Raw genomic sequence first — 228,949 nt, forward strand, 5'->3', positions numbered from 1 at the left:
GGGGGGGGGGGGGGGGGGGGCGGGGCTGGACCCAGCGGCCTGCTAGGTTCCTTCCCACTGTATGATTCTATGACTCTGTGAGCATTGCTTATGTAGATGGCCCCAAGCATTCACAAAAGAGAGGCTTGGGAGAAACACATGCTTTGCAGGAATACGCATAAGCTTTAGGTGGGGAAGGGAGAGAGCTAGGAGAACTGAGTATTTTATTGCAGTTTGTAAAAATTTCAGAAAGCCAATGAGCCACATGTGTGGAAGCCTGAACATGGGAGCACATATCTTCCAAGAATTCTTTCACACTCCTGAACTTGCTTTTGCAAAATGTTTGTGGGGGGGGGGGGGGTTGAAAATGTACATCTTTCTGAAAATGCACCCCTGAAAAAAACTCTACTTTCCATTCTCAAACAAATTTGTGTGTTATTATGATGCATTTATTAGGTGCTTTATATTGTAAGCCATCCAGAGATGAACCGTAATTGACAGGGTAGAAATACCCTAATAAATAAATAAATAAATAAATAAATAAATAAACAAACAAACAAACAAACAAACAGAAAGAAAGAAAGAAAGAAAGAAAGAAAGAAAGAAAGAAAGAAAGACAGGTTTCACAAGAAAACTGGAGGGAGCTGAACTGAACTTTGGCTTAAAGTCGCAGGACAACCAATCAGATCCAACAGCCCTGGTTCTCCACTCCCCAGTCATGTTGGGAGGGCACATAATTAGGGGTGGGTGAAGAATCTGATTTGGGGCTGGAAATCCATCAGATTCCCTCAACTCAGCTACAAAACTCTGGCCCAATGGCTCGTCCTCCTAAGACTGCCTCCTGCCAAGGATTTGTTCGGGCATCCAGCAGGAAGCAAGTTCAAGTGAAGTTCTACTTCCACACATGTGACTCATTGGCTTTGTGTACTTTGCACAAAGAATTATGCAATTTCATATCTTGTGCAAAGAATTACATACTTTGCACAAAGAATCCACTAGCATTCCTGAGCTTTTGTGGACTTTATTGCAGCTCGATTCACTTCCTGGACAAAACCAAGCATGAGGAGGAAGTCCAGTGAGCACAAGAGAACAGGATTCTGACCTGATCTTTGCATCTCCACGCAGAACAAGGACTGATAGTAGGGTGGGAGCTATGGAAATGGAGGAATGGCTGAAATCCCAAAGAGCACCCTTCACACTGCAACATTTTGTTGCAGTTTCTCCTTGTCCTTACATAATGCTAACATTGTTCTGGGAGCATCCATGCTTCTTGCCAAGATATACTCTTTCAGCAGCCTCAACTGCCCCTGAGAGACCCTTGTCTCCTGAGATTTCCCTTGGCCTAATTGGCCTGAAGAATGCAGTTCAGCGTGACTTATGAAAATGGCACCTAATCTGTCCAGATTAGTTCTGCTTACTGGAGCAACTGACACATCAAACTCCATCGCTAGCTAAAAAGTGTAACATTTTTACAGGGCTGTTAAGGGAGAAAAAGAAAAACTGAGTGATCGGCATTTCCCTGGAAAGGTAAAGGAAGCCGATCCATGTTGCCAAGCATCTCTGGGTTCTGCTGGATTGAACCCAAGCTAAACATCCAAGCTGGTGGTCCTGTCACATCTTTGCTTACAGATGAGAAGGGCAGTTCTGAAGAAGAGAAGGTTGGTTAGGGAGGAGAGTGTGGGGGTTTGCAATTGGTTCGACCAGGGCCGGGAGGCATGCCACTTCTGGGGCCTCTGTGTTCCGTCCAAGAACACCCCTTGGCCTTAGGTGTATCCACTACCAGACTTTCTGCGGTGGCACCAGAAAAAGCTCCCTCATTTGTGGTGCTGATGGAGTGCCAGCGGGACTGAAATTAGTCCCCACTGCCAGCAAGAATATTTATTTCAGTACGAAGTGGGTGGGTGCCCTGTAGGGGCGTGTGAGGAATCAGTCTGGGGGTGGGAATCCATTGGGTTTCCCATGCTTGGCTCCCTGGGCTCCAGTCCATTTGCAGTGGCCCGGAGTCCAAGTTCCTGGTGAGCATGGCCAGCATTCATGGGGTGCTCACCAACAGCTGAGCTCCATGCATTGCATAGGCAATGCCTCTCTTGCACATGAGGAATAGCTGCTGTTATGTGACTGCAGCTGACATTAAAGAAGGCTGGAAGAGAGGAGCTTGCTGGAAAAGCACCATCCCTCAGCCTCTGTGCATAAAGCATCCCTCCTCCGCACTGTCTGCTGCAGCCGAGGAAGGAGAAGGTTGCTGGTTGCGCAACTAGGGGACCTGTGAGCGTTCAGGCTTCCTTTTGGCTTGGCTTGCTTGGAGGGCCTGATCCTGATAGGGTTCATCCCAAGTGCCAGCAAATGCGTTGGGAGGCGCCCCATTGTCTAGCTCCCCCTTTAGGACAAGGAGTTTCTTTGAGCATCCAGTGTATCTGGTTGTGGGAGCAACTTCACTGGTGGACTGTAAGCGGGGGAGCTTTGTAATCAAAAGCCCTATCAAATTAAGCAAAATTCCCTTAGCACAGAAAACTGGATTCTCCCTGAAAGTCCAAATTCAATATGTGAATTGCCAGTAGTAGAAAGATCATCCAAGTCTGAAGTTATCAAAGGGAAAAGGAGAAAAAGTCTATAGAATTATGAGCTTTCCTACTAGAGGTTGCTAATCCTTTGTATCTGCTTTCAATTGAATTGCAGAATTGAGATCCAAGCACTACTGGAAGTGTTTTCTCTGCCTGCTTTTCCACAATATAACCTCTAGGTGGCACTGTGGTATAGTGGAACAGCACAGTTCACATAAGCAGAAAATGGCCTATGGTTCACTTTCAGAAATAATGCAGCATGTTTCCTGGTCTAAAAACAAAAATAACCTCTTGCTAAAAGTGCTGTTTAGAAACAGAAACAAAACTGGAGGGACATTTTGTTGTCTAAAGAGCCCCCAAATAACTGTGAGTAGGCAACGAGGAGCGCACGGTAATTGCCTCATGTGGAAAGTACTAGTAACCAGGTACTCTTTCTACAAAATCTAGCATTTCACTTCTAGTTCAATTATTGGCGTGTCACTCATTCTGTAGCCAAAACAGGGTGACCCTGAGGTTTGCAGAAGTTCAAAAAATACCTGTGTGGAGAGGGAGACAGAAAGGAGGAAACCCCCCAAAACAGCCTAATCAAGCAAGCTTGATGTTTGCTGAATCTTGATAGGTTGTTGGAATGGGGAAGAACAGGAAGACCAGGTGGGAAAGGAATGGAAATGCCATGGCTGCCAAAAGTGCATTGTGAAAGAGCACACAGAAATGAAAAAGACAGACAGAACTCTCTTCTTGCCTGATTAGGTTACTTCCTGGTCCACACCGAGAAGCTGCTTCTTTAAATGTCCCAAGGAAGTGAGAACTGCCCATAGGAATCGGCGGAAAAATCCAAACTTGTGACTAGGACTGTACACAGTGTGTCCATGCTACTCTTCCCAAGCAGCTCAGTGAAGACAGTTGGAGGAGGAGCTGAAAGGACTTGCTGGACCAGAGCAGAGGAAGAAGGTCAGTCTAAACTCCTGCTTGCATTAAAGGGAGGTGTTTTCAACTCAGGATCAGGAGAGCAAATGCTAATAATTATTTGTTTGGTTATTGGTGAGTATTTATGAATTACTTCCATCTACAGATTTCCAAGTGGTGCCTAGCATAAAAAGAGATAGCATAAAAATCTCAGTAGAAACCAGCAAATATATTATCTCTACCTGTGCATAAGAAGGTAGGAGAAGGGCACAATCCTAGGTATGCTCAGACAGAAAAACATCCTATGGCCCCCGGCATTTGCTGGCCAGAAGTTGTAGGGCTTTTTTTATTGTCTATACATGCACAGGACTGCTCCCTGGCTTGTACAGTGGAGTCAGACTCATCTGCCATTCACATGTGCCTAACCAGGAATGTGTCAGCACAGGTCTAATCTCAGTGGGAGGTTTGTCCCACATAGTGCGTGCCAGTGTATGAAATGCCCATTTTGAGAAGCTGGGGAGGGCATGGCAGCAGGAGGGGTCCTTGCCAGACGACCTCAGGGTCTCAGGGGTTTCAAAGAGAGAAGTTCTCTCGGGCCACCAGGTTCCAAGTTGTTCCTGGCTTTCCATGCTAGCAACCTAATCTTCAAAAATAAGGAGGGGTTTTCAACCTGGGGTAGGTAAGGAGAAGGTTAAGGGAACACCTAGCTACTTGATATGAGTTCATATCTCCAGAGTCTCATTAATTATATGCTGGCTGCTGATGCAGTTTGCAGATGTTGTTTCATTAATATGCAAAAAGGCTCTAATTGATCCCAAGCTGAGCCTGAGCCAGTAGTGAAACCATCTTAGACTGCTGTAACATGTCCAGCTCACAAAGCAAGAAGGAAGGTCTGCCATCCATGAAAGCAAGGACTTCATTAGTAGAAGGTCCCACCTTCCTCTCATTCCAGAGCCCCACCCATTCAACATGGCCTGGTGACTCTCCAGGCAGCCTTCGCAGAGGGCTGTTGTGGGAAGGAAGGAAGGAAGGAAGGAAGGAAGGAAGGAAGGAAGGAAGGAGGGAGGGCAGGAGTCTGCTTTGGTCAGTGCAAACCTGTGTCCAAGGCCCTGAATTCTGGAGTGAGCAGCAGGGCTGTTTCTACCTGTGGGCCGCTGCAGAACCACAGGGTGCTGATGGAGCGATCCGTGGTTTGCCCGCAAAAGTTGAGGGACAAACCGTGACAGGGAATTAAGAGGGTCACGTTTAGCTCTCGGTCAAACATAGAAAGAGAAACAGAGCGAGTCAGAAGGGGCCTCCCGGGACATCTAGTCGGGCCTCCGGCACCAGCCGGCTCCACTCACGACATGCCCACCATGTGGACATCCAGCCTATCCTTGAACACCCACACTGATGGGGCCTCAACGACCCCCCATGGAAGCCCATTCCACACCCTCGGGGTCCTGACTGTCAGGAAGTGCTTTCTGGCACCCAAACGGAATCTTGGCTCCCTAAGCTTTGCTCCGTTGGATCGCCTCCTGCCTTCCTCTGCAGGGGAGAACAGGTCTCTACCCATCTCCATGTGACATCCCCTCACATCCCTGTATGTTGCCAACATATCCCCTCTCTGTAGGAGTCCTGTCAGTCCCTGCAGTGTCTCTAAAACCCTGCTCCCAGAGCCCTGATCCTCCCCCCACACTTGTCCAGTGCAGATACGTTACTGGGGGGCCTGAACCCCCCCCCCCCCCCCGGCTCAGTTTAAAGTCTTCCGGACAAAGCTCGCTAGAGCATCTCCAAAGGACCTTTTCCCCATCCTTGTGAGGTGTAACCCGTCCCTTGCCAGAAGTCCATTGGCAAGAAAACGAGTGCCGTGGTCGAGGAACCCAAAACGTTCCTTCTGGCACCACACCCTAAGCCAGTCGTTCACCTCGGAGGCCCTCCTGTCCCTTCCTGACCCAAATCCTCGGACAGGTAAGATTGACGAGGAGGCCACTTGGGCCTTCAGCTCCCTGAGTTTCTTCCCCAAGGCCTCAAAGTCCCTGATGGTCCCAACCACACCCTGCCTGGCCACATCATTTATGCCCACATGGATCACCAGGAGCAGCTGGTGACCCCGGAGCGAACAAGATGCTCCACTCTGTCCTTCACATGCCGGATGCATGCACCCGGCAGGCAGCAAACTTCCCTTGTCTCCAGGCTGGGGCGGCACACTGCCGGCTCAGTGCCCCTCAGCAGGGAATCCCCAACAACAATCACCCGCTGCCTTGTCTTCCTGGTGGTGGTGGGTGGCCATGCCCTGGCCCTGGCCTCTCCCACAGCGGCCCCCTTGCCGCCTGACATCCCAGGCTGGGGGTCCTTCTGGTCCCCCAAGGCCTCATCAGCCCCAGCATCCCCAAGTGGAGAGAACCTGTTTCCCAGCTGCAGATTGGTGCCAGGAGAAGGAGGAGGCCGTGCTGGCCTCCTCCTCCTGTGGGTGACATGCTTCCATGTCTCTGCAGCTGCTCCTCCCGTGGCCTCTCCCTCAACCCTCTGTCCAGAGGGGGGCTGCTCCGGGGGGGGGGGCTGGAGAGCAATCTCGGCCCTCAGGTACCTCACCTCCTCTTCTAGCAGGGTCACCATCTTGCACCAAGGGCAAGTGCAGCCCTGCCTCTCCTGGGGGAGAAGGGCGAACATGTCGCAGCTCTCGCAGCGGACAGCAACACCCGTGGCTCCCGCCAAGGCCATCTCCTGGTCTGCCATCGGTATCCCTTCCGAGACCTTACCTTGGTCCCCTGCCTTGTTTGTCCTGCAGTTCCTCTCACTCGCCCAGTTCTCCCAGACAAAAACCCACTCGCACACACACACAAGGATAAAATAAACTTAAATTGGAAGAAAAACAAAGCAAAGCACAGCACAGCACAGCACAGCACAAACAAAAACAAACAAACAATCAAACCTCTGTGTCTCAGGGAAGGGAGTCTCCGGACAGCCCGGGCTGCAGCTCGGACAGCCCAGGTCGCAGCAAGTGACATTTGAACTCTGAACTTTTTAGCAGTCCACAGTGCTAAACCCTATTCCTCATCCCAACGTTGAATTAATGTATGTGCCAGAAGCAGTAGGGGACAGTCCCATGTGGCCTGCAGACCCCGCGTTGCCTCCTGCCCCTCCACATTTGCTATAAGGAACCCACCACCTGACAGAATGCCTCTCCAGGCTTCAAGCTACCCAGACCCCCTTGATCTGCATCTGAGGGCTTCCTCCAACTGTTACCTGGAAGGGAGTCTCAAGAGGAGGCAATAAGGAGCAGGGCCTTCTCTGTGGTAGCCCCTGATTTCTGGAATGATCTTTCCATAGAGGCCCAGGTGGTGCCAACACTGTCATCCTTTTGGTGCCTGGTTAAGCCTGCCCTCTACTCCCATGCACTTGATGGTCAGTTTTTTCAACAGACAGTTGTTATTGAAATGCTTTGGTTTAAACTATTTAAATTTTGTATATTGGAGCTTATTTTATTATGTTTGTAGTTCTATAGTCATTCATTTTAACTATTGTACCTCTTGTAATGAATCACTGAGAACTGCCTAGACAGCTTCAGCTCCTGAGTGATACAGAAATGATGATGATGATATAAAATTATTCGGTATGGCCTTAAAATGAAGGAGAGAAAGACAGCCAGAGATGGAAAGTGGCTGATCTTAAGCAGGAATGCTTGAGATCTTTGTGAATTCTGATAGAAACTGACATAGCTGGAACAAATGAGCAGAGCAAAATGTCGATTATCCAGTGGTTTTCCCACTTCCCAAATGTTCTGAGACCATTCACGGTTCAAAAACCCTATCAAAGCACTTTTTAAAATGATCTTTTAGGGGAAAATATATTTTAAATTACATACTGATTTTTTAATATTCAAATGTTCAGCGAGAGAGAGGGAGAGATTGATTGAGGCTACGATGGGCAAAAGATGAAAGATCTGGGTGAATGCAAACACGTTTTTCATTTGAGGCCCCAGATCTCTGGGCTACTGCCTGTCTGTCAGCCTGCTATCCATAGGCTAGAGGCAGTGTTAGCGGATGGCCCACTAGAGCTGAAGTCCCGACTCTTCCATTTGAAACCTTGGGTGCCTGGGAAACCCTCTGTCTGCCCCTCAGCCTGCTGTCTTGGGCACTTTCTGAATAAGGGGACTTGGGCCCTGTTGCAGCTCATCCCCCTCAATTGGCTTGCTTTTGGCCCTCGTGCACTTCCCCTCTAGAATCTTTCTGCCTGCATTTCCCCTGGAGAAAATGAATGCCCCTTTCTCCCCATTGTACGTCCCTGCCAGAGAACCCGGGGCCCAGCCCTGCCAGGCCGTACCATGGCACACCCCCTGGAACTGGCTATCAGGACATGCTCTCTCTACCACCATAAGAATGTGAGAAAAGTCCTGTTGGGTCAGACCCAAGGTCCGTCCAGTCAGTACACACAGTGGCAAGCCAGCTGCCCACAGGATCCCCCAAGCAGGGTGGGGGCCAGACCTCCCCCTGCCCAGCTCCTCAGCAACTGGTGTGCGCAGGCTTGCCGCCTCTGGGAAAGCCGGTAGCCCATGGCCAGCAAGGCTAGCAGCCACCTATAGCCTCCTCCCTCTGGAATCGTCCCACCCCTTTCTCAAGCCATGCAGATTGGTGGCCATCCCCACTTCCCGTGGCAGCAAATGCCATAGCTTGACTTCTCCGGGAGTGAGGATGTGCTTCCGTTGAGCTGCCTTAAACCTCCCACCAGTCAGCTTGGGTGGGAATGCTATGGGAGGGGGAGAAAAAGTCTCCCTCTCCACTTTCTCCACACTGCACATTATTTTAAACGCCTCTCTCACGTCTTCCTGCGCTTCCCCTTTTCCTAAGCTGAACGGTCCCGGTTTTTGTAGTTGCTCCGCATAGAGGAGTTGCTTCAGCCCCACAATCATTGTTGCTGCTCTTCTCTGTTCTTTCTCCAGAGGAATAATGGCCCCATTAGCTGCCAGTGGGGAACATTGCCAAGAAAGAGTGAGGGCAGGTCTTCTGGGGGTGCACAATCAAAAGCACATTTACAGTTTATTCCAACATACAGAAAATTCACCAAGCAGGTAGCCAGCCCCCAGAGGGACTGCCAAGGTGGAGTCTGTACAGAATGCTTTTATAACCTATTAGTTTTAGGTTTGGACGAGGGTGCAGGATCATGTAGGCAGTTTGCTAGAGGCACACGAGAGTAGAATAAAGGGCTTGAATGGATCAGGACAAACAATGTGAAAGGAAGAACTTTCAGGACAACATATCTAAGGTGTACCCAGGCAGCAAAATTTGCAGCATGGTTTCCTGATCAGATCAGCATCCAGCTTGAAGTCCAAAGCCGTTCCTAGAGTGTCAGGCTTGCAGCAGTCATGGTACGGCAGAGCTTTTGCTCCTTTTGTCCTTACAGGATCAGCCAACCTGCATCCCGACTAGCAAAGCAATAGCTGGGAAGTAGCCACAATCCCATGCATAAGCAAAGGCACCTTTGGGGCCTCAAAGTGACAACCAACCCTGCTTTCCCATTGGTTTTATATGCCATGTGATCAACACTAAAGAGATGGTCATGCATGGTAAGTAAAAATGCAGATATGTTTAAAGGAGGGAAGGACAATGGGACCCTTCTGGTTCCTCTTTGCAGTGCGCTCTCCCAATTTTTGTTCAGTTTGTCCCAAAGTTTGAGTTTCTCTTTTTTGCATAAATATTCAGAATCATTTTTCAACACATTTCTCCAAATGCATGCACTTTTGCTAATCTACATCATTTTGACAAATAATTTTCCTAATCGAATGCAATTTTACATATTATTTCCTTAATATATGCAGTTTTAGCCCCAACTTTTGATTGGAGAACTCCTCAACAGCATTCCAAACTATAAACTTTGAAAGTGTGCATTTTGGTTCACTTAGTGTTTCTAAAGTACAAAATTAGGTCAGTTGGCATTCAAAAGTGGACTGAACAAATGCCTCCTTTGTTCCTAGTCTAAAATGGGCTTTAGTTTATCAGTTCTCACTCACTTTGACATCTGTTGTAATTCCAGAACCTTCCCCTATAATGTCTGAATCAGCCTCTTGTCCACTTTTGCATATTCATTGTGATTCTTAATATACTCATAACGAGATTTATTAATAACCAGGAACAGCCTGCCTATAATTCTCTTCCTGAGAATTTACTGGGCAAATCTTCAGTGTATTAAAACACAACTCTTCAATGCCTCCGAGCATGGTCTATTGAGTGAGGAGAACAAGATAATTACCTTTGGAGGCTAAGAAATGGAAAAAAACACCCACCCACACTCTAACCCACATAACATTGATTTCCTCTGCTGCTTAGAGACCATACAGTAACCTCCTTATTATATAGAAAGCCCCCAGGCAGAAAGCAAGCATTAATATTTTTCTGTTTTGCTTTCTAATCTCCCACGCTGCTTGGATGCCAAGCCAGGGTCAGCGTCGAAAGGAGGTGGAATATACTGCGATCCCACTCATGCCTCGCCCTGCAGAAATAAGCGGCAACCCACGTTCGTATATTGGAGAAGTGGAGCTTGTGCAGTGCATCTTCCCTTTGTCACCAGCTGCTCTTTGACGTCATAGCGTGCCAATGTGGTGTAGTGGTTAGCATGCCCAGCGGGAGCCTGGGAGACTGGCCTTGCCCCCCGCCCCGCACTTAGCAGTGAAGCCCACTGGGAGACTTTGGACCAGTCCCTGACTCTCAGCCTGTCCTCCCTCTCAGGGTTGTTGTGAGGACAAAATGGAGAGGAAGACCTCCTTCAGTTCCCTGTAAGAGGTAAAAGGGGAAGATAGAAATGCAATGATAAATATATAAAACAAAACAACTCCCCTTTCTCATCTGTTGCTTCTTTGACAGAGGCCCAGTGGGAAAGTGGGATGCGGCATCTACTGATCTACCAGCTGGGACCCTCCAGCGGCTTCCTCGTGGGCTGCTGCTCACCTGCTCCCTGCTTTGGAGCCGATCATGCAGAAGCATCCTGCTAGGGAACTTGTGCCACACGTGCACACGCACACAGCCAGAACTCCCCCTGTCAGGGGTAGCATCATATTTTGCAAAGCTGCCGGTGCTCTTGGCAGCTCGGGAGGTGGGCTCCTTTTAGGACAAGAAGAACATTCCCCTTTTCAGTTGGCCTGCTGCATTTGACAAAAAAGCTGATGCTGAAGTGGATAGACAACACCACGAGTGAGGGCTGCAATCCCCTTGCTTTCGCAGCACTCTTGCAGGCTGCAAAAAATATCTGTGTGTCGAGGGTCTCTTGCCTATGAGCCCTGCAAAAGCGGAAGGCAACAGATCTGCATCTCTGCCAGAAGCAGCAGCAGTTTCTGCCGCAGCCTCCCTGCAACCAAAGTAGCTCATGCAGCCATTTCTGCAGTGTAACCACTAATTGTAATCACCAGGGTGGGGCATCTGCCAAGGGTTTACACCCCACAAGAGCCCCTTGACCTGCTCTTTCTCTCCCCATTGCTAACTGCTCCTTCCCTTGCCTTGTGCTCTGGCCAAAGTAACAATGGGGGTGCTGAGAAGAAAGGGAAGTCCTTTGGGAAATGTCTAAATTTCCAGCAGACGGACGGTCCACTTCTTGGCAGGGGACCATTGACCAGAGGCACAGGGGCGGTCCTATGCAGAGTGCCTTGCGGAAGTCAAGCCTATACATTTGCACTGCTGACTTCAGGTCACTTCCCTCCAGGAAGCGACACAGCTGGCAAAGCAGCCAAAGCTGATAGCAGATGCTCTTGGCCACATTCTTTTTCTGTGCTGACACCCAAAGAGCCCCCACCCCCACCCCCATGGCCTTTCAGGGGGAGCCTGACCCCACCTGGAACGGGTTGGCACTGCTTGCATCCTGGCTCCCTTGTTTAAGCTTCTTACTGCCCAAAGTTTCTCCTAATGTTTCATGGACATCTCCTCCACTGTACGTTTAGATGTAGGTCTTTTCTCTGGGGATGATAGAAGTCTGATCGAAGTCAGCAAAGCACTGACCTCCCAGTCAGTCTGAGCCAAACGGGGCTGCTTTGTGAACAGCCGGACTGGGATGTGGAGCGAACCCTCCAGCGGACGCCACTGCCCATGTACCAGGCGTTTCATTTGCATGCCTGTCAAGCCATCTCGCATGTCGAAAATGCAAATCTAACCGGATTTCCTCTTGAGGCCCCACGAGCCGGTCCCAGGAGCGATGCTTTTCTGCCAACAGCCTCCCCTCTTCCTGGCAAAGGGAGTGCTCCCTTCTGAAGAGGGCTGGTTTTAATTGCTAATCAGATGCAGCAATCAGTGTGCATCTCCCCTCGTGGGTGAGTTGGCTTTGGAGGCTCAAGGTGACTCCTCTGGGAATGCACAGACTTTGAGACAGACACAATCATCAGACCAAATTCATTAGGCAAGCAGGAACACTGATTTGCAAACCGGCAGTGGGAGGGTGTCTTTGCTCACAGGGTGCAATTTTTATAAGCACTCCCTTTAGCTGCCATCCTATTTTTGCCTCAGGCAATGTTTCGAGGTCCAACTTACCTCCAGATGACCGGGAAAGCAGTGAGGTTCCACAGGAGTGAACGGCACAGAAAACACCAACAGCAACAATACGATTTTTTGTGGTGCTTTAAACATCAGGACGTGTCCTGTTGGAGAATGCGTTCTTTCGGGCAAAGTGGCATATTCCCGAGCTTGCAATCTTGTTTGCAAATTGCCTTTGTTTGCAAGATGCACGTTTTGAAAAAGCTCATTTGGGGGAAAATGTTTTTGCACTTCCGTCACTGTGAAGGAAGTACACCTTTGGGTGCACAGTTTGCAAACGTGTGTCTGTGAAGGTGCTTTTTTTCTCATTTGAACAGCAAGTGCTCACTTCAGGAACAAGAGCAAGGCAGACGGAGGTGACTGGGAGAATGTCAGCAAATTCCAGTCTCCCCAGTTCTCCCTTCCCTATTTAGGCCACAGTCCGGTATACTCAGATCTCAATGCACATACGCATCTGAATTCAGAGGCTTACTTGTATCCTGTGCTTGGTATTTTCTCAAGATTGACATTTTTGAGTATCTAGATTGTGTGCTAGGGAGGTGGAAGGGTAGAAGCTGGTTAGAACTGGGAGAGGTCTGCAGCCCCAGACTCTTTCCCTCCATGTCCCCCAGCTTGCTCCTCCTCACCCTCCCAAGGCCCAGTTGCTACCCTGAGAAGGGAGCAGCTGATGTGGTTCTTCCCACACCCCCAGTGCAGGGTATAGTCTTTGGAGTCCCAGTTCTGAGGATGCAGGGTCCTCAGAAATGGAACCCCGAGTAATCCTGCAGCCTCCCAGATGGTGTCAAGAGGCCATAGGAAGGTGCCCTTCGGGAAGCTGTCTCTTGTGAAAGACGTCACCTGCTTGTGCGGTGTGTTCAGGCTGAGAGCTTGGGCAAGGATGGCACCAAGATCTGCAGCATCGGGCAGTTGACAAGGTCCGTACTGTAGTGGGGGGCCAAGGTGGCCCTCCCAGTGCTCCTGGCTCTGCTGCTTTGCCTCCTTCTATCACTGCCTCTTCACCTGCCTTCTCCAGGTGAGCAAGCGAGGAAAAGGAGCAGCTGCTTCTCTTCCCCAGCAGAAGGAGGCCTTTTGTGGTGCATTTATGTGCTTGCGGGAATGCAGCGGCTGAAGACATGATGCTATCATCCAGTGCAGAGCAGGACAAGTGGCACTGGTGGCCTTCACCTCCCAGTCCTCTCTCTCTGCAGAGTATGTCAGGTGGAGCTTTTGAGAGGGGGAGAGAAAGAGGTGAGGAAATGCTGAGGATAACACAGACCTTTCCCTCTCGATCTCGTCCCCTCTGCACAGAATGGAACTTCCCCCTTTCCCCCTTCAAGGTTGCTTTTCGGACCACACAGGGCAGACCAATGGTGATTGCAGCGCAGGTTAGGAGAGGATGGGGGGGGGCGGGTCTCCATCTCCCCCTTCTTAGGCCAGGGCACTCACCCAGGGACCCCGGGGTTGCTCTCAAAGTCTCTCAGCATGAATTATTTATGCTGCCCGTTTTCAAGTGGAGAGTCGATCATAACAATTGTTAGACTTAAGGAAAACTTGGAGGAGTTAATTGGATGTTTCGTTTTTGTAAATTGCAGTTTGCAGATGGATGTTTTTGCAAAGGAAAGAAAAACAAATGCCATGAGTATAAGAATGAAGGACTGGGAAATCTGGCTGAGTGGTTCTCCCCGCCTCCCCTCAACAAGGATCCATCTCTAAAATAGTCTATGTTTTGCACAAAACACCCCTCTAAGAAAGATTGTGCAAAATGTGCAATTTGTACAAATTTTCACAATTTGCATGAACTTACACAATTTGCACTGCTTCCACAAATTGCAAGTGTAGGGACTGAACCCACTCCCGCCAAAATACAGCATTCCCAGGTACTTACTTTGGAACTGGGAAGGACTGGCAGCGTTGGAATTCTTAGGTGAGATGCCAGGGCCAGCAAGTCCAGGTGAGAACCAGACCACCTCTGGTTCTTGGGTGGTGGGACGGGGGACACTGCTGAGCAGTCCTGGCCAGAAAGGGGAGGATCTGATCAGCCCCATAGTCCGATGTCAGCTCAAAAGAGTAGACCAATTGGGAATAGCAGACTTACTCACTCTCTAGTCTCCCCATACCTGAGAATGCCTAGGATTCCTGGGCCGTTACAATTGTTTTACGCCGTGGTTTAATTCTGCCTCTGGTGTTTTATGGCTGAAATTAATCTCTGCTGCCAGAGCGAGTGAATACGCAGGGACTCCGGGAAGGGAGCTCTATGTGTGGGTCTCCATGAGACTCACTTGCCCAGGCTGCTGTGCCCATAGAAAGCCTCTTGGCTCTGGGACTGGCCCATGCCCACCTCATCAGTTGAGCTTTTCATTGCATTGATCTGGCTTTGTTCCTCTTGCAAAGAGCCCAAGGTGGCTCCTCTTCCTCCTCCCTGTGCGGGAGGCTGGGCTGAGAGTCCATGACTGGCCCCAAGTCACCCAGTTGGCTCCATGGCTCAGCGGGGACTAGAACCCAGACCGCCTGAGTCCCGGTTCAGCATTCGAACCCAGATTCTGCTCTGGACCTCATGAGATTCACACCTGAGCAGGGATTTGAAAGTGTGTCTCCCAAGTCCAAACTTCTATCCATTACACTCAGTCCTGGGTGCAAAGAGCATTGGAGAGGTGGAATGAAAAAGGACCCATTTCACCACAGGTTCATGGTGCTTTCAGCATCAAAAACAAGGCAAAAAAAAAAAAAGTCCACAAAATTGAACTACTTTAGCAAAGAGCAATGTTGCTTGAAAGGTACCTCTGATCTTTGAACTCCAAAGATGTTATTCTCCCTTGCTGGACTAACAGACAGATAAAGTTAGAAGATAGCCTCAGGCTATCCAGAGATCTGTCTCTGGATTTAGGTGCATGTGAAGAACAGAAGACCAGTGTGATATTTCTCTGGGCCTACTTCAGTTGATTTCTTTTTAAAATTGAGGTGATAAAGGAGAGATCCAAAATGCTGCTTGATTTGCTTCATAAAAGGAATTGTCAGCAGCACTATGAAAAACCCCACAGAAAATGAGAAATGTGTGTTGTGGAAAGGGCAAATGAGAAGTGTGTTGAGAAAAGGGAGATGATTAATTGATATATTTTATGGCTGACTGGCTGGCTTGATTAATTGATTGATTATATTTATACCCTGCCTTTTTCTTGCAAGAAACCCAAGTTGGCTCACATAATCCTCTGCCTCTCCACAGTATCCTCACAACAACCCTGTGAAGTAGGCTAGGCTGAGAGTCTGTGACCAGCCCAAAGAGGCATACTAAAGCTTCATTGCTGACTGGAGATTAGAACTCAAGTCTCTAGCACTCTAATCAAGACCCAGAGAGCTTTGGCTACTGGGCAATATTTTTTTGCTATGTGCCACCAAGTCATCTCCAACTTCTGGTGACCCTGTGAATGAAAACCCCCCAAAATGCCCCCTCCATGACAGCTCTTGCAAACCCCGGGCTGTGGCTTCCGAGATGGGCCAGTCCATCTCACGCTTGGTCTTTGTCTTCTTCTCTGACTTTGTCTTCCCCAGCATGGTGCTCTTCTCCAGGCTGTTTTACCTTCTCATGATGTGCCCAGAGTCAGACGGCCTCAACTTTGTCATTTTTGCTTCTAAGGGGAGCTCTGATTTGATTGTTCCCGGACCCACCTGCTGCTCATTCTGTCAGTCCAAGGACTTCACAAAATTCTCTTCCAACACCATGTTTTGGACTCTGGAAGACATTTCAACATCCTTCAGTGTACCATATATGTGCCCTTCATGATGTATGGCTTCCAAGTCTACAGAAAACTTGCATGCAAATCTATGGGAAGTTTTCAAGTGGAGTCCAGATTTAAGCAGCGTCCCTTGTGCTGATGAAAATGGAGTACACAGAGGTTAGGCAGGGACTGGCCCAGGGTCTCCCAGTGAGTTTCGTGGCCAAGTGGGGACTAGGACCCAGGCCACCCGAGTCCCAGTCCTTCTAACCAGATACTGCTCTGGCCCTCATGAGGTTCAAGGCTGAGCAGGGATTTGAAAGTGCAGCTGCTAAGTCCAAACTCCTGTCCATTACACTCAGTCCCAGCTGCAAAGAACACTGGAGAAAAGGAGACAGAATAGCCACATTCTACTGCAACTTTGTGATGCTTTCAGATTTGAAAGCAGGGCCACAAAAGAAGCAAAAGCACATCACCCACCGGGTGTCGTTATCTGTGGTGTGTGAATGGTGAGCCCACAAACTGGACATCAGGATCTTCCCCCTTCTCGCAGAAGACCCCTTCCTGTCACGAACTGGTTTCCCCCTTAATTCCTTTCAACCATCAGACCATCTTTTTGCTTAAGAGCTCTTTATTTCCAATATACAAATAGACAACTGCTGCCACCAGAAGACAAGTCTCTGTGCATGCACAGAGTGATTCATTGAACCCACCTATTTCTGAAAGCCCTTCTTTTCAGTAACCCTGGGCTCCTCCTGTCTGGAGAAAGGCTTGCCTCCTAGATTTATGCAGGGCCTCTAGTTGGCCAGCCCTTCTCTCTCAATGCTGCATCATGAGGTCAGGGGGCAGACCAGGCTCCTCCCACTCCTCTCCCCTGCCTCTTCCTGGCACTTCCAAACCCTTTCAGTCCTTAGGGAGCCAGCAGCCTTGCGAGAAGCTCTCCCTCCTCCACCATCTCTGTGCCCACAGACCTCCTCCTTCCCACCCTCACCCAAAGACTTGATGCCATCCTGGCTCTGGGAAGCACACCAAGAATCAGTGCCTCTTTCATCCCCAGCATTCCGGTAGATCCTGGATGTATCGCTTTTGGTGCATGCCCTGTTGTAATGGAAGGGCTCTCCACGAAGCACGGTGGCCTCAAAGAACTCTCAGCTGGAAGAGGCTTCCTGGAGAATTGGTGCCTCACGAGCTGCTCTCGCATGCTTACGTCGCCCGGTTGCAAGCCCTTCCTTGCAAGCAGAAGCGGTGTGTTCAGAGTCAGCTGTGGTGCAGTGGGCCACCACTGCACAGGTGACAAAAGAGTGCTTGCCATCCCAAAACAATGGGAGAGGGCCTAAGCAATATTTTAATAGACTCATCACTTTATGTTATGGCAGCCACCATCTGTGTCTCCCCTTTAATTACAAAATGCAAAATGGAACACGGTTCCCAGCAGCCTCATAACGAGGTGAGACAGTGATTTAAATGCTTACATCTTTTCTTATTCACGGCCTCACAGCCCTGCTTGTGGTTCTCTGCAGCTGGAGTGGGGGAGAAGGCATAAATTTAGGGGAAATGGGTCTCGGGAGCAACGTCCTGAGTGTAGCAATTGGTGCTTTTTTCTTTTTGCAAATGATGCTAAGAATACCATTTCTGGGATTCTAGAATTCATCACCTGTGAATGTTGTCAACATGGTATGAAAAGCGTCTTGACAACTGGAATGAAAATCAATGTAGCTTAGTCAGACATGGGAAATGCAAAGCGAAGGAAGGAGAGAGAAGGAGAGCACTGCCACAAATATTCCCCCTGTGTACATTTTAGTCCCAAAATGTTGCATTGAAGAACAGGGTGGAAATCCTTTCTGAAAAGCCACTGATGTGGATAACATTCTGCTTTCCCCCAGAAAATTTAGTGACATGGTGTCCAGCCCGCCAATTTTCTTATTGGTTACTGTTTCTTTTTTAGGCTAATCCATAACCAGTCAGGGAAGGAGCAGTAAAAATGGTGTTAATGAAACCACTGCTAAAGAAACCAAGTTTAGACCCACCTGTTCTGAGGAATGGTTTCCCTGTCTCATATTTTGGCCAGCATTGGCGACTCTCCATCCTGGAACTCAAACCTGGCCCATTGGGGCTACCAGTTCAGCCCTTTGGGATTCCCCAGGAATCCTCACCTTCCCTTCCTTTTCCTCCACTCATGAAGAAAGTCATGATTTCCCAGCTTTTTCCCCTCCTAAAGTTAAGGAAGGCCTCCACTACAGAAAGATACAGACCAGAGGAGATTTCAGCTAAAACAGGCTGGTGTTTGCTTGCATATTTGGCCCCATCTGTTTTGCATATCTCCACCTCTGGAGTGCATCCCCCCCCCCCCCCCCCAATACTTCGGCACAGCAAGCCAATTTGCCATGTTAAGGGATTGCAAGTGTCTGAATACACCCAGCTCCTGTAGCAAGCTGCAACCTGTAGTCCAACACGCCACATGGCGCAGGCGTGTGCTGATCTGGACATCCCAATTCTAGCTATGGACTCAAAGTGACTTTTCAGAAGATACATTCCTATTCTTCCCGCCACCCTGAAGCATTTTCTTTACTAAGTGTGCACAGTCTTCCATAAAGAACAGAGGGAAATTCGGAGAACTTTCCAGATCCATGTGTGACTTCAAGAAAGGCTTGGTGAAAAAGACGCTTCTGTGGATCTTCACTACAATTTTTTCAAAGTAATTATTTTCATTGTGTCAAAAAATAAAAGAAAAACCAGACAATACATAAATAATGCAAAAAACGCATGCAAGCATGGCTACCTTGAAATTCATGGAACAGTCACTCCTTTGCTCCGGAGATGCTTGGAAAAGGTAGTTCTGTGACAGGAAGGCATTCAGGATCTCTACAAGAAAGCCATCAGTATCCTCGTTGTCATCCCTGGGATTCTTTGGGGACCGTGGGAAGGGTAGGTATGGTCGGGTCCCTGCCAAGGGTGCACAGCCATGGACACCCCCCAGGAATTGCTGCTTCTCTTTCAGCACTGCAACCTGCTTGTTCATCTGCAAGATCCTGAAAGCCGCCGTTGCCACCCCACCCACTGAGGAGAGTCCAAAACGTTCAGCCATTGTGCTGATTTCTATCACCAAACCAGCTTGAGTAGTCCTCATTTGTGAGCAAAAGGTCTTTTGTACAGCTAATTGGATGTAATTGCTCACTAAACACCAAGTCGCTCTTCCCAAATACTTTTCATTACCACTGGGGAAAACATTGTTTCTCGGAATATTCTGTTCTTCCTTCCCAGGTACTATAAGGATGCAGCTTTGCTGAGAGAGTAATGGGGCAGTCTGGGTGGGGGTTGTGGGCAGGCACCAATAATACATTTTCCCGCTCATAAAAAGAACCCAGTGCTGCAGCGCTGTGAGCCTGGGTTTCTCTACCCCCTTGTGGAGGCATTTGGTGAGTTCTGACAGACCACAGGCCATGAAGGGATGGATTCTTCCCTGCTGACCTCCCTTGAGATTTCTATGGGCATGAAACAAACTTGTTCAAACAGATCTTCACAATCATAAGGATAGAAATCTATATGAGTATTTGTGTCTTTTATCTTGCTGTTTTTAAATGAAGACCAGATTCTTAGGAAGCTGACTTCTGTGACCAAATAAGCAGACACTCTCGATTTTCTCGACAGCTGCAGGATTGTACCATACCCACACAGCTCTGCTGTGTCTCTTGGAACAGAGCAGTTATGAGGCTCAGCGGATTCTGCAAAGGCCACCAGGGGGCTGTGATAAATAGCATATCCTTCAGGAGCCAGCGGTGTTCCTCAAATGTCCAGATATTAGATTTTTGCCAAATGATCTGTGGAGTCCAGCAGAGCAGAGGCAATAATGCAAAACAAGCCCCGCTACAGTGTCCAATGAAACTGCAGAAACTTGTAACCAGCCTCAGCAGGAAAGGTGCCCATATTTCAACCCAATGGAGCGTGCATAACAGAACAGTTAAATAAATGCAGCGTGTCCCTGATTGTTAAATATTGGCAAAAATGGGGGCGGGGGAGCAACGTACAATGGTGTGTTGAATCAATGCCTCCTTTCTAAGGACTTGTTTACATTGTCAAGATTCTAGGATGTTTCACCCATTTGGAAATTCCAATACAAAAGATGACAAAGGTCAGAACACAGGGATGCATTATAATCACCAAAGAATTAATGTGATGTTGAGATTTTTTGTAGTGGGCAGAGATTATTTGATGAGGATTGGAGAGATTCAGGATTAAATCCAAATGTGTTGAGTGGGATGGTGTAACTTGGTGTCCTGCAACAGCAAGGGGTTGGACTTGATGACCTTCATGGCCCCTTCCGACTCTTTTATTCTATGATTCTATGAACTATGAATAAAAAGACATCAAATTCACCTTCATCCTGCAACAAGAGCATGCTACCCAAGGATTCCTTAGTCCTTTCCCAGTTCTGGAACTGGGGAACTATGGTGTAGAGAGAAAGGAGATGTGAGGAAAGTTTTTTTTACTTTTTTTCCAGCAATCCTGTCACCAGGTAGAGCACCAAGGTAACTGAGGAACCTTTCTCATTGCAGCAAGCAAATGAGGTGGTCACTAGACTTAAGGTTTTTCAATTGTTTATGAGATAACCTAGAGGAAATCGGAAAATGAGGAAGGCATCTTTTGGATGGAAGGCTCCAAACACGGTCCATCAGAATGCATTGTGCTAGGGACATGAAAGAAATCTGCGAAGGATTCAGATGAATTCTGAATGTTCTGAACCCAGTGTGGATTTTGCAGCAGAACAGTCTTTTCTGAGTGGCATGGACTCCATGGACTTGCAGACCATTTTTAAACTTTTGCGGGGGATTTATCCAAATCCTTTCTAGCATGGAACAAAATTCTCACACATTCCTCAAAACAATCTGATTCCATCAATGAGCGGATGACAGAAGGAAAGATGCCTGACAATCTGCAGAACACAGATGGAACGGATTTAACAAAATCTGTACAGCGCCTTATTTTGCAGCAATTCTGTCCTGTTTTCTTAATGGGAAAGAGAAGCAAAGGCAGAAGTGGAGATATTCTCATCCATTTCAGCTTTTATTTTCAGCTCTATAAGACCCCTCCAGGGTGCACCAAGGCAGTGAACCTATTCTGAGAATCGAGTTCACCTAGAAGCATCCAGAGGCAACCAAGGTTAGATCTCCTCCAGCTCGCCACCCTTTCTTTGATTGAGTTTCTACTTCACTCTGACAGTTTGAATGGTGGTATTGCTTTGTACGATTGCTTGCATTTCTAACAAAATGGTAGAAGTCGCACTTAGGTGGCCAGAAATAAAGAAGTGTTTTGGTAAAGGCTCAATGCAGTTCTCCATCGAACTAAGGAGCTATCCGCAGTACTGAACGTACCGAAGGCCAATTTTTCATCCCCCATATAACTCTGAGCTTTCAATTGCTATTCAAAGGCTGAACCATATCCCCCAAAATAGATTCTGCACAGTGGATACTCCCTTTAAAGTTTAGAGCAAATGCCACAGTGGATAAGTAACCCTGCTGTCAATTGAGTCACCCCTCTTTTAAAATTGGAGGGGCTGACAAAAGCCAGGAAGCACCAAAGGATGGATGGGAAGGGGAGTGAAGCCAGATAAAAAGATTGGCTGGCCTTCTGGGTAAGTTGAGGCCAGGCAGGTGCAACAGGGTTCAGCACAGAGAAGGCAGAAGCAGTCAGGACCTTGGACAGGTCACTGGGAGAAGATTGGCAGGACTTCTCCTCCAAGCAGAAATGTTGCTTCAGCCTAGCACATAGCCATGATCCCTCAGTGGCTGCCCTGGGACAGCAATGCCCCAAAGACTGAATACATGGGGGGGGGGGGCGTGGGGGTGTCTGAGCCCAGAACAACTGCTTGGAAGCCACCATTTTCAGTACTGACTGAACCCACATCACATCAATCAATGCTAGAACATGAATTAAATTTTCTGGTTTGCTTTGTTTTGTTTGACATGGGAACATGTAGGGTACTTTGGCAGATGCTGAGAAGGTTTCTCAGGCACAATAGCATCTGTGCCTATCCCAGTGACAAGCCATGTTTCCTACCCTAGTGACAAAGCAACAATGGAAACACTGCCCTATGAGGAGAGACTGAGAGAACTGGGCGTGTTCAGCCTTGAGAGGAGAAGATGGAGGTGGGGGGAGATGATAGCACTTTATAAGTGCCTGAAAGGCTGTCATGAAGAGGAAGGACAAGATCTCTTCTTGCTCATACCAGAGTGCAGGACATGGAATAATCAATTCAAGCTGTGACCGCTCAGATTCAGGCTACATATCAGAAAAAGTTTCCTCACTGTCAGAGCAATACGGCAGTGGAACCAGCTGGTTATAGAGGTTGTGGACTCTCCCACCCTAGAGACATTCGTAAAGAAATTGGACAGCCATCTGAGGGGGATGGTATAAACTGGAGTCCTGCACTGAGCAGTAGATTGGTCCCAATGGCCTTCTTGGCCCCTTCTAATTCTCCTATTCTATGAGTCTATGAAGTACTAGCCTGAACAGCATCAAAGAGGAGCTGCTGCTTCTGCTAGGGGTGCCCCCCCCCATGTCCTCTCCATGGTTCTGTATATGTTGAGGTTGGGGAACAAGGCACATGGTAATTGCAATAGTGTTACCCTGAATCATTAAACTAGCAGGCAACTTGCCAGTCCATTGACCAGAGCTCACCCCCTGATTCCCATGTCCCTGTTCCCTGAGGAGGACTCTGGCTCCCATGGGCCACAGGTAACCTCCCTTCAAGAGAGTCCTCAGCACCCCTTTCTGTACCTAGCCAAGCAGGTGATATAGCTCTCCATCATGTGACTGAAGATGACTCTCCCACTGCTTCCTCAATTCCTTTGCTGCTGCAGACCACAACTGACACTGTCCCTTTAAGAAAAGCAGCCTGGGGTGGAGCCACTAAAAGACCAACCAGCCTTCTTGAGCCTCAGTTGGCAGCAGTGCTGCACTGCAACAACATCTCTAACGTCTCCTTCAATGTCCAGGCAGCATTTCATGCAAGGGGTTCTCTGGGGAGCCTGCCTTGCGTGGCCCAGAAGAATAGAGACCACTTCCTCTGGCCCTCCTGCCTAGCCAGGACACTCTCAGGATGCCTGGGCCCTGGCATCTGTTTGAGGATGTTGAGCAGGTCCTGATGCTGGGCTTGGTGGCTGGAGAGCTGCATGTAAAAGGCAGAGCAAGCGGGAAAGAGGAGTGGGGAAAAAGAAAAAAGCTGCCATCATGCTGCATGGTCAGAGGAAAGGTCTCCTATCTCAGAAGAGAGGGAAATGGAAGTCGAGAGCTTCATCTCCTACAGTTGAGATCAAGGAGGGTTGAAGTTTGACTCTTCACCTTCTTTAAAACACTTTTCTTCTTAGCTTGTAACCTACCAAAACTGGCTAGGCCAACCTTCTCTGTATACATAACCCATCAACTGCCCATAATTTCTTTTCCTTTTGTACCAAAGGGTTTATGCACCAGATTGTTAAATCTGTCTACCTGTGTTTTATGGTTGGTCAGCCATCTCTTGTCCCATCATCTGATCACTCATGGAATAAGCAATGTATGAGAATTGCTTTGCAGTTGCAAAAGTGCCCATGTATGCGAATGTATTTCAGCTCATGCATGCGTTAGAACAAACACACATTAGCACTAATGTGCACCCACATCACTAGGTGTTAGTGTCAGGTAAATTTTTGCCAGCCTGTCCACGTGACTCAAAAAGCCAGTCATCTAAAGGTCTGTGAGTGCAATTTGTGGAAATCCAGACTAATGTGAATCTGTTGCAGATTTCACCAACGTTCTGTCAAGGAATACAGGGCTTGATGCATAGCAAGCAGTGTGTAAATTTGCATTTTTAAAGCGGGGCGTGGGAGGAACCAACCCATTCGACTCACAAGCATCTGGATCTCTGAACGTCACTCTGGGTGGAGATGAAAGGTGGAGTGCCGAACCCTTCATCAGCTTGGCTAGGGAAGGAGAACTCAAGTTGAAAGTACAGAGGATAATGTCAAGATAGAGAAAAAATTTGCGCACAGGGTCGCCCTCTTGGGTGATTTATTTCTTGCTGTAAAAAAGTGAAAAGGGCTCCTTGCTTTAATCCAAGATACAATTACTTGTGGGGCCTTTTCAATGCTTCTGACTTTCACCGTCAAAGAGCAGAAGGAGCAATGATTTCTGCATTAAAACTTTATGACCAACACCACATGTTATGGCATTTATATTGGTCACCAAGGGGGAAGGAGGACATAGGCTTTTGGGTGGGGTGGGGTTAATATTTCTTCTAGCAAAATGCTACAGAGGGAGGAAAACCTTCTGGTGGCATAATAATAGCACCACTGCAGATACATTGGGCAGATTCTGCACTCACTAAATCCTTTCTCTGAAACCTTCACTTATTTGAGAACATTTTGATACCATTCCTCACTCAGAAAAGGATTTTGGAGAAGATTACAGCCAGTCAACAGTTGCCACAGTCCCCCATGCCTACTCTGAAAAGCCATGACACACGTGAATCAGGGTCATTCTGTAGTTTTGACAAATTTATGCAAACTGTAAAGCAGGGGACCAAATTTTGCCTAAAACTGAAATTAACTGTATGAAAATTGAGGGTGCTCAAGGTGGAATGTGTGCATCTACGCTTTGAAGAGGATGCTTCCATTCACCTCATGTTAAATGCTACAACAACAAGTCATATGAGTTGCCCCCAATTTATGCATTTCCCCCAATTTGTGCAGATGCATGCCATTGGTGCAAAGTGTGCAAGAAATCCAAATTAATGCAAATTTTTCAAGCAGAGGCTTCAGGGCTCCATCTACTGGAGGAGCACTAGAATAACAGCTCTTGTAGGTGCAGGACCATAATCTGCAGCAGCTGCCGAGGCGCTTGTGGGCACCACCTGGGGGCCCTGGGGGAAAGCTGTATCAGAACTGGCTCTTCCTCGCAGAAACTGCCCTGGTAATGGAGATTTTCTGCAGTGCTTTTTGCTTCCTGGTTGTTGCCCTAATGCTAATAATAGTGCTTTTTTACTGGTTCTGAAGGGCTGAAAATTCCATGAGGTGAAGATGTCAGGTGTCCATCTCACCCTCCTGAAGTGGCTTCCAGGAAGGAAGATAGCACTTTGGAAACCATGGGATTGATTCAAGACCCAAGATGCAAATCTGCATGTACTAATTTATACACTAATTTCTAACTAGTTATGCAAATTTAGAAATAAATGCTATGGCTAATTTTAATTTCACTGGAGGCAAAGCTAAACAATTCATTTCCCACCAGAATAATTTCAAATGCAATAAATCTAAGATGTATCCTAACCCAAACCAATCAAATTGGGTTGTTTCTCCATAAATTCCATGCAGAGAGGGTGGTTTTTTTGGGGGGGGGGGTTCCAATATGAACTACAAGGAGAGTTAGCCCTTTCTCCCTCAGCTGTCCTTGAAAATTGCCTGCTGTGTGGTGATTAAGTTGGGGCGGGGAGAGACCGCCCACTGATACCAGTAGACACTCTGCAGAATAGATTGCGTACCCTGGGAGGCAGATTTGGGGCGGGACCAGCCTGAAGCATTTGCTGCCTGAGGCGAAGCATATGCATTTCATGTATAAAAGTGGACTAGGTTGTTTCTTCAAGATGCAATATCATCTTCCCTGGAACCTGAAGGCGGCAGGTTGCTGAGGGAGCACAGAGAAGGCCAACACATTGCTGCCGCCTCCCAGCATCAGCTGCCTGAAGCAGCTGCCCCACTCTGCCTAATGGCATAATTTTATAATGTTAATGTGTTTTATATTTTTAGTGTTTTATATTTTAGCTGTTGTTTTTTAGCTCTGAGGCTTCGGCGAATGGGGCGGCATAGAAATTTTTAAATAAATAAATAAATAAAGGTAGGACCAGCCAGTGCCTCTGCCTGAATCATGAGGGCTGGAAGCACTTTGAGCAGCGAACTCTTTTGTCACATGAGTCAGCAAGATCTGTTTCTCTGCCAGAGCAGCATTTCCTGCCATGTATTTACAAAGGACCAGAACTTTAATCATCAACACAGAAATAAGGAATTGGCAAAATACAGTGTCTTGAAAGAGCCAGACTTTGTACATTCTTTTATCTCAAGCTCACAGTCCCTTTTCCCCCCTGTAAGTCCTCCCTTCCTGTACTGACTTCACAACAAGCCTAGTGAGGATGATCAATAGGCCAGAGAATTGTGCTTGTCTGGGTAATCTCCAGTTCCAAGACAGTGACCGCTAGAATTCAGCTATCTAGTTCCCACCACCAATGTTTGCTTAATTATTTTGGCAATAGATTTCATACCCTGTCCTGGGCTCCAGGTTCTCATGATTGGAAGGTCCTTCAGCATTAAACTCTCCCAGATCAAACTAAAGACAGAGATGTGCAAAAGGCCTTCATAGTCTGTCTCTTACAGCAATGTCTTCTTGTGCTCTCTACCGCTGGTGTTCTTTTTAATCTTCTACTAATTTGTTGTTGTTGTGTGCCATCAAGTCATCACTGACCTGTGGGAACCCTATGAACGGAAGCCCTCCAAAATGCCCTGTCCATGACAGCTCCCTTCGGCTTTCCCAAGCTCAAGGCTGTGGCTTCCTTTACATAATTCATCCATCTCACACTTGGCCTTTTCTTCTTCTGCCTTCTCCTTTCCCTAGCCTGATGGTCTTCTTCATCACTCTCACTTCTTCACTCTTGTCTTGCCTTCTCATGATGTATACAAACTATGGCAGCCTTAGTTTGGTCATTTTTGCTTCCAGAAAAGGGTTTGGCTTGATTTGATCTAGGACTTCCTTGTTTGTCCTTCTGTCCATTTAGGGTACTGTATTTTTCTGTGTATAAGACCATACTTTTTCTTTAAAATATTTACCTAAAAATGGAGGGCTTCTTATACATGGGGGGCTGAGAGAGGAACTGTGGGTGCACTCGCAGGGGAGACTGGCGCGATCCTGGGCACACTGAGGGAGAGACTGGCGCGATCCTGGGCATGCGTGCGGGGAGGCGGGGAGGCGGCGGGTGCACACACAGCAGCAGCTTGCTCGCTCAGAGATCGGTAAGAAAAGTGGGGGGTGTCTTATACATGGGGACATCTCATAGATGGGAAAATACGGTATTTGCAAGCTGTCCTCCAGCACCTTGCTTTGAAAGCATCAATTTCCATCCTGTCAGTTTTCTTCCCTGTCCAGCCTTCACATCCATAGATTGTGATTGGGAATGCAATAATTTGGATGATCTTGGCCTTGTTCCCCAGGAAAACATCCTTACACTGGATGAGCTTTTCAAACTCCTTCATTGGTGCCCAAGTCTCTTTGAATTTCTTGGCTGCAGTCCACCAAAGAGTTACAGAACGCTACTGTCAATAATGAAGACAATGGAACTGTGAAGGATTTCACATACCTTGGCTCAGTCATCAATTCAAAGGGAAACTGCTACTGACACAAGCCTCGGAAATCAACTCCCTCCCTATTTCGAGAGACCAGTGCAAAGAACTGTTGCACAAATTAACAGCAACAAAAACAACTGCAGGTCTCAAGCTCCCCTATAATCTAAGATCTTCTATAAAATGTTCCCAGCCATGGTCATCTCTCTTGCCATCTCCGAGAGTACTGGGCACTGTGTAATCTTGGTGTCTATGGCTCCGATCTGGCTCAGTGGTATGTTATCAGCAGCTGCATCCCATATTAAGCATTTGGGAGGTTACGCTGCAATCTAGCAGATGGCCAAGTGCTTCACGATAGCCCACAACAGCTTTCTCCGTTGTCGCTGCCCTTCAGTGCCATTGGGGGGGCACCGTTCCAGTTGCTGAGAGAAAACATATTGTTTCAAATACTATCAAGCCACTTAGGTAGTCTTGCCATGAACACAGCAGTCCATGCAGCTTCAATTCCACTAGCACAGAAACATGGAAATTAGGTGTGGGTGGTCTGTAATGACAAAATAAACAGCAGTGCTGGAACGTTACAATTTTAGGGTTGGCGCACAATTTGGCGCTGGGGAACAGAGACTTTTCCTTTATTGAAAGTCCTTCTCAAAATATCGCTGGAGCACCAAAATGGCTGCACTGCAAGTTTCTTTTGCACGCTTGTGAAGTCAGGGAAGGAATCTCTCCCTTTTCACTATACCAACCCTTATACATTGAGCAATCTGCTATGTTATTCTGAGCCTTATTAAATTTATGATGAGAGTATTCGAGATTCTATCTAGCCATATCTATTTTCTTTTCTATCCCTGAGGCTCAGGATGGCTTACACCCTGAGCACAAAAACTCCAAAAGGGAAAAAGAAAAAAAGGGAGGGAATACTGCTCTGCCATTGGTTGACCTTGACTTATTAAGTAAATTGGTTCACTGACGGGAGTTAGCAAGAGGAAATTGGCAATCTTTCTGGGCCAGATTGGACAGTACTTCTCTTGAAATCCAGCCGGATGCATGAAGGGGAGTGAGCAGACAAGGCAACACCCTGCCTGACAGTCTATAATGACTCAGACTTGGGAGAAAGGGTTGTGTGTCCATGTAGCACTGGGAGACAATAGTTGGGCTGGGGTGCAAAAGAGCTTTGCTTGAGTAGGAAAATCCAACTACTTTCTTCTCAGCTTCCTCCTCCTTGGTCCTCAGAGCTTAGCAGTCAGCAAGATCACCCAGGCCTTTCCTCAGCATTTCCAGGGGGACTGTGGTGGGGCAGGAATCCATGTCCTGGAGCGCAGCTGCTCCAGGGCAAATCTGGATCCCTCCTCATGTGGTTACGAGTCCTTGAAGGTCAGGGCTGAATCTGTGCAGGGAGTCACCATAGGAAGAGAAAACTCCCCACAGCAGATGTGATAGCTTGACAGGTGCAGGGATGCGATGACTCACCCGGCCACACGTAAATTCACTGTCCTGTTGCCCCTTTGCATTTTGCTGCCACTTGGTATAGTTAGCATGTAAAGAGGGCCAGTTTCCTCCAAATTTTGTGGGAGGGGGAGGCAGTGTTCAGATGGCAGGTGAGGTCCCACAAGTCTGCAATTCTGTATCTTTCTTTCCTAGGTGCACCAGCAGCCCTGCTCAAGAAGCTCTTGCCTGCACTGATTTAATCTACAGCTAATTAACCTTCTGATTCCAAACAAGGCAGTCAAGTGGAGAGATACCCAGCTGGGGCCAGAGGGGAACAGAGGCATTGAAAAGACGCAATCTGGCTAAGAAACACACAATCAATAGACACATCCCAGAGACAATGGTGAATTTATGCTCTGCCAAAGGTAGGATCATCTGAATTTTACAGAGGTCACAGAGGCAAAGATTGATCCTAAAATGAGTCACAGAAATTGCCTGGGAGCCTACAAGGTCTCTTGCCTCAAGCTGGGTCAATCAGAAATGCAGTGTCATATTTGGGGCCAGGTAAGTCCTGGCTCCAGGTCTTTGAGGCCCTTCTGGGGATGGCAACTCCAGCGAGCCACTCTGCATGAGTCTCCCTTCCGACTACCATCGTCCACAGCCACCTCTTCCTCACTGCCACTGTTCTGTTTGCTGGCTCACTGGCTTGGAAGGCAAAGAGCCAGAGAGCAAGTTGTTCAGCTCCTCCTCCTCGCCAATATTGTCTGGCCCAGAATAAGAGGCAGGCAGACGAGCTGGATGCGATGGGGAAGAGGATAACCACGTCCAGTGGGCTTTGCTCAGTGCAGCCCTCGGCAGGCGCCTGGCTATGTTTATCATAGAAACCACCCTTCCTCTTGCTGCTGATGGTTATCAGCTTTCTTCCCGGATCAATAATGAGTTAGATGCTGTCCACATGCCAAGGTTTAGTAGCTGGCTTATGAAGATTATCACAATAGAGATGGATAATCTGTCCAAGGGGAAACAAATGGTCCTGCCCGGCCTATAAATCTCAGCTTTACTATTTTGTGCTTGCTGGTTTGAAACAATTTTATTAATCTTGCTGTAATTGTTACAGTGTGTTTTATTTAAAAGCGTTGCAGGCTGCTTTGGAAGTCTAGAAAGTGGAAGACAGAAAGTGATTATTTTAGGTGGCTAAATATTGGCTAATGTGCAAACCACATGGATCGTTACAAGAGATGGGCGGGCGAATGCACAGTGTTCGAGATCACTAGGATCCTTGGAATTTTCTACTGCTGCTTTTCTTGGCCTGATTCCAGCGATTGCTGATTACTCTGCATGAAAGGGGAAACTCTGCAAGTCGAGAAGGGATCTAACATGAAATGTGCAGAGATTTATCCGACTGTTCCCAAACTTTGTAATTTATGCAACTTTCTTCCATCATCAACAGTGGGCTGATTGAATCTGAAATTTGTACAAAGGCCAAGGGGGAAAGTTACACAAGTGGAACACTAGCATGTTCCTGGTAACCTGTGGCAGAGGCTCATTATTATGTGCTGCTGCTGCTGCTGCTGCTGCTGCTGCTGCTGCTATTATTATTATTATTATTATTATTATTATTATTATTATTATTAACATTTTTATACCACCTGTAGTGGAGGTTCTCTTCACACCATTCAAGCCCCTCATCCAGATTTCAACCAGGCTTGACCCTGCTTAGCTTCCAAGATTAGGCAGGATCAGGCACTTCAGGCCAAATGGAAGCTTATTGCATTTGGAGATCCAAACAGGGTATGCTCATCCCCTCCTAATGCCCAGACACACAATGTCACATTAAGAAACAACTTCTGTGCAGCCAGCTCTCATGAGATGGCATGCACCCTCATGCTGAAAGCTTTTTTCAAAAACAGAAAGAAGATAAATGGATCAGAATCTCAGAAAATTTTTGCAATCTCTGTCCCAAGAGCTGCTTGCTCGAAAATTGAGGTTGAGAGGGCAAGGTAAGAAAAGGCAAGATGAAGAAAGAGGTATTATTAATTCACCTCCCCCCCCCATTCCCCGTCTGTCCCTTCCAAATCCCTGGGCATGAAAATATTCCTGGATTCTGGAGTGACTTCTCCCACCCAGGCCATACATTGGTTGGTACAGTCCAGGAAGGACTAGGGAGGCCTCTGGTCCAAGCTAGGCCTTTTTCTGTGCACCAGTCTTGTCTACCATGTCTGACAAGTTTTCTCTCTGTTGGAACTGGTTCTTCAAAAATTGGCAGGAGCTACAAGATATATGTGGTGAGCCAGTAAACTGCAGCTGACAGCAGTCTTACTGAGGAACCTTCAGGCTCCAAATTGATCTCACCCACCCGGGTTGTCCATTGATTCCTTCTGGACAGGAAAAAGAATACGAGTTTTCTGTGCCAAATGAGCGATCTGTGGTGCTCCTGAGCTCTCTTGCGGTTCTGCCCTGCTCTTTTCATCTTTATTCCTCACATATTCAAGTTCGCTCTTGATTACTTGTCCCACATCTTTGGGACAAAGCCTGGTTTACCTCTGCCTCTTGGCCATGATCTAACCCTAAGGGGTTTTAAAAATATCTTTAACTGTGCACTTCAACCTATGAAAAGCAAAGTTTATTTATTGATTACACTTATATCTTTAACTGTGCACTTCAACCTACGAAAAGCAAAGTTTATTTATTGATTACACTTATATCTTTAACTGTGCACTTCAACCTATGAAAAGCAAAGTTTATTTATTGATTACACTTGTATACTGCCCCGTAGCCCATTGGGATCTCTGGGTGGGTTACAAAATTGTAAAGACATATAAAAACAATAAATAGTCATAAATAAATAGACAAGAGATAATAAAACCAATACAACAAAAAATCGACAGCCCCACAGCAACTGTGATAAAATTAATACATGGCATAGCAGCAATAAAAAACAGTCTTTAAAATCTATCTGTTAAAATGTCTGGAAAATAAAAAGGTTTCACCTGGTGCCGAAAAGAGAACAAAGATGGGGAGCATGTTCCAAAGATGGGGTGCTACTCCTGAAAAGGCCCTTCTAGTCACCATCCCCCTAGCTTCCCTTTTGGTGGGGTTCTCTGAGAAGGACCTCAGCAGATGATCTTAGGGGCATCTAAGCATGGTGATGAGGAAGAGGAGCAAGCCTACGGTAGAGGAGAAAGCTGAGCAAAGGCAGCTGGTGCCACTGAGGATGACCTCTGAGGGCATCTTGCCCACGGGCACCAAGAAACGTGGAGCCAGCACTGATCTGTGTGGCAGCACTGACCTGAAGCGACCCTCGTCAATTGTGGGAGATGACGGAAGTGGCCATCCAGCAATTTCTGGCTACTACGAGGAAAGTGTTTTGATGTGGTGGAACACCAGAGAGCTGGTGTGGAGGTAAAAGTGCTGGGCCAGGGAATGGGGGGATCCGGGTTCTAGTCCCCACTCAGCCACGCAGCTCACTGGGTGACTCAGGCCAGTTAAAGTCTCTCAGCCTAAGCTCAGCCCAACCCGCCTCGCAAGCTCGCTGTGATGCCTGCAATGGAGTGGAAGGGAGCTATGTGAGCTGCCTTGTGTTTCTCACAAGAGGAAAAAAGTGGGATAGAAAAGCAGCGTAATATTATTAGCACAATATCTGAGCGAGGTTGGTGAGCATGCAGGCAGCGTCATTAGGCATGTGTGAGGACTCTGTTTTGGAGGGAGGAAACCCCTGGCTGCCCTGGGCGTCACTCCCTGGACTCTGGCCCACTTTGTCAGGCCCATGAGCCCAAGTTCCTGGCACGTGGTGCCCAGGAGGCACACAGCACCTGCCAGAACTGAGCCCCACATGAGTGCTGCACAAGCAGCTTGTGTCTCATGCCCCGTGATGCCAAAGAAGTCGTGCTGGTGGCACCTCCTTCATTCACTGAGTGTGTGTGGACTTCCTCGTGGCTTGGCTCATCTTCTAAGACAGGTTCAAGCATGAGAGGTGGTGCAGGGATGTGAGAGAAATGGCTTCCATGGCAGGTCACCAAAGCAACATCTCCGGCTCCACCTTCTCTCCACCACCGCTGTCTGGGCCAGAGGGAATGACTGGGGAATCGGCAGGGCAAGAGGAGAAACCCCAGGGGCCCTTCTAGGTCCTTGCTGGGGTGTGGCAACTCGGAGATGCTCAGCCATGCCAGCCTGTGAGGCTAGTCTTGGAACCCGCCCTCTGTGCCAGCCCCCTTAGCAAGGTGCACCCAAGGGATTTTGCTCCAAGGCCTGGCCTACACACCCTTCATCCCTGCGCCCCACCCCTCGTCTCCCCCATGCCGGCCAGAGGGAGGGAAATTGAAGAGAAACCTCCTGCCCTTGGGATGATTGAATCACAGAGACAAGATTGCACAAAAGCCTATTGTATTCGAAGGCCTGGAAATGGTCTGTGAATGTGCCAGGGCAGTAGAAGGGAGGGGGGAATCTAATAATAGGAGAATCTATATGAGGGGCTGACAAAACAGAGGAAAGTAAATAAGTTGGGACAAAAGGAGGATGAATAGCTCAGCTGCCTGTCACTGCTTTCTTTCTGTACTCTTTTGGGCTGTCTGTCAGTGCAGGGAAGTAACCAGGCAACTGGGAGAGGTGAGAAGAGCTGAGATGAAGGTGCATGCCGAAAACAGCTTCAGCTTTACCAGCCACTTGAAAGCCTTTGAAGGACCATCCATGCCGACAGAGGAAGCCGGTGGTCTCTGTTTCCCGCTGCAAGAAAATGACTGCAAGAAGCCCTCCCCTCCTCCATCGCTAATTGTACTGCAGGGCAGGTGATGGGTCGGCACATGGCACGCTTCAGAGGGCCAGGGCCATCTAACCCTCCCTGGGCCCCCTTCCTCAGAAATTCTGCCTTCTCGCCATCAGGGGCATCAGCTGCTCTTGCTCCTTCTTCTCTTCGTTGCTCCTGCTTGCTGGCTTGACAAGGAAAGACGTAGTGGACTTTCCGATTCTTCCTTTTCATCACTTCCTGGAGACATCTGTATTTTGTCAAGTCCCTTCCCTCTGTGTTTTGCAGGCTGGCAGGTGTCTTTTGTTCTGTTATCTGCTCCTGGATGGAATTGTTTGAGCAAAATGTCATTCTGCTTGGGCCAATTCACATGTTCGTGCAAATGACTGCAAATTGCTCCACCCCACAGAAAAATGATAAATCTGCCAGCCCATAGAATCCCCGTGACTCCAAAAAAGCTGATCTGCAGCAGAATGGGTAGGTCAAATTCTTAGAAATCTGAACTCAGTGTGACTCTTGGCGGAGTCCCCAAATTTCAACTTCTTACCATTTATGAGGTTTTTTTTTTTTTTAAGAGAAATACCTGAGGAGTCACCCCATAAGCTCCATAGGAGTAGCTGAGCAGGATGTTATTATGACCCCAAAGAAACACCCCTCCCCCCACAAAAATGCAGAAAGAAAGATTCAATTCAGTAGGTCTTGGTATCATTTTAAAGCTAAGATTCCAAGATAAAACCCTCAACAGGTGGAATGAAAATCCTTTGAGGGGAAAGCTTTGCTATGATTTTTCAAAGCTGTTAGCCCAAGCAATTGTTATGCAGAGAAAAGTCAATGGGCAGCTATTGTTATGCAGATTTGCTCAGTGTGCTTAGTCTCAAGAAGAATTAAAATATCAATTCCATGTGCTTGCTTAGAGCTGAAAGCCATTCTGATTGCAAACCCTTGAAAGAAAACTCCAGCCACAACAAGGATGTTTAGCATGTTGAATTTTTATAACTCCAGACACTTTTTTCTGGGGTTATAAAATCACCCCAGAAGCAACACCTGTTGGGATTTTTTTGTTCTTTTTGGAGAGGGTATAAAGGTTGAGTTAATGCTAAAGACTAGCTTAAAGGGACAAATAAAGTTCTTAGCCAAAGTCAGTAAGAAAATAAGCAAGTGTAGATAGAATGCCAGCTATTAAGGAAGTGTGACCAGACTGAATTCCCTTCCACCCTTCAAACTCAAATTACCTACACATGTTTCTAAGGCAGATTCAAAGGCTGATCACTTGGAGTGATCACCCAGTGAAGCACATTACAAACATCCACCGCAGCCCAATGAAACACAGCCCAACTCAAGCCTGCCGAAGTTGATTGGTCTAAGTGGATCCAGCAGTGCTTGATGATGGTCATGAAATTTTCCAGACAGTATATTTGAACAAACAGACTGGCCTTAGTGCTTCAGTGCATTCATGGGTGCCCTCTTTGTGCTTTTATCAGGAGCAGGACTTGAGAGAAACAGCGAACAATGACCCATCCAATAAGTTAGCCTTCTGTTTCCTCCTTGCTCTCCCATTTAGAGAAAACATGAGCCAGGAGGAAATCACCTGTTCCTCAGGTTGGAAATATGGAACTTCAAATGTCCAAATGGCATTCTTACGGCCGGTCTAAGACCCTTTTCCTATATAGTTATGCCTCACTCCCTGAGTTTGGCTGTCTGCCCACTTCTTTCTCCACTCTGTGCTGTTTACTAGGGCAGGAAGGAGGGGTACCAAAAGGGACATGAAAAGGAAGGCTGATAGGCCATGCAAACCCTCCTCCATCAGATCGGCCAAAACTGGTGCAGCAGAAGTTGAAGTGGGTGGATGAGGGTGCGAAGGAATGGCATGCCACGACGGGCTCCTCAGAGTGACTGGCATGTGAGGATAATCAGTAGAAAATATGAAAGTGTGCCCTCCTTAGACCCAAGCATCACCCTGCATCTGGTGAAAGCGTTTGTCCCGTTCCCAAATCGAAGTTCAAGGGGTTGTTTTTTATTTTCCTCCACGGGCTGAGTCAGCCTCCCTTCATGGAAGAAATGTGCAGAAATCTGAGGAATCCTGTGCAAAGTTCCCATTCAGTTGCCGCTCATCTGGCACAATTGGGCACCACACGACAAGCAAGACAAAGTGCGCAAATTCCTGGGAATTGCTAACATTGCTCATGTGCCTCACCCCGGTTGAGAATGCCAGAAGATGGTGGGAAAAAAGTGGAGGGAGAAGCGTTCCAGAGAGGGAGAGAGAAGAAAGATGGATGCATTCACCCCATGAACCCTGATGGAGCAGGATTACCGATGGGGCTAAGCCATTCTCCTCCACCCTTGATTGGCTCTCACCGGCTCTCAGATCATGCGGCCACAACCGCTTGGCCATGTAGCCTCACAGCATCATCCCACTGGTTGTAATCGGTGCAATCAAGAAGAATAGGATGGCAACCAAGGGGTGAACCGTGGGGCCACGTTGGCAACAAAGATGAACAGTGTCACTTAGCAGGATCAGAAGGGTGGGAACTGGGGACTTGTCTGGAAAACTTCCCAGCCTCCAAAAATTGCCATTTTGGACCTCAAAATCAAAATTGGGGAATATTCAATGCCTCTGTAGTTTGCAGAAGAGTAAGCCAGAGACGCTTTGTTCTGGCCTCCAGGTCTGCGTTTCCTCATTGACTGAGGACATGAGCTCTGCTAATAGAAGAACAAGGAGAACATTGGCTAAGCACGGCAGATAACAAGCACTAATCATAATGCAAGCAAACACTTGAGCCCCTCGGCTGGTTTCCAGCAAAGGTCCCAATTAACAGGGAGGCTTCCCACCTACCCCCTCCCCTTGCTTTTGCAGGGAGCTCCAGGCAAGTTTATCTTTTGGATTCAGTGCGTCAGAGGCAGTTGACAGAGAACGTACATTCAAATTGAGAAGGCAAGGTGCCTTTGGATGGCGTATGGAATCCACGTCAAAGGGATGCATTTCCTCCCTCCAACTCAAGGACCTGTGTGTTTAGCGGCAAGATTAGCATGGGTGTTCAAGGGCCATGTCTTTTGGGGGCATGGGGGAACTGGCAGAGGTGCATAGTTGCACATGCCATAGACGGGTGAGGCTGGTGAATCAAAAAAGGTGCCAAATAGCAAACCGGTTTTCCTGGGCCAGGGGGAATGATGTGGGTATGTGTGCAGCACATCAGGGAAAGTGGCTCTGGGAATTTTTTCAGAGCATGAGCGGCAACGTCACCCACCATAAAGATAGGAGCACCCTGGAGCCCCGGGAGGCCTTCTTGCTAGAATTGTGGTAGGAACAGGATGTCTTCCTAAACTCTTTCCTGTCCAGGAGGATCCTTTGGTCAATCCTGGGTGGGCAGAGTCAGTGCAAGGCCTGGAGGTACCATGCTGAGATGCTGCAACCTGCAGACAAGTACAGCTGCTCCTGGTGGCTATCTGCCAAGGTCCACATGCCATCAAGAGGGCCTACTTCCAGCTCCCAGAGCCCTCTGCTCCTATTCTTCCTTAACTCCTCTTCTTGTCCCCTTGCCCCCTCCGAGCAGAAGATCGACCATGGAGAAGGAGCCACAACATCTACTTGGCTTGCTCTTGCCTTCTGGGTTGTTGTGTGGTTGGGGCTCTAGTGAGGAGACAGGGTGGTCAAGTGTCCTGCTTTGCAGAGGATAGTTCTCTGTTTCGGAAAGCTGGGAAAGGACAATCCTTTCTTTGAAGTCCAGTTCCTGTCTGGTTTAAAGACAAGGAATCATAGGGCATGGAGGTGACCTGGTACTGTCTTATCCACTGTGGTGAGATGTGTTGCATTTTTATGTCAATGATCATCATTATTTCTGGATTTGCACATATACAGATAAATGCAGATGTTATATGAATTGGTGCCCCTTTTGCCATTGATTCTGGTGGTGCATTTCCTCTTGCTGGGCGAAGGGGGTGGTGGTAAGTGGTCACACTTGAAGGAAACATGTGGCACAGAGAGTGACGAGCTGATGAACCTGCTTAGGGATGCCCCCCACTGAAGGTATTGTTGCCCCCAAACATTCATCATCATCATCATCATCAAATTTCTATTCTGCCCAACAGCTGGAACTCTCCTGGCAATTTGCAACACATTAAAATACAAACATCATTAAAAACATCATAAAAAGATGATCATCCAAACAAATATAACTCATTACAGTAGCCTATGTGAATTGAACAAATGACTTATTTAAGCAGCTAAGAAACCCCCAAGCAACACATGCGAAGTCCTGCAATAGAGGACAGTCTTAAACCGGCACTGAAAAGATACTAAGGTTGGTGCCCAGTAGGGTAGGCCATTCCACAACTGGTCCTTCCCCTTGTGGCCACCACCTTGGAGGTGACCCTTGGCAGCAGACCCCAGAACTTGGTTGTCGTGTCCAGGGAGATTGTGGTTGGGAGAGACATTCCATCAGATATTGTGGTCCCAAGCCGTGAAGATTAACAGAGGCCCTGTCACTTGCGAACTGCCAGGTTTGGCTGGTGGGCATGTGGGATCTGGACTGCCCCTGCACCATCGGCTTTCCATGCTCCCTTTTTGCAAACCTTCATGCCCCACCTCTTCTTTCGGCATGTTCATAACAATTGAGCTTCATTGCTGTTCTCTGCTCTTGTAATATTACACTGAATATTTGTTTATTGCCTTTTTTTAAAATCTTGGTATGCCACCTTGACAGGGCTCTGCCCTTAAAGTCAGGCTAAAAATCCTTTTAAATCCATCTTGAACTTCTCTGTTGGGAAACAATCTTTTGTTGAGAGCTCTGAAACGAAGCCAGACTAAGAGCAGAGCAGGCATTTTTTGCTTGCACACTGGCCCTTTTGAAAGAGGCCCCCCAGCTCAAGCCAACAAAGGGCTGCGGCCCCCCACTGCCAGATGCCGTAAACAGCACACACAGCTTGCCAATTCTCGCCGTCCTGCTTCTACCTCCCTGTCACAGCAGTTCTGAGTCCAAATTAGCTTTGCAAGCCTCTGACAGAGTCAACTTGTTCTGCTGCAAATGTCAGCGAGATGTTATGTCTCTGTTTTAACAGCTGACGAGTGGTAGAAGGGAAAGAACAAGCAGCCTGGCTCCCTGCCAACAGCTCCTCTGCGCTCATTCCAAGGTCTGAGGAATGTGCATGGAGCGAATTTCATGCATTTGCTGCCCTCTTCTCTCCTCCAAGGAACTCCAGGACTCCAGTTCAAAACCTCCTCTGCTTTGCAGGGCATCGTGGCAGACGTTCTCCCCGAGCCAAGTCCTCTTCATAAGATGCATGAAGGCTTGCTCTTACCTGGGGGACAGTAGTGCTTTTGTGGGAGGGAAGAACAAGCAAAAAGATTTGCAGTTGTCAGGTTAAGAGGCCATGAGATGGAAAAGGGAAGAGAAAGTCACACTGCCACTGCCTGTGTGTGGTTGGCAAGGCAGTGAAATGATGGGTCGGATTCAGATTCTTCATTTTGGTGTACAAGGTCTGAAGAGCTTAGGACCCAGATCCTAGAAGGGCCACCGTCCCCAGTACTGACCTTCCCAGGACTTAAGATCAGCCAAGGAGGTTTAATATGAGGCGTCCTTAAGAAAATGTGAGATTGCCACACATGGCAACTTTTTGGTGGTGGCATTCTCTTCTGATAGAGGTTTGGTTGTCTCCCCCCTCTCTGTTGCCATTTAGAAGCTAGTTGAAGGCCCATTTGTCTGGGCGGACTTTGGGGATATTGACGGGGTGATATTTGGTTTTTGATTAATTGATTGTATCGCTGTTTTTATTCTGCAGTCGCTAGAAGCTCTAATTTCACTGAGACCCGTCTAAGCTCTGGGCTGAATGTTAAAGGAACTATTCACAGTGCTGAACCTGGCATGAGTCTGGATTTCAGGACCTTGGATAGCTCCTTAAAAGCTCGGACTAGAATGCAGAATGGGTATTTATTCATTTAAAACAATTGTATGACCTCTTACATCCGAGATGGATCTCTAGATGGCTGACAAAAGACAGAAACCATAACAGGACTTAAATAAAACATAATCTTCAATATATAGAAATATACATTAAAATTCAACCATTAAAAGACTGGGTGGATAAAAAGGTACACCCCCTCACTGGGTTTGTAGTTGCCATCCTTTTCACTGCACTTTATACTATATTTGAGACTTGGAAGTCATCGTTGATTAGCTGGTATATTGTGCTTTCTAAAGGTTGTTAGCAGCCTTGGGCTCTTTGCGAGGAAGGGCAGAATATAAATTGAATGCATAAATAAATACAAAGTACCCAATAGGATCAGACCAAAAGGTTCAAAAGGTGGGCAGCAGGAGGTGAAGCACATGTGGATATAATTCCAAGGGGATCCAGTGTAGCGTAAATCATCACTGCCCCATCCCTTTATTTGAGCTAGTGCCCTTGGATGGCAGAGAAGTGGGCCAGGCGGCCTCCCAGAGATTCAGGGCTCCACATGCAAGTTTTGGGGCTGCAGCCCTCATGAGCCTCCCCTTGCTCCAGCCTCAGCATCCGTGCCTTCACAGCTGCCCTGCGCTACCGTTTGGAGCAAGCTCCAAGCAGAGAGCAGACGGACCTCAGTGTCCCGTGTGGCCTGTCCTGCCCAGCGCCCCGTCCAAGCCGGCCTGCTGCTCTCACAAGTGGCGGTGGCCATCCTATGGTCACAAGGAGGAGCTGTGGCTCGGTGGCTTCAGCCTCCTGGACGCAGTGGGTCCTTTCTCTGCCCAGCTTTCAGAGGACTGTGCCCCAAGTGACTGGATTCCAGTTCCAGCATTAGACTGGAAGGAGCAGATCGGAGCCCTGAACAATGTGGACTGAAGGAGGTCCTCCGTCAACCCCATCTCAGAAACCTGGAAGCCCTAACAGGCTTCCCGCAGCACATCTGCAGTGCGGCTCTTGGAGGCAGCAATCCAATCCAATGGACTCCCTGGGCCCAGTTCCGTGCACCCCAAGCGCCCCGTGTGCATGGCGTGCCGGCAGGGAATTGAGCCCCACGTGTGGTGCCTGCAGTGCCCCCTCTTGCGTGCCACATGCAGCACCAGGTTGCGCCCTTCATCCTGCAGGTGCGTGTGGCCTTCCTCCCAGCTCGGCTTGCCCTCCCTGACCCGGCCATGAATGCTAGAGGGAATGCTGCTCTGCAGCAGGGCGGTCCCGTGTCGTTTACGCAAGGGAGAAGAACGCCTGCCTCAGTCTGACTGGTGCCAGGAAGGGCAACCCAGCAAGGTGTGGGCTCTTCCATCTCCCCTTCCACAGACGTGGGCCTCTCTTCCCTTGGCCGGAGGGTCACCCAGCCCCCAGTCCAAAGGCATGAGCTGCCTGCCTCCGCTTTACCAGCAACGGCATTGCTAACTGGGCCAACCTAGCAGGGAAGCTGTTGTAGGGGCTGGGCATTCCTTCGGAGTACCTAGCACGGGCTTCTGGGGTGGCGATCAGTTCAGACATGAAGGGAGGAACTGGGCAGGTGCACAGGGAAAGGGATCTCCAAACCAGAAGAGATGGGGAAACCCAGGAAAGAACAGATTGGGCAGACTTCATGGGGAGGTTTGGACCTCGCCATCCTATAAGAAAAGGAATGAACATGGACAATAGAATGGAATGGGAAGGGGGATTCTTGGCCTTGCAGAAAAGTGCTTGCTTTGAGCAATGAGCATCTCTCAGCCCAGGAAAAGAGAAGCTTTGCAAAAGAAGAAGAGCCAGCTCATGCTGCAGTCACTGCATGGAAGGACAAAAAGCCACCCTGCCCACCGGCTTGGACAAAATGGGTGGAACACAATAAAGTTGTTCTTGTTCATTCTCCCTCTTCTTTCAACCACTGCTGCATACTGAACATGGATCTTATTGAGCCAGACAATAGTGAGACGTGCCAGGAAGCTGGCTGGAATGGATGCTGGCCAAAGATTTTGTCTTCTTTGGCACGGGCAAGCCTTGTTGAGCGCACCATGGGTTCCACTCCCCTGAGCAGCAGGAACATCTGGAGCAACTGCATTGATGGGGGCCACTTATGTGAAGAGGGAGTACTGGATACTTGTGGTTGTGCCTTTGTAATATCTGCTCACTGAGACACAAAAAGAACAAAGTACTGACAAAACCAGAATGGAGCAAAACAACCAGACAGCCCGAGAAGCAGTGTTGTTCTGCAAAGTAGCAATACTTTCTCACAAGGAAATGGCATGCCCTCAGCAGCTTTCCTGGGGTTCTTCTGGGCAGCCAGTTGCAAGGATGACCCATGGAGAGGCAGGGCGGCGTGGTGGTCACCAGGCGACTTTGGGCCAGTCACTTACTCTCCACCCAACCAACCTCAAAGGGTCCTTGTTGTGAGGAGAAGAATGGAACGGACTGTGTAAACTTCCTTTGGTTCCAGGCTAGAGGAAAAAGAGGCAACACGTAAATGCAATGGGAAAATGAGAAACAGATGACGATGACTGCATGAAGCTGACTTATGAGACAGACTGTTGGTTCCTCAAGCCCCAGATGATGGTGGCTGTTTTCCATAAGCAATGCACACTGTTATCACAGTTCTCCAGGAATGCTTCTTTGATGGTCAGTGGTAAAGCTAAACAGTCATGCTCCTCAAGATAGGTTAGGCTAAGAGGCAGAGACTGGCATGAAGTCAGCCCCTGGGCTTCATGACCAAGTGGGCACTTGAACCCCGATCTTCTGAGTCCTAGTGCAAGACTGCACTATGTTGGATGGGACCCCTCATGGAGGAAACATATTCAGGGAGGAAACATACTCACTTGGGCTGGTCCCACCCACTCACTCAGACCTTCCAGAGTCATTCCAGGAACAGAGGCAGTGTTGGGTCCAGTCAGGGGCCAAGCCGAGCACCCAATCTGCCCACATTTTCATTTGCATTTCTCCTCATAGGAAACATTTCCCCAATATTGACATGTTTTGCAAGCAATGTCCTCAATGCATTTTACAATGCCATGTATGAGTTTTCATGTGTGACTTTTGCCTGGAGAACTGTACCACAAAATTCAGGGAGGTTCAGAAGCTGAAGAATAACTCCATGCCAGTTTATATATATTCATTGGAGAGTACCAGTTTAGGTTACTTCATGCAAACTCCTCTTCCCTTCCTAGAACAAACATATTTCTCCAGCAGTGTTGCTAGTAAAAAGCTTCTCAGCTGCGACCTAGCAGTTGTTGACACAATGGCTCATCGCACTGAGCTCTCTGTGACTCTGGAGTGGGACTTCCCCCACGCCATTGGAAAGTTTCTTGGTGAAAAGAGAATCCAAGCCATGTAGCCATTGCAGTGGAAACAGGACTGATTTCCCCAAAGATGCCAATTTCTTTCTTTAAAGAAGTTTCCTGGCTGGCTTTCAGGACAGAGGCAGGAACACCCAAGGCAGCACATAATTACAAACCAGGAATGCTGGAGAAATCTGTCTGGGGGTAGGAAGCCATTGGATCCCCTGGACTCCGCTCCCCTGTCTTCAGTTTGCTTTGTAGCACCTGGGGTCCTAGTTCCTAGTGAATTTGTGGGGTGCTGTTGCCCTGGCTGGGGGGGCAGAAGGTTTTTGGGGATTCCCAGAAAGTGATATGCCAACTACAGATTTGCTAAGGGGGAGATTATTTATTATTGCAATATACCAAACAATCTAGCTACACTGTTTTATTCTACTCATTTTTTGTAAACTGTCCAGAGACACTAGTAGTGGAGGGGTTAGAAAAACTTTTAATAGATAAATAATAAAATAAATAAATACTTCTATAACATTTAGTAACAAGTTACTTACAGCATGTAACGACAACTCCTGCGGGGTAGGACTCCAATCAACTGGGTTCAGAAAAAACAGCAGAATCCCCCTTGAAAAGACTCTGAACCAGAGAATAAACAAAGTGGCTAGCTTTTGTAGATTACAAACTTATGGCATTGTAACGCATGCGTACAACATTCTACATAATTAAAATATGCGGTTACAAGAGTAGTTTTGTTTACACAGGTGCTAAGGCATAATGAAGTATAGTGAGCTAGCAAGGAGGATTCCTGCATGGATGGCTGATGTTTCTTCTCTGCCTGAACATCAAAGTGCAGGCTCATTACTGCCTCTTGCTTGCAGAAGTAATGCCTGATAAAGGACATGCAAGGGCAGTGTGCATGGTCTTGGGCCATCGCAACATCAGGAAAGGAAGACTCCCTGGTTTTGTGGAAGCAGAGGCCCAGAGCTATTGTGCTGGCATCAGCAAATCGGCTTTAATGCCAAGCAAAGCAAAGCAAGCAGCTTAAAGGGCCAGAGACCCAGGCCAGGAAGCAGAGCCCCTTTCCCCTGCATGTTGCCACTGGCAGCAGCAGGCAGCAAAGAAGGTTGGCCACCGTCAAGGACAGCAGGTGTCCCACTCAGAGTTCCCCTTGGCCACATGCTGCAACCACGGCTGACGGGGAAGGTTGCCAGTGGCACAACCCAGGTTCTGTGAGCATTCATGGACTTCCTCTTGGCTTGGCTCACTTTGCAGGACTGGGTCAAGCACAAGGAAAAGCCTGTGGATGCTAGAGGGATGGATTCCAGAAGGGTTCATCCCAATCCAATTTAAAAATCCATAATAAAAGCCATGCAGCCTTAAAAACAGCAACACAACAGCACAAATGCAGCACCTGCCATGAATAAATGAGGGGAATGCCAAAGGAAAATCCTGTGTTCTCAGCATGCTCTTACAAGCCTGCAACAATGGCATGGAACCTGGTTCTAAAGGCGTGGGACCAGTGCAGCAAAGGCCCCCTTTTAAGTGATGGCTCACCTAGCTGCTCACACAGGTAGGTCAATGAGAAAGGCCTCTCTTATAGAACTTAAAACATGGCCAGACTAACAGGGGTGAAGTTGGTCCTTCACGAAGCTTTGCCCTGTAGTTCAAGGATGCATCAGTCCACCTCCCTGAAGGAACCTCATAGAAAACATCCCAAATTAGCAAACAGCTAGGGGCACAGACTCATGGGCTCACATTCCCAAGAGGGGCATGGACTGGCACACTATCAGAGGTACTATTTGTGGAATAATTAATTCTCTTCTGATCATCTTCTTTGCGAAACATTGGCTGGCAGGAGTTAATCATGCATAGGAAATGACTTCTTTCTCTGCCTTAATGAGTATTGAATCATGGCTAACATCTGTTTATTCCCTACACTTTTCATTGCCTTGGCAGTTTGAACAATTAATTGTACCAATAATCTGCATTCTGCTATTTTTAAAAAGAAGGGCCTCAAAGCAGACAACCTTTCTTTTCTATCCTTGTCTGTTTTGATCTGTTTGTTTTATCATCTTAGTGCAGGTCATTTATCATGGGAGGTAAGTATTGTTGTAGGCAGTAAATGAGTCTGGAAAGAAGGATGAGTTAAGGGATGGGAAAGAATTGACAACTCTTTCTAGGACATAGGGATGTGTGTGGAATCTTACAGGGCCTGAAAATACAGGATTTTCATGATTCAGCCCTCTGGATTCCAGTTCATGAGTCCCACACTAGCACCAGCTTGGTGTTGTGCAAGTTGAACCACCTCTCAGGGTTCCACCTGTAAAACAGAGCACAGTTTACATGTTAAAACAAAAACTTAAGACATTTTCCACAAATCATCTCTTTCAAACTGAAACTAAGGCATTCTAGCATGATTTGTGCAAACAGCACCAGAACTATTTTCAGGTATGATTTGCACAAATTTTCTTAGCATTTAAAAATGTGCAACCCATGGCCTATCTTAGAGAGGCAAATCTGTATGAAAAGATGCCAGCTTGCCTGCTTCTGGTATCAGAGCGGAAGTGGGAATGAAGTCCAAGTTAGGAATGTGCCATGTGGGGGCCTTGGAATGTGCCGCTACTCTGGTGAGGGGATCATGCTGGACTATGTAGATGGATGGACTGAGTCAGAAGGAGAAGCTTTCGTCAGTGCTTTTCTGCTTTGGAACCATGATCTGGAGCCCTTCCTTTCATTTCCTAGGCTCCAAAATACCAGAGTCCTTTACAAGGTAGATCTTTACAGAGGACAAGGCAATGCAACTCTAAAAGCTCCCTAGTGAGCGGAACACTAGCCTCTGCTCATGTAGAGTGAATGTGGAACCTGAACTGCAAACTGATCCCCGGTCCCTCCCTTTCATTCATGCTGCAGGTACCTTCCTTTGAGGGGCTCTTGCTGGTTGAGAGCCAGCTGGTGAGATCTAGGCAAGCCCTCACACTGGGGAGCTCCTCGCTCCTGATGCCCATTCCAGAGTTCCTGGAAGTGAATGCTAGGCTGGTTCAACAAACTGCTCTGTGCATGCGCAGGAATTCATTCTGGGTGCTTCATGCTTTGTGGTCAATGAAGAATGCCTCGCAAGGAAAAAGGCCTATGGCCTTTGAATGCACGAAGGAGGAATACTGGCTCATGACAGATCACCCCCTGCTACCCAGACTCTCCTAAGCATCGGAATATCAGGTTACAGTGCTGAATCCCCAACACCTCCTTGTACCCCATCTGAACAAGCGCCACCCTGATCTGTGAAGTACTGCCCATGAATTCACTTATTTCACCCCTTGAAATCCTGGTATGCCTCGTGGGATCTGGAAGCCTCATCAGAATCCGCTTGGTTGGACAGAGGTCTTCTCTAAATCCCTTTTCCTTCACTTCACCCCCATTTCTTCGTCTCCGCTTCCTTCCTTCCAGCTATCTTTCATGTTCTATGCTGCTCCCTCCCTGTCCATTTTATCAGTAGATCCTGGAGACTCTAAAAAAATCTGGAGAGAGCACAGCTCTGCTAGGTTAGCCCCCCCACTCCCGCCTTCTCTCAGCTTATGATGAGACTTTAACCAGGTCCTGGATTTTCCTTGCCACTGATTGTTCAGCACTGTTTTAGGTATACCAGACTCTGTGTGCACTGTCTGCCATGCGTTTGTCCTGTGAATGGTTTCAGTCTTTGCAAACTGTTCAAAGAACTTAGATTGTTGGCAGTCTAGAAATAGAATGAATGTATGTATATATAGAAATATCATGAACATCATATTTCTCAGTCAGGACACGCACGGGTGTGCTCCCTGGTCTGGATTGAGCACAATACTCTTAAGTGTGCCTGAGAAAGCTTCATACCGTTTAGTTGTTCTGCTCCTACACTTAATCTGTTCCAAGTGCATATCCTTGCTTTTTACATATTTAAAACACATCTGGGTGCCACCTTAAATTCAAGTATGAAATGTAGAATGCAAGCCTGAAATGGCTTCTCTCATACATCTTGCAGCAAATGTTTACTGAAAAGGAAGCCCCATTGGGTTCCTTGGGTTTACTTGCATGTAAATAGGCAAAGGATTGCCATTTAGAACCTGTGAGATCATCAGTCTTAGAACCACAGGCCACTGGAAACCAAGAGTGCCACTAAAGAGGAATCCGTCAATTCATCTTAAATTTAAACATCCTGGCATTTTGTTCTGTTTCATTTTGCTTCCGTTAAATTTCCTTCTCCCTTTCTCAGCCAGTGGGGCTCTTGCATTTCTGCCTTCTCTCTTTTCTTACTATCAAATGGTTTCCCTCAATGACATTCTCTCCTTTGCTATGCTGCCCTGCAATACAATATGTATATATATAAAAGGATGCACTTCAAAGATAATTGGGGAACAGCATTTCACGGGGGAGGGAAAGCACATGACAGAGCCTGCAAAGTGTGGAGAAACACATGTTATCTGCCAGTTCCAAGATGTTACGAACTGTGAGATCAGCTCCTCTTTTCTTGCTCTCATAAGATGGGGGAGAAACAGGGAATGGGTTAAGCGTCTTCTGTCCCATCGTTCTACGTAACAGACCAAAGAAACAGAGGCACGGGATGCTTTCCAGCCTGCCACCTCTATTTTTGGCAGTGTGAGGAAAAAGGAATACTTCTTTCCCATTCCTTCCCTGTTCACAACTGCTTGTTAAGAGAGAATTTGGAGAAATGAAATAGGTCTGGTAGGACTAGCAGGGAACCCTTCCCCAACCCAGGCCCTTTCCGATATGTTGGACTAAAGCTTCTATCATCCCCGCACAAGAGGAGGAGACTCAGAGGGGACCTGTAAGCAGCATGCAGGTACATGAGGGGGAGCCAGGCAGAGGCGGGTCATGACCTTTTTTTCCCCTGCAGTGGAGGGCAGGATGCGTTCCAGTGGAGCAAAGCTCAGGGAACCAAGACTTAGGGTGGATCCCAGGAAGTACCTCCTGATGGTTAAGACCCTGAGCGTATGGAATGGGCTTCCATGGGAGGTGGTTGAAGCCCCATTGGTGAGGGTGTTCAAGGATAGGATAGGCTAGGCATGCACATGGTGGGCATGTCCTGAGCAGAGCCAGCTGGACCCGGGGGTCAGGCTAGATGGCCCAGGAGGCCCCTTCTGACTCACCCTGTTTCTATGCATGATGGGAATCATAGCTTAATGCATTTGAAAGGAGCCTGTTTGAGGAAGGCTGAATTAGGGTCAAATGTCTATCAGATGTATATCAAACTATTTTTCTGATTGTTGAGTGTCCTGTTTCTTTCAAAACCCTGGAGACAGTCCTTGATCCACAAGGAATCCCAGGGCAGTGCAGATCACGCAGGCAAGGTTTCCCCATCACAGCAACCCAGCCTAGCAATAAGCTATGGACAGTGCGCTGTTCTGCAAAGGCAGAACCCAAGACAAGCTATAAGTGCAGATGGGGAGGAGGGGGAGGAGGAGGATATCAATGCATTTTCTAATCCAGGTTCCCATGAGACTGAACTAAACTTCCAATCCCTCCAGCCAGTTTGGCCAATGGGAGGAGATGATAGGAGTTGTACTTTGATGTCTAGGAAACCACAAATGGTCACTGTAGACTGAGCAAACTCACACTCGGGATAGTTGAGAAGTGTGGGGAGTTCGCTTTTGTTTGTTTGTTTTAAAGGACTTTCCAAAATATGCGGATGTCTTCCTGCCATGGATGGAAAGAGCTCAAGATTTTCCTAACGGAAATCTGGAAGAAAATGGAATTGCCGGGTTCATTTTGCCAGGCAAAGGGCTGTTGGAGTGTTGAGCTTCTTAAAGCCTGAGCTGGGTCCTGCACTGGCCGGCCTGGAGAGGCTCGGTCCACCTTGCCAGGTCCAAGAGATGAAACCTCCCTGTTGCAAGCTGCTGCCATAAAAGATGACTGAGCTAAGGGCACCTGCAGGCCAAACACTGCCACAAAGCCAGTCCATTCGGTAGAAAACTGTCCCGGTGCCTGGACAAGAGGAATCTGCTAGACGCCATCTCAGAGCTGAGGGTGAGCCATGACTAGGCCATCAGCACCCAAGAGCAAGGGATTACTCTGAAATCCCCGTCCAGCCCGAGGGGACGGATGTGGGGAGAGACAGCCCCCTGGAAGAGGAGGTCGGGGTTCTTATGCTCCGGCACCAGGAGAAATTGCCCCAAGGTTTCTCAGGTACAGGTGCCATGGTGCTTTGCTCTGCTAAGGTTTCCCCCAAACCTGGGGCAGCAGGGAGGGCGGGAGTCCTGGCGGAGGCAGCAGGGGAACCTTAGCAGAGCAGTCTCCAAGGAATCACATGGGGCCGTTTGTGCAGGATTATTTGTGCTTTGCCACTGCTTTGCTACTTTAACTTGATTATTATGTGCTCAGAATCTGACTAACCCTTTCCCCCTTCCATATATATATATTTTAAAAAACTTTATTTAATCAAGTTTACCCTTTTCTCAAAGCAGCCCCAGACCTTGCCCTCTTATGCATGGTCACCTGTGGGCTGCAGATTGCTGGAGGTTGCCCTGTGTTTAAGCCCTTCTGTGGAGTGGAATTGAGTTTGTGCTTGCGCTCGCTCGCTCTCTCTCTCTCTCTCTCTCTCTCTAATGAAGGGAGATGCAAATGCAAATACGCATATGCGCACATGCGTGCATAAAAGAATGCACCAAAATCTACCTATTTCTTCACTGACAGAACAGAAAGAACTTGAGAGTAAACCTTTATCTAGCTATCTATGAATGTGAGGGAAAGTGAAACTGACAGATTCATCCAAACTCACACTAACCGTATGAAAACATCTTCTTCGAGAGGCAAGCAGTAATATCAGAAAGGACAATGATGAACCTTCCGCTCCCTCTGGCCCAGGCCTAGGCAGACTCAGAACTAGGTCTGGAGAGATTACTAATGCCCTAAGGTTTGAAGGATGCTATCTTGAGTGGCTGAAATCAAAATCACTTATTTATTTTTTTTCTGCTCCATCTGTTCAATGCAGGATGATCATTTTCCTGTCTTCTGAAAATGTCTAATCCGTCTCTCCCACTCCAGTTTTGGCAAAGCTCTTTGGCCCTGTGTCCCATCTCTTGGCAATCTCACTAGTAGTCTTGGTTCATCTTCAAGTGGAAACACCTAAGAAACCCCCCCCCCAACATTTTGTCTCCTGAGTACATCAAACGTCCCCGCCAGGGGAGGGTCTCACCCGCTCTGCTCAGCTGTATAGGAGCTATCCGTGGGATCATCCCCAAAATGCGTTCACCACCACGGAGAACTCCTGTAAAGCTCAAAAGCAAAGCTGCCGTGGATGAAACGCTGCACGGACATGGGAATCAGAAATGTCCCCTTGCCTTCCCCATCTCAGAGGACCTTGTCTTTGCTGCTCCTGCAATCTTTTCCTCCCACTTGCTTTCTGCTAAGGACCCTTGGCCAGACTGCACTGTCTCCCTCCCTCCCTCCCTCCCTCCCTCCCTCCACCCACCCTACCCTCCTCCCTTTCCTCTATCTCTCTATTATGCAGAGATAGCCAGAACTGAATCCATTATTCAAGGTGGGCAGACCAACTCCTGGAAGCAAATAGTGCTTGCCTATTTATTTCCCCAAAGACTTTTTTTACTATTGCCTGTTGCCTCAACAGAAGATGTATTCACAAAATACACAAGAGTACCAGCAAATGTTTGCATGAACAATTTAGCTCTCAAATTGTTGCAAGTCCTTCCACACTAGATTAGCAAAGCGCCTGTCGCTGTGATAGACAGCTCTGCGATGTGAAACGAAGGACACTTGGCTCGGAGGGACATTAGCCTCCTCTTAATTGTGGCTTTCCCCAGAGAGATGAGCCACACAGACATTTTGCCGAACCCTTTTCAGCCCCAGGGCAGAATTTCACTTTGCAGAGACTCTCCAGGGCTGCATGAGTCCCAAAGCAAAGGCAATAGGGTCAAAGGCTAACAGGATGGGGTGAAAATACCCCACACATTTTGGCCTAAAGCTTTTAGTGTTAGTGGACAAGCTTTAGAAGGGGCATTTCAGCCTTTCTGGTGGGACTGGAAGAGCAAGAAGTCTGGAAAAACATCACAGATTTGCTAAATTTATATTCTGCCTTTCCTCCAATGGCCTCGGTAGTTGAGGCTATGGGAAGGGGTAGGTTTCATCTTCCCCCGACGCAGCGTACAGCTTATGCTGCTGCGTGCACCCCATTGGGTGTTCTTCCAGGTAAAGGAAAGCACCGTGACATTTTCTTCCCTGCATCGGCCATTCCTCAGAACAGAGATAAAGCCCGTTTTTCCAAGGTGTTTGCTGGCAGACACTCATCTCCTTTACAAAAGATTGCCTGGGGCAGAATGTGAGGGCTGACAAAATGGCCCTATTTATGGCTACGACCATTCTGTGCCTTTGACAGCCTTGCATGGATGGGCTGCCCGGGTGGACGCTTTGCTGTGTGCTTAAGATGGATTGTGTGACTGAGGGTGCCTTTCACCAGGACAAAGGAGAAGACACAAAGGAACCTGCTCCAATATAGAGTACAGGGCCCAGTGCACACAAGAGCAATGCAATTTTATTTCTGCAGAGGTGGAAGACGGAGAGAGATTTCTGCAGACAAAGCTGCATGGGGGGGGGGAGTAGTCTGGTGTGTCCCTAACAGGGATATTTTATTATTTCTATCCCCCAGGACCACTACTAATGCCAGCACAGAATGCCGATGAATGCAAGACGAGTGAAGCGAGGGAGGTGTGGTGGGAGCCTGGACAGTCAAGTCTGCCAACATTTTCCGAACTTCGCTTAGTTGCGTTCTTTGGTCCAGGGTCCCTAGGGTTGCCATCAGGGGAGGAAATACACATTTGCTCAGTGGGTACTTATATTTCTATGAGCAGAGAAGGATAAAATAGAAACGTACAAACATACAAACAGAGTGAGTCCGAAGGGGCTTCCCGGGCCATCTAGTCTGACCCCCAACTCTAGCCAGCTCCATTCGTGGCATGCCTACCATGTGCATATCTAGCCTATCCTTGAACCGCCTCACCGGTGAGGCCCCAACCAGTGGAAGCCCATTCAATACCCGGGGGGTCCTAACCATCAGGAAGTGCTTCCTACCATCCAAATGGAACCTTGGCTCCCTGAGCTTTGGTCTGTTGGAGCGCATCCTGCCCTGCTCTGCAGGAGGAGCACTGGGAGAGACCAGCTAGCCAGCTGGAGGGGCAACCTCTGGAACCTTGTCCACTTCCAAAAGGACCTTCCGAGAGGGTAGGGCAGATGGGTTACTCCAAGAAGTTTCCTTGGAAGCAGTTGCTGGATTGGATTCAACAAATTGCTGTGTAGATACTCAGAGACTCTTTCTTTGCTGCTTGAGCTTACTGGCTGTACACTGGAGAATATGAAGCTTTTGCCAGAGAATGGTCTGTTGTTTTGGAAATGCAAGTGAGGAACCTGGATCCCAACAGCTATTAATGCATCAGAAGTATAGTCAGCCACTAGCTCTTGCAATTTTGCTTGTTGGGAAGGGTAACGAAGCATAGCGCCTGGGGTTCTGATGCTTGCTGAAATGTCAGGATGGGTTGAGGAAGCAACGCGGCAGCTGCTGCAAAGACGAGGGCTTCTTGGAATACTGGCGGGTGCAACTTGGAACAGCATTTCTTGCTAACTGTGGAGATGGGCCCCCTGCTTTCCACCAAGACAGCATTCCTATCTGGTCTGTTTAGATTCAGAATGTGAGATAAATAGGATAGAAGGGGCAGAACAGTTGGCAGTGGATGCTGCAAAGGTTAGCAAGCCAGATCAGTCAGGCAGTGACCGAGCGCCAAATTTCTTAGGCATGTGGGGAGACACAAAAGCACGGCAAGGAGGAATGTGAATTCCTAGACCCTGTGAGGCAGCGCCAGGCCAAATGAGTGGACTAGTTACTTTATTTATTTATTTAAAACTTTTATATGCCATCCCTTATGCAAGGCATCTCGGGACAGCACACGATCAGTAAAATCATATATATTAAAAACAATCTAAACAATAACTAACATATAGCTAATGAAACGTGACTGTTGCATTAAAATGCTAATACTAAAATACTAATTTTTAGAATAATGGTTAAATAGAAAGGTTTATTGCTCAGACATAGCCATCATTTGGCCTCCAGTAAAGTCTCTGGCAGAGGGCAGGGATGAGGGTCCTTCTGGCTTGGAATCATCTCTTCACATGGGCAGAAACAACTTCCACATATCAGAGGGATCATTACTTTTATTTCTGCAACTTCTTAACAGCTTCAGAGAAAATGCCCCATAACACAGCAAAGCCTGTTAAGCTTCAGTAAAACACTATATTTCTTTCAAAAAATTTTTCTGATTGGCTGGAAAAGAAAAAGTGAGGGAGGACTATGCTAATGATTCTTCCCTGGGCAGTATCACTTTCCCCAAATCAGCACCATCCAAGAAAGTTTGGTTCTGGTTCCCAAATCCTGGAAACAGGCCTCATTCACAAACTCAGACTCAAACAACTCAAACTACATAATCCTGAGGAAAGGTTTTCGATTTCCCCAATTTGAATTTGCATTCAGAAGTGCTGATTTGTGCAAGCGCGTGCACCAAAAAAGCACATTTTCATGTCTTAACCTGTGTTGGCAAAGAGTGCATTTGAGATGCATGGTTGGGAAAGTGTGCATTGTTCATGTCAAAATGCTTCTCCTGCTCAAAAAAAAAAGAAGAATATTCAGGAACAAGTGCAAGGTGAATTGATTGTTGAGATAGAAAATGAAGAATACTCTAAAATCCCTTGGTGTCCCACCCACAGCAATGAATGTCTCCTGCCACAACCACTTCCTCTTTCTTGCCCAGCATCTGCAGCATCCTCCACACACAGGCCCAAATGCCTCCTCTCCTTTGCGTCTGTAGTCCAACTCCCAAATTCTTTTTCTCCACCCCTCCTTGAGCAGAAGAGGTTTGCCCTGAGACTACAACCTGCCGAGTGTCTTCTTTCCATCTGGTTAAAGAAGCCAGCTAAGTTTCACAGAGGAATCTTGGTCATTTTCCTAACCATCTCTAGTGGCTCTGCTTTTTCCAGAGCTATTTTGTTGTAATTTAGCTGGGCTTAATGGGCATTTAAATTAGCCACAAATGGAAGTGCATCGCCACTCCAAAAGCACACAAACATATATACAATTATGGCCTAGTAAAACATTTTCACATTTCATTAGTGCCTCTTAATGGGAAGTGCCTACTCACAAAATCCTCTATTTGTTCTGTGGAGCTATAAAAGTTTCACTATTTGTGGTCACACTGATGATTAATAAGGTTGGGCTCATGGCAGCCCGGCTATTACTTTCCTGGGCTGGCAAAACAAGGATAGAGAATGGAAACAGATGCTGTCACTGAAAGCAGCTAATAGATGCAGACAGGGAGAGATGCCCCAGTGCATCTCGTGGAGCCCAGAGAGAGAGAGAGAGAGAGACAGAGAGAATGCCCCACCCCCCCCCACACACACACATACACAAATGCACACTTCTTGCCAAGAAGATGGGTTACTGATATATCAGTGGGGCCTCTCACCCATTGCAGCTTTTCTTTTCAGCTTCATAGAAACTCCCTAGAATAGAACTATGGAGCCCCACGGGTAGCTCTTACAAATCTGAAAAGGAAAATTGCAATGGGCAAAGCTTCGCACTGACAGAGGAATCCCCAGAGCCCTTGCTTATTGTGCCGTGCTGACAAAACAGGAGACTTGCGCTTATATTGTTTCATCCATAATTTCTGACAAAGTTCAGTGCTGGGCTCCAGCCCCTGGAAAAGCTGCTCAGTTGAAACCCAGTGCATCCCACGTTTATCAAGGCAGAGCAGAAACAGCGGTTGCTGGCGTTTAGACAGAGAAGCAGAACCAAGGACAGCTCCAAATGGACCAGAGGGAACTTCAGGCTAGAGGCAGAAACTCAGCATATCGGGAAAATGTCTTTCGGCTTGTTTTTGATCAGGATTTGCCCAAGTCACTCCTGCCAAGTCACTGGACGTAGGCTCGAGTGCGATCTGCAGTTGTGCTCTATACATTTCTGAGCTTGCCGCCTCGTCCCCGCCCCACCGGTGAGAGATACGCACCAATATGTTGCAATCTGTGGGAGATGAATACGTTCATCCCAACGATGCATACATTTCGAATACAAAAATGCACAGGGGTTTTTGTGCAGAGGGTTTAAAAACAAAGCTTGCAGCCTGGTATGGACTCGGACTGGAAGGGACTTGAGTTGGAAGAGGGAGAATGTTGATGAGCTTGGGTGTTGCCCATTAGCAGGGTGGCAGGGTAGGTGCCCACACAGCCAATTGAGGGCATAAAACAGGAGCAGGGGCTGTGATGAACCCTTTCAGAATCTGCCCCTGCAGAATGCATGGACCTCCTCTTATCCTTGGCCTGCTCCTGCAAAGTGAGCCGAGCCAAGAGGAAGTCCGTGAATGCTCAGAGACCTTTTGCTGTGCAACTCGCACCCCCTGCCCAGTTGCCACTTGGAGCAACCGACTTTCTTCCCCATTCTCTGCTTCCAGGGACAGCACGCATGGAAAAGGGGCGTTCCTGGTGAACCTCTTTCCCACTCCTTCCCTGCACACTGACGCTGGTGGTAAACATGGCGGAAGGGCACTTCCTGTGTGGCTCGATTCTGGGCACAGCCACCAGAAACTTGGACTCTGGGCCACTTCAAATACCAAGGAATCTGGGTATTTTCTGTACAAAACAGATTCCTCACATGAGGGTTCTTCAAAAAGTTTCTGCACTTTTTAAAACTCCATTAAGAATGTCAAGAACAAATTACATCACTTTTCTACACAGTCCCCTTCCTTTGCAATGCATTTTTCCCAGCATCATACCAACTTTTTAATACCATCAGCAGAAAATAGAATCATAGAACAGCAGAGTTGGAAGGGGCCATGAAGGCCATCAAGTCCAACCCCCTGCTGTTGCAGGACACCAAGTTACACCACCCCACTCGGATGGCAAATATATTAAATATTTTTATAAAGTATAAAAATGTGGAAACGTTTTGAAAACCCCTTGTACATTCCTAGTCACAAATATGTCCCCTGGAGAGCTTTCTTGGTGCTGGAGACCAGCTGCTGCCAAGCCCATTCCCCACGAGGTCCCTGGGCTACACCATGAGCCTAAGATAACTTTGTAGGAAATAAAAATGAGAGAAAGAGAAAAAAGAAAAAGAAGGGGATGGCATGTTTGTCTGGGGGAACTTGTGTGTGGCAATTCAGAAAAGAGAAAAAGATAAGGAATGCATTGGCTGGTAGACAAGAAGGGGAAAGAAAAAGAGTTGGTCTTTTGATCACTATGAAATAATGATCTCCTGGTGCTGAAAACTCTGGGTTCAAAGGACGCATGCAGTCTGTTGCAGCTCAGCCCCCACCCCATTCTTTTACCCAGTCCTTTAGGCAGTTTATGTGCCCCTTGTGACAAGCTATGCCCTCCTTGGCCCACAAGAGTGAACACGTGTCTTGTTTGAAAGAGCCTGGACTTGGGATATGGAACAATAGCCCAGAGCTGGGGTGTGTGTGTGTTAATTCAACCCTAAGTTCATTTCAGCCTAGAAACGAAATCATCAGTTCAAGGTCCCAGTGGGGGGTGGGGATGGAGTCAAATGAAAAGTGGTGGGACCACCATGTCAGCATTGGGTCACTCAAGACCCCTCCCACCAGTAGCTAAACTGGAGGAGGAGATCTTCTGACTTTTTATAATGGGACATGAACTTTTCTTAGCTCAGAAAGAGCTAAGGACAACTCAAGATAGGTTTTCTTCATTTCAGCAGCCTGCTTTGGGATAAAAAAGCTATGTTGCTATTCTTGAGGCGTTGGACCAAAGCTTGTTGTTCTTGTTGGTCTGCTATAAAAAAAAATACCTCAGAGATCTTCCTATGCACCTGAATTTACATTCTCTCAACATGTGCACAAGGGTACTTTTGTTGTATACTGTGACTCCTACTCTCTGCACACGTTCAGATTATATCAAGTCCTCTGTATGGAACTAAGACCGAAGAAGCAGGGGTTGTGTTTCTGAGCCCCATGGCGCAGGGTACAGAATTCTTTGCATCCCAAAAGCTACATGCCGTTTTGAGACGTTTGCAAGGCCCACTTGCTGGATGGAGTTCTAAGCAAAAGAGGCAAGGCCAAAATGTAAACATGTTTTAATGCTGAGCTCATACTGCAAGTAAGCAAGCCCTGAGAGAGGCATTTCAGCATTTTAAAATGTAGGGAAACTGCAGAAAACCAGGACAACATTTGGAGAAAAGGGGCATGGCTAGGAAAGGGGTGGAGCTCCTTTTCCAGGGCATCAGAGGCCCTGATCCACTCCTACAAGTGAGGTTCTGAGTCCTCGGTAATCACTAGTTACCTTTCAGCCTCCATTCGAGATAGAGCCAGCCATTAAACCCTTCAATCTGCTCCAAATGCCTTAAATCCTCATACCACGAGCTTCTCAGTGCCACATTGCTCTGCAATCAAGACCTATTCGGTCTCAAGAGCAGAGAGAACTCAGCAAGAACTCTGCAAATTTGGCAAACTTGCACACACAGCAAGAAAAATCTGTTAAGTAAAAACATGGTGTGGCCACCCCGTCCATGGCTGCATTATTTTTCAGGGCGGCCAAATCAGTTGGGCCTATTCTCTTATGGAGGCGATTCTCTTCCGCCAAATGTTCCAAACTGGCTGAAGGAGCAGACAGCATTTGTCGGGCTAAACTCTGCTTAGAGAGGGGCATAATTGAAAGAGTCAGTTCACCATTTTTGGTTCATTGCAAGAGAAAATGGAGTCCTGGTTTGCTGTGAGTGGCAGTTTTCTTCTTCATTTTTATTTTCTTCTCCCGTACCCCGGGACAGTGGAGTCGGGCTCACAGGATACACAGTGCTGATGCTTTGTATGAGCAGGAACATGGGTGTTATCCTGCACTCCCTTGGCCTTACTTGTTCCCTCTGAGTGTGGCTGCAGTGCTGAGAGAAGCCGGCAATGTAGGGGATGGGGAGAGAGAGGAACAGTCCCTGCCGCACTGCACTGCTCCCTGTGGTAATGGGAAGCATTTTGGGGATGATTGGTCTTTAACAGGCAAGTCGGACTAGGGGTGTGCGAGGAATCTCTCTGGGGTGGGAATCTGTTGGGCTCCTGGGGTGCAGCTCCCTGGATGTCAGCTCAAAGGGCAGCTGCTCCTGGCACCCAAGAAGGCAGGTTTGACGGGCTCACCAGGAATCAGCCCCAGCACCTCTCTTTTGCACCAGTTGCGGGCACTTTTTGGGCTGCGGCAGCTGGCGTGGAAGGAGGATGCTGCGTGTGCCACTGCAAGTTCACAAACACTGCTGGATTTCCTCTCTGTTCAGCTCTCATGCTTGGAGGGATGGATTCAGACTGGGTTCCTCATGACCCCAGTTAGGACCCCTTAGCCTTTGACAGACCTGCTCCTCCTGCTGGGGTAGATCAACCCAGCTACTTGCCCTGCTTTGTCTTTGAGTATTCAGATGTATAAACTGCTTTCCACGATGGGGTGGAAGCGGTGAGCAAACAACACAATGGCATAAAGACAACCCTACAAAAAGGGGTACAAGCAAGACAAAACAAAGCTGCTAGCAATATAAATGTTACATGTAGCTGTTGAGGAGAGATGAACCTTAAGACGTTGTCCAAATGTCAGCAGTTGGGTGTCTGTCTAATGAGAGGTGGTAAAACTCTCCAGAAGGTGGGTGCTGTGACCCCAGATGCTCTACTGTACAGTGCTTCCTTTTAGTGGGCCTCCACCAGGGCACGAGTCCTCCAGAGTTGGCCAAACATATCTACCCTTGATGTTTCTGAAGGGACTTCCTCGCTGGGTCTTATCCTCAGCTGTGGACATCCATCGCAGCTCCTTTGGCCAGAGGAGAAGTTACACGGGAAATGCAGCGCATCAGCCAGGCCAGAGTTTCATTTTTGTGGCTTCTGCAAAGCATTCTCACACAGTCTTCTTCCCCTTTAGAGAGGGCATCCATCCATTCTGGGCTGTGCAGCCCTGGCTGACCTTCAATATGCACCACTTTTACAAAAGAAATGACTGCGCTTTGTTGCTCAGAGGCCCCTGGGGCAGGCCACCTACCAGGCCTCCTGCTCTCCCGAAGCTTGTAAGAGAAAATTACATTTTGATCTACATCCCCCGCCCTGTTCTCCACTCCTTGCATTGGAGACAAAGGGGAGGAAGAGGCACATTTCTGCCCTTTCCCTTGCTCTTTCAGGCTTGCAAATTGGCTCACCTTAAACCAGCAGCATTTATCAGTTGCCGTGAGCTTTTATCTCCTGCCTTTACAGTCCCTCCTTTTCACCAAGAACACAGGATACAACAAGATGCCCTCAGAGATTCAAGCATTAGTGTATTTTCCAGCGTGAGAATAGTCTGGGGTGGAAAAACTTCCCCTTCCCCTTTCTGGATTACTGCATTACAGCTATAGGATGAATGCAAACCCCTTTTCAGCCCAAGGCCCGATGTCCATTTTGGAGAATGGTTTGAGAGCTGCATCCAGTCCTGGCCAGGACCTAGGCCAAAAGGTGCTGGGGCCAACAGCTTGCAAATCAGCGCAGCCACCTTGCAAAGGGCTTGCCTAGCTCTTTGACTTGGACACCCAGTTGAGAGCCATGGGGGTAGTGGAGCGGAGGGTGGGGTTCAGCAGTCACCCCAGCACTCTGCCATTTGGGGAGGCATGTTCTATTCAGGGAAGGATCCATGTTTCCCTCCCTTCAGTGCATTCCAGCCCACGTCAGCTCCCCTGCCTAGATAGGTTGATTAAATCAGGTCCTGCAATGTTACTTCTGAAGGCTTGATGGATAGGAGTTGCATCTTGCCAGTGATGTATGTGCAGAGACCTACAATCTCCATGGAAGACTGCACTTCCAAACATGACGCCTGTCACTTATTGATCGACAGGCGGACTGAAAAGACTCCGCACCTTCTCCTTCTCCCAGGAGTTTGTCCTTGAGGCCACCCGTTAAAGACACTGAAGAGACTCTTGCAGCGATGAGCTCATCCTTCATCGGCATCCAGGAACATCCACTCGACCTGCGAAAAACATCATTCCTTGTCGTGCTGTTGTCAGCTTACCTTCCCCATTCTCTGGCGCATCACTTTGCCATTCTTTGCTGGTGACAAGAACTGAAGAGAGGGTTTTTTTGTTGGTTGATTGGATGGTTTTGTTTTTTCTTTTCATACTTGGATGGTCGCTGTTCCTTTTCTTCAGAGTATTTGAAAGAGGTGTGAGAGGTGCATTGTTCATTGCTTGGAGTGTCCTACAGTTGTCCTTGGATGTCAGGTTTGGAAGAGTTCTCCAATTCAACAGCCCGCAATGGCTGTTTGATGAAAAATTAGAGTAGGACAAAATACCTGCATGGACATGGTGATGTTTATTTCAGACTTCTTTTTATTTGTCATTGGGCACCTTTTCTGCAGTGAACTCTTGGTTGGAGAGCCCAGAGGTTTGGAGATCGATGCCCAAGGGTATAGATGTTCCACATGAAGGAGCAAAGTCAGAAGTTGGCCCCACTAATCACCAACTAAAGCCCATTTCCCACAGCTGGCTTGTTGCCACTTGGGATGAGGGGGAAATCATGTTCTTTACAGATTTTTTACAGATTTACAGATTCTTTACAGATTCTTTACAGAATGCAGATTTAGCTAGCTGCACTTTTGAACCACTTGCAGAACCTCAAACCTGGAGGCTCAATCTGGCCATACAGAGAGGCCAAGAAGACCTTCAGAGGACCTCCAGTGGCCATGCTTCTATCCTTGGATGGCCCCTTTCCTCCAACCACCATTCATTTGGTGGGTTCTTGGTCCTGGTGCATTTTTTAACCAAAAAGGTTAAAATGCCTCCATTGAGTCAGAGCTTCCTTCTACCAAAGCCTCGATGAGCACCTGTCTGACCAGCCTTGGTCAAGGAACTAGGTGGGTTACTGGTTTCTCCTGACTGGGAACTAAAGCCCTCCTGAGATTTCAGCAGACGGTGAAGATGCTGGGGCCAGAACCAGGAGCCTTCTGCATGCAAAGCAGGTACTCCACCACCACCCTACAGCTCCCTGTTTGACCTTGGACTTTTCCTAGGTCTTCTGGGTCTTCTGTGCTTCTGGGCAGCCCTTGGTTCTGATTGCTCAGCTTGGTTCCTTGGCTCTGGCTTACTTCTGATAGCTGTGTGTGTGTGTGTGTGTGTGTGTGTGTGTGTGTGTGTGCGCGCACGCGCGCGCGCGCATGCCATGGGGGGGGGGACACCTGACACAGCAAGGAGACATATGTCCCCTAGAAGGCTAACAGATTAATTGTGGCATGAGCATGTTTGGTCCAGAGCAGGGTGGAAGCCTCCCTCTTGGGCAGAGGGGCTTCTTTCCAGTCATCTCCTCCCTGCCCTGTTGAATGGGAGACACCAGGGACTGAACCTGGACCACCTGCTTGAAAAGTGGAATCTCCACCCCTGAGCAATGGGCCCTCCAAGGAAGGGAACTGCCTCATACCGGGGCACCCAAGTGCCCATCTCATCCGGTATCACCTACTTAGACTGAAAGCAGCCTCCTTATACACCTGCATGTGTGAACACGGGGTGGGCATAAGGACAATAAACCAAGAACAGATCCTAAATCTTCAGCAGCACTGGTGCAATTCTGTTTCCAATGGACAGAAGACAGATGGCTGTCCTGAGGCAGGGAGTTCCACAGTCTAGGCACGACCACTGAGAAGACACTGTCTACCTGCCATGCTTCCAGGGCCAACGGACCCCCTCTGAAGAATGGCATGGGCCAGATGTCTTCTCCTTCAGTGGGGCTGAGGGACAGCAGCCTTTCAGCAGCCCAGGTGGAAGACTTCTTTCCCCTACCCACTGCCCCACGTTCCCTCCCTGCTCCTTTCTCCTTGCGTGCCACGTCTTTTAGATTGTAAATCCACAGGCAGGGACTGTCTTACATTGTCAATTATTTGCAAGTCACTCCAAGAGACTTTCTGGTTGAGGAGTGGCATAAAAGTACTCTAAATCAATAAATACACAAGAAAGCAATGCTTCACACAACTGCAAAAAATGGGAGAAAAACGGTTGTCTAGCTTCTAGATATCTCTGCAATTTGCTAGTGGAAAGAACGATCACCTTTTGAGATGCTGAACCGCTGAGGATAAGTTCACAGAACGTAGAAGTCTCTCTTCTCCAAGAGCTTCAGGTGTAGCACAGTGTGGTGTAGTGGTTAGAGTGCTGAACTGGGGCTTGGTGGGATGCCCAGTCCAGTGCAGGACGCTCATCTCCACTCTGCCATGAAGCTCACTGGGCGGCTTTTCTCCTGTCACAACCGACCTTCCTCCTAACCCGCCTCACAGGGTTGCTGTGAGGGGGCTCCTTGGGGGAAAAGGTTGGCTATTAACAGAGCTCATCCATGCACAGCCCATCCCCTGGCTTGGATCTGCTCCAGCAGCCCGTGCCGGGCTCTCCACTGGCACTCTGCGAGCACAGGTGTCGTCGCACCCGCTCCCCAGCAGGCGTTCACACAGACGCACACCACTCAAGGTGATGGAGTCATTTCTCTTCTGCTGACGGACTCATAGCCGGGCAGGTTAAATGCCAGGCTTAATTAAATCCTCTGTGTTGTGTACGCAGCTGACAGAAGGCATCACTGCTGGTAAAAGAGCAGGAGTCGGCCCCCTTCCAAGTCCGGTAATGCCAGCGCGAGGGAAAGTCTGATCTTATCAGTGTCGCTCTTTCTTCCAAGTGTGGAGTCAGTCACACAAGCATAGAACTGGAGAGCTGGATGGGGCCAGAGGGCCGTCGGGTCCACCCCCTGCTAGTGCGGGACACCCGGTTAAGCTCAGAAGTCTCTCCCATCCCATTCCTTTCAAAGACCCTTGGATGGGCAAGTCACACTAGCCAGCGGAATTACAAACCTGAGCCTACTAGGGCTGAAGTCTTATATACCAGGGGGTGGGGGGGGGCAGATCCGATTTGCATGTTGGCCCCACCCCTTTGGCCTTTGGCCACACCCACCACTGGCATGTGGCCACTGCAAGTGTCTCCAATGTGGAATTCAGCTGAGAGGTGAATTTTCTGCTATACAAATCTAAATATTGTTGCTACTATTGACAATTATTAATTAGGCTTCCCAATAGCCAGTGTTCTCTAGGCGGCTTACAGCAGCTTTATTCAGGCACTCAGGAGAATATGATAGGATGCCAATCACATGAACATCCTCATTGGCAGTCTTTTCCCTCCTTGCCCCAAAGGCTGCTCAGACACTCCGCACCTCTGCTGACGGGAAGGGCTCTTGAACTGCCAGGCCTTAGTCCCTTTCCAGGAGGCAGAAGGAGAGGCTTACCGTTGGATTATTGCTGAGCGAGTCCCATCGAGTTCAGTGGGGTGCACACACATGATGGCTCTTTCCAGCAGAACTTCTCCTCCTCCTCCCTCTTCTGCATGCTTCTGAATCAGCTTTATCCCAGCCAGCATGTTCCTGGAGTGAAGCAGCAGCTTCTCCCAGATCATGCCTAGCTAAACATGGCACCACCAGATCCCACGAACTAAAAATCCCCACGCAAACCAGGGCAGAAGCAGTTTCACAAAGAGAACTGGGAGTAACATTTTCAGTGAGCAGAGAATCAAGGTTCTGAAAGGGGTCATATCCCCTTGACCAAAAAGCAGTGCGTTCTTCTCTGGGACAGTCCTTCCCATCCCCTGAGCATGCAGCTTTGGGAGAGACACACACATGAGACAAATTGGAGCCCCTTTAAACTCCTGCCTCTTGCCTTATAATCTCCAGATTATGGATATGGAAAAGCAGATTCTAAAACGGAAGAGAGAAAATGCATGTGAATGGCTTGGTGGCGGCATGGGTACATTTGTTTATGTTATCGCCAGCCTGAGACACTGCAAAGGGCAGGACACAAAATAAATAAATATCAATCAGTGCTGCATACAGGTAGCTTTTGCTGCATGTGGCAGAATTGCTTTTGGTTTTTAACTGAGGACATGGCAGGTGGCTCCAGAATGCCCTCATTACTTAGCATTATATCTAACTTTCACCCGATTTCCTTAGCAGGAGCTCTGCCCCCTTGCATACGCTTTGCCCCTGCTGTGCTCTGCAGACATATTTTTACAGAACATTCTTCCTCCCTTGCAGAATTCCGTGTAGCCCCACCTCTGCTGTTCCCAGAACAAGGAAATGCTCCTCTCTTCACTGTGAGTTTAACTGATTTTTCCATCCAGGGACTAGGGATTTTTGAGCTCTCCTAATTTCTCCATAAATCATCGCAAAATTCTTTCTGGTTCACTTTTTCCCTTGCATCCTATTTTCAGTTCATCCAAATGGGAAAAGTGTGCTTTTTTCTGTGCATTTTTCAAAACTGTGCATTCTTCCTCATGGATTAAAGTGTGACAATGCTCATTTGAAAGAGTGCATCTTTTAAAAAACAATACACACCTTGAATGTGATCGGTGATTTAGGAATTCACAAGCATTTTTTGAAAAAAAGGTATTCTGGCCTAGATTCACTTTGGGGTTGTGGATTTGTGAAGACAAGTCCAGTTCTCACACATCCCACGTGTTCTGGGGACACTCAACGAAGATAGCAACTGGACACACACCCTCTGGTTTCTTGATGATTTAGATTCCATAGCCTGAACTTCCTGCAGAAGAAAATCCCCACTCCACCCAATAACAGATACCCAGACAATTACAGTTTTGCAATATGCTGTTTGTCTGTGCATTAATGGAATTCTTGCAAAAGGCATCCGTGGGCAGATTTCGTGCTTGTGAGATCTATTTGATTTTTACGACAACCTTCAAATGCAGCAGCAATAGCCAGATGCAAATTTGTGTCTCCACTGGCTGAACATACCCTACGCATCCAGGAAGAGAGTGCTTCTGAGCTCATGCTCTTCCAAGGGATTAATGAGCAGTACCTGAACCAAGCTCAGAAGCCCTTTCATACAAAAATCTACCCCTCTTTCCCCCTCAAGCCATTCTTTTCCAGCAATCTAATTTAGTAGATGGAAGAAACTTTTTAATCATGCTGCTGCTAGGCCATAGGGACTTAGACATCTGAGCCCAGCTACAAATCACCCAGAATTCTACCAGGAGATCCCAGTCTACCTTCTGCCCACCCATGGCTTTAAACAGCACACATTTCTTAGGAAAGCAGATGAGCAGCGGTGGTGGATGAACTGAAAGCTTTTCATGTTAAAGTTTAAAATATCAGGAATGGCTTCAAGGCAATTATTCTAACTGTGCGCTCTGATGGAGCAAGCTGATTAGGTACCAGACATTCTCAAAGGGAGTAAGAGATTTCTTCTTCCCCATCATTTATATATATATAATTACTCTTTTATTGTAAAATTTAAGCAAAACAAATGCAACGAGGAAAAAATCTCAGAGGTTGCCGGAGCACCTGAGGAGTCTGGCTGTGAAATGAGCACTTCTGCTTCTCTCAGCTCAACATCTGGACTTGGCCCTCATTTGGAGGCCTCTCCGGCCTCTGCCTCCTCTTCTGAGTCCCACTCAGAAGCCCTTGGGAATAGACACCCAGAGGACTGCCTTCTCACTCCCAGCAAAGGTTATGCTTGGGACTTCAGATCCACAGCCAGTGTGGAAGAAACTCTGCTCACACTGAGCATGGGAAGAGATCACTCTGAGACTGGATTCCCAGCTCCAAGGTTGGAGATCGGAGCTGGAATTCTGGCCTATCAGCCCTAGCAGCCATAGGATTATGCTCTAAGCTGGTGATCCCGTTTCTATTTCTGCTCAATAAGCTATGTATTATAATGATTCACCAATAATTTTTAAGCGTGGGACATGGGTTGATATGACTGATTGCCCTCCGTAAGTGCTTCCCACCATAAACACCTTCCACTGCTTATTGAATTTAAATTTGCTAGAGTGGAGTTTGAAGCCCAGCTGCTGCTATTTGCATGGAATTTGCAGAGATGCCTATACACTTTCATATCCAAATGGCTGCTCTCTCTCTCTGTCTCTCATTCTCTAATGAAAAAGGATAGAAAGGAAATACATGTTTGGAAAAACTGCTGAAGCCCAAAAATTCAGAACAGCAAATTCTAGCTTCTAGGGATGGATAGCTCTAACCCATTTTGATTTCTTTCTATTTCTCATTTTTCCAAATTAAATTTGGTTTGCTCCTGAGCATTGGATGTTTTTTTTAAAAAAATACATTAGCATTTGCACATATTTTCCTGCACAAACTTATTGCCTAACAATTTTCATAAAATAATGCCACTTTACCATTCTTTTCAGCAATATACACATTTTTGTATGCATGATGTCCTAATATACAGATTTTGTATGCATTCCTTTATTGCAGAACTCTGTTGCAAAATTAGGAAAAATGTATATTTTGGAAGGATTGCTGAGTTTTGGTTCATATACTGGTTTGCAAGTGAGATGTTGGTAAGTTTGCATTAAAAGGCAACCCAAACAAATTTCTCCCCTGCCCCTAGCTTAGAAAACAACCCTGTGCATGTTCAGACAGAAAAACATTGGCCCCTTTTCTGTTCAAATTTGCATAGCATGGTGGTTTTAAGAACAGCTCTTAAGAAAATAGATAGATTATCACTACACAGAGCATTCCCAAGGCCCCTGGAAGCATCTGAAGAGCTCTGGGAAATCTGGATTCACAGCTCTGAGGCTGGAAAGCAGTTTTAATCACAGAACTATGGATCCACACTTGGAATCCCAGTACCATCTCACAGTCGGTGCAGGAAGAACTGAGATGGCTGTGCAGAAGAATATTAGCTTAAAGGATCGCCACAGCTCTGCAGCCTGCATTTATCGAGAAACGAAGTACAACAAAGACTCTCAATGCACTCTAAAGATTAATTTAATCTTCTGCTGTTATAATTAATATTTTGAAATTCCCAGATATAAGATACGATAAAAGTCGACATGTGATCTGTTTGTGATACCAAGTTCCTTCTTTCCTGTTTCGTTTGTGTTCTGAGAAGAGACAAGGGGAGGCTAATATAAAAAGCCATGCATATGACAGAAGAGCTGAGTTGCTCCTTGATAACTACATTGGTACTTGGGGATGCTGATCAGCTGGCCAAGGACCACTCCCGACAATATTGTAGCAGTAATAAGAGCCTCTCTGGACTGTAACTTTCTCCTAATTGGACTGGAGCTTCTTGAAATTGAAAGGCTGCCTTCCACAGCTGCATCTTTAAGGTCATAAGACCCACTCTGGAGAGGAGGTAAGGGGGGCATTCCAAGGGGCAGAGAGGGGAGGAGGCAGGGCTCAGCTCCAGCTGCCCTTCCTCCATCTCCAATGCATCCCAGCTGGATGGCTACAATCAGCCACATTGCTGCTTTTCAGGACTGGAGGAGCAGGGGGTGAGCACCACTTCTGCCTTCCACCCACCTGCATGGGAGGCCCCGACTCCTCAGGGCAAGGAGGTTTTGGGGCATCCCCACTGGACTGCACCTTAAAATAGGGATTGTGGGATGGCCTGCTTCCATGAAGACTGGCCTGCCATTTCACCTGTCTTTGTGCTTCCCAAAAGGACCTCATGCTTTTGGGAACTGTCACCTCCCATTGCACGATGCATTTTTGGTGCTGAGGTTCCAGGATGCCTTCTGCCAGGGGAAGGGTGCACAGTCCCAGAAACGTAATTCCATATGAGAGTATTTTCTTGTCCTTGCAGTGCCTGCATAGAAGTGAACTTCTACCGGGTCTAATATTATTATTATTATTATTATTATTATTATTATTATTATTATTATTATAGCATTTCTATGCCGCCCCTTGCCGAAACCTCGGGGCGGCTTACAACATGATAAAATACATTGAAATACAATAGTACATAATAAATTACCATTAAATATAAAAATACAAAGAATACATTGATTTACAAAAATAAAATTAAAATTATCAGTATAATATTTTCACCTTGGCACGGCTGATCACAATGAGCACACAGTCGGGACCTCAACAAAATAATATTAATGGTCCCCAAGTCCATTTTGCCAGGGTGCAGTACCTCAGGAGCAGGTGCTAAAGCCAATTGCCAGGGGTTCTCCACGGGGCGATTTGGTGCTTTCTGAGCACTGGCCCTGTTTTTTATGCACTCGAAAAGATCAAAATGCCTCTTCTCAGCTCGAGTTTAGCAGAAAGATCTTTACATTACAATAGACTGGCACTTTGGGCCCTGCCCCTTTTGTGCTAAAACTTCTGTGTTCCCATGAGCACTGCATGGCCTCAAGAACTTCAGAGCTTCAATACCTTTGCTTTACACAATTAGGACACAGTCGCACTGAGCTACTTACTTCAGATTAGGCAGGTCTAGGGTTACACAGGCCATGACAGGGGCGAGGCAAAGACCAGTGCATAAAGCTATAAGTCATAAAGCCGCATTATGTTTCAAATTCACCACCTCTCTCTTTCCCCAAAAATGTAGCCAAAAGGCTATTTAGATAGGGAACACAACACATGCATTAGGTTTCTAACACTCTCTCTTTAATCTTTCCCTTCCTTCCTTCCTTCCTTCCTTCCTTCCTTCCTTCCTTCCTTCCTTCCCTCCCTTCCCTGTGTTGCAAGAGTCATTCCTGTCATCCCCCCCAGGTGCTTTTTGCAGTAAATGAGCATCTCAGTGGGAATCAGCAGCAGTCTTTGCTGAGGAAACAGAGTGGGTGGGCAAGAGTTAAACTCCCTTCCTCCAGGTGTAAATCCAGATCTGTTCAAAAATAGATAAAATTTGCTTAGTGCGGTGTGTTCTTTGATCCTGCCTGGGTGAGCAACTCAGGCTTTGCAGCTGGACTTGGCACTGAAAAGGAGAGAGGGAGAGAGTTGGGGTCTGAAAATAGAATTTAGAGAGAGAAAGAAGGGGGAGGAACACACTTCGACATCCCCTCCATCTTGTTCTCCGGGGGAGGAGGGACTTCTGGCAGCAGAAGAAAATATCCCCAGGCATCCGCATATGTTTCTGTACCATATTTTTCAACAGAGTACACACCCTAAGTCTCCACTGCTCTTTTTATGTAACAGAAATTAAGCCCTCCTCTGCATTTCCTGGGAATTTCCACCACGATCGGGAGTGAGGCGTACATTGCATTTTGTTTGGGAGCAGAAAAAGCTGATCGTGGGCTTCCACCATGTACTGATTTAGTGGGGCTGGGGAACCCCGGGCTTGCGGGCTTAGCAAGGTCCATCAGAGGTCTCCACCCACCCCCCCACCCACCTTTCTTGGCTTATCTTCAACTGGAGCTGGAGTGCAAAGGTTCCTGGGAAAATTGCTTCCCAGGGTGGGGTGAGGAAGCACCCCCACCCAGCCAGCCACAAAGGGACCATTTTCATGTTGCGCTTCTCCAGTCACTTCCTACCCCAAAAGGCAGTTTCCGCTTGGTTCAGATCACCGCTAGACAAAACGTAGCCCTTCAGAAAGGTGGGCGTGAAGGGATTCTTCAGGGGCCCGGGGCCCTGGCAGTGCCACTAGATAAGACAGACTCCCTCTTCGCTGCAGCAAGATTTGTTGAGGGCTTCCTTTGATGGAGTGGACCCCACCTCTGCCTTGTGTTCAGTCTTTGGGGCAACTTACTTATCCATTGTAATGGTCCATGCCTCCCATGGCAGCCATTTTGTGGTGGTGCCCACAAGAGTTTAACAAATGGCCAGATATACCCAGAGGCCTGAGAAGATTGTCTATCCCTGCCCTGGTGGGGGGTCGGGGTTGCTGCTGGCTGCTCTGGCTGGGCCAGGTTCTTCCCCAGCTTTCTTCAAGCTCCCAGTCGAGAGCTAAGCTTCCTCCCTTCCCAGATTCAAAGCCACAGACCTTTTTCACAAAGTATTTTTATTCAGAAGCAGAAATACCCAGAATGATTCTCTGAGCATGCAGAACAGTTGCAGTGTTTGCTTCTAGGAACTCTCCCTCTGAGTATGTTTGGGCCTCATCCTTGCCGGAGGGGTCTTTTGGAAACAAATATGCACCCGATCCTCCAATCGGGCCACCCCCCTCTGCCAATGCCACATCATGAGGTCAAGAGCCATGCCCACCTCACCTGTCTCTGAGAAACTGCCCTCTTCCAAGCCCCCTCCCATCAACTCTACACCTCGGCTACTCCCAAGGGCTGCCTGTCCACCTGGGAAGCCTGGCCTTGAAACAAGTGCCTCCACTTCTCTCATCTCAATGTCTGGAATGGGCCCACTCTGAGGCCTTCCCCTGCTCCTCCTCCTCCTCTGCATCTCAGTCAGGAGGTCTTGGGAATGCGTGCCCAGAACCTCTGCCCTTGTCACTCCCAACCTGCCCATTCCATTGCACTGCCTTACAAGCAACTGCAGTAAAGATGGCAAACATTTGCGAAGATTTCCCTCCTACATGGGATGGCCCCTTTCCAACAGATGTCTGCTTTCGGTGGGATTTGGCAGGAATCCTAATTGTATTAGCCTTGAATGTCACATGCCGATGCATCACCGACAACCCAGGGAAATATTAACCACTCCTTGTCCATATTAGCATGGCGGTTCCATCTCTCGGTGTCAACAGAGGAGCATTGTTCATGTTTGTACACCTTTCCAGATGTCAGCAAGACAGGGCCTTGCACACATTGCTCATTCAATGCGATGTGCCTTTTGCATAAAAGCCTCTGTCTTGGTGATGCCTCAAGCATGGCCGATCTGGGCTCCGATCTGGGCTCGAGTTGCGATTTACAATTGCTTCGTGGAAGAACAGCTGTACCTTTTGTCTGCTGTGTCAAAATGCATTGAAGCTGTTGGTACAGCTCTGTTCCATCGTCAGCTCAATTTTCCCTGGGTCCGGAGCAGTTGAGGGCCTGCAGATTGCTTCCTTTCATGGAGAACTGAGAGGGGCTGTGCCAACAGAAACAGAGGCAGAAAGTGGCTGCTAAGAAAAAGAGGGGAGGAATTTGCATGCACCGGGGAGACCAGCCATTTGCAGAAGTTAAAATATGAGAGGCCTTGCAAACAGAAGCAGAGCTCATTGGGCGAGGGAGAGAATGTGAAAGAACCTCAGCGGAGTGGGAAGGATGGAAGGCCTCTTTGCCAGTGTCTTGGCTCATGGAGGGGCAGGCACTCAACGCATGTTCAGGTGGGGAAAAATCCAGGGGAGGCTGACGTCAGTGGGGTTCCTTGCTCCACCACAGCTGAGCTCTATGGAAGCTCTCCATGGTGCTGAAAGCCATCTCCGAAATCAGTTTGCCAGCTCGGAGCAGCATGGATGACTCCTACAAAGCTATCCATTGCAGAATAAAAGCTGCAATGCATAAAGACCCCCACGGGCTAGGAATTACCCATGTTCCATGCTGGCTGGAGCGTGCTGGGAAGTTGTGGGACATGCTTCTGTTTAAAATTGCATGGGATTGCATCATCAGGCAGAAGTTCTTTATGTACATGGGCTGTGTTGGAAACTGTAGGGAAGGGTTGGTGAAGCTCTTTCAGTCCAACGGCCAATGGTTCAGAGAGTCACTGGAGGAGGAAGACACATTCCAGCAGGAGCTGAAGACCAGGTGGTGAAGGAATATTGCCAAAAAGAGATGAGTGTATTTTTCCTTAAACTTCTTACTGTCCTCAGCTAGGGGAGGCAAGTTTCAACTGCTTGAAATGGGTGGGGAGAATGGCACAGAAACAGAGAAAGTGCAAAATGATTGGTAGTCATGTGGAAGGCTTGGGGCCAGGAGAAGGCGGATTGGCCCAGGGGCTCACTGCAGACTCCAGGAGAGCTGGACTTGGCCCACCAGCCTGAATTTCTACAGTTATCAAATACGGGAGAATGTGCTTGGTCAGTGTTTGAAAGTGAAGTTTTTGCTTCTTCTGCTATTCTGTATTTCTGTTATTGTTATGAAAGCAGAGGCAGGGAGGAGCAAGGGAAAAGAGATGCAAACAGAAGAGCAGGAGCAAAACAAGCATTTAATTTGGGAAGGTTCTTATCATGTTTGTTTTTCCTGTGTTTTTCTCCCGATGGCAAATCATGTTTTTCCCCCTTTGAATGATTGCTTGAAAAATAACACAGCTAGCAAATCTTCCTTGAAGCTTTAATCACCTCCTGAGTTTCCAGATATGTTTTCTACAAATTGGAACAAAAGGACGCAAGGGAGACTGGGACTGAATCGATGCCTTTGATGGAGGCAGCCAGGCAAATGGTGCTAGGAAGCGCCGTAACTTCCTTGTAGGAGAATCCTTCTTGCAGGGCTGAGCTGTGAGATATTTTCCAGCTCCAGCTCTCTTTCAGCCATGGTGAGATAAAGATCTTCTTCCCACCTCCCCCTTTCCTGGGCATAGGAACAGCCATTCAAAGTGGGTCCAGAGCAGCGAGAGAGGTAAACATGATGCTTGGGGCGCTCTGTGCAAGGGAAAGAATGCAAACTCATATGAAAAGCAAAATTGCATGCCTTCAGTTTTGCATAATGTATTCAGCAATGCTTACTCTTTTGCATAATTTAGTTTGCTTGTTAGTCAGGTTGTGGCAGGGAGCTGGGGGAGCAGAGTAAGCTGGAAGGAAGCTCACCTTGTGATCTAAACTAATCTCATTCGGGGACTCCTTAGTGAGACTTCAACAGGCCCTGTCATTATACATAGTGCTATGTCTCCACACATGTAAGGACTGGAAATTATTGATTTTGTATTTTTGTTTAAAGAAAACAAACTGAATGGAATGGAATGGAATTCCTCTGACACTACATCATTCTGTTGTTGGCCAATGTGTCTGTGACATATACACTGATGCGATGATTCAGCCCTATACCCCATAGAACAGGGCTTGGTCTTGAGCGCACATGCAGGGAAAAGCAGCCAGAAGGGCTCTAGTATGTTGATAGATTTGATGGGAATTGGAGTTAGACAGTGAAGACAAAGCAGTTTTGGAATGTCAGCAAATGACAGTATCAGATCAACAGCGAAGGCCTGCAGTTCAAGCACCATTGCCCCAGCTGGGTGGGGGTGATGACCAACCATTCCATGGGAGTAGACAGATAGCCCAGGTAGGAGAACTGGGGGTGGAAGATGATCTGCCAATGGGAGAACAGGAGGTGGGTTCAGCTTTTGCCCAGGGCATGTGCCAGGAGCTGAGCAGTCTGCCAGATGTAGAGGCCCCTCCTCTGAGCAGGTGTTGCCTGTTGCTAGCAGGTAACACAGGTGGGAGATTCCATTGTCAGAACTATGGGAGGGGTGGAGACAGGCGAGGAATGCCAGTGCCCTGCCTCTGAGAAATTATCTTAGATGGGACAAAGATTAAGGGGAGGACTCAGAGGGAGGTCAACATTGTACTCTGGGAGAACTCAGAGATGTTTGACAAGAAGGACATACCACAAGCACTGAGAAAAGGTGCTCTGAAGCAGTGTGTGGGAGAAGGGCCTCCCTCATGACACCCGGCAACTTGCAGCCCTCTGGCACTGGTGTGGTGGTACACTTAGGTGTGCAGACCCTCCTCACAACAGTTGCCACAGCTATGCCCCTAAGGCGAATCCAAAATTGCAAGCAGCCATGATTATTCATATTAAGTAGTAATTACTCATTGCAGGACCGTTTTTCTGCCTTCTGCAACCAGCCATTGCAGGTTGTACCTTCTGTATGTTTGTGGTAAAGACATGATACGAATGAAAATTCTACCACTTGCAGTCCACGATCTTTATCATGCATGTAGAACCGCAGGGATTGGGAAAAAATCCCTCCCTCTGTTGTCCCAGTCGAGTGCTTAGCAGTTTTCCAGCTGCAAGGAAAGCTGGCGAATCCTTGTCCATGAAGCTCTTCATCCAATTCAGCGAATGGTCTGAGAATTGCGGGAGCTATCCGTGGTCCTGAACTCCATCCCCAAACTAGATCAGCTACCAGGAAGCACCACAGAAACATGGCCGCTCTTATGAACGGGGACTTTTTGGTGGTGGTGGTGATTTGCCTCCCACACACCACCGCCAGCCCACATGCAATGGCCCATAATTATTCAACTTCTGCCAGAAACAAAGACAGTAGTCACTGAAGCAGGTCCTTCTTCCCCGTGAAACTCGATGGCAGATGGCATTGCAGGACAGTTTTCTGAAAGCCCTCTCAGCACCGGAGCCAGCCCCATGTTCTTTGTAGAAGCAAATTTTCTGGACATCTAGAAAATGTTAAGAAAATGTCCAATTTACGCAGCTAGGGTAACGAGCAGAACTGACTTTGGAATCCTTTGGTGGAATTTTCCTCACATCACATCTGTGTGTGCTTTGCAATCCAGGGCACACAACCAGGTCTCCGTGCCCCATCTAAGCTTTTTCTGTCCCCCAACCAAACTGCAACCCCCATTTCTTCCATCCTCTGCTCTGAAGAAGACTGGAAATCTTCCGAAGATGGCAGCCCTCAGTTCCTAAATGCCACACGAGCATTTTTTCAGCCCTAAACCAAGCACACAGATTTCCCCAGCTGTTCGAGCCTTCATCTGGGCCACTCAGTGTGAGAAGCTTTCGTGCTGTTTGTTCTAGAGTGGCAGAGCAGGTGTGGGTGTTGCAATTCAGTGTATTGCGGATGAAGCCTTGTCATATGGTACACTTGTGAGATTGCATTTTTATGGCATTTATTTTTCTTTGTTTTATTGTCCTGATTGTGGTTATTATAGATTTTAGGGTTCTATCTGTTATAGAAGTATTGATTTCTTTATTTGCATGTGTAACTCATTTCAAGATTACTTTTTAGAGGGAAAGCAATGCATAAAATTGATGATGATGATGATGATGATTAAGTGCTGCTGCTGCTGGCTTGCTGGCACTACCATTGGCAAGGAAATGTCCAGAAACATTTAGGTCCTCAATGAAACCAGGTCCTTCTTAACACCACATTTATACATTTATCATCAAATTAAATATCAAATAGAATAAATAGCACACAACACCCCATTTTCCATATCATATTCATAATTTAAGAAGCAACAAAACAAGAATATATATTAATTTCTGCGCCATAACTTAATTTTTCCAATGCTCAATAAAAGGGTTCCATTTCTCCATAAATTTGGGATTCTTTGTTTATTATCTCTTAATCTAATGACCTCACAGATTTTCAGTAACTGTGCTGTTTGCCAAATTTTCATAAACCATTCTAAATGCATGATTGATTCTGTTTGGGTTTTTTTTTACCATTTTTGGTGCCATTAACAAAATAGACATGATTGGTTGATGGATTTGGAGGATCTTGGATAGAAAGATCTCTAATAACATCAGTTTGGGACTTAAGTATGTTTCTATGTTTTTAAGTTGGGTGGATTTTTGTGGGAACCACAGTTTTTGGGGAGGGGGCTTTAACTCTTTCTTCTAAAAAATGAAGCAGCAGCAGCAAAGGAAATAGCTCCCAGGTTCCTGCAGCAGCTTTCTTTCTGGGCTGAATAGCCAATGCAATACTGGTAACTTTTGGAATGCAAACACTCATTGTCATGGTCCCCAACACCTTGTCTTCGAAGATCACCTGCAAAAACCTGTGCTTTGTAAATCTAATGCCCATTCAAGACCAGGCCATGCCAACTAATTCGCATTTCAGCAAGATGCCAGCTCCTGCCAACCTTGCAGCTCGAAAGCATGCAAACGCAAGTAGATGAAAAGGTACCACTTTGGTGGGCAGGTAACAGCGTTCCATGCACTTTGGTGTTTAGTCATGCTGGCCACATGACCACGAGGACCGTCTGCAGACAAGCGCTGGCTCCCTCGGCTAGGAAATGGAGATGAGCACCACCCCCTAGAGTCAGGCATGGCTGGACTTAATGTCGAGGGGAAACATTTACCTTACCTTTTTAAGATGCTATTGCTAGGGAAATGCATTTGCTAGAGCACTGGATTCTGGGGAGAGCAGATCTTATCCACACTCTCGCCAATGAAAGAGGACTGGGGCTGCATCACTGTCAGCCCCAGTTCCATTACACCACTGCTAACAAGGTGCAGGGAAGGGATGGTTGTGAGCCCCAGTGTAGGCAGGAAGGAATCAAACCTCTCCTCTTCCTTCTTGGCAGACCAACAAAGAATAGCAGTAATTCCTTGCCTACAGCTAATTTTTAAAGAAATAAGTCCACATCAGTCCTAATGAGGAATTTAGCAACATACTTAGTTTGGCTGTTAAAAGACCTCCCACCCCAAACACTCTGCTGGCTTATAGGAGGGTTTTAATGACGGGTGTGCTCCATTTTGCACTTGGCTAACATTGAGGCACTATGCTTTTAACAGGGATCGTATCTGTTACTTCGGCTCCCTCTCTTTTTTGTTCTTTTGATCATTCGTGTATTGCATACAGTGTCTTATTTTTGATGATTTGATTATTTACTTCCGGTCTTAGAAATCTAGGGTGCTGTCATGGGCATGTGCCTTGACAAACTTCAGGCCCTCGGGGGAGGTATGGTACTTACGTTGTCCCCTTGTCGGTTGTATTTACAGTTTGGACTCCAGTGGTGAAGATGAGCCTGCTTTTGAAATGGCTCAGACTTCGCTTGCACTTCAAGCTCCTGAGAGCCAGTGGGAGGTAGCAGTGGGGGAGACCAGTCAACCCATCGTGGAAACGTTGAGGAATTGCAGCCTGAAAGAGGAGACGCTGAACTGGGAAGCCTCCTCAATGGAGAACTAGCACCCACTGAAGAGGCAGACCTGATCGTGTGCCGTAATCGCCAGTGCAAAGTCCAGTCAGGGGCACAACGGAAGAAGCCGAGGCATGACTGAACACGGCACCTTCGGTAAGCAGAGCAAGAGGCTCACCACAAAGCCAGAAGCTGGTGCTGGAATTCATTGTGTATAAATCACTAACTGATGTATTGATAGATTTGGGGCTCAGACCTCCTCCTCAGATGAAAGTCTCATTGAGTTCAATTGACACAGGTAAGTCGACACAAGGTGCTACACCAAACTATTGCAACGTTAATATAGGTATGTTTCCGGCATGTTGAACAGATGGGAGAACTTTCAATTCACTCAACAAAAGTTTAAAATTAAAAGGAAAAGCCATTGAAATGGTTTATTTCGATTTTTTATCAGACTATTGCACCAGTACCAGAATAACTTAAATGTGAAGCCTATATTATACTTGAAATTTGCATTCATGAGCTTACAATTGGCCTCCATGGTGATCAATGAAAGATGATTAACTAGATGAATTTAAATGTTTGTTACTTAAACCAGCAATGAATTTGAGAAAAGTTTGCAACCCTTGTTATTCCACGGGAGGTGGTTGAGGCCCCATAGGCTGGACATGCACATGGTGGGCATCTCGTGAGCGGAGCCAGCTGGAACCAGGGGTCAAACTAGATGGGCCGGGAGGCCCCTTCTGACTCACTCAGTTTCTATGTTTTGTGTTGTCAGGTCATCTCCAACTTATGGCAACCCTTTCAGTGAATTCCTTCCAAAATTTATGTCTTTCATAGCCCTGTTCAGCTCTTGTAAATTCAAGGCTATGGCTTACTTTATGGCATCAGTCCATTTCATGTTTGGTCCTCCTCTTCATCCGTGCCTCCAGCTTTTCTAGCACGATGGTCTTCTCCAGTGAGTCTTGCCTTTTCACCATGTGTCCAAAGTTGGACAGCCTCAGCTTTGTCATTTCTGCTTCCAGGGAAAGCTCTGGCTTGGTTTGATTTACGACCCACTTGTCTGCCTTTCTGTCTGCCCAGGGTATTCACAAAGCTCTCCTCCAGCACCATTTCAAATGCATCCCTTTTCTTCCCTTCAGCTTTTTCTCTGTCCAGCTTTCACACCCCACCCATAGATGGTGATGGGGAATACAATAGTCTGGATGATCTCATCCTTGGTCTCCAGGGAAACATCCTTACACTGCATGATCTTTCCTAGTGCCTTCATTGCTGTCCTTCCAAGTCTCAGTCTTCTAATTTCTTGGCAGCAGTCTCCATTTGAATTGATGCTTGAGCCAAGGTATGCAAAATCTTTTGCAATTTTAATGTCACCCTTGTTGACAGTAATTCTACTGTTATTCAGCCAGTGTCATTGGAATCAGGCTGTGCAAACATCCAAATAAGTAAATATACAGTAATCCAAAAGTCCATAGCCCTAGAGATCACACTGTCAAAACGGGAGCTTCAACATTGTCCAAAATTTATCCATCGGTGCCTGACCTTGGGACCTTCTGAATCTGACAGCTCTCAAATTATGCATCCTAAAAATAACCACTCTCCCTCTCTCAATCTCTTTCTCATGCGCACACAGATGCATCACACCCCAATCTGGGTTATTAATCAATGAGGTGAATAACTTTCAGGTGGAAATCTTTGCTTGAGCAGCAACGCATCCAATAACATTTTGCTGCCATCAAAAGATAGGACTCTGAGGTGGGTGCAAATTGCTTCATAGTGGGGCCACCAGACTGGGCACAGAGAGAGTGGCATGGCAGGTCTCACCCCATTTTCCGATTTTTTTTCTGTTGGAGATGCTGGGGGACTGGCACCTGGCCTTCCTGGTTGGATACGTGTACCCTCTGCCCATTGGCACGCCCCATGAACAGCAACTGTAGTAAAGGGTCTGTAGAAAAATGGCACCAAATTTATAGACTGGCCTTCTAAGGAGTACTTTGTATCCAGGTCTGGGCACCATTGTTTGGGAAGAATTATTGACAAAGAAAGTTCTGGTAACAGCGCCTGCCTGTGTTGTGTGTGCAGGAGTGCGCCTGCCGTTGCCTTTTTGAATCAAGATCTGCCGCCCAGCAGCTGCCCCATCTAGGCAGGCATTCATTCATTTTGCTATGAATTAAAAATGAAATCAATTAAAGGAGCAGCTGTAACGTTGCATCCTGCTTGGCTTGCGGGATGTCCCAGGTTCAATCTCCTGCCTCCCCGGGGATTGCTGGAAAACCTCCTGCCGGAAATTCTGGAGAGCTGGACAGGTGGGGATTTTTCTCCATAGTTCAGTTTTGGATCAGGATTGCTTCCATGTGCACCTCACTCTGTGTAGCTGTTGCATTCCATGGGAGATACAGTTTTGCTGCCATGCAGCAGGTCGGAGGGGCTGTCCGTTCTGGCTCGGACAGACCTTTTCCATTGTGTAGCACCAACTTCCAGCAGCTGCAAATAAGGCAGGCACCAACTCTTCTGGGTTTTCAATATTCACTGCATTTTTTCAGGGATCATTTTTATTTTATTTATTGTTTGTTTATTAAATTTGTTTAAAAGCTGCCTTTGGCATTATGCTCTCTGGGCAGCCATTACAATAAAAATGTTGATAATAGCAGCAATAACATACAGTTAAATAATATAATTATTATAAATATTATAATATTTTACCTGTAGAGAGGAACCAGTAGGAAGGCCCCCACTGATGACCTCAAACAATGGGCAGGAATGTATGGGGTAAGGCACTTCCTAAGCTGAAGGGAGTGTTGTCTTGTCCTCTGGATGAAGACTTTTCGCACACAGCTTAGAAAATTCTTTAATATAAGCCATTCATAATATAAGCATGAAACAAACCAACAAAAGATATACTAATCCTGTTCGAGGGACTTCCTTTTTCCATGCTTTTTTTCCTTTCGATGTTTTTGATGTGGTTGTGCTGGACTGGGGACCTAGGAGGCTCAGGTTTAAGTTTCCACTCAAGCCACTATTGCTTGTCAGAAGGTGATGTCAAAATAACATTTTTAGAAATTTAATTTTTAATGATTTCATCTACTTCTATCTCCCGTTTTACACTTGTTAAGGTTTTATATTTTGTTTTATTGTATTTCATACTGCTCTTCTTTGAGTTGGTCTATCACCAGAACAAAACATGCACATATTCACTGACAGGTGTTTGTGCAGCTGCCATTGACCCTCACAGATTGAGACTCAGACATCAGTGAATTGAAACAATTTAATTTAAACTTTAAATTTTACTGTATCTCCTGATTTATTGCATTTTAAGTATTTAAGTGTTTTAATAACTTTGTTTTGGTGTTCTGTTTTAATGGGAGGTTGTTTGTTTGTTTGGTACTGATTTGTTTTAAATATTTTGGAGTTGTATTTTATTGGTCTGTGACTGAAATAATGTCATTCATTCATTCACTCGGCCATGAAGACCTCAGGTGAGTTTGGGCCAGTCTGTCACTCTTGGCCTAGTCAACCTCACAGGGTTGTTGTTGTGAGGATAAATGGAGCTAGGTAAGCTGCCTTGGATTCCTCACAAGAGGAAAAAAGGTGGGATAAGAATGCCATACAACAACTGCAACAACAACAACAACAACAACATCAGTTTCTCTAAATAATGGTTAGCCTTGCTTGCTATGCCATATATGGTTCTGCTTATCCCATGCAGGCCCATTTCTGGCCTGGCCTGGCCTGGCCAAGACAATGGAGTCCTGCACTAATTCAGCCAGCAATTCCTTTCCCCACGGTGACCCATATCGACAAAAAAACAGAACTAGTTGTGCTTTTTCTAGAAACGGAGCCACTGATTGAGAGTTGTTCTGCTTCCAGCTAGCTAAGAGGACGGAAGGCAGAATGGATGGTGACAGTCAAGTTGCTACAAAATAAGTCCCAGAAAATGTGTGTTTCAACGCATGGGCATTCGCGCACGCAGGCTCTCGGAAAGGTGCCAAAATGCATGATCTGAGCTCTGGCTTCTATCGCTAGAAGTAGGGATTTGACCCCATGATGAAAATGCAATGGATTTGCACAGTCCAGCCTCTAGAACAGGGGTCTCAAACTCGCGGCCCACGGGCCAATTGCCAGGCTGGGCGGGGCATGGGGAAGGGGCCCTGCGGCCTCCAAAGCGCTGGCAGCGCCTGGGCCGGCCTCCGGATGAGCGGCCCACCCCCACCGCGGTGGTGGGATACTTGATGCGGCCCAGCCTCACCCAGACTCTACTTCCGGCGGCCCCCAGGTAAGTTGAGTTTGAGAGCCCTGCTCTAGAAGAACTCTAGGCTCTTCAGCTCTGCAGGGGTGCCAACTCACTCTTGGGGGTGTTCAGCTAGTTTGCAGACCTCTGTCTCTAAGACAGGCTAAGGAAATTGTGGGAATTGGAAGCCGGAAACTGCGACATTCTTGTGCTATTTGCACAAATCACACTGAACGGTATAAAGTGGGCATTTTGAAATCCATCAAGTTCAAACTTCCCAGCATTAGCCCACCTTTGGGAAGGAATAAGTTGTACAGCTCAACTGTGAGCCAAGCCTGCCAGAAAGAAAGTGGATTTCTTAGCCTTGCAAAAGAAGCAATCACAGAATTATTGAGGCCAAACAGTGGAGAATTTCTGTGGGGTTGTAAATATTAGATTTCTACCTTTCAGAAATAAAAATGAGCACAGAAATTAACCAGCAGCCTAAACAGAGGAAAGTAGAGAATAACAAACCAAATGCCTGTTTTCACTAGATTTTCTTGCTGTTTTAAATTGAAAGTATTGTTATCAATTGGCTTATACTGGTATGAATATCATACAATTTAGTCTTTTTAATTTTTCCTTTTTTCTGGTGAGTGAGAACCAGCCTCAAACCTTAGGCATAAAGACCTCCTCCCTCTTCTCTTCTGTCTCAGATGTGGAAGGCATGAAGATGAAGTCCACCATAATGGGAAAGAAACTCCCGCTCCTGCATTCACTCGCCATAGCCCCTAACTGCAAATATTTTCCATCTCTGTCATATCCTTTCATTGTGTGCATCCTATTGATTGCTCCCCAGTTATGATGTGTTCAGTCATTCATTCTCTCTCTCTTTCTCTATTCCAGCATGTTTGTTTTCTGTTTGCAAGGCAGATACAAGAAAAGCCTCCGTCAAAACACAGTATGCTCCAGTGACTTTGAAAAAAGAGTATAATAAGAACACACACTCCTCTTCTGGAATGAGTGGGCCACAGGGAAAGCAAAGCAGGCGCCTTTGTCTGACGATTCATCTTAAATGGGGAAAAACACTCACATGCCCAAGCCTCACCCAGACAAAAGGTACCCTTGATTTCTGTCTTTGTTCACTCCAGAAAGAGTTCCTGCAATCGGTATCCATTAGCTGCAATGACAGTCACTGGGGCTGCGCTCAAACGCTGCAAAAAAATCGCTCCATACAAGGCAGCAAATGCTGACCCTGTTGGAGCTGTGAGGTTTGGGTTCTCCCTCGGTAAGAAGCAGGGAGCTGTCCAGGCACAGATTTCAGCGCCAGATTGCTGGGACAGGAGGGGAGCTGCCTGGCCCAGGAACCTGTCATAAGAGGTGTTGCTCCAGCACCGTCCAAGTCGGAAATGAAAGGCGTTTACAGCTGACTTCACTGGCCCTTCAGGTCTCCAGCAAGCACCGGGGCCAGCAGCTACCCGGCTTTATTATTTCTCCTGATTTAAACTCAGAAGGCCTCACGGTGCCACCAGCGTGTTGCGAATTCTGCTGTGCCCTTGGATTCTGGGGTGATTCAGCTGGAGGTGACCATTGAGAGACCCAGCACTTTCCCAGCACCTCTCCATTGGGGGTGAGATGCAGAAGGGCTCTCAAAGAGAGTTCTGGGTAATGGATGGCACATGGAGTTCAGCGTTCTGTTGGTGTCTGCTCAAAGGCTCAAGTGTAACAACAGAGATTATTAGCGAAGGAATGCAGGTGAGACTGATGCTGCTTGGAGGGAGAAGCACAGCTCACGGGAAAATGCCACTCAGAAGCCTTCCCCCTTATTCCCCAGGGTTTTCCTGTGCCTTCTTCTTGGTTTCGAAATGAAGCAGGTATTTTAATGGATAAGAGCAGGAGAGGAATCTCTCCCACCCGGAGACCTGTGTGAAATTTTGGAGAAGCTTGTGGGGCACGTTCCAGGGGGAGGCACCCCATGACGTTCCTCATTCAAGGGCTGGGATGGAAATAAGTCTCCAGCTTCAGAGGCTGATGTGCATCCAGGTCAAGGACGATGGGATTCTGCTGTTACAGATTTAAAATCACAACTAAAAGACTAAAATGCCTGGGGAAATGCAACGTTTTTCATTGTAACTGTCTCTACCATAGACCACAAAGTAGAATGTGCCATGGCCATTTTTCCCTTTGCTGCCAAGACTGGAGCAGCTTTGAAAAACGTGCAGCACTCATCCCAGGAAGGACAAAATCTGCCTCGTGTGCATCCCCCAGGACCAGCGGAAACACATCTGAGGTATTTCCACTGGTACCTAGGCAGTGCTGGGCACCTGCCAGCTCTAACCTCCTTTGGTGAGAACATCTTGGAACAACCACTTCTGAGTTAACTCCATTCTGCCAGTGCTGCTGACTTGCCCATCCCAGATGCTCATTTCCAATGGTTTGAACCAACACTAGCTTTCCCCCGTGCCATCTGATGCTTCTGCTAGGCCAGCGATAGCATTGTGTGGCTTTTGTCTGGTAAAGATGTCTCGCTCTTCTGCTATGAAATGGCCAGAGTCTTATTTTTGTGACATTACGAAAGCCTGGCTGGATCAGACCAAAGGCCTTCCTCATCCCCCACAGCAGCACCCTCCCAGCCTCTGTCCCTCGAAGGGGTCTATGTTCTTGGAAGAAGGGTGATCTATCTCGCTATTCTGACAAACATTTGATTGGTGGGACTGTTCCCGTTGGCACGCATCCAACATCCTTGTGACAAGCCAGCTGCAAAGCCAAAGGGCAAGGGTCAGGTCCATCTGCCCAAAAGGGAAGAGGCCGCGGTCTGCTTTGTTGTGTTTAGCCTGGAAGGAGCGAGTTGACTAGTCAGTTCCCCTTGTTTGTGTGAAGCTGCTTGGCTAGAAGCGCAGGCAGGGCAGGGATGCCAGGCACAGCCCAGGGCTTCCTCTGCAGCCACCTACACACCTGCTGTAGCCACAGTCCTCCGGGTGATGCCAAATCCGATGCCTCCGGTAGCAAGCACAGTTGGCAACTCTTCAACAGCCATTGATCCACAGCACGGAAATAACAGCTTTTAGCAGCAGCCATTAGACTTGAAGACGGTAATCAAATCCTGAGCTGTTTCCAGAGGTGCCCCTCAAAATCCCAGAGACCGACGTGATTTCCATCACAATGCTCCCTGCTTCCAGGGAACCGCAGCTGGGCATGCAAGCACGGGGTTGAGTGTCAGCCGTTTTCCAGATCGGTGAACGAAAGAGCTGGCCAGCCAGGAGGAGGCTGGTTCCAGCAGGAGACGAGTGGGAAGCTGCCTGTCCTGTGTGCCTGCTCTCCTTGCACCAAGGGATGGTTCTCCGAGGAGGGCTTCCTCTGACAATCCAGATGCACAGGTGAGACAACAAGGGAGGAGGTGTTTCTGCAGAGACACGGGCCCCAAGCACTGCAAAGAATTCTGGAGACAGATAGATTTGTGGAATCAGAGCTATCGATCATTGCTCCTTTTCCCCCAAGGCAGCCTACATAATCGCCCCCTCCCCATTTTATCCTAACAACAACCCTGTGAGGTAGGTTAGACTGAGAGTCCAGGAGTGGCTCAGAGTCACCTGGTGAACTTTATGACTGAGTGGGGACTTGAACCCAGATCTCCCAGACCACACTGGCTGTTGTTTATTGTATTTTTCCTGCTTTTCCTTGGAGGCACTCAAAATGGCATACACGATTCTCCTTCACTTGCATCACTTAAAAATTGCATACCCCTCTGCAGGGCACCTGGCTGAGGAAGAGCTGAGGGAGCATGGTCGTTTTGACATATTCTGCTATTTGCAAAGAACAGCCACAAACTAAATGCTGGTTGTAACTGCGCAGATAAACGTAGGAGATGCATGGTGTAAAGTCAAGTAAGATCACAGGAGTATAAGCGGAAACAGCCAGAATTCCAGAGTAGCAATTTAGAGATAAAATTAATCGGCACTGGTGAGTTTGAAAAGAAGCTTAAAACTTTTTCAATTCCTTTGACTAATAACCCCTAACACTGAATTTGCCTGGTCTTCTGGCAACATTAGGTTGATGTGTTTAGAAGCTGACTGTTTGGGAGTAATCCAGTCAGACAGATTGGCGGCAGATTATAACGACATCAGTGATGACGACAAGAATAAAAGATAAGCTGATCAGACAAAGGAAAGAGTTTCCACCGTTTCCAACCTTGATGGTGCCAGCAGTTCATGAGAGGTTTCCTGCAGAAGCCCGAATCCGGTCCTTCATGCCCATTTATCCAGCCCGCCATGCCCATTCGGACCCGCCACACACGCGCCCGCCACTGCCCACCTCACCCCGTGCGCTGGGAGGCAGCGGTTTGCTCGCTTGGAGAAAACGATCTCCATGCGAGCAAGCCACTGCCTCATGCACCCACCTCGTGGCACGCCCCCACCCCCCCTCCCCTCCCCTCCCCTCACTGCACGCACCGCCCCCGCCCCCTCACCGGCACCACCTTGCCGGCCCGCACCCAGCACTGGCGCCTTTCAACTGGCCCCCTGGCCAGTTTGAGGACCCTGCCTTAAGGTGTGCTGGGCAGCAAATCCCATCATCCTCACCCAATGAGGCCACACTGCAAGTGATGGGAGCTGTGGTCCAGCCCACCTGCAAGGCGCCATGTTGGGAACGGAGGAAGAACTTTGTGCAATGTGTCAGGAGCTGATGGTCCCCCACTTCTGGCTCTGACCATGGGAACCACGAGCTTCAGCTTCCCACTGCTAGCTTGGGGTTCCACCCCAGAAAAAATGTGGCCTTCCAGCTTTTCCATCAGGCTTGCCCCACTGGCTGAATGCCACACCGGACAATTTACCAAGTAGGTGATTGTTTTTCCATATTCTTTTTTAAAAAGCACCAATCACTTCTGGACTGGGGCCACAGAAGGGTAGCCCTTTCCCCATGCTTTTTCCCAATGAAAATTGCACACACACACACACAGCTTTTAGTTTACAAAAGTAGGTTTTTCTTTGCATTCACAGCAGGGGTGCTTTCAGAGAAGCACTAGGGGTGACTTTGTTTTTACTAGGAAAAAAATATGTGAAAACAAGGGAAGGGTTCACATACACACAACACCCCCATGGTTACTATTTTTTAAAAAAATAAAAGTATGCAGGGAATGCATGTCTTCTTTGCCTGTGAGCCACAGAGATCCTGCTTTCTCCTGGGATTGCCTTTGCTCCTAGTGTAACCAGAATTGGATCTACCAACCCAGTGCCACAAAAACAGAGCTGCCATCCAGCCCTGATGCCTTAGGAAGTCTTTCCAGGGGACAGTGTAGTGTGGTGACATAAATCAAGGGGACAAGGGGAAATTCACAGTTCAGCAGATGACCAAATTCCATGCAGGAGAAGGACTGAACTCCACTCAGGAGATGCTCTCAGGAGTCTTATTTGGGTCAGGGGGACAAAGAGAAAGGGACAGAGTCAAAATACTGAACAAAAACTGCCAGCATATTGCCATTTAAAGCTCTTCCAGCCAGTAAACCAGCCTGTGGTGTTCCCTCTGCAGGACTCCTCTGTGGAAGAGTTGGAGGACCAAGAACTCCCAGCAGAGCCCACAAAGCCAGTGGAGCAGGAAGTTCTCGAGACCTGGGGTGAGTACCTTTGGGGGACATGGAATGTACCTTAAAGCTGGAGGCCAATAAAGCCCTGGAAAGACAGGAAGTCAAGGAGTACTAGATTGAGCTAGAAGCCTCCTTGTGAGGAAAGGTCTACTCACATGAAGGAGCTTGCTCCCAAGGAGAACCTTTTCAGCTGCACTCACTAACAACACACAGCTGAAGCTTCCATGAACTTCTAAGGGCTTCTGCATCAAAACAGCAGTCAAAGGTGCCCAGAGCTTCTTGGTGCTGCAGTGTTTTTGACTGAACTTTGCTCTTTGATCTGTTTAGCCTTTTTCTCTGGCAGCCCTTTGGAAATTTGTAGCCTGGACAGGCCCTATGGCTTTCTGCTTGCAGGCTGCTTTTCGGCTTGTTGTGTTGCCTTTTACCTGGACCCTAACCTACCTCACAAGATCGTTGGGAGGATAAAATGGAGAGAAGGGCTGCCATGCTGGTTACACTGGGTTCCCTGCAAGAGGTAACATATAGAGGTAATATTACTAAAAATGATCAAAATGTCCAGGAGTGAAGTGCATATTCCATCCTGAGCTTCCTGAATATTAGCTTCAGTTTTCTGTCTTTTTTCCCAACGGAGCCCATAGGTCAAGCATGGGGTTATCTTCCGTGAGATGGGACAGCCACCCCTTGGATGGCTTGAGAAGCGGATGGGGCAAATTCATGGAAGAGACTCTCTGCAGCTAGTAATCCCAATGGCCATATGTTCTCTCTCCCAGCAGAAATGTCCTGCCTGGGTATGCCAGTTGCTGGGGAACATGGGCATGAGGGTGTTGCTTGGAGGTTCTATGGACATTGGTTGGTCACTGTGTGAAGGGAAGGCTGGACTTGGTGGACCACTGGCCTGATCCAACATAGCTGTCCTTAGGTTCTTTGACCAAGGAGGAAAAGGTCTACGCAGCTCAGGCTGCAGAAATAAAAGCCAGGATGCACCTTTGTTTATCCCTAGCTGAAAAAGCCCTCTTTGGCACAGCTCCAAGCACCCACCAGAGGGCGCTCTCAACCACAGATAGTGCTGTTTACCTGAGAGCAAGAGATGGAGTTGTTCAAAATTCAATGACCTTCTCATTTGTGGGTATGTGCATCAGAAATGAGGTGTCTGGAGATGATTTTTATCTGCAATTAATATTGTTGGAATTAATGTAATACATGCATGGGTAAGGCAGTGTTTGGTAAATTCTTTGGCATCGCTCCAGTATTGCTCCCTGTCTTAGTTCTCAGCCCATCTGTGTGCCATGCCTACTCTGGAATGCAGTGACTAAGGCAGGGATCTGGATTTCCTGGTTTCTATCTTGCCAACTTTTGCAGGGGGAGCAAGAGAGCATTGGCCTATTTCACAGGGTGCTTGTACTGCAACCAGTCTGGTAGTGTTCTGTGATGTGCTCTGAATGCACGTATTCCAGGCATTCAAGCAGAGCTGTGGTGCAACAGGGAAAATTCTTGCTCTTCTGGCTTCATCCAGCTGTGGATGAACCATTTTCGCCAACGAGTAGTGGTGTTTGCATGCAACTTTAGGATATAAAAACAAAGATCCTGGGGATTGAGCATGTTTTCCCCTTGGTGAGGGGTCAAGATGCACATTGTGCAGGGCGTGTGTACATTTGCACAATCCGGGGAAATGGAGAAGAAGGTATACCAAATTGGGGAGCTTACGATGGAGTGAAAAGGCCAGCCAGCCAGTCTCATGCCAATGGAGCTGATTTAACGAATGTACACAACCCTAGCTGGAACTTGGGGCCAAATTGCAGGGCCCCATAACACCGATTTTACAGGCCCGCCCAGGGGTAACTGATCAAGGCAGTGGTATTCAGGCCTGGCATGAGTACAAGGGCTTTAAAAATATACAGCTGGGGCGGGGAAATTGACTGCGCCAGGCCAAGGTTGCAGGCACTTGTGTGATTTTACAATATGATGATGACAATATGTTATCCTCATCAACAAAGCTGTGTTTATTCCCAACTAAATATCTTTTGTCGCTGAAGGGAGCACCACATTATTTCTGCAGTCATCAGAAGGTTTGATTTACGTGAGCTTAAAATGAGAACCTGAATGAGCACAAAGTATTTCTTTTGTCAGGGTTAGCAAACCAATTTTTCAAAGCAAAAATGATTTATTGTGCCAGGGACACGTAGAAGCAGATGGAAAGCATGGAGTGGCAGTGTTGGTGAGACGGTAGAAAAGAGAAATGTTGCATGCTTTGCAATGTGTGGCCATCGCAAGCTGCTGGCCCCCAAGAGACCATTCCGGCCAGGGTCTAAAATGACATGATTGCATCACAGCTGACCACTCAAGGGGAATTTTACCTTCTCCCAGTGCTCAGCTCAATCGCTAAACCTTGAGTGCCTGACCAAAGAAAGGATGGAATGCTAGGAGGAGAAACTTAACTAGGCTATCCAAACTTACACAGGGAATGCCCAGTTTTTCTTCTAGGAGTTGTGGTTGATTTTGGGCCAGTCACAGACACTCAGTCCAACCTACCTCACAGGGTTGTTGTGAGAATATGATTGAGAGGAAGAGGAATTGTGTAAGTTGCCTTGAGTTCCTTGGAAGAAAAAAGGCAGTAGATATATAGATAGGGACTGGTAGCACAAAAGCATCTTGTTTACATTCAGGACCATCACATAGTATTTCAACTCTTGGCTCTCCTGACTGTATCCGTGGTTTTCTCTGATGCATTCTGTTTTAAGGAGGGTGACCAGTGACAAGTCAAATTACTACCAGAAACTGAAATTTTGAGGCTAATTACTAGAGCACCAGTGTGGTATAAAAGGTAGTATTGGACTGGGACTTGGGAGGGCGGGGCTGTAGACCCCACTCAGTTGTGAAGCAGACTGGGTGACCTTGGGTCAGTAGCAGACTCTCAGCCTAGCCTACCTCACAGGGTTGTTGTGCTGGCTAAATGGAGAAGCGGTGATGCTGGCGAGATGCCTTGGGTTTCTTGAAGAGGAAGAAAGGGGGGGATAAATTAGTCATATTAATTCGGTCAAAATGTGATGTATGCTTGAGTCAATTGTTGTTGGAGGTTCTGGCTTTAAAGACACCATCACACTCATCCTTTGTTTTTCCATGTGCTGAGGCAGTTTGTACAAAACCCCTGTATTAAGAATAAAGCAATGGAAAAACTAAATTCTGTATAGAGTTCCAGCATCCTCTCAAACCCTCCTGCAGCCTCTTGAAAATCTTTCCGAAAAAGCAGGTTTTCTACTTTTCTCTGAAGGCCAGGAGAGAGAATACTGTTGCAATAAACCACTCCCTCCAAAATAAAAACCTAAAGAGAAACTTGGTGTTAACTGTCTTGTTCGTGTTTCAAAAAGGGCTTGGCAACCTTCGTTCTGCTCGGTGTTGCTGGAATGCAGTTCCCACCATGCCAATCCATTGACTAGGCTGGCTGGGGCTGAGGAGAACTGGAGTCCAACAGCAACTGGATGGCGGCAGATCCTCCCCTCCCAAGTCTGAGGCTAAGCTGATCTCGAATTAGTTTCAGAGGGAGGGAAGTAGCCCTGTGGGGCTGTGGGAGGGTGCAGGGAGGAATAAGCGGCATATTGTGCAAATAAGGTTACGAGAAAAGATTAGCATGTGCTTGACTGGGCCCTAACATTCGTGTTGCTTAGTCATTGCATCATATGTGACAGATTTTGCAGCAGTTTTACGAAATAAAATGCTCCAATAAATGGCCAGAAAGACGAAACACTTTGCAGTTTAGGGCTGGTTTGTTTAAAATCAAAAACTGTAATCTCTCTTATGCTCTTTATTATGACCATTTGACCCATTCAGGTTAGGATGCAAAGGCAAGAAGGTCATTTAGTGGGTCCAAAGAAGTTGGGGGGGGGGGCTGGAAGACAAATCCTATGGAGATAACTTGAAAGCTCTGGTTATTCTTAACCTGGAGAAAAGAAAATGCAGAAGAAACATTACAATGGTCTCCATAAAAGGAGGGGGAGCAGACTTGTTCTTGGTTGCACCTGAAGGTTGGACTGGACATGACAGGTGGCGATTTCTGAGAAGCAGGTTTTACCTAAATATAAGCAGAAACTTCTAGCAGTGAGGGCTGTTCTGTGGCAGAATGAACTGCTTTGGAAGGCAGTGAATTATCTTCACTGAAGGCATTTAAGCAGAGGCTTAATGGGTTGACATAATGGGAGTTGTAGTACAACAGTGCCTGGAGGAGCAGGGATTGCCAAGCTCTTCCTCAGCATGAAAAATGAAAATTTGAGCAATACCAAACTTGTTCTTGTTCTTGGAGGAAGAGTTCCATTACTGCAGTAATCCTAAAGTTCTCCCCTCATTTGGCCTTCAGGAAAAAGTAGAAGGAATACCTATTTAGACAGATGTTTCAAGAGGCCTTTATATAAATGGCTGAGATTTTTCTATTTAAGTGGGTGGCTGTCCTTCAGGGAACCTGTAATTGCATCCAGCATTGCAGATCCTGCACTGAACAGTGGGCTGAATGGAAGATTTCCATGAAGTGCCACAATCCCCGAGCAAAGTCTCTTTGCAATTTTAATCTGGGGTGGGCATGCCTCCAAGCTTTCTTATTGTTGTTGTTGGTCACAAAGTCAAGTTGTGCCCAACCCATTGCGACCCCATGGACAACACTCCTCCAGGCCTTCCTGTCCTCCACCATCCCACGGAGTCCACTTAAGCACATACCAACTGCTTCAGTGACTCCATCCGGCCAGCCAGCTCAACCTCTGCTGTCCCCTTCTTCTTTTGCCATCTATTGTTCCAGCATCAGGCTCTTCTCCAGGGAGTCCTTCCTTCTCATTAGGTGACCAAAGTATTTGAGCTTCATCTTCAGTATCTGGCCTTCTCAAGAGCAGTTGGGGTTGATCTCCTCTAGGACTGACCAGTTTGATCGCCTTGCAGTCCAAGGGACTCGCAGGAGTCTCCTCCAGCACCACAATTCAAAGGCCTCAATTCTTTGGTGCTCAGCCTTCCTTATGGTACAGCTTTCACAGCCATACATTGCAACTGGGGAAAACCATAGTCTTGACTATATGCACTTTTGTCAGCAGGGTGATGTTTCTGCTTTTTAGTATGCTGTCTAGATTTGCCATAGCTTACCTCCCAAGAAGCAAGCATCTTTTAAGTTCTTGGCTGCAGTCCCCATCTGCAGTGATCTTGGAGCCCAGGAAAATAAAACCTGTCACTACCTCCATTTCTTCCCCATCTATTTGCCAGGAAGTGAGAGGACTGGAAGCAATGATCTTAGTTTTCTTCATGCTGAGTTTCAAGCCAACTTTTGCACTCTCCTCCTTCACCCGCATCAAGAGGCTCTTTAGTTCCTCTTCACTTTCTGCCATGAGAGTGGTATCATCTGCATATCTGAGGTTGTTGATATTTCTCCCAGCAATCTTAATTCCAACTGGTGATTCATCTAGCTCTGCCTTTCTCATGATGTGCTCTGCATACAAGTTAAATAGACGGGGGACAGTATACAGCCTTGCCGAACTCCTTTCTCAATTTTGAACCCAATCAGTGGTTCCGTGCCCAGTTCTCACTGTTGCTTCTTGACCCGCCTCCAAGTTTGGGTAACATAAAATGCTTATTTCTTGTTTTCAATGCAACAGGTTTGTAAAATGTGCAGGGCTCTGGATTTCACAGAATTCTTGCTGTGACGGGGGAAAAGATGAGGAAAGAAATGGCATGATGGCATTGAAAGGTATCCAACGCCACCTCCATGATCACGGGACCCATGCAGCAGGGAACTAAAGGTTCTAAGAATCTGAAATGGATGGAGATATTTTTTTTCCTGCACTAGTGCAAGTACGGTTGTCAAATCTGCAATGGCTTCAAATGCAAATCTCATATGGCGGTTCTGCATCAGGGCAGCCTTTTCTGGGTTGTGTGGATTCCATGGACTTATGAACTGACTTTCACTTGGGAAAAAAGGATTTATATTAATGCCACTTTAATGATAATTAATGCACACTAGCTCATCTGCTGATGCAAAGTAGTACAAGTAGAATGACCTACTACTTTCTAAAAAGCAGCTTCTGTCAAGGAGCACCCAGCAGAATGAGAGACGTCTGTAGATGGAATAGAATCTATCCATCCCTAGGTGCATGTCTGGAAAGCTTGTCTGAAGAAGCTGTACTGACTGGAAGCAAATGTTTCTGCTCGTTTCCAGAGCTGATTTTCAAATCCCTAGTTCCCCACTGCACAAGTGGTAGGTCCTGCTTGTGCAATGGATCACGGGGGAGTGCATTCTTGTACACCATCTTTTGGTCCCTTAGCTGCTAGCCCAGTTTGGATTTTTTCTAATGGGCCTACACAGCCGCCTGTATTTCTCTCTCTAATGAAGGAAGACATCGTGGGAGCCAGTTCTGCCTAAGCCCTATTAGACTCAAGTGTGAGTGCTTTGGGTCCCCCCCCCCCCGGCCCCCCAAGCATCTCTTTATTAATTTTCTCCTTCAGTGTTCCAAAGATACAAAAGCAATGGGAATTATCCCCAAATCATTTCCATTTTTGAGAAGATGAAGTGTAATCTTGGATGGTTGTCAAATGTGTTTTATAATGTCTGAAGGACTTAAGGCCAAGAGATGATGGTGCAGGGAAAATGCATGAACACTTGCTTTTTTAAAAGCCGGGTCCAGTGCAAGAACTTTAAGTCCTTTCCCCTCCTGCCACAGGCCTGCTCAAAATTGCTCTTCCAAAACTACTTTCTTGTTTTCATCCTTGCAAGAGAATTGCTGTTCTCATTTTACTTCAGATTTTTAAAATTATATTTATATCCCACTTTTTTCCCTGCAAGGAACTGAACATGCCTTACCCAAGTCCCCTCATCCTCCACATTTTATCCCTCTCAGGCAGATTAGACTGAGAATTGGGGACTGATCCAAAGTCACCCAGCAATGCCAGGTGGGGACTAGAACCTGGATCCCGAGAGTGCCAGTCCAGCAACTATTTATGTCACATTGTCTTCATTATAAGGCAGGTGTGTATAGAAGTTGGATCTGCATCTTTGGATTTACAGAAAATCAGCAAGTGTTTGTCACTCAGTTGCCTTATATTAGCCCCCCCCCAAAAAAAAGGTTCCTCCCCTCCCATCCCTTATATTAAATGGTTGTGGGGAAATGCAATTCCCAGTGGGGCTGTACATGATAGGATTTGTGAGTTTCTTGGGCTGAGCACATACTTGGTACCTTAGTTCCACATCCACCCTAAAGACTTGTTTGCTGCAGGTCCCAGTAGAGTTCACATTTCTAGTAAAAAGCAAATTTTGCAAGCTTAAAGCCTACCTGAAATCAAAGATGGGGTGGATTAACTCCTTAAAGGAAGCCGCAGCCTTGAATTTAGAATAACTAAGTAGGGGTGTCACGGGTAGCAAATTCTGGAAGCTTTCATTCACAGGGACATGGCAATTTAGAGATGACTTGATGGCACAGCACAACACAATCTACCAGCCCTGATGAAGAAAGCTGTTCAGATGTGCAACTCGCCACTTCCTGTCTAAAGTGATGTATTCCTTCTACTGCTGGGCTAGAATGTTTCCCCCTAAAGCAGCTGTCCCAAGCTTGGCCAATGACCAAGTTGGCTGGAAATTATCAATCTAACACACCTGGAGGATGTCCCAAAATGTTCGTCTTCCCTTTTGAAGGAATGGTGTTGCTGTTATCCATCTGTTATTAAGGTGGAGAAGCACTTAAATAGGCATCCTCCACCTGGCCTGAAATGATCGAAGGCTCTGCTGCTTCTAAAAACACCAGGGGTCAAGCTTGCTTCCTTGCTTCTGTCCATCCATAAACAGGGCAAAACAAGCTCTGAACACAGTTTGCTGATTCTCTGCTGCAGCCTCCAGGACTTGGCGTTTTGATCAATCCTCCACCTTGACCCCTGGGTCTTGTTCAGTGGTGTCATACTCCTCCATCTTTATATGTGAACTGAAGGCAAATTGTATGTATTTCACTCTTTGCAATGTTCATTGCTTTGTGCTTTACCCTGGATTTCTTCTATCAATTTTCTGCCCATTTATACCTAAATTTGCAGAGATATTTCTGGATTTTTTTTACGGTATGAGTCTGCCCGAACTTCAAGATTGGCATTGGAGATGTTCTTCTTTGGCCCATCTGCTGGTTGGTGGCTGAGATCAGCAGGGCCTTTTTTGGTGGTGGCACCTGACCTCCTCCTTGTCCCACTTTAAACACTTGTTCAACTTTTCTTAACTCTGGAACATATTTGTCACAGAGCTTCCTATTGTACAAACTGTCTATTCACTGGTCATATAACACCCATGAGCTATTTGATACCTTCTAGTGTGTTTCTGCAGCATTTCCTTGTTAGACATCTTTGAAAAGTGATGCTGGAAATGGCATGTCAGTCACTAAAATCTAGCCTGCTTGGGATTTTGCCAGCTGAGCAGTGTGGCGGTGTACATATATCTTCTTGGGCAAAAAGTTGCCTACCATGAACTTCCTCCTGAGTAGACATGTGTCGGATTTTGTGGTTAATGGATAAACGTTGACAAATTAATCAGATGCTGCTTTTTCTAGCCCTGTCCCAGATTTCATAGCGCCTTGGGCTATTAATTTAAATACAGAGCTTAGGAAGGGAAGGGCAACAGCAGGTGACAGAAGGGGAGGCAGCCCTCTTCACTCAGATGAGATGTATCTTTGGGCGATCTTTGGAGGCATTATTCAAAATACTTCATTCTCCCCTTCCAGGCATAACTTCCCCCCATACGAATATGCGCAGCTTTGACGGATGATTCAATTGAAAATGCGTACAGGAAATCTGCTGCAATTTCTTTAATGAGCTGCCTTTCGGGCGGTAAGAGAGGGACCCATGCTTGCCTAGCATGGCCGTGGAATCCTCTCAGGCAGAGGCGAGCTGGGTGTTTGCTTTATATTTGCTCTATGGGGTGGGCAGATGGGGCTGAGGTGGAATGTGGGTTCAGGGAATCAGCCCTTCCCTACTTGGTGCCCCCTGAATGGACTTGGGCTGTAAGCCCTATTATCTGCTCAGCATGCACTGCCTGGGGATGATGGGAGTTGTAATAAGACCCCCATCTCAAGGGCTCCAGGCAGTCGAAGGCTAATTCACACACCACGGACACCAGCCGTAGGCCTGCGGCGCTTCCCGGATCCCCAAAACCTTGTCTTGCTGCGTTGCCCCCTGCGACAGCCTGGACGTCCTTCGAAAGTAGCGTTGCTCCCCCGGAAGCGCCGCACTTCTGCAGCTCATCAACAGAAAGGCGCGTGGGAGGAGACGGGTAAAGAGTTATTTAATTAGAATAATGCCAGTGCAGCCTCCCACCCCGATTCCGGGCAGAAGGGTGGCGGATCCTGCCGCCGCTGGGAGGGGGCCTGCTTGTGCGTGCTCATTTCCTCCCTTCGATTCGATTTCGTCTGAGTCAGCGCCTCCCCCTCTTGCCTCCCCCCCCCCCCCCCCCCCAGCCACGCACAGGCACACGCCCGGCCACCCCGGTGCTAGTTTTGCTTTGTGATGCTGATTCGGGCAGGAGCCGCTGTCTTTTGTCTGCGCGTGTTCAGGCAGACGGAGGAGGAGGAGGAGGAGGAGGAGGAGGGAGCAAGCGAGCGCTTCGAAACTGGCCAGCCTCCGTTGCACGTCACGGTGTGGAGGAGACAAAACCCAGCTCGCCGGGGCCAGCGCGCGCGCACAGCCGGATCGCGCGGCGGACGGAGGCGGCCCCCACCCCCGCGCGCGCGGCTGCAGGGACCCCGCTCCGCCGGGACGGGGTCCAGGGCTGGGGGAGCCCCCGACTCCGCCCGCTCCGCCGGAGGAGCGCGCGTCTCTTGGGATGTAGCCCCTTCAGCACCTCGGAGAGCTCCTGGCGCGCCGCGCCGCGCCGCGCTGCCAGCCCTGCCATGGCGAGCGTGCAGCAGGGCGAGAAGCAGCTCTTCGAGAAGTTCTGGCAAGGCACCTTCAGAGCCGTGGCCACGCCGAGGCCCGGCAGCGTGATCGTGGCCAGCATCACCTCCCGCAAGCCTCTGGCCAGGTAAGGGGCCGGCCGCTCGGGCACCGCGTCCGGGAGCGCGCTGCGTCTTGCCTGGCGCCGGCCGAGGGCGCCCCGCGAAGACCAGCCTTCCCCGGGTGGGTCGCCCTCCTTCGCCCTTTTCAGCTTCGCGGGCTGGCGCGGACAGGCGGTGCTATGCAGTGAGGAGGGGTCCCCCGTAGGCAGCGGGATGGACCTCGCTCGCTCTTCTCCGGCACCGCGTTTCTGATCTCGTTCGGGCTGAGACCTTCCCCAGTTCTTGGGGGCGGGGGGACCAGAGGAGTGCGCAGGTTGGGTGCTGAGTGACCCGTGCGAAGGAGAAGGTGGCCCGCGAAGCTGCCTCGGCGGGCAGGCAAACTTTTCCGAGACCTGCGTGGCTGCACGAGAACAGTTTGGCCAGATGAGGAGGCTGGAGGAGTACAGCGAGGTGGATTTAGGACCGCCTGGTGGCTGCCAAGTATCCTGGCTGGTTTTTCCAGGCAGGAAGGGCGTGGGGCTTCGCCCCGATGTTGTCTGTTCTCTAGATATGAATTTGGGCTTTCTTTTAATCCCGGCTCGAAAACTAGTTTTAAGGGGCTGTTGCATCCGAGCCTCCCCTCCCTCAGGCAGCCGTGGTGTGCTGGGCTGTACGCTGAAATTCAGGTGCCTGGAAAATAACGGTGCCCTGGTTTTGTAATCTTTAAAGGGTTTAGAGTTAAACACAAAAGGTCCACAGAAGTGAAAAGGGTAGAGGCAGGGACTGACAGCCCCTGGTGTCATTTCGTCAGAGGCAAGACATTGCTCAGTGACCTTTGCAGGGTACAAGGTCTGGAGATGAAGGTGACTGTGGGGGGTGGGGTGCCACACTCTCACCTCAGTTCTTTGGGCTGGAAGTCAGTATCATCTTCAAAAAATGCAAAACTATCTTCCCATTTTCCCGAAGCCAGGTCCCACCTTTTCCCTGTGGCAAGGAACCCCAAAGCAGCTTCCACAATCCTTGCCCTCCTCCCCATTTTATCCTCACAACAACCTGATAAGGTAGGTTTGGCTGAGAGTAAATGGCCCAGTCTCCCAGCAAGCTTTCTGGCCAAGCAGGGACTAGAACCCAGATCTCCCAAGTCCCAGTCCAACATTCGAACCACTGCACCGCTCTGTGGTGTGGCAGGTGCTTGTTCTGAGCACTTGCACGAAACCAGAAGGATTTCCAAAAGAAATGAGAGACAGCTCTACCGAGCTGCTTGGAGCCGCCATCCACGTCCTTTCTGCAGATGGCTGGGACGACTTGCATTGTATGGGTTAGTGCAAAGATTTTCGCTCTTGAGTGAGCTGGCAGTACCTAAACCCCGACAAAATCTTCACCGAGCTCCCCAGCCATTAGCTTCTGTGCTGAATAATAGCAGTTGCAGTTATGGCTTTGGTCTTTTAAGTGTTGGGTGTATGTCTTTTTAACTTTTGTTAGCCTCCCAGAGAGCCATGGGTGGTATACTCCTGAATTTAATAAGAAATATATAATCCAACTTTTGTGCAGGCAAGTGTTTTTCTGTTGGTTACACAGTTAGAAGTGTGAGCTATGCATCTTAATAAGAACATGTGTAACTCTCCAGAATCATCTGGGGGTTACCCATGCACCCTGAAAGCATCTCAGTCCAGACTCATTGAATTTTAGTCAAGATGGGCAAAAAAGAACTTTGCAGATCCGTCAGAACAACTGTGAGGCTTGGGTGTGGGTCTGCCTCATGCATGCATGCTTGGTTTTCTCATTTGCTTTCTTTTCTTGAAAGGGTCTTTCGAAAAGCATTTTTGTTCTTTAGCAAACCACTAACCTCACCAAGAATAATTCCTAAAGGCAAGCGATGCTCCCACTGCTGAAGGCGCTCATGTTCTTACGAAAGCTGTTTGGCACTGTGTCTGTTACATGGGGAAGGGAGGCCAGACCATAGAGCAACCCCTGAAAAGATAGGGTTTTTTAATTACAGCTCATTAATATTGCCGTTCATATAAGGACTGGCGCCTCCACTTTTTTGTTTTCCTCTTCCCTCCCCATCCCCTTCCTTATATCCTGTCTCAGAAATTATAAGCCTAAGGGCAGGAACTGTAACTCTCCGAAGCCTTTCTTTTGGCTGAAGAAATGGAGTAAAATGTTTTAAATGCTATTTCTGGTCTATACTGAAGTCAAACATGCTTCTAGCTAGCTTATAGCCATTGATTGTGATGGTCAAGGAAAAGATGAGGTTTGCACTGCCAACAAGAGGGGTAATGTGAACATTTAAGAAATATTATGTTTCAGTCCATCAAAAATAGACTGTATGAGAAGTTAGATTTGGAGGCTTTTAAATGCGCATATATTTTTTTTTCAAAGTGGGTTGTGATGCAATAATTAGCCATTTTTATAAATAAACAGCAACAAAAGCTGAAATCTGAAACTATAGGTTCTAATGTCCTCAGACTGTATTCCTCTGTCACACCCAGCTAGGAATCATTTCCCTTCTGCTCAGCAAGTAGGACTTCTGGGTAAATATGTGTAGGTTTTGTACCCTAAAGCTCTGCTCACCTGGATCCAAATGCATCAGCAGCTTGCCTGCATTTCATGTGCAACTGTCCAGCCACTGACGAAATCCAACACACGCGTCCCTTGGATCATTCTCTTCCTTGTTGCAGCTAAAGAAATTGTGAAAGGGGATTTTTCTTAAAAGCATGATTGGAGAAAATCCAGGCCCTCCTTAGACTGGGTGACTCCAGTGTGGGTGGGAGTGTTAAGGACTCCTGGGCAAGACCCCCTCTGACGAATCAAACATTTCCACCAGCTGCTTCCCTTATTCTTTCTTATCCCTGCCATTGCTGGCTCACTTATGCTAAATTAGCCTTCTCAAACACGGTGCGCTCCAGGTGAGTTAGACCACTACAGTTCCTATTATCCTTGACCACTGGCCATGCTGGCTAGGGCTAATGGGAATTGTGGGGAACTGATAGGAGCCCTGGGAGATCATGCTCCTATGAATGATGTCTAAATTAGCCTTGTCTCATTACCTTTGCAGAAAATAATTACGTTCAGTCTTTCTGCGTTGCTCCTCTCAGTCTCCTAATGGAGTTTCAGCTACTTCCACATGAAGATGTGTAAAAAATAACAATAATAATAAAAAAATTACCTTTGCTTTTACATCTTTCATGATCATGAACAATATTTAAAATGCCACTTTAAATGAGAGAGCGAGTGTGTGTGTGTGAAATGTTTGGTCAAGTAATTAAGGGTGCAACTCGCAAGTTAGAGAGAGAATTCCCAGCCAGCTACTAAATATGATCCCAGGTGATGGAAAAAAGAGGCCACCCTGCTCACTGGATCTTTATGCAGACCTGATGCGGGTTCTCAGCAAATGCTCACAGAGTGAATCCTCCCTTGCTCCATTCCCAGGTGGGACCTCTTTCTGACCTCACCTGCAAGCTTCCCTTCAGAGCAGGGAAATAGCAAGGCAGATGGTGGTCATTCCCACAACTTGCTCCATTCGACCGAGCTGCTGGGGCAATATGGCAGCATTTGTCAGCTGGCCTGGTATGCCATTCCAGGGTGGCTTCGCATCTCCACCAAGGAAGGCTGTGGGATCTTTGGGGGCAATGACCTGGCAGTGCTTCTACCAGCCGGGGGATCCTGGGTGAGAGAGCAGGCTCAAGACAGCAAGGGCTGTGGTGACTTCCTGCATCTGCTAGATCAAAGACTGCAGAAGGGTTAAGATCAAGCCATCGCAGTTCTGTGGCAGCCTTCAGCTGTCGGGTTAATATACAGGGAGCAGAATATCAAACTGCTGGGTTTTTTCAGGGCATTCTGTTCCTCCTGGTTTGTTTTTACAAAATCTGGTTCCTTTAATCCAGAGCAAATTTCACCTGGCAGAACATACAGGGGTTGCTGCGACTGTTTGATGGTCATAATCCCTAATGTGAATTGCAGTTAGAATATTCTGGATCGGTGGGGTGGGGCGGAACAAAGCTATTTTCCTCTAGCATATAAAGGAGTAAATATACTACCCTGAATCTATATGCAAATCTCTGCCCCAAGAAGCTGACAAACCAAGGTGGTAGAGGTGCCCTGCATGCAAGAGTGGGAGTGGGGAGAGAATGGAAATGAAGAGCAGATTAGCAGCAATCACGGCAGGGAGGGTCAGTGTGGTGCAGTGGTTAAGAGCACAGGCCTGGGACTCAGCCGAACCAGGTTCTAGCCCCCACTCAGCCATGGAACCAACCGAATAGCTTTGAGCCAGTCAGAGTCTCAGCCCAGCCTCTCAAGGGGTCATTGCGGGGTAACACTGAGAGCAGGAAGAGAATGTCAGCCACTTTGAGTTTGTTTTTTAAGAAAAAGGCAGGCTATAAATCCAAAGCAGTGAGCTCAGTTACATGTCCTAACCAGGGTTACACGTCATGCAATGCTGTTTGTTTGATCTGGTTCTGGCTCAGCTGCAAGACAACCTGTTTTGTAAGCCAATAAAGGTTCAGTGCCTGGTCCTGGCAGGAATGACCCAACCAGGGGGGCATTTTGAGCAGGAGGGGTGAAGTGTGTGGCCCATGGATTCTCCACATGGGACCTTTAAATGGAGGTCTTGTTTAATGACAGCAGAGCTACTTCTGCATGCAAATGCAGTATTTAAGTCAATGGTTAGAAATGAAAGCTGTTGATCGAGAGAGCAACAAGAGTACAATTTTGTTATCAACTCATGTCAAAGACAAGTTGTTCTCTTTCTTGAACACAGAGATTTGTGCCTTCTGAAGTGCTAGGTAATTACCTAGAGCATTTGTGACGTTTATAGCTCTAGTCCCATAGCATTAATGACTGGTGAGTTGGTCAGAAATAGAATTGCTCTTCAGAACATAAAAATATAAAAATTCTCTTGCTGGATCAACCCAAAGGCCTTTCTAGTCAGCAGTGACCAGCCAGATTCCCAGATAAGAAGTTGACATGTAGGGAAGCCAAGCACCACACTGCACATGTTCCCCAGCATTTGGTAGTGAGAGCCATCTTGCCTTTGATCCTGGAACAAGTATGTATGTATTCAAAGCTTTTCTACCCCATCCACCACTAGCATCTCAGGATAGCTTACAATAAAAACCAGTAGAATAAAACAAATGTATCCCAGCATCACTAGTAACCATTGATCCAAACTTGCTTAATCTTATTCTGAAGCTGACCAAGTTAGTGTCCACCACAGCATTTTATAGGAGTGAAGTCCACCCTTCAAGTAGGAGTTCTTAACAATATAAAGATTAGCTAGTTTTGACTGAAAGCTTCTGGCCTTGAAAGAACTCATTTTGACCTGGTTTGTGCATAACGCTAGGAAAGGGCAATGCTGAAGAAGTTGACCTGTTTGAACTCGGCACACATATGTGCCCTTTCCCGACTCATGGGCAGAAAGCAGGTCAAGTTGGTTTTCTTTTTCGTGGCTTCAGCTTTTAAATTATTTGCATTTTTTCCCAAAGGAAGAGAAGTTTGCTTAAGCCATGGCCACATCTTGCATAATTTGCACAAAACACCGCCTAGCCAGTGCCTTGCCCCAGGCAGCACTATGTCTTTTGCCAGCCCTGGGTAAAACAGCCTTCAGTCGGGTTGGGTGAGTGTTCCCAGCATCCCCCAGCCAGTTAGGCAAGCTGAGGTATCCTGGGAAGCTGTCCTCCAACACTCCTGGGGTCCTCCATGTTGCAAAAGAATTCTTTGAATAGACCTGGCTGGAGAGAAGTAAAAGAGATGGAGTGTGTGTGTGTGTGTGGGGGGGGCGAAGTATAGACTTCACATCTGTTTACCCATGCAGTCTTTGGATGTTCAACTAACCCTTTCCTTTCCTCCTTCGCATGTATGCATAAGGACAGAGATGTGATTCAGCAAACATAGCTGATGCTGGTAATAAACAAATGGGGCTGCCAGTCCCATCAGTCGCAGCCCATGGAACTGAAGTGCCATCTTGTCCTTTACACCATGTGGCAACGTCTTGGAATAGCCCTGCCTCCACTTCGGGTTCCCCATCTCCTCTGGGTTTAGTGGATTTCTTCATAGTAGGTGAGGGAAACAAACCTTCCTGGAAGTCACACATCATATTTGGTTGGAATAAGAAGTATTTTGGAGTGGTTTGGCCTTGACTGGGCCATTAAGACCCATTTGCTTTGATCTCCACCTCCCTGGACTGTGTCTGTCAATATGGGCCACCGTAGCTTTTGGATTCACCTTTGTGGTGTGGCCATGGTTGCTATCACAATGAGTGTCTACCCTTCCACTGCTAGCTCCAATATGGCAGCCCCAAAAGATCTTGGTTGGCTTGGTTTTTTCATATTCCCAGACTTTCTAGAGATGAGTGAGGGTCCATTGAGCGTACACACACACACACACACACACACACACACGTCCTAATGAGTCACATACAAGGATGTGTACTTAAAATCCTTGGCCTTGTCATTGCCTTGGGTGACCGCCGTTAATTTCATCCTCTGCTAGTTGTCAGCAGCCTTCCACCAGAGGGAAATGCTTTGTAGATGGAGTTTTATATTATCCTGGAAATTTACTGCCACATAGCTAATTCCAGAATCTCTTTCTTTATTACTGAGCCAGTCAGCAGGCAGTTTTCTGACTTGCTTAAAAACAACAACGCCAAAAATGCACATACCATCAGTCTCTGTTTTCTGCATTATCTCTTTTGCTCTACAAGCTGTTTCTTTCTGTAGTTGCAAAGTAGCACAGAGGAAATTGGTAAATAATTTTGATATGTATTCATAAAAGTTTTGCCTGTGTTTGCAGTAAGTAGGCACTTGACTAGTATTTCCAGCCCATCCCTGATTCGTGTGCATAAAATGTGTGAATGCAGCAGATGGGGGTATTGGAAAGACATCTAAGGTTAGAATTTGGGATTGGAAGGACTCCCCATGGAGTTAGTAGCAAACCTGGGCTGTCACTGGGTGAAAGTGTCCTTCAGATAGCCAAGCATTTGCAAAGATGTGATTGCTCATATTACTGGTATGAGCCATTGTAAAGCATGTTCTGTACAAAGAGGCCCAAAGGGAAACACAGTACAGAAGAGGAGTTTCAGCACTTCTTCTTACCCACCTTCAAGGAAAGTTCTTCATCCAAAACTCTCTGCTGTGCTGAGAGGTCCCATTCCAAAGTCAATTTCCTGCCCTGGCGATTGTGTTGTGAACGTAAAAGCTTAAAACCAAAGCAGCACATGGGGTAAGCCCTTACAAACCACCAACTAGGAGGTACCCAACTAATAGGTAGATTGCATGTGACAGCAAATGTGTTACAAATGACATTTTAGAAATAACAATTTAAAGGGAAATACAGTGAATCCCACCAGAGTGTGGAAGACCCCACCCAGATGATGAGGGTGCCTTGGATTGGCGGCATGAAGGCCCAGCTCTTCCTCTGACCAATCAAGTGGGAAGATTAGCATATTCCAATCTTATGTAAAGCTCTGTCCTTGTTTTTTGATGATGCATTTCCTCTTGGGGGTTTCAAGGGGTTACCCTCACTGTAAGATCATCTTGTACTGAGAGGCAGTACAGTGTAATGGTTAAGAGAGCAGGACTGGGACTCAGGAGGTCCAGGGTCTAGTCCCCACTAAGCCATGGAGCCCACTGGGTGACTTTGGGCCAGTCACAAATTCTCAGCCCAACCTACCTCACAGGGTTGTTGTGAGGCTAAAATTCAGAGGAGGAAGAGGAGGTGGGTTAGGTAAGCTGCCTTTTGTCTCTTGAAAGGATATAAATATTATAATCTTCCTGGTTTCCTTCCTGAAAGGATATAATACAATCTTCCTGAAGTGCTCTGGAACAGGAGCATGTTTAAAGGGAGCCCAGGGTGGGTACTCAAGGGGGCCCTGCAAGGAACTGGGGTCCTGGCAGGTCCCCCGGGTGCTAACAGCACCCTGCATTTGCAGCTGGCTCAGTCAGACTCTCCTGGAGAATTATTTTCTCTGCCCTACTTTCTCGATTGGTGGAGGGCAGCGATGAATGCAAGTCGTCGGGAAAAGGTCCTCTGTTATTTTGTCAAGCAATTTTTGGACCACTTTTACTTATCCGGCCCCTGCCTACCTTTGCAGAGCATGAAAGCTTTCAAAATAGCAAGTGCAAATAAATTGCACCTATTCTGGTCGGATGAATCCAGTGCCTGTTCGTTCCTTCCTCCATTTCCCCCCCCCCCCCGCCTCCGTGATTTCAGTCCTCTAGCCCTTGGGCTTTATCTGTTGCTCACAGGAAAAAAGAAAGGGGGGGGGATATAATTTCAGGGCGGCCATTCATATCGTCATCTCCAAAAGGCAAGTGATTGTCATATTGACAGAGCCCACGAATGGCTCTCCCTCCCTCTCTCTTTCTGCCCACTTGGTTCCATCAAAGTTTGTGACTGAATGCCCAAAGAACAGCTCACCGTTCTCAGCTCGAAAACCACCCCGCCCCGCTGCCTTCTCTTTCTGTCGTTCTGACAGCCTGTGGTTACAATCGTTTGGCTATCTTAAGAGTGCTGTAATGGATGCTTCAGCTCAGGAAAATGATGTCTGTTTTGCTCTGAGCAGTAATTGATGTCATCACTGGATCTCTTGCGGGGGGGGGGTCTCCCGCTCCTGCTCCTGCTCCTGCTCCACACCACAACCTTGAAGATAAATGCGTACCATAAGTAAACACGTTGACTGCTGGTCCTGGAAAGGCCCCTTTCAGTCTCTGCTGAGGGCATGGTGAAATTTCCAGCCAGCGCTGGGGCAATCAGGCCTGCCCATCGCCCCCCTTTTAGGAAAATGAGCCCCCTGGACTGATGTCAAGGGTAGGCATCATGGGGCAATTGCTGAGGGCCCTTCCCAGACTGGTGTCCACAGATAAGAGCCCGCTGGACTTGTTCTTTCCTTTGCCTCTGCAACCTTCATCTTTGGCTGCAGCCCGTTTGGTATCTGACTGTTTGCTGGGCAAGCCAACGGCAGCAAGAGCCGCTGGTGGCTGTGATGGGAAGCAGAATGGTGCACTGAACGATGGGGCGGCTCCTAGGGGGTATCTTGCCTGAGGGTCCTCCAAAGCCTGGAACTGGCGCCGCTGCATTCTAGTGCGATGATTTTACTGATTATATTTATATCCCACCTTTTTTCCTTCCAAGGAACTCAGGGCAGCTGAATTCTCTTCCTCCTCTCAATCTTATCCTCACAGCAACAACCCTGTGAGGTAGGTTGGGCTGAGAGTCTGTGACTAACAAAGTACTTCACCCAGTGAACTGCATGGCCGGGTAGGGACTGGAACCCGGCTCGCCTGAGTCCCAGACTCTGTACCAGTAAATCTCTCCGCTGGTGAAACAGCTAGCATAGCAAGGTTCCAGGGTATGCAATGCTGGGTTTGTACTTTGAGGACATGCAGTGCTGGTGTGTTTCTCTTAAGGAGCCTCTCGAATGCAAATTCTTTATCTGTCCTCCAAAATGGGGCATTCCATTCTATGGCCTTGTTTCCAGTTGCTTGACCTGAGGGGAAATGAAGTGGCTTCTCTTTAGTGACCCTGGGAGGCTGCACTTGAATGGGAATGAACTGCACTGGACAAAGGCTTAGAAGCCGGAGTGAGGCGTGATCAGGTTTTCCTTGTGGCTGGGACAGGACAGTGCTGTCTGGAGGCCCCCGAACCTTCCCAGGCAGCTCCCAGCCTACACTGCACTTTCAAGGGCATGTCCAAAGCCCGCAGCAATGGCTCTCGCAGTCCAGGCTGAAGGACCGGGCATGGCTCCCTGGCATTCCAGGGGCAACCATGCCTGGGCAGTGGCTGGAAGCAAGGATGCAGCCAGGCCGAAGTCCCTGCAAAGGCATCCCTCCGAGCACCTGCTGATGAAGGCGGCATAAGGGACGTCCGTTCTCCTCCTGCAGCCAAGCTGCTGCTGTGCTTTAAGCAAGCTTCACATGCAATAAAAATAAAAATGCTTTTTAAACATCTGAGTTGGCAAATATTCTGGTTATGAGAAATACAGGAGCACTTGTGAACCATGCACTGGTGGCCAGAGAAGGGGAAAGAGAAATATTAGTTCAGTGCTTCACGGCTGAAGCAACTCACATGGCTCCCCGAACAGGCTCCATAGAAGACCGTTAAGTTCAGCGCTAAAAATATGCTGTCGCAGCACTCGCTGGGCGTCCGTGCTCTGGCCGGGGCCACTGCCCCACCTGCTGGGCTTGCTGCTGCTCCCCGCCATTGCAGTCTCCTGGCTCCCTTGCCTCTTGCTCTGGTCCAGCCGAGGGTGGTGCTGCAGAGGAGCAGGAGATGAGGACTGGAGCTGGTGCTGTTGGTGGGGGGAAGGAAGGCGGGAGGCCGCCGCCGCCTTCCGGCGATGGAGGAGATGCAGCAGTCTGCAGTGGGTGGCCATGGTTCAAGGGATGTGATGGGACGCACACGGCTTCCTTCCTGTGCCTGTCTGATTTTTTAAAATGTCAGGCAGTGCGGCGGCAAGCCTGAATACCAATTGTCCAGAAGCAATTAGTTTCTGTCCCAGGACTGTCCTTAGACAGCTAGATAACAATGATGCACATTGATTGATTATGACAGGGGAGAGAGTCAACATCCAAACGTGGAGCAGCAGTGGCATTTTTATAGCACTTTAAAGCCTCCAAACCATTGAGGTCCAATAGCTAACTTGGCAAAGTGAACGACAACCATGTAAGGTAGGGCATCCTAAGTGTCTCCAGATTCTCACCTGCACATGCCCAAAATGGGGGAAATGTGTCACCCGAAAGGGGGTGGGAAGAGGGAGTCTTTTGCATAACACTTGCAGGTGCATATGCAAATGTGAATGTATCAGTGCTAATTTTAAAAAAATATAGCAATCATTTAAACCGAGAAATTGTACATTTTGCCGTAGTGGCAAAGTGCGACCAGATGATTCATTTGCCCTTCCCAGTTTGCTGTGCAAGGGAAAACTGCAGCTTTACTTGTTATATTTATATCCTACCTTTCTTCTGTCAAGAGTCTCAAAGTGGCTTGCTTAATCCTCCTGCTCTCGTCATTGTATCCTCAGGACAACCCCATGAGGTAGGTTAGGCTGAAAGTCCGACTGGCCCAAAGTCACCCAGAGTCATGCACTGAGCTGGCCTGCCAAGCCACCTTTGCTCTGCTGGAAGGGTGTGGCCTGCAGCCCGCTGGGGATGCCGTGGTCTTCTAGGTCCCCTCCGACGCTTCCACTGTTGTTTTCTGTGCTTTGCCATTCTATATAGGAAGCTTTTGAAAATGTGGCTCTTTATTGCCATGCCAAAGTGGTGCAATCCATTCTACTGCATGTCCTGGAGCGTGTCGTAGGGAGCAGGAGAGAGGGTGAAGTTCCCACTTGCCATGTTCGGAGATAGTCTTAGGTATCGTAGACATTAGATATGGTAGGCATGTCATGAGTGGAGCCAGCTGGACCCGGGGGTCAGACTAGATGGCCTGGGAGACCCCTTCTGACTCGCTCTGTTTCTTTGTTTCTATATCTTGAAAAATGCAGTGTTCTTGCAGCAAGTTTTTAGCCAAGTTGAGATCTGAGATGTATGCAAGGATCTTGTACACACCCTAATCTCTTAGGGTGCCATCTAGCCCTAACCTTACCCCTTGGCCCTTGATTCGGCAATGTTCTGATGTTCTTACAGAAATCAGTAGCATCTTGTTATTTCACAGCTGGCCCAGAATTTCTTTTAAAATAAGAGCAAAAGTGGTTTTATTTTATTTTTCCTTTTGCAAAGTAATGCAAACACACCAGTGGGCAGGAAAGCACATCTGTGCAGCAGCGTGAAAGGTTTTGAGCATCCGGTTTTGAAAAATGCCTGCTCTCCCCATATTTGGCGAGGGGATGGATACGGAGAGGGGGAAGAAAAGGTCTGCTTGATGCATACGAGGTCTGCAAGGGCGTTTCATGGGAGCACATGGATCCATGCCCGAAGTTTTCACAATGTGCATCTCACAAAACTTCTTGGACTATTTCCCCTGTTCCCACAGGGCCGTGCTGAGATGGGAGGAAGCAGTGCTTGACCAAATGGAGCAATGCGCTTTCGTGGTCTCCCTCTGTCTTTATCTACAGAAAGCCATAATGCTTCTCTACACAAACTGCTCAGGGCACATTTACTGCTGCAAATGTCTAAGCAACCCTTTTTAAAAACAAGATAAAATAATATGCTGCTAAAAAGAAAACACCTGACGTAATAAGCTATATTCAGCCAGTGCTGCAGGATCAAACTATGTATGGTTTGAACTTACATTAATATGTGCCCATTACAATGAATTATATACAAAAATGTAAAAAAAACCCTGCAAGCAGTACTCAATGTCACTATAATCAGAACATTATTACTTTAAAAAAAGCACAAAAACCATCCCCTTTTTTGTAGAGTTGTGTGTGCATGTATGGACACACACAACTTACTAACAATACATTCTAAATTATACCTATTTCCTTCTAAGACCCTCTGATTTTAATAGGATTCACAGTGGGTGCATGAGTATAGGAGGATAGGCTTCATGGTTCTTAATCAGTGGAGGCTGGTGGTTCCCAACCCCAAGCTAGGCTCAGCACCATAGATACGTCCTTTAAAGTACAGACTGAAACCTGGGGTGGATACACCACCTCAGTGACATTGAAGCCTGCAGCCTCTACGAACAGGTGCATAGCCTGGGCTGTTCATTGACCTTTGACTGTTACTGGGGGCACAGGAGTCTTCAGCAGGCCGAGGTGCCTTTTACCAACTACAGCAGGGAAAACACATTCCCGGACAGGGATAACCTGACCGCTGTGTTCCATCCCCTTCTCATCTCAAAGCCGGGCTGTTGCCACGCACTGCACTTGGGCTTAGGAAGCTGCTGTGGGGGCCAAATGGGGAAAGCAGAGCTGATGACACTTAAAAAGCAGCCCTTCCTGGAGTGACACCCTCCACAGGTTTTGGACTACAACCCCCATCAGCATGAGGAATGGCTGGGGCTGATGGGCAGTGTGGTCCCATAAATCTAGAGGGCTCTACACTGGGGAAGGGTTCCCTAAGGTTGCTGCTGTCAGATATTTGTCCTCTAGAAACCATTTTTTAAAATGCCATCCTTACTAAAATGCCTTCCATCTTGGAAGGCAAACTTCTGGCTTGCTTACATGAAAACTGTGATTTTACTGGGTTTATTAAATTGGTCTTAATACTATGTTTTGTTTTAAAAATATTTAGTAAACATAGTATGTAACACAAATTCTCGGTATAATTGGTACTTTAAACTGATTGTACGAGGTTTTAATAAGGATTTGGGTTTGGGGCGTGTGTTTGCTGGGAGGTTTTGGGAATGCCTCCTGGGTTGTCTTCCCCGCAAGTAGAAATCAAGCAGCAGGTTGCACTTCAGCCCCTCTCCTTGCTGTGCTATTTTTTCCTGGCTGGGAGCTTTGTTGTAGAGAAGCATTCAAGGCGGAGGTCCCAACCCTTATCTGGCAATCTGCTTTCACAGCCAGGAGATCTTATATCCTGCTGCTGCAAGTGTAGATGATGACTGGAACAGTGCCAAAATATAGTCTTGAATGGTTTCTCAATCAAAGCATGGCCAAAGAGCATCTTGGCTGCCCCCGTACAAGGAAGTGTAAAAGATTCAGGGCCCACATGACACAAATCTGCATAAATCTCCCCTGTGCAAAGGTTGACCCATGTACACAGTTTCAGAAATATTGACCAGGATTTTAATTTGAACATCACAGGAGGCAAAAGCAGCCAATTCATTGATCTTCCAAATCAGATCCAATAAGTTATTTAACTAATTTGCACCCCACCCCAAGTAAACTCAAACCAATAGTTCCTCTTCAATTACAGTCCATTTGCAATTTCTCATCCGCACTTGCACTTCTGGAGGAAAAAAGCCCCCACCTCATGTAATCAAGTGTGGATGAAAAGGGTCCAGTAACACCAGTGGAAGAATTTTTTTCTCCCTAGGTTTACTTGCCGTGCTGGAGTGGGGGAAGGATTTGGGAGGGAAATAACCTTTTCCTCCCCAGGCAGAAGCTTCTTGAAAAGCACGCCCTGCATTGGCAGTGAAGCCGAGAAAGGACTTCCATTGGCATCAGTGGATCCTCAGGGCTCAGAGGAACTGACCCAAGGCCCTGGCAAACGGGTTGGGGCTGGTGCCCTGGGACAGCCTGGCAGCAGCCCTGCCTTTATTAGTGCCCAGGTGACGTGCTACAAAGGCTTTCTGGCCACTTCACTCGAACTTGGCCTAGAGGCATTGCCTGCCCGGGCAGACTGTTCCACAAAGCTGACCTTCCTTCCAGGGACATGGGAGGGATGCCATCCAGTCATCTTTTCAAAAAGGAAAGAAAAGGTGGGGAAAGATTACGGGGAAGAGCACGGTTGCCGATTTTCACTGTCGCAGCTCCAAAGCTGGCTCAGTTTTTGCAGACATTCTCCTTTGGATGCCTGATGGCAGGGTGGGTGGGGTTGAGGGTAGGTGTGCGTGCGCCCCTGCATGGGGCCCCCACCCCTGCATGAGGAGAGCTCCTTGGGTCACTGCCCCCCTTCCCCGTTGCCACTTGTTCACCTGCCTCAGGCTTCGGCCCAAGCAATGGTGCAAGGAGCAAGAACGGAGAGGTGGCACCGATCGCTCCCGCATCCCCTGCCCATCGAGGAAGCCAGCGTAGCAGGTGAGAAGTAGAATCGCTGGTGGAGTGCACCTGCCCAAGGTGCCTTGTGCCCGGGCCTCTGACACCTGGAGTCAGCACTTTCCCTGCAGTGAAGCAGAGCTCCCAAAGCAGTTCAGCAGGACAACTGGTTCACTTTCGACCCTCCAGGGCTGCTGGGGAGGGTAGGCAGGGCTTGGCCTGGCAGGGGCCCAATGCTGCTGCTTACACCTGTGAAAGCAGCTGCCTTCTAACAGGGGACCATCCTCTGACTTTCCTTCAAATCCAGGTGTGTCCTCTTTGAAGTAGGGCCCAAGGCCAGCCTCTCCCTGCAGTGTATATTTGGACTGCAGGCAGCTTGGCCCAGGGAAGCCATGAAGAAGGGGACACAAACATGCCCACCTCGATTCGGTTTTGCCTGGAAGAAGGGCGGGAGGGCAGCCTGCACCAGCCGTTTCCTTCCTGCCCTCCCTTTTGTCAGGTCTGCAAGGCTTTGCTTGCACAGAATGGCTGGAACAACGTCTTGGCAACGGGATTATTGAGCTGCTTGTGCCATGGTAGAAAACATAAGACATCAAGAGAAAACTGTTTTTCCCCCATTAACCTTTCCTTGCATTTGTCAAAGCCTTGAACGGTGCTGAGGTCTGTATTTGGAGCAAAAACTACACATGGGGAAGAGAAATCATCCTGAAATCCTCTTCCTTGGTGTTTTGCTGATATATTTGCTGCCTGGCAGCCAGTTAGCCCCTTGACTGAGGGTGGCTGGGAGTCCTCCTTTGCAAGGGGCACTCTTCGATTTGCTACTGAGTCCATTCTGAAATTGTGGCTGGTGAGGCCATGGTTGTGAGCAGGCGCGCCTGGCTTCCAAATCGCACTGAGAAACTGGGTCACAGCCTGGAAAGCCCGCAGGTGACAAGGGCATCTTTAACCCAGTTATAAATGAGGGAGTACCAATGCAGGGGAAATTCCTAATCAATAGACTTTTTTGATAAATACTGTTTTCTATGCCCCTGCCTGCAAGATCTCACATGGAGACAAATCAATGCATATTTAAATCCCTGGCTCCATTTCATTTTGACAGAACTCAAGAGAGCCAAGAGAATCCTTTGTATACCTGGCTTTGCTGTTGTTGTTGTTGTTTTAAATGCTTTGAAAGAAAGTGAAATATGTTCACTGACATTAATGTATGAAATAGACAGATTGGATTTAGAGTGGGAATCCCTGCATTTTACTCTGTGTACAACATGGTTTGGAATGCTAAAGGATGTAATCGGGTATCTGAGCTTTCGTTGCATTTTTTAAATGCGAGTTCCTACTCCATATGGTGACAGAAATATGTTTGAAAATATTTCAAATCTCAAAAGCCAGGGAAGGTGCTTCCCCCACGTAGAAGAATAGCTGCTCTGCACTGAATTGAGTCCTTGGTCCATCCAGCCCCGGAGCTAGTGACTGGTGGCCTCCAGAAGCTTGACCAACAGCTCCTGTCAACCTTGGTAGGGATGATGAGAGCTGTAGGCTGGAACAACTGGGGATCCACACACTGCCCACCCTTGCTTTAGCACTCTTTGTCTGTTTGTGGGATGGGTAAAAAATAATTCCAGCCACACACCACTCCCTCCAAATGCACCATGGATTTTAAAAGAATATTATTTTAGAAAGAAAATAGCTACAGATAACTAAAAGAGCCAGGTTTAACTAGCAGGCACCTCTTTTTAATGCTATTAAATTAAAAAATACTAAGAGGGGGGTTGCCACCAAATCTAACTAGCAAATTAGCAATTTTTCACTTGTTAACTCCACTTCCAGTGACCATCAAGGGAGCTGGGAGCAGCAGGTCATGGTCCGTCCTAGTCAGTTCTGGCTAACACCACCCTCTAGCATCCCCCTAGAAGAGCATTTCCACCCGCTTTTGTTTATTTGGGGTTTGTCCTCATAAAGGTGTGGCTTGAATGTGGATTCTGGGAACTTCCCTATGAACCTCCCAGGCTTGCCTTGTGTTTTACAAACTCTTTCCTGATGCTGCTTCTAAAGGAAACCAACTGCTCCTATACAGGTTTCCTTAAATTCTCCATAGCCCTGGAAACTTCATAGCCCTGGAGGGGTACCAACCGGATGGTTTTCCACTGGAAATCAGAGGATGCTGGTACCGTACAAATAGGCGCCCTCCGCACATACTCCCTTCCCCCTCTCCGGATGAGGATTGAAAGCCAGAATGGCAGATGGCCTTTTAGAGAAGTCACTTGAGGCTAGAGAGAGAGAGAGAGAGAGATTTGCATTTTAACCCTTAATCTCCCAGCAAATACTCTGTAGGAAAAGGCAGTGCATGTGTACACACACGCGCGCGCGCACACACACACACACGAGTAGGAACTGGAGAGCTGCTATTGCTTCGTGGGTTTGCCTGGAAGTAGGCCAGATTACAAGGGGAGATTCATGCACTTGGCCATTAATCTCTGGGATGAGCGTTCAGCCCACATGCAGGACGTGAGACTGACGTGAGACCAGAATCACTCCTCGTTCGGTGTTAGCTCAGCCCTGCATGAATTTCCTGCAAAAGAGCTGTGCCTAGGACCCATTTCATGCGCTCACACGGGCCTTTGTCACAGGGCCTCCTTTTCCAGTACCCATAATCAGGGAGGCGAGATTCGGATCTATCCGTTTTCCATTGCAAAAAGAAAAAAAAGCCTATTCAAACAAGTAAGGTGCAGCGGCAAAAATTCCTGGAAGTGGCACTCCCTTCATAACCCCTAAACTGGAAATGCAGGGGGTGGGGTGAGGCCAGTAGCAGTTAGACCCTGGACTAAACTGCAGTTTTTGAACTGGACTCAGTTCCCTGTAAATCACCCTGAAGTACATTCTGGCTCCCGCCTACCTTCTAAGAAAATGTGCATTGCAAAGAGCACGCTTAAAACAAACTGTTTTTGAGCAGTGCTGCCATTTTGGGAATTTTCTCCCTGCCCAGTCGCCTCTGTAATCTGGCCAAACAAGCCAGGAACAACCCACAGTCCTGCGTTTCATCCTCCAATGATGGTTCTTTGTCTGAGTTGTTTGTGACAGACAAACCATGTTCTTTTAGTGTGGCCACATGTGCAGGTCAGGGCAACCCAGAATCTAACTACCTACCTTGTGGGTGGCTGCTACCTGTGAACCAGGTCAGCATTTGCTACTTCACTTCCTTCAAAACATGACAAGCCGTCCAAGCAGAATGCACGCCAGTTCCACGTGCTCGACGTGGCTGTCTTCAGGACGTAGTAAGCCATCCCTGCTACTTTTGGGGCCTCCTCGTCACTCCGGAGTCAGGTGCCAAAGGTTGGTCTCAAAGTCCTGCTGTGAAGCCACCACTGGTGGGTGTTCCTGGGTGAGGAAATTGTCACGTCTTCCATCATGAGGATTGCAATAACCTCCAAGTTCAGGGTTTGAGTCAACTTGCAGAGGTTGTTGTTATTGTTGTTGTTTAGTTGCAAAATCATGCCTGACCCATCACAACCCCATGGACAACATTCCTCCAGGCTCTCCTGTCCTCCACCATCCCCTGGAGTCCACCCAAACCCACACCCACCGTGACTCCATCTAGCCACCTCATCCTCTGCCGTCCCCTTCTTCTTTTGCCGTCAATCGATACCCTAATAAAAGCCAGCTCACAGCAAGCGTATAGGAGTAGACAGCCCTCGTCTGGGCTCATTGGTGAAAGACCCCCTCTGGTCCTGAGAAGGGCCAGGTTCAACCCCTTTCTGCTCCAAATAGGGCAAGCAAAGAATCCTGCCTGACTCCCCAAAGAGCTGCTGCCGGTCAGAGTTGGCAATAGCAGGCGAGGCGGATCAAGGGCCGGGCTCGGGGTGGCAGCTTCTGAAGTCCCTGTGCTTCCGCTCACGGGCTGCGGCCGACATGCCCCTCTCCCCCTTGGCTGGTTCCGGCCCTGCTAATCAGCACGCCCTCCCGCAGCTCGCTCTCCTGACCTTTGCCGGGCCGCGACACGGAGCTGCCGCTAATCCCCCGCGCGCGCGCCCTCCTGTTCTTGTTCTGCGGGCATCTGCTCGGCGCGGGGAGCGGGGAGGCCGGCCGGCGCTCCGCCGCCCGCCTGTTTGCCATCTGCTCCGCCCGGCCCCCTCCTCCCCATGTGCAGAATCCGTAATGAGGCCTGCCCGCCTCAGCCAAGCAGCCGCGCGGAGCAGCCGAGGGTGCGGGGAACCGGCTTGTTGATGCAATTAAGAGCCGCGCTTTTGTCTGCTCCTTGGCCTCGGGCTACAGCTGTTCCGCAGCGCTCCCAACGGGCTTCCAGGGATCCAAATCTCTAATTACCGGGCCACAAGGCAGCACAGGCGCCCCCGGGGGAGCTGGGAGATGGAGCAGAAGGGGGCAGCGCGAGGATTAGGGGAAGCGACCGCGTCCAGGGAGTCGGGACGAAAGGGTTTCTGATCTCGGGACGAGCACGTTCTTTCTGAACCCCTGAATCGCGCGCTCTGTTGCTCACGCACACACCCTCATTACGGCCATCTGCCTCTCTCATTAGCTGATTCAGATATTCTGAGAAATAGACCGTGCCAGTCGCAGTGGGCTGGATGGCGTGAGCTCGGGTCTGTGTCCTGCTGGTGCAGGGCAGCCGTGTGGGGCTGGTGGAGAGCCTGCTGGACTGAAGTGGGGGACGGGCCTGCCCACATCTGATCCCCGCGTGACCGCAGCTTGGGCCGTGTTCTCTGATGATGGTTGTAGTAATAAACGGGGAAGGAGGAGGGAAGTAAAAATGAAAATGAGATGTACATGCACAGTTTCGTCTCGCTGTCTGGCCTGAGAGAAGCATGTGGCCACACTCCCTAAATGGGACATATCAGAAGCATAGATTTTCGCTGCTGTTTCTACAGTGGTGCAGGAGGCATATTTTTCTCTCAGACCCAAAAAGGGGCATATAATTTCTAAATTGGCCCTCAGAGTAGCTCTTGCAATCAGTTAGGCTGGCTAGGAGATTGGCTCTTTAATTATTTACTTACAGCAGTTGTAGCCCACTCTGTATTTACACAGATTCTGAAACAGTAAGCAATTAAACAGAATAAAAACAATGCACTCAAAACCAGGTAAGATTAAAACTGTGGCTGGTCAGCCCTTAAGGAAAGCTTCCCGGAACAAAGACATCTAACAAGCACACTCTGTTGGGGCCTGCTCCTCTTCTAGAGGAACAAGTTCCAAAGAATTAGGACCACCCTGCAAAGGATGGTCTTTGGTGAACCTCAGTCAGGCTCCCGGTCCTTATGGAATCACCAGCACATGCCCTCCAGTGACAGTGGCTGGGCAGATCCGGAGGGGAGAAGGAACCCTCGCAGGTATGTTGGACCACAAGCTGTTCAGAGCTTTGCAAAATAGTACCAGAACCCCAAACCGGGCCCTGTAACGGGTGAGCAGCTAATGCCCCTCTTTCAGCACGGGAGCTGTATGCTGAAAGGGGGTAGCCCCTGGCAAAAGCTGAGCTGCTGCATTCTGCACAAGCTCTTGCTTTTGGAGCACCCTAGGGGCAGCCCCACACACAGTGCTTTGCCATCATCCAAGCCGAAGAAGGCTACTAGCCCTGGGATCCCCGTGGCCAAGCTATCCCTGTCTAGGAGAAGGGCTATAGATGGCAAATCAACTGTCGCTGGGGAAGGCTCTATGGGCCCCTACAGACACTGGGGACTCAATTGCCAGCAATGGGTCTAGGGGTACCCCCAGACTACAAACCTGGTCTTTCCCAGGAGTCCAACCCTGTCCAGAACAGGCAATGAGGCTACCCCACTGTAGTGAGTTGTAGGTCAGATTAAGTGGAGCTGCCCAACCTTGCTCCGCCTGGACGTGCCAGTTGCCGCCACCAGGGGTCCCGGAACTTGGCTGCCTTGAGCTTGCGTCTTTTCCTCAAGGAGCTCCTGTGATTCAAAGATGGCCTCCTTATTTTAGAACACCACAGGGAGCTCTTCAGAGGGTTTACACACACAATCCCAGAGTGTGTTGTGAGGCCGAAGCAAACTTCCCCTGGAGTTCCTGCCCACTGCGAGCTCGGCATCCTATCCGGATCCTGCTGTAGGTAGTTAAAGGCAAAAGCTTTTAGCACCCATCTCTGATGTTCCCTTTAGCTGGCTGTTCAGTCATTGTGTGCGGATGTTAAACAGAGTTTCCTCCTTGGCAGTGATAAATCGCTTTAAAAAGCAAGCAAAAGAACTGTGTTAATTAGATTGACCCTGCAACTTTAGCTTCATTGGGCTTTCTCCCTTTATTTCTGAACTGGATTGTTTATACTGCAGATATCCTATTCCTCCAGCCCTGATAAGAGTGCTGTGCATTGCAGTCCTCTGCATGTTTAAATAGATAAGGAGTCCTACAAGATTGGGAGTTGTAGGGCTCTCTTCTGTCTAAAATACATAGGGTTGCGCCCTTAATTTTGATGGCTGCAGCTTGGATTCTCTAATAGAGAAGAAACTCATAATGCTATTGTGATACAAGCAGTGTGCATTAGTGTGGGACTTTGGGGGCAACGTTCCAGGTCCTATAGTTCCAGATGACCACCCAGGAAGTGTCTGGCTCTGAAGCAAAGTCTTTTCTCGGCGCAGGAAATAGTGTGATGATTTAAACGAGCGCTGTGATGGTGCAATGATTTCGAGCGCATTTAAAACACGAAGCTGCACATGCTTAGAGTTGTTGTGCTAAATCACAGTTGGCAAAAGCCGTTTTGCTGTGGTTGCTCGTCTGACATAATAGAATTGTAGAAACAGTTTTGAAGCATGAAATGGCTGTTGGAGTGAGAGAGGACCATCGCTGGTTGCGTGCTTCATAGGGATGGGTGAGCAAGCATTCTTCAAGGTGGCCAAGATTCTCTGGATGTCACGTCGCTTATCACCTCGTGCCCAATTCCCATTGACGTTTGCAGTCAACGACTTGCACGTATTTCAGGTGGACATTTGCTTGCACTTCAGTGCTTTGAACAGAGCACACATGCGTGCTTTGGGAGTAAAGCCAAAATTCCCCTGCAACCTTAGTGCTTCATGACAGGACTCATATACACAGCTTCTATGTAAAGGAAGGCCTTCCTCACACCCTTAAGCTCAGGTTGCTCCCCTTGGCACAGGGAAGATGGAGGGAAAGGTTCTTGGCTCTTCTCTTATCCTTCCCATTCTCATTAGGGTCCTTTTCAAGTTCTTACCTCTTGCTGGGCCTGGAGGCAGAACCATGCTGGGAAAGAGTGGTTTTCCTCCATGCACCATTGTCCATTGGGCTCGGCAGGCCCCAAGAAGCGTTCTCTCGCCCAAGAGTCTGCTCTCTGGGAATGTGGTCACCATGTGCGAGTCCCTTGCTCCGTCACGGCGTCCCCGCCACGCACCTATCCAGCATCCCCAAGCTTCTCCCTCTGCTTGCTGACATTGTGCTGCCATCTGGAAGGCCAACAGAGATCATTGTCTTCCAACCATCCAGCTGGTCAGCAGGTGCTGGCCTTGCCTCTCCTCTTATGCCCTCCAGCTTTGCTTTTCAGCTTTATCTATTTATTTAGGACATTTGTATGACGTCCTTTTGTGAGAGCCTCAGGATGGCTCACACGAATAAAATTCCAAAATACATAGCAATCTAATATTATAAATAACATGAAACATGTCACGATATATCCTCTCTTAATAACATAAATAAATAATAAGAATGCAACTGCATACACATTGGCAATATTAATAAAATAGTGTTAGTTGTTAAAATGGAGGTTAAAGCAAAAGGTCTCTACCTGGTGTTGAAAAGAGTAGAGGGCTGGCGCCTCTCTGGGGAGCAGGTTTATCGGTGTTCTCCATGGCGGTGAACCCACTTTGGGGAGGTGCTCAGCACCACGGATAGCTCCTGGGAGGGGTGAGAACACAGGCCACTGGTGCACCATGCTGAGAACCAAGGTGGTTGATTGATTGATTGAATGTCTATACCACCCAAGAAAGCTCTCAGGGTAAAAACACAGCAGCATATTTTTAAAGCCCCATAAAATATACTGTTAAAATATATCAAAACATCCTAAAAGTTAGCAGTGCAAAATTAAAACCTCTCAGCGGCTTTCGATACCATCGACCATGGTATCCTTCTGGATAGGCTGGCGGGATTGGGGGTCGGAGGCACCGCTTTGCGGTGGTTCCGCTCCTATCTCAACGACCGATTCCAGAAGGTGGTGTTGGGGGACTATGGCTCTGCGCCATGGCAGCTTTGCCATGGGGTACCGCAGGGTTCCATTTTGTCCCCTTTACTGTTCAATATCTACATGAAACCGCTGGGAGAGGTCATCAGGAGGTGTGGGCTGCGGACCCATCAGTATGCTGATGATACCCAGCTCTACCTCTCGTTTTCCACCAATCCAGGTGAGGCAGTGGCTGTACTGAACCGGTGCCTGGCCAAGGTAATGGGCTGGATGAGGGCCAATAAACTGAAGCTCAATCCAGACAAGACGGAGGTCCTGTTGGTTGGCGGTTCGGGCTTCGGAGAAGGTGACCTGAACCTTGTCCTGAATGGGGTTGCACTCCCTCCTAGGGACAAGGTCCGCAGCTTGGGAGTGCTCCTCGACCCGGAGCTTTCACTTGAAGCTCAGGTGACAACAGCGGCGAGGAGCGCTTTCCTCCAGCTTCGGCTGATTCATCAGCTGCGCCCCTACCTGGAGTACGACTGCCTTGCAACAGTGACTCATGCGCTGGTGACTTCCCGTCTTGACTTCTGTAACGCGCTCTACGTGGGGCTACCCTTGAAGACGGTCCGGATACTTCAATTGGTTCAGAATAGAGCTGCCAGGCTGCTGACGGGGACTGGACGTTATGTTCACATGACACCAGTTCTCCGTCAGCTTCACTGGCTCCCCATTGAAGTCCGGGCCCAATTCAAGGTGTTGGTAATGACCTATAAAGCCCTAAACGGCTTGGGTCCTGGTTACCTGAAGGAGCGCTTACATCCATATTTGCCCAGTCACCCCCTGAGATCGGCGGGAGAGGCCCTTCTCCGGGAGCCCTCCGTGAGAGAAATTAGGAGGGTGGCTACTCGGAGAAGGGCTTTCTCAGCGGTGGCGCCTAAGTTATGGAATGCGCTCCCCAGAGAGGTCCGCCTGGCGCCGTCGTTATTTGTTTTTCGGCGCCAGGCTAAGACCTTTTTATTTAAGCAACATTTTAAATGCTAAATACAATTGAATTTTATCTGGCCAGGGCGGCTTATTTTATAATGTGAGTTTTAATTAAGATTATTTTATATGGATTTTAACTTGTTTTATCTATGTTGTAAGCCGCCCCGAGGCTTCGGCGAATGGGGCGGCATAAAAATGTTTTAATAAATAATAAATAAATAAATAAAAACGCTGCAGAGAAGATGCATCCCAGATTGTTGCCAAACCGGCTGTCCTGAAAGGACTTCTGCCTGCATTTGATGGGAATTGGAATGAGCCGCTTCGGTCAAAGTGTGTTGGAGGAGGGCTGATGGAAAGATGTGCTAAAAGCTGGATTGTCAGATTTCTTCCGGACCAAGGGATGAATTCAGCTTTAGGGAAGCTCCCAGGAGTTGCATTCCAGTGCTGTGCTGGGCCAGAGGCAAAAAGAGCATGACTAAAAATCTAAAAATACCAACCCACACTAGATTGAAGTTTTTGCTTCCAGTCGCCAAGCCTTAGGGGTGATGCCGTTTGACCTTGCAGAACTGCACAAAGACAGGGCAAGTTAAAGGGGGTCGGACTGAACTCCCGGGAGGGCCGGGTTGCACCGTGATTCTGCAGCCTGTGGGTGGTGACAATGGTGGCCAGACGACCAAGAGCAGGCAGCCAAAAGAGCAAAGCCTGCAGGCCAGCTGTAAGGGAGAACCCTGCCTACCGCTTGCTAGATCTTAGGAGGTAACTCCAGCCTGTTAGGGTGGTGGAGGGAAGCTGCACAAAGGCTGAGGAACCAACTAATGTCAATGGTCAGGGGAAAGGCCATGGGGCAAGGGAAGGCAAAAGGGGGCAGTGTCTTGGTCCTGTCCACTGCCGGGGCACCTCCCTTCCAGCAGGGGGGCAGAACCGCAGGCACAGTGCGACAGCGAGCCTCCCTGGGGGGATCTCTGAGATTCTGCATGTGCCACACCTCCATCCCTGAACACTCCTGCAGCACACACGTGGTTCCCTGAGTATGGTGCTACTTCCCCCCTGTTTGGGAAGCTCAAGGTGCTTCTTTTGAGTGCTTTAAGCTACAGTAAAGCTGGGCCTTGGCCCTTGCCCCTTTGCACCTGCCCACTGCTAGAATGTGAGGTTCCCTCACCTGTGCGGTTCTCCACCCTCACGGAATGGGCCTCCCATAGAGAGCAAGTTCCACTGCCCTGCCTGAATATCCAGACGGATGACCCTGCACCTTTCCTGCTCCTCAGCGGGCAAAGTGCTCCATTTCATTAGTTTACCGTGTTGTCACGTCTGTGTGGGTCACCTGATTTCACCAGGTTGTGGCGAAGCATGTACGATCTTTTGTTTTATTGTTATTTTATTTATTAGATTTATACTCTACTTTTTTTCTTTTGAGAACTCAAAGTGGTTCACATCATTCTCTTCCTGCTACTCTCACTCTTACTCCTGTAACAACAAACCTGTGAGGTCGGCTGGGCTGAGAGATTACAATATATCCCAACTTCTTTTTTCTGCCAGGAACCCAGGGCAGCTTCCGTAAGCCTCCTCGCGTCTTCCCTCTCCCCATTTTATCCTAAGAACAGCCCTGCAAGGTTGGTCAGGCTAAGAGTTTGTGAGTGGCCCAAAGTCACCCAGTGAGCTTCGTGATCAAGTAGGGACTAGAACCTCGTTCTCCCAAGTCCCAGACCGATACACTAACCACTCCACCTCACTAATTCTGTATACACACACACACACTTTCTTGTCTCCATGTCCTCACCCTATGCAAGTCTTCTTGAAAAGAAATAAGAGACTGGCTTAGAAATATTTCTGTAGGATTCAGCGAGAATTGCTCACCACATGCAAGTTATCTTCTGGAAAATTATTCACCCGAAGGAAGAGCGTTGTGTGCATTTTCAAAGCGCCACAAGAAATGTCGCTGGGTCACAAGTTGCCAGGGAGCCTTGGAGGCACCGCATTTGATGACCAGTAAGGGGCAAGAGCCATGGAACAGAATGTCTGCAAAACAGCCTTTTGACAAAGGAAGCTGCTTCGAAGGGTTGCAGCACTGGAGTGGCTGCTTTATTCGTACACGCTTGTCCTAAGGGGGGTCTCCTGGCACGACGCTCATGTTGCCTTTTGCACATAGGCAAACAAGCCAGCTGGGAAGAGCAGCGATTGCAAAGGTGACTGGCAATGGAGCCCCGTAGCTTCCGGGCTGGTTTCGTAGTAAGCGGCTGGGAGGGAGGATTAAAAGCTGAAACACGGGCAGGTTTGCCATGTCGGGCTTGGAATGTGCATGCATGCACAGAGGGGAGTCATCAGAGGATGTCATCCATGGTGGGACACCCAGACACGCTGGGCAAGTTGCCCTCTTCCGCCCATAAACAGATAAGCGCCTCATGCCAGATTTGAGGATACACAGAAGAAACCCAACCTGTGTTAAGGATGGTATACAGTTTCTTGAAGATAACGGTGAAATTTGGGTGCAGGATATAAACAAGTGAAAGAAGACCTGTCTGCCTGTATGCTGTGCTTGTACTGATTCCATGAATAGGCCAGGAACCAGCACGGTCTCAGATTTCCCCCCAAGCTGAGAACAAAAAGCCGAACCTCTAGCCATGGATATCTTCTCTCCCACTGCTTCAGAGGCTGTTGTGTCCATCCAGTTCCTCTTCCTGGGAGACAGGAGAGGGGAAAACATCTACAATAAAGCAAACAGTTTCGTTGTCACAGCCAAAACAGGTCTTCTCTACTAGGGAGAGTTGCTTCAAGGCAATGCTCTCTGGAGCTATTCCTAAGACATTGAAGGCAGAAGAGCTGGGGTCCAAGAAGCTATCCTGGCTTTTTGAACTCTGGGAAAGTTCACCACATGACCTGTGGAACATTAATAACCTCCTGACATCCGACAGAGCTGGCCAGAGTCAGCAGTGCTTGGAATGAAGAAACCTTATATAACTCAGTAAACTGTGTAAATGGAGACCAGCAGGGAAAACAAGGGAATGGGTCTGCCCAGCAATGGATGTGAGGTAAAGCCATGTGAGAACCAGCCGTTCCGAGTCCAGAGCAATGACCTGGGGAGTGGCAGGAGAGAGATTGGAAAGGATGTGGAAGAGTGAGCTTATGTTTCCAGTCACAGCCTCTGGTGCAATAGCAGGCATGAGAGCCTGAAGAAATGAAGTGGAAGGAAGCAGAAACCCAACCAGCTGGTGGGCAGACAAAAATTGAGTGGGGAGGACACAGAAGCACTGACTCAGCTTTTCATGTCCCTATTTGATTTCTCCCTTGGCTAGAGCTCTGTGAAGGGGCTGCTCTCTCCAGAGGTTGGCATATGTCATCTGCTCGGGTAACCAGGGCCTTTTCCATTTATTTGTTCTATGATTCTGTTCCTCTAAATGGGATGCCTAACCTGGTGTCCTGCAATGGCAGAGGGTTGGACCCGATGGTTTTCTGGCCCTTTTAGCTCTGCCTTTCTGCGATTCTATTTCTCCCCTGTGCTCAGCTTTGGCAAACAGCAGCAGCCTTGAGCAAACGTTTGAACCAAGCAGGGCTTTGCTTCTATCAAGAGAGGGCACAGGGCAAAAGGTCGTCTTGGCCCAGTCAAGCATCCAACCATTTTCACCTCCAGGTTGCTGAGGACTCTTCAGCAAGACTCTCCCCATGGGTCCCCAGACCAGGGAGACTTGGGTTCACATCCCTACTCCACTTTGCATTTCTCCTCAAGGATGGGGGAGAAATCATTGGCTTGCATGTGAATTCAAAGCAACCAAACTCACACTTCTCTGGTGAATAGCTGAATCGGAATGCAATTATCCTTTGAGCTTTTGCACTTCTGCAAACTTTGTGATTCAGGCTTCCAATCAACGATTGCATGCATGAAGCGTGTGCATCAGGGGAAACTGCAGTCCAAGAAGGAAATTGCATGCAATAATGCACACGCATTCTTGTGCAACATTTTTGTTGCAGAACTTGCAAACTGATGCAGCAGCAAGGGGGAGCTAAAATATGCTTCAACACAGTTGCAGAAGGTCAAACATTTCTCTGTCCATACAAACCTGGGAAGACCCATGCCAGTCACCGTCTTCCAATCCAGCCACTCTCACTGGACTGCTGTGCCTTGGACAGGAGTTTGAGCTGCAAACCAAAACACTTATGTAAATGATGATAATCTTGGTTTCCATGCATAGAAAAGTTCACCTGATGTTTCCTGCAAACCAAAACTCCTGTTAAAGGTGAAAAAGAAAGCCATGCTCGTCTCCCACCAGTGAGTTGCCAACCCTGTCTGGAGAGACGCTGAAGAGACAAGAGTCATGTGATCTCTTAAAAATATCTTTTATGAACACACCGTGGCAGACAGGCCTTCCTAGCAATGTGCTACCCACACATTTGTGAACACTTTGGTGCTTGCTGACCTCTATTTTTTTAAATCCTACAATCAAATGGGAGAAGCCAGCTGCCTTCTACAAAGCCCAAGGCAGAGCTGTTTACTTCCATCTTTAGGGCAGTGGCTGCTCCCCCCACCCCACCCTCCACCCCCGTGTGCATACGATGCTCAGTGAAAAGTTGGCTCAGCTTAAGAGAGCGCACATGCTGAGTTGAGCTGCTGCCCTCTGGTGGACAATTCAATAAGAGCCATTTTCCCTCTGGTATCTGCCCTCCCTCAGGATGTGTGGATCAGCAAAACTGAAGCTCACCAAAGTTCTGCAAATTCCATTTTGCAAAACTGACCTGAGTTGTTTTTCTGTCTTCAGAGCCCAGGGGTTGTAGCAGACTGGGAGCTCGCAGGACAGAAGCTCCCAAACAGAGCATGTGTTGGTTTCATCCTGGATGGACTTGGGAACATGTGGCCAGGCCCTATTTAGCAGATTAAAATAGTGTTTCCCTGCCCCCTAAACATTACTTTAAAAATGAAAGGAGTGAGGCTGCACAACAATGTCAGTACTACTCTTTTGCTTAAAGGTCCACAAACCTGGTGCCAACCATAGTGGTAAACCACCCAGAGAGCTTTGGCTATTGGGTAGCATGGAAAGGATGAGAATGATGAAAACAATAGAATGAAATTTAAAGGGAGCAAAGGCCAAGCTCTGTGGCTAAGAAGAAGAAGAAGCCAAATGTCCTTGGCTCAACAATACTCTAAGTGCGAAGGACCTTGGGAGTGTTGTAGTCCACAGGCTGAATCTGAGTCAACTGTGTGATGGAGCTGCAAAAAGGGCAAATGCTATTTTGGGCTGCATGGATAGAAGTGCCACTTCCAAATCACAGGAAGTACTAGTTAAACCAGTGCTGAGTTAAAGTTCCCCTTTAACTCAGCACTGGTTAGGCCTCTTCAGGAGTCCTGTGTCCAGTTGTGGGCACCAGAGTTGAGGAAAGACGCAGATGTAGTTGGAAAGGGTTCAGAAGAGGACAACAGGGTTGATGTGGGGGCTGGAAACAAAACCCTGTGAGGAGACATTGAAAGAACTTGGCATTTTAGCCCGGAGAAGAGAAGACTGAGGGGAGATATGAGAGCACTCCTCAAGTACTTGAGAAGCTGTCATAAAGAGGAAGGACAGGATGTCTTCTTGATCATCCCAGAATAACAGGCTCAAGTTACAGGAAGCCAGACCCTGGCTAGATACCAGGGAGAAGTTCCTGATGGTTAAAGTCGTGTGACAATGGAAACAATTCTCTAGGGAGGCTGAGGGCTCTCTCACACTAGAGGCGTTCAAGGTCTAATTGAATCGACGGCTACCTGGGAGGACTGTGTAATGCAGAGTCCTTCACGGAGCAGGGAGTTGGCCCCGAAGGCCTTCTTGGCCCCTCCCCGCTCAACTGGTCTTGATTATGATCCCCACCCCAAGTTTTAAGAATGTGACTGGAAGGACAGGCAGGAATTTCATTTCTGTTTCTTCTTATATGGATTTACTAGAATTTGCATTCTTGTTCTTATTTTCTTCACAACATGTGAAGAACTTGCGGTTTAAAAATGGGAATGTGGAAGACCCCAAAACTGTCAGATTTGCTAAGGCAGGGCCAGAACTCTGGGACTCAAGAGAGTTAGGGGAGATCCATTGGAGAGGCAGAGGAATGGAGACACCAGGATTTCTTCTACAGGCCCTTTGCCCACCAAAGCAATTGTGTTTTCCTCTTTGTACAGAGGAGAGGTTGAGACATAGCCAGGATTTGGGGGGGGGGGGGTGTCTTATTCCTCCCCCGCCCCCCCACAAGCCAGCTCCAAAGTTGATCTCCCATCTTCAGGGCCCAGTGGTTAGAGCAAGGACCACAGTGGCTGTGAGGGCAGATGGGAGAGCCCTCCCTGCTTTGACCTCAGAATGTTTCTCCAAGGTCACAGTTGGGACCTGGGTCCATCCCGTGGCCTCCAAGACAAAGTTCAGGGGCCACAGGACTGCATCATCATATGGATTCCAGGTTCCCATCTCTTTTCTCTGATGGGCTTGTCATCTTTAACAGTGATAGGGCAGGCGGCAGGCACACTGCAGTGTAAACGTCACTGAATTTACCTGGTGCAGGCCACAATGAATTCCACTTTCAGCTCTTTTTGATAAGACTTTGCCCCCAAATCCTAAATGTGTTCCTATTGAGGGAGGAAAGGACCCAGAAATTTCAAATAAATTTAATGCAGGAGGAAGCCAAATGGGAAATGTGTCCATCCCTGGTATGGAGCTGCATGACATTACCTGATCAAAAGATGAATTGCACTGAGGCCTTTCACGCAGCAATGCAGCGGTGCTCTCTGCTCGGCACGCGGGGGTCCCGCAGCAGCTGGTCCAACTGATGGAATAATATGTCAGTCCCCAAGTCTGTATTCTCTTCACTGGCTAGCGAGGAATGCCTCATTAATCATCCCTCTTATCCCCCAAAAGGGATGCAGTTGCTAAATGCCGGACAAATGTGAATCTTTGTTTTCCTAGGCTTCCCAGTTTCTACTGTGTATTCTTTCCCATCCTCTGAGACCCATCAGGAGAGCTCTATTTTTGCAACTCAATATCTCAGCTGCCAAGGAAGGAAGCAAGAAGGAAAGAGGATCTGGTGGTGTTCACAGAGAGATATGAGAACAGTGACATGTACCTGATTTCTCCCAAAACTCAGGTGTTTATTATTACAAATGGGGCAGGAAAATTTTGTGTCAGCTCAGGGGTATAGAATCTCTGGCCTGGGGGGCAAATCCGTCCCTCTGGGGGTCCCCAAAAGAGCCTGCCACCATTCTCCTGGCCCTCCCAGCCCCCTCACTTTCTCCCAGCCCCCAGTCATTTGGTGATTTCTTGGCCTTCAGCTGCAAGGTAACACACTGGCTCCACCCCTCTCGCCTTGGCCCCGCCTTCTCCTGGGATGTGGCCTCCAAGAGCTGTTCCCAAATCCCCTTTGTCTGTCAGTTGCAAAGCAACGCAACAGCCCTGGTTTGGAGGCAAGAAACGTTAAGTGCAACCTAAGCCAAAGGGGTCCCTTTTGCAAGCGTACGGTTGTTCCGGACTGCAAGGATCCTAGGCAGGCCCAGCCACCCAGGCTGGCTGCTTCTGCAAAAGTGCGGCTGTTTCTTTCCATTCACTCCCATTCCCTGCTTGAGCTGGGCTGGCCGTCATGCCTCTTAGAAACCAGGCACAACTTGTGTCCCCCCGATACAGACTTGGCGTGTGCTTGGAGCAGATGCATCCAGAGCTATCCAAAGTTTTGAGAACTGTAACCCCCTCTTCGCCTTCCCAAGGGCAACGACACCAGCAACCAGGCGAGGCGAGGCAGAGGTGGTCACGGGGGCTTCCAGCCATGGGCCCGTTGTGGGTCCTTCCCCTTGGTAGAAAGCGTGCACACAGCATCCCTTTCCCCCGGGAAGGCTGGGGTTTGTAGTCCCCACTCTTCAGCAGGAGAAAAAGTTCGACCCAAAACCAGAAGCAATGAGCACCCCTTTTGTCTTCCCAAAGCAAATTTCTGGAGGAGGAGGAGGCGGCAGCGGTAGCTCACAGGATCAGGTGTAGGGTGCTAATTTCCATAGCATTAATTTGCACATGCTAATTTATAGGCACTGAAGCAAATTTAGAATTAGTGATGGCACAAGAGAAACTACCTGCTATTTTAAATGTGTGTGGCTGGTGTTTTTAACTGTTGTGTTTGTGTGAAGGACCTTGGTATAGATCAGCGGTGTGTGGGGATAGGGATTAAACTTTCCCAGCTAGCTGCTGACCCCCATAATTCTCCCCCCTCCCAGTGCATGTGTACTAAAGGAAGTGAGGGAACGCCACCCGTGCCAATGTGCGAACGCTCCAATGGGGCAGGCTGGGACCATATGTCTCCGCATGTCGTGAGCAGAGCCGGCTGGAGCCAGGGGTCAGACTGGATGGCCTAGGAGGCCCCTTCTGACCTGCTCTGTTTCTGTTTGTCATATCACAGGTGCATCTGGCACAAAGCTGGCTTTCCAAGTGCTACTGTTGATGGACAACTTCAAGTACCTGTTCCATTATCACTTTTGAGGATTCTCTATTTCTCATGGACTGAAAAATCCTTCCAACAGAGGGAGATGCTCTCCAACACTGGCCCCGGTAGACTCTGGTGCCGAGGACTGTCCTTTGCAAAGTAGGGCACACGTCTCCCCAAATATTAATGCCGGGTTGCAAGCAGGGTTGGGTTCCCCCTCCCCGATCCTGCATGTGAGCCTTCAAGGAGGGGTGCCCGAGCCCCTCTCTCCAAAGGCCCTTGTCACCCCAGTGCAGCGCCAAGATTTGCCTCTCAGTTGGCAAATGTGTTTCTCTAGCAAAAGCTCCATGCACTGCAAGCTGCCGGAAGGGAGATGCTCAGCGAGTGACGAGTGACGTTTTCCCAGCAGGCATCTCAGCGATAAGGGAAACTTCTTATCTGCTGAATCCTTGCCACTGCCAGAAACAGGGCTTTCTGTCCTGACTGCTTTGGAAGCTGGGCGGATTGATGTAAATTGCCCAGGAAATGACTGACTTAAATCAAATGTCCCATCTGTAATTTGGGATCTGTTTCTGAAGCAAGAATGCATGCTAATTGCTTGATATAACAGTTAAAACACGTTTGTTTACAACCAAATAGAAATGTTATACAACCTCAGAGGATACGTTTTTATTTTTTAATACTTGACGATATTTTCATAACCTGTATTTTTTGTTTTTTAAGCACCTGACAGTACAAGTCACAGTGGAACAATAAGTAATTGTTACAACTTGCCTGTAGCCTTGCAGTCCTGAAACTGCTTCCACTTTGGAGAAAATGGCACCCTGTCCAGCCCTGCTTTTGCACCTTCTTCTGTGCATCCTTACTCAGAAATAAGCCCTATGGAAAGGAGCTTGTCCATTGCACTGAATGGTGACTTGCTGTCCTAGTAGCATCTTTAGAATTGTAGTCGTGGGCATGGTTGCTAGAAAGCAAGTCCTATAGGATTCAACAGGACCTGTTGTTGTTGTTTAGTTGCAAAGTTGTGTTGGACTCTTCACAACTCCAACCTTCCTCCAGGCTCTTCTGTCCTCCACCATCCTCTGGAGTCCACCCAACCCCACACCCACCAGCGACCCCCTTCCGCCTCCTCAACCTCTGCTGTCCCCTTCTCCTTTCTCCTTCAATTGTTCCCATCATCAGGGTCTTCTCCAATGAGTCCCTCCTTCTCATTAGATGGCCAAAGTATTTGAGCTTCAGCTTCAGTCAGGGTTGATTTCCTTTAAAGATTGACTGATTTGATTTCTCTGTGGTTCAAGGGACTGTGGTCTTCTCCAACGCCACAATTCAAAAGCATCAGTTTTATGGTGCAACTCTCACAGCCATACATTGCAACTGGGAAAACCCTAACTTTGACTATATGAACTTCTGTCAGCTAGGTGATGTCTCTGCTTTTTAATATGCTGTGTAGATTTGCCATAGCTTTCCTCCCAAGGAGCAAGCGTCTTTTTAATTTCTTGGCTGCAGTCACCATCTGCGGTGATCTTGGAGCCCAGGAAAATAAAATCTGTCACTGCCTCCATTTCTTCCCCATCTATTTGCCAGGAAGTGATAGGACTGGATGCCATGATCTTATCTCTGATCAGTAGGGCTTACCTCTGAGTAAATAGGCACAGGACAGCACTGCATGCATAATACAGGCTACTGCTGTTCTAGATGACTTTGGACACGATCCACTTCAGCTCCTGTATGGCTGAAGTTCTTACACAGTTATCTGCCACCAAGTCCTACTGACTCAGGGGGACCTACCTCTGAGTAGACATATATAATATCGCACTGTAAATCCATTAATGTAAATGGGATGTCAGTGACCTGCTTAAATCTTTCCTGAAATGTAGAACATGAAAGGCTGTGGGTTCACTCTACTTGTATCTGGAAATCTAGGGGAACTCAACACTGGGGTGGAAAGAGATTGAGGCTAAGTCGCAAGGAGGTCTGGTGCCCAGGGGTGGTGTATCCACTCTGGGTGTCAGCCTGAAATTATAAGGAATTATCCCTGCTGCAGAACCACCAATGCCTTTCTGTTAAGCACCACGGACAGTTGCCTTCCAGCCTCTGCTGTGGTCACATTGCAGCTCCAACGGCTGCTGTCAAATTGTCGACAATGCCTGGGGATGAACCTTGCTTGCTTGCCTGTTTCCACCTGTTTTGTGAGTTTTTTTCCAGAGCTGGTTGGAGGAAGAATGTAGCTTAGAGCGAGTAACATTCTGAACAGTGGGTAGCTGAGTCCTACTTTGGCAAGACGGAGGGTGCTTGTGCAGTTGAGTAGGATGAAGGCTTGAAGAGGCTGGGAGATGCCTCCCTCAATGAGATGCATACTTGATAGCAGTGGTTCCCAAAGTGGGTGGCACTGTCCCGCTGGGGACGATGGAAAGATCGGGAGGGGGGCCGTGATTGGTTGTGTTAAATTTTCAGTAGACCTAATACAAAGAAAGGGCCATGAAAATGCTGGAATGTCACCCAAGAGGAAACGGGGTGGCAACCCAAAACAGGGGACCACTGCTCTAGGGAACAATTAGCAGGTCATGCTCTCATGCATAGGCAGGAAATGGGAATACAGCACCGTAATAACTAGGAGCATTGATCCCAGGGACCGTGGGAGGCCATTGCTAGAATGCACAGGCCCACAAGTGAGTAAGGATGCATTCCTGTGCCAGTTTTAACATCCAGAAAGGCCTGCATCTCCCAGGATGCCGCACCTGGCAAGCTGAAACAGAAAGAGGCCTCCGACTCCTAGCAAAGCTGCTTGGGGCATGTGGTTGTGCCTTACTGTCTTCCTCACTCCTCCACTCTGCAGATACTGCAGTGTCTGGCTGGAAATGAAACACAAGGGGCCAGAAACATACCGCAGTTAATCAAAGTGAACCAGGACTGAAAGGGTGTCAGAAGCAGTCTTCAAAGCAAGCTGTTTTCTGCGATCCGTTTCAGGTAGAAAATGAGTGTCATCGTTATGGTGTCCCTTTGAAAGGAAGCCCTCCAAAATGCCCTATTTGTGGCAGCCCTTCTCAGCTCTTGTAAATTCGAGACTGGCTTCTTTTATGGAATCGATCCATCTCTCCTCCTCCTCCTCCTGCCTTTGACTGTCCCCAGCATTACTGTCTTCACCACTGAGTCTTGCTTTCTTGAGATCTGTCCAAATTTTGGCAGCCTCAGGTTCATCATTTTTGCTTCCAGTACAAGATCCGGCTTGACTTGCTCTAGGACGTTCTTGTCTGTTGTTCTGTCGAGTATTCACAAAGCATCCTTCCAGCACCATGTTTCAATGCATTCTTTTTTTTCCCCTGTCCATTTCGGCACCGTCCCGCTTGCAAACCTATACACGATAATTGGGAATACAATGGCGAAGCAACAAGCGAGAAACAGATGCAATAGTGGATGAGGGAGTGGCAAAAACATCACGGAATAGATCCCTCAGGCATTCATGGACGTCTCTTGTGCTCTGCCAAGCTGAGAAAGCTGAGTCAAGAGGAAGTCCACAAGTTGCACAATGAAGGTTTATTTATTTATTATTTATTTATTAAACCATTTCTATGCCACCCCTTGCCGAAGCCTCGGGGCGGCTTACAACACAATAAAATACATTGAAATACAAAAATAACCATATAAAATTAACAATATAAAATAAATGACAAGGTAAAAGAAGTCGCCCTGGCCATATAAGGTTGCGCAATGGCAACTTTCCTCCACATCACACAAAGTTGCTGCACCCATGAATGCCAGGCACGTGTCCTGTGAGTTACTGGTGCGCTTGTCAGAAAGGCAGACTTTTGGCCAGGTCAGCTGGGGAGCTGCACCCAGGCGATCCGAGAGAGGGAAAAGGGCTATGTCACGGCCCACGTACTGCGGTTGATGGTTGGGAACCTTGGGCGGTCTCAGCAATCTGGACAGCTGCAGGTTGGGGAAGGCATCGCCCACTTATGCAAGACTAGAAGAGGATAAGGGGGTTAATCTGGTTTCAGGCAGCTTTGGGGGTGGCCTGCCCAGTGATTTACTTGGAGAGTAAAATATCAGGGGAAAAAATTAGAACAGCTGAAAATGGATGATAGAAACAAATGGTGCAAAGAATAAAAAAGAAGACTAAGTCCAGATGTGAGGTGGTGCCCCCTCCCTTTCCATGGTTCAGAGCTGAGTGGATTAGCAGTTCCCTGCTGGCAACTGGACCGTGTCTCTCCAGCACACTCCAAGGCAGCGGCCAGTTGATGGGGCAAAGCAGGTGGCTTTCTCCCAGTCCAGCGTTTGGCTGTCACCTCCACCGTCTGCTGCCTGAGGTCAACGCCCCACTCTGTTGTGGGAGGTCCAGCCGGGGTGGCTGCAGCCAACCCATCTGTCATGCCCCCTCCCCAGTGAATCCTCTTCTAGGGCCTCTCAGCCAGGTTCCCCTGGGGAACAAGATCCTCAGGCTGCCCAAGAAAGCCCAGTTCCAAGACAGAGCCTTCTCCACCCCCAGTCTGCCAAGGAGACCGGTGTCTGATGGTTCAGACCATGGCCAGCAAAGGAGTGCCCCTTGCAGAAAAGGCTTCTGCAGGGCAAAGCCCTCCTCGTGAATAGAACTTTTGCAGGAAGCTTGCAGCTGAACCCTGGCTGGGGCTCCAGAAACGCCAGCACTATAAACCTTCCAGGCCAGCCTCGTTGTCAGTGAGAACAGTGTCTTCCGTCAGCTCCAATGCCTTTTACTTTTGACCTTGCCCTCCCAGTAAACTTCGGATTCTGCCTTGCCTCTCCGGTAGTGCATCTCTCTCTGGACCCTGGCCCTCCTCTCTCAGAGCTCTCTCACACACCTGGCAAAACCATGCCTTTGATCAGTGCACTTTTATCGACCTGACCCTTAGTTTGACCTAATGCTAAGTCCCATCCAGTCATTGCAAGACGCCTAATAAACTTTGTGTATCCCCAGCGCAGATCTCGCTCCATGGCAGTGCGGTAAATCTGCAAGTCTAATAGATGTCAGCCAAGCTTAAGAAGGAACAAGAGACCCTACAGGGTATTGCTGTACCTACCGGAAGCCTCTGCAGCTGTCGGCTCTACTTCTAAGAACCCCATGACCATGTATTTTCCCCTTAGAAAATGGAAATAAACAGATGGTCAAGATGGACCATTTACGAACAAAAAGGCAGAACCAGCCCAAGAGCTGAACACAACGGAAAATGAATAATGACAGGATATTTCAAAATAGCTATTTGCCTACTCACCTATGGCGAGGGAGAACTGCCTCCAAGCGACTGGAGAGAGGCTCGAAATAGCCTTCAGGATGTAGCTATGCAGCAAATGGTTTGCCATCAGTATGGGTGGGCAGACAAAGTCATAAAACAAAAAGTGGGATGAGGTACATTTTGTGAGGCTGCAAGAGGGGGATGTGACGGGAATATATAAAATCCGAATCCCAAAAGAGCTTTTCTCAACTGCCTATGTGACCTCTCCAGAGACAGCAGCAGAAAAAGTAAGCAATCGTCAAAGAAAATGCCATCTCTATCTTGCTGGCAAACAGAGGCGCCTTCTCCGCAGTGGAGGATACAGGGCCGGTCAAGATGATTTGTGAGGATGGGAGGTTCGTATGAGCCAAACTAATCCTTCAGCTACTGAAATCCCCAACCTGTGCAGGTCCTTACAGGTCCAAACCAGCCACTTGAATGGTAGTAGGCAACCTTTGTGACATACGCACCATCAGACACAAGCAGCCACTGAGAACGGCAAAGTCTCTTTTCTACCAACGCTGTTGATTGGGAAGATCTCTGGGGAAGCTGTTTGGGGCTAATTACTTCATTTAAGAACTCACTTTAACATTTTGTAGACTATCCGTGGCTCTTAATGAACAAAAGTTGAAGCGAATAATTACAGCCTAGATCTCTGTTCCCGAGGGGTGCCAAAGGGGAAAACCTGATCTGAATACGTTAAATATGTACACAAATGATTAGCTGAAGATGGCACTGGGTTTGGAAATGCTAGAATATATCCCAAATTGCAAGTCCAGAAAATGCCTAAATGAGCTTCTCCGCCACTCCAAAAAAGCCCCTTTCTGTGCAACTATTAAAGTTGCGTGTTCTCTGTTCTACCCAAACCCCTAACAGTGCATTTCCATGTTCATAATTTTGATTGTGAGTTGAATGGGGACGTGGAATCATCACAACTTGGTCCTTTTTCCTTGGATTGAGCTCAAAGGAAACTGTTTTCATGCCTCCAACTGTTTTTCATGCCTTCATGCCTTACTCCCCTTTCACCCTGTCATACTTACAATGAATCTTTTGCTTTGCTTTGCTTTGCTTTGCTTTGCTTTGCTTTGCTTTGCTTTGCGCTAAAGGGTTTCTTGTGCATGTACAAAGATCACCATGCTGGCCAAATTAGTTGGCAACCACACCTCCCCATCACTAACTGCCCCTCCCCCAACTCATCATTCCCTGCACTTCAATGGTGTCTTCCCTCTTTTGCTGGGATACAAGTCACCCTGCATGCATCTGTGTTTAATTGCTAAGGAGCAGAACCACCCCTAATTAAATACATATTTATCCCATCCAATAGCCCAAAGGCTCTCTGGGCAGTGAACAAAATCCAATCCATAAAACAAACATGATACAATAAAACAGCAAAACCAATTAAACCAATAAACAGCCAATAACAAACAAGAGCACCGTTGCCATTAAAAACTCCAGCGCAACAAAACAACCCAACAAGGCCTCTGCTGCCGTCATCAAATTAAATAATTCAAGCACAGTAATGATCTAAAACATCTGAAGAATAAAAAGGCTTTCACCTGGCTCCAGCAAGAGAAAGGGGTAGTTGCTAGGCAGCCTTTTCGGGGAGCTGATTCTATAACTGAGGTGCCACAACTGTAGAGGCCCTTCTTCCAGTCACTACCCTCCTTACTTCCCGTGGAGGGGGCTCCCTAAGAAGGATTTCAGAAGATGATCTGAAGGCCCAGGTGGATACATACAGGGAGAGGCGTTCCTTCGAATAACCTGCCCGCAAGCTGTTTAGGGCTTTATAAGTAGGTACAGACACTTTGAACTGGGCCAGGACTTCAACTGGCAACCAGAGCAGCCGAAAGGGGACTGGTGTGCTGTGACCCATTAATGGCCCTAGGCAGAGTGAGGCCATCGTCTCAGGCAGCAGGTGCTGGGAGGGGCCACAAAGTGCGGGAGGAGGAGGCTGGTGGCCCCATGGCTGACCCTGCACCAACTGAGCCAGCCCAGCTGCCTTCAGGTGCGGTCACGGAAGGCTGCTGCTTCCCCCATATCACAGTGCGGTTCAGCTCCCGCTCATGACAGTTTTTGTGCGGGGTCCCACTTTCCTCTTCCTCTCAGGTCAGGAGATATTTCTGGGCCAGCCCTCCTGGCCAGCAGCCCCAGTCATGTGTGTGACGTGACATGTTCTCCTTGTTTGGCTGATGCTGCTCGTCTGAGCATCTCTCCATAGGCTGGCTGTGGAATGGCTGCCCACGGATGGACACACTTCGCAGGGCTCAGGAGCAGACGGGGCGCAAGAGGGTTTTGAGCAGGTCTTTTGCCCGGTCTGCTCTTTGAGATGGAATCCTTGAGCCCAGAAGGGAGAAGGAGGGTCTAGGGTCTACCCAGCAGGAGACGATGCAGCATGCCAAGGTAAAATGGCTGCAAAGCACTCCTAAGGTTCAGGACGATAAAGGTTCAGGTTCCCACCACCACCTGAATTTCTGTGTGTGTGTGTGTGTGTGAGAGAGAGAGAGAGAGAGAGAGAGAGAGGGAGGGACTGACAGACAGATGGACAGACAGACAGACAAGAACTCCCTTTGCAGCTGATGGGAAGAGGAGGCAGGCAGAGTAGCACGGTGCCAAAACAGCGCTGTAAAGCCGCAATTGGGTTTTTATTGGATTTCCAAAATTCTAGCTGACTCTTGGTGGCATTCGACTCTAGGTGACAACTGAACCAGTGCCACACCAGAGAAAATATGTTTGCATTTGGAGAGAGATGCAACAGAGGGCATGAGCAGCAGATACACAAGATGCTGTTCCAGAAACTCGCACCCTCCAATATTTCACACCAATGAAGATAAGGAAATCTCTTGTATGGAGGAAGGTAATACACAGAATTGTCCCACAACCAGTTTCACATGGCGGAAGTGGCTAGTTGCTGTATGTCAGGCTGGCCATAACTGCCCTTTCTAGAAAACCTAACCCTCTTCCTGCCCCGGAGCAAAAATTCTGTTTTTGAGAAGCTGTCAAGGGCAGAATTACAGTGTAGGATCTGAAGGCAAAAGAAAGCAGGTTGGCCCTCATTTCGGGGGGCACCGTATGCTCACCTGCTTGCTCCTCCCTCAGTACCAAGCCATGGTGTGTTCTGGGTCTGGGCAGCTGCCTGCCATTTGCATTTCCCAGAATGCTCTGGATGGACATGCCAGGGCATTCTGGGAAAATCCAAATGGCAAGCAGCTTCCCTGCCCCTGGCATGGTTAGCCTGTAGACAAGAAAGGGCTGGCTGCACAAGCAGGCCAGAACATGACCCTGAATTTTAGCTGCAAGAACCGGATCAGGGCCCTGTGCCATTGAAAAGGCGGCCTGGCCTTTGCAGCAACATGGTGCAATGAAGCAGAGCAACAAGCTCAACAGCAAACTGGAAGGCGGCAGGGAGAAAGACGTGATGGTTTTATTGCTTCTGGCTTGTGTGGTGCTGCCAGAGGCCAAATCCTGCCTGAGTGATGCAAAGTGACAGGCATGTCCCACAGCAGTGAATGGTCTCCGGCTACCCCTGCAGGGAAGCTGTGTCTCGGGTTCCCTCCCTCCCCCTCAGTTGTGGGGTGCCTCTCGCTCTCCCTCTCCTTTCAGAGGAAACAGAGACCCAGTGCCGGTTATCAATTTTCTACAGCCAGGTCGAAGGACAGTCAGATCCGGGCTAATCCTTGTGGATGGGCACCCTTAGCCAACAGCCAGAAGACGAGTGCGGGAACCTGCAAACGAGTCCCAGCAGCCAGCCAATTACTGAGTGCACCCGGCTGATGCTTTACCCCCAGACTCATTAGCACTGACGTGAAGCTGACCCAGGGGGAAACATTATGTGGCAAAAGCAGGGTAATTTTTCAGAGGAGACTCTCCTGGGTGTGCTTCCCACGTGGCGTGCTCAGCATCAGGAGAGAGTTGCGTGCCTGGATGAGCCGCTGGACGTCACACGCCGTTCTCAGAAGCTGTGGCTGAGTTCTGCTGACCCATGAGGCCCAGTGAAGGGTAGGCTGGCCGGCTTTTCACAGAAGTGTGTGGTCAGGCCCTGGACTGATTCTGCCCACCCAGACTGGCTGTTGCTTGGACTATGAGATGGTCTGGCCGAAGCAGCAACACTGGCTTCCCAGCTGTTTCCAGGCTGGTGATGGGAATCGGAAGCCTCTTTGAGTTGGGACCAGGAGAAGTGAAGGTCATCATCTCCCATATGAGGCTGACCTTTCATTAGGGTAATCGGCAGAGATCCCTTTGTGTGTTCCACCAACTCCAGCAGTGAGACAAGGGAGAAGACCTTCTCAGTAACTTTACGCAGACTTGAGGTGTCCCTCCTTCCCTAAAGAAGTCCATCTTTTAGCATACAATCCTATGCGTGTTTAAACAAAATGGCCCTCCAGCTCCCAGCATTCCCCAGCTACAGCCTAGCTGGCTAAGGCATGCTGGGAGTTATAGGACTGCTTCCCCATTTTCCTGCCTTTTTCTGATCTAAATTTCCACAGGATTGGGCCCTTCATGGCTTTCCAGTCTATGGCAAAGATCATTCTTTTGGTGAAGTCTTTTGGATTAATGAATGGGTCTACCTTGTTCGTTGGAGTGAAATACTGGATTGTGATATTTTGTCTTATCAACAGACTGGACTTTTATACCTGAATCTATACCTGGCTGCATCTTATTAGACAGAGATTTTTGCTTCATGTCTACTGGATGCCCCAGTGCCTCTTTAATAATGTGCATCTAATCAACTAAATAGCAGCAGTGCAATGTAGCAAATGCTGCTTTGAAAATGCGTTTCGGTCACGTCCTACCACTGCTGCTTTTGTGGAGCAGGCTGTTATATCGATAAATTTGGTACTGAAACCATCTTCAGTGTTCACTGATGTGCAAGCTTTTTAAAATCCTCTGCCTGCTCCTTGGCCTTCGGCCAAGACTGACACTCCAGGGTTGAAAGAATAAGCCCACACCAACTGTAATGCGGCGGATTGAGAATTGTATGCTGCTTTCAGTGTCTGAACAAGTGGCACATTGATTCCACCTTCTAAAGAGTACTTATTTGGATATCTGTTTTAATCATCATGGTTTCCTAGTGTAGGTGGGTGGGTTAACCACGCCTGCACTGACGGCTCTGTTCTCTTTCATGATGGCTTATTCACTCGGGCTCTGTATCTCTGCTTTTAAGCTTGCTTACTAAGGTCTCCTGCCCTCTGCGGAAGTAAATCTGCAGAAAGAAGTTGTAGGATACAAATCTTGTACACAGATACGCAGCTGCCATTCATCAAGCCATGAGACACCGTGGTGCATATCATGGGTGGACAGGCTCTTGGTGGGGGAAGCACCCTCTGCATCAGGCAATGTGTGGGCGTGAGGCCATGGGGCCTCAGATGGTCCTCCGCAAACAAGATGCAGTTCCCATCCCAACCTCTGCTGCCCTGCAGTGCCACCGTTACTCTGGCTAGAGCTAGCCCACTGGTGACCCAATGTGGGGGGGGGGGTGCTATTCCTGCAGGCTTAGTTCCTTTGCCTGTGGAACATGACCCGTCTTCAGCCCCCGACCCCTTTTGTTCCGAATCCCGATCTTACTGGGCCTTGACGGTGTGTGGCATAGGGCCAACACACACACATCTGAGCACACACAAGCAAAGCTGCATTATTCTCGCCTCCCAAAGGGGGAGTCAGATTAGATGAGGTGGCACGAGGCAGGCCTACAGACACATTCCAGGTGTTGCGTTTGCTTTGGTGGGGGTGCCTCCACAAGCACCGTGCCCACCTCCAGGAAAAGTAGCGCAGTTGCTAAGTGTGGGTTGCGTTGCTAAGGCTGGAGGCAGGTGAACCGAGCTGTCCTCCAGAGCAGCGATGGCTGAGCAGCTGCGGGCTGCCCCTCTTCCTTCAGCGATCCACCGCCAAGAGACCCCTGCAGTTGCTGCTCCTCTTCCCTGCTGCAACCTGCTCGTCTGCCCACCTCTCGCTCTGGCCCAGGCGATGGTGGTGATGAGGGGGGAGAGCAGGAGACGCCCTGGCCTTCCTGCCCCTGGCTCCGCACCCCCCACGCAGGCAAGTGGTGGCTGTGCTGAGTAAGAGCTTGACGAGCAAGTGCCCTTGGTGAGAAGGTGGCCTCCCCAGGGAAGCAGCCTGTTGCCTGCACTTTGTCCAAAGGCCTGCACAAACCGCTGACATGAGCGGGACCCATCCCTCCTTCCCTCTGGGTTCAAACTCGAGACAATCCTTTGAAATGCAAAGGATTCTTTCACAGAACCTCACAAACTGCAGGACAGTATGAACTCTATCTGAATAGCCTCCTACCAAAGTGGAGGGAGAAGTCTCTGGCCATGTGAAGAGTTGACTCCAAACTGGAGACTTCCTCTTCATCCCTCCCTTTCAGGAAAGCCCCTGGCTCCACCATCAGGGTGATTCTCACTGCCAGACAGGAAGACGGGTGCGGACAGCGATTGCACCCCCCTTCCCACCCCAGCAGTGCAGTTCATTTCTCCCTACACCACCTCCCTGGGTCAAGGACCAGGCTCCATACCTGCCACCCCTCCCCTCCTGGAAACCCTCCCACCCCTTCCAAAGCAGGCTGATTCCCCTGCTCTGCTGGAGAAACTCCACTGAGTGACTTGACACTATAAACCCCTCGGCCCCTCGTTGTTCCTCCTCCTCTGAATCTAATGGAAAATCCCTCTACACAGCTCTGGCAATGGGCAAGAGAATGGCCTGCTCCGCCCAGTCACACTCATCATGGGATGCTGACCACTCTGGCCCCTCCAAAGAACGATGGACAGCCACTAAAGTCAGGGATGGAGAGGAGCGCTGCTCTGCTAGCGGCAGGCACAGATTCCCTTTGTCCCATTGTCCCCTTCGGCCAGAAAGGTTTAGAACCCTTACAGAAACCTGCAAGCCCATTTCCTCGCTGCCCGAAGCGAAATGCTTCTCTGCACCATGAACGCTGATCGTACTTTCCAGTTTCCTTGCAGTGCACAGGGGGAGCCCTGAGTCGAGCACACCTCCATGTCAGAGCAAAGCTAAGCTGCTTTCTCTCTTTAGCCGCGCCGGCGGGTTTAGGACTTAATAGGCCTACAGCATTTCTTCTGGACTTCGGTTGCGAGGCAGCACCGAGATGTAATCCCTGCGCTTTGTCTTCGGCTGCAATTACCCATGCTAAATGGATGCAGATGATGGTGGTAGGAAGCGAACACAGGCTGTGTATAAAGCTGATTCCAAGGGCCTAATTTTCATCAGCGCGGTTTGACTTTTTATAGCAACTGGAAAATGGAAGAGTGGCTAATGAGCTGTAATTCTAAAGAGCTTCTGCCTTGATTGAGACTAATTATTTTTTATAAAGAAAAATAATTAAAAAGGGGAGACGGGGAGAAAGAAAACATGTGGCATTGAATAAATCACACACCTTTTATCTCTCCATCCCCAGAATGACTAATACAGTATGTGGAGCGACTGCTGAAGAAACAGAACTGGGGATACCATCTAGCCGAGCCCCTGTATGGCATGAAGCTTGCGGGACTGAGGCATCAGATGCCTGGTGGAATCCCTTGGTCAGTTAGACTCCTTGGCCAGTGCAAAGGCTTAGCTGGGACACTCTGGGAAAGAAACCGTAGTGGGCAGAAACGTCACAGGTAGCAGTTCCATGGTTTTCGACTCTAGACCTATCTGAGATGTACCTTCTTTAGATTGCATATTATTTCACTTAATTTGGGGGGTCTTGGATGTGGCAGCAATTTGTCTTACCACCTGCCTGGCTTCCTAACCATCCTATTTTATGTCTTAAAAATACCTTTCAGCGATGTTGTAAAACAAGAAACTGGCACACAGCAAAGTGCTATCTGGCTCCACCTTTATTTGGGGTTAAAAAACACATTTTGGGCTTTTGGACGTCAGACTCACCTCTATTCTGAAGTTGTCAGGTGACTTCCTTTTCATTTCTTTTAATTGCTGTGAACTGCTCAAAGAGTTTCGGCTGCTGAGTGATAAAAGGTACCACTTCCATGCAAGTTGTGACAGAAAAAGCCTACAACTCCCAGCAGCCCCAGCAAGCCTAGCTGACTGAAGTATGCTGGGAATTTCAGACCTGCTTTTCTGTCTAAACTTGTATGCTGGGAATTTCAGACCTGCTTTTCTGTCTAAACTTGTATGGAATTGCAGCCACAGAAATACAATTAATAAATTAAAGATATTTTGATAAATACCTATAAGGGCCTTCCAGCATGATACTTTCCCATTATGTACACTCATTCTACCAATCCTTAATTTCAGAAAAAGACTTAGGACCAAACAGTGTTTGAAACCTGAAAACTCCTTGGTAGCTCACAGAGCATCTTGGGCAGTCCAGCTTTTGAGCTCGCAAGATCCACTGTGCAGCTGGAGGTGGCCTGTTGTTGGAACACGTGTCTCTGATTTACGGCAACCCTATGAATGGATGCTTGTCCTTGATAGTCCTGCTCAGCTCTTGTAAACCCAAGGCTGCGGCTTCTTGTATAAAATTGATCCATCTCTCCTTTGGCCTTCTTCTCCTCCCTTTGATGGTCTCTAGCATGATTATCTTCTCCCATAAATGCTCTGTGCCCTCCTAAAAATAAACATACAAATCATTGAAAATAAAAATACAAATCAAGAAAAGAAAGTTTGCAGTTTGTCTTTAAAAGGCTTTCAAACCAGGTGAACATTTTTGGCTCCAACCTCCCCACCCCCAGAACCTTTAGCCTGGCTGCAGCCTGCGCCTGATTCCACACTGTTGGCTTAGTGAGTTAAATCTGGTGTCAGCCATGGGGCAAAACTTCTCAAGGGCCACAAGTTTCCCACCCCCTGCCTGGCTCATTTAACTCTGTGCTTCTAGTTCTACTAAGAGAGCGTTATTGGCCTTTTTCCCCACTCGCCTTTCAACCACCACCCCTAGATATCACAAGAGCGTGCACCCAATTTTCTGTATTTCGGGTTTGTCCTGATACTGCTTAAGCTTGGGTTTGAGGATTTTTCTTACGCATGAACATGGCTTGCTTTATTTTGAGTACTGCAAAAGCTCGCTGAGCAGCGAAGATTGTGAGATGTGTATAGACATCTTCAGCAAAAATGCCTTTCTTAGGCAAGCTTTAATAGTCCTGGAAGCACTCTTATTGCTTTCCATTCTTCGTTCCCTATTCTTCATCTAAAAACCTAACGGATCCCTTACCGAACCCCGAGACAGCACAGCGAGGCTGAGGATGAGAATCACTGGTTTTCGTTTTAGTATGAATGTTGCGAATTCATATTTCCCAAACCAAGACTCAGAGTCAAATATAGTTATACTTCGATATCAGCACTTTCCCAAATTGTCCAATACAGATCTGCAACTGAGCTAGAAAAAGTCTACAAAAAGGCATGTATTGACATAAAGAATGTGCAAAGGGGGAGAATGGCTTGTACAAAATGCATCTATTAGGGGAATGCACATGCTAGGAGAAATTGCATGCAAATCTTCCTCTTTAACAAGTCACGGACCGATACAAAACCACCGGAGGGTGCAGACCTATGGTCCTCCAACGTTGTCTGGAAGGGGAGAGTAAGTCCCGTCACAGTCCTTGCAGCAACTCCCCAGGCAGCTGAGAGTCACATCATCCCACTGCAACCCAGGGCCGTCTTAACAGCATTATGGGCCCTGGGCAAAGCAGTGTCCTGGGGCCCCTACGACAACTACTCACAGTGCCGGTGTGTATCAGGAACAATACAAAGCAGAAAAGAACTTAAATTAGCAATTAGTGAAGTAACTATACGCCTTTGATCGGTATGTATCATATATGATACAAGGTGCATTGAAGGGTTAACATACACAGATTAGTGTGGGGCTCACGGGCAAGTGCCCATCAGGTCCACACATTAAGACAGCCCTGCTGCAACCCCAGAAGGCCTTCTCTCCACCAGTGCCGCTCTTTCTGCTTTGCCTGGGCTCTGAAGAGGGAGCACCATCTTTGGAGCCAGCGCAAAATGGCTGGTTGGGGAAGGAAGGACAAGAGCAAACCACGCCATCTTCTAAAGACTCACAGCAGTCCCCCAGCCTCTCCTCCTCCACAGGTAGGGGGGGAAACATCCAGACAGCCAAACCAGCCAGCTTAATGTCTCGGAGGGCGAAGGATGTAAAGAGCTAATTCCAGCATTCTGTTCCTGCAACCCTCCATTGGGTGCCCAAGTTCAGAGCGTTTTGGTTAGCTATACTGGATGGCACCTTGATGCTTGGAGAATAAGAAATGGAGTGAAAATGGTGAATCTGTCAGTCCTTGAGCTTATGAATGTCTGTGAACAGCCTGGATCACAGAATCATAGAAGTCGAGTTGGAAGGGGCCATGAAGGCCATTGGGTCCAAACTCTGCTGGACACCAATTTACACCTTCCCACTCAGATGGCTGTCCAGTTTCTTCCTGAATGTCTCCAGGGTGGGAGAGCCCACCACCTCTCTAGGCAGCTGATTCCACTGTCTCATTGCTCTGGCAGTGAGGAAGCTTTTCCTGATGTCCAGGCTGAATCTGGGTTGTTGGAACTGGAATTGATTATTCTGTCTCCTGCACTCTGCTACCAGTGAGAAGCGATCTTGACCTTCCTCTTTGTGACAGCCTTGGAAGTACTTACCAAGCGAAATCATGACCCGCCCCCCCAGTCTTTTCTCAAGGCTGAACATGCCCAGTTCTCTCTGTCTCTCCTCAAAATGGGAGGGACGGGAAGTCCATTTTTATCTCCTCCCTGCAGAGACAGCGGTGCCCCCTGCCTCTCTGTCACAGCCCCTGCATGCACGTTGTCTGTACCAAGCGACTTTTGTTTCCCAGAGGCTGCCATGTGGATCTGAAAGGTTGTGGCACTCTCAGCTGCAAGGAAGCTCCCAGCCAAAGCAGCTCTGCAGCCACAGATTAAAGGGTCTGACAATAATCGCTGTCCGGCAAGGAGAAATCTGCCTTTCTTGTCAAGGAGAAAAGGAGAAACCGAGTGAAGGCAACCCTTCGGTCAGTCACTGCTGCCTCTGTGCTGGATGGAGACGGGCAGGCAAACTTCTATATCACCTGAAGTGCCTGAACTTGCCCAGTCTTGAAAGCTAAGCAGGGCTGTGCCTGGTTGAAATCTGGGTGGGCGACTTGAATGTTGTTAACTGCCCAGAGAGCTTTGACTGCTAGTGGTATAGAAATGTGATGTGATTTCAGCCAGATCAGTGCCCCTCTCCCCAGTGAAAGAGCGTTTTGCCTTGGTGCTGATATGCAAAGCTTCCATATCGCATAGCTGCACCTACTTGTCTGAGCACATATACCCCGATGGAAGCCAATGAGGTCTTTCAAGGCCAAATATGGGAAGGTGCAATACTTGTCCAACTTGTGGGTTTCTCAGAGCCATCGAAAAAGGTTCTTCTTTTTCTTAGACTTGGACATTACTTGCAAACTGACCTGGTGGGAGGGTCAGGTGGTTGCTTGGTGGGGGGAATCCCCCGCCAAAACCCTCCACATGGCAGCATTTCATCAATTTGATCTGCTCCCTTCCTTGCGAGCAAGAAAACTGTTGCTCAAAGCAGCATTCAGCCATAAATAAAACTTGATTAAAGCAATAATTAAAAATACGCTCCCCGTCAAGTGTGAGGGTTATGGGAGAACAGGGGGAGCATGGAGGCAAGGGGTGTCCTTCCACTTTTCCAGCCCTGTGGCTGCCCTCCCTGCTGGTGAGGGGTGGCTGAGGCACCCTCTCTCTCCTCCCACCCCTCCCTCCAGAATGCCCCCATCCCAGGTCCAAAGCTGCACTCACCACCTTGGACCCTCAGCGGATCCAAAAAGAGCCACACTGGCTGTGTGGATGCTCCAAGAACGGAGTCTCTGCTACAAGCTCAGAGCATGTTTCTGAGGTCGGACCTGGGATCCCAGCCTATCTGTGGCCATCGGGAGAGCATCTGGCAGCCATAGGGTGGGGCCTAAAGCTCAAGGTCCAAGCCCAACAGGCATCCCACCCAGCAGGCATGCCCAAGGCCACCTGGACTTTGAGGGCAGGTCTTGTGTTTTTGGTCTATGGCCCTGCCTGCGTTGTCGTGTCTCTTCCTGTCCCCTGTCACCTTCAGTGAAATCTGTCCCCCCAGACCCAATCTGGGCACGATCACAGTGAGGTGGCAGCCAATTCTCTCTCTCTCTCCAAACAATTGGCTTCAGATATTGCCTCTGTAAATCATGGAAGACTTGATTAGGTTAAGCTCTTCTGTCTCCATGCAGAAGCCAGGCAGGTTAAGGCCATTGCTGCTTACTCCCAGGTAGGAAAGAGGGCACCCTGCAGCATGAGTGGCAGAGGCAGAACCCGCAGGTATGTGACACCAGCACTTTTTAACGTCACCCACCCTCCTCCTCAGGCCTCAGTTCTTCTTCTGTTTTTCCCCAGCAGCAATATATTGTTAGACAAACCATGTTATTTAATTATTTGAAACATGTGTATGCCACCCAATTGTGCCACAGCACCTCTGGGCAGCTCACAACCTGAGATAAAAACACAATAAAAACATAATAAAAACCATAGCACATTAAAAACAACAATACAATACAACAAAACATGCCAAACAAAGGTCTGTGGCAATTAGATACTATAATGTTTTGTGTTTTTTTAAAGGAAGGCTTTTGACTGACACGGAAGTGAAAGTAAGGAAGGTGCCAGGTGGATCTCCTTGGGCAGAGCATTCCAGATTTGGGGAGCAGCTGCAGAAAAGGCCCTCCCCCAGTGGCCCTCCCTCTCAGCTCCTAGAGGGATGGCTCACACAGGAGGGCCCGCTGCATAGACCTCAAAGACCAGGTCGGTACATACAGGTACAGGTGCTCCCTAAGGTAATTTTGGCTCACTCATTCTTGAAGGAGCAATTAGCACCTTTCACTTTTCCCAAAACCTACTCCTGGTGGACACGAAAGCTGCAGGGGCTCACATGGGGATTTTGGGATGGTCCATGGGCTCATGGCTAATTGGGGCTGCTCTGATAAACACTCAGATTTACCACTACAAATAATTCTGTCAAACTCAGTAGGATTTACTGCTGGGTCCTCACATGTATGATCACACTGTTGGGAGATGATCCCATGTTCCACACCCTGTATGTGTGGAAGCTCCAAACTCCGGTGCCTGGAGTGATCTCTACTGATGCCCCACCTCATGTGATTTTTTGAGGGGAGGGGAGGGGAGGGGAGGGGGAGGAGGTTAGGATGCCAATAGGAAGTGGTAGAAGTTCTTGAGCACCTCTCCTCCTTTTCCTGGTATTCCCCCCCTTCTGCCCACCAAGACCCAGCTGTGTCCTTGGGGGAGGGGGACAATCAGCATGATTTTTACATGCCCCACCTCCCCAGCAGGGCTGGCAACGGAGGCAGGGAGGCCCTAGAGTTGTGCCTTTATTCACCTTTCCTTATATCCACCCTAAAAGAGATTCCCAGTGTGGCTTATGATATTTGGACTGTGGCAGACGCAAAATAGGGGGATTAGAAAGGGTGGACATGTTGATCCATTTCAGTTCCTCAGTTTTTCATTTTTCCAACCTTATAGTCATCCCCTCCTGTTTCCACATCTGCTTGCAATTTGTTTCCATGTGCATATCTCCTAATATACACATGTTTGTGCTCATTTTATCGTAATATACTTACTTCTTAATGCATTTCTTTTAATCAGGAAATTGCATTGCAGAATTCAGAAATGTGTGAGTGCTGATGAATGGCTGCATTTCAGTTGGCAAATTGGTTTGAGAAGTGAACATTACAAGGTTTTGTATTAAAATACACGCCAAACAAAGCTCTCCGTCCCTAGGGAAAATATTGACATCTGCCGTACCTTAGTCTCCAAACTTTGTGTTATTCCAGATCTTTTTGGTGCTCCTACCTAGATTAAAGCTTGACAGTGAAAGGGACTGGCCTGGGAGGGACTGGGGTTCCCATTGCCAGAGGTATTTCATTAGAGGCCATGCTTTCATTGCCTTGTTCAAGCATAAAAATGAAAATTGCATCCTTCCCCCATATGTCCAGCTCTGAAGAATTCCACTTGTGTAATGCAAAAAGCCATGAACACTCCCGTCTGTACCACAAGCTGGAGGGAGCCTTCTGCCCCAGGTTTCTCCACACAATATTGGATTGGTATAGTTATATAATTCTAAAATTGCCAGCTTTGTGAAAATGCAGAGCACAAAACCATGGGGGACTTCATTCCCGCTCCCAAGGAGCTCTTGAAATAGAAAATAGGCTATTTGGGATGACAGTCGCAAAGCCATAGAAACTAAAGTTTCCCAGGTTGGTCCAAAAGCAACAGGTTGGACATCTTATGACCCTCCTTATTAAGCTCATGTTACCCAAATGTTCCCAGAGCAAATGCCTTAGTTCTCCTGGGTTTTTGCAGGGCTGACTGCAGACTTTGGAGGGCTGTTGAGCAACGCAGCCTCCCTGGGTCCCCTTCATCAGTAGGCCTCAGCTCTCCCCACTGTGGTCACCAGCCATAATCGCTCCTTATCCTCTTCACAGGTCACGCTTGCTTTCTTGCTCCTTGGCAAATGGACCCTGAGGAAGGTCATAGTCATATGGAATCTTGTCATCCTGCCAGTTCCATCAGTCTTTCTCCCAAGCTGAGGCCTGTTTTGTAGGTGAAACCTGGAAAAGAACCTAGAAATGGTCATTCGTGTTCAAGCTAGTTTGCACAGACATCTTTGCCATGCAGTGATGGCAGACAAATTAGAGGATGGGGGGGGGTCTCCACTAAAGCACTCTTCCCCATTTTATGCCTCCTTTCAAACCACGAAAAGTTCTGGGGCAGCGTTTGCTTCTACTGGGAGAGCACGGGAGTCGTGGCATCTTTGCAGTATGTTTCTTTCTTGATGAACGGGTGAGATAAGCAAATGCAGAGAAACTCCTGCAAGGCAAGAGCTGCACCACCTCATGTTAAATCTGGGGGCCCAAGACTTTCCATTCAGATAGCCATTACTGCCCGCTCCTCCTTCCGTTCTTGGACCATGCCATGAACCCGCCTTTAGTGTCTCCCATTTTTCGACCCAGAGGTCTGCAGCTATTGTTATGATAAGAGCTGCTGGCAAGTGACCTTTCCCCATGAGTCAATCAAATCCATTTAAGGAAATGGCCATGCTTCATTTATGTATTTATTAGATTTGTTTCAAAGCTGCCCATTAGCATCTTGTGTGCATCCTTTGGCCATGAATTACGTGAGCCTTCTCTGAATACATGCAGCAATTCCCTTCCACAAGGTGTGGAACTTGGAGGGCTTTTAGAAAAGGATTGGAACACTTTGTGGAGAAGACGACTATCCGTGGCTACTACTCCAGGTGGCTTTGTTATTTGTTATGTGACATCAAGTCATCTCCAACTCAGGATGACCATGTGAAGGAAAGCCCTCCAAGATGCCCCATGGCAGCCCTGCTTAGGTGTTCTAAATTCCAGGGCTCCTTGACGGACTCTTTCCATCTCTTCTTGGGCCTTCCTCCTCTTCTGCCTTCAAGCTTCCTTGACCCAATTGTCTTTGCTAGTGAGTCTTGCCTTCCCATAATGTGAGAAACCCTGGTGGTTCTATGCAACCTTTAGTCTCAAAAGCAATGTGCCCATGGACACCCGTTCTGGGCAACGTGGATGGGAAGGAGCAGTTGGTTGTCCTGCTTGTTGATTTCCTTTGGGCATCTGCTTGGCCACTGGAACAACAGAATGGACCCTCGTCTAGATGGACCCTCACTCTGATCCAGCAGAACTATTATGCCCTTCCCAGATTCAGCAACAAAACATGCTCCTTAATTTAGCCTTTTTGTTTTTAATTGCAAAATAACCTTCCTGGCCTCTCCCTTCCCTCCCTGGCCCCCTCCCCAACCCGCCCATTCTTTCCTTCTGATTATCTCCTCTTTGCTGCAAGCCTTCAATGCAATAATCCCCATCAGGGTGCTTTTGAAGTTCCACAATTCCTTGGTATCACAGCTGCACAAGAGGGGCCGTCACCGCCTTCTTCTGCAAGACAGTCTCGCTTGGAAACAACGGAAGCTTTTCAAAAGCAAAGCGATAAAAAGGTGCTTGTTAGAACTTAATTGATCCTAGAAGGAGAAAGAAGCTTAGAAGTAGATTGTGAGCAGAATATAATAGCAGAATCAAATCCCCACCAATGTTACTGGCGTGGATAAATGGGACTTACAACGTTTATTTTCTTTATTTCGTTTTAGGAAGGAACCATGGATTCCCTCCATGGTCCCCTGAGTTCACCCTGCCTTGGCTTCTCTCTTCCAGTGTAAGTTAGAGAAATTTGTTTTCTTTCTTTTCTTCAGAAATCAAAGGGAGGAAATTAAAATAGTGTAAACAAACAAATTGCACAACTTACCCAAATAGAAAATTACAGGCACAATCCTATGACAATCCCAGCATCATCTGAGAGGCCAAAGGATTCTTTGGCGTTCAAGCTCCTGCCACTTCAGGACTGGGACTTCAAAGACTGAGCCCCCACCCTTTTTGCAGCCAGTGCAGAAAGAACCATGTTTGTTGCCCCCCTGAAGTTGCAAGTGGGTCTTGCAGGGGGAAGGGGCATGCCTGGGGTGCCGGGGAGAAGCTCTATCAGTGGCCCAGTCTCCTTTCACCCCCATTGGTCCTAAAATTTGACAGCCAAAACTGGTTGTGTAGAGAAAATGCCCAATATGAGGCATGGCAAAGGAGGAGATTTGGCACACTTGATTCTGGGGGCAGGATGCATGTAAGTCTCTGTGTTCGGAGGTTTACATTGCCAGGGGACAATTGGATTGCACCCTGTGGAAATATAAGAAAACAGGGTAGCTGCAAATATCCACCCATATGGCATTCAACACAAATCGTATAAATTAATTCCCAGTCAAAGGTGTAGTCCCCTTTGCTTCTCACCACCGACTGAAACTGGCAGACTGAACTAGCAGAGCTGAAACCTTTCAGCATGAGAGCCAAATTTGCCTGCAGGTGCAGTTCATTCTGCGCTGGCTGGGAAGGACTGAGGTGGACACTCAAATGTGGAGACCAAAGGATCCTATGGCCTCCCAGAAAATGTCAAGAAGCCAGAGGAATGTGCCCTGGTAGCTTAGTTTCTTTTTTGTATGTTGTGCTATCATTGGTTGCTTAGCACTATTTTAATTCCCCTTCCCTCTACCTGCACTTGGATTTCTTTAAAAAAGAGAGAAAGAACTACTCAAGTGTCGCACACCAATGGTGGGCAGCGGAAAAGACAGGGCCATAGTACCAACCAGGCAAACCTCTAAGAGCTTTTCTAGATTCTTCTAGAAAAATACTCTAGAATCTAGATTTTTCTAGATCCTTTGTGTGCTTGAGACTGACTCCTTGATATGTCTCTTCCCCACCCCACCCCCCCGCCGCCCACCAGGGTTTTCTTTCCCGGGGGTGTTCTTATATATTCCAATACACAGCCACTAGATGACGCTATGGTATGGTAAAACTGCACAAATACACCAGGGGTTTATGCTACTACTCGAGATAATACTAGACTTTTCTTGCCAGAGGAAGAAGACGACGATGATGGTGAAACAGGAAAGACCCTGGCGAAAAGGTTCACCATGTAAAGCAACTGCAAGCTACCATGTAGCATGAGAACATGATAAATGCCTTCTTTAGAAATGCTCCATCTAAGCCCTAAGAGGAACATTTTAGGGTCCGAGTGGGAAATTCATAGAATCATAGAACTACAGACAAGTAGATTGGAGGGGGCCAGAAGACCATCAGGTCTAACCCCCTGCTTTTGCAGGATGCGAAGTTATACCATCCCATTCAGGCTGACTGTCCAGGTGCCTTTTGGATTTCTCTGGCAAAAGAGAGCCCACAACTTCCACAGGTAGTAGGTTCCATTGCTACACTGAGTGAGGAAGTTCTTCCCAGTGTCTAGTCTTTTAACTTAAGTTCGTTCTTCCATGTCCTGAACTCTGGAATGAATGCAAAGGGTTCTTGTCCTTCCTCTTTGTGGCAGCCTTCCAGGGACTTGTACAGTGCTATCCTATCTCCCCTCAGCCTTCTCTTCTCGAGGCTAAACATGCCCACTTCTTTCCAGCTCTCCTCACGGGGCTTGGCCTCCAGCCCCTGAATCATCCTGGCTGCCCTCCTCTGAGCCCTTTCCAGCTTGTCTGCCTCTTTTTTAAACCTAGGTGCCCATAACTGGAGGCAGGATGCCAGGTGATATCTGGCTAGTGCTGAGAATAGTGAGGCTCATATGCTGTGTGTTTTGGAAATAATTTCACGAAAGCAATAGTGTGTGATTGCTGGTTGTGGGGAAAGAGGGCATGGCCATCTGGAAGGACTGCATTCAGATCCCAGGAGAGCTGAATTCAGCTCATGGACCTAAGGTTCGCACCCCTAGCTGAAGGATGCAAAGATGTGTGTTTTGCAGGGGACGAAGCTCTGTCTGGGTATGCAAGACAGCACAGTGGCATCAGCAAAGGACAAACACCTTGGGCTTGGAAGTGCCTGTTCAGCCCCAGAGGGAGCACCGAGGGGTGCATTGCTGGGTCAAGCCAACTGCCAAGTGAGCATTCCGAACATTTTGGATCAGTGCAGATGGACTCTGCACATGGGGTCCTGCGTCTGCACAGAAGTGGAGCCCATCTTTGATGTGGCTGCATGTGGAATCTTGCGTACAGTTCTGCACATTAGAGAGCCGGGAAAAGTGCAGAGACAGGCAACAAAAATGATCCAGGAGTTTGCACAATCCTTATGCGGAATGATTACTGTTTAGTCTAGAAAAAGGCAAGTCAGCAGAGACGTCATGGCAGTGTACAGAACCATGCCTGGTGTGGAGAAAGTGGCAAGGGAGGCATTCTTCTCCCACTCCACCAATAATACTACAATCTAGCAGGGCCACCCCATGTGGTGAGTTAGCGGGAGAATCCAGGCAGATGAAAGGAAAGACTTCTTCGTAGAGCACAGAGTTAAACCATGAAGTTCACTGCCATGAGATGTAGGGATGGCCACCCATTTGGACTGTCTAGGGCAGTGATGGCGAACCTTTAGAGACCAAGTGCCCAAACGGCAACCCAAAACCCACTTATTTATCACACGGTGCCAACACTGCAATAAAACCTGAATACTGAGGTTTTCGTTTAGAAAAAACAACTCACAGCCAGTCCAAGCAAATATATATATATTCTTGGCAGTGCACTGACCAGCCATGCAAAAGCCCAGACGAGTTGCGGCTACTGAGTTGCGGCTCGTGACATCATCGACTGGCGCCGCTACTCCTTTCCGAGCATGCACATGGCCCCTATGTGCGCTGTTATCTGATGCTTGGCTGCTGGGGTGATGCTGGGGCGACTTGGCTCGCGTGCTGGCAGAGAGGGCTCTGCGTGCCCCACTGCGGCACACGTGCCATAGGTTCACCACCACTAGTCTAGGGCTACTAATCCTCATTACCGTATGCTGCCTCCAGTGGCAGAAGTATGTTCACAAACACCAGTTGCTGGGGGAAGTTGGGCTGTTTTATCAAAGTCATCCTTTTGGGTTTCCCATGAGCAGCTGTTTGGCCTCTGTGTGAACATAATGTTGGACTCATTGGGCCCTGGGCCTGATCCAGCAGACCTTTTCTTATGTTCTTATGAACTCCAGACCAGTTCAGGCAAAGAGCACAAAAGAGAGAATAAAGAAATATGTAGCTCAGCTTCTGGAATGAATAGAAGTTTTCCTTTGAACTCCTGGATTATTTGTTGAATTTAGAATGGTTGCTTCAGCTTTACCAAGGGCTTGGGTTTCCATGGGACAAGCAGGTAGAAACTGCCAGTTCTTCAGGTGAAGACACTTAAGAATATCACTCTAGATTTCCCACCAAGGCATTAGAATGGGCAATTTGAGTTACCTTCATTAGTCTGGGCATGCGCATGGTAGGCATGTCATGAGCGGAGCCAGTTGGAGCTGGGGGTCAGACTAGATGGCCCGGGAGACCCCTTCTGACTCACTCTGTTTCTATGTTTCATGGGTTGTAGGACAAAGTGGTGACCTGAACATAAAGCCCAGAGGGCATTTCCATGTGCCCAGAGTTCTACTCAAATGAAAAGAGATCCTATGTGTTTAAATAAGGCAGAGGACACAAACAGATTGTGAATGTCAATTCCATAAGAAGAATGGAGCTCGCAAGACCCCCCTGCTCCAAGCAGCAATAAGTTCCTTGCTCATGCAGTCTTTCTCAAACAAGAGACCTACTAGCCAGGTGTGAGTGTGAAGGAAGGACAGCCCTACTCTGAGGTGGAGACGGCAGCAAACTGTTTGAAGAGGGAGTCCAGGGCTCCCAAGTTAGCTTGCCCTGGCAGACAAGATGGTGTGTCATTGCCAGTGTTGAAGACACTGAATGGACAGCCCAGTCAGCTCTGAACCATGGGATGGGTGAGGGCCCCTTTTTGTTTTGTTCCTCTGGCATGAAATGCCACGGTCGGGCCACAATGGTGCTGAAAACAGTCATATAAAAGCCAGCATGGCTAAATTTCTCAGTAACGGGCTTAGGATTGCATTGCTGAGGGCAGGTGTTTAAGAGTTAGGGTTTTTCTCCTTATATGAGTGCTCTTTGTGTGATTTCTAGGGCAGGGTAAGGATCTTTTGGGAGCCCTGAGAACATTTGGCAATTTGAAAAGCTGTCCACAGCCACCATGGTAGGTGTGGCAGAGGAGAAATAACCCACCCAAAGGCAGAATGGATTCTGAGCCTGGGCACACCCAAGAATTGGATTGAACTCATAGTTTTCAGCACCAAGAGAGACCTATTTCACTTCCATCCTAGGTGCCTGTAGGAAAATGTTATTTAAAAAATTGGGGTGGGGGAGGCCACATTGGTTGGACACCAAGAAAGCTGTCCAAGACCAGGGACATTTCCGTGATCACATCTGTATGTGGCTTTGGTGAGAGCCTGCATTCAGTTTTGGACATTTTACTGTTGTTGGTCAAGGAGGTGTTTCTGCTTTGGGACCTTCTCTAGATCACTTTTAATCGCCAGTGCACCACGCGGTGCCAGCCGCATGCGGTTGCTGTCATTGGTGCAAAGCCCATCCTCCAGAGACCCCCAGACGTGAGCTCTTTCAGGCAGGCATTCTGTCTGCAGTCTGAGATGCAAAAGAAGGGCAGATTCCACTGAACTGAAAAGCCTTGGTGGACTGTGCCAGGTTGTGGAATGGCCAGGCACGTCATGAGAAAGCCAGCACAGCTTGCGACCCCCCCCTAAATTGATGCTCCAAAAAAGACGTTGATCAGGCCCGGTGCTTCCTCCCTTGTTCATTTTTTGTTCCAAGATGCAGATGAAAAGTGAGAGCTGCATTTTTATTTATTGCACCTAAGCCAAGTGCCTGGGGCAGGCAGGAATCTGCGATTGCTTGATTGATATCATGCTCAGGGATCCGTAGTCTCTGATGTAATTACACTTATGGGTTTTGTGTGATAAGAAGATTAATCAGCCCATTACACCAGGGCTGTTTACCCACAGACGAAAGTAATTGAACAGAGCAGTCCTGTGTTGCTGCCGGCACTTTGTGTAACTACCTGCAAACCTGATGAAGTCATCTTTGCCAGCTACTGTTTATTTGTGTGTGTGTGTGTGTGTGTGTGTGTGTGTGTGTGTGAGAGAGAGAGAGAGACAGAGAGAGAGAGAGAGAGAGAGAGAGAGAGAGAGAGAGAGAGAGAGAGAGAGAGAGAGAGAGAGAGAAATACAAGGGATCACAGCCAGCATCATCTTCCTTGGAAGCCACCCCCCCCCTCCTGCTCCAGACTGGGGGTAGGTGGTGCAATTCCACATTTCTTTTCCTTTTCTACTTTAGGAAGGCCTTTTCTGTGGTGGCACCCCATTATGGAACGCTTTCCCACCAAAGATCCATCAGGCACCTACCTTGTTGAGCTGCACGCACCTAACAATTTTTGTTCTTTTTCACCACATCTATGGCATCACTTAGACCATCTATACTAATTGCACTGGTTTTAGTATATTCATTTTAATTTTGACTATGCATATTGTGATTGTATCTTGTTTTATTTATTAAGATATTTTAATTGAATTATTTCACATAATGTTAATATTGGTATCTTTACTGCAACAGCCGCCCAGAGAGCACGATGCTAATGGGTGACTTTCAAACGGATCCAGTAACTAAATACACTTTAGTCTAGTTCAACATTGGACTTAAGGGCCTTATGGGGACCACTCCTTAGATGGGAATGTGTGCTAAATAGAATAGAACCTGGTCCTGCTTTGTGAAGGACAAGAGAACAATTATGTATTTCAGGTATCTGAAAAGCATTTTCCTCTCCTCTCCTCTCCTCCTTAAACCATGCCCAGCTCTTTCAACTGTTCTTCCTGGGACTTGGTTTCCAGACCCCACCTCACCACCCTGGTTCCTCTTCTCTGGATCTGCAGTACTCCAGATGCGGCCTGTGAGTGATGCAGAACCAGCAGAACAAGTTGTTTCCCATCCTATACATACTATAAATAGTAATGCATGTATTCATTCATTCATTCATTCCTGCAAGGACTCCAATGTGTCTCCAATGAGCTTCATGGCTGAGCAGAGACTAGAACCTGGATCCCCAAAGTGCCAGTCCAACCCTCTGGCCACTATGCCATGCTAGTTCTCTGGATACCAGAGGCTAGGACTGCATTCACTTTCTTAGCTGCTGCGTCACACTGTTGGCTCCTCTTTACCTCGTGATCTGCCAGGACTCCTTGGGCCTTTGCACACGTCTTGCCAGCAAGTCAGGTCTCTTGCTTTGCTTGCTCAAAAAGAGATCAGCCGACCCGGTTTGCCCACTTTCCCTGGTGATTCTGCTAAGTGGGGAGCTCTCTCACGAGGGCCTGACCTGATGGCAGCAACCACTGGCCCAGGGCACAGCTCCACGCAGCACTGAAGCAACGTCCTTTGTGCTATTGATGGCTACCGGGGGCCGGCCATGCCCTGTTCCCTGTTATTGCTTCTGACCCACTTGCCCCTGAAGGCAGAAGTCACATGCCGCTCACAGAGATCAAAGTCACCCAGAGTGACACCCTGAATGTCTGGTAAAAGCTGAAATCCATTCCTGGACACAAATGTCTCCCGCTGCAAAATACTGAGACTTGTGATAGGGAAGGAAATGTGCTCAGTTTGAGATTCTACTTCCGTTTGCCACAATGCAAATGGAAACAGGGTTCAAAATGCGCACTTCTCCAAATGTTTACCACAAGGGTCAGCAATAAAAACAGTGCAGACCCAAATGAATCTGTTGGGGGAAATCATGCATTGTATTAGGATAATTGCTTGCCCAACCAGCCAACCAACCAGCCAACCAAAACAGGGGCTTACTGGGGGGGGGGGGGAATCATACAAAGCGCATGCATCAGGAGACATGTGTGCAAAGAAAAAGATGCTTATTAGTTTTCATGTGCATTTTTACTTTAAAAAAAAAGCCCTATCTCAGTGTTGCGGTAAACCATGCTTAAGGCTGGAGAAATGGAGTCTGAGATGAACGGAACATAATGCTGGGAAAATGAGAAAAAGGGACCTGTCCATCCCAAGCAACCAGTCCATCCTTTGGTACCTCTGTGGAACAAAAATCCTACCTATTGGAAGCTTAAAGTGGAAAAGCAATTCAATTTTAGATGAGACATTACAGTTAAGGACTGCAGCGATGCGAGACTTTGAACAGTTTCCATCTCTCTGGTACTCCTCTGTTTTCAGGTATAATCCACGGATAAATTTCAGTGGTGGCTGCCTCCATGGGGATTTGCTTCATGAACTCTCCAAGGCTGCAAGCCTTTGTGTTTGCAGAGACCAAGCAAAGGGAGAGCGTTGGTTGGGTTGTCCTGGCATTCCTTGGCTTTGCAGTATGAACTGTACTCACAGTTGAGGGCTGATCAGGGGCAGGATTAAGGGGGCAGCTCCCGAGGGCAGAGCCCTGGGCCTAGGGGGCCGTCTGTCCTGCTGTCCATGGGCATTGGCTGAAATGTACGTCCAAGGGCCTTGATGATCTTAGGTGCAGCAATCAATTCCTGGGATGAACTGGCTTTTGGCTCTTGCCACTCACCCTTGACTCTTTCTGCCTGATACGTTTTTCTGAAATCAACTACCCCCTTTCCTCTATGTCTATACACATCCAACTTTACAAATATGGTGTCCTTAAGGAAGTGAGGTCCTTTAAACACGCAGAGAGAGAGAGACTTTAAACCATATGAAAATGTGTGGAGGGGTTTCCTTCCTTTTTGGAAGCCATCTCTATCTCTGATTAAAGGTACTATGCTTTTGGAATTAATGATATGTTCTCATGTGTTGATACTATTTTGATGTGGATATACTATAATGTCAACTGAAAGGAGAACCCATACGTCTTATTTCAGGCAGTGTGCAGTAGTGGGATTGACTCTCAGTCTGAGGTTTTTTTGGAGATGCTCTTGGAAGCTACCTTCCAGTGGCAAGTGAGGCCAACAGTAAAAAGGCCATGGTCAAAAGACTGGCCTATTTTAGCTTAAAGCTCTTTCCTGCCCATAACAAAGCCATAGGAGAGGCATTCTGACCTTTGAGAATGAGGGAAACACATGCACAAAACCTAGAAAACCCCAATGATTGGTGGCCAGAGAAAGGGGGATGTGTCAGGGAAGGAGCATGGCCTTCTTCTAACTCCAGGTGGGCCATTTTTGGTCCCAGAACCTGAAGTTCTACATTTCTGGTATAGAGAATATGGAAGGAGTTTAACAAATGGCTTTCCAGTACATGATTCCACTTCTGATATTCTTGTTACTGCTCTGAGCCTCTTTTCAGCTTGGCCTGGTTTTGGCTTTTTATTTTTAATGTGCTGATTATAAGTGTCAACAAAACAAAGCCATAAAATGGTTTTATGTATAGACACACAGAGACACATAGATTTGCATATATAAATTAAGCATAAGCTTCAACTAGTCCGATCATGTATCCATGCACACCCATCCATTCAAATGTTGGAAGCTTTATTAGGTCCATTGCATCATGGGAAGTGAGCATTTATCCTTCCAATGTTTTCATGCTAGTCTTTCAGCTGACAAAAGAACATGGAACTTTCACTCATGTTGTCCATTCATTAACTTCCATGAAACAGCCAGATAAATTAAATGAACACATGCATCAGTAAACATTACAGAGCATTGCAGTACAAAGTTTATCCATTTTATAACCTGTTCCATGACAAGGCAGCTACTGGACATTGCCAAAACATTTGATTTAAAGCAGTATTGGTGGTAGTATACCACCAGCTGTTAGCCAATTTACACAAGCCCTTATTTAAAGAGACATTGTGGCATCCAAAATACACAAAAGGAGTTGTTCCCTAATACAATTTAACCAAGATCTATTGAATCTTAAGGTGACAATCCTTTGCTTAGACTAGATATGGCATTCCAGTTCCATTCCAGCTTTAAGCCCATGGAGAAGCTGAGAGTTTGCATCTTTCATGCTAATCCCAGTTGGGTGGGTGTTTGTTTGTTTATTTAAAACTTTTATATGCCGTCCCTTATGCATGGCATCTCATAGAGTTGGCACACTATATTTACCCAGCGAGAAAGCAAATCCACCTTGCAGATGCTCTGAAAGCACTTGATATGACCGTCTATTGTGTTTATCCACCAATAATAAATATTAAGCTTAGCTTTGTTCCTGAGAAAGCAATGCACAATTATTCAATCACATCAATTGAAATTAGGTTTGTTATCACCAGATGTAAGAAATCTCCATCATGTGCATTTCTGTCAATGGAGCAAATAATTGCTTGAGGAAAACTGCATACATTTGAGGGGGTGGGGGGAGAACAGACAGTTATTTCTAGGCTCGGCCCTACAACATCAATAGTCATGATCAAGCTCTTTCTGAGCGTTTGCAGAGTGGAATTACTTTGGCTTTCACGGCGCATCCCACGCAGCTGAGGAGACACCGATGGGCTACCTTGTTTCATCAAAAAGAAAGCAAAAGATCTTACGAGTGGACGTGTGTTTGGGGTGGGGGGTGCTGTAGATTTAATCCAGCTTGGTTTCATTCCGTAAGCAAGTGATTAATCTGGGGTGGGTATGATGTGCAAAGCTGTGTGAGAGAGAGAGCAAAAACGGCAAAGTAAATCCCGGATTCCTTGTCCTCTTATTTGAACAAGATATTTTCAGGCGGTGAATCAACAGATCTGCATAAACGCATCTGCCGAAGGTGTGACATATAAATAACTTTTATGATCTTCCTGTTGCTATTGCAGGACCTGAGTCCCTTGCAATCATTCATTCTCTCTCTCTCTCTCTCTCTCTCTCTCTCTCTCTCTCTCTCTCTCTGTTTCAATCACTTGATAAAGCGGTGAAAGCTCGAATGGGGGACTTGGCGACCAATTGCTTTTCAATCAGCCCAGCTATGCAGCTGCCAAAGTGACACGCTCATACTTGAAAAGACTCAAAGATAAATGCAAGAAGGCCACTGCGGGGTGGCACAGCCCAGCGCTGCACGCAAATCGTCCCTGGTTGCATCCCGGAACCACAGTAGGCACGGTCAGGCACCTGCCGCTGTTCCCGCAGCTTGTGGGCCAGACACTTGCTCTTTGTGGACCTTCCAGAGTCACCCCCCATCAGATTCTGAAGAAGATGCTGAAGACCCCGCAATGGGAGGGATGGGAACTCAGATCCCAGCGGAGGCCTTTGGCACTCCATCAAGGTGTCTGCCTGCAGTTTCCCAGGCTGGCCATGAGAGCAGGCGTGCTTTGGAAGAGATGGGAAGGGTCCAGGTAGTGGGGGGGGGGGGGTTGCCTTGCTGGGTCCCTGAACCTGTCACGAGGCATCAGGAGAATGAGCCGCCCTCTTGGAGGGCTTGCCCAGGTGTCCTTGGCTGATCCTTTACCTATAGAAGCCACCCTGAAGGTGGAGCCCATGGCATTACTGAAAGGGAAGTCCCCAGTTCGAGTTCAGCACTCTCGACATGAGCAGAGGCTGATCCTTCTGCTTACTAGAAGGGTTTTGGAGTGGCATTGTCCTGCTAGCTGCAGAGTGCCAAGAAAGACAGTACTTCCTTTGGCCAGAAATGAAGGCGGTGAGGAGGAAGAGGAGGAGCCGGACAGGGAAACTGCCAGCTCTCCTGCTGGCCATCAGCCTGTTAAGAAAGCAGATCATGGCAGTGATACGAAAGAGGAACATGGGGAGAAGGCTGACTTCCCGAGGGAGGGGCCCCGAGGTCTTGCCAAGCCTGGAGGCAGCATGCGGTCTGCTTCAGTGGTGTCACTGGCTAATTCCAGGTTCTGTACTTAACGACCAGACTGGTGCCTTGGCTAGGCACAGCCAGGCATCGATCAAGGGGCCACACCAGAGCAGGGGCCACTGCAAACGCCCCCTGGACTTGCTTCTCCAGTCCCCTGCTGAAATCTGCTGGTTAACCAGCCTCTTGCTCTGGCCCACACATGGGCGCTGGGGGTGGTGAGGAGGAGGAGCAGGAGAGGCAGAGCCCCGCTTGCTCCTGGCCGGGCAAGCAGGTGGTAGTGGCAATAAGAAAGCGGTGGAGGGGCAGTCGCAGCTGGGGGGAGGGGAGGGGAGGGGAGGGGAGGTGCGAGGCTCCCTGAGCGAGACCTGCCCACTGAGGGACCCAACTTGGGTCGAGACAAACCCTTTCAGGATCCACCCCTCCAGCATCGTCTGACTTCCTCTTGGGCTCGCTCCAGGCCTGTAGGGTGAGCCAAGCCAAGGGCAGCCCCACAAATGCATGTGGACTTTCAGTTGCAGGAACGGAACGGTGGCAGGATGCCAAAGAGGGGAGCTGTGAGCAGGTGCACCGGCTGCCATTCGGGGGGGCAGCCGCCTTTCCCACTCACTGCCATCAGAAAGGTGCTGCTTGCGCGGTGCACGGGGATTAATTCCTGGGAAGGGCCCCGCAAGTGCTAGGCATGCTTGCCAGGGACTTGGGATCCAGGCTGCTGCTGTTGGGAAAATTCAGCTAAATCCCAGCAGAACAGACTTCCTTATGTGCCTTTGTGTTATAAAATGCCTGCACCCCTTTCTCAGGAAGCACCCAAAAATTCCAAGCCAGGAAACTGTTTGGCATTTGCTGTTACCATCAAGTGGGACTTGATGGCTTCCCCAAGAAGCTGTCAGGGTTGCTGTTTTGCTGATCAATAACTGATCAGGCTGCCAGGTTAACAGCATTGCAATCACCCTCATTTGCATGCCAAGACTCGCAATAATCCCATGATCGTTATGTTAATACCCTGCAATCAAATGCCATTGTATTGAGCCCACTCCGCACTTTCTTCTGACAGTGTTCCCCTTATTTTGTCATCAACTGCCCAACTGCTGGGCCCATGTGACTCAGAACCTGTAAAACACTCTGTGTATGTTCTAAGAGCTTGTAGTTGGTGGTGCAGACCAGTACCTGGTAGCTTGCTGCCTTGAATAACTGCAGGGGGTCTGGGGGATCTTTCAATAAAACTGCTGGGGTTCAGGGCAATTCAGTCTTCCCTGCGATGCCTGGTAATTCATTCTTGCCATTTAGTGAAGAGGCCCTGACACTGCAGGGCAGATTGGAGTCCAGGAAGCCCAAACCAGGGAACCTGACAGACTGTCCGCACCAAATGGATTCCTCAGCATGGAGCCACCATGGCAACCTGGGAAGAACTGCTCTTAGCTGCGCCAAGCCAAACGGGCCCATGCACTGAGTTAAAGCTACCACAAATGTGGCTAATGGGAACAGAGGAGTTGACGTATTTTGGCACAGGAGTGCTGCAAGGAAAAACTCGTGAGTTGCTGGTTCCTGAAAAAGCACTTGCCTGGGAGTTGGGGAGGAGGAAAGGCGGGCTGATTCTGGGCCAAATTAACTGAATGCATGAGCGAAACTGTTTTGCTGATGGATGAAGCTGGGAATGAAGATAAACAAGATGAGGTGTATTGGCAGAAGGACTGGAAAAGGCAGCTTCAGGGCCAGTATTTCTGATGCTCTTCCCAACAGACTAAAGCCAGGAGGCCTTGGCATATCTACAAGGAAGTATTTTGGCTTCTGCACTACACTACCTGTTGAACCTCAACAAGCTCTTTGAGATTATTTTTCTGGCACAGCCTGAATAATGAGTCAGGTTGGGGAGGCTGGATTATACCAAGGGTGTGTCCTAAGAACAATATTTTCTTGGGATATATTAGACTTAGTCTAGTACAAGTTACATTAATCGCAGAAAAGATTTGTCTAGCCAAATGATAGAATGATACAAACATTCTTGTGATTTAGAACACAAAAATGGTCCTGTAAATGGAGGAATGTAGCGATCGTGAAAAAGATTACAGTCTATTTTAAATCAAGGGCTGATCATAACCAGCTGTATACATTTCAAAATAAATGATGTGCATTTATTTCTTTCTGGAGAGATCACAAACAGACTGATGATTTGAAAAATGCCCTGATGATCTGGAAAATGTACAGGTGGAGGGGGGTGGGGGATGTGATGTGATTTCTAATGAAAAACATCAATAAAAATAAATGCCCAGCATAGGACAGTTCTGAACTTCCAGGAGCATCTTAAACTTTAACGCAGTGCTCTGACAGAGGCATTGTGGGTGAGCAAGCTGCAGCAAGCACCAGCCCTGTTGCTGCTTAGCAAGAAGGGTGGGCAAATTTTCCCTAACCTCCAGGGGGTCGTCCCATGAAGCTGATGGCTGGGAGAGCCAGGACAGATCCAAGGAAGGATTTCTTTGCACAGCGCAGAGTTGGACCCTGGGATTTAGTACCACCAACGGCAGTGATGTCTGCCAGTCTGGATGGTGATAAAGGGGATTAGACAACATCATGGAGAAGGCTGTCCATGGTTGCTACTCCTGGTGGCTGCATGCTCCCTCCAGCAACAGAGACAGCGTGCCTATGTTCCCCAGCTGCCCACGTCCCAGTTGCTGGGGGACATGGGCAGGCGGTGCTGTTGTACTCATTCCCTGCTTGTGGGTTTTCTACGGTCACAGTTGGTAGAAATGTCTCTCAACCTAGGGGAGAAGACTGTGAGCATGCGATCTGTGTACCTTGGTTGGGCTGCTGTCCAGGTATTTAGTAATGGCTGATGGACAATGTCAAGGCCTTGCTCTGCCCTCTTTTCTTTTTAGGGTTTATTCTGTTTAAACAGGACTGGATAGGTGTTTGCAGGTGCGAAACACCTTCAAATAGATGAGTGTCCTTTGTAAAGTAGGATGCATCCCGCCCCCCAGCTCCATCTCTCAAAGAAATGGATGAAAAATGTCACTCTGTAACTTTGAAACTCTGCAGTGTGACCATTAAGGCCAACTCCAACTGTGAGCACAAAACAACCAGCATCCCCACAGGGTAATTTTCTTCTTGATTTAAATTTGTTTTTGTGGTGCTGCTGTTTTTAACTGTGTTCTTCAGTGTTGTTTTAGTAGAAGGTGTTTGTTGAGTGAAACACAATGTTCTTAAATGCATATGTAAGTTGTGTGCTCAGAAAGACCCACCTCACAGGTGCATCATATCCCATAACCATCACAGGTATGACAGGCAAACGGAACAGGTGGATGGGGCCTTTTTGTGCAGTCATGAATCATGCAGCTCCCAGGAAAGACGGTCTTTCCCTGCCTTTTGAAGCGCTGTTCAGAATCATTTATTTTGTCAGGTACTGATTTTACCTTGGATTCTGTCGCCATTATGCAATCTATCTATCTGTCTATCAATCATCTTTGCTGTTGGTTTTAATAAGCTTTATATGTGCAGTTGCGAAACTTGTCCACTGCCTTGACTATTCCACTTACAAAAGCAGGGTAAAATCATATCAGAATCACATTTCTCCTGTTCCGTTCTGCTGGCACTGGAGCATCTCACATACTGGTTTCGGGATGCATTGCTACAAACATTGATTTTTTAAAAAAATCAGGTGAGGAAACAATATTGGGATGAGATGAGAGTAGTTTATACCCAAGTAGGGTTGGCATTTTGTTGTCACATTCTTTTTTCCTTGCTTCCTCCATTGTGAGAGTTTCCCTTGGAAAGCAGGACGACCGAATGGATTGTGTTGTCCTGCAGAGGCCATGGGAAGTATTGTTTGCAGTGTGTCCCCCAGATGCCGTAGGCAGTGAAGTGTTACATTCAGCCCCTATCAAATGAGGGGGAGAGACCAGTCTGCAATGGCCAGGAAGAGGGAGAAATTACTGAATCGAGATCCCGCTCCATATAATTTATATCTCAGGCGAGTTGACACTGATTGCAATTCAAGCTGCTTTCTGTGGAGCTTTTACGTTCTTGCAGTAACCTAATTCCAGCATCCCACAAAGAAGACCGGATTAGGCATTTCATCATGTTTTACCCATAAATGTGGATTTGGGATGGGGGAGTTGCTCTTATCTTTGCAATATAAACCCAACAATCCAGGGGGAAGTGATAAGCGACAAAAGCCTTTCCTATTTTTTTTCTTCGCTTTCTTTTGCAGAAGAAGAGGTGTGGGAAGCCAGGCCATATCACACTCCTGAGATATTAGACCTGGTCAATTTTTGTTTTTTATTATTCTTTTAGCAGAGGAATCCAAGAAGGCTCCCTAGTGAATCACAGCACAAGTGGAGTCGCAGACATTTCATTATGATTTTGTGTACAGAGGAGAGGAAATGAGCTCAGCATTTCTATTTTTCCCAGTGATTAGGTATATAATTAAGAAAACCTTGTGCCTGATTTCTAATCTTCCTTGCAATTTAAATTTAACTGATTTCCTTCCAGTGGAATCCAACTGCAAGCATCTATATAAGGGTCTGGATTTTGATCTGCAAAATACACATTCTTGTCCCTATTCGGCCCATGGACCTCATGGGATAACTTTGGGCCAGTTGCTGACTTTACTCATTGACTAAAGACAATAGAAGTGAAAGATGTATTGTGCACAAAATGACTGGGCAGAATGCTTTATGGCCGATACATTTTGCTTCCGTCCTGGTTTAAAAGAGCTAGAGAAATGTTCTTTTTTATTGCTACTACTACTTAGAATGAAAGTCAGCAATCAGTCATCCAGTGGGAGGAAGCAATAGCAACTGGCACACCAAGATTCTGGGGAAAACCCACCAGCCAGCAACTATATGTGAGGTCAGATTATACAATGCATAGGGCAATTTACAGAATGCAAAAGTTCAGATCCCTGCTCCAAGCAGCTTGCAGTCTAAACACTGATGGGGAGACAGGTGCAGGGCAGGGGCTAGCTGCTAAAAAAAGATCCAGGGCTCTGGACCTCATGACCAAAAATATCACAGTTTGAATATACTAATTCGCATGTGCTTTGAAGTCTTGGCAGGGCTTGAAAGGACCCTGGACTCCAAAGGGTATTTGTATTTGTAAAGAGGGCTGCATGGACAAGGGAGAGGAACACCACTGATTTCAGAGGGTGGGGGAAACTCAGGCAGGTTGATTCAGGGGGGCAGCAGGAGGGGAAGAACCATTGGGTCAAAACCATTTGAATCCTAAGCCGTCCAGAGACCCACTGGGTGGGTATTGGACGGGGTAAAAATACCCAAATAAATTAATACCTAGCTCATCCAGGGGGATCAAAAGCCATGGAAATCCTCAGGGCCCCATCCTTTTATTTCAGCAGGGACCCTTGGGCAGCAAGTTGGAAAGGTCAGGGAACATCCCAGAGATTCGGGGCTCCCAACAAAAGGTTTGGGGCCCCGGCCTGAGTGAGCTAAACACTGTTCACAGGCAAGGCAGGAGTAAAGCGGGAAGCCCAAGGGAGCGAGCTCGGTGGCGTGTGTCCAGACTTCTTTGATAGCAGAGTCTTTGGCAATCTGAGCATCGACACGAGAGAGGGAATGGAACGTGGCGATGGATGGATGAGCTAGCTCGGCAGGAAGGCACGCTCAGCCCAGCAAGAAAGCAGAAGACCTTGTTTTCTATTTTATTTTATTTTATTTTTTTCGATTTAGGGGCACAAAGCCCCCGTTCTCCATAGAGGCAGAGGGAGGGATCCGATCGCCCTTTGCGCACCTGCCCATCGTGCAGACAAGTCGATTGGAAATGCTCGCATGAGGGCCCCTGGGACAATCTCTCGGGCTTGAGTGGCTTGCGGTTAATCAAGGGGAGAATATTGCTCTGCAGGCTGAAAGAGACAGATTCCAAGAGACCTCTGGAGAGGCTGGTTAAGGGGCATGACGTATTGGAGGCAGGCCAAGACACCATCACATCTGCTACGAAACAGCGGGGGAGGCCCACGCCATCCCGTGCATCCTTTCTCCGGAGCTGCAGCAGGCACCCTGGCCGCTGGGCGTTTCTGAAGCAGCCTTCCGGAGCCTGGGCCTGCTGGAGGTGCTGGACCACACCACCCATCATCCCACTGGGGAATGATGGGTGAGGTGGCCCAGGACATCTGGAGGGGATCAGGTTGGAAAGGCTGCCTTGTCAAGGTTTTCTGTGGCTCCGTCAGTCGACGGCAAGGTGCAGTGGGCCAAACGTTCAACCCCAGCTTCTACCACAAACTTTGTGGTCAGCTTTGGCCATCTCTCTCTCTCTCTCTCTCTCTCTCTCTCACACACACACACACACACACACACACACAGTGTCACTCCCATTCCACACCTGGGAAATCATTCCACTTTCTTCTGCAGGGGCTGTGTGCCCTGTTGAAGAAGGAGTGTTGCCATCGGCACTGGCTGCCAGTCTATTCCTGGCCTGTTTCCTAGTGCCATTCGAGGCCTTAAACAGCTTGGGCCAGGTGACCTGAAGGAGTCTAGCCTCCCATATAGACCAGCCCAGACCCTAAGTTCAGCCTGAACGATTCCTCTGAGGCAGCCCCTGCTAAGGGAAGCCAGGTGCTTCGCTAGTAGGAGCAGGGCCTTTTCCATGGTGGGCCCCCAGATATGGAATCTCCCCTAAAGATTCCAGGGAGAGTATTTTGCACTCTTTGCAGTGCCAGGTGAAGGCCTTATTTTCCCAGGAATTTTAGCCTGTTTAAAATCCTTTATTTTATCTGTGACAATTTACTCTAGTTACCATGTTTATTTTATGCTTGTAACTATTTAATATTTATACTGTATTTCATATTTCAAATCATCTTACATTGTTATGAGCTGCCCAGAGAGCTTCAGCTATTGAGTAGTAAAAAAAATGTAATCAATACATAAAGGCATTGACAAACCAGAAGCTCTCCAAAGGGGTGTGATATTGTAACCAAAGCCAGTTAGGTGCCATTTGCAAGCCCCAATCCAATAGCACCCACAGTGATGAATGGGTGCCCCGGTTCCTCCCGCTTGGAGCTACAGAGCCTGTGGTTATTCCATTCCAGCAAATCAATGTATGTGGCATTTTTCAAGAACTCCATTTAAAAATAAGACCCTTTTGAGGCCCAGGATGTTATGAATCATTCTGAAAAACTTCCACAGTATGGCTGTCTGTGTTAATGCCAAATTAGGCATTAGGTTGGTAGGTATTTAAAAAATGGATTGACGTTTCATGTTATTTTTTAATAGATAAAGCATCAATAAACCAAATCATTTTATGAAAATGCACTGAATATATTCCACCATCAATCAGCTGTCACTGATTGTTATTTTGTCAACAATTCATTATTTTCCTCTAGTCCTTCTCTATTGTGCACAAAATAACCTCTAAGTCTCATCTTGTCAGTTTCCTTGCATGTTACCAACTCCGGCATTCCCATGAACTGCTAAAATCGATAAGGCAAAATGAGGCAATTTACAAGGCAGAATTACACACATTGGAGTGTTGAATCTGCCCCCCTGCAAACTTGCAAAAGACCAGGGAAAATAAAGTTAAATTAAAAAATAATTATTCCAATTGCCCAGATTTCAAGATTCAAACAACAACAACCAAAAACTGCAATGGCAAAGCCCAAAAGAATTGTGCAAATTCTTTCTGGAACCAGGAAAAAATCCGCTATAATTAATCCACTGCCATTTATCTGAAGGAAACACTGCAGAATCCCATCAGGTTTAAAGGAAATAGTTCCCACAGCTGCACGCCCCTGGATGCAGCTGCCCAGTTTCCTCACATGAGGATGCGGAGGCAGCCGTGTGAGTCTGGTGGCACCTGTGGGCAGAGGAAAGGGTGAGCTTCTTGTGCTGCCCAATTAGTGAGTCACTTTGGCAGGGTTATCTTCTTCTTGAACATGTGTCGTCCACACCTCCAGTCCCCCACTGACTCAATAGACTGAGTTATGGTATACATAAAACTAGAACGCATAAAAAAATGAAATCTACAATACAATTGCAAACCACATAAAACATTAAACAGTGAGGCATAAAACTGAGAGGAATAGCAACTATTCAACCAACTGAAAATGCAATCATTTAAAATGTCTGGGCAATGCAAATGTAAAAAGGTGGTTAATGGGAATGAAAAGAGATCAGGGCTGGCCCCAGAGGTACCTCTTGCAGGAAGGTGTTCCCAGGTTGGGCCACTGCCTCAGAAGGGAGGCAGTGAGGTGACTTTGAGGGAGTGCGTGGGAAAGGTAGGAGGAGCTGGACAGCACCATTCTAGGTTGGCGTAGACCTGCTCCTTCACATGGGACTTTGGTGAAGAAGTGGCTTCTGGTGTTTCCGCCAGGAATGGTTCCTACCTCCAGGCTTCCCCATCCCCTGCCTCAGCAGATGTTCCCTCTTTTGGTGGCATTCATGGGTCAGTATCAATCTTTCATTGGTGGGTCAGCCACCGACACATCCCAAGCCATTGTCTGGATTCCAAACTGGATTCCAAACTGGAATCCAGTGAACTGGATTCCAAAACGGAGGTGTCTGCACTGACACGCTAGGGCAGAACTACTTCTGTGTTACTTGGCTTTCATGTTAGTTACAGGAGTGCCAGCAGGAACATTTAGACAGGTACTTAGGTAGGTAGGTAGGTAGGTAGGTAGATGTTTTTATTGTCAGGTGTCATCAAGTCATCTCCACCTTATGGTGACTCTGAATGAAAGCTCTCCAGAATGATGGATCTATGGCAACCTTGTTCAGTCCTTGAAAACTGAAGGCTATGGCTTCCTTTATGGAGTCAGTCCATAGATAAGGGGCATGAGAGATGCAGTGTGGACTGATGCCTTTCTAGATTCTAGGCATTCCATTCCATTCCTCCATTGAATGAATCAAGATATGTTGCCGACATGCAGGGATGTGAGGGGGTGTCAGAGGAGGTGGGGAGAGACCTGTTCTCCCCTGCAGAGGAAGGCAGGACATGCCCCAACGGAGCAAAGCTCAGGGAGCCAAGGTTCAATTTGGGTGCCAGGAAGCACTTCCTGACGGTCAGGACCCCGAGGGTGTGGAACGGGCTTCCACGGGAGGTGGTTGAGGCCCCATCGGTGTGAGTGCTCAAGGATAGGCTGGATGTCCACATGGTGGGCATCTCATGAGCAGAGCCGGCTGGTGCCGGAGGTCAGACTAGATGGCCCGGGAGGCCCCTTCTGACTCGCTCTGTTTCTATGTTTCTAGGAGGTGTGAGCTCTTGCGGAACTACAAAGGACTGACTCAGAGTTGGCGCTTCAGTTCTGCACAGATGCTTCATAGCTTGGGGACTGATTATGCATCAATCTATTTATTCCAGTATCTTTGGCATGCATCAACTGAGCAAGACTGCTTTGTTAGTTTTGTTGTTTTGTCCCCAAGAGGGGACTCCGAGGGGATCTGTTAGCGACATACAGGTATGTGAGGGGGTGTCATGCGGAGGTGGGCAGAGACCTCCCCTGCAGAGGAAGGCAGGACGCGCTCCAAGCTCAGGGAGCCAAGGTTCCATTTGGATGCTAGGAAGCAATTCCTGACAGTCAGGACCCCGAGGGTGTGGAATGGGCTCCCACGGGAGGAGATTGAGGCCCCATCGGTGCGGGTCTTCAAGGATAGGCTGGACGTCCACATGGTGGGCATGTCGTGAGCGGAGCCAGCTGGTGCCGGAGGTCAGACTAGATGGCCCGGGAGACCCCTTCTGACTCGCTCTGTTTCTTTGTTTCTGTGTTTCTATGTCCCCACTGGACTATTTGCACAGCAAGAGGTTGCCTCTTTAGGATGTTTGTGCTTCTCAAAACTTTGTGTGCCCTCCCCATCCACTGCATTTGTTGGGACCCTCCTCTTGCGTGCGACTTTTGCCCTCTTGGTTGTATAAACAACTACTCTTTCCCCCAAAGATTCAAATTAATATAGATGAGTCCTGCTTTTTTTAAGTGGGTGCTACCTTGCAAGACTGTGTATAAGGTGTGTCCTGACCTGAAGAAATCAAAGTTTATTGATTCAGATCTAATTAGGCTGCAAAGAGCTTCCCTCGTTACTGTTTCAAGGTTGTAACAGAGTGTAAACTGCCTTCCACTTTGCCTTCTACCGGAAATCTATTTTGTTCTTCCCTCCACCCCACCCCACTCACCCCATTTCTCTCCATCAATGAGCCACGCATAAGGAGTCCTGGGCAACTACAGAACTCGTCTGTCTGCATTTTGCAGATTGCCAGATGACTTTTGTTCCACCATCCGTTCACTGATAGAATCGGATTTTGAGCAAAGACATTCATACCCAAATTTGCAAAATTGCCCAAATACCCTCAACATATTCAAATCCCTGAAAAATGCATATTTTTGTTCTTTAACCTGTGAGGAAAATGCATTCTTGGTGTTTTTTATTTTCCACATTTTTCTATGATTACATTTGAATAACTTACAGAAAGTTTCTGTTAAGTCTCAAACACCCCTGTGTGTAACCCAACAACCTGATCCCAACGTTGTGCATTTTAATTTGCCCTCATAAAGATACTGTTTCTTATCCCTTTTGAGATCTTTTCCTAACAGGCCTGTGTTTGCATTACCTTAGCCTGACATACTTCAAGGCAGTATATATTATTGTATCAACAGTGCTAGGAAAATAAATTCACAAGTACGCTTTTGACTACACAGTTTTGATACTTACTTAATAGTATCTTTGTTTCCTGGGTTAATTCATACTTGGCCTTTGGATAATAATATGCTGTGGTTCTGGAATGGGGCTTTGTACTATTTCCCCAGGGCTGAAAGCAATCATTGATGGAAATAATTGTGTCCCGATCCCATCAAAGGCTGCCTTTCCTTCAACCAAGTATTCTTTTTCATTGATCCTCGAATCTCCCCAGCGCACGAAAACACAAGTAAACCCTTTGGATTGGGCCCTGGGGTGGCAGTTGGATGCTTATGCGTGCTTGAGTTTAGCTTATGTTTTCCTTGCAGACTTTCATGCTTCTGATGGAAATGCATTTGCAATTTCATATGAATGATTATTCTAATCTCAAAGGAAAGGATTATCACAAAGCTCCCTGCAGAAAACTTAATCAAGGAAAAAAGCCCAAAGACTGACCCTCCCAGGTACTGCAAAGAGGCAGGCAAAGCCCTTGGATGACGAACTGGGGAATTGCATTGACTGGCTATTGTATAAAAGCTAGGTGCAGCACTGGATTCTGAAAAGGAAAGATGTTCCCCACAGAGACCCACACCGCAGCCCTAAAGCCCTCCCTGTCCAGCCATAAGCACCCCACTCAAATAGCGCCATAACTACCACAAGGCCTACAGTTGGATGTCTAAGAGCTTGTTCCCTGATCCAGCACCACCCGCATGCGACTGAGGGCAAGGAGCACCAGGTGTGCGCACCAGGTTGGGTGGCGTGTCCATGTGGCCCCGTATGGCTGGTGCCAGTCTTCCCTGCCACGCCGCTCCCACTCCAGATGCTTTGGGGTACCAACCCTGTCATCCCTCAGCACTGGAGCTGGTGGTGGTCCAAATCACCTGGATGGAGGGCATCACGCCAGAGAAAGCCACTCCATCCCACCTCAGAACTGCACCTTGGGATCCCATCCACATCTTCCATGCCTGCTACCTGATCCTTTCAACTAGCAAGCATACAGAGGACTAGTCTCTTAGGATGGCAATGCAGCCGGTGGATTTTCTTTGCAAACAGGATAAAGCCAGCAAGCCCTGAGTGTCCCACAGCCCTCCTCCTCGTTGTTGGTGTTGTGGTGGTGGTGGTTGTTAGGGTTTGTAATGCTTTAAACACTACTGGGGCCAGCTAGCTGCAAACTGAAATGCCCGCCCTGGGTAGCCATCTAGATCTGGGTCCAAAAGACTGCTTTGAAGATCACTCCCCTCCGCTCCTTGTATGTAAGTTCTTGACCATGTGACTTTTCGCTGGCCTTCTGGGAAAGGGAGATTTTGCCAATGGCTGTGGCCACTGTTGTGGCCATTTTTGAATGGGCAAGCCCTCTGGGCAGCCATCATGTGAGAGCGCCATGACAAAGGCACCCACTGCCCCAAAATGCTGGCGGTTCTGCAAATTAGATGGTTTGCACTGCGTCCTGCCTTCCCATCAGAAACAGGTGCTCAAGGCAGTGTTGGCAGGGTGGGGGAGCCCGAAAGTGACAAGCAGAGGGGAGAGCTGAGCTGTGGAGGAAAGAAAAATCTTTCTGGGTGCACTTGCTGAGTGCAAAATGCTGAGTGAGTGGGGAGGGGATGGAATGCAGTTTCCTGGAATGGTCCTGCCTGGCTGTCCATAATCCCAAGCCAGAGCTCTCCGCACTGCAACATTTTATTGAAGCTCCCACCTGTACGCGCCTCTGTCTTGCTGTCCTCGGGTTCGCCTCCGGGTCTAGATTCAGGGATGCCTGTTGCTGGTCCGTCGTGATTCTCGGGCATCAGGTTGGCCCGCCTCTTCCCATGCTTTTCCCACTGCCTTTCCGCGTATGGGGATTCTGCATGGCTGGAGCTCAGTGGCACAATTAGCTGCCAGGTCACTGCACACAAGAATGCGTCTTGCGCTCAGTGCTGCCTGACAAGACCATTGGCCTGTGCAAATCTGAAAGGGTTGCGTGGCTTTCTGAAGCCCCACTCAATCCTGGCAGAGGCAACCCAATCACCCACCACTGGTATCTCTTAATGGACAGCTGGATTTGGTTTCACGGCTTCCCTTTGCAGCTGCCCAAAGCAACATGTGGTGGGGGCCAGTAGGCCAGGAAATCAAGCAGAGGAAATGTATTCCCAAAAATTGGACAAGAGAGAAGACAACTTTGCATAAATTAATGTATATATCCAGGTGCAAATGTATAAGCAATGGCTGCCATTGAAATAGGTAGGTTTAGATACTAGATGATGCTTGAGGGGAAATTCTCAGACACGCCTTCACTCATTCCCCCACTCTGCCCATCCTATTTTTGTGCTTTAAATTAAATAAATGGTTTGATTAATAGAAATGACGATACATAAAGTGTTCCTGTTCACTGAGATTCTTCATGTTCTCTCTCAAAGGTTATTTCACCTTATCTGTGTGCTCAAATGTGGATGTCTTTGCTTATCAAGCAGGAAAAATGCACATTAATTGGGCGGAAATACACAGTTTTAAGAAATGTACTGTTTTCAAAACCAGAAAGACCCATTCTCCTAAATGGCTAACGTCTGAAAATGTGAATTCAGGGTGATTTGTGCAATATGCAGATGTGCAAGTGCACACCCACACATAGACCCATTTGGGAAGTGTGCATTTACACAAGAGCACAAATGCAAATTCAGGGAATTGCACAATAGTCCTACTTGCACTTTAAGTTGCTAATGGGACGTGTTTGACAGGACCCTTAAAATCAGGAACCAAATTCTCATATATACATACAAGAAAGAAAGAAAGAAATTTGGCTTTTCACTCAATCCAGGGAGTCTTCTATCCCTTATAAGTGCCCATACCTTGCATTGTCTCTACAGCCCTGACATGCAACTTGATGCCCTCCCGATGATTTGGACTACAACTCCCATCAACACCAGCCTGGCCAGTTAGGGATTCTGGGAGCTGTGGCCCAAAATGCCTGAGGGGGTGCCAGGCATCTTCCACTGCTCCTGAACAAGGGGTGTACAACTGCCTTCAATCTGTGGGCCACATTCCATTTCAGAGAAGCTGTCAAGGGTTGCCTTCTAGTGGGAGAAAGGCAGGTCCAAAAATGCCTTGCGTATTCTAGCTTCAGCCTCTCCATGCCAATAAGTGCACCTTGGAAGAGGCATTTCAGCCATTCAGAATGCAGAACAGAGTGCGCAAACACCCGGAAAACCCAAAGAATTGGTATTCAGAGGAAAGCAGGTAGGAGAAGGGGAAGGGGCAAACACCACAGAGTTGAGCTGGTGCCCCAGAGGGGCCAAAACTGGTTCCTGGGCCTGACGTTCAGCACCCCTGTCCTGTAGATGCCATGTTAAGGGTGAGGCTTTCCCTTTGGCAGAGATTAAGTACCGGGAGCAGCTGGTGCTGGTGTCATAGAAGTGCACCAAGCTCTTATTTTTCTCCTTCTCCTGCCAGAACTGGGACAACATCCTGGCTATTCTGCATTCAGGTGTAGGTCAACCCATGCCCAGTATACTGAAAAAGCATAATGCGATGGTCTTCCAATTCCTTCCACATCGTAGTGTTACAGCCAATCATGACAGCTGCCTTCTAACTATGCTGGAGGCCCATCAGCATCCCTTGACTTGAGCTCCGATCAGTACTAACCCTGCTGTTGCCCAAGGTTGGGGAAAAGTCAGATGTGATGTTCTTCCACAGGGCTCTACAGGTCTCCTGGACAAGCTCCTCTGCTCAAAACTATTGGCTCTCCCAAGAGTTCAGTTTTTGACCTCCACCGAAGACTCAGAACGGCTGAGGCATCTGGTGATGCAATCTCATTGTGCATAGGCCAAATGCCGCTGGGGAATCTAAATCATTGGTTAGTTAATCTATTAGGATTGTGTTCTGTTCCCAAGCAGAGGGAAAGATGTTTATGGGACCCAGATAACATAAGGCACATATTACCCAAGGCCAGCCAAGTGATCTGGGGAGAGCCAGTGTCCCTGGTGGCAAGAGTTGGACTGGGGATCTGGGAGATCCAGATTCTAGTACCCACTCGACATGAAGCTTGCTGGGTGACTTTGAGCCAATCAGCAGCTCTCAGCCTAACTTACCTCACAGGACTGCTGTTGTGAGGACAAAATGGATTGGAGGAGGACAAGATAACCCCCCTTGGGCTCCTCACAAGAGGAAACAAGACAGTGGAAAATGCAAGGTGATAATTTGGAATTCTGCTCCTGGAAACAACATGTCTCAGCCCAGCCCTGAGCCTGTGCATGGGGACAATGCTCCACTGACAGCGTTCTTCTCTGCCCGTCTGTTGCAGCACGGAAGCACCCAGCTGCCCAACACTTCCCCCAGAAGGCAAACATTCGGGGGGGCTGCATTCCGTTCAAGAGACCTCGGGCACCAATGGCTGTGTGAAGTTGAAAGGCAACCAGGAGCATGTGAGGCAGAAATCACACAGGTAAGGCTCTGGGCCGGTGGAAATAAGTCAGTGTTGGATTCCTCAGGGATGGTTTCTCATGTGAGAACAGGGAGGGACAAAGGCGTCAAGCACGGCTTACTGATCAATCCCAGCAGTTTTGAAAAGGCATGGCATGAAAGAAAAAGGGAATGGGGAGGGAAAAGGAAAGTGGGGGGAGCCCACACCTCAGTTCTTCATGGTATGTGGTTCTTATAATGACCAGCTGTAATGCAGCCAGACATTTACCAGAGGCTGGTAAATGGTCTGTGGGGTGGTTTATTTAATCAATCAATCAGTCACTTTCTCTGCCACCCCATAGCTGAGGCTCTCTGGGTATTAAACAATGATTGATGCATACAATAAAATATAATATAAAGCAATGTAAAATGGAGCAATAAAGACCTTGAAATAAATTAAAACCATGTTTTAACAGCTAAAACCAGTCCTGCCTGCTGGAAAAATGGTTGGCAATACCCTAGCCTACCCTGCTCCATGTGCTACTTGGAATAGCAATAAATAGCAGCAAAGGCACTTAAGTGACCTCAGCAATGAGATCATCGCATAATTTGGGGACTTCCACAAAGAAAGCCCTCCTCCTTGTTTCCACACCAGCCGAGCCTCCCTTGGAAGCAGCAGTCGAAGGAAGGCCTCAGATGCTGAGTGTCATCATCATTTCCATACTGCCCGTTATCATATCATCGTCATCATCATTCCATACTGCCCGTTGCCAAAGCTCTCTGGGCAGTTTACAACAATAATCCTAGAATCATATTCTCAAGTCACCCATCCAGATTTTAACCGGGCCTGACCCTGCTTAACTTCCAAGGCTACATGGAAGCTGTTTATCCACTGCACTGTCGCTGGGACAGTTGATGCGCAACGGCAGTGGGGCAGTTCCTTCAGCGTGGGTAGCTGCGCTAAAGTGCCTGGACGTTCGAGGAGCTGCCCATGGTGCTGAACGAACCCGCCTCCCCGTGGTTGGACTCCTGACCATGGATAGCTCCGGGGAATCTGCAGATATTGGAGCCACCAGTCTCCATCGCCGATGTTTCTGGTCATCTTATCAAGGCCAGCTGGAACAGAAGCAGCGCAGAGAGTGAAGGAGACCCCACATTCCTGGTCTTCCAGGAACACCCCACTTCCTGCCCCTCCCTCTTCCACACCCTGGGGGAACGGCTGCTGAGTGGCAAGGAGTAGTGCTTTCCTTCAGTGCTGCTGCTGCTGCTGCTGCTGCTGCAGGTTAAAGGACTGTTAGGTTTTTTACGTGAAGCTGCAACTCCTGTCTGTGCCTCCCCACTTTTGCTGAATTCTTCCTAATGCCAGAGAAGGGGCCCTCTGGCCTGGAAGGCCAAATCCAGCCAGCCAGGCAATTCCCAGAGGGAACATGTCATCTTTCCATGACCACAGTTAAGTTGGTGTTTTGCTCTGCGTTTGTGCCCTGTCTCTTCTCCTTGCAGCCCTGACAATCACTGGGATGTGTCCCCCAAGAGCTTCTCCAAAGTGCAGTTTGGCCTTACAGGTTCTGTGCCGCTGATCGCATCTAGCTTTTTAGTCTTCCTATGCAAGCTACATTAGCTTGGGCTGATCCTGACTCTCCTCTTCCAAAGGGATTACCACAGATACACCTGAAGGGGAAATGCATGTTTCTGGGTCATTGGGTGGAAATGCAAATTACAAAATACCCAGTGCTGTGAAGCAGGGGTGAGGAAGCTCAGATTGGCCCTCTGGGGTTCCTCTGAAAGCTACATACCTTCCTGTGTGCCCATCCTCTCCCATCAAGCACCAGCCACCGCAGAGTATCCCACCTCTTCCCCACTGGGAGTTAAGTTGCCTCTCTTGAGGTTTAGTTACTGGTATAAGACCTTTCAGCTAGATTGTTTGGTGTATTGGGAACTGGGGGAGGGGGCCTTGCAGCTCGACCCTATTATGTGTCCCAATTGAAGGAGTCCATCCCCTTTGTGTCTGGGTTGTCTCCTTCTGTCGTTCTTGCCCCTGTGCTGCCTAGTAGAAGCAACAGTGCCCTGTTGAGCTTTCAGTGACTGAGTGCTGCTGGCGAATTTGAGATGGTTCCCCTGTTTTATATCAATATATCTGTTTTATCTGTTTCAATTTGGTGAAATTGCTTTCTTTCTTTCTTTTTTTCTTATGAGTGGTTTTATTTTAAATCGCCTCAAGCCCTCTCTGAGCACAAGGGCGATTCAAAATAGTGTTACATAAGTAACAACATTGATAAAGTGTCCCTGGAATTAAAGCAGACAGGTGTTTGCTCCCAACCACTGCCAGGGGATGGGAAAAATGGGAAGTGCTTCTGATTTCTGGATTTTATGCTTACTGGCACCTTTTTCATGAGATTGAGCATGCAATCAGTGAAAAACAAGATCTGTTCTGGAGGCATCAAAGGCAAACGGCGCCTGAAGATGGCAGGTAGACCTTATACTAAACTAAGGATGTGTGACGAATCTTATTGGAAGGAAGGGACCAATTCTGGTAAAGTGGCCTGTGTGGGGCCCCTGGATGAGAGCCCATCACTCAGCACTGAGACCGACCCCCTCCGACCGAGTCAAGCCAGCCATGAAGCAGGCCAGCGAGGGCATCGCTTTTGGTGTTCCTTCTCTGTTTTCGTTCTATTTGTCATGTTTAAGATCCAAGGAAATTTGCACACAGTTCAGCCACAGACTGCACAATTTCTGGCCACTTGTGCAAATTGTGGCACTTCCCACAAATTGCACAAACTGCAGCGGAACTTTTCACATTTCACCAGCTTTAAAAGTGTGTGTATGGCGGGGGGAGGGGGGAGACCAGTAAAAACTAAGTTTAAATCCTGACATTTAGCTCTATAAGCTCAATCACTGCCAAGAAGCCATTTGCCCAGGGAAGGAAGCCAGATCTGTATCTGAAGTTTTATGGGGCCTACAGAAACCCAACCAGCTCCTCCTCATCTGACTCCTGATAGCCACAAAGCAACTTTCTGGCCAAGCTGCAGAAACATCACAGAGGGCAGCTGAAGTTGGTTCACTCCTTCCAGGGGGAAGAGATCAGACTGCCATAGAAGAGGCTTAGGAGTCCACAGCTTTTCTGGTATCAGTGGAGACTTTTGGAATTCTGAAGTTGTGGGCGTTCGGGAAAAAGGGCTGCCACAGCAGGCTTTGCTGCTCACACATTGCTCAGCCAAACTGGTGAGACTGGAAGGAAAATGATGTGCCCAAGAGCCAAAATATGAGGCAAAAATGGAGCGGAGGAGCTAAGCTCCAAATCACAAAACCATTCTTGCAAGCCCAAATCAAGATGGTGCAGAAAGGCAGCACTTCTATTTGCAAAGCAAAAGATCTTAAATCTTAGGAAATAAAGTACACATCGGAAGGTACAAGGAGCTTTGCAGGCACCAAAAGAGGTGTCCACAGGTACGCCGGCATTCAGGGGAACCACACTGGAGACGGCAACATTAAAATGGACCTTGCAGGCCGAGCCCATTTCAAGACTTTTGTGAACGTGTTAAAGGAAAGTGGGAAATAATCTGCAAGAGAACAAAAGCAGGAACAGAAAAAAGGCTTCTGCTCCCAGGAATTGAGCTTGTGCCACCCAAGAGCGCATGAGCTGTTGCTGATAACACCTCTGTCTTTTTTTAAAAAAAGAACAGAAAAGTATTCTGGTTTTCTAAAAGAGACTGCTGGGTTCTTTGTGAAGATCACCCGTATGTCTTGATGCAGACAGAAGAAAGGGAGACGGGAAAGGGGCATCACACCCCTTATCAAAAAAGCAGCAGCAGGTGCTGCGCACATCACTTAATGAACCTCCCACTGAAGCTTTGCAAACCTCAATGAGAGAAAAATGACCACAAGGACCCTTTGAAAGGATAATGGGCATATGAGAAGGACAATGTGTCCCTGATTTAAAAACCGCAACCAGCACACAAAGCAAAAAGTCTGGACTCCTTTGCTGTGCTCCAAATCTAATGGCTTCCATGCTGAGCTAGCTCATGCAATTTCTTCTTCTTGATTTTGCTCCGCTTGCAGACTGCCCCCCACCCCCACCCCACTTTTGCAGGATTAGAAGTGCAATGCTTCACTGGATCGTGAGCATGATCCAGATGCCTGTAGTCCTCTGGGCCACAGCAGGGTAGAGGCAAAAGTGAAGCATTGCTGCAAAAAGAATTTGCCCATCCAAAGGTGATGCTTCAGAGGGGAGGGAAGGAAGCTGAGATGCATCCAGGATGCATCCTAACCTGGCAATGCCATGGGGCCTTCCCTCTGTCCCATGGAATGCCCTCCAAATCCTTCCCCAAGGTTACTCCTATGAACGTGGAAAAATAAAGAATGTGTTTTTTACGGAGGGTGAATTTTACACATGTACACAGGGGTGTCACACAGAGATGGGTAGAGACCTGTTCTCCCCTGCAGAGGAGGGCAGGACGCGTGCCAACGGAGCAAAGCTCAGGGAGCCAAGGTTCCATTTGGATGCCAGGAAGCACTTCCTGACAGTCAGGACCCCGAGGGTGTGGAATGGGCTTCCACGGGAGGTCGTTGAGGCCCCATCGGTGCGGGTGTTCAAGGATAGGCTGGACGTCCACATGGTGGGCATGTTGTGAGCGGAGCGGGCTGGAGCTGGGGGACAGACTAGATGGCCCGGGAGACCCCTTCTGACTCATTCTGTTTCTGGGCTTCTATGTTTTTCCCCATGCTGGTTTTGAAGTGGGGGCAGGCAAGAATCAACTCTGGATTCCTGCACTGGAGGTCTTTTCTATAAGTGTGCTAATTTTTTTATTTGTTTGTTTATTTAACAAGTTTTATATACTGTTCACAGCTCATGAGCTCTCAGAATGTTTTACAACCTAAAAACACAGTTAACATACAATGCAATTTAAATAAAATAATTAGTGTACGTGATATCATGGGAAGGGCTAAAGAAAATGGTGCAAGTAATTCTGCTGCTAGATTTTGCTCCAAGCACTTGTTTCCGTAAAGTGTCTGATTAAATCTACTGCTAAACAGAAGCAAATTCTGTTGCTTTCAGCATCTTCCACGCCCCTACCTGAGAGGGGCAGATTAGAACTCCCAGAAGTCCAGATTTAGATGCTAGCCTGAAATTCTCCACTGCTGTTTTTAGGAATCTGCCCCAAGACATTTCTGAAACTGAAAAGTGCTAGTTTGCATTCAAATTGCAAAGTCACTCTGAGGCTTTCAGAAAGGATGGGATATTTATATGTTCATTTATTCTTTCACTCAATTGTTTGTTTGCTTGGGGTGTGGAGGGTGGAATGTTTGTTTCTTTCTATCTTTTTATAATGCCTGATAGCCCAGGACAGTGATGGCAAACCTTTTCGAGACCAAGTGCCCAAACTGCAACTCAGAGCCCACTTATGTATCGCAAAGTGCCAACACTGCAATAAAACCTGAATTTGCTGACCACCAGCGCAAGGGGACAACGTTCCACTGACCACCAGCTTTTGGCCGGCCCTGAAAAAGGCATCTGAGTGTATTTCCTACCTGAGTGTATTCCCAACTTTTCCTACCTTCTGCTAAAATCACAGTCCAAGCAAATCCCTGGCGGCTCACTGACTGGCCACGCGAAAGCTCAGCTCAGTGAGTCGTGGCTAATGAGTGACACAGTTGCCTGGCGCCCTTAATCTTTCCGAATGTGTGTGTGGCTGCTGGAGTGATCACACGGTGACAGAGAGGGCTCTGCATGACCCTTTGGGCACACAGGCCACAGGTTCACCATCACTGGCCTAGGATCTCTGGATAGTTAACATGGGTTTAAAACACACAAACAACAAAAAATTATCATAATACAAGAAAACCACACCAATTGCAACCAAATCAGCATAGACCTGATTGCAATTGCAGCCTCTATTGCAGAGATACAGGAGAAAATGCAATCTTAAAACTAAAATTAAAAAGTTAAACAATGAAAATGCTGGGGGGAAAAAAGTGTTTTCATCTGGTGCCATAAAGAGCACAAAGTAGGTGCCAGGGGTGCCACAACCAAACAGATGCTCCTCTTGGTAACCACCTGCCTCACTTCCTTTGGAAGGGACTCCCAGGGAAAGGACCCCTGAAGATGACCTCGGGGTCCAGGTAGGCACATATGGGATGAGGCGTTCCATCACATCACCTGGCCCCAGGCCATGTAGGGCTCGAACACCTGCACTGGCACTTGGACTGTGTCTGGACCAACTGGCAGGAAGTGCAAGAGGACTGGCGTAATATGTTCGCACGAGCCAGTCCTCATTATTAGTTCTGCTGCCCTATTGAAGTAAAGTTGGGCTAAAGAATACTAAGGTGTAAGCAAATAAACTTTCCTTTGGGTTGGAGCCCTTCTTCAGAGCCCCACCCACCCACCTTCCCCACAACCCCTGCGAATGCTTCCTGGTCAGTTGCTCCTGAACATGCTACTTAAATAATTAATTGCTATTTCATATACATGATGCTTTTTTAAAACAGAAATTAGGTGGCTGCCTGTACTTGCCACCATTATCCTTATGCAAATTAAACCCTGATTAATTTATTTTAAAGCATATTTACTGGGGGAAGTCAAATGTATAAATCTATTATAGAGTTGTTAACCTCAATAAATATGTCTTAAATAACGTGGCACCAAGCAAGTTAACATACAGTAACTCTCTCATTATATGTGCAATAAATCCTTAGAAGAGACAGTTAATTTCAAGCATGACTAAATTACCCGGAACTTGGCAATTAAACATTCCCCCTTTGTTTCGGATCTGCCACAAAACACTTCCCTTCACAGACAGCCGTGCTTTGGGGATCAGATGGGCAAGCTACCATGATTGACATGAAAACATTGATATCTCTCCCCTCCCGCTATCTTTTCATTTCCCAAAGCCCATCCTGTGGTGAGGAATGCTCACCACCTCCCACCAAGGGGAAGAAAAAGAAGAAGAAGTCTACACGGAAGAAGAGGAGAAGGTGGGTAAATGACGGTTGCGTTGTTTTGCTTTCTTTCCAGAAAGGTAGAAATCTGTTCTAAGGAAGATTAGAGCTACTGTGGTGAAGTGGTTAAGAGTATCTTGGACGCGGGCGATCTGGGTTCCAGTCCCTACTCAGCCATGAGTCAACCAGGTGACTATGGGCCAGTCACAGTCTCCCCGGCCATCCTACCTCACAGGGTTGTTGTTAGGATAAGATTGAGAGGAGGAGGAGAATTATGTGAGCTGCCTTGAGTTCCTTGGAAGGAAAGATGTAGGGATAATAATAATAATAATAATAATAATAATAATAATAATAATAATAGAGCAGTTGTACTTTGAGTCAATGGGGGGCAGATGGAAGTCTTGAGGTATGAGTTAGCAATCTGAGTATATTTCCTATTAAGAACATGCTTGAGCTTCAGTGAATACCCAGAAGTGAATTTAAATATGGGCAAAGTGCAGCCTGAAACAAAAGCGTGCAAATAGGGGCATTCAGTCCTTAAAGATCACTGGTCTTAAACCATGAACAGTAGGATAGTGGTACATTTTACAGTGCAGGTGCTCACGGGCACTCCCACCAGGGGAGTTGGAAGCTGCAGACAGCTGGGTGGATTCATGCCGGCAGAGATCATAAACATGCCACTGGATTAAACAATGTTTAAAATGTTGGTATTGTGTTCCTGGGAACCTTCGGTTTGCTATAGCAGTGGCCCAGAAACAGACCGGGTGCTAGTGCAGGCATATTTGATAATATTGCCCATTCCTAGGTTGTAATCTAGCAAACACTTCTGCAGTTTGCTGCAGTTTCCAAAGCCTTCAAAGGCATCTCACACATAGAGTTCTGCAGGAGTCAAACAACAACAGCCGTGGATCCTTTGGGTCTCTGCAGGAAACTGGATGGTGGGACAGATAAAAGAGAACAGAAGACGATAAGAAAAAGGCAACCTAGACTAGACCAAACAGCCATTTAATCCAGCATTTAGTTCACATGGAGGCCAACGGCCTGCCGTCAAGAAGGTCCGAGTAAGATATGAGAGCACTGCACACTGCCACTCATGTTCTCCATGCATGCAGCACCATATTGCCCCTAATCCTTGGGGACTAATCTAGAGAGCGCTCCACGCTATAGGAACTTAAGCAAAAAATATTGACCTCACTTCAAACAAATGCTAAGAAATAAAGCGCAGTTTCCACTGTGTTGAAAATGCAATCTTGTGTCACGCACACAAGGCATTGTAGAAGGAATTGAGGAAGGAGCTGGAAAGATGGTCCATGCAGGGGAAATGGCCCTTTAGTATTTATTTATTTATTTATTTATTTATTTATTTATTTATTTATTTATTAAAACATTTTTATGCCGCCCCATTCGCCGACATTTGCATCTCATCCTTTTTCTTACAAAGAACTCAAGGTGCTGCTCTCCACGTTATCCCCTCAACTCTGTAAGGCAGGTTGGGCTGAGAGTCTGTGAAGTAGGTTGGGCTGAGAGAGGCTGGTCTTAAGTCACCCATTGGCTCCATGGCTAAGTGGGGACCAGAATCCAGATCACCTGATCCCTGGTCCTGCACGCTTAGCCACTACACCACATTGGCTCTCATGAACATTTGGTTATAATTTAACTTTAACATTCCTTCTACCTATATATTTATGTGTTGCTTGTTCACTGGTGTGACACAGTGAAGATTATTTTAAGAAGTAATTGACCACTGCTCCTGCTCTCCACCAAAAAACAAAAACACAGCGTTGGAGAAGGGATGGACAGAAGAATTCATTCCCGTGGGGTGAATTTGAGCAGCACCAGCCCCACTGCTTCCCACCACCCCAGAGCAATTCCTGCAAGCCAGCGCTGACCTTTTCCCATGCTGACTTTTGCAGAAGTAAACAGGATTTGAAAATACTGCGAGTTACTTCTGAACAGACACGTTTGCAGCTAGATGCACCTTGAGGCAGGAAACTAAAAAGGACAAAGGAGACAGTTGAGAAGCTATTCCAAAGACTTGATAAAATAAAGACATTCTTTTTTTCCAAAGGACAAGTGCGGGGAGGAGGGGATGGGCTTCAGCTAACCTCCAGTTCACTTGGCAAAGGAGGGGCAGAGAGGGGGAGGGGGGGGCTATGGGGAGCGAGTGAAGGAAGCCAGTAACTCAGGCTTAACACAGACTGAAATATACACGGTAGGGAAAAATGCAGCAGATGCAAAACTTGTGATATAACTGGTCCGAAAAAGCGGGATTTACTGGCAGAAACAGAGTGGGGAGGGCCTGGGGGCAGATCCATGTGGCATTCCAGTGAGCCAATCATTGCAACCGATTCTGTCCTACCCCCCCCCCCCCCGGTCTGCCCCAGCCAGGTTGTGCATTGTGCTTGTAGACAGCATTGATTTTATTGCATGCCCTAAAACGTGCAGCCCACAAAAATACAGATGTTTGCTGCACTGCTATCATTCAATTAGCGTGATGTTTGCTGGAGAAAATCTTCAGCCCGAGAGAAATGAAAGGAATCAGGTCTCTTTCATCTCAGTGCAAACAGCTCAAGCCTTGTTAGCCAAATCACAAGAAATGAATGCCGTGCCTAACCGCTTCTCCTTAGGTCGTCATCCGGTAGCCCCTCCCCTCCAAAGAAGAAGAAGAAAAAGAAGAATTCAAAGAAAAGGAAAAGAAACAGGTGTGTTTCTCTATGCATTGTTTCTCCTGAGTAGCTTTAATATTTTCTGCTGCCCTGAAGGAAGCATCCTTTCCATATTATTCTGTTGAAGGAGGGTTGTACTTATGGGGCAGTGCAATCCAATGAGTCTGCACATTGCCCTCTAAATCTGGCACATGGTGGGCATCCTTTGGAGTGTGGAAGGGCCCCTCAGACAAAGGGTACCTCTGTGCTTTTTCTCCTTTACAAAACACTAAGGCAGCAGGTTTCATCTGTCTAAATCTTTTGCACCAGAGGCTGAGACGCCACTAAGATCCTGTGTATGCTGGCAAGACATGCCTCCTGCCTGCTCCGGTCCCCAAATGTGCCTCTCCAAGGTCGTTCATTCAACCTCCGAGCTGCAGCTCTTGCTCTTCCACTTTGGCTGTGAGGGTGGAGGGAAGGCTCAGCAAGTCTGGAGTCCCCGCTCTGACATCAGGGGCAAGAATATAATATATCCTGTGGCCTTCCCAGCTCGGGAGTGAGAATGGAGAATATCCTATGGCCATCTAGACTCCAGCTGAAATGCAACCTGTTGAAACAGAAGTGCAAATAAATCTGCAGAGTAGTGCTTCCCATTAAATTGCTAGCACAAATGAGGGACCCGGTCAGGGAAAAGAGGGAAAGAGATATGCAGCCTCTGCTTGACTTTCTCCCTCCTCCTTTGGATTCCTCTGTGCTAATCTGCCACTCACCACAATGGAACTTGAAAGCCTCATCACTGCACTCACTTGGCCAGCAAGAAAAGCCTTGCCATTGCCCTGGAGGGCTCTGGAAAAAGCAGGTTCCAAAGCCTCCAGTCTTCTCCCTCCGCTGCCACTTGCCTTTGAGGCACAGTCTCCGCCTTACTGCAAAACCCCGTAATTCCTCTGCATGCAATGGGTCAGGCCAACCATTCTGCAGGACACCCAGTTCCGGGAAGTGTGGCCATCTGCTGAACATCCACAGGCCAGCAAATGTGGCTCTAGGTCAGAAAGAAGTGCTTCACTTAGGAGGCAGTAAATAAATTTCCCCCTGCGAGCATTCTTCCTGGCCAGAGATCGTAAATGGGTGTTTGCCATGACAAGGAGAAAACCTGTGGGCAAGTGGTAATTTTGCCTTGTGAGGCAAGCGTGAAACCCTTCCTGTCCTCTCATATGCATCCTCTCCACTTTGCAGATGTTCTGTGGAGAGCTCGGTCCATTCCTAAATTCAGCTTAGGAATAGTCATCTCCAAAACCACCCAGAACTCAGAACAGGGTACGAGTTTGCTGCCATTGCAGTGCATATTTGCTGAACAGCATTGATACCAGTCTAAAGCCATGGAGCAAAGATGACATATGAATAGCTGGTACATCTCCAGCAAAGATTTCCTCGTTGTTGTTGTTGTTGTTGTTAGTCGCAAAGTCGTGTCCGACCCATCGCGACCCCATGGACAACATTCCTCCAGGACTTCCCGTCCTCCACCATCTCCCAGAGGCCACTTAAGCTCACGCCGACTGCTTCAGTGACCCCATCCAGCCACCTCATCCTCTGCCGTCCCCTCCTTCTTTTGCCATCATTAGGCTCTTCTCCAGGGAGTCCTTCCTTCTCATTAGGTGGCCAAATACCTGGATACTAATGCCATGGATACCTGAAAGGAGAGATTTGTTTTTCAGTTTTAAGATGCTCCACCTGGCAGGGACACTACACCCCTTTCAAACCAAGGACTAAATTCCATTTCAGAGAAGCTTTCCGGGGGTGGGTGGAGCTAATGGTAAAGGAGGCAGGACCAAAAGTAAGGGGGTGTGGCTAACTTTTCAGAAATGCCTTCCTATTTTATCTTATGACTTTTACCACAGGAAATTAGGGGAAGCAGTTCAATCTATTGCTGTTGTTCTTACATTGCATTTATATCCTATCCTAACCCAAAGCAGCTTATATAGCCTCATTTTTTTTTTGTCCTCACAACAACTTTTATCCCCACTCAACCCTGGAGCTCACTGGGTGACTTTGAGCCAGTCAAGGGCTCCCAGAGTAACCATTCTCATGGGGCTGTTGTGAGGTTAAAATAGAAGGGAGAACCTTGAAACCTTCTTGGGTTCTTCGAAAGAGGAAGCAAGGCAGAATACGAGTATAAATGTAATGTGATTAATAGTGATAAAAACAATAAAAATTGAACTTGAGATGTGAACTTGGGTCTTTTCAACTATAGTCTAGTTTGGATCAGAAGAAATGTCCTCCAAATAAGACACTGAATTGAAGTCCAATTTCTTTTTAAATTCTTTTGGGTAAGAAGCTACAAAAACCACTGGGCATTTCCTCACCCTCAGAAGCATTTTTGAAACCAAAATATTTACTGATTGTGGATTTCTCAAACCTTTTCTTTTTTGGCAGGTTATCTTCAAAGAAGAGAAGACACAGGTAAAGATAATGGTGACTTTGGTGCATGCCTAAACATTATGGAATTATTGGTAGTCACAGGGTGGCTTTCCTTCTTCAGTAGACCAGATAGCCATCTTTGTCAGGCCAGAACTGACAACAGACCCTTGGATGTTGCTCAAGCTCCGAGATGGAGCATCTGAAGAAGGACCCGGTTTCAGGCCCCAGCATCTTCAGCTTTTGAGTGGTGTCGGAGCTCTCCAAGGTGCTGCATGGTGATGATCCTATGGGGGGGGAGAGACAGAACCCGTTTCAGGACCATGGATAGCTCCGATCCTAAAATAGGTCCAACGCAATAGAGAGCTTCTGTAAGACTCAAATAAAAGCTTCAATGGATAAAGCAACCCTTTGAATTACCAGCAGACTCTCAATCTCTGTGTTCTGGGAGTGCACAGACTGGCCTGATAGGAAATTTCCTTCCTATCTATCTATCTATCTATCTACGACTCCACAGTTCTCAGTCCCTTTTCTTGCCCCCCTTCCATTTCCAGCTGGCTACTTAGGAAAGGATGGGCTTGCAGCCCCTCTCTGTCTGCCCTTCAAAGGTGCCTCTGAGTGCCCCACCTGGTCCCGAGGCATCTGTGGGCACTGGAGATGGGAGTGGTTAGACACCCTCGCGTTGTTTTGAAGCATCTCTGCAGCTTCTCAGGAACTTTGCTTTTTGTTTTTAATGTAGACACCCCAATGGGTACAGAAAAGGTGGGGGGCATCCTGGCTAAACCTGACCCCTACAGGTCTACATGCCCTGCTGAAAGGCAAACTACCCGTTCTCTATCTCTCTCTTCTTTAGTTCCTCAAGCCCCAAAAGCAAAAGGAAGGAAGAAAGAAAACACAAGAAACAGTAAGTAGAAACTCTCTCACTGCTTGCACTGGAAACCTGGGAGAAAACAAGCATTCCTTTCTAGGTGGGCAGTGCTGGGTGGGTGGTTGTCCACCCACAGGAACTGTTCAGAGTTCCCTACCGATGTCTCTCTCTCTTTCTCTCTCCACTTACCATGTGAATAAAGCAAGGAGAGGAGCTGGAGCCCTTTGGCAGGACTGGGGGTGTATAACAATTCCACCGGGAGGGTGAAAACTCAATAGATTTTCTCAGTTCGGCCATGCAATGCATTCCCTCCATTGTTGTTGACTTGATTTGTCCTAAGTCAAGCCAAGAGGTAGCAAGATTCTTTTGGCAGCAATTAGCACCCATTGGAGGGGAGTTCTTGAAATTTTGCATGCTTGATTTTGCCATGTTGTTAAAAAGAAATTTGCATAGGGATGTGAGAGGAATCCGGCTGGGAGTGGAAATCCATTGGATTTCTTCAGCTCAGCTCTCCAGGCTCCAGCCCTTTGTCTGTCTTTCCTAAGTCCACCTCATGCCAAGCATGTGTCTGGGTGTCTGGCGGAAAGGGAGCTTAAGCAGAATTCTGCCTGTGGGTTTTGCACACCTCGTGCAAAGGAATGTAGAATTTGCATATTTTACACAAAGAATTACGCACTTTGTGTACATTGCACAAAGAAGCCTCTAACGTTCTCAAGCATTCACAGACTTGATCTCAGCTCAGCCAACTTCCCAGCTGGGGCCAAGTGTGGGAAGGAAGTCTGGCAAGCATGACCTTTTCATTTCTAATCTTGTGCGAGTCTGCATGATTGTAAGTCCACCTGTCCACAGTGCAGCCCCCCAAGAGGCTTGTTCTGGTCGTGCAAATATTCCAGTCACTTTCCTCCTCTCCACATACGCCTAGCAGAGCCACATTCCTTGGAGCCTCTCTGCCGCAATGAGTGCTCTGAACTTGCCAGGACCTGCAGTTGTTTTGGTACTGGAGCTACCAAGGAGCAAATGCAGCTTCAGTGGCTGTGTGTGGCCTGCTGCCAGAAGAGAATAATTTAATCTGTTTTATAGGGACGAGTGGAATAGCATTTTGCAGGGATCCTGCCCCCATTTAATCCTAGTAGGAACTCCAGGTTTCAGATCATACATCTGAAATCTTCTGATTTCTCGTTACCCATTTGCTTTAGCACGGGAATGTTTGTAAACCCTCTCCAACAATTGGGTAATCCATTTAATTCAGTAGGGAGGATGCAGCACTGAAAAAATTTGGGGGGGGGGTAAAAATAACTTTTGTAGACCCGTGGGCAATTGAGGTTTTCAGCAGTGGGTTATTCCACTAATGCCCACCCCTCCGTGCGCACACAAGCACACGCACAGACGGCATTGTCAGTGCTGCAGCTTCTTTCCCACCCCCTTCTTTCCATTGTACCTTTTCATCGTTGTACAATTGGCACATCTATTTAAAAGGGGGTGGATTAAATCAGGTCTCAGCCGTTCCATCTGGGCCAGAAGGAAAGTAAAAGGAAAGGAAGGCATGAAAAGTACCTTCTCTGTTCCAGAACCACATTTTTCCTGTCTCTCCAGTCCATGTGCGTTAACATTTGGACAAGTAAAAGGGGAGGAGTTGGGCAGAGGAAAGAATTATCATAACAATAATTACTCTATCAAGCTAGAAGGCAAGGGAGAAAGCTGAGTTACCCAGACTCCCTGCAGTTAGTCAAGAATTCACAATTATCCAGGAAGGCGACCATCCCCATTCCATTCCTGCCTTGGCCTGAGCCAGGAGACGCTCAGAAATTTCAGGGCATGCTTGGTGTATGGAACTGAGGGTTCAAGCCAGTGCGCCTAGCCTAAAATGTTGCAAAGTAGTCAGCACTGTCTTTAGTATTAAAGTTTACCTGGGAAAAGACCCAAGAATGCCTGGTGACTGTTATGTCATTGGGGTGCTTATGCATTGCAGCTTTCTAGGAGTAATCCAAAGTGCTTAAGCCCAGCCCCAAAATAGATTCACCGGCATGGAGCGCCAGGCATAACCCCTAGGAAAGGGACTCTCTGGGGTAAATAGTGACCATATTTAGACAGAAGAAATTAAAGGGGGTGAAAAGAGATACAGAAATCAAAGAGAAGCTTTAGAACAATGCTCCAAAAATTATGGTGGTAATGGTGGTAAAATAAAAATCAAAGCCTATCCTATACCAAAGTAAGGGTGGCAGTGTGCCCAAACTATAAAGGATTTGGGGAATGATCCCATAGGAATGCAGCTGAGATCCCTGAACCCAATTCCCTGACTCTTGCTCCAGCCTTGAAGGCTAAAACTGCCAGGGCCATCTCAAAATAAAAGGCTCCAGTGGTTGCATCTGAACGTGCCGGTTCACTTGGCCAAATGCAGGCATGTCCCATTCAGAGCAGCAAACACGAAATTGAACTGTTGATGTGCTCTCACAGTGAGCATGCAAAGAAAAATGGAGTTGTTGACACGAGAGAACTTCAAGGGCCTCTTTTAGCATTCATGCCGTGAGCTCTTAGGAAAGCAAACTATTTGCTGTTTTCACATGGGTTGATGATCTATCACTCTGCGGTACTCAAGATTTGTTCTGTTGGGTCCACATGATTTGTGAGTAAAACTGCAGGCCTCCAAGTATTCTCTGCACCATCTCCAGCTACTTCTAAAAGTGATCCAAGATGTTTCCAAGCCCCATTAATCACACGGTTAAGACTGAAAAGAAACTTAAGGCAGTAATCCTATGATTATTATTTCCTTATGGAAACCCCATGGAAAAGATTTTCCCAAGTTGGCTGTGAGTGGGGGGGGGGGGGGACTCATCACAGCATCTTGGATGCCACCCCCCCACCACATATGCCGCCACCACCCCCTAATAATGTTGGGAGGCCATTGATCTATTCCAGCTTTCAAGTCAACGAAGGAAGCTCCTTTGCGTCCAGGACATACCCTGACATATACCTGCCCAGACTCTTCAATCTAACATGTGCCTTAAATAAAACATTACAGTTACTGAATGTAAACTAATGTTACTGAAACATTAGTTTAAACTTTTCTAGGGCTAATTTCAAGCTTTTTAAAAACCTCTGGAGCGAATGCTAACAACCGATCTATCTTTACTGTGTGTGGAATAGAGATTCCAAGGTCATTTCCTGTTTGGTTGCTAGCCATGCAAATAGATCTGAGAGGATGATAATGGAGTACCAATCCAAAAACTGTTTCCAGAAAAGCTGGGCTTGGTATCCTGTAAGCATTATGTAGTTATAATCTGTTAACATGAGCTTTCCTTTCTTGCATATTCTTAAAATGCTTGCCATTTTGCATGATTTCTTCTGAAGGTCATGGGGAAGAAACTAAATCTCTCTTATGACCCTGACCTGGGAAAATCTTCCATAGCAGCTCTTTCTGTTCCCCAAATCATGCAGAAATTATGAGAGCAAAAGCCTTGCTTGGCTTTCACTTTTCATGACAAAGCCAATATTCTCTGGAAGCTGAATGCTCAATGCCAGGGGGCGTCCCCAAGATGGCCCCACCCACTTCCCCTGGCCACACCCTCTTTTCCCCAGCCACCAAACAGTTGATGGTCTTGCAACTTTCCCACAGCTTTTTACAAGATGCTTCACTGGGACATTTTTGCTGCTACCTCTTTACTTTTAGACCCCTTCCAACTGGGATGTGGTGCCTACAAGCTTCCCTCAGTTGAATTTGGCCCCCACACTGAAAGTGATGTTCTGTCGTTGCTGTACCCCAAATGCTGTAATTATTTCTGTGTTTCCATCAATGCACCTTCAGCTGTGATCATAAGTATCAATAGTGATGTGATATAAGGGTCCTGGGAGGAAAAAATGGGGGGAATTGTTCTTTCCCAGGGGGCTTTGTGGGTTTTTCCTCCCCAAACTGGAAAAAATTGAAACTATGGAATATCTTCTTTTACAGGTATGAAAAAAACGTTGATGATAATATTGCTACCCACCCTTAACTGCCCCCTAAAACAATATTTGTATTCTGGGAAGAACTTTACACAATGATAATGATCCAAGATCTAATCTAAGAATTCTGGAAAGTTTGACGATATGAGGGAGAGGGGGAGTTGTTTTAATCCCCTCTGAGAAATTTTTACTCTATCATTCCTTCTCCCCTCCCCAACACCAGTTTTCTATGATTCCTCAGCAGTCTGCAGCATCCCATGATGACAGACCATGCACAGTTCTTGCATGACATGACCGAATATCTTGCTTTGGCTACACACTGAAATAACATCAGAGTCTCAGTGCTGGAAACAGAGAACATGAGGACACTGGCCTGCTAGCTTGTGTCTTGCTGCAAAGTGAGGGTGCAGAGTCTGTGGCCCAGGGGCCAAATCTGGCCCTCTGAGTCTCCCCCATAGGCTGCAACCCTCCCCCTGGCCCCACTGTTTGCTCTGAAAGCCAATCACTGGATGGCCTCCTCCCCTCTCTGCAGACTCTCCCCCCGCCCCTTCCTGGAAGGCCAGCATATGTCTCCTAAGGTATCATGTGATTTTTGCCCCCTACCACTTTGCCTGCAGCCTCATCCACCCCGGAATGCAGCCCCCAGGCTCAAAGGGGTTCAACACCCCTATGCCTAGCCTCTGGATTTAATGCAACTTACTACTTATCCCATCGTCTCATGCACCTGGGACACCTCAAGCCCACAGGTTAATGCTATGTTGTTTTCCTTCTTCCTTTTCCAAGTTCTCGTGGTCGACAACCAAAATCGCAACGCCACCGTCACCGTCACGGCCGGGCAGGCTCGGAGAGCACCAATTCTTTCTCGGAGAGCCATGGGAGCAGGTCAGTCTTCCGACAGTCAGATTCTACTGTCTCTGTGCTCAGGCATTCCTTTCCATGCCAGTGTGGAGTAATGTTCAAGAGAGCTGGTTTGACGCTCAGGAGACCCAGGTTCCAGTCCCCACTCAGTGAAACTCACTGGGTGACTTTGGACCAGTCACTGACTTCCAGCCTAACCTACCTTGCAGGGTTGTTGTTGTGAGGATAAAATGGAAAGGAGGAGTGTGTCTCCCCTTGCTGCTTTTTCACCTTTCAGTTGAGAACTAGGCACCCAGTCCCTACCAAGTGTGTGCAGATTAGTCTGACTGCAGTCTCTCTCCGACCTGAGGAAAGGTCTCCCCGGCTCCCTTGCAGACGGCTCTCTTTCCAAGCTCAGGAGGGGATGGGTGGGAAAGGTCCAGAAAAACTGGCCGTTCTTCCAGGATGCATCCATAAAAGGGCAGTCCTGGCAAGATCACAAACACAAGTAGTAGGGAAGCCATTCCGAACAACCCATGATAAAACCACCCTGCTTGGTTTGGACTGCACAGCAAGCCATCGTGGGTAAGAACAACCCTAAGACAAGCCATGGGTGCCCAGGGGGCTTGTTCATGGAAAAGAGACCACCCTGGCTTGGACAGCATGGCAGCCACCATGGCTGGTTGCCCACAGTGGGCTGCCATGTGATATGAACTAAAGTCATTCTCTTCCACCTCTCATTCCACCTTTCCTTGCAACAGAAAATGGGCACATGGAAAACAAACCTTAGTATCTCTCAAAAGACTGGGGAAAAACACATTTGGGAGCAGGAACAGGTCCTTCTGAGAGCCAGGGCAGCATGAATGTTGGGCTGGAACTCAGGAGATCTGGGTTGTAGTCCCCACTCGGAAGTTCACCAGGTGACCAGTCACAGCCTACCCTACCTCACAGGGTTGTTGTTGTGAAGATAAAAGGGAGAGGAGCTGACCTAGGTTATTTGCAAGAGGAATAAAGGCAAAGTATAAAAATGCAATGTAATAATTCAACTGTTGCAAGGAAGCACTTCCCCTTACCTGACACAACAAATCACACCCCAGAAGGCACAGTAGAAATGGAACAACAGACAGGAGAACTGGCAGAACTTGTCGAACTGCTGAAGGCTGCCCATCAAATGCTGTGCATGGCTGGCTGGACAGTGCTGAGAATTGTAGGGTTTTTTCCTGGCTAAACATGCCTGAGATTACACACTTACAGAAATCATTTATGATCCTTTCCACCCCAAAATTAGCAAGGGCCACCCTCAAATCAGTCTCTCCAACACTGCTAAGCTTCGGAGCATTCTGCTCAGTCAATGCTTGCACATGAGCAACGAACCCATTGCCCAAAATTTCTGCTTATAATGGCTAAATGTGGGTTCTGTCTATAATAAAGGGTGAATCATGACTTTGTACTGTCGTCTTCTTCCTACAGGCCTAGAAGCAGATCACGAGAGAAAAACCACAACACCCGATGGAAGCGGTTGCGGAACTCTTCAAAGTGCGCTCGAAAGCCAAATCGTGCTGCGGAAGTGACGGTGGCCACCCCGTTACTGGGCTGTACCATCCAGAACAGCTTCCCCTCCACCACAGAAGTTGTAAGTATTCCCGTCTTGCAGTCTGCTTCATTGGTCGGGTTAGGGCCCAAAGAATCCATATGAAATGTTTATGTCTCAGTTACATCCGTGGTAGGCGAAGGTCAGTTTAAAAACTGTCTGCGTTATTAATGGTGTAACTCTGTAAGGAATAGAAAGCCCACCTTTTGCACGTGGGGTCGGGGTAGGAAAAATTGGGAAAGAAAGGGCCGGGATGGTGGGGGAAAGGTTAGGGATGTGAAATGCATTCCATTTGCATTTCGTGGATTCTCAGATGTCTTCCGTTCCAGTGCCGCTGAGAGAATTGTATTTTTTGTCTGAGAATGGCAAACTTGTGCCCATTTTGTTTGTCTGCAAACTTCTGCAAAAGTAAAGACAAAGCAAAACCAGTCCACAAGACTGGAGAATTCCGAAAAAGGCAGGACCCTGCAAAACTTGCTGGTCAGAGTCACAGAAATCCAAGCCTATTTGAATCCATTGTGGATTCCTGCAACAGCCCTAGGAAATATTGTTCTGATTCCAGCCAGTGAATAATAAAGAAAAGAAAATTACCAAAACACTGACCTCTAGCAATGAGATTTGACAAGGATGTGTCTGGTGTGTGCAGCCAGTGCTGAATGGATGCGCTCTCGCCTGCCTTCAGCTCCAGGCACTCCAAAGTGTGAACATCTAACAGGGTGTGAGGGTAGTTGCAGGGGGTGATGGGGGGGGGGGAGAATGATATAGGAAGGGATGTTTACTGACTCCAGATTAAACCACCCCATTCCGAGCGGTGCTCGCTGTTCCCGTGGATGCTAATGGATGGTCTGAACTCATCCAAGGGGAAAATGTACGGCCAAGTCCCCAAGGCATTCTCCTCTAGTGTGTGAAGCACTGCAGCTCTGGCTGGGGCCCAGCATGGGCTGTCAGCTCAAGGCAGCCTCGGTTCGCCTGCATGGATCGCGCGCCCCTTGGTGTCTTCCCAGCGCCTCCCAGCCAAACAGAGGAAGTGTTCCCCTCTGCTAGCTTCCCATCCAGTAAGACTTGCTCTTCTCTAGGAAACTTTCTTATACTCCTGGTTTGTGTTGGACTCGCAGTAGAGAGCCTGGAAAACGATCCTGGCCAGGGCTGGCCTCAAATTTTGGGGGGCCCTAGCGGGGGCAAGACATAGTAGAGGGGGTCCTCCTGCAACGAGGCGTCTGCCTCCCTGCCATGGTCCCCAGCTGCTCTGCTTCTTCACACTGCCTCGAGGGCCAAGGTGCCTGCAGCGTCTTCTGGCCTCCTTGTCACCAATACTGGCCCGAGCAGCCGAGCGACTGGCGGGCGAGCGAGCGAGCAGCAGTGCGGAAAGCAGGAGCAGTGCCAGGGGGTCATTGTCCATGGGCCCTGTTGGGCTGCAAGCCCTCGTCCGAAGGCAGTCACTCCTACTCTTGCTGCACCCCCTGCTCTTGAGGGGACTTGCCCCCTCATCAAGAGAAGCTTCTGGGGTTGAGCACCTCCCAGAGACTTCCAGGGGGCCCCCGCTGCAGGGTGGATCATCAGCCAGTGCCCAGCCATGTCTGTAGTGATCGCCAGTCCTGGTCACGCCACGCAGCTCATGCTGGGAAAGGGGCCTCCTCTCCCCAGATGGACTTTTATCAATATATTTCAGCTTCTCTCCCATTTTCCAGACGGATATTGTCTGTAAAGTGAGGCAGGGGCTCACTTCTTCAGACCCTCGAGCTAAAGACACGGCAGACCAGGGAAGACCAGAGGAGGGGGAAGGGCGAGGAAGGAGATCAGTTTTACCAAGGGAGAAAGCAAGTGGGGACCTGCAACATGGGCACTGTGATCCCCTTGGGGCAGGCCAGGTTTCCCCGGCGGGTGATCCTGCTCAGACCGAAGTGTTGTGTCCACTGACCCCGCGGCCTTCAGGTGCCTTCGGTGGATGTCAGGGCCTGTCGAGGGTTTGCTTTGGTCCTGCAGTGGGAGGGCCCTGGCCCGTTGGACACAGCAGTTCTGCCTGAGAGAAAGTGGGGACAGGCTCCCAGTAGCTCCACTTCTTCTGGCTGATGGAGGAAGCCAGGCTGGGTTTTGCCTTGCCTAGAAGGGGGGCTCCAGGCCCCAGCGGCAGGGGACTTTGGTTCAGTGGTGCTCAGGCAGCTTAGCACTAAAACTGGGTCCTAGTCCCGACTCAGGCATGAAGCTCACCAGGTGACTTTGGTCCAGCGACAGAGTCTAAGCCCAACCTACCCTGCAGGGTTGTTGTGAGTATAAAAATGGAGCTAGGTAAGCAAGCTTTCTAGAAACTGTCACTGCTGGAGATCTCTGGGGCTGAAACATGATGATAACTGCTGCAGCTGGTGTGGGGAAATGTTGTCACTGTAGATGTAAAAAGAAAACAAAGGCCGTAGATGAAAAAAGAAAGCAAAAATTCCATTGATGTTGCTGTGCTTTAAGGCAAAATGTCACCTTAAGTATTATTAGTGTACGGTTGGCAAAACCTAACCCAGACAGCTCCTGGTGCACTTGCTAGCAAAGATGCTAATTAGGAGTTAATTAAAAATGCTATATTACATTTGAGCTGCTCAGGTGCGGTTGGAACGGAGAGTCATATCCAGGACAGCGCTGGCCCTCGGAAGAAGGTTGCCATCTATTTTGCTGCCCTAACCCTTAACATTAGTTTAACTCACAGAAATTTAACAGCTAAAGCTTTCCCCCCACTTTATTTCCATTTTATGGGGTGGGAGGGTAAGAACTTTCCCCTGTTTACTTTCTGCATGTCAGGCTCCAAAGAAGGGCACAGGAGCAATGCCAAGGTGAAAGTTGGCATCCACAGGTTAGAAACCCACGTTCTGCCCTCGTCTCTAAGAAACGACCCCCTTTCCATTGTGGCTGCTGGTCTCAGCACATCATGTTCCTTGCCCCCTTTCTGGTGTGAGGATCACAACGTCCCTTCCTCCCTGGTGGGAAAACCGGCAGACGCCTGGGAAAAAGCCGCTCTCGACATTCTTCTGCTGCTGTCTGTCACTGAGGCTCACAGAGTGGAAGTCAGGAAAGGAAGGTGTAAGGAGAGGACTGCAAGAGGAGGGCAGGAGAAGGAATGGTGGATCGTCCGCACCGGCCCCGGGGTTCGCAGGACCCCTGAGCCAAGCCCCCGCAAAGGTCCCCTCCCTCAGCAGGTCGCCTTCTCTCTGCCACAGTCGCCGGCAACTCTTGCTCGCCGTGACTGTCCTGGGCTTGCTGGGCCAGCAAAGAGCTGTGAGCAAGGTGCCCGGGGTGTCTCCTGCTCACCCGACCATCACCAAGGTGAGAAGCAGGGGCAGAAGCAGGTTGCGATGATGGCGGGGAGGAGCAACTCTAGGGGGCCCTCGTCAGAGGGGCCCTGCCAGGGCATGGGCCCTTGACACATGCCCAGTCATGTCTACCCTTGAAGCTGTGGATAAGAGGCAGAGGGGAAACCCTCCGTTGGTCTTTATACCAGAGGAGGAGATGTGGACAGACCCGTTTCCCATCTCTTGGCTCATATGGGAGTGGATGGAAGCACTGATGGAGCAATTCAAATTATGACAATGACAATTCAAATTACGACAATGATAGTTCCCAACTGAGGCTCTGAGCCACAAGGATCCTCTTTTAGCACGACACCTCCATCATCAAGAATAATAATCTATTATCTGGATTTTAGATATTCTGATCTGGGTTGCAGTGCCTCCTCAGCCATGGAGACAACTGGGCGACTTTGGGCTAGTCACAGACTTTCAACCCAGCCCACCTCACAGGGCTGTTGCTGCAGGGATAAGATTGAGAGCAGGAGGAAGAGACTGATGGAAGCCACTTTGAGGGGGGAAAGTGGGATATAAATTTAATAAATAAATAAATGACTACTACACCTGGAAGGAAGTGTTCCCTACCTCAGGTTGCCAGATTTCTGATTTTCATGATGCATGTGGAGTTTTGCTACAAGTTTGAGGTCTGCCAACTAAATCCAAGCAGAGGCAGATGAACGCTTAGATTTCAGGAACAAAGGTGCCTCTGAGCACAACTAGCCCAGAGGTCTGTTTTTGATAGCAGACCTGAGCTCACCGTCTTATTGCCCCGAACACCGCTCCCAGTTTTCACCCCAAGCTTTCTTCCACCTGAACAGCTCAATTTTAAAGCAGTGGGAGAATTTTAGTTGCTGTTAAACAATAAGGAGTCAGAAACCTTGCATGATCCACTGCAGAGCCACTGTGGCCTAATGGTTAGAGTGTTGAGCTATGGATCCAGGAGCTCCAAGTTTGAGTCCATGTTCAGCCAAGGAGCTCACTGAGTAACTCTGGGCCAATCCCAGACTCTCAGCCTAACCTACCTCACAGGATTGTTGTTGTGAAAATAAAACAGAGAGGAGGGTAAGATTGATGGAAGGAGGGGGAGAATAAAAGGTAGGATATAAATATAACAAAAATATAATAATTTAATAAACATTTCCCAAGGATTATACCAAAGTTTTCTATTTGTAAAAGCCGGTAGGGTTTGGGCAATGAATGAAGATGATTTTAATGTCTTTATGCTTTTCACGTGTCCTATTTTACATTTGTGTGGCAGCCATTTCACTTTTATTATTTTCCACGGCCCTGATCCAGTACTCAACAACAACTTATGTAGAACCAGCTGGAGGCATCAGACGGAAATCTGCTACATTATTACGCAGGTCCCTGCCACCCATGGCTTTTCTGCAGCTGAAGTGTCATGGAATGTTCATAAATATTCCAGCATCTCAGAAATGTGCCACTTCTGTCTGCATGGGACAGATGGCAGTGTGTGTTTTCAGCAGGGTGGGCAGCACGAATGGAGTGTTGGTAGGGTTGTGGGCAGAACTGGTCATGCCCCACAAGCTCACACGGCCCCCCAGCTGTGGGCTCACATGATGATATCCATAGCTGCCAAGAAGCACCAAATATTTGCTTTCCCACAAACCCCCAAAGATCTGATGCAGCAGCACTGTGAGATGCTTGTGGGGCCTAAAAGGGATGTTAGCCACCCGAGCACATGGCCAAGCAAGCAGGTAGCAGGGACACCCTGGGGCCTCGATCAATTCTTAGCTGTGTGTGCATGTCTTGCCTGTAAGCGGACTCTTTTCAGGGGTGAAGGGAGCTCGATATATGATTGGCCTGAATGTGAAGGGAAAAACCTCTGTGCCTTTATGCAGAAAATCTGTCTCAGATCGCTACTTGTTATGCTACTGAGCACCTCATCCAAGATAAGGAAATCTTAAACTTTGAAGCAAGAGCTTAAACCACGAGAAGGACCCCCCAGAAAGAACCGGCACTTGCAGGGTACGGCAAGATTGCCGGCTCCATATGGCTCAGAAAATGGATATCCTCTTCTCTCCAAGGGGCCATTTGAGGCACAGCTAACAGGCTTGTTCACCTTAATTGGAAAGCACATTGTGATTATATTTTTGTAGCCTATTAGGGTGTACTGCCTTTTGAGCCAAGCATTCAGTGGAAATTAAAGCCCGAGGTGCACGTGAAAGCCGCTCTTTTCTCTTTCCCCTCCTTTATTCTTTTCCCTCCTCCTGCCTCGATGAAATCATATTTTGACCCAGCCAAACATAATAACAGCCTGAGCCTAAACATGTTTTAGTCAGACCTCAAGTCCTGCTGAGTTCAGCGGGACTTACTTTTCCATAAATACGCTTACTTTAAATTGCTCCCATGGCTATTCTGTGTCTTGCAGTCTTTGCACACCCACGCAGCAAACCTGCAGTGTTTTCCTGACGGGAGAACAAGGGGATAAAATTCTAAGCAAGTTTGTAAGGAACTGGGCGCCCACCATGAAATTAACTGGGTTTAAAATAAATGCTAGGAAATATCTGAAGGCAATTGTGGAGCTTTGGCGCAAGGCCTGATTTCCAGGACATCGCTAAGGGTCCAATCTACTGCGTGGCTACACACAAACATAACAATCTCAGAGCTGAGATGCCAAGTAATGTCTCCTACACGAATTCATACTTACACCCGAATACATTTAGCAAGTGCCAGGCGACCTCTAAAAGTGCATGCTGCCCATTTACTTGCGGCTGGCAAGCAGGGTGGCTACTTGTGAATGACCAAACCAGGTGCCAGTTTGCACAGATTTTGCAAGTGCTTGTTTAGATGTATAGATGCACATTTAGGAATGATGGCGATACGTTTCATAGAAATATAGTGCATCTTGCCATAAAGATAAATTGTGACGCATGTGCCTTGCTCACTTGGCTGGCCAGATGCTTAATAGGCAGAAATGCTTGCAAGGCTCTGCTCTTCCTAAATCAGACTGGACTTGGATGGCCCTGCAAAAAGAGGACAAGTTCCGAACAGAGGACTGCCCTCTATTAAAGAGAACACTTGACCAGTCTCACACTGGCAGGCAGCAGCTGCATTGTACACTGTGGCAGGTGGTTTTGTCCACCCGCCATTTTAATCACCCATAATGCCGCTGGTGTAGCATCACTCCAGGCCATCCTATAATAATAAAATGGCAGCCACCACTGCCGGGGGATATTTCTCATGATAAGCTGAACTGCTGGGGGTCTACGGGTAGGTTGGAATGTGGAGACTCGCGGGTGCTCTCACAAGGCGACTCCCATCAGGCCGCTTGCCGGCCTTAACATGGCTGCCATAGTGGGTGTGGCCAGCCACAGAACCCTCACTGCCTGGCAGTGAATTTGGTGAGGCTTAAAGGAAAATGACATGGCCAACAAGCCAGGTACAAATCAGTGGTGAAACACAAAACCACGGTGTTGAATGGAAATAAAGACGTCGATTTTCTTTCATGGTTAAAAATCTTAAAGCAAAAGGTCTGGAGAGGCAGACAGCATGGGAGCGGTGCCCATTGGAAGGCCTGGTATATTTTGTCAACGCAGGCAGAGACGCAAAGTCCCGAGCAACTGTTAGCCAATGCCAAGAAAAGTCAAATTCTGAAGCAGTTTTCGTGTTTTCTCTGGGCTTGTGGTGAATCACAGATATGTCCAATCTAGCAATTGTAAGCTGTGGTGCCTGCTTATTTAAGACAATGGGATGGCCTAACAGAACCGATTTTGACAGAATCCATCAGGAGGTAGTAGCGTTTCCTTTTGTATCACCATCTATGAGATACTTTGTGCCCTGAGCACGGAGTCTGACCAGATATCTTCCAAGGACCCTTCTGAGTCCACAAATATATGATTCTAATTTCTGCTGGATTGTGTCCAGAATTTTGGAAGTGAGGAACAGATGTGCAGATGCTGTCAAATCCATTCCTCCTGTGTTTTGCAGGTTGTCAGGCAGCTTTCAGCCCCTCGTCCATTGCTGACAGAAAAAGCCTAGATTTTCATAACTTAGCCTATGAGAAATTTTTATTTATTTATTTATTTAAAACATTTATATGCCGTCCTTCTCTATCGCATCTCAGGACAGCTTACAAGATTAAAACCAATAGTCATAAAAACAATCAATAAAACACTCTATTTAAATTTAATTTAAAAATAAAATTACTTTAAACCAATATAGATAAATCAAATCAAAAGCGGCTGTGAACCACTAAAAATGCTAATTTTTAAAATAACTATTAAACAAAAGAGTTTTGGCCTGGCACCAAAAAGAGTATAAACTTGGCGCCAGACGTACCTCTCTGGGGAGAACATTCCAGAGTCTGGGCGCCACAGCAGAGAAGGCCCTACTCCGAGTTGATGACCTTTAAACCTCTCTTAGAGAGGGTCCCCGGAGCATGGCTTCTCCCTTAGACCTTAAGGGGTGTGAGGGCATATAAGGAAGGAGATGTTCCTTCAGGTATCCTGGTCCCAAGCCGTTGATTGAGAAATGCATATTCTCAATCACTTTTTATATTTTTATATTATTGATAACTAAATTTGTGCCTAATTATGGAAGATATAGTAAGGGAACCAAGACATAAAGGTATATGCCTAGAACAGGAGCAGATGAGAAGGGAAGGAAAGCTATTCTAGCAGCTCTGCTGGAAGACGACTTCTATTTTCCCCTCTTCTCTCCCCATCCTTTTTCCTTATGTGACATGTCTTTTTAGATTGTAAGCCTGCAGGCAGGGACTGCCTCACTATTGATTGTATGCAAGTCATTCTAAGAAGCTTTTTGTCTGAGTGGCGAGATAAAAAGTCTTCACTGGGCAATCCTAGAGCTGGTAGATGCTGTTTAAAAGGCCAAAAAACTCGGCATCCCAACTCCAACCTCAGAAAAGTGGTCTGAAGTCAGACCTGGGACGCCAATGCCTGTGCACAGACAGCTGCCACAGCGCTTCCTGTTGGATTCCCCAGATCCTCCAAGTTCTTTGGCTTACTGGCAGCCTCCTCGTTAAAAAGTCTCTGTCCTTGGGAAGGAAGCCTGAATTGCCCCTCCTTCAACCAAGCTTAGTCTGGCATGTGTGCATCATGCCATCGACGGGGTGCCTGCCTCTAGCCAGAGTGTCGGGGTGCAGAGTGTTTTCTTGGCAACCCTGAGTAAGCATTGCCCTCTCCCCCACATTTGCTAATGAAGGTGATCTGACTGGAAAAGGTGGAATGATCTTAGGACAATGTGTGTGAGATTTGGATTTTTTCCTGCGTTGGGTGATCCGCAGTAGGACGGGTCTGAGGGAGGCAGCCTTGAGGCCCTGCAGCATCCAGGAGAATCGGTGTCCTCGCTGCACGGATGTGTGATACGGGGAAGTTATCAGCATCAAAGGAGGGGGTGGGCTGTATTACACCTTGAAACCAAGATGTGGCGTTTTCCCTTGGACTTCACCCTAAAGAACAAGCGGGAGCTGCCTTCGTTCCCGTTCCTTTTTCAAAGGCCCACATCCTTGTAAGGTTCTTTTTAATTTTGGCATTCTGAGTGGGCCAGCGTACAAGGCGATACAAGGTGATGATGTGAGTTGATGTCTTGTAAATCCCAGATAATCAACCTACCTAAAGGAATTGACTTGAAAGGGATGGTTTTAAAACGATAGCAAAGCATTTAAAATTGGACAAAACCGACACTTGATTGGCACTGTGGACTGAAGAAAGAGAGAGAGGGTTTGTGGCTTTTTTTTCTCTCTTGTAATTTGAGACTCTAATGATGGACTTACCTTGCCCGCTCTTCCCTTTTTCTTACACCTTACCCTACTAAAGGAGGAAATCTTGATTGGTAAGTTGATGCTAACCTCAAGACGCTAGGGCACTTATTACTAGAGGTCACTCGAAAGTATTAGCTGTACCTTCTACGAGGGGAAACACACACAAAATTGATATATGTCTGCGTTTATCTCCAGAGGGAGTTTGGCTTTTTGTTTGTTTGGGGTTTGTTTTTGTATTTTTTTTTATTTGAGTATTCTTTAATTTTCTCCTTTGGCCTTAGTTACTATTTCAAAGCCTTCTACTTTGTTGGCCAGTTTTTTTCCTTATTTGTGCCCAAATATTCATTTTTAACTGTTATATTGAATCATCCCACCTCCTTCTTATTGAGGTAACATTTTTTAAAATAGAGAGAATAGAGAGGGGCATGATCCAGCCAAAGGCAAGTCCACAGTAGACTGTGCCAGCTCCAAGTTTTGCAGGGGTCGGGGGCAAGTTGCCTTCAGGGACCCCGTTCTCCCCAGCCACTCCTCCTCCTCCTCCTCCTCCTCCCCTCCGACTACCACCTGCTTATTCACCTGGTGGAGGGCCTGGGGGGCAAGGAGACCCTGGTATCTCCTGCACCTTCTTCTCCCCCTCACCCTTTGACTGAGCCAGATCAGGAGTGAGAGGATCAAGCAGCTTGCAGGGTAGAAGGGAAGAAGAAAGTCCAGGGGCTCTTATTAACGGGCCCCCACCCGTCATCAGCCGGGCTTTTCCTCCCTTCGCACATTCAAAGCAACAGGCCATTTGTTTGCAAAAAGATCTTATTCACCAAATACACCCAATAAACTCAATTGCTCCAGAATGTATCTCTGAGCATGCAGAGCGGTTCGTTGGACCCCATCTCGACAACTACTTTCAAGAACCCTCCTCCTGAGTATGTCTGGGCCTGATCCCCTCAAGAGGGCCCATCTGGAAGTGGGCACGCCTTTTCTCTGCACGGCATCCCTCTCGCTGGCTGCCCCCTCCTCCTGGCTCCTTGTCAAGAGTTGCACCAGCTTCGTCTGGCTCCGAGAACTCCTCTCCCAGGCCCTCTCCCGATAGTTGCTCATCTTGGTTATTCCCAGAGCTTGCCTCGGCACCAGGACAGAGCAGCCTAGAGATGAGCCCCTCTGTTTCTCCCGTCTGAAGCCCCACATTCCTGGCCCCCTCTGCTGCTCCCCCTCCTTCCTCTGACTCAGAGTTCAGGCTGGCATGACCCGGGTGTGCATGCCAAGACCAGGCCCCTCTCATTCCCGGCACTGCTAGGCTGGGGACCTTCCACCAGCTCTCCCTGGGCAAGTTTCTCCACATCGATGCCTTTCCTCACAGGCAAAGCTCACTGTTGCTGGGACTGACTGCATTTTGGGACACAAGTCCTATTGCGTGTGGTAAGACTTACTTCCACGGAAGCTCATGCATACGGAAACTAGTAAAACGCAAGGGTTAAAGCCGGAGCTTGTGCAGTTGGAGGTTCCCTTCTCCCCGCCCCTGCAGGAGCAGCTGCTGCTATGATGATGATGGAGGTGGTGGTGATGATGGCCGCACAATTCTATAGGGCCTGAGCATCCTCTGAGAGGCCCTCGGTTTATCTGACTCTCGCTTTCAAGGTCCAGCAGTCCTGGAGTTGGGACTGGCATGAGCTGTCCCCTTCCTTCCAATCCCAAAAACTCAGACAGCCCTTTGAAATACAGCTCTCTTTTTTTAATAGGTTTTATTATGAAATACAGCTCTGAGACTCCACAGATAACAGACCAGTTTGAGCTCCACACAGCCATCTACCAAAGCTGGAATGAGAAGCCCCTGCTCATGTAAAGAGTTGAATCTGAACAGGAGACTTTCCCACAATCCCTGCCTTTCAGTAAAACTTCTGGCTCCACCCTCAGGGCAGCTCTCACTGCTGGAGAGCAAGATGGCATTCATGATGAAGCACCTCCAATGCATGGCTCATTCCCCCCCCCCCCCCCCCCCCCCCCCCCCCCCCCCCCACGGGCTCCCCCCTCCCCCCCCCCCCCCGGGAAGCCCTTCCCCCCTTCAAAAGGAGGCCTATTCTCAAGCTAGGTCTGAGAAACTTCACTAGGCATGGTTGAAGGAGCATCCATGGTTTCACCCCTACTTGCCCCTTGGGCCAAGCCCCTGCCTTAACCCCCTGCATCGAGCATGGAAAGAACCATGCCAGCTGGAGGGGGGGGCAAGCAGGGGAGGAAGACCCACACCAATCCCGGTTGCTGCCCCGGCCCCCTCCCCTACCCCTGCCTGGTGCTTAAGCTAGGGGGCCAAAAAGTCCCATCCAGGTGACACGCGGGGTGCGAATCACAGCAGTAGCAAAAGGCACCCCGCCTCGTCTCCTCTCCTTGCACACAGAGGAAGAGCATCAGTTTCCACCTGGAGGCTTATCTGCAGCGAGGATGCATTCACTTAACAGTGAAACCAATTAAGCAATTAAGTTAAAACCATCATTATAAATACAATTGTCTGGCAGCTCACATTCTAGCATGGCAGTAGCAGCATAAAACCAGTATAATAAACCATTGTAGAAAACAGCCCAACTTACTTACCAAAACATTTGCAAGCAGAAGTTTTCAGTTTTCTTCTGAAGGAAAGAAGAGAAGATGCCTGGCGAATCTCTGGTGGAACCATGTTCCATAAGTGCCCCCCTTTGCAGGACAGACCCTTCTCCTAACCACCTCCCCCCACTTCCTTGGGGGTGGGGATGTGGGGAAGGGCCGCTGATGAAGATCTCAGTGAGGGGTATGTGGAGAGAGGTGTTCCTTCAGATTCCCTGGCCCCAAGCCATTTAGAACTTTATATCACAAGCACTTTGAACTTGCCCCAGGTGCCAAGCGGCAGCCAATGCAGCCTGCGCAGTTCTGGCAAAACATGCTTGCCGAAGGGAACAAGAAGAGATCATTTGTTCTCAGACAGATTAGGAAGGTGGTCAATAAACGAGTCGGTGTGGGGAGGAGACCATCCAGTCTCCTGGAAGACTCAGCTCCATGGACAGAAGAACACGGCTGGATGCAACACGGCTGGATATGCGGGATACATGAGGGGTTGCTAGACACCTCCAAGAGTCAGCGTTCAAGTTTCCAGAACACAGATCAGCATAATTGTGCACACGCCAATTCATTTGCATACGCAACATCCTAGAATCATTGCTCAGCAACCCCCCTTGGGAAAAATATTGCATTCTTCAGTGGAGTTGCACCCTCAGCCCCTCCCAGATCATTCCAATCGGTCATTCCTCTTCCAGGTACAGATTCTCTGCACCCCTTCCCCCACTTCTCTCTCGCCTCCCTGCAGAATCCCACAACCCCCCAGTCGCCCACCACTTCCCCCTCTTTTCCAGCTGGAGCAAAATTGTCCCCAACTCACGCATTCAAGTGGAGAAGAAGTTTCTGCTGACAACAACGAGGCAGGTTTTGTCCTAAGTGTTGTTGCCCCAAGTGGAGGATACAATGTGGAGTTGGGCCCAGCTTTTCCCCGGGACAGCATTCCCAGCCAGAATTAGGATCAGGGGCACAGGGCAGAAGGGGAGGAGCTGGCAAGCGATTTTGGAAAGTCCCGGTTAGGAAGTAAGATTCGCCCGGCAGTGGCTGGGCGCCAAGCCGTCCTGAGCACGGGGCAGGGGAGAGACACGGAAAGGCTGCAAGGGAGGGTGAGTTCCTGGATCCAGTGAGGGGCCTTGGCTCCAAAGGGCTAGCCAAGCACACAATGGCAGGCATCTGACCCACAAATGGTGTGAACTTCCTTAGTCAAGCCTCTGGGAAACAGAAGGGTGGAGAATCTGATCCAGTTTGGAATCAACTCGCCACATGGGCAGAAGCTGCTGCCGCAGGTCCAAGGAACCATGACTTTGCTTTATGTAGCTTGTTAATCGCTTCCATAGAAAATGCCCTGCAACACAGCCAAACCCATACAGCCGCAAGAAAAGAAGGTATTTTATAAGCTTTTTTTATCTGCTGGAAAAGCAATGTGGCAGAAACTGGTTCAGAGAGGAAGGAAGGGGGCTGGGAGGCAGCATTCGCGTCAGCCCTGGTCTCCCCGCATGCCTGCCTGCCTCTGGCAAGCCCTTTCCCTCCTCTCTGAGGCCTATTCACAACCTCAGAGAGGCCTCCAGCACAGTTCTTTCTGCACCCACTGCAAGCAGGGTAGGGCTGGGGCTTGGCTTTCGGGGTCACAGCAATGAGGTCTCAGGAGCTCATTGCAAGGCCTCCAAACAGGCCTCCAGACAGCCCAGCCAATGTCCGGAAGCCATGCTTTGGCCTTAAACCCTATTGATTCCAGTGGGTAAGAAGTGAAGATTTTTCCACCGGAACTCATGAGGTCTAGAAATCCATCATTTGGCTGGATCATGCTTTCGGGCTTTTGTTCCGTTTTATTTCATTTCCAGAGCACACGCCCTTTTTGTTTGTTCCTTTGTTTTAAAAGTATATCTATTCCTTTTTGTTCATTTTTTGTCTGTTTCAGAGAAGCTTTTGATTTTTTTTAGTCTGCTTTGATTTTTAATTTTTCTTTTTAAATCTCTCATTCAACATGGATCGCATGCTTAGTACTCTTTGCATGATGCCTTAAAATCTTCCAATTATATCTGGGGTTAAAAAAAAGACACTTCTTTCTTTCAGGGAGGTGTGTTTTTTAGTTCTGACTTCTTTCTTTGTTTCCTTTCTTCTTCTTTTCTTCCTTCCTTCCTTCCTTTCTTCCTTTCCTTTGATTTCAGACTGTGCATCATGATGGTAAAGAAAGCAAAAAACAAAAATAAACCTGGTTTATTTGACCAATGAATAAATATATAAATAAGACAAACTAAACACACACTCCATGCACAGAAAATCTCTTTTAAACCCTGGCAAAATGGCTCTTTTGCTTGCAGATTTCAAAGTCCGGGTCTTCTGCTGACCTCTTTAAAAAAGCAGAGGGCAGGGTAGCCAAAACGAATGGAGAGCCCCGTGAATACGACTCAGGAAATGACACCTCTTCCCCTCCGTCCACTCAGACGAGCACGTCCGGGTCAAAGGGAAGACAGGAGGCGAGCTGTCCGATTCACGACGGCTTTGACCATGCCTGCTCTTCCGGGAAGACTAGCAGCGGCAGCGGCTCCGATTCAGGGAACTCCTTCACCAGCTGCTTCTCCCAGACGAAGGGAGCGACCTTGGAAGACCCAGCAGCGTCTCCACATGTCCCCGGCAAGGGCCGAAGGTGAGGAGCAGCCCAAGGAAGCTGACCCCAGCTGCAACAGGGCTGCAGAACCACGGGCCCTCCCGGGGGCCCCATGCGGCCCACTCGCCAGAAGGCCACACCGTCCCCCGGCCCCACCTCCTTTTCCCCAACCAACCACCACTGGGTGCTCTCCCTGGTGTTGGGCCGTCTTGTTCCCATCCTAAAAGGCGGAAACATCTCCCAGGCGTGGTTGCTGGCACTGCAAGCGTTGGATGGCACTATGCTGGTATTTTTTGGACTGCCCCTTTTTCCTTGGCCCCACCCCATTGGTCTTCAGCCCCACCCACCCCTTGAATGCCACGCCCCCAAACACTTGTCTGAAATAGAGCTCAACCCTGGGGCTGAAAGAAGTTTCGCACCCTAGAACTACACATTCCCTCTTTTGTCACAGGGAACTCGGCGGGGCTCGTCAAGCAGCCTTCTCCAACTGCATGCTCACCAAAGTTTTGGACTACCACTCCCAGAATTCCTGGCTATTGGCCATGCAGCATGGTGCTGATGGGACCTGAAGTCCCAATTTACCTAGAGGGCACCAGTTTGGGGAGGCTGCCATAGCAAGCAATGCTGAACTTGTTCCAAGATGCTAAGATATTCACCCCCTGGTTCTTCCCGTACTCCCTAGTGGGAAGCTTCATGAATGCTTTGTAGGCATCCAGGAGCCAAGAACCAGGAGGTGTGCTTAGAGGGGAAGGACAACCCTGGAGGGTCAGGCTGGGAGCTAAAGCCAGCAGTGGGGCTAAGGGACACCGACGGCAGAGAGAGACAAGGAGCAAACCAAATTATCAGTGGAGTTATGGAGGCAGGGTTCACGGGCATGCAACCCTGGGGCGTCTTTATCTGCAGGGACACCAACAGATCTGCCACAGCCTCCTCAGAAGTCCCTTTCGCCTGGTCTTAGCTGCAATTCTCACCATAGCTGATGGAAGGGTATATTTTCCCAGCAGCGATGCGAACTGATTTTGAGTTGGCTTAGTCTTGCATGGACCACTCAGACCCATTCGCTTGACAAAAGACCAAGTTCTAGCAGATGAAAGGGGCCAAGCCTGGTTTGTTTATCTGGATTTACACAGCTCCCTGCTATTTGGGACCCGGGGCATGGCTCTGGGGACAATCTGCCAAGCTTCTAAAGTTACCAAGAAAGGCCCCATTCCAAAGACATTTCTTGCAAAAGTCCAGCCCAGACCGAAGCCTTTTCTGGTTCCTCTTGCTTAAGAATGCCTATAGCAAAAGTACTCGCATTGCATTACATTACATCCATTCTGTCTGTATTTGTCATTGTCAGGAGCATTTCATTCCACTGTTCGCTCAAGAACAGAATCCGGATTTTTTTAACCTTTTTATCCTGCTTGCACCCCTTTGCATTTGCGCTAACTCGCCTCGGTGCAAGTGTGCGTCAGCACCGATCCATTAATGTGCATGTCCACATTTCAGTGCGAGCGCAATAGCACTTACGTGCAGTAACAGAATTCCAAGGCACCCACACAGAAATGGTCTGCCAGCCCACTGCTCGCACCTGCCTCAGAAAAAGACAGTTCACTGCAGAATCCACAGGTTGGATTCATAGAAATCCAGAGTTATCTCCATCCTTTGCAGATTTTCCCAACAACCCTGGGTCTAGGAATGGCCCAAGCACAGCTTGTGAATGCTTTCCTGCCCAGGGGTTTCCAAACCGCAGCCCTGGTGGGTCAGTGAGCCAGGCGTTCATCCACAGAGACGAGAGTTCCCAGTTATGTTCCCAGCAGGAAGAAGCCATTATCAGATTCACCCACACACCTAGCAGCTGCCAGTCAGAGCAGCCGCAATAGGCCAGGTGGACAAAGACCAGGCCCAGCAGGAGGCTGTTCCCATGTTCCAGATGCTGCTATTTCAGCATTTAAAAAAAGCAAAGCTGCTGCAGGGGAGAGATGGCTGGAGCCGTTGTTTTGTTTTTTCTTGAAGGCTAGAATAGCATTCCTGGAAATGTGTCTTTTCTTCAAGGCTAGCATAACCTTGGAACTGCCTCTTTTCAGAAATGGGTCATTGCACTCGTTTGAACCCTCGGAGAAGAAGAAGGGGAGCCTTGTTTCTGCCCCCTTTCCAGGATCCCCCCTCAGGCCGGGTGTGCGGAATGGATCCTCCTCCAGCAGGTCCTCGTCTCTGGAATCTGCCCATTCTCATCTGCTAAATCGCAAGCCTGGGTCCAGGTCGGCCCAAAGCCGATCGTGTTCATCAGGGACGAGGTGAGCCTTCCGCCGCATCCGTCCATAGCAGGTGGGGCAGAGCCCCAGGCCCACTGCCCCACAGTGACCCTGAGAACAAAAGATGGGAAGGAGAGCTGCTGGATCAGGCCCAGGGCCCGCCTAGGCCAGCCACATCCGGCCCACTGCATAGGCCACCCAACCCTGGGGCCAGCTGCCCAAAGAGGTTTGCCAGGCACCTTCTCTGCATTCACTCCAGTGCCGGCACAGACCTATTTATTTACCCAATACCTGATTGGTCAATGGAATTTTAAGCGATTTTATACAATATTTACTGATTTTAATGCAACCTTTGGCTTAAATGAATTGAGGTGACTGTGTGGCTTTATTGTGGGGTGACCCGTGTTTGTTTTTTGTTCTGCTTTATTGTTGTAGTTTTAATGTTTCATTTAATATTATTGCTCGTTCTGTGTGTTTTTGTTATTATATTGTCATAGTCTGCAACCTGGTAACTGTTCACCCAAGGACAACCTCATGTCTGGACTCCTTGGGGCCGTTCCCCTTTGTGCTCTGGCTTTGACATGGGCCCAGATTTCCTGCTTTACCCCAGCAGCCTCATGCTTTTCCCTGTTTCCAGGTCCTACTCCCGTTCTCCCAGCCACTCTCCCAAGTCCTGCAAGAGAAGTCCCGGAAGCCGGAGCTCGAGGCAGCGACGAAGCCCCAGCTATTCCCGATACAGTCCTAGCAGGTACGGCTGTCAGGTTCCGCATTCTCTCCACCATCAAACACTCCACATGCCACGAATCCAAGCAATTTCATTTTTATCAGTATCTTTAATTTCTTTTTGATTTATTATTTTTATCCCACCATTTTTTTCTTCAAGGAACTCAAAGAAACTTGCTTCTCTCAGTCTTTGGCTCACAACAACCCTGTAAGCTGAGAGTGAGTAACTGGCCCAAAGTCACCCAGGAAGCTTTGTGGCCAGAGGGCACCGGAACCTGGATCTCCTGGATCCCAGTGCAACGCTAACCCCTACACTGTACCAGCTCTCAGTGAATAAAGGCTTTTCTACATGAAGCTTCCCATGGACTCATCATTCCCTCCTCACAGTCGCTTATGGGTTCTTTAGACAGCTTTGCAGCCCTCCGGTTCCTTACAAGTGTCTTACAGATGCTTTCAAAAAGCCCTTTCAGAGTGGGGAAAGTGCAGAATTTAATCGCACACGTGAAAGGATACATGATTTCATAGAATCACAGAAGAGGAGAGTTGGACGGGACCCAAGCCCCTGCTTAGTGCAGGAATCCAAATTAAGCCATCCCCTCTCCGACGGCTGTCGGGCTGCATCTTGAATGCCACTAATCTATGGGGGTGCCCACGACCTCCCTAGGTCATTGGTTCCACTGATGTACTGATCCAACCATCAGGATTTTTCTTCTGATAAACGCCTCTTGCATTAGAGCAGGAAAAGTGCAGCATTTAATTGTGGAAGTGGAAGAATGCCTGATCTCCTCTTGCAGACGAGTGTTAGCTGGCTCTACCACACTGCCACCTAGAGGTAGCACTCAGATCTCCAGCCCACGCTAAGCTTTCCCTTCCAGCGGGCTGTTGTCCGCCACTATCCCCACTAGAAAACCTTCCCAGGCTGCAATTAGGATCCAAAAGCACTTGCACGAGCGAGTCAGATGCACTGGTGAAAGATAGCCTATTTGAGCCTCTCTGGTTTGTTTGGTTTTTTTCTCCTCCCCACACCCCAGCAGGGACCGTGCGCAAGATCACAAATATGGCTCCAGCGGGAAAGACTCACACAGGCATCACGACCGCCGGCGGCGCAAGCAGTCCTATTCTCCCATGAGGAAGCGACGAAGAGACTCTCCCAGCCACCTGGAAGCCCGGCGCATCACCAGGTGAGACAACCTGTTCTCACTGTTCATGAGACAACCGGTCTTCCCAGCTGTTGTCAGGAGAACTGGAGGGAAGACGGGTGCGTCTCCACCACTCCGAGGGGGAGCTGGGCAGTTCCCCTCAGGCGTCCTTGTCTGGCAGCGCCTGGTGCGGAGCACTTAGAGCAGCGGTCCAGAACCCCAGGGAGACTATTCCTGCTTTCTTGGTTCCCTGAGGAATGCCGGGGATTGTGGGCTTTTTCCTGCTCAAACAAGCATGGGATGGCAGCCTTACTCTGGGTCAGCAGGGAAATTATACAGATCATGTTTGTATATCTAGCGCAAAGCTGACAAGGCACGCATGCGCACAGGCACATTCATCCCATTTGCCTCCAAAGAGACCTGTTTATCCTCACAACAACCCTGTGAGGTGGCGCAAACTGAGAGGGGCTAATAACTGGTCCAGGATCACCTCCAGGGCTCAGAATCTGGACCTCCCCAGTTCTGGTTTGAGGCTCCAATTTAGCAGGTGCAGATAAAATGGAGAGGAGGAACTGGGAAGCAGCCTTGAGTACCTTACAAGAAAGTTAAAAATGGCTTCTAAATGTAACAATAATGGAGAAAAGACTGTGCATGTTCAGCAGCTCCTAACACCGAACTTCCACTGGATAATAAAAAACTGAAATGCACAGCTAGGGGAAGCCAGACGCCTGAGAACTCTGCCAGGCCTCCTGTAGCAGGCAGACTGACCCTAACCCGACAGGGGGCTCTTCTGTGGTCCAACATCTTCTAAAGCAGGCAGAGACCTCCTGCGAGGTGCAGCACCTGCCGGAGAGCCAGGCTTCCCTGCCAGGGTGCAATGCCTGATCGCGCTCTTTAGCGTGTTTAAATCAGCACGATGGGCGGCAGACCGTGCTGGACCCAACGTTGTTCCAACCCAGAAAGGATCCGTGTCCTGTTTCTTGGTTGGAGTTCGAAACACTCCTGTTCTACCCTTCCGAACCCAGATCTGTGTGGGTCAGGAGCTGAGAAGCCCAGCAGGAGCTTCTGTTGGAGGAGCTCCGTTGCCCTCCGTTCTCTGGCGAGCCCCAAAGCTCCCCAGCTCCCGAGAAGCTGAACCTCCATGCGGAGAAGTTAGGCTCTGCCCCCGCCTCCCTAAGCCCCGCTCTTCTTTCCATCCCCGTAGTGCCCGGAAGCGCCCCATCCCGTACTACCGGCCGAGTCCTTCTTCCTCATCTCCCAGCAGCATCAGCAGCTACTCCTCTTGGTACAGCAGCTTCAGCCACTCTCCCAGCCGCAGCCGCAGCCACAGCCGCAGCCCCTCCAGCGGCAGGACATGCCGAAGCTGGAGCAGCAGCAGCAGCGGTGGGAGCAGCCACAGCTCAGCGCCGAGGCACAGCCGGCGGAGCCGCAGCGGGAGTTCCAGCTCGACCGGCAGCGACGACAGCCTGCGGCGCTAGCGGGCAGCCTCCCACTACGGTTGGACAGGTTCTTCTTCTCGGACAGAGAAGCAGGAACGCCTTTCTCAGTGCACAAAGCCAGGCAGCCACCCATGTTTTGCCAAACATCACCCCAGGAGCCAGGGAGGAAAGCCAGGGCCTCAGGTTTTTTCCCCCTGGAAACCAGCCATGCAGTTCAGCCCCATCTGTGAACAGCTGCGAGCTGTTGATCGCCCTGCATGTTTCCTCCTCAGGGAGGGGAGATGCCGAAGCAGCAGGTCCGGTTCTTAAGACCAGAGAGCTGGCATGGCCTCCTATTCATGCCGCCGCAGTAATTGAGCCAGGCCATGCAGGGGCTGCTCCCCAGTGGCCCCTTCCCCCATCAGAGGAAGCACGCTTTGCTCTATCAGTTGCTGTGGATCCTTCCACCCAGGCTCAGCGGTGCCCCCTTTCTTCTCACTGTAGGCCCGTCGGCACAGGTTGCTCCCCTTCAGCCTCCCAGTCAGAGCTGTGGCACCCAGCAGATAAAAACATGACTCCTTTCCCCACCCTGGGAAGCTCAGCTCTTGAGGGGCCCAAAGGAGCAACATGTGCGCAAGCGGTTTTCATCTCCTTTGCAAAATCGGTGTTCCATGTGGGAAAACTTCTGCGCTTCCTGAGTGCAGTGAGGAGCTCCGGTAAGATTGTGTTCGCAACACTGCGCTCCAATCTCGGTGCTTGGGTCACGGACTGGCCAGCCTGGGCACTTGCTGAGGGCCCACGGACAAGAGTGTCCTCCCCCCCATTGCAGCCTGCTTCCTCTGATGGCAGAGGTGTGGTGCAAAGGGGGAGCCGGAAGGGCCCCCTCCTCGCTCTTTGCTCTCTGCCTGCTGAACGAGGAAATGATAGCCACTCTGTGAAGAGGACGAGAAGCAAGAATCGCTCGTGGCCGGGAGTCCTGCTGGACGGTGGGACTTGCTGAGGGCAGCTTGCCCAAGAGCCTTCTAAAGCCTGGAAGCCACTCTTCCTGGCTCCTAGCTGGGTGGCTGAACCCAGAACCAGGCGTATCAAAAGGTTTCCAAGAAAAGAGCGAGGCAACAGTTCCTCTGTTTGGCTTGGAAAGCCATTCACAGTGTCCTTCCCAAGGTCCCTCGAAAACCTGGTCCCAGCACTGCCCATTCTGGGTACTGGTGTCCCAGAAGGAATGTGAGGAAGGGTTCCGAGGTCAGGCATTGGCAGCACTCAAGCCGGACCAGGTCCACACAACGTTGCGGTCAAAGCTTCCCAGAAAATGGGTGTCTTGAGCAGGTGCCACAGACAGCTCAGTGTTGGTGCCTTGCTGCCCCCTGGAGGTGAAGAATTCCAGGGATGTGGGGCCACCAAAGGGCAGGCTCTTTTCCTGGTAGAAGCAGGTGGACCAGGTGGGACCATCAGTGGAACATCCCCCAGTCACCTCTGTGACTGGGCAGGTTGGCAGAGGAAAAGGTGCTCTTCTAGATCGCCTGGTCTTCTGGGAAACGATTGGACCAATGCAGCATTGCCCACAGCCAAGCATCGGGAGCAATCCAAGGCCGCCACTGGCCTGGATCCTCAGTGGGGACCTTTGGATTCAGCCCTGGCGTCCAGCAACAATTCCACTTTTAGTGCCGACCAGTGACTGCTGCCTCCACAGCTGTTTGCAGGTTAAGCAACCCAATGTTAGCATTACAACTAGGATCGAGATGAAACTCAGCAGAATCTGGCCCTTGAGCATGTGCAGACCGCATTCCTAGTCTTAGAAGGTGAGCTGAGTGGCAACATCCAGGGAATTCCTGCAGTGCCACCAAGGGGCTTGAATTCCTGGTGAGAGACCCCCAAACGCTGGGTGCACCCGCCAGGAACTTGGACTCAGGGCTGTGACAAAGAGGACCACAGTCTGGGGAGCTGGGGAATCCAGGAGAGTTGCGTCCCCAAAACAGACTCCAGACACATCCCCATGTGCACAAACCGTGGGTTAACTTGGGGTTGTTTCCAAAAGGCCTGCTCCTAGCAGAGATGGACGTTTCCAGAGTTGATTTCTCAGGATGGTTCACAGCCTCCATTTGGGACTCTCCTTGGGGGACTAACAGTGCAGCCTCGTGTGATGAGTTCTTGCACCCCAAAAATTTACGATTATGTCATGGGCTGTAGACCAGGAGAACAGGAAGAAGCAGAGGAAGGAAGGGCTTAATGCGGGACACAGGCCCCAACTTTGGATATGGATAAAGCAGATGCATAACTTCATTTTGCTTTCGATGGAGCTCAGTGAGCCCTCCCTGGTGCCTCTGAGGAAAGACCCTGGCTGTGCTGTGAAGATCAGAGCGGAGATAACAGTGGAGAGACCGGACCTGGAGATCCCAAAGCCTCCATGCTGATTTCAGAACAGCCAGGAGCTGCATGGACCCAGTCTTAAATTGGGGCAGTCGTCCTGGGGAAATGGGGAGGCAGCTAACCAGTCATGGAATGGTAAATTTTGAAATGGAGGTACCTTGCAAGATGGTCCCTGTAGGGCACCCTAAGAACAGTCCAGACATCCAGGCTGCTGGATCATAGCAAGGCACCAGTTTGGCAGTTTTAATCTCTGCCAGGAGGACATCCTCAAATTGTGGCCAGGCCCCCAAGGGGTGGATGGCCTGTTTGAGCCATCGAATTGGGCACAGGGTCCATCACACCGCTGGCCACCTTTCGGTTAGCTGAGCTGCTGAGCTCTTCTGCCACCCCTGTCTCAGAACTCCTGGCCTCTCGGAGTTGAGCTGCCATCCACACTGCAGCTGGAGGAGAAATTGATTTTCCTAGCAGTAATATCTTATTCCCTGCTTTAATACAAACTATTTTGAAGTGGCTTGATCATGAATGGGGTATTATAAAAGGCTGGCTTTATAAACGACTGGAGAAGCTGCACCAGGGGGCAGGTGTGGGAGGATATTGGGGAAAGAAGCTGCCATGCTCCTCAGCACCGCTGGGTCCCATCCTGCTGTTCATGAGTCAAAAGCAAGGCAGCACAAGTCCCCGGCGCAGTTCTTCTCTGCCACATTCCTCGCAATCTTGTGCCCGCCTTCAGCCTCACTGGGTACTCCCAGGCTGCAGTTTTGTCTTGCTTTCCTCCCACCCCACCAAGTAATTACAAAGATTTAAAATGCATCACAAATAAGGGATACATGTAATTTGAGCTGAAGAGGTGAGACTGTGGCTGCCCCACAGGCAAGAAACTTGATCCAGCAAAAGAAGGAAAGGATCCATCCTAACGCTGATGCTGGGCCAGCTTTTTGCAGTCTTTTTTAACGGAGGAAAGATGGACTAAATGAAAAATCCTTTCCATTCACACTGAGTGTCCCACCCCTGCGGCAAAGAACATGTTACTGTTTCAGGAGCTAAGACCATTCGGCAATGGCTTCAATATTTTGCAAAGCAAAACAGGCCATGGGGCACATGGATGTGCATCCGTGTCTTGTGGGTCATGCGCCCCACAGGGACCGTGTGAAAGATGCATCAACCAGAAAAAAGCTCTGTTTTGTCTCTTAAGTGAGATGGGAAGCCTGAAGAACAAAACTGGACCTTGCATCCTCACTTACCGGACCGCATGGCTCTGTGGACCACAGCAGGATCGGCCCGCCTAGAGTGTCTGTCTGCGACTTTGCAGCGCTGCTGCAATGGCGGTTCTTTCTGACTCCGCTGCGCATCGCTTGATGTTTCTTGCGTTATTTATGAATTGTGGAAATTATTTATTAACTTTGCGATTTGTTATTGGAATGAGTGCGAATTGTTATGCCTATTTAATTTATTGCCGTCTGGAAAAGAATTAAGTTATTATTCTATTTTGGATAGTTCATGTCAGCTTTGTTGAATGCAGGGGCAGGCAGCGGGGGACCCATGAGCTATGCCTGGTCCCCCAGGGCTGTTCCCTGGCTGTCTCTGGCTCTCTTCCTGCCATCTCACCCCAGGCCAAAAGCTGCTTGCGTTGCTGCAGGAGTGGCGCTGACTGAGCTGCGCTTCCGACTTGGCCTGCCTCCCTCTCAGAAGTCTCTGTGATCGTGCAAAATTCCTGGAATAACTGGTGCCTTTTGCAGGTGTGTCACTAGGCACTTATATGATCCGATACAGATGTGCATACCCTGATTTGTAGTTAGAGACGCACTTGCAGAAGTATTGACTAGGATTTGTTGGAACCTTACAGGGGCCGAAGCAAACCAATTCATGCCTCTTCCAAATCAGCTCAAACAGAATACATTCTGTTTGTTTAGAGCCTTCCCCAGACCAATGGAAAATTATTTTTCTCAGCTTAACTGCCATGCAGGGAGATTGGGAGGGGGGGCACAACATGGGACAGAAAAAGATAGCCCTTTCCTTCCCAGCTGCAACCCCCCCTTGAAAATTGTGCTCTGTGTGGTGGCTAAGCTAAGCAAAATAATAAAAAATAAAAATTTCTCCCCATGGATAATCAGGATCCACCACGGCCCACTCCTAAGACAGCCTCTGTTTCTGCTTGGTCAGAAGTAACTCCTCTAGTGGTGCTCATGCCTGGGAGGAGCAGCCGTCTCTGGCCAAGGGTAGAACGAGGATCGAGCCACTGAGCTGGGAACAGTTTCTTCTAGCAAAGCCACTGTCCTGGCGAAAGGGAGGCTGGCTTGGTTGCGGCACGGACTCCACTGCACGTGTGAACTGTGCTAGTAATGTGCAGCAGAAGGCAAAGCAGAGCACAAGATGACAACACAGCACAAATCACCTGTGGGTGAGGCAAAGGTCTAACTCGCACACATGGACAACAAAGTAAGTGCTGTTGTTGAATTGTGGATTGCTGTTGAGTCGTGCTTTTTGGCATGGGCACCCTACGCTGGTTTACCATGAACAACCCAGGAAGAGAACCCATGGTTTGTTTGGGGGTTGCGAACACTGGGTTGTTTATGGTTAATAGCCCATGGTTTAATTGTAGTGCTGGGATCACACGTAGCAACAACCCTGAATTCGATAACAACCCATGCTGATCCTGTACTGTGGGTTGTTGTTCTGGGTGAAACAAGTCACAGTGTAAGTTACCAACCTGTGATGAAGCTCATGATTTTAGATGTTTAACTTAATGATCTTCTGGGAGTCCCCTTTAGATGTGAATGTTTATTACCGCTGGCATTTCAGTTCCCCCTCCCCAACATTTGGTATTTCACAGCCACTGCTATATTCCCATTATGTCAGAGCAAAAACAAACAACGAGCTATTTGCCAAGCCTAATTTGAAAATGAAATGCATTGAGCATGTGCAGTTCTCCATTTAAAACTCACTTTAATCCAGCCAGGGGGTTGGGACCCCTTTATCAATCTTCTTTCCCCCTGCTGGCTGTTGAGATGGAAGTTGGAGGCTGGGTTGTGGAAAGTGTGGACAGTTGAACAAATCACATATGAATGAGGCACAGGGTAAAATATTACCAGCTGGACCACTCCATGGGGCTACCAATTCAGTAGAAACTGGTGGTGCCACTGGTAGTGGGGTGGGGTATCCACTCTGGATTTCAGCCTGATGCGCCAAGGAGCTGTCCATAGTGCTGAACCTATTTGAGGGGAGTGGGCTTTGTACCATGGATAGCTCCTTCAAATTGCACTCTGGTGTGGGTGCATTGCCCTCACTGGAGCGGAGGCAGCCCTGCCCACCCCACATACACGCAGGAAATAAGGCGCAAATCGAATCCCCAGAAAACGAATGCTACATCTGATGTGTTAAACCTCTCAGAATCTTCAACGCGCATGTTTGGTTTTGCCTTTCAAATTCATTTTCTACGCATCAGTGTGTAGGCTCCAGCGACGTGTGCATCAGAGCTGGGTGCCGTATACTCGCTCATGTTTTCCTTCTCCGAAGGTTGCTTTTCTCCCAAGAAAATGCATCGCGAGCAGATTGCTCCAGCACAGGCTCCCTGCTTCCACATTGCCCCCACTCCTGGAAACAGTTTTTCAGGGTCTCAGGCAGAGAAAGAGTCCCAAGCACTGAACAATTTGAGTGCCATTTTGGAAGCGAAAAGGTGAGATATAAAAATCAAATATAATCAGTTCTTTGTTATCATTCATTCATTCATTCATTCATTCATTCATCTGTTCATTTATTCAGCTGCTGCCAGTTCCTTTTTTAGAATAGAATAGAAGTCAGAAGGGGTCTATAAAGCCATGAAGTCCCGCTCCTGCTTCACTCCCATCCAGCTACAGTCCTGCACCTTTCCCCCTTAGCAAAGATGCTTCAACATGCAAGCTTGATGGATATGCAGGCAAATATCATAGATTTGATAGATATGCCCAGAATTGAACCCAAGACCTGCTGCACCTGAAGCAGATGCTCTACCAGTGAGCTGAGAAGCTTTTCCACCGTGATGACATACTGAAGCAGAAGATTTTGTAGAGAAGTAGAATGTTTTAAAACTCGGCTTTTTTTACCTGGAAGTGGGTGAAGATTTACCTATTTTCCCCACATACCTGTTTTTCCCCTGGGGGAGAGAATCACATGAAACTCATTGATTGGGTTCAGTAAACATCTGGTATGATTGAGTGTGGGTAAAGTGTGGACTTCTATTGAACCATGGATTGTTGTGTTTTCTGAGCCTAGCTGCACTAACAGACCATGGCTTGTTAATCATGGCTAACAGAAAAAACATGGTTTGTTGTTGGTTGTAAACTGTGAGTTGTTTTCCATGGTTTGTCTTCTTGTCCCCAGGTTCAGACAAGACCAATAACTCATGTTTTAACAACACCCACACTCAATCTGTACTCAACCCTTCAGTTAGAGTCCCGTGCTTCTTGGGCCATAAAGTGACTTACAAGGAAATATTAAAAGCAAAAAGAACAAAAATAATCCTGCAATATTTATGTGACCAAATTACCATTGCCGGCTCTCAGGGGTATGCAGAGTAATGGCAACTAAAGAATAAATTGTGCACTGGAAAACAAAAACCAAGTAAGCTGTGTACACCCACTGCTGTGTACACCCTGCCGGGCTTGTGGTTTTTCCATCAGCAACTGCTTGGCCACCGTGTGAGCAGAAAGCTGGTCTGGGTGTCCCCTGCATCTCACCCTGCAGGGCTGCTCTTTTCGGGATGAACCTTAAATTCTGTGGAACATCTCAGCCCCCACAGAAATGCGTACACCTCTCAAATACTATCCCCTGGTGTGCACACACATTATTCTCGCTTCCACTGTGCTAATTTCCCATTCAGCATCCAAAGAGCCATGGAAAAGTGCTTCCGGGAGTCTTTTCCCAAAGGCCATTCCTGCTACTGTTCCATCTGGAGAGAAACTCCGGCCTCTTAACAGTCCGAGACACAGTTACTGAGATGTATGCGCCAAAGGGCTTGGTGGAGCTGGAAGCGCAGGCTCTGCGTTTGAGGGCTTCGTCATCATTCCCTCCTTCTGCTGTTGTCAAACGGTTCTTGCTCTTTCATTTTAAGTTACATCCACCCACCCCCGCCACCTCTGGTCAGACAGTATTACTATCGTTACTATTATTGCTATGCACTGTATGTATGAGAGACAGACAGAAAAAATGTTGCCTGTGATGTATTATTTATTCTTTTATTTATTGAGTTTTGCTTTTCATTGAGAATGGTTCTGTCACAAAGAGCAGAGATGGAGTTGAAGGTCTGAAGCCATGAGGAGAACTGGCCCTGTGGCGAGACTGGACGGAGGTCCAAAGAATTACAAGACAGTGGTCCAAAGCAGTGGTCTAGAAAGGGGACATTCCACCCAAAAGGAAACAGTTGGCCAAAAAAGGAACTTAAAATTGGTCGTCACGTTGCTGGGTGTGTCCTTTCTAAGGCTGTCCATATTTCACGGCTAAAGACTTTAGGAAGAGCAACGAACTGCCAAATGTTTGCCAGGGAGGAAAAGAAGTTTATTTTCCCTGTGGCACCTCACAAAGCTCAGTGGAAGCAAACTTTGAGATGCGCAGCAAGGACAGTCCCCAGGGGATTTCTGAATTGCCAGCAAGCAAACGGAGCGGTCTCCTTTTCCACAAAATCCCAGAGCTATCCTGCTGAGGACCATAACTGCACATGGCAGTCTGGCTCTGCCCAAAACCACTGCAGCACGTCCCCTACATAAGCTTGATCCAAACGCTTTAGAACAAACCAAGACTGGAAGCCAGCCGTGGCTGGGCGAGTGGAACAGCTTGCCACAAACAGGACAACACGTCTGCCCTGGCTTTCGCTTTTGGCCAGTGGCCACCAAGCTACTTGGAGACAATGGTCGGTTGAACTTCTGATTTTAAGACTACCTTTGATCTGGCTGTATTCTTTAGTCTTCCTGAAGAATTTCACACACACACACACAGAGGTGCAAATAAAGTTTTAAAAATCCTGCAGTATTTCATTCTCACGACTCCCTTCTGTTTCTTTTGCTTCCAAAACCTCCCTTGAGAACATGTGAATGCTCACATGATGCTGTTGTGAGCATGCCTTGAACCAAGCTCGCAAGTTGGGATTTGGACACGAGAAGATTACATTTAATGGTCACAAGCCAAACAAGTGCGGCATCTATTCTTAGCAAAGTGACAGGAAGGATGCTGAACTGGAAGTCCGGCGGTCAAGTCCACACATCCCCAGGTGATCCCGATAGCCACACCCCCTCTCCTGGCCATTCCCCCTTTCCCTTTTGAGGAGTTATGGCTTTGTTATATTCCCCACCCCCACCCCAGTTCAAAAATATGGAAACATCTCCAGTAAGGGTTAGCTAATGGCGGGAAGACTTCCCTGTATGTATGGCTTTAATCCTGACACTTTACCAAGGCTTCTGCTTCCACACTCCTTCTAGAACATGGGTCCTCAAACTAAGGCCCGCGGGCTGGATCCAGGCCACCATGCCCTTTTAACCGGCCCACCCCACAGGTTTTGCACACGCTGGTTGCGCACACAGCTTGCTCACGAGGAGGTCGTTTTGGAACCGCTTGGAGAAAACAATCTCATGAGCAAGTCAGTGCCTCGCCTGGCAGCAGCTTGCTCACAAGGAGGTCAGAAACGATCTCCTCACAAGCAAGCCAGCGCCTCACCCCACGCCCGCCCATCTCTGCACCATGCCTCGAGTGTGCGTGTGTGCGCGCACGCCCCGCCCCCACACCGGCCCGCGCCTCCCCACCGGCACCGCCTTGGTGGCCTGTGGTCACCGCAAGCACATCAACTAGCCCCCTGTTCAAAAAGTTTGAGGACCCCTGTTCTAGAACTAAGATCACCTACTTCAAATGTGCTTTTCCCCCCAAGCAGGATGAGAAAGTTCTTTCCCTGCTTTTTATCACTTCCATTACGCAGCCACAAGTTTCCGGTGTCAGGTTCATTCCACCTTATCTAGATAATAGGACACTTTTCTCCTCTAAAGAAAAAGTCAGGGAAGTGCTGGGAAAGAACAGGCGAGGCCCCGGGGGACACGTTCTTGCTAGAGCATCCACACACGTGCATGACTGAGGGGTGCCTCGTGTAGAAACATCTTAAGAGCTTCCTGATAATGTGCGGTATTTTCAGCCCCGCAGCTGGAGACATCAAGCCCTGCTTGCTACTGGAATGTGTCTCCCTAGAATCTCCAGAACTGAATTCCTGTGCTCCACTTTTGCATCTGTAAATAAATGGAAACATTACTGAAATGCCTTAAGTCTTGTTCGACGCTCCTACCCAAGGGAACCAAAGCCAGCAAACTGCAGTGGGGAATTTATCACCCTCGGAGAAGCAGGAAACACACAAAAATGCTGTTCTAGCATCAGTAAATGTTTGCTAGATCTGGCTTTGTGATATCACCTCTTTAACAGAGTTGCCACCTTCCCCACACACTCAACCCAGCTATGGGGTTTTCTTCAGAATTCAAATGGCAACTGACATCACAAAACTTGCCAAGCATTGTGATGTCACAATCATGGGAGAAATGACCCATCCCTCACTTTTACATCGATCCTGTAAAAGAGGGGCAGAAGTCAAGTGCCTGCATTGGATGGGTCAGAATCCTAACACTTTGCCATAGAAAGAAGGCCAAGCTTCTTGGCCACTTTATTTTCAGTTCCTTTTCTAATACCATGCTCTGCATTGGCACTTTCCTCCAGCTACCCATGACAACCCCCAGATCTCCTTATTCCTCCTGCAAGCTCAGATCCTATCAACTAGGTGAAATTGGGGGATTGGGGCGCAGCCTACTTCTCTTTACATCTAGGACTGAGCTGGAGATGCAGAGGAGAATGGAAGTCGATACTCCAGATGCACTTGACATCCAGCATTCTGATTAAACATTTCATCTTTAATGAAAGAGCATTGATGGCTGTGTTAATAAGGATGACGATTTGTTCAAATATGCATTGAAGTTGGGGAAGTGCCCCAAACCAAACAGGTGCAACTGAGCACTCCCACTCCTTGACTGGCCCCCTACTGTGTCAGCACAATCGTTTCACCATATCCAGGATGTGCCATTTCCCTGCCTTGAAGCCAAATGTTGCTCCATTCAAAACCAAGAGTGCACCACCTCGAGAATGCAAATTAAGTCTTCAGGCTGACCCAGCCCACTCCATACTGCCCATTCTTGTGAAGCAGGAGAGAGGATTCCCTCAATGGAAACCAGTGAGTTGAATAGGCAGGTTCCAGTCAACACTCAATGTATGTATACTTGGGACTGCAGCCCAAGTTCTGACTTAGCCCCTGAAGGAAACCTCCACACAGACGCCGAAAATGACAAACCAGAAGGACAACGGTTTGAAAAGAAAATATTTTATTTTTTTTAGACATCTAATCCTAACTAAAAAACCTACGTTTTAACTCATCCAGAACTGTCAGCAAAGGCAGTGCAGCCCAAGATGACGGCAGAGCAGAGAAGGCGAAAAAAACCGTTTCCCCCTTGCGCCAATCTGGGTTCCACAGGAAAAAATTCCTTCTCGGTTCCAACGTGGGCAACCAGCAGGGCCTGCTCTGCCAAGTAAAAGGTAGGCAGGCCCTTCTTCAGCCAGGCCTGACGAGGAGTCCACGAAAAGGGGCTCATCCTCATCCAGCCTGCCTGAGTGAGGCCTCTTTTGCTTGGAAGACATCTGAGTCTGGACTGGTCATTCCCATGCCAGGCAGTCCAGACCCAGAGGGCCCTGACTAACCCACGGGCCTATATCTCCTGGCGACGTCTTCTTGCCATGCTGGAAAACCGCAACCGACGAAAGTCATTGTGTGCCAAAGGGCAACGCAATGCCACGCTGGTCCAGCATGGCGATGTCCTTTCTTCTGCCGATGCACAGCATTCCTCCGATCTTCGCCTCTGGCCCTTAAGCTGTCAGTGGAGTCCCCAGAAAACCACCGAAACTGGGAACAAGCCTTCCCTGGGAAGGCTCGTCCCAGGGCACCTTCTGCAGATCCACTTCCGCAGCACTATACTTACCTGGTAGCAGCAGTTCTTAGGGAGCCTGCTGCTTGGGCCCTGGAGAGGCACCTGCTGGCTGGGAACGCCTGCTTTTATCAGAGGCTGCTTTATGACCCGCCAGGACCGGCAGTTCTGTGAGGTCACAGGGAGCTGGAGGGAGTGGCCTGCTGGCATTATGACCCATTGGCCACACTCACCACTGGGCCGACTGGGGGGAAGCCAAGCTAAATGCTCTCTATTCAGTTTCACCCAAAAGTGCCCAGAAACGCTGATGGGACGTTACCGTGATTTTAAATCCGCTGCTTTGTGTCCAATCTTTGCATTGCACAGAGGTTTTATGTTGGTTTCTATTTTTTAATTAACATTGCAGCTTTAATCTTCCCTGTTGTATTTTATTGTGCTTTTCAGTTTTAATTGTTGTGAATCATCCCAACAGCTTCAGCTTTTGGGAGAATAGGAGTGGAATAAAAAGAGAGTCATGGGAAAATAAAACTCTTCCTCTCAGGCACATAGGTCCAGCCTCAGGCAGGATTTAAAATGGAATTAAAGAGCTTGTCAACAGCTTCCCCAAGGTACACAGTGCATATGATTCCCTTCAAACCTTGGATCTGCTCTAGAATTCTTGTTCCCAGGTGCTCCAACATTAAGAGGATGGGTGGGTGTGATCCAGGAAGGAGTTTCAGTGGGTTTTCCCAAAATGGCAGCTCCTGCATTCTGAAGGTGGAAATTGAATTAGGGCACTGAAGACTTGGGCAGAAATCTGAGGAACAGGGAGAACTCTATAAATCCTAGAATCCGTTCCCCACGTGGCTTAGAGTTTGTTCACTGTGGGACAAAGCTTCCCTGGAAGGCAGGCTCCGATCCATCAGTGCCATCCCCTTTCCACCAGCCACCAATCATTTGATGTTTGCTGGCTTCAGGACAGTCTTTTCCCATTCTAAAGACTGTTAATGTTTGTTTTGTAAAAGATTTGCGCTATTTCTGGGGTTTTGACCACGCCCCCATGGTGTTCAGTCCCACCCATCATGGGAATATAGCCTACGAGTGCTTTCCTACCATGGAATTTGCCCCATTGTATGGATGTGGTGTATATATAATTACAGCAGTTTGAAAGTGTTAGAAGTAGGGATTGTAGAGGTAGAAATTGGCCCATGAACCTTATCAGCCAGAGAGCTTTGGGCACATCAAGCCCCCCAAAGTGGCTTTGAAGAGGATAGATTAAAACTGCTATCCAGATATTTAAAAATGCAAATATTTGTTGGGTCTTTGGGGATGTTTTTCTGAACAAACATGCATAGGATTGTGGCCGTGAGGAACTTCACGAACACTGTTTCAATTATATTGAGATCATTTCAGTGATTAAAAAGTTAATCTTTCCTCCAGAAATTAAATTTGCCTAACATGAATGAACAAGGGAAGAGGTATATGGAAAACCCAATAGAAATGCTGAGATTTCTGTAAAACAACCCAGAGAGATAATCTGAAGGAATCCCTTGGAGCAAAGTCTGAGTTTTATGAAGCGTTTTCTGAAGTGTTTGTGGAACTGTTATCAAGAGTTATGAAGAATTTTCTCCACACCAGCAAAATAACTGGGTGTGTGTGATGTGGACAAGAGCATCATTGTAAAACCAGAGAAAGTTAGGATAATAGGAGCCACCCCACATTCTCCCAGGCACTAGGGGAGGACAGGGAACATGGGGTGTCGACCCCTATGAGGGACTGATCGAACCAGTGGGACCGTTCAGCTTAGAAAGGAGGCAAGGATGGGGAGACACGAGAGGGGTGTTTAGAGTAATGGCAGGTGTGGAGAAAGTAGAAAGGGAGACATTTTCTCCCTTTCCCCCAACACTTGAACCCGAGTTATCCCATGAACCTGAATGGTGGGAGGTCTTGAAGAGATCAAAGGAAGGACTTCTTCACACAGTGCATGTGAATGGTGGAATTCGCTGCCATGGAAAGCGGTGATGGGCACCAATCTGGAAGGCTTGTTGAACGGGTTGGGCAGATTCATGAGGGAGGAGGCTATCGATGGCTACCAGCCTCGCTGGCTACGTGCTCCTCCTTCACCAGAGGCGGCCTGCCTGCGCACACCAGTTGCTGAGGGGCTGGGCAGGGGGGGCTCTTGCACCCATCCTGCTGGCGGGATCCTGTGGGCAGCCGTTTGGCCACTATGTGAACAAAGTGCTGGAGCAGATGGACCGTGGGTCTGATCCAGCATGGCTTTTCCTATCTCTGACCTTGATCCTAAACTAGGAGCCGCTTCTTTTAGGATGTCAACTTGTAATGTCCATGGTGTTGAGTTGGAGCTTCTCATCTTTCAACTTTCAAAACCCTTCTAGAGTTTTGGAATATAGCTTCTGCTGCAAATGGATCATTAGAAAGTTGAAACCACCTTAATCACAGGATATTAACAAAGAAAGCCATCACAGAATTGGACAGATGGTTAAAACTAATTAGCGGGTCTTAGTAGGGACACAGCTTTGAACATGATTATTTTCCCTATTTTCCCTGGATCAACTCCCTATTTCAAAACATGTCGAGGATTTCTTCCGAGCCAGACTTTAACCTGATGTGCATCGTGCTCTGAGTCTCCTGTTGGTGAAACAATGTAATATTGCAGTCAAGGAAAAAACAAAGTGGAATTTTGGGGTGCCTGTTTGGTGGTCACACTCCTGTTTCCTATGTGATATTTCACAGCCGGTTTTTGGGATGATCCAAAAGCAGGTCTGCCAACGCAAACAACTCCCATTCCAGTTAGAAAGGTGACAATCTAATTGTCCTGTTCCTTCAAGCATCTGGGACATGGAAACTTGAAGAAAAGATCTTGTCATCCTGTTTAAGTTAGCATTGTTTAAAGGTGCATATCGTTGTGTTGTCTTTTTTCTTGAATATGTGTTGCAATCCCAAGTATAACTTACCTGTAAGTGAATTCTTGCAACAATACAAATGTGAGCACATAGAAGCAGGCTTAAAGACACAGAAGATTTCTGGCAAATGCTCTGGGTACCAAGCAGTCCCCTCCGCATGGTCTACTAGAATCCTTGAGAATAAACCTAACATATGGAAGTTACATTCAAGCACACTTACACACCCACAATTTGTTCAAAGACTTAGAAATTGTTTTTTATGCGACTAATGAGAACGAGCAAACACAGCCTGCACACTTACGGGATCCTCTACACGCCTTCTTCAGAGGGTAATAGATAGAATGCAACGTGGAAGCTTCAAACCACAGTAAAAATATCAGTCAAGCCCAAAATAGAAACACAGAAAGAGCGCGAGTCAGAAGGGTCCTCCCGGGCCATCCAGTCTGACCTCCGGCACCAGCCGGCTCCGCTCACAACATGCCCACCATGTGCAAGTCCAGCCTATCCTTGAATATCCGCACCGATGGGGCCTCAACGACCTCTCGTGGAAGCCCTTTCCACACCCTCGGGGTCCTGACTGTCAGGAGTGCTTCCTGGCATCCAAACTGAACCTTGGTTCCCTGAGCTTGGCTCCGTTGAAGTGCGTCCTGCCTTCCTCTGCAGGGGAGAACAGGTCTCTACCCAAACTTGCAGCAATACAAATGTGAGCACACAGAAGCAGGCTTGGAGCCACAGCGGTTTTCCAGCAAATGCTCTGGGC

The 228,949-nt window shown here is 48.2% G+C and overlaps 1 protein-coding gene across 1 annotated transcript; it reads left to right on the top strand.

The window, feature by feature from the left end:
- The first annotated feature begins 95,448 nt into the window (after positions 1 to 95,448).
- SRRM4 (serine/arginine repetitive matrix 4) lies at positions 95,449 to 214,010 on the top strand. Its single transcript, XM_044448889.1, has 10 exons — positions 95,449 to 95,579; positions 174,863 to 175,003; positions 176,461 to 176,522; positions 192,541 to 192,639; positions 196,970 to 197,021; positions 197,386 to 197,491; positions 208,147 to 208,472; positions 211,308 to 211,418; positions 212,425 to 212,574; positions 213,737 to 214,010. Exons 1-10 carry the CDS (start codon positions 95,449 to 95,451, stop codon positions 214,008 to 214,010), a joined length of 1,452 nt encoding a protein of 483 aa, XP_044304824.1.
- Positions 214,011 to 228,949: the final 14,939 nt, after the last annotated feature.

Source organism: Varanus komodoensis, unplaced genomic scaffold, assembly GCF_004798865.1.
Source record: "Varanus komodoensis strain SLA01 unplaced genomic scaffold, ASM479886v1 scaffold56, whole genome shotgun sequence".
Lineage (NCBI taxonomy): Eukaryota > Metazoa > Chordata > Lepidosauria > Squamata > Varanidae > Varanus > Varanus komodoensis.

Bases quoted from the DNA above. Each gene is read 5' to 3' on its own strand.
- SRRM4 (XM_044448889.1), top strand. From the start codon at position 95,449: ATGGCGAGCGTGCAGCAGGGCGAGAAGCAGCTCTTCGAGAAGTTCTGG. The intron at 95,580-174,862 runs GTAAGGGGCCGG...CGTCTGTTGCAG, and splicing joins TCCCGCAAGCCTCTGGCCAG to CACGGAAGCACCCAGCTGCC. The intron at 211,419-212,424 runs GTACGGCTGTCA...CCCACACCCCAG, and splicing joins TCCCGATACAGTCCTAGCAG to CAGGGACCGTGCGCAAGATC.